This window comes from Psittacula echo (genome assembly GCF_963264785.1).
Source record: "Psittacula echo genome assembly, chromosome: 1".
Classification (NCBI taxonomy): Eukaryota; Metazoa; Chordata; class Aves; order Psittaciformes; family Psittacidae; genus Psittacula; species Psittacula echo.
The window spans coordinates 61,942,113-62,228,890 of NC_137735.1; the positions used below are offsets into that span (position 1 = coordinate 61,942,113).

General features: G+C 43.9%; 10 protein-coding genes and 1 long non-coding RNA gene across 41 annotated transcripts; 5 read left to right on the forward strand and 6 right to left on the reverse strand.

Annotated features, from left to right (window-relative positions):
- Window positions 1–2,672: 2,672 nt before the first annotated feature.
- On the forward strand, window positions 2,673–28,370 carry PRKG2 (protein kinase cGMP-dependent 2; the record flags this gene model as incomplete). Of its 2 annotated transcripts, none has more annotated exons than XM_080632230.1 (18): window positions 2,673–3,380; window positions 9,001–9,167; window positions 10,657–10,770; window positions 13,587–13,692; window positions 14,622–14,685; window positions 15,487–15,571; window positions 17,143–17,230; window positions 18,112–18,180; window positions 20,701–20,799; window positions 21,713–21,863; window positions 23,143–23,279; window positions 23,440–23,529; window positions 23,779–23,920; window positions 24,611–24,774; window positions 25,458–25,580; window positions 26,494–26,556; window positions 27,367–27,433; window positions 28,275–28,370. In XM_080632230.1, exons 1-18 carry the CDS (start codon window positions 2,869–2,871, stop codon window positions 28,368–28,370), a joined length of 2,337 nt encoding a protein of 778 aa, XP_080488356.1. In that variant the 5' UTR covers window positions 2,673–2,868. The 2 variants fall into 2 exon arrangements, with proteins under 2 accessions (XP_080488356.1, XP_080488357.1); XM_080632231.1 differs by having other exon boundaries at window positions 15,487–15,564; window positions 17,136–17,230.
- A 5,894-nt stretch (window positions 28,371–34,264) lies between these two features.
- On the reverse strand, window positions 34,265–47,293 carry HNRNPD (heterogeneous nuclear ribonucleoprotein D). 5 transcript variants are annotated; one of them, XR_013956627.1, is made up of 11 exons: window positions 47,196–47,293; window positions 46,462–46,498; window positions 44,230–45,706; window positions 40,324–40,492; window positions 39,387–39,548; window positions 38,107–38,238; window positions 37,092–37,191; window positions 36,858–37,004; window positions 35,840–35,937; window positions 35,425–35,531; window positions 34,581–34,610 (listed from the first exon to the last, which is right to left on the reverse strand). XR_013956627.1 is itself a non-coding variant. In XM_080615757.1 (10 exons), exons 3-10 carry the CDS (start codon window positions 44,415–44,417, stop codon window positions 34,551–34,553), a joined length of 1,029 nt encoding a protein of 342 aa, XP_080471883.1. In that variant the 5' UTR covers window positions 44,418–45,706; window positions 46,462–46,498; window positions 47,196–47,293; the 3' UTR covers window positions 34,265–34,550. The 5 variants fall into 5 exon arrangements, 3 of the variants coding, with proteins under 3 accessions (XP_080471883.1, XP_080471882.1, XP_080471884.1); XR_013956628.1 differs by having other exon boundaries at window positions 34,592–34,610; window positions 35,461–35,531; XM_080615757.1 differs by lacking the exon at window positions 35,840–35,937 and having other exon boundaries at window positions 34,265–34,610; window positions 35,461–35,531.
- HNRNPDL (heterogeneous nuclear ribonucleoprotein D like) lies at window positions 46,227–50,699 on the reverse strand. Of its 4 annotated transcripts, none has more exons than XR_013956630.1 (9): window positions 50,515–50,699; window positions 49,850–50,018; window positions 49,601–49,762; window positions 49,211–49,342; window positions 48,987–49,101; window positions 47,989–48,156; window positions 47,676–47,773; window positions 47,199–47,299; window positions 46,227–46,498 (listed from the first exon to the last, which is right to left on the reverse strand). XR_013956630.1 is itself a non-coding variant. In XM_080615795.1 (8 exons), exons 1-7 carry the CDS (start codon window positions 50,601–50,603, stop codon window positions 47,703–47,705), a joined length of 906 nt encoding a protein of 301 aa, XP_080471921.1. In that variant the 5' UTR covers window positions 50,604–50,699; the 3' UTR covers window positions 46,227–46,498; window positions 47,676–47,702. The 4 variants fall into 4 exon arrangements, 2 of the variants coding, with proteins under 2 accessions (XP_080471921.1, XP_080471922.1); XR_013956631.1 differs by having other exon boundaries at window positions 47,196–47,299; XM_080615795.1 differs by lacking the exon at window positions 47,199–47,299.
- A 550-nt stretch (window positions 50,700–51,249) lies between these two features.
- ENOPH1 (enolase-phosphatase 1) lies at window positions 51,250–59,724 on the forward strand (the record flags this gene model as incomplete). Its single annotated transcript, XM_080628472.1, has 6 exons — window positions 51,250–51,333; window positions 54,285–54,386; window positions 55,086–55,288; window positions 57,936–58,068; window positions 58,325–58,448; window positions 59,461–59,724. 6 exons carry the CDS (start codon window positions 51,250–51,252, stop codon window positions 59,598–59,600), a joined length of 786 nt encoding a protein of 261 aa, XP_080484598.1. The 3' UTR covers window positions 59,601–59,724.
- A 1,618-nt stretch (window positions 59,725–61,342) lies between these two features.
- On the reverse strand, window positions 61,343–90,864 carry TMEM150C (transmembrane protein 150C). 13 transcript variants are annotated; one of them, XM_080639059.1, is made up of 11 exons: window positions 90,724–90,864; window positions 90,198–90,283; window positions 87,739–87,897; window positions 75,134–75,234; window positions 72,742–72,823; window positions 71,626–71,679; window positions 71,474–71,506; window positions 71,305–71,372; window positions 68,020–68,147; window positions 65,648–65,825; window positions 61,343–63,449 (listed from the first exon to the last, which is right to left on the reverse strand). In XM_080639059.1, the coding sequence occupies exons 4-11, from the start codon at window positions 75,174–75,176 to the stop codon at window positions 63,241–63,243; spliced, it is 795 nt and encodes a 264-aa protein (XP_080495185.1). In that variant the 5' UTR covers window positions 75,177–75,234; window positions 87,739–87,897; window positions 90,198–90,283; window positions 90,724–90,864; the 3' UTR covers window positions 61,343–63,240. The 13 variants fall into 13 exon arrangements, with proteins under 13 accessions (XP_080495185.1, XP_080495180.1, XP_080495188.1 ...); XM_080639054.1 differs by lacking the exon at window positions 90,724–90,864 and having other exon boundaries at window positions 90,198–90,642; XM_080639062.1 differs by lacking the exons at window positions 75,134–75,234; window positions 87,739–87,897.
- LOC308232857 lies at window positions 85,031–91,772 on the forward strand. The gene is made up of 3 exons (XR_013958882.1): window positions 85,031–87,161; window positions 87,766–87,924; window positions 91,713–91,772. It is a non-coding gene; the product is annotated as an uncharacterized lncRNA (long non-coding RNA).
- A 6,962-nt stretch (window positions 91,773–98,734) lies between these two features.
- SCD5 (stearoyl-CoA desaturase 5) lies at window positions 98,735–131,179 on the reverse strand (the record flags this gene model as incomplete). The annotated part of the gene is made up of 5 exons (XM_080623340.1): window positions 98,735–99,707; window positions 100,267–100,499; window positions 103,976–104,181; window positions 108,579–108,709; window positions 131,029–131,179. The coding sequence occupies 5 exons, from the start codon at window positions 131,177–131,179 to the stop codon at window positions 99,517–99,519; spliced, it is 912 nt and encodes a 303-aa protein (XP_080479466.1). The 3' UTR covers window positions 98,735–99,516.
- Window positions 131,180–139,409: 8,230 nt separating this feature from the next.
- Window positions 139,410–183,032, reverse strand: SEC31A (SEC31 homolog A, COPII coat complex component). 5 transcript variants are annotated; one of them, XM_080633405.1, is made up of 29 exons: window positions 182,893–183,032; window positions 182,390–182,609; window positions 181,723–181,805; window positions 181,084–181,207; window positions 178,082–178,280; window positions 176,727–176,822; window positions 175,235–175,375; window positions 173,828–173,970; window positions 172,911–173,010; window positions 171,485–171,646; window positions 171,145–171,297; window positions 170,196–170,432; window positions 169,550–169,624; window positions 167,169–167,219; window positions 166,300–166,377; window positions 163,757–163,832; window positions 162,933–163,111; window positions 160,897–161,023; window positions 159,758–159,903; window positions 157,962–158,135; window positions 157,240–157,413; window positions 154,505–154,597; window positions 153,736–153,865; window positions 152,370–152,723; window positions 146,588–146,646; window positions 144,255–144,527; window positions 143,753–143,872; window positions 140,949–141,020; window positions 139,410–139,960 (listed from the first exon to the last, which is right to left on the reverse strand). In XM_080633405.1, exons 3-29 carry the CDS (start codon window positions 181,799–181,801, stop codon window positions 139,781–139,783), a joined length of 3,795 nt encoding a protein of 1,264 aa, XP_080489531.1. In that variant the 5' UTR covers window positions 181,802–181,805; window positions 182,390–182,609; window positions 182,893–183,032; the 3' UTR covers window positions 139,410–139,780. The 5 variants fall into 5 exon arrangements, with proteins under 5 accessions (XP_080489531.1, XP_080489532.1, XP_080489533.1 ...); XM_080633406.1 differs by lacking the exon at window positions 166,300–166,377; XM_080633407.1 differs by lacking the exon at window positions 154,505–154,597.
- A 252-nt stretch (window positions 183,033–183,284) lies between these two features.
- THAP9 (THAP domain containing 9) lies at window positions 183,285–185,023 on the forward strand (the record flags this gene model as incomplete). The annotated part of the gene is made up of 4 exons (XM_080638831.1): window positions 183,285–183,445; window positions 183,523–183,718; window positions 183,799–184,081; window positions 184,838–185,023. 4 exons carry the CDS (start codon window positions 183,285–183,287, stop codon window positions 185,014–185,016), a joined length of 819 nt encoding a protein of 272 aa, XP_080494957.1. The 3' UTR covers window positions 185,017–185,023.
- A 6,765-nt stretch (window positions 185,024–191,788) lies between these two features.
- On the reverse strand, window positions 191,789–232,200 carry LIN54 (lin-54 DREAM MuvB core complex component). Of its 5 annotated transcripts, none has more exons than XM_080627579.1 (14): window positions 232,062–232,200; window positions 214,607–215,274; window positions 208,834–208,954; window positions 205,897–206,042; window positions 204,174–204,329; window positions 201,635–201,851; window positions 200,817–200,890; window positions 200,472–200,669; window positions 198,631–198,722; window positions 197,311–197,382; window positions 196,293–196,395; window positions 195,963–196,100; window positions 195,093–195,295; window positions 191,789–194,557 (listed from the first exon to the last, which is right to left on the reverse strand). In XM_080627579.1, the coding sequence occupies exons 2-14, from the start codon at window positions 215,237–215,239 to the stop codon at window positions 194,356–194,358; spliced, it is 2,355 nt and encodes a 784-aa protein (XP_080483705.1). In that variant the 5' UTR covers window positions 215,240–215,274; window positions 232,062–232,200; the 3' UTR covers window positions 191,789–194,355. The 5 variants fall into 5 exon arrangements, with proteins under 5 accessions (XP_080483705.1, XP_080483702.1, XP_080483703.1 ...); XM_080627576.1 differs by having other exon boundaries at window positions 214,550–215,274; XM_080627577.1 differs by lacking the exon at window positions 232,062–232,200 and adding an exon at window positions 231,464–231,547 and having other exon boundaries at window positions 214,550–215,274.
- Window positions 232,201–232,278: 78 nt separating this feature from the next.
- Window positions 232,279–242,496, forward strand: COPS4 (COP9 signalosome subunit 4). 3 transcript variants are annotated; one of them, XR_013957843.1, is made up of 10 exons: window positions 232,279–232,747; window positions 233,898–233,977; window positions 234,787–234,938; window positions 236,201–236,304; window positions 237,120–237,273; window positions 238,661–238,811; window positions 239,227–239,397; window positions 240,708–240,823; window positions 241,168–241,248; window positions 241,765–241,903. XR_013957843.1 is itself a non-coding variant. In XM_080627627.1 (10 exons), the coding sequence occupies exons 1-10, from the start codon at window positions 232,674–232,676 to the stop codon at window positions 241,896–241,898; spliced, it is 1,221 nt and encodes a 406-aa protein (XP_080483753.1). In that variant the 5' UTR covers window positions 232,280–232,673; the 3' UTR covers window positions 241,899–242,496. The 3 variants fall into 3 exon arrangements, 2 of the variants coding, with proteins under 2 accessions (XP_080483753.1, XP_080483754.1); XM_080627627.1 differs by having other exon boundaries at window positions 232,280–232,747; window positions 241,164–241,248; window positions 241,765–242,496; XM_080627628.1 differs by having other exon boundaries at window positions 232,281–232,623; window positions 241,164–241,248; window positions 241,765–242,496.
- Window positions 242,497–286,778: the final 44,282 nt, after the last annotated feature.

The window sequence follows — 286,778 nt, forward strand, 5'->3', positions numbered from 1 at the left end:
TGTAATCTCCATTTTTACTCTATAAAACATAGAGTAAAAATGAGTGTGTTTTATATTTTACTCTATAAATATTGCAACAATAAGTTTAGCTTGGTAGTTGTTTTGTTGTGTTTGGTTGGTTTGTTTAGTGTGTTTGGTTTGTTGTTGTGTTCTGTTTGTGTTTGGTTGCTTACTGAGCCAAGATCTTTGGTTAAGCCATGCAGTGACACATAGGTCCCTCTTGAGAGTTATTTGATTTGGTAGCTTGATGTGCCATTTGTTTAAGTCCCCTGTGCAGTACAGATTTACCTTTATTTCTGACATACTGCCCTGTTTCTGAGCTGAAGCACCAGCTGTCAAAATGCATACAGGCAATTGCGGTAAAACAAAAATTTTATGTAGAGTCACAATAAGAAAAGCAGAGTTGAGCAGCAAGACTGTTTTAAGGAAAACTAGATTTGCAGTGTGAGCTGCCTTGTCAGGTATTTCAATTCTAACCCACTGAAGGCTGCAAACCAGAACAGAATTGTGTATCTGCTAAAAGTATGGCTATAATAGCCAGCAAAGGCAAATTGCTGTGGCCTCCCAATTTATTTCTTGCTGTCTGATCAGTGTACCTTTTCAGGGACATGTTCTCACCCAATGAAATGTTAAAAGAGATTAAAACTTAAGCCACGTCACTTGTGGTTCAACCTGGAAAAGTTGTACTTTTTTCATGAGGCAGAACAACAGCTGCTTTTGGCCATACTGATGACTGATCACGATAGCAGTATGGTTAGTGCCTGGTTAGTGCACCAGTACTTTTATAAAACTTATTAAAATAAGTTATCGATGAAGCAAAAATCAGAGTCCAAGGAAGAAAATTCTGTTTCATCTAAGGCAGGTATTTTCTGTGCTGTGGTCTTCTGCAGTAGGAGGATACAGTTGAGCAAGATTCAAGAGCCTGAGCAGGTGTTTTGGGAAAAGCTCTGAGTGTGGTACTATGGCCTGGAAATGCAGCCTTATGCTCATTCCTTCTCTCCTGGTGAAGGTCTCCTTAGGCTTAAACTAAGCCAAACTGTAACCTGCCACTGTTGGCTCACAGATGGGATTTATAGGCAGGCATTGCTCCCCAAGACTAAAAAGAAACAATGTGTTAGTTTTTCTCTCCCCCTCAACTTGTGCATTTAATATAGTCTTACTTAAGCAGCAGGCACTTCTTCCTTGGTCCTCTTGAAATTATACAATAAAATATACCAAAGATAGTGTCCAGGGAAGAAGGTGAGTGTCCTGGTTTTATTTGGGGTAGAGCGAATTTTCTTCCTAGTAGCTGGTGCAGTGCTAGGTTTTGGCTTTAGCATAAGTAATGCTGATAGCATACAGATGGTTTAGCTGTTCCTCAGGAGCACTTACTCTGATCAAGCACTTTTCAAGTCTCTCATGCTCTGCCATTGAGGAGGGGCACAAGAAGCTGGGAGGGAGCAGAAACCCAGACTAGCCAAAGGGTAATTCCCCATACCTCACGAAAAATAATTGTTCCTTGAAGGTAGTAGCTTCTGTTACACTAACAAATGTGAGGCGGTTTAAAATGAGAGAGCTATAGAAACAGTGCCATCTGCCTGCTCTTGATAGGATTAAATTAGGTCTAACTCTGTGATGCTCTGAATTTGGCATCAGCAAAAGACAGCAAGGTTGGTCAGACTTTTGCAGTGATGTTTATATGAGGATGGACTGAGTAAGCTAGGACTTGTCACTCTAGGAAAGAATTCAGACGTATGTGCGGGCAGAGAGGTAGGACAGATATTTACAAAATAGTAGAGAAAAGGTTAATAGAGATAAGTCTTTCTGAAACTGGATTTTCCTACTTTTTATATCCTTGGTTTTGTACTGGAAGAAACAAATTAAAGGAGGTAGTTCCTCATGCAAAAAGCAGACCTGTGCAAAACCTCACTAAGGTCCTGCCAGGGTCTGCAGATATGAAGCTTACAGAGGTTAGATGGGAAATGGGACAAATACTAGTATTACAGATCTATTGAGGATTAAAGCATATCAGGCTCAGGAAATCTGAAATCTCAGACAGTATTTCAGTCAAGCAGACTATGTGCTCATCCTTTGCTGGGCATCTCCTTAAGGCCATGGTTGAGACAGTTTACAAGCCAGCAAGACCCCTGTTCTGATCAGTATGACTGTTCTTTTATGGTCATAACCCTTGAAGTTTGTTTGTTTGTTTTAATATTATTAACATGTGCTTAATAATCACATATCCTTTATGCCAGGCAGTTGCGCACCCACAGATTAAATGAGTCTGTGTACTCTGTAATTATTCCTCAATTGGAAAGTGATCCAACTCTTTCTTTTTAATCACAGAATTCATTGACTATCTCAAGGTAAAAGGAACCCATAAGGATCATTGAGTCCTACTCCTTGCTCCTCACAGCAATACCTAAAACTAAATCACACGACTAAGAGCGTCATTGAGATGCTGACAGGCTTGCTACTCTGACTGCTTCTCTGAGGATCCTGTGTAACAGGCTCCTCCTTCTAACAGTTTTCTTGCTCCTGCAGTACAGTGCAAGCTTTTCTCCTTCCTGCTGGTTTTTGAGGTTTTCTTTGTCTTCGCTAGGCTGATAGGAGTTTACACATCTCTTCTTCAACTCACAAACAAGAAGTGTTAACCATCAGATTCTTTGCTTTGTATCCGCCACCTACCTACTTCTTCTCTTTGCCATTCTCCGATTTTCAGGGCTGTAAAGGATGAAAGCAATCAACTATGTTTACTATAGTTGCATATCTCAAATTCAGTTGCCAGTTAAAGACTAAATTTGTTACTTATCATTCCATGATTTTTTTTTTTTTTGCTGAATGAAGTAAAACTGCAAATTTATTTTCTCACCCAGCTCTCTGGACAAAATGGGGAATGGATTAGTGAAACCCAAGCACCTGAGAAGAACAGACAGACATGTGGCAAACCTCTCTATTGGCTGTGGTGGCAACCGTAAGTTTTTGAAGGACCCAGGGCTAGGCATCAATGTGACCAGTGAGCAAGCTGATATTCTTTGCAGCAGGGTGCTTGAACTGGAAAAGGAACTGAAAAGAAAAGATCAAGAGTTGCAAGAGGGTCAAAGTCGTGTTGTTGAGCTTCAGGAACAGCTGGCGATGCAGGCTAAGGTCATAGCAGAGCTCACCAAGGAACTTCACAGCAAGTGTATACAGTTGAACAAGCTGCAGGATGTTGTTATCACTCAAGGAGGGCACTCTCTTCAGCCTTCTCCTTTTAAAGCAGCTTCAAGGGTTCAAATATCCGCTGACAGGAGAAGAGGAGCCAAGGAAGGTGTATCTGCAGAGCCGACGACACGGCTGTATGATTTGAACAGGCAAACTACGTTCTCCTTGGAAAAAGCAACAGTCCGAAAGGATTCCAGGTGAGCTCATTTCGGGGAGATTACATGCTTGAGTTACAGATATATAAATGTTATCACAGTGATAGCCTCTCCTTATAATAAATCGAGATTAAAATATCCATCTTTTTTATATAGGCTTTGTCACTATGGTAGTTTGGTGCTGGCTGGGTTTGTGTGCAACTTTAAGCAAGAATCATCTGTGTCCCACAGACTGCAGATGAAAAGTGGTGGGTAGCCTCTGTGTTTTAGTTGAGGAGAGACTCTTATAATAAGTCTCTTTGGGATTTATCTTTGCTGTCAGTGAAGCAGAACCTAAACTTCTCAGGTCTGGATTCATCTAGTGCTTGGAGCTAAAGATATACTCTGGAACACTGATGAGCAGAAGGCTGAAGGCCTTCACATGGTTTCAGATTCTTATTCCCATTGCATGGACAGCTTTAGAAAGGAGGAGGTGGCCCCAGCTCAGCTCTTCCAGATGCAGTATGGACACCAATTCTGAGCTGTGTACAAAGTTCGCCAGCCTGGTTTCAACTCAGTCTGGTGTGAAATATGAAATGTTTTGTGTAGTGTGATTATCCTCTTAGCAGCTTCCTCTTGCTCTCCTGCCCAGCTTCTGACAGTCATGGTGTAGGAACCTGGTTTTATTTGTTCCTCTGTGAATACACTTCTAGCCTCTGCAGAAGCAAAAATACCTCTTCTTCAGCTCACAATCAAGAAGTGGTAACCTCCTTGTGGAGCTCTGTGATTGCAGCTGACCTTGTAGACATAGGCATCAGATTGACATCTTTCAACATACCTTAGATCCTCTTTTGCTGTGCAGTGTAGGCATAACCTTAGTATCTGTTTTAGCATGCTGGTAGCCAGAATCTATCTGGATGTCAGCCAGCATCTTAAGAGCCTCAGATTTGTGGGGAGCTTTATCATTCTGTTAAGAATTCATGGCACAATCTGAGTCTGTACTTTAGTAGACCTGAGAGTTATCAGATTTCCCCTCCATTATGTCCATCATTGCACATTAGAGGCTGTCTTGTGAAACAGAAAAGCTGCCTGAGTCACCAGTGTGCTGTAGCATCACCATAAGGAGCTGAAATCTTCAGCTAGTAATGTTTTTCCAGAGTAAAGGAATTGTATTAACATTTTATCAAAAGTACCTGGGCAGTTTAAGTAATTGTTTGCTTTAGGAGTGTTCTATTTGTAATTACCTGTCTTGAAATTTTCCTTCTTCGTTCAGCACTTCTAAAAATGTTTTCTTTTTTTTTCTTGTTGCGTGCCATCTCTGTTGTTTTTCTATAAGATTTAGTGTAACATAACAGGATAAAGGAGCCGTTCTTTTCCTTTTCCCTCCTTTCATCTCTTACAGTCTGGTTCAGAGATTGTCATTGTTACTGCTGAGTCTCCCATAGATTCATACCAATTCAGAACACACCACTCCTATATTTATTGAGATATTTACTCCTCTGAAAAAACTGCTTAAGCATGCACTGCATTGGCAGTAAGAGCACGCCATCCTCCCCTTTCTTTCCCACCATTTCTAGCTTTTCTGTGATTCTGTTTGTAAACTAACATACATTATAGTCACAGAGGGAAGAATTTATGCTTTCTCTAACAGGTCAAGTAATAGTGAAAGAATTTGCTCAGACTTCTCAAAGGGAGATACATCTTTTGACGCGATAATGGAGGGTCATTTGATCTTCCAAATACTTTGGAAGCAAACAAATGTAAAGAAAATACCACAAAACTGTTTTTACACATAGCACTACTGTGCTGCTCAGGAAAGCCTGTGCTACACTTGCAGTTGTTTAAGCCACCATCACCTGCTATGGAGACGACCACATGCTGGAAGGTTTCCTTACCTGTGTTACTCTGCAGTTGTGAAAGGAGCTATTTCAGAAGGAAGGGAAACTCCATGCTATATTCTTGAATTTGCATTGAGTCTAGAGTGTTACCAGTCCCTTTTAGAAGCATTTTTAAAACAGCACAATTTTATGCTATTCATTTAGTAGGGGTTTAAGTGGCACACTTTTGAGTATCTCAGCATAAATTATTTTAATGACTGTTTTAGAAGCTTTCAGTAGTTCTTGATCTGTCTGTATTACTGAATGTTTTCTCATGTATATATTTCATCTCTTGAGCTAGCTGGATAAATCCATCTTAGTTTCCAAAACTGAGAGTTTAAGTTTTTTCTTAATGGAAGTTTGAGCATTAAAATTTAACTAAAGCCTCAAGATTTTGGAATTTGAACAAGATGTATGAAAGCAGGTCTCTAAGGTCTTCCAAATGAAAATTTTTTAATCTGTTATGCTTTGCAGTGCTTAGAATCTATGTGTTTCAGTATCTCTAGGACCTGGTTCTCCATTTCTGTGTCCTTCCAGAGCATGCTATTACCATCCTCAGAATTTAAGCTGCCTACATCAAGTCAGGATCGTGACTCAGCTCCATTATCAACAGTTATTTGTTGGGGAAGAACTATCTTGAGACTTGACATTGATGTCTTTTACCAGTCAAAGACAGCAGATAACCAAAAATCTCCCATTAGTAGCAGAAACATATATTAAGAGACAGCATTGCTCTGTAAAGTGTATGTTGTACGCTTGTACCTATGAGATGACTGTCTCATGATGGGACTAAATTCCTGATTCTGTTAACAAGAAGCCCTTCATAGAGTGTCAAGTGCTATTCCTAGGGGTTTACTGGGAATGTATTGAAAGGGGCAGGGGTAACATTTCCACAAGAGCTAACAGTAAGGAGGGGAGAAAAGCCTGGAGAAAGATGCTAATGGCTCAGCTGGCCTCAGGTGATGAAGTCCTACTAGTGGTGGGTCCAAGAAATACCTCAACACCAGACCAGTTGTGTGGAGTTGTGCACCCACTTTTTAGCCTTTTAATAGTATTCATCAGGACAGTGACTGGCTCGAGTACAGGATTAAACATCTTTTGTCCTTTCAGGACATCTAGTTATTTCTAGCAGCAGTTTGCAGAAGTGGGGCAGGTATAGGATAAAGTGAAGTAACAACAAAGACGCAACTGTAAGATAAATACTATATTGTTTGCCCATGAAATGAGCAAGCAACTGATTCAAGAGCCTGAGCCATGGTTATGATACTCATGTGTCCTTTGCTCTGTGGCTAACTGCATTTTTTGAAAACAGCATGGTCTCCTGTAGTTCTGGAAGCTTTAGTGCTCATTTTAAGTAACAGTTTATGAGCTATTACTGTATTTTACTGCAGTATTGTATGCATGATCAGGGCAGGGTGAATTAAATAAGCAAGGTTGTTTTTAGCAGAAAACAAAGTTAGAGCTTATGTTCTAATAACCCTGTTGTTTACAACAGAAGCTGAGTTGTTATCTCTATTTCTAAACACACTCCTCACCATAACTACTTGATTTTATTTTTCTTGCCTCGTTTCATCACCTTTATTTATTTTAAGCCATTATATGGCTAGTAACATTGTAAGTCTACTTAAATTGCCTTAACAGATTGTTCATTCATGGAATCATAGAATCATAGAATAGTTAGGGTTGGAAAGGACCTTAAGATTTTCTAGTTCAAACTCCCCTGCCATGGGCAGGGACACCTCACACTAAACCATGTCACCCAAGGCTTTGTCTAACCTGGCCTTGAACATCGCCAGGGATGGAGCATTCACAACTTCCTTGGGCAACCCATTCCAGTGCCCCACCACCCTCACAGTAAAGAATTTCTTCTTTATATCCAATCTAAACTTCCCCTGTTTAAGTTTGAACCCGTTACCCCTTGTCCTGTCACTACAGTCCCTAATGAAGAGTCCCTCCCCAGCATCCTTATAGCCCCCCTTCAGATACTGGAAGGCTGCTATGAGGTCTCCACGCAGCCTTCTCTTCTCCAGGCTGAACAGCCCCAACTTTCTCAGCCTGTCTTCATACAGGAGGTGCTTCAGTCCCCTGATCATCCTCGTGGCCCTCCTCTGGACTTGTTCCAACAGTTCCACGTCCTTTTCATGTTGAGGACACCAGAACTGCACACAATACTCCAACTGAGGTCTCACAGGAGCAGAGTAGAGGGGCAGGATCACCTCCTTCGACCTGCTGGTCACGCTCCTCTTGATGCAGCCCAGGATACGCTTGGCTTTCTGGGCTGCGAGTGCACACTGAAGCCGGCTCGTTCATTTTCTCATTGACCAACACCCCCAAGTCCTTCTCTGCAGGGCTGCTCTGAATCTCTTCTCTGCCCAACCTGTAGCTGTGCCTGGGATTGCTCCCACCCAGGTGTAGGACCTTGCACTTGGCATGGTTAAACTTCTTAAGGTTGGCATCAGCCCACCTCACAAGCATGCCAAGGTCCCTCTGAATGGGATATTCCTGGATATGCTTCAGGAGGTTTTCCCATACAACCTATTTTTGATTATAATTGTGTGGTGTTTTTATGAATACAAGCAAAAGTGAACTTTAAATGTCTCAGAAAGTTGTTAGGGTGTTTACTTTGTTATACAGCTTCCTTACACATGCACATAAAGAAAAGGACTTGAAGGCAGAATTTATCTTTTACTTCAGTAGTAAAGTCAAAGTAATCAGTAGATCCATAAAAACTCCATCAGGACAGCAGCTGTTTAACTGCATTCACTCTGGCATGGATTCAAGGCACTGCTTTGTAGGAAGCCCTTGACCTAGAACATACACAAGTCAGCCAGAACTCATAGATCGCCTGGTATGTATGTATCTATGTATGTATAGCCAGCTTTGTCTTGGTTGGTTAATGGATTTAACCACTGTTGCATTTTCCACATTTTCTTCTAACAAATCCAACCACTGTCTTTTATGGATAGAAGCTTTTCTAAAGACTTTTTAACAAAACAGGATGGCTGTAGCTTGCTATGGCATCACCAAAGTGTGCTATAAACACTGAATTTCAGAAAACAAGGATGTCAACATTAATGGCTACATACCTATATCCACAAGCCCTTGTATTACATTTTTACTTCTGATTATACTCTAAAAATTCTGAAAAGCATTACAACTTGCTTTGTTTTTCCCACCACCAGTGTCTTCTAATATTCCCCTAAGCAACAACAGCAGCTGTTAAATCATGGTTTTGTGTACTTTTCTTTCCTTGCATCTTTCCTACCACATAGGAGAAACTCTTGATGAGGTCTTAGTACCATCAGGGTTGACTTTAACCTTATTACTATCATCAGTGTTACGTTTTTGCTGGGTATTAGGAAAAATGTGTTAGAATGTTAGAAAAGTGTGTCTGATTTTATACCAACTTGCCATTCCTGTAGAGGCAGTGGTACAGGAAGGCATACCTTTCACATTTCTTTCCTTCAGGTAAGCAAGTGCATTTATCTTAGTTTTGCAATGGGGAAAGAACATGGTGAGAAGCAGTGCAAAACTTTCTGGGGAGCATGTCTTCTACTGGGAGCTTTTTTACATCTAAGGTAATGCTTTCTGCAGGCAGGGTCACATAGCAGAAGAGAGGCCGTAGCATGGTACTGCTAATGGGTATGCATAATTGATTGCAAGTGTTGTAACACTTGTCGGTGGTACTGGTCATGTGTGTGTTAGAAATGAGAGGAAACATCTTGAGAGGAATGAATGCCACATGAATAATATACCTCAACCATGCTGGGTCTTTAAACTTTTTTTGTTTGTTTGTTTAAAACTAGTGAGAAGAAACTTATCACAGATGCCCTGAATAAAAATCAGTTCTTGAAGAGACTGGAGCCTCACCAGATCCGAGATATGGTGGAATGTATGTATGAAAGGACTTTCCAGCAAGGGAGCTATGTCATCAGACAGGGAGAGCCAGGCAATCACATTTTTGTTCTCAAAGGTGAATACTGCTTACTCATATAACACACAAGTGCAAGATAGTGGAAAGCAATTTAGAAGTCTTTGCAGGAAACCACAATGATGATGTTTATGTTCTTAAATCATTTTTGCCGGCCCTACTGAGAGCAATGCAAGTTTTACCTCTGAGTTTTATGAAACAGAGTAAGAGCAACAAAACCAGCCTTAGAAACGTAAACCTTGATATAATGCTGTTTCATGGCCTCTTTCATTTCTGAAAGCCTGGAGGTCAGCAAATCCTTTCTGGTGTAGCTATAGCCAAAGGAAGAGCAAGTATACTTTAAAATACAGAAAACTGCTCAATAATGAAGCCACTTCTGAAACAAACTTACTTTTCAACACTCATGGAAGCTTATACTAGTTTTCTGTGTATGGGGAAACTGCAAGATGAGGTCTGATTTTATTGTTCTCAAAGATTAGATGTCTGTTTTGTTTTCAAAAGAGCTGCAGCAACAACAAAAAAGTCTTTGGATAGGAAGACTTTCCTAAAGTATTGACAGCAGGTCTGAAGTAATCTCACTGCAGTAGTCATCTGTGCTGATTGCCACTGTGCTTACACTCAAATCTCAAATGACAGATTTTTGGAAAGCACATCTTCTGGCTTCTTGCTTCATGTGATTGATGGTCACTGTGTTAGGATGACAGAGATGGTGCAGGGAGAAAGAGGAGGCAGGACTTGTAATGTGCTAGTCATATTCTTGTTAGACAAAATGATGACGTTTTGGAAAACAAATAAAATATGAGGAACAAATAAAATATGAGGAAGTGATTCTGTGAAGTTGTGCACATGGAAATTTTTCTGGCACATGAGACCTTTTTTGAGGAGTCAGTGGGGGTCTTGGAGAGAAGAGGGCTAAGCTTTCAGAACATATTTAAGAGAAGCCTTTTTTGCACCATAACCTATGAAGAAATTCAGATTTTCTTTGACTTTTGTTAGGTTTGTAGTAAGGCTCGAAGAGAATTTATTAAAGATTTAATGTGCTTTTTTGTTTTTCTGTACTCTCCTTTGCATTCTGCACACATATACATAAACATGTATAAACAGGCAAACCTCAGGAGTACACTATGTTAAGACTGGTCTGTCTGCGCTACAGTAGGCTATCTGAACCTGTACTGACTGTTTTGTTGCAGCAAAGATTTATCCCATCAGGATTCAGAAGGGCTGTTTTCCATGGCCTTTTAGTGTTGAAAGGTTTCTCTCAGCTTTCCCTCCCTTCTAGAGCAGATTTCTAGATTTAGCGATACATTAAAAAAAACCCAAACAAAACCAAACCAAAAAACAACCATCCCTCCCCCCCTAAATCCCAACAAAGTAAACCCCAAAAAGCCCCACAAACCTCTACTGTTTTGCAGTTCTTGCTCCTATTCCTTTGTTCCAGGGAGTGGCAAAGGCAGAATATTGTTTTGTTTTCCCTTCACTCTGTGTGCTTGAGCTCAGTTTTAACGCCTATTATCCTGATGATTTTTGACAGAGGGCAGTCTGGAGGTCTTTCAGCAGGATAAACTACTCTCCTCAATACCTGTGTGGACGGCATTTGGTGAACTAGCCATTTTATACAACTGCACACGGACAGCCTCTGTGAAAGGTACCTAAGGTTTGCTATAACAACATTGGTCAAAAGGAAAACTGAATTTTTGTGAGATCCTTGTTATAGCCAGGTTATCTTTGAAGTTTTCATTGAATACATTTCTGCGTGTCCTGATTATCTACAGTAAGATCATGTTTCCTTTCTTGAGTTCCTTCTGCTTGGGAACTCTAACACTATGCCATGAATATAATTCCGTCTCTATCATGACCTTCGATAAATGATTAGGCATCTATAGATCTGCTGTTTAGCCAGATCTGCACCAAACTATCTGCTACGGAAGGATTGTGTTTTAATGTTGAATGATTCATAGCAGTGGCGGTCTTTGGCTCTTATGTTCTTTCTTGTGTCAAATGCAACTCTGAGGCTAAAATTACATTTGGTTTGAAACTGGGTGTTTTTAATAGGGCAGATAAAGTGTAATTCAAGAGGAAATAAAATATGTAGGAATTAGTTGCTGTTTTACTTCTTTTAGTTCCGTATCATTAAGTTACTGAGTCTTGCCAATATTCACTTGCACCTGGTATTTGCAACTGGCACTTAGGAGATTTCAGTTTTATCTCAAATATGGTAGGGGAAAAGGTGAAACTTTCGGGTGAGATGCGCTGCTTCTCTGAGACAAATACTGGCTTTTGCTTTGTGTTTACCAGCAGACCAGGATGGAGTTGTTAAGTGTTGCTCTGACACACATATGCCTCTTCCTGCATAAAACTGGGTATTCGTCCACTAAGTACCCTTTAATTCATTTTCTAACCTGCCATAATTATTCTGTGACACACCAGGAAGTGACCAAATATGATAAAAATCTTAATTTTCCCACTCTCTACCATTCCATAAAAATTGTGCTTAAAGGCTAATTTCTTTTCCTGTCTAAATCTGCAGGAACTTTGAACCACCAGTAAGAATGATGAGTTCATGTTGACTTAAAAATGAGCAAATTGAATAAAACAAGAAGTTGTTTGCTTTAAAAGCTCCTGGTCTTTCTTCCTGCTTCTAGTTTAAGCACTTAATCATTGATGGCTGTGCAGATGGAAATTATTACATCTAATCTGTTTTTGTTGTTGCCTGATAAACAGAGCAGCACCAATAATGTGATTATTTTTCTTACTAGCACACTGATCTACTTGAATGTGTTCCCTATTTTCCTTTTTTGCTTGCCGTCTAGTATTAGCATTATAAAGTAATGTTTCTGCATAGTAAGATGTCATGCTGCTTTAAACCTTTGTTAACATTAATTGGTTTTGAGGTAGGACAAGAGTTGTCCAATTATGGACAAGAAACTGTGTTTGATTACTTAAAATCCCTGCAGAAACCTGCCCTTCCCCAATAGCTTTCTTGTATTTCTTGTTGTGAAGGAAGAGCAGTACAATGCCATAAATGACTAGTAAATACATATGTGAAAACTCTTTCTTGATGCTCGATCAAGAGATGCTCTTTGCCTGCAGTCATTGAAAACTGACAAGTGAAGGACTTCAGACAGACAGCATTTCAATGGCTGCTGCTATACAGCAGCATGTTTGCGTTCAAGTAGCTGTATTTGAAACTGGGAATGTGGTTTACTTCTATGTTTATAAATTTCTCTATCTTATTTTTGAAATTAGAGGCACTTTTCTAGCTATATAATTGTTTTCTTTAGTTAAGGTGCAAGACACAGGAAAAGCATTCACAATAGCTTGGATACTTGCCATATTTTCTTCATGAGAAGTAAACTGAAAGATGTTATTTAGCAGAAAAACAAAACCAAAGCAATACCTTTGTTCTCCCTTCCAACATCCAAAATTATTTTTGAGTTATTTTGATAAATGGCTGTTGAGAGCATATGTGTATATCAGGGTTAACTACAAAGAGCAATGACTGTGCATCATTTTAAACCTGGCATTTTTCTTTCCTGTATTCTGTGTTCATGATAAATTGAGGAGATCAATTGCTTTATTTTTTTCTGTAGCTTTCCTTTATCCCAGAGAAAACAGGTTTGCTCCTTCTTATGACAGAAGGAAAATTGTTGAATATGGTGTAGCGTCTTTTAAAATAAGGTATTAAATTGAACAGAATCACCTTATTTTGCTTAAATTAAAGAGTGCAATGTGTTGTGTTCTGTTATGCCAGTGATTGCACATAGAGGCCGTTTAGTGGTTTGCACCTTTGATGCTGGATCTTATGCATGCTTACTGTATTAATATTTTGATTACCCCTCGAAAGATAATGGTTAATGTTTTGATTACTCTTTATTCCCTTACAAAATGGCTACATTGGAGGAAAACTGTGTGAGGATCACAGGATTAAATGAAATGTATTTCTTGACCTTTGTTATTTCTTACTGCATATGTGACAAACTTTGCATGTAATATGAGTTAGAAATGGGTCTAAGACATATTATTCAACATTTATCTCATAAATGATAAAAAATTCGGCCAAGTTTCTCTTTCTTTCAAATAAGATCCTTTGTAGATTACATTGCAGCTTTTGAATGCAATGACTGTCCATGATTACAACTAGATCTTTAGAAGTATTCAGCCCTGTTTGTGCTCGTAGTAAATGGCTAGGTTTTCAAGGTTACTCAGCTTGTGGAGTTGCACGGAAAGTGCTGTGTGGAGGAGCCATTCGGAAACCTATGCCTTACTTCAGGGGGCATTGTTTAAGTGGAAGCTTAATTCTTTTACAAGTCTGATTGCAGTAGGTGCTATATACTCTAAAATTTGGCATTGGGCATTTTGAAAGAGCTAGTCTGCCTAGTACCATGACCTGATACTGTAGCATCTTCCATCACATTATTCAGAAGCATTGTTGATTTTGTTGTTGGTTTTTGTTTTCTTAAGCAATCACCAATGTTAAAACATGGGCGTTGGACAGAGAAGTGTTTCAAAATATCATGAGAGTGACAGCACAAACAAGACAAGAGCAATACAGAAATTTCCTTAGAAGGTACATATAATGCATTTATATTTCTAATACTGGTTTCAACTTCTTCGTAAGGTGCACGATACAGAGTCTGCTTACAAAGAGAAAGAAGTGCTCATAATGCAAAGGGCCTCAAAGGCCTCAATACTTACCTCTCTTGATTTTTTCTTTTGAAGATTCATAAAATCTTTTTTCTCATTTTGATTGTTCTTATCCTGTATTACATTAGGAAACAGCAATAGGTTCATGAATGCTTTTAACTAATGGAACAAATGTATGGGAAGGTTACATGGCTAGAAGTTAAAACAATATATTAAATAAATAGAATTAAATAAATCCTCCACGTAGAAGTTAATTTGCTGCTGGAGTAGATTAAGCAATATTCATCCCTTGGAGACTTGAATATGAGAACTGCATGTCTCTCAATTTATGAACCAATATAAATTACTAGCAAATCTGCAGAGTAGAATAATTCTCCTTCCTGCATGGAACACAGAGTAGTACAGTGCTTTTCCTTAAAAAGAAGGTCGAATTAGAGGTTCCAAACCATAATCAGCTGATTTCGTGTTTTCTTTCTTTAACAAAGAATTACCATTCTGTTTTGGCTTCAAATCGAGACCTCAAGGCTGGCCATGCAGAGAATGTCGTGTGTATTTTTGCATCCATCTCCACCTTTGATTTCTATAAATACTTCTTAGCTGAGCCTGGGTGGCTGGAGAGCTCTATGATTTCCTAACTTTTGCAAGTCTGAGTGCTTAGGATGGGAAGCTTTTTCTTTCTCCCCAGCAAGTTAACTAAATCATCACTGTGGTTGGATTCTCTTTTAATACTTGTCCAAGTAGTACTGAAGGCATATAGATGAGAAGAGATCATTAAAACAGTGTTAATGACAACTACTTTTGTTGTTTGGTTTTGTTTGGTTGGTTTTGTTTTTCATTTCTGTTCTCTGGAAGCGTGTCCTTGCTGAAAAACTTACCTGAGGATAAGTTGACCAAGATCATAGACTGCCTGGAGGTGGTAAGAGACTGTTCAGTTTTTCTAAATAGTATTCAGTAAGCTTTCAAAATAACAAAGAAGAATAAATAAGTAAAAAAAAAAAAAAAAAAAAGAAAAAACGGCCAAGCTTTTTTTAACATGACAGTGGTTTTGGAGTGGTTGGAGTGGAATTCCAGGTTGGCAGCAAATAATAACATTTAGTGGCATAAAAACTAGTTATATCTTTGACATGGAAGGAACTAAGCAAGTAAATAAGAGCATCTATAATCCAGCCTTTATTAAGATGAAACACTTAGAGAAGAAAAAAATGAGGAATATTTATGAGAAACAGATTACAAAGCTGAAAGTTAACATGGAAAAATGCTTGACTGAAAGTTTAACAATGAAGGCAGGATTCCTTGGCAGACACAGAAAAGTTGATGCTTTCGTAGCTTGCAATAAATGATTTAGACATTCCCACTGAGGTGTCAAGCCCAGAATTACTTTTGGAAATGGGATTTTAATCTAGAACTCTTTTAAGAGCTTTTTATTTTGTTTTTTTTTCCCCTCATTTTCCCCTGCTTCATAAGGATGATACCAGTGTTAATATGTTTTTTAACAAAAAACATGCTGCTGCATGAAGATATGTTACAGATTGGCCGCCGTGCTTTATATAGGGGAATAATTGCATATTATGGAATGCAACATACGCAGGAGATAGGAAGTTAAACATCACTGGAACATCCAGATGTATTAAGAACTCTGCATAGTAATCAGAATTTTCAAAGAGGCTAATCATGTATTGAACAATATTGTCTCTCTCTTCCCCTCCTTCCACAACAGGAGTACTATGACAAGGGAGATTATGTTATTCGGGAAGGAGAAGAAGGCAATACTTTCTTCATAATAGCAAAAGGAAAGGTAAGATGTAATACTCTGCTCTCGTGAGACCTCACTTGGAGTATTGTGTGCAGTTCTGGTGTCCTCAACATCAAAAGGACATGGAACTGTTGGAACTAGTCCAGAGGAGGCCCACGAGGATGATCAGGGGACTGGAGCACCTCCTGTATGGAGACAGGCTGAGAAAGTTGGGGCTGTTCAGCCTGGAGAAGAGAAGGCTGCGTGGAGACCTCATAGCAGCCTTCCAGTATCTGAAGGGGGCCTACAAGGATGCTGGGGATGGACTATTCATCAGGGACTGTAGTGACAGGACAAGGGGTAACGGGTTCAAACTTAAACAGGGGAAGTTTAGATTGGATATAAGGAAGAAATTCTTTACTGAGAGGGTGGTGAGGCACTGGAATGGGTTGCCCAGGGAGGTTGTGAATGCTCCATCCTTGGTGGTGTTCAAGGCAAGGTTGGACAAAGCCTTGGGTGGCATGGTTTAGTGTGAGGTGTCCCTGCCCATGGCAGGGGGGTTGGAACTTGATGATCTCAAGGTCCTTTCCAACCCTAACTATTCTATGATTCTATGATTCTATAAACCTAACTTACAAAGTAACATATACATCTGTATTTCAAAAGCTACTTTGAAGGATGTGGCCTTTGGTCTATAGTAAAATTTGTGCAGAGAGTTTTTGAGGATGCTGTTAAGTTCACAGCACTCTGATAAAAGCCTGGAGCAGCATTTCAGAGATTCAGGGAGCCTAATTTTCACAATGAACCCATGTTATACTGTTCTAATGATAATGTAATTGAAGTATGTCCTGAAGCATCATGACACCGATGCAGAGATGTAAAGTCTATTTTTTGTACATGAGATTTGGTCATGTGTCTTCTCCTGGATGTTTCAGTGTCTGATGGGCAAGCTATAGACTTGTGAAATGTCTAAGAAATAACAGAGTCCTAAGTTAAATGGAGAATGGCCTTCTAGGTAACTCAGGATCTATTCCTTCTCCCAGAAGAGTAAGGCAGCAGCCTTTATCCATCAGATTGGAGGCAGACACAGGACTCTAAAGAATCAAATCAGAATTTTCATCAATAAACTTCCAGTTGGGTTTTTGAGTTTCCAAAACATGTCTGTATCTGGAGATATTCCAATTTGGTTTGTGGCATCAGCAGAATGTGTGCTACTGTGGAAGTGGAATTTAATGAGAGGAAATGTGAGTTAATGTTTGTGGAGGCTGTATGTTTAGCTGAGAAGACAAAAAGCTCATATGATGCCTGCCCACTGTGGGAACTGAAGTACTTTTCAGTTTTTCATTAAAATGCAATTTATTTTGCTCTGTTTTCAAAGGTAAGAGAAGAAAATGTTGGGGGGTGGGCAGTAATGAATATATTAATTTTTCCATCTCAGCAAAAATCAGAGATCATAGAATCACAGAATGTTTGATGGTTTTAATTTTTGAGAGGAGGGAGTAATTATATACATTTGTAACCCTTTCTGCATCATTACTGAGTTTAAGACATTTATGAAATACTCAGAAGGGAAGGGGAAACCATGCAATACTTGGAAACTTTCCTTACTGAATTTTTGTTCCTGTACTTTCCAGGTAATAGTTACCCAAAGTACTGCAGATCACTCGCAGCCTCAGCTGATTAAAAATCTCCATAAAGGAGATTACTTTGGAGAAAAGGCTCTGATTAGGTTAGTTCACATTGTCTGATTCACAATGTATAGTATTTCAAATGACCTATCACTGTGTGTCAGATTATACAGGCCATGGCTATTTTAAATATAATCTTTGCTTTGATTGTAATGTCAACGGATGAATGCAATGATTGAATTTGTCTTAATGTTTTGGTTTTTCTGGAGAGAACTTGAATGTACACACTGTCATCTAGCTTTGGTTTTCCCTGAAAATGTCAAATGCTGGCCCTCTCTGCATTGTTGCTTATAGTTTATATTTCAGTAAAAGCTGTGATGAAACCTTATGCCAGGCTCTGTATGACTCCTAGTACGGATAGGTGCCATAATTACTGGACTGAGGTGTTGTTTCCATGGTGGTGCTCATGATAGTAAGAAATAGAGAAAAGGAGTAGAGAGAAGATATGTTCAAGTATATAGCACATGTTTATGTGGGTAATTGAGTAGGGATTGTTAGGTGTTCAAGATGTTTTATATCTGACAATTATTTCAGAAGTGAGTGGCAAATCCTGATATACAACTAGATGTAATGCTAATTACATCTCAGGAAAGGTAAGCTGTAATGCTAATTACATCTCATGCAACTAAGATCATCATAAATGTAATGCTAATTACATCTCATCCTAAATTCTTGGAAAGTTGCTAAAGGAAGTTATGATCCAAACCCTATTGAAACTGGAAAAAAAAATACTGTGCTAGACAAGAAGAATAGCTAGTAAAATGCTATAATTATGTGCTTGGTTCAGTAATACTAATCTGGATACAGGCTGCAGAGGCCTTTGAGGGGTTTCACCTATAGCAGCTGTGACTCTCCATGAGTACAGTGTGTGGTGCTTTGAGGATTTTTGTATGCTTCTTAATTCTTCTGTTTCAATTTTTAGTGATGATGTCAGATCAGCAAATGTTATTGCAGATGAATACAATGTGGAGTGCCTCGTCATAGATAGAGAGTAAGTACTGTGCTACTGTTTAATGAAAGGTTTGCATCCTCTTTCAGTAAGTTAACAGTAAGATGTGACTTCACTGTAGGCATAATCACAATGTTTTCTTAATGAATACTGAATGAGTGGTTATGCTTTTGGAATACTGAGCTGTGGCTATGCTTTCGCCAAAGACTTTGTGAAGAGAGGCTGACAGAAGGTGCAGGATCACGGAAGCTCAGAGTAGTTCAGAGTTACTTTTTTCTTTCTCTCCTGTGGTGCTGAGGTTTCACGTTCGTTAAGTACTATTCATTGTCTCAGGGAACATCATAATCCCCTGCTGTCCCTCGTTCCGGGATGTCCTTTTGCTGAGCAGGACATGCAGACAAATGCCTGGTTTTATCAGGAATTTTACACTTCCTAAAGTGGAAAAGAATGGAGCAGACAGAAGATAAAAGAAAAGAAGCTCCCAATGGAAAGTGAAACAACAAACCTGTATTTCTCAAAGCTAGCTGTATGGATGATTACCTGAAATGCAGACAGCCACCATGCTTTTCCCTGCTGAATCCCAGAAGGGCTCCTACTGAGGGCCAAGATTCTATCCCTACTTAAGAAATGGCGTCCTGATCTGTGAATGCATTGTCCTCTTCTTTTCTTTAGCCTGTCTAAATAGGTTGCAGAGAAGCATGCCAAAGCTGGTGCATTCTAGGGGAGGGGGATACCAACAGGATTGCAGTAGATAAATCAAGGGCTGGCGTGGCATTGATGGAGGGTGGCACACAGTATGAGAAACAAAACAGCATGACCTGGAAGAACTGGTCAGTTCCCAGAGCTACAATATCATTGGTATTAGTGAGACTTAGGGAAATGAAGCCCACAGTTGGAGTGCTGGCATAGAAGCCTGTTCAGGAGAGATAGCCAGGGCAGAGGTGTCACACTGCACTAAAGGGAGAGGTTTGATTGTACAACCCTTATCAGTTAGTGATGATGTGGTTGTGAGCCTCTGGGTGAGGATTAGGGGAATGGAAAACAAAGGAAATGTTGTAGTGGGTGTCTACTAACAATCACTCAGCCAGGATGTAAGCACTGATGATTTATTCAGTAGGCAATTAGGAAAAAGTTCTGGATGGGTAGCCTTTGTCCTTGTAGGAGATTTCAGCCTCCCAGACATGAACTAGGAATATCATACTGCTGTGACAAGCAGGTCTTGGAAATTCTTGTTATTTGTAAGGAAGACCCAAGGAACTAGAGACCTGTTAGTCTAACTGCAGCTCTTGGAAATATTGTGGAGAACATTATACTGGGTGCATTTAAGGAATAATGCAGTCATCAGGCACAGTCAACCTGGGTTACCTCTCCTCAAGGAAGAGTCCAATTTAACTAATTTGATGTCATTCTATGATCAGGTCGCCAGCCTAGTGGATGAACAGAAGGCAGTGGGTGTAGTTTTTCTGGATTTTAGTAAGGCTTTTGATACTGTCCCTCTCAGCATCCTTCTGGACAAGTTGTCCAACTGTGTGATGAGCAGGTTCACAGTGCACTGGATGAAGAACAGGCTGATTGACAGGGCTCAAAGGGTTATGGTGAGTGGGGTTACGTCTGGCTGGTCACCAACAGTGTTCCTCAGGGTTCAATCTAGAGCCAGTTCTGTTTGATATCTTTATCAATGGTGTGGATGCAGGAGATGAATGCACCATTAGCATGTTTGCTGATGATACCAAACTGGGAGGTGCTGTTGACTCTTGAGGGACAAAATGCCTTTCAGGAGGATCTACTTAGACTGCAGCATTGGACAGTCTTTAATGACATGAAATTTTACAAGTCCAAGTGCCAGATTCTGCACCTGGGATGGAGTAATGCCAGGCACAAGTATAAACTGGGAGAGGAGTGGCTGGAGAGCAGTCCTCCAGAACCACATCTGGGGGTGCTGGCTGACAGCAGGCTTGAGGTGAGTCAACAATGTGTCCTAACAGCCAAGAGAGCAAACCGCATCCTGGGGTGTATCAAACACAACATAACCAGTCAGTAAGGCAGTTGGACTAGATGATTGTTGGACTAGATGATTGTTGTTAGTACTGTTCTAAGCCTATTCTGCCTACAGTATTGTTACTTACCTATGAAGAGACAGAGGTGTTTTCAATCACTTGAGCCCTAGGTACACAGTGCCATATCCTTTGGAATAGAAGGACTGATAACATGGACTCATGCCAACCTGGTTCCTGTGATAGGGATGGTGAAACCACACTTGAATAAGCATGTGGAACTCAAAGTACAACCAGCCTGCTCCGAATTATTTGAACATAACATGAAACGACCTGAGGAAATCAGGTACTCTGTCCCCCTACACTTCAGTAAACCAGGCTTGGTACTTCAGCTGTTACTGCCTCTTCAAAGCTCTTAGAATCTCTCTTGTCAGAGTGATAGTGTAAAGTTCAGTCTGGGTCGTGACTTAGAGGCAATGTAAAGCCTCGGTGCAGCAGCACAGATACTGGGGGTTTTGTCTTTCCACTGTGTGTTCAGTGGTTTATACTGTTTCATTCGGGGTTTTAGGACATTTAATCAAACTGTTGGAACTTATGAGGAGCTCCAAACTTACCTGGAAGGTTATGTGGCGAATCTGACCCGTGCTGATGAAAAGCGACATGCAAAGTAAGTCAGATCATTTGTTAGGCACATCTTCAGTAGGTAATAATAAAAAAGAGTGATAGATGTGTAGGTAAAGTCATGAATGGTAGTTGATAGAGATGGGGCGTAGGAATGATAGCAATCAATATAATAATAACTGGATATGCTTATGGAGTCCAATAATTTATTTCTTTTCCAAAACAAAAATTGCATATAATCTCAGTCTGTTGACTGTAAACCAAGAATTCACTCTGTCCCACGAAAACTGAGCACAGAAAAGAAGTGGAAATGTGCTCAAATAATTTCTTGCATTTTGATTGTTAATTCTTTGGCTGGCAAAACCCCTAAAGGCCAACTCCCGATTAAGTTAAAGAAACTGCGTTACTGTACAAAAGACTAATTGCCATTTCAAATAGAAATAAGCAGACATGAAAGAAACCATTTATTTTTAATGTTTCAGTGTAGCGCTGGTGCTTTTAAAGAGTTTGCTTTTAGCTCTGGACTGCATTTGTAGTTTTATCTGCCTCTGAGTTCAACCTGAGCACTATTGGGATATTAGCAGAGTATGATTTTCTTCTATTTACAGATATAGCTGCATTTTTATTTCTGATCATTCTACTGCAACTGGTACACACTCCTTCAGAAATTGGTTCTCCAACTTGGAGTGCCCCAAGTTTTGTAGCTGACTGTAATTAGGAACCTAATCAGCTCTTGATAAAAATACCATTGATTGTACTCAGTGAACTTCAGTAGCATTTTGTTTCTAATTTACTTCAATAGGATGTCCAGAGAGAAAGTGCTTCTGCATAAAACAAAATCAAGTTTCTGTGAGGAATTAAGAAGGTTTTTTCCTTTATTTTTTATAGGAGTATTAGAGTACTGTGATACAGGTTGCTGGCAAGGAAAGCACTAACCTATGTTAATTTTCTTAATGCAGAGGAAGATCCTTCTGTGGACAGTTGGCCAAAGACGTGTCTTTGGAGATGATAGAGCTGAAGGAAAAAGTAGCCCAGTTCCCTCCTTCCCCATTCCAGAATTTAGAAGTTATCACAACTCTGGGTGTTGGTGGGTTCGGAAGGGTTGAGCTTGTAAGAGTTTGTTTTAAACATATTCAAGTAGTTCTCTGTCTTTATGATTAACTGCTGAAAAATATGAAAGATTTTAATATTCTGAATATTTGGGCCTCTCAGACAGAGGTAATTCTATATAAAGCAATGCATAGTTTAAAAACACTTTATGGACTTCAGTGTTCAAAGGAAAAAGAATCCATTCTTACATGTCTTCATCTCCTGCTGTTAGAAGTATCTTCTTGGTCACTAGACATATATTCATCAGGTTTTGTGTGTGAAGTTTGCAGATGTGCCTACCTGCAGTGTGTTCCCTGAATAGCAAGCCTTTTCCCAAGATGCTGTCTGGACCTGAAGTAATCTCCAGCATGACACAGTCTGTGCTGTTAGAATTACTTTGGTACGCCCCACAGCAACTATAACCAATGTAATCTAGCTTCTGAGGTGCATTGACTTGGAAATTTCCAACGATTTGTACTGGCCCTTTTGAGTCATATTCAACAGCATGAACAATTGTGTTTCTAGGATGTAAAGAGCCTAATTACACTAAATTCTTAGATGCAGCTCTCCTCTGGCTGCATAGCAAACTCAGGGGAGAGCATGAAGAAAAACTCTTCTTCTGCAGGCTGCTGAAGGTAATGGCAAATTACAGGAGACTGTGATTTTAGTGAAGTCAATAATCCTTTACAGTAGTTAGACCATCAATCGTTTTATTTTGATTCATGCTTCACAAAACAAATTTCCACATTGATTGACTGCCAGCTTGGAAATTCTACAGCATCACCTGAATGGGAAGCTAAAACTTGAATTCTCAGCCAGTTGAAAAATGCTGATAGCTGTTTCTTTGGATTCCTGGAAGCCCTGTTTTGACTTCCATTTTTCTATTGCATACTCGACAATATTTCAGTATAACACAAAATTATTTGTAAATGTTCTTCATAAACTGCCTCTACTTTTTGTTCTTTTGTCTTATGCTACTGTTTAGAAATCTTAAATTGAAATTAGGAGCTTTAAAATGCAGCACCTATCCAAACTGCTGCTATTTTGTATACATAAAATGACCACACAGATTATTTCAGTTTACAAGTGACCACTGGGACACTAAAAAGATTTGATGCTTGACTTGACTTAAAATCATACAGAACAGTTCTGTAGAAAATCTGGCATTTGTCCCTCATTACAGTCATCAATTTCAGCCCTATGCTGTGATGAAGAAGATGGATATCACTGTATCTATTGAGAACAGATCGGTAAAACATCCTTTCTTTGTCTCACATGTACTCATTATTTTTATTCACAGGTTAAAGTGAAAAATGAGAACATGGCTTTTGCTATGAAGCGTATAAAGAAGAAACATGTAGTGGACACCAAACAGCAAGAACATATCTATTCTGAGAAGAAAATCCTTGAGCAGATATGTTCTCCATTCATTGTAAAGTAAGTTGAAGATAAGATTCCTGTGAAAGCTGACCCCCAGTTGACCCATGGGGCAGCCTTATTAAGAATGAGGATTGGCATATCTGAGTTCTGGGGAAGAGACACTAAAGTCTTGTGGTTTATTTTGCTTTTCCTAAATTGCTGACATTTTTCTTTACAGACTATATCGCACATTCAAAGATAGCAAGTATGTGTACATGCTACTGGAGGCTTGCCTTGGAGGGGAATTGTGGAGCTTGCTGAGAGACAGGTAACGGCAAATGAAGTGGAACTTTGTCCTTTAAAATCACCAGTCAGCTCCATATGTGTGCTGAGTAGGTTCTGTATTCAAGGGCTGATAAAAAGACATTTAGTTCAGCTTTCAACTATATGAATGATGTACTGAATGTCAGTGCAGAAAAGCTGTTAATGTGCTGGGTGTATGTATGTTACCTGGTTAATGAGCGAGGCCTTTTTAGAAGTTAATGGTCTGCAAGGATAGTGATTATTTCTGTTCCAGAGGCAGCTTTGATGAAGCCACTGCGAAGTTCTGTGTTGGGTGTGTGACAGAGGCTTTTGACTATCTCCATCACATAGGGATTATCTACAGAGACCTGAAGCCAGAAAATTTAATTTTGGATGCTGAAGGATATATAAAACTGGTAAGATGTAATTCTTTTGTAATGTTATCCTTTTGTGCCTGCATCCTGTTCCCTTGCAGGGGGATATAAATAGATGGCATGTAATTATAGTATCAGGATCCTGGAGTTTAATAGCCCTTATACTTCATTGGAAAAGAGGGCAGGCTACTCGTTGCACAGTAAGAAACAAAGGCATTGCAAGCCATAGACAAACGGGATTTGCAGCCTCTGAGAGCTCTTACCACAGCATAAACAGCAAAAATAATTTCTCCCAGCAGCCAATCTTAATGTAAAGGCAGGAACCACATTTCCCAGGTGCAGAATCACCTTCCTGTCCAGCCTTAAGCACTCATAGGTTCTACCATGGGAAGTGCAAAGAGAATACCTTTCAAAGAGCTTGAAATATCCACCCTGAGGACAATGAGCCATTTTCCATGGGCTGTAAATCATGAGTCCTCAAGGAAAGCGTAGATTGTTCTATCCAAAAGAAAAATAATTCAGGAAAATACTCATGAGAATAAATGAATCTGTTCTATAACATTCAGCAATCCAGTGGAATTACTTCTTTCTCCTTCACAACAGTGTGTAATTGTTTTAGCTGTACACTGGCAATTATTGAGATCCTTTCAGGAGGTAAGGAAGCAATTGAGACCTAAGGTTTCCCCGTACAAAACACCTCTGCATTATGCAGCGTATGTTGGTTTTGATCAGGTTGATTTTGGATTTGCAAAGAAGATTGGATCAGGGCAGAAAACCTGGACGTTTTGTGGAACCCCTGAGTATGTTGCCCCTGAAGTCATTCTGAGTAAGGGCCATGACTTCAGTGTGGATTTTTGGTCCCTTGGGATTCTTGTGTATGAACTCCTTACTGGCAGGTAAGTGCCTCCTATTCCAAGTTTTTACCTCATTTGTTTGTTTTGAGAATTTTTTTCTAATTTATTTATCTTTTAAATAAACAGTTCGGGGTTTTTCTCATCAGCAAACAGGAATGACTTGCAAAATACTTCTTATTGCCTCTTATGCATGTTTTCCATCATTTCAGAAACACCACAAAGCGTAGGACATATTCTCAATTCTGGTTTACTCATCCAAGGAAGGAGCCAGACAATGGCTATAAGTGGCTGGTATATAGTTCCTTTACCTGATGATGATGTTTCCTGTGAGAAACAGCTGACAGCAGACTGTTCTTTTCCCTGTTAGTGGATGATGGGATACAGTGCGGTTGATGAGCTATAAGCAGGTCTCATTCTTTGCCCCCATGCACACTTCCACGTCAACTCATTATGAATGTTCAGCAGTAGTACAATACGAAGCTTCTCTGAGTTAGGCTGGCAGTCTACCTCAGAAGGACACATATAATCATGCATTTTCCCTGGTACCTACAGGCAGCTTCTCAGCTTCAGACCTTTCTAATATCTTAAATAGACTGAAAGGCTGATGGTTGTAAAACTAGGGAGGTGGGGTTTTTTCCATGTTCTCAAATATATGCTTTGATGAGAAACAGCCACATCTGCTCTTGCCAGCCATCCCATTTATCAGTGTTGCTTTCTTTTTCTAGCCCACCATTCTCTGGGGCCGATCAAATGATGACATATAATTTGATTCTCAAAGGCATTGAAAAGCTGGATTTTCCTAAGGTAATAACGAGGCGGCCTGAGGATTTGATCCGCAGACTCTGCAGGTAGGAGGTGCACTTTGTGGCAGAGCCTGGGTGTAGATAGATGGAATGATTTAAGATCCAGTCTAGAGTGTTGAATTCCTGACAACTTCATTTACAAGTGTTATGATGCCTAGCATAGTATGTTCTGATTATATTCAGTGCACTTGCATGCCTCTGATTGTGTGTCACACCTCATAGTCTGCAGAGGTATCATCTACAAATGTAGGCTCTGGGCTTTCTCTGTACCTGTGAATTATTTTTGAAACATATCTTAGAGGACAATTGTTAAGTCTGGGCAGAAGAAAGAGAAAAAGAATTTAACTTTATTGTCAAACACCGTGTTTTGAAAATTGCCCCCAAAATGACTTAGGCATGTAACTCCTTCAGAAAGGGTAGGATGCTTAAAAGACTGACTTAAGCCTGCTTGAAAATGTGCAAAAAGGTGATACTTCAAAAGGGACAGCATAAATCAGAAGCATTAGTGTATAGCAGCATGCATAACCTGTGGCGGGCAGTACTGCTGACTTTGAACCCCCAGCTTCAGTGGGATTTCATCCATGGCACGAGAAACAGTATACACCGTGGTTATGCAGCAGGATTGAAAGGATCTTTGTAACTGCCAATTTTGATCTGCATCCTTTGTAACTCATGACCAGACCTGCTGGCCAAGAAAAAGGAGTTGTGCAACTAAAATTCAACCAGTTGATTTCCCACTGTGCTGCTCACAGCGTAGTGACACCACTTTGTCTTCCTGGAAGGTTTCTCCATCCTCAAAAGAAAGGAGCGCTGAGCTTATGTCTCTCATAAGACTACATGTTGTGTGCAAGCTTCATCCCTGTGTAACTTCAGTGCAGGCAGTCAGGACCTACAAATGCTCTTCAAAAAAAGTAAAAGAGAATATTTAAAAAAATAATAATCCTTATTCTTTTTTAAGGCAAAACCCTACAGAAAGATTAGGCAACCTGAGGAATGGAATTAATGACATTAAGAAGCATAGGTAAGTGAAAGAGGCTGCCAAGAAAATTTGGGGTTTGATTTGTCCAGTAAACCCATAAAGCTCCAGGCACTTCCAGGCAGATTGCGTCAAAGAGATCTCTGTTGCTATTAAGTGCATCTGTGACTAGGGCAGGCAACAATATAAATATAAATCCTCAGCATGATTATCTGGAAACATCTTGTTATTTACTGGTTTTGTTGCCCGTTGTCAATGTAGGAGTTTAACTCAGTTCTCAGAGAAATTGATGCCAGTTCAGCATCTTTCAGACCTCCTAACCAATACATAGTTGCTTTTGAAGAATGGCAGTTAAGAGCTCTGGAGTAATATTAGGGTTTTATCTTCTCTCTTCTAACGAAGAAACTCCTCTTTGGATGAAACATTTCCTGCTTTTAGTTTTTATCCGAGTTGTTTCTAAGCCCTGCCATTTGTGCTTGGTAAAAGAAGGGCTTTGACTTTTCTACTTGTCTCCTCTCATACTGTTAAAAGAGGGTGGTAACCCAAAGGGGTGCATATCTTTGCACGGCTGTGTTTACGCGTATATTAACCTGCCTGTCACTTTGGCACCTCTGTGCAGAGGAGATGCAATGCACCTGGTGGTCATGAAGCTCCCCCTGCTACCACTCCCTTGTATGACAATGACGGTGCTCAAGTTTCCTCCTTTCAACAAATGTGTTATCACATGGACAGAAGTTATAATGAAAAAAAATGTCTTATAGCCCTTGTTCACATGTTTTTCAGCTATTAATAGTATAGTGACAGAAAACAATCTTTCTCTCGGTCTCTCCCTGTCTCTCATTTCTTTTTAATCAGGTGGTTGAGTGGTTTTAACTGGGATGGTCTGAAAGTGAGGAAATTAATATCACCTTTAAAAAGAGAGGTATTGGCTTTAACTTTCAATATCATATTGTTTTAACTAACATAAAGGTGCTTCTCTACAAAGAAACAACTGATGGTGACAGCAAAATTTCCCAGAGGTGCATTTGAATTATTATAGCTCGACATTTTTAGTGGCATGAAAGAGAGACGGCAAGTGATACATCACTTAAATTCAATTAAATAATGGAAATATTATTCTGCCTGTGTACTTTGCATCAGATTTTCACCATTACTAGAATAAATAGTGTCTGGTCAGAAACAACCGAAAAGAACTATTTTCCTCAGTAATGGACACATTATTAAAATGCAGTGTTCACATTACTGTGCAGAGTGAAAATTCCTGTATTCTCTTATTACAGAGTTACAGCACATCCTTGAATAAGCTTCCTATTTTAAGCAGCCCATTTCTCTGTGCCCTAAAATGAAAAAAGATTGAGGGTAAAGAATTTGAAACTCACTTTGAATACAATTTGAAACAAAAAATAATTCCAAGGTCTGCTTTGAGCAGCTACCCCATGACTGTTGATTTGGTCTTAAGCAAATCTGAATCAAAACTGTATACAGTGTGGCCAGTTTTCTTACTGACTTTATAGGGCTGTGGGCAAAATCTAGGATTTGGTAGTATTTGGGGAGTGGTTTTGTTTAAGGATGCTAATGCCATTGCTCTGTTGTACATTTTCATTACTGGGGGTTTAGAATGAGGAATTGCATCCATTGAGAGAAATCATCCATAGCCTTTAATTCTTGCACTGGTAGCAATAAAAATAATGCATAAACGATGAGGAGTAGTTTCAAAAGTTACTTTCTGAAACAAAGTTCTGTTTGTGTTTTTAATGTCCTAGTTGTCTGGACCAACTGATTACAGCTACTTTGACAGCTATCCACCTGAAGAGGGAACCCCTCCAGATGAACTTTCAGGCTGGGACAAGGATTTCTGATGTTTTCTTCTTCCAGGGTATTTATAGAGACTCATAGGCATCAGTTCTAAACCTGCTCTCTTGTTTCGTGCTTAAAATGCAATTACACAAGGTTTGTGACAAACAAAATATTCCTTGAAAGATATAAAACAGTAAAGCAAAAGTGGCTTGGATAGTGTACCAAAATCTGTGTGCATCTCTTTGTAACAAGGGCGTGCATTCAGTCGGCAGTTGTAACCTGAAGGTTTTTTGATACACAGTGACTCTGTGAACATTTTCAAACACTATGGATCAGAGGTATGGTTTTGCCATTGGAAATATCACTAGCTAATATTTTGATGTTAACGAGGTTACCATATGTCTTTATTTTGAATGGAGAGGATGAGTATTGGAAGCAGATAACTCTGTGGGAGTTGTCAGCAGCTGACAGGCATGTATTTTTCACTTTATCTTACGTCTGCTGTGTGTTTCACTTTTTGCCATAATGGCCAATATTGCTTTCATCCAGAAACATGTAGAAAAGAGACTTCTACTGCAAGGTTGATTTTTTTCTGATGCTGTAGCTTAAAGGGTGCGACTGTGGAAGCTGCCTCTCAGTCTAGTTTTGCACCAGGTTGAATGTATGAGAAAGGTTAAATGAAGATACGGTAAGGAACAAGGCGTATATATATGACAGAAGTTTCCTGGACAAGCAGTCTGTGGTATGTTTTTCCCTCAATGCTTCAAAAAGCCATGTCCACTTCTTATGACTTACCCAAGCTGGGTGATGGAGGAACTGCCATAAGGGTTCCATGGTTTGTTCATTGGGTACAGTTAGCTTTTACTGCTGGGTGGCCATTGCTTTGACAGCAAATCAGTTTAAGTATTTTCTATAACATTCAGTCCAAATAAAGGCAGTGGAATAGTCTCAATTTAATTCAGTGAAGGTCGGATTTAGCCCTTTTTTGTTTCCCTGCGTGGTTGTAAACTACTGTGGAAACTTGCAGCCAGCAAAAGCTGTGCAAAATGGTCATCTGCATACACAGACAGGGAGGAGCAGAGGCTGTAAGCTGGGACTGCAGAACCTTTAAACGCTTGCAACTAACTCTGTCTAGCAATACCAAGTTCTTTTCAGGATTTAGACACTAGACATTAGGTAGGTGTGTTTCTCTGTGTCTGTCTTTCTCTCATAAATATTTTCATTAGAGTGAAAGTACTATTGTGTCAGTTTTATAAAAAGCCTTTACATGTATTTTTCCATTGAATTTATTAGGTAGCTTTCTTCTACATATACATAAAATAGTTGTGTGTATACATGTATTTCTTTTTTAAGTGAAGAAGTGGCCATATGATAAGTTCAATGCAGTTAGCATTAAGTCTGTGCAGCTGTAGGGTGCATTTTCCTTATAAAGCTTGCTTAATTTGCAGTGTGTACAGAAAAAAAAGGGAAGCCTACAGTGCAAAGGGCAGGACATCATTAATTTTTTACAGTCTCATTCCATACTGCAGTCTGGATTCTTAGCCCTGAATTGTACTTCTTGTCCATATGATCCTGAAGAGACTGAGGCAGAAAAGATTACTCTGGAGAGAGAATCACTGATGTGATTTCCTGCAGCATGTACCCCATTATGTTTTCCCAGTAGATGCTGAGAAAATTAATGTATAAGAAGCTACAATAAATGAGGTTGGGTTTTGTATTTATGCAGAGTTCCCATGTGCTTTTGATTCATTTTATTTCTGACATGTGTGCAGTTGACTGAAATGAAGTCTTCCAGAAACAGAAGTAGAGGCGGATACAGCTGGTATGGGCTAAACACTCTTTGACCTAACCTAAACTGTCTTTAACAGACAGATGTACTTCAGAGTTCAACTTGGCACCAGTGGAGTTACGCTGTGGTAAAACAAGGACAAATAAGCAATTCAGGCTCAAGTAGTTTTTCACAGTACTGATTACGGAGAATTGAATGGACAGTTATGATGATGATGATCAGATTATGCTTATTGTTGCTTTTTCTAATTTAAGGTCAGTGAAAAACAGATTTTTATGTTCAGGTTTTAGGCATGTTGTGGCTGTGTTAGTAATTGAGTTCTGTCCTTGGAGTGCTTATCTGTGTTCTGCCTTTCTGTCTCATCAGCTTTGCTTTTACTGTGTGGCTGCCTCAGAAACTCAGCTATAGCTGCTCTTTCAGGCCTTGAGACCGGTGATAAGGGGGCTTGAACACCTCCCATGCGAAGACAGGCTGAGAAAGTTGGGGCTGTTCAGCCTGGAGAAGAGAAGGCTGCGTGGAGACCTCATCCATACTGGAGGCCTTCCAGTATCTGAAGGGGGGCTACAAAGATGCTGGAGAGGGACTCTTCATTAGGGACTGTAATGGCAGAGACAAAGGGTAACGGGTTCAAACTTAAACAGTGGAAGTTCAGGTTAGATGTAAGGAAGAATTCTTGTTCTTTACTGTGAGGGTGGTGAGGCACTGGAACAGGTTGCCCAAGGAAGTGGTAAATGCTCCATTCCTGGCAGTGTTCAAGGCCAGGCTGGACAGAGCCTCGGGTAACATGGTCTAGAGTGAGGTTGGAACTAGATGGTCTTAAGGTCCTTTCCAACCCTAACCATTCTATTATTCTATGAATGCATCATCTGTTAATAGAAAGGGGAAGAAGTAACCTCAGTGCCCCAGATGTTAGAATTCATACATAAAAGGGTGCAGGGTGGATGTTAGTGTAAGCCTGCAAAATTTTTGCACTGAATGAGAGGAAACAGCTCTCTTGACATTTAGAGAATCTCTGTGATTTCAGGCAGGATTCAATGGGTCTCACCTGCAATGAAAAAGCATCTGAGATCCCTTTCTCCTCCCACTACTCAACAAGCAATCTCTGAACAGACACAGCTTTCCCCTGCTGTGGTCCCCAAGGATCTTACAGTGTAGTAAGGACTTTTATCTTTGAGATTTAAGAGATCTAAGCTCCCTGGTGATTGCTGAAGTCACTCCGGGGAGCTTTGGGTTTAGACACTTTTGACAGCTTGGCTTCCTCAAGATTATGTAGCAAGTGTGGGAAAGAAGAGACAACTAAAGCCAGCCTTCTCAACCGTAGCACGGCATACTGCCCTAAGTTCATCCTCCTTCCCATTTTTGCAAGGCAGCACAAGACTGGTGCTGCGTATCTTCTGAGTTCCTTGTGCTTGAATGTTGTATTTTGTTTCCTGGTATGGATTTGAGCATTTCTGATTAACTTCTTAACCTAGGGCTGAACAAAGCAGGAGTACCTCAAGAGATAACATAGACATGCACACCTGAATATGCCTGTTACAGAAAAATTGCTTCCCGATTTCATTTCTCCCAACTGAAATGGCTGCATGTCCATGCTCAGAAAAATGGTTCGTATGGAAGCGGTGCATAAGATCTGTTGAGGTGAAAGGCAACGAAAATGCATTTGCACCACATTATGATTAAAATATTTTGTGTGTGATGCAGTTTTAGGGAGAATCCAAACTGTTTCACATCAAACTGCAGCTCAGGACCAGCAGGACTATTTCAACCTATGTCAACTGGAAACAAAGCTTAAGCAAGCTAAAACCCTTTCTTAATCTGTGTCTGATACTAGGCCGATTGTGCTCAGTTCCCCACCCTTCAGCACAGAAATGCAGTTACCTTTTACAGCTCTACTCTGAACTAATCATGAATCAGTACTGTGAAGAGTAAACCTTTAATGTGCACATAGCTTGCAGAAGCTTTCATTCAGACAGATGTAAGGAATTTTAAATATTACTTTGCAGTAAAACAGCCTGTAAATCTGGCTCCTAATATTTCTGCTGCAGAGACAGAATGACAGTTTAAATGCATGTCTGCTATCTGGAAAGCTTAAAAGGCATAGACTCAAGCTCAATTGCAGCAGCTAGGTCACAACTTACCTTCTTGCATTTACTGCTACTTCAACAGGTAGATAGATGATAAACAAGTCCCGGATGTAATTAAAATGCAGGGTGTACTTACTGATTATCTCTGTTATTTCCATGTCATCACATGCTGCTGCAACTTTTCATAGAATCATAGAATAGTTAGGGTTGGAAAGGACCTTAAGATCATCAAGTTCCAACCCTCCTGCCATGGGCAGGGACACCTCACACTAAACCTAAACCATGTCACCCAAAGCTCTGTCCAGCCTGGCCTTGAACACTGCCAGGGATGGAGCATTCACAACTTCCTTGGGCAACCCATTCCAGTGCCTCACCACCCTCACAGCAAAGAACTTCCTCCTTATATCCAATCTAAACTTCCCCTGTTTAAGTTTGAACCCGTTACCCCTTGTCCTGTCACTACAGTCCCTAATGAAGAGTCCCTCCCCAGCATCCTTATAGCCCCCTTCAGATACTGGAAGGCTGCTATGAGGTCTCCACGCAGCCTTCTCTTCTCCAGGCTGAACAGCCCCAACTTTCTCAGCCTGTCTCCATACGGGAGGTTCTTCAGTCCCCCTGATCATCCTCGTGGCCCTCCTCTGGACTTGTTCCAACAGTTCCATGTCCTTTTGATGTTGAGGACACCAGAACTGCACACAATACTCCAAGTGAGGTCTCACAAGCATAGCTTGGTGTCATCGGCAAACTTGCTGAGGGCGCACTCAATCCCACTGTCCCTGTCACCGACAAAGATGTTCAACAAGACCAGTCCCAACACCGATCCCTGAGGGACACCACTCGTTACCGGTCTCCAGGCGGACATGGAGCCATTGAGCACAACTCTTTGCGTGCGGCCATCCAGCCAGTTCTTTATCCACCGAGTGGTCCACCCATCAAATTGATGTCTCTCCAATTTAGAGACAAGGATGTCGTGCGGGACAGTGTGAAACGCTTTGCACAAGTCCAGGTAGATGACATCAACTGCTCTACCCTGTCCATCAGTTTCGTAGCCCCATCGTAGGCGGCCACCAAATTGGTCAGGCAGGATTTCCCCTTAGTGAAGCCATGCTGGCTGTCACCAACCACCTCCTTGTTTTTCATGTGCCTTAGCATGCCTTCCAGGAGAATCTGCTCCAAGAGCTTGCCAGGCACAGAGGTGAGACTGACTGGTCTGTAATTCCCCGGGTCATCCATTTTCCCTTCTTGAAAATGGGGGTTATATTTCCCTTTTTCCAGTCATTGGGAACTTCACCTGACTGCCATGATTTTTCAAATATGATGGACAGTGGCTTAGCAACTTCATTCGCCAGCTCCTTCAGGACCCTCGGATGGATTTCATAAAAGACTATGACAACTGCTCAACAGTAGACAAAATATTTTCTAAATCAGAATAGTCCAAGATACAGAAAATTGGTCCTTTACTTTTGTGTGTACCATTATCCCCACTGAGTCACCCAAGCCCATGCAATTCCTCAGCCATTAAAGTCAGAGCATTATTACATGCTTTGATGCAGAGCTAAGTATCAGACTTGTTCTGTGCAGTGCCCAACACCACCTTACAAAACTCAGAGGCAGATTACCCATTAATACTTTTCAGTCATTTGTTATTAAAATCACACAGCAACCAGGCACACGAAATAGGAGCCATACCTTGATCCAGACTGCAGTTTGTAAAATCCTCACTTATTGCAGACAATCTCCCTCCTCTTAAGTAACACATTCAATTCAGCGCTTGCATGCTATTGCCGAGGGAAGGTCAGATTCACTAATTCCAGTCCTCTGTCCCTTTCCCCAGTTCCTTCAGGAAGCCAGGCTATTATTAAGCATTCCTTGAAGTTCCCTGTTGTTTCTATACTATACTTTAAAAATTACTCCATCTTTGTTCTCTAAAGCATTTTGCAAGAACGGAACTGGTTTAGGAAAGCAAGTCCCCTTTACAATCTAGTATTACCCAACTACTGCCACTCCTTCAGTGACCCAATAGCAATATCCTCTGCAAACCAGAAACTGCTTTTCTGATTCAGAACTTGAATGTGTGTCCCTGGTCTTGCAACAACGACAGTCAACACACATTTATACAAAAAGATTTATTAAAAAACCAGTAAGACACTACTACATCAGGACAATGTCACACTGGGCTTCTGAACACAAGACTTGCGCTACTATACTGAGAAAGGGGCATAAAACAAATGGACTTTTAAGCATAGCAATTAAGAAATAAGACTGTGAAAGCAATTTTGTCTTAAAAGAAAACTCAGTTAAACTTCAGAGGGACCCAACGTCCTACTTCGAATTGATGGACTTGATACAAAAATTAGTTTGAACTGCTATTAGCAGGTAGCATGTGCCACCTCAAATGACTCTTCAAATGAGAAAATACTGCAATCCACCTAGAAAAAAGAAAAGAGAAAGAAGTCATTCTGTGGACATTGACAGCTGGCAGAAAAGCTTTTTGGGTTTATTTTATTTTAATTTTTTATTAAGAGATCACTGCTTTTTACATACCCCTATTATTTCCCACTCTATGTAAATATGGTATATCAACATTAATCATGTAAATATATGCTTTTTAAATTAAAGCTGAACGGGAGAGTCCATGAGCTGGAAATCCACATGTGCACCAATGTTTAAGGCAAGTTTTTCATTGTATGCTGTAAATTTACTTAGAAAAATGCTTTTAGTCTTGGATGTTACAAAACATCTACAATACCCATAACCACCACCAAAATTATTTTGGTGAATGGACCTTCTGGGCCCCAAACTTGCGTTTAAGAATTGTGCTGACCCACTACAGAATAGCATTAGCTTATCCGTTAAGAAAATACAACTAAAAGAAAAGGTTACATTAACTACTATAGTAGGATTGTGTTCAGAAGCCAAAGAGGAGCCAACACAACAGGAATTCAGCTCAAGAACTTCTTGCAATTACTGCTACAATGTCTATAAATGGGAAAAGCAAGCATTAAAATAGATTAATAAAAATATAAAATTAAGACTGGAAAATCCAGAGACAAGCTGTATCCTTAGAAGAACAAAGTTAAAATTATTCAGTAAGCTGACGTATTTAACCATTACTGGGCCTGTAAAAAACGCATTAAAATTACATTACATATAGTTTTAAAAGCAAAGAAATAAGTGAAGGCAAAGCTTGAAGTATCCATTTTATTTTATAATGCTGATACAGGATGTTGGAAGAGACCATACCAAACGGCAGCATTCGAGAGCGTGAGCATCTCGTACCCTGTCCGCATTGAGCGGGCCTGTGAGAATCGTGAAGTCAGCGCGACACAGGGCCTGCAAGGAAGTTCCCGCTGGCGGGTACAAACAAGGTATAATGTCAGAGTTAGTAGGCAATATTGTTTCGCTGCAATTCCTTAATTTGTACCCATTAGCAGTACTTTACCTGTTAACTTTACTGACTTGTTAATTATAGGGCAAAAAGCAAAAGCTTAAGAGCATCTGTGTTACATATCTTCAAAGTCATTACGTTACATTACGGTAAGCACGTCTGGGTGCTGTGAAATTTTAAAACATTAATCATTACATTAACTTATGCAGTAGATTTGAAAAATTACTATTAATTACAAAAAAAGTTTGTAAGGATATATTTAGGACATACCTGTTTGGGGTAAGTTGCAAACGGAATAATTTAGTACGGTTTGTAGCTATTTTGATGGCCACCTCGCCGAGATACTTTCCCATAACCACTCTGCTGATCTAAACACAATAGAAAGCTATCAGAGGGAAAGCTCCAGAGCCTACAGCGTTTCAGAAGGAAACATCAATGCCACCAGCTCAGACAGCTTTCAAAGCCAGCCTCCCTCACCCAGACTCCTAAGCAATATGAGACTACTCAAAACTGTTTCCACCCTGCCCACTTCAGCTTCTCTAGAACATTAAGATTTACACCCTCCCATTCATAGAGCATCTGGGAGAAAGACAACTATATTCACTAAAGTCCTAGCTTATTCCAAAAATGTCAAGTAGTTTTGGCAATACTGAGGAAGGGCAAATTTACCAGAGGACTGGCAAGAAAGTGCTACTGGCAGATAAGACTACCTCCCCTCCACTGCTCTGCATGAGTGTGCAACTGCACAGCTGTCTGCTGTCCCTGTCCAAACTCAGCTTAGGGTCCCATCACCATCATACTAACTATAGCCTTTTTGTAGATGGACAGTTTACTCATTTATTACGTCATCACTGCAGTCCTCAAGTGTATATGCTGATCCTGGCCAACAAGCCCCTTCAGGAACCCATTCTACAAAGCAGATTTATAGGGAGGCAGCCAAGGTAGGGATCCTCTCTCTCTAGCCAACTAACAGTGCTGTGAAACCAAGGGAGCCAAGGGGCACTTTCTCTTTTGATCAGGAGAGGCAATACTCCCATCTCCCAGAAATACAGGATTTCCTAGCAGTACTACAGCCCCACTACATAACCAAGCCCCACACACACTTGACATATCAAAGCAGAAAAAGTGCAGGCAGAGGAGTGTTTGAAACCAAGGACAAGATGGATGCTGCTGAGTGAGCTGAAAGCCTCAATCGGTATGATTTCAAGACAACTATCTTCTATACCTGTAGCAGCAATTTTTTTACAAGCAGCAGATTAGGACTTTATGTAAGAAGTACAGTACTTACTGCTATAGTCACCATATCCATAGTAGTTGTTGTAACCAGTGTAGTCGTATCCTCCATAACCTCCATACCCTTGGCTGTTGTAGCCATAGTTCCCATACCCCTGATTCCAGTAGTTGCTGTATCCCTGGTTCCAGTTTTGACTGGTGCCTGAAACATAAAACTCACAGCTGTAGGAGATTTGTTTTCATTTCAGCCAGCCCCTTGCCTTCCAATACCACGGCAGTGCAAACTTGCCTCCACCTCTTCCTCGAGCTCTTCCAACAAATCCTCCTCGACTGCCCCACTGCTGCTGCTGCTGGTACTGCTCCTTAGACATGGCTACTTTTATTTCACACTGGAAATGGAAAGTTAAAGTCAGATCCAATTAGCAAAGATATCCCCTACAAACCATTCTTAAATTCACAGAACGCTAAGCAGAAAATAGGATTTGGTCACCCTAGTGCTCTCCCTGAAAAAAATGGATAGCTTATACTCTCCAACTTGAAAACAGTTTACGAGACTGTCGTTATAAAAAAACCCCAAACATTTAAAGTTTCCTAATTTTCTGCCAATATAACCAGTTCTGAGATGAATGCTTGTTTGTTTGTATGTCTTTGTCTCTTTGAAACAAACATCTGAGGTCTGTTTATCTGGGAAAAGTGAAATCAAATCTGAGTTACAAAAGCATGGTCAATTCTGTTCTGAGCCTTCAATTACATGTTCATCCAGTGAAAAAGAAGCCAGCTACAACCAGAGTTTTTGTTACTAGGTTGAATTTCAACAAGGTTTCTGAAAGGAATGAAACTTCCAAGAGAAAAGCCTATCTTCCCATTTCACTGCAGTTTTGACAGCACTCGAAGATACATTAACATTTTGCTTAAAACAACAAAATATTTCCATATTAAACACACAGAGATCCAGCTACCAGGAAAACATGGCACAGTCTGATAGAGCAGATCAGTGGCACAGCATTCTCACCACACAGCTAGAGAATGTGGGAGCTTCACAATGAAAAAACACACTGTGGCCCAGCCCTCTCCTCAGATGCAGTGCAGTACAAAACCTCAGCAGAAACACCCCCAGCTCAGAAGTTAAGATTACAGTAACTCAGGTCCTAGCACCTGTATAAGTAATTCATAGTCTTAATCCCTACATGTGAGAAATAATGCTTAGATATATTGTCAGACTCTTATCCCAAAACAGATGCAACAGATAATGCAATTCCTTTCTACTGTCATTATTCAGTTTCTCTAGGAAAAACTCCACCTACTTTACTAAGCCCAACATTGTGGTATTTCTTTTCCATTATTTTCTTCACTGGTTCCTCCTCCTTGAAAGTAATGAAGCAAAATCCACGCCTCTTGTTAGTTTTGTTGTCCATGGGGAGCTCTATTGATTCAACCTGGTAGAAGACAGTGATTTTATCTTTTAACCTGCCATTCATACCACTTAAAAACGTTTCTAACAGGTCCTATTTATTAACTGAAATTATTTAGACTTGAATATGATAATGTGCCTCATTTGTAGGCTTTACACCACTAGACACCATCAACAACAACATCACAATCATCACCTTCACTATAAATAGTGTTCATAATTGTGTAAAAGATTCTTTTCTCCTCTAACTCATAGTACCATTTGCCCATTCAGTAACTCATATAAAATACGGTGCACAAAGAATATTGTAGTTATGCTGGATAAACAGTCTCAATTTGACTTTCAGTTTTAACTCAGTTAAGACTGAAGTAACTAGGTTTTTCAAACCTCGAGCAGACCTAAATGTTCAAGTTTCATATGAAAAAGGTGTAGCTTTGTGTAAGTGCATAGTTCTGTTCATCCACAATGCTGCTAAGATTGTATGTTAAACAAGGTAAATTTTACACTTGACTACAGAAAGTAAAATTCTCCTTACATATGGCACACAAGACTTCAAAGGATGTCTACAGTCCAGAGTGAATTCTCTGTGAGGTAGCAAGAGGGCAGCAGTAAGACTGAAAAATGAATTCCCTGACAGCAGAGTTATGACCTGATGCTGGCAACATCTGAGAACTAATAGGGAAGCAGCAGCTGTACAAAGCTCATACAAAGCCAGCTTTTAAGTACTGTAGTGCTACTTAGTCACCTGCATCACCAAACAACGGGGACAGAGAGACAGAGACTACACTTGCATAGAATTTAGGCAAACTGTCTGAATCTCTGCCACAGCAGATCAGCTGGGGTGGCTGAAGAGCATATCACCCAACTGACGAAAGCAGCATGCTCGAAAATGCTGCCTCCCAGGTCTGTCCCAGTCAAGACTGTCATACACCCCATGAATTAGTTCCTGACTGATTTATCCCAGCACCACCTTCCATTAACCCAGTTCATGCAACTCAAAGCCTGTAACAGCCTTCTCATTAGAATTCTGACTCCTAAGACACATGGAGCTTCACTGGCCATTAAACTTATAGCAGCAACCATGCAGGCTGCATTTGCGGGATGCTTTTTATTACTAAATGTGTGAAGATAGAACAAGTTCTACAAGTATAAACAGTTTATTTCACCACATACCTCACCAAATCCTCCAAAATATTCCCTTATTTTCTCTTCAGGCGTGTCTGGAGATAAGCCCCCAACAAAAATTTTTTTAACAGGTTCTTTTGTTTTCATGGCTTTAGCTCTTTTTGGATCAATGACCTTTCCATTCAGCTTGTGTTCTTTCTGGTCCATGACCTGTGGAAAATTAAAACATGATCTTATTCATGGTTCAAGCTAAATGTTTCACTGATATTTTCAGCAAGGCCTAGTTATTTTATACTTAGTTTTTGTTAATGCTATTGCTTCAATTTCAGTACTTGGATTACAGCAATAATTTGTTGCCCAAAACCAAAAGGTTCCATGATTTTGATCACTATCCACCGACACATACAGTGCTGACAAAGCCTTTCAAGAGTCACCTGGAACCATCCATCACCCAACCGAAGTGAGAGTGTAACACTTCAAGCTACTATAGAATCCCATCCTCAAACCTCATGAGGTAAAGGACCTGTACTTTAGATACCACTAAAGGTCAACAAAGGTGAAAGCTTATCAGCGTGCTGTGTCAAACACCACAAGTTAACAGCTAATTTTTGCTTGAATAAAGCCAAATCTATCAAAGCCACTGGCTCTGCTCTAGGGGCTTATGTGACAGCTCTGGAATGCAAAGACTTAAAGTTCTTTATAAATTACTGCTTTCACAGTAGTAGGCAGTATACATTCATTTACAGTGGTTTGCAATACACTCCCCTGTAAGTACCCAAAGCCATACCCGGGGAATAATTTCTGAGCCTAGCCACTGCATCACAAGTAAGACAGTTCAGGAAAAAAAAACATTTGCATCTTAAATATACTGTATCCCACAATCATCTTTAACAGATCACATACAAATAACTACGCATACAATCATCCTAGTGTTGTATATCTGCAACCTAAAATGTACTAGGTAGTTTCACTATGTTAATACTACCTTATCTACGCTCTCTGATTCTTTGAAGAGAACAAAGCCGAAGCCTCGCGATCGCCCAGTGATTGGATCTAACTTCAGAGTGCAGTCTACAACTTCACCAAATTTAGAGAAATAGTCCTTCAGATCTTTCTTTGTAGTGTCCCAGCTAAGGCCGCCGATAAACATTTTCCTGTTAAGACAAGACAGTTAATCTGTTAATATGCCTTAACCAAAACCCTGTACTGTCAAGCTTTATGAATCCAGTTACCTAATGTAAAGAACAGCGTGGTTTATCAGTGAGTTGTCACACACACAGGCTTTTTGAGAACTTGCTTAAATGATCCTGGCTAGACTAGACAAAGACTTACATGTACAGAAAAGTTTTGTGCCATCTTCTTAACACTGCTAACCCAAGAAATTGCAAAAGAGTGACAAAAAGATACTTTACTACTTCCTTGCAACCCCACCACTACCGACCCACCACAAGATTAATTCCATTTAGTTATCTGAGGAGCTTCCACACAACTGCTTATGAAACAAACAGTGGCAGAATACATTTATAAGCAGCGCAGTTAAACAGAAGCATTTATGTACTAGTCTGGACTGAACATACGCCAATATTAATAAACTAAAACAAATTAAGTTTACTCAAGTCCCCTTCCCCAGAAATCAGTAAGAAAGCAAAATGCTGGGTGGTCAACTTTCCACCCAAACCCATGATAAAACCACCGGGGCATAATCCAAATAATCACAATAATCACAGTAATCACAATAATCCAATAATCACAAGAACATTTTCCCACAGGGCCGGTGTTGGTGTGCAAACAAGTACAGCAGGTAACTCTGATCATGACTTGTATTTTCAAAAGCATACTGGAAGCTTGGGAATCAAATCACGACCATCCCATCCCATAATAAATAAATAAGTAAATCAAGAACCACTGTGTCTTAAGATGAAACGCTTAATGATTTACATATTAAGCAAATATGCACACAAATCAAACATTCTTAGTTGTCAGGCATAGGGTTTATACACCCATTCAAAGGAGGATTTGATTTGAGATGATCTCTTCTAATACTGATAAATAAGATTTTACAGCAGGCTCAAAACAAAAACTATGATCCATTATAATCTATAAAAATGCTTTCTACAAAGCTTTGCCCATTTTCACTGTACCAACTTATGCCACAATCACAGAGTTATCAGAAAACCTAAAAAGCCACTGTAGCATGTTTCCACCTGTTCCACTTTCCACACACAGGCGTATTTCTGCCAACTGCGTACAATCTCGCTGTACTTCCCTAAGTCAAACTTCTTCAAATCAGAAGCTGCTTGTGTGAACTAACTCTGATGAATTAGCTGTGCTCTTGCAAGAGCATTCAGCTTCTGACAAACATACCCAACCTCCATGCAGATGTGGGGGTTCAGGAGCTTCAGATGTCTCTATAAAAAGTCTTGACATCTATCGAACAGGAACACTGATCTCTCATCCCTTTATCAACTTTTCTCATTAGTTACATACAACAAAGCACCAAAAGCCCTTTCTAGTGTGACATCTTATTGTATGCAGGACCAATATGGAAAAAATGACCCACACACTGGTAAACCAGCAGCCTCATGCCAGTACAGATAGCAAGCCAAAGGATACTTTGTGCCTTTGTGTCTATCCATCATTAAGGTTCTTTTTTGCTCGTTTGTTTTGTGGGCTTTTTTTAAGCAGAAAAAACCACAACACACACAGAGGGTGCAGCATCACACTTCTGACACATGTGGGATAGTGATACTCTATCAGTTACTACTGAACATACACTTGCTACCTGATATACAGAACACCTGCTTTGCAGTTATCAACAAACCATTAACATACAAACCTTGTTTTATAATTATCAATCACCGTTACCATATCACTAAGCACATAACAGAACACAACACTGAAACTACCAGCCCTCTGAAGGATTCTCTTCTGACCATGCAGTAACTGCATCAATGAGTCCAGTTACAGAGCAGCAAAACACTAACTGCTTCAGTCTACTACTACTGAAATTGACTAACTACTGCTCTACTGCAAAACAAAGGTCAGACTATGGTTACAACACAAACATGAGCACAACAAACAATTAAGGTACAATGTCACAGTGCTGTCAACGGCTTGTAAAATATGTACATTTCCCAAACCACAGTCTGGCTGGTGTAAGACACATCAGCACACATAGTTTTCCAAAATAACTTAGAAGCAGCATACTTGGAAAGTTTTCAGGCTTTGCTAAAGAGAGCACAGACACCATCACTAGTAGCTTTGGTCTCCAACAGGCTAGTCAGGAAGTCTCCTTGTATTTGCCAACATGTGGATTTCCCTAGTCCACAGTTCTCACTGAGATCTGAGGGTATGCGAACCTGTTTATTCCTGAAGACACTGTCTCTAATTCCTAAGGCAAAGGAAACACACAAATGTATCCTCAACCAGCAGCTACCAAGAATGCTGTTTTCCCTCTACTACCAAGTGGGCTGTCAAAACACTTTGTTTCCTGTACAGCAATACCTGTAAGAATTGGCAGGTCAAAAATCCTCACTGAACTAAACTACAAGTCAGTGTATGCTACATGTAATCGCTGCACCACTGACAACCTTCTCCAGGCTGTGGACTCAAAAACAGACGGGCTTCCTCATAAAAACCTTCTAACAGGCGCGTATTCAAGGGCCTAGAAAGTAAAACAAATATGCAAACTGCAAAGGTACTTAGAGCCTTTAAGAGCAAGTGAGAAGTAATAAAAACATTCTAAGTTTTCACTAACCCTGGCAAAACACTGAGAAAATGTTCCTGTTTTTTCCCTGCTCTCAGCAGCATCCAGGTTATTATGGAGGCAGACACTTGGGAAGGTTTTACAGCAAGTCTCTACAGCACACAGCAGCTAGTGTTCCTGTATCTAGTTTATTTTCTGCCTTGATCAAAAACAGATCTTGAGTTTCTTACTGGTCTGACAGGTGACAGCATACAGCAGCAGCCTGTCCTGTAACTGGAATAGTATGTCAATTTCACCTGCTATCTGAATGCAACACTGCCTCATGTCAAACATCAGGCAGACCCTCAGAAGGTTAAAAGCTGCCCATGGCAGGGGTGCTGGAACTAGATGATCTTAAGGTCCTTTCCAACCCTAACTATTCTATGATTCATTCTTAAATTGTCATCTAGAACAATTTTCCTCAAAGCAAGCTTCATGAGAACAGGAGGAATAGTTTAAGGTGCAAAGAAGTCAAGGTGTCTCATGCCTCTGGCACGCAACTGACATACAGTTTACATTTGTAACAGAGGGCAATACTAAGTGAATGCAACCTGAGCCTTCAGCTATGCTGACTTACAGCTTGTGATACTGCATGTACCACATATATTAACTTCTAGAAAAGACATCCCCACCGCTAACTGCAGTGGGATTTGGGTTGACAGGGGCATGGAACTTTCCCCACTTGACAGCAGCATCTGGAACTCCGTGACAGCGCTGCTCCCGCTAAATTCAAAACTGACCCTGAACACGGGATGACCCCCGACTCTTTGCCACACCGAAAAGCCAACCAGCTACCTACCCGGCTGTACTTCCCAAGAGCACGCCGGGCCGCGTCTAAGTTTACAGCCTTGCTACCACCCGAGCCGCTCCGCCCTCGGAACATCATCTCCCTACTGTTCACGGCCCGTTCCTTCCAGCACACCGGAAGACGGGGGTGCCCGTGCGGCGTCGCCCGCCGAGCCCAGCCGGCGTCCCGCCCCCGACAGCCCGGCCCGGTACGTGACGTCGCTGGGGCGCCAAGTAAACAAACAGGGCGGGGAAGGGGGCCACTCCGGGCCGAGCCGAGGCGAGCGGAGCCGCAACACACCGCCCGCCCCGGCAGGACGCCGCAAAAGAGACAAAAGCCGCTGGGCCCCTGTGGCTCACCCCTCGTCCTCCTCGTTCTTGCTGGCGTCGATCTTCGCTCCCTCCGACTCGATCCCGCCGCCGCCACCTCCCCCGTCGGCGCCCCCCGCCACAGCCCCCGCCAGCCCCTCAGGCTGCTCTGCGGGCTCTGCCGAACTGCCTCCGGCGCCCGCCACCGCCGAGTCCATCGCGAACTGCTGCTCCGACATGGCGCCGGTGCGGCTGACCCGCGCAGGCCGGGCGGCCAGCCAGCCAGCGACCGCGCCGCCCAGCCGCCCGCCCGCCGGCCGGCCCCTTCCCCGCCGAGGCCCCGGCCCCCCGATCGCGGCCCCGGCACGAGCGCACCGAGCCCTCCTCCTTTCGCTCGCTTTTTTTAATGGCGCCGCCACCGACACAACCTAAAATGGCGGACGGAAGGAGAGCGGCGGGCGGGGTCACGTGACGGAGAGACGGCGGCGGGGCGGGGGTGAGGGGTGGTGGCACCGGGCCGTTGGAGCAGACGGTTGAAGACCGTTCGCCCGCTGGCATCGGGCCGCCAAACTTCCCGCTTTGGCTTTTTTCGGGTGAGAGCCGCCGCGGAGCAGGGCATGGGGTGAGCACGGGCACGGTTACCGGGGGACACCTGCTCGACGAGGCTGTCAGAGCCCCTTTGGGACCCGAGCCTGCAGGGCCAGCTTGTGGACACCTCCGGCAGCGTTCCCAGGGCCTGAAGATACAGAAATTAAGCTTCACACACACACACAAAACCAGTCACTTTTACATTTAAAACATAAATTGATACAAGTTGAAGTAAAACTTGACTCTTAAACAAGTGCTTTTTTAAATTTTTTTATATATATATAAAAGTGTAATAGGCAAAGCCACATCCTAGTCACAAAAGTAAAGCACTGTTGGCAAGGCCAGCTTCTGCATCTAGCTACACTCTGGAAACGTTATGAGTACAGTCACATACTGCTGTGACTTCTAGCTCTTTCTTTAGTTTGTAACCAGTGATGGTAACAAGTCTTTCCTCATCCAGTCTAATTGACAAGATGCAGGAACCTCCCCAGATCTAGTAACTGCTTAAAACTAAAAATTGTGGTATGCAGCATTTTCTGTATGACAAAAGAGAATAAAACACCCAGCTGCCTGATAAAGAAATAAACCTTAAAATCACAGTGTGGAAACTGAAGAGAGAAATCTCTTCCCAGACTACAACCTTTTGCAAGACTGGCCTCCCCTGTGATTTACCTACTCACATTTTATTTTATTTCATTCTAATCAAGGTTTATTTTTGATACGTAACTACGCATTTGTGCCAAGGGAGAAAAAACAATGTTAAGGCAGACTGCTGCAATCCTTCAGCTTTAGGCTGAAGGTTATGCTCACTTACCTATCCCAGCTGTTCTACTGACAACCTGCTGGTTAAAGCAGTTTCCCTTCTCCAGCAACGATTCATTCGGGCTTTTGTTAATGATGCTTCCTAGCATATTCAAGATGGAAAACCTGTTTTCTATTCCTGTTGAGAAGAATCCAATACAGAATCTAACTTGAATGAACAGATCCCCAACTTGTACTGAAATTAGATGCCAACCCTAGAATTAAGAAACTTTTATCACCTGCTTGGAATTGGAATACACAGGGAGAAATAAGTTACAGCCTTAAGTATTCTAAAACCTGCTTGAAAAGCCTAGAAAGGTGATGATCTCACCCTACAACCCTCTCAGGCAGTGCTATCAAACCAAAAAAAGGTGCTGCTCTAGTTTAGATCCCTCCTCCCTTGAGATGTATGAAACTGGCAGTACTGTGCCACAGACCATTCTCTCCTCTTTTCTGCAGTGGGCAACAGATAACTCTGCCAGTCATGTTAACTCAAGGGAACTATGTTCTCTTAAGACAGGTCAGGAAAAGGAGTTGGTTATACTGACCTTATATAGAGTAACTCTTGTCTTGAGCCATTTATGATCTCCAGAAAGGTATCTACCCATCTATACAGTTTATACCACTGTAAGCTGACAGTCAACAGCAAGACTACACACTCACTTAAGTAAGCATTTATTAGAGAACCCTTTTAACATGAAATTATACAAATAAAAGTTTGTATAAACACAAGCCCACATTGTGTCATGACATGAATGGCAAAAAGAAAGTAAAAATCATAAAAGAAAACTAGCTGGCCACTATGTACAGTTGGACACAGTTGCGTGTCGGACACTAAAAGTCTTTTACAAAATAGTCATTTCCTCTCACGAAGAACACCCTCTATTCACTCACGATGCGCTGCACGATGGCTTTGTTGCAGTATCTCTACCTAAAAATTAAGACAAAATGTATGTCAAATCTGTGCAAGTTACTACAAGAATCGTTAAAAGGTCCATTTTCATGAACTGCTTTAAGTCTTCTATATATTCCTTTCTTCACTGTTAAAGATCATATACATATTTATTTAGGTAACGCAATAGGTTTTGTTACCCATCAAGTAATTTATCTTCCCAAATACAGGCATCCAAGCCCATTTAGGAAGCTGCTCCAGAACAACACATATCCAATTTAGGCTTATTAATCAGGCTCTGGATCAGTTTGTTTTTTTCCCCCACTGTAAACAGTGACAAAAGGGTTTCAATTATTTATCCATCTAAATGACTGCTGTGCAAATGCAGATCAGGTCAATTTAGTTCAAACAGTCCACACGCATATGATCTTTAATGTTTTTCCAGATTTAAAAGTTCGTTTTGGTTTGCAGATTTCACTATTAGCTATAAAAAGAAAAAAGCAAGCATTAAATCTTAAAGAATGCACACTTTAAAATGAGGTTCCACAATTGAAATACAACACTAAACAGAAGACCAAATGATTAAGCTGTAAAGGCATTTATGTACTTTAACTCCTGCAAAAAACCATTTAAGTTAAAGACACTTAATCTCCAAAAAGATTAAAAAAAGAAGCCAAAGTCTGAAGTTTTCCACTTTAATCTTTACGCTGGTACATGAAGTTGGAAGAGACCATACCACAGGACAGCGTTTTCTGGTGTATGCCTTGCGCTCTGCCTGCAACGTGCGACCCCAGAGATAGACGTGGTCAGGGTGACACACGGCCTGCAATGAAGTTCCCGCTGGCGGGTACAAACAAGGTATAATGTCAGAGTTAGAAGACAACATTCTTGTTTTCCTTAAGTTGTACCCATTTCAGTACTTTACCTGTTAATACTTTAATAAGTTTAATTATTCCTCTAGACCACCTGGTACACAACGCAAAAACAGAAAAACTCTTATGTTTTTCTGAAGTACTAGAGAAGATAAGTCACATTTTTACAAAGTTAAAGATCTATAGACACTGTAGGCAAAGCTGGCTTTAAAAAAGAAAATGTATTTTTTTAAGTTAAAAAAAGCTTAAAGTCATGCTATACAAGTTTTTTACTCTTCATTTGTCTATCGATCTTTAAATTAGATTAGACATACTCAGTGTAAACCTTGCATTCATGTACACACCTGTTTCCTCAAGTACTAAACACTGCTTCAGTACGGCTGGTAGTTGTTTTGGTGATTGCCGCCACCACGGGATGCCTTTCCGTATGTACTTTGCTGACCTGTAGATAACATTGGGGAGATAAAAAAAAAAAAAACAACCAACACAGAAGCATTAACACCCAAAACTCTGAATGAGATTGTTCCCATACAGTACGTCAAGAGGGCTACTCTTCAGAGTCACATGTTAGTAAGAGGTGTAACAGAACAAGTTACTAGAAGAGGCACCTGTTTAAAAATGCATGCTACTATCTGGAATGAGATCAAAACCACTTACCACTGTAATCTGTGTATCCTGGCCCATATCCATAATTGGGATAGTTGTACCCGGAGTAGTCATAGCCTCCATAGCCACTGTAGCTTTGATCACTGTAAGCACTATTGTAGTTCCCGTATCCTTGGTCATAGTAGTTATTAAATCCTTGATTCCAGTTTTGTCCCTGACCTGAGACCAAGTATAACATTTGTAAGAGATAGAACTTACTATTTTCATTCTGTGCTATGCCACTTCATCTAGCTTTCTATGGCAATCTTTCTATGCCAAAACTACTACCTGGAAGAATCCTTACTCTCTCCCCAAGAAAAATAATTTTCTAAGGAGAACTGAGGTGTCTCATTTGGATATGAGATAGGTTGTAAGATCTTTTCACGCACAACAACATTAAAGACAGACAGCAGGCAGTCCTGCTCATAGAACAGCCAATAAAACCAAAACACTGAAGGCTGCACTACAGCAGCTTCTACTCTTTTAACTTCTATTTTGCATCCTTAATTGCCTGAACACCGAGTTATATCACAAGACAAACTTTACTATATCGTGTTGGCTGTGACTGCCTGACTTTAAGACTGAGATGTATTAACCTATACAAAAACCAGCTGATTCCTTCTCATCTATTTGGGGGGCACAGCAAAACAACTGTCTTCCTCTTCAGCAAGCAGGTCATGGTTTCTCACCCGTAAGCCAACTATCAGCATATTCCTTCGTGTGAAAAGATAACTGCATTATTCGTTTAATTATGCTGTCAATTGTGGGTATACAGAAGCACCCTACCTCCAGCTTGCCACTTCACCACTTGAATGCAAACAGAGCAAGAAGAGTTTCTTGAGCTTCCACAATCACAATCACCAAAATACCATTTACTAACAGGCTGCTTTCCACATTGAATTTAAACATGAAATCTGCATGCATCCGAAATCTGGACTGTCTACAAACACCTTAGTGTTTGGTACACACACTTACGGATTTACCTTAATTTCAACATCCAAAATGCTCACCTCGTCCACGCCCCCTTCCACCTCCTCGTCCACCAGCTGTATTGCTCTTTCCTCCTTTCTGCTGCTGCTGCTGTTGCCTGTATACCTCTTTGGGCTGTGCTACTTTGATCTCGCACTGTAAAAACAGAAATTCTTTAACTCGCCAAGAATGTAAAGACCATTATGCGACTTGCTTTCAGGGAAGCCTATAGCATTTCACATGCTAAGAATGACAGCTCCCATACCTTGCCTGAACCAATTTGATGGTATCTGCTCTCTAGTAGCTTCTTTACTGGCTCTTCATCTGTGTATGTGATAAAACAGAAGCCTCTCCTTTCATTTGTCTTTGTGTCCATGGGAAGCTCAATATTTTCAATCTGAAATCAAAGTCAATAATGCATGAAATCGGTAAGCAACTTTTTATGCTACCAGAACCATTTGGCAACCCAGAGGCTATGCTGACAGCTTTGAATCAGCCCACCACAACACTATGGAATCATTAACGTGCATATAGTTTCAACAAACTCTAGTTCTATGAAAGCCTAAGCCAACTCCTTCGTCATAAATTCTTCTGTCTTAAACAACTGCACTTAAAAACCAGAACTGTTCTTATATTTTATGTCGTTATACCATACCTCGCCAAAAGCACCAAAGTACTCCTTTATCTGTTCTTCAGATGTCTCTGGACTCAACCCACCAACAAACACTTTTTTTGGTGGCTCTTTCCCTTTTAAGGCTTTTGCCCTTTTAGGATCTATTAACTTCCCATCCAGTTTGTGTTCCTTCAGTTCCAACACCTAAGCAACACACAAGGAGACAAGAGTCAGATCACTATAGTGACAGAAGCATGCTGTGTGCCATCGATCCACAAGAAATACACCCACCTTCTCCACACTGGCAGCGTCCTTAAAGAGCACAAACCCAAACCCCCTCGACCTCCCAGTGACCGGATCCGTTTTAATCGTACAATCCACAACCTCTCCAAAACGAGAAAGATACTCTGTCAAGTCTTTCTTGCTCGTGTCCCAGCTGAGGCCTCCAATAAACATTTTCCTGAAACGCATGAAATACATACACATAAATACACGTGTGTGCACACACACAGAGCTGCGTGCAAACTCAAGTATGGAGCAAGCTGACACGTGGCCGCCGGAAGCCAAACGCGATCCGGATGCCTTTGCGGCATCAGGCACCGCAAACGGCTCCCAGCCATAGCGGCTGCTCGGGCCCTGCCGCGCCGTTACACGTGGGCCGGATCTACGCGTCCCTCCCCGCCCCGAGTCCGCCAGAAGCGCACGCCCCCATAGGCTGGCAGTGACGTCACGCACCCTGATTGGCAGCCCCCCCTCCTCGCCCCACGGAAACTGGGTCAGACGCTCAGGACACAAAGGCGGGCGCGGCCATTGGCGTGGGAAGAGGGAGGCCCCGCCCCGCTTCCCCCCCACCCCCCCAGCTCCCTCAAGCCATCTCCCGCCCCCCACCCCCCCACCCTGCGCGGCCCAGGAGGGCGGGCGAGGGAAATGGAGGCGCGAGCCCCCCCCAGGCTTACCCGTCATCCTGCTGGTTCTTGCTCGCGTTGATTTTGGAGCCCTCGGCGAACTCCTCCTGGCCGCTGCTCATCTCGGTCGCGTCCTCCATGGCGGGGCGAGAGCGGCGGCGCTGCTCAGGCGGGCGGCGGAGACAGCGGAGACCCGCACGCAACAGAAAATGGCGGCGGAAAAGATCCGGGCGCCGCCTGCGCCGCCCTTATATAGGCGCCCCAGCAGCCAATCAGCGCCTCCCTCTCGTCCGACGCCGCAGCGCCTCTGGCGGTTTCCGGTGGGGCTGCAACACCCACCCGCCATCGGGCGGCCGGGCCTCCCCCCCCCCACCCCCGCATCACCGGCAGCTCCGGGTGTGGCGCCGGTACAACCTTGCCGTGCCGTGGGGCGCGGAGCGCGGCACCACCCGCCTCGCCCCTCCGCTGCTCCAGGCTCCCCTGGGTAGAGGCGGGGGTCGCTGCTTAGGCGGCCGGGGGGCTGGATCAGGCGGGCTCCGGGGCTGGAAGGTGGGGGGGGGGGTAACGTGCAACCCAGCAAGCCCGTTCTGGAGGCTGCGGGGCGGGCACTCCGAGGGCGGGGCACTCCCTGCCGCCGGGGTCCCGCGCTCGCCGCACTCTCCTGTCACGATCCGCGGCTTGGCACTGCCTGGCGCGGCCCGGCCCCCCGCGCAGCCGCAGGGCGGGGCGCCGGCCGCCGCCGCGCATCCCCGGTGCGCTCCACGTGCCGCCGCTGCCACAGCCGCCATGGGTGTGCTGCCGGTGCCGGCGGAGGTGCGCGCCATCCTGCTGGACATCGAGGGCACCACCACCCCCATCGCCTTCGTCCAGGTGAGACCCGGCGGCGCGGGGGGCAGCGGCCCTGGTTATTGTGCCCTTCACGGTCCCCCACGGCGGGGAGACGCCTCTCCAGGGGCTGTGGAAGGCAGGCCTGAGCTCAATACAGAAGCGTAAACCCGTGACACCTTTTCCGTGTTTTCTGAATAATGCTCAACGAGAAAATGCGTCTCGTTCTACCCATCGCATGCCTCTTCTGGGGGCAGGGAAACGGGGGACTGCTCCGTTTAGTAAATGGGGGTGTTTTTTTGGTGGATATAGGGCAGTCGGAGTGCTCTCAGGCTCATTTAGGAAAAGCCCTAGAGCATCACTTGCTCTGATGGCTGGAGCTGCAGCACCTCACCCGAGCTGGCAGAGAGCCTGAAGTACTGTCTGGTTATCCGTCCGTATCCTTTTCCCTTCAGAACCGTGTTAGTCACATCCCTCTAGTGTCACCACAGATGTGTGTCCTTCGTCCCGCGTGCACAGGACCAGCACAGGGGAAGGGTAGCCCAGCATCAGGTGCACATGAGGAGGATTGTGCTTACAGTATGTGTGAATGGCTTCCTCTGCCTAGGAGAAGGCTTGAGACTATTGAAAATGGGGGATGCGGTGCAGAAGCCAGGGGGCCTGGAAGCCTGCAAGGCCAGCAGGAGGCATCAGGACAGACACTAAACATGCTATTGAAATTCTCAGCTCTCCAACCGCTGCAGATCCCTCCTCTCCAAGAGGCTTTGGTCCCCAACCAGGCTCATCTGCTTCACAGGAGAGAGCAATTTGCTCGTATTTAAGACACTAAAGGGCATTATCCCTGCTGCAGACATAACCCTGTATTTCTCATGAGACATTACAGCTTTTGGTGGATCTTTTTTTGCTGGTATTTCATGAAGGTTCTTTTGACCCACATAATGCACAGAGGGGTGTAGGCTTTTGCCAGGTTTTCGAGGTGTTTGTGTTAACAGTTTAACAGATGAACAACATGACCTACATGTTTCCTGTCCGTGTGCTTCCAGTGCTCTTGAAACTTCAGGTCTAGATGGCATTACAGCTGCCTTCTTCCCTCAGTATCTTTCAATTTAAAATTTGAACAGCTCAGATATCCTACTAGACATCTAATGGAGCCACAGAGTTGTTTACGTATATCCACTTTGATCCATTTTGCTGTTGTGCAGATACGTGCAATAAGCCTGAGATGGTTTCCTACCCAAAGTCTTTCTGTTGCAGGAAGGCCAAATGAGTTACAGTTCTCAATAAAACTCAGTTTGCTGGGTATCCCGAAGATGCTCGAAACAAGTTATTTCGCTTGGACTTTCAGTTAACCTCCACAATTTCTATTTCCCTTTGAAAGTTCTACTGCTGGTTCTGCAGGCATTTTATTCCTTAATATTACAGGATTGTATTTTATCCTTTCTTTGGTGTCAGAATTATTGAATATGCAAAGTAGGGAAATAGAATGAGCCAGTTGATGGATGGATTGAGAGAAGATAGCAGGAAAGAGAATATTTGATGGCCCCTAGTTTTCTCTTTTGCTGAGTCCCCTCTGGCAGAGAAAAGTAGATGTCAGGGGAGAGATGTGATGCGATAAACAGCATCCCCTGGGATTTGCTGGATCTCGTGTAAAAGAGCAGACTGTGACTGAACTTTGTCTGCATGTCGCTTGAAATCCTGCAAGCACTCATTACAGTGTCCTACCTGCCGTTCTACTGATAGCGAAAATAGAACCCTTCATATACTGGTTGTAACATTGCTGTGAGCAGTTGCAAAGGCTTGGGGGGTGTGGGGTGTGTTAGGCTGTGCTTGCTTACGGCTGTTCGTTTATCCTGCCAAGCTGTGTTGAGGCAGCCACAGCTGGGGCTGGATATCAATGAGGAGCCCTCCGGATTTAAAAAGTAGTTTGAAAGCAACTAAGCTCAAGTAAACAAAGTGAGGGAGTAACTGGGGGTTTTGCAGGGCTGTGGTCATTTTCTAGGCATTTAAGAGATTTTCCTTTCTCCTAAATTTACATTAGTTTTTAAATATACAACATGGAAAACACAACATTAGAGTAATAGAAAATCCTGCAATTCTGCCACCGCATCACACTCTCAGGACCACCATTTTCGTAATTCAGTAACAAGTGAAAGCTGACATACGGTGAGGAGAAAGACATCCCTCATCATTTTCTGAGGGGAGGTGAGCTCAAGTTAGTTTCCTCCCATCTCCTCGCCATCCCAAATTTTTCCCAGTTAGGAAAAGCTTGGTTCTGTACTCGAAGGAAGGAGCTCCCAGCCCCTCCCCTTGTCCTGAGGCTCTTCCCACACCAAGAGATGCCATCGTGGCTTCTCAGTTGTGAAACACTACTAATGAGAGCAATTTGTAGTTATTTCTGGGTGCTCTGGGGATCTCCAGGAAGGTCTGTAATTCTCCTGTGGCACTTTTCCCTAACCCATTTCATTTCATTTACAAGAGTGTCCTATGGAGCTCAGTGTCACTGAACTAGATTTTTCCTTTGGAAAAGGCCCTCTAACCCTTGTGAGAAGTTGAGACGTGTTTTCAGAACAACCTTTGTTAGGACAAGTGCCCCATTAGAAGTACTGTAATATAAGTTACAGAGTATATACAAAGCCAGCCTTGTACTCCTCAGCTGATGGGAGCTTGGGAGTCGTGTCTGCCTATTTAAGACATGTTTTTGGCAAGCCCAGGAAAAGTTGTCACCCACCTTTCCATTCCGGGATGTAAAAGCTACAGCTGCATAAGCATTTGTGCAAGAAATCCACCTGCACTAGTCTTTGCTTAAGGCTGGCTCTTGCCTGCAATGAGCAGACACCCTTGGCAGGCAGCTTCACAAGCTGCAGTACCGTAGTGGAAGCTCATGCAGGGAAAAGTAACCATGCACACTGGCATGTGCAAACAGTTGCCTCAAAAGCAAGTCATCCTTACCTCTGCCAGGTTAAAGGAGCTGCCTGTTTTTTCTTGTGTGCTGCCAGGAGACCTTGTTCCCTTACATCAAGGACAACGTGAAGGAGTATCTGCGTGCTCACTGGGAGGAGGAGGAGTGCCAGCGGGATGTCGGACTTCTGAGGAAACAGGTCCAGTAACAGCTGTACTGTGTCTTTCTGGGGCTTCACAGCATGCTCCAGACTTCAGGTCACTCAGACTCCGCCAGTCACCCAACAGGACTGTGTACTTTGGAAAGGGCTGGTGCTTGGCAGGCAGCAGCTCAGATGCCTGCCTTGGTCTTCACAGCCCCTGAGAGTGGGCATCAAACCATGGCTTTTCAGCTGTGTGCCTGCACTGTGCCTTTCTCTTGCTGAATTTGCTGCATGTGGCTTTCAGGTGCCTGGTTAGGAAGCAGCAGGGAGGGATGACAGAGTACTTGTCCTGCACAGGACAGCATATCCTGCCTCTGTACAGGGACATGGCATCAATTTGAGATCGGGGGCTGTCTGAAGCCAACAGATACGTTTGCTACTTTGCCTTAATTTCAGTAATCAAATACTTAAGCAAGTATAATTCTCATTATTATTTGCAGCAATACAGCTACAGTAGTGCTAATTGTTGGGTTTGGAAAGTACAGTCCAAGCAAATATTTCTAGACATTATGGAAGTCTGAGTTTCCCATTGAGAAAAACATTCAAACAATGTTGTAACCCTTCATGTGAAGAGCAGTTCAAGCTGTGTCCTGCACAGAGGTGCATTGATGCAGGTGTCAGACCCCTTTCCTGAACTGAGATGATGACACTGCTCCATCTCTTCCCTCACCTCTTGTTATCATGGATGATTTCTAGGCTCAGGAGGACTCTAGTTTGGATGGAGCCGTGCCAATCCCTTTGGAGAGTGGAAGTGGGGAAGAGGAGCTGGAGCGGATCATCCAGGCAGTCGTAGACAACGTGCACTGGCAGATGTCTATGGACAGGAAGACTACAGCACTGAAGCAGCTTCAGGGGCACATGTGGAGGGCAGCCTATGCAACTGGGCTTGTCAAAGGAGAGTAAGTAATTGTGTGATCTTTTCCCTGGGGCAGGAATGGGGTGTATCTGTGCTAGATGTCTGTTAACAGAATTACCACCTCAGTAGAGAAGCCAACACACTTGACACTTCATTTGAAACTTGAACATGCAATGAACATTAATCCAGTCTTTGGATCTTAGGCAACCAAAAGCTTACCGTAATCTTGGGACTGACCAAGTTGTCTCAGTCTGTACTGGGAAGATTACAAGCGGGTGAGAATGTTTCTCCTTAAGGAATAATTGGCAGGTACCTGCTGGGGAACAGCCAGTTCTCCAGCCACCTGGGCAGTATCTGTAAAGGAGATAGGGCCTGAGAAACAGAACAAGGTAATGAGGGCATGACATGGGCGATTCTGCTTCCACAACCACCAGAATATTACTCTGGGACAACTGTCTTCTGCATTAGGAATTCAGAAAATGTCTCAATATTTCTATACAGAGATCTCTTGGTAGAGCAGGAGAATGAGGCACAAGTATGACCTTCTTGCAGTTCTCCATCTTGCATGTGATATCCCTGAATTGCAGTCACATTTTGGAACAAGCCTAAAAAAGCCAGGGTTGCAGGGTCGGGTCCCGTTGTTATTTCCTCTTGCTTTGTCTTTTACCTGTGTGTTTCCTGCCTTTCCACTTCTGTTTATCTTCAGGCTCCTCTTTATGTTTCAGGCACATCACAAGGGTGCATAAGTAGGGACAACTGGAGTTAAGCCTTTCTTATTTAGGTTGAGAGATGCTTGGCTAAACTATCCATTTCAAGTTCCTAAGGAGGTAAACCAAACCCTGAAGCTGACAAAGTGTTTTGCCAAAGGAAGAATGAGGAAGAAGAAAAAGCTCACAGAAAATGTAAACATCCACGAGAGAAAGCAACAAAACCCAAAAGCAAGTCAAGAGGGACAGCCATACTGTCGGATGGCTTCTAAACAGCAGGGCTAATTGTCTTATAGTGGCCCAAAAACTGTGGAGCTAGCCTTGCTGCTTGGCAGCATCCAAGCAGTGAGATCTTTAAAATCGCCATCTTGCTCGACTGTAGCTGGCACATCAGTGTCTGAAACCGAGATGCTCAACTCAGCATATGAAGACATGAGGGTGGATGGGAGTTTCTGCAGCTGTTGTACAACAAATAGTTTCAGCTGACACCAGAGACATTTGATAAATAACTATGAAAAAAACGAACTTTTTTTTAATACGTAACATAGCAAGGCTTTGAGCAGATGGCCAAGAAACTGAGGATGAAGAAAGGGCCAGCTGATTGCTACAAGTCTCCAAAACTCATTCCTTTTGCATCTAACTGGAGCCCTCGTTCTTCAGGTGCTCAGATCCTCTTTTTAGGGCAGTAAAGTGGCCCCAGGTGGCCACACGGAGCTGTGCAATGCATGTAGAAAGGCTGCCATTCAGATGGGGGTGAAAATGGTTCCCTGGGGATCATGTCTCCTTCAGCTCCTATCTTCATCCTTCTGCCATATCAAACTCAAACCCCCTCCCTATCATTCCAAGGCTGTTTGTGGCCTTTCCCTATCAACCATCAAGTGTATTACTGAGGGACTTACTGTCAGCCTGACTTTGTCCTCCTTGAGCATCCTCAAGCTTTCACTGTCCCCCAGTACATGTGTCATCTTGTAAATGTTCTTTGCATACAAAGAGCTTTTACATACTGTAAGTGCAGCACTGGAGAGGTCTCATGGTATAAATGAGAAGAGTATGAGGAAACAGATATGTCCGTTAGCATTTACACAACAGTTACCTTGGCTTTGGTCATCCTTCCCTCTGTCACAGTTTTGCTCCCAACTGCTGGGCTTGTCTTTGGGCAGCTATTACCCAGGAGTTAGACAGAGCTCACATTTTTGAGACTCATCAGCCCATTGCTATACTTGTATCTTGCCTTCCCAGCACTCTGCAAGGCTGGAAGAATAAGGGGAAGGATGCTGCTGCCTAGTGAACAGGAGCTTTTTCACCCTTTGCAGTGCAGTTAAGCGAGGGACACATCTGGCCTAGTACTGTACAACCTGACCGAGCTGCTGAATTGAACAGCTCTATTCTCAATCCCTTAGGGGGATGCTCCTTTCCCAAACTGTTGTTTGCATTCGAACAGTTCATACGGTGCCACTCAATTTAGCTCCTCCACTGCAACCTTATCTCAGCTCCTCCCTACGCATGGACAGAGCCTGAATCTGTGGGTTAGGTTTGTCCCATATGGATGCAGCTTATGGCCATAGTTCTTTGCCAGCAGGAAGCCTTTGTAGCTTGCAAGCAGGTAGGGCTGAAGATACAAGAGCCTGTTTTCTCTGTCTCCCCCCCTTATTTCTCCCTTGCAGAGAAAAGCAGTGGGATACCATTTTCCCCAACCTTTACTCCCCTCTATAAATTGAGGGGGTTGGAGAAGCTCCTGCCAAATGTCTGAAATGGCTCATCAGAGCTGCTGTCTGCATAACAGTCAATGAGCTGCTCAGTTGGCTGGAGCTAAGACTATTTCACCTGCTGCTTGAAATACACTCCCCAGCTGCAGCAGTCTTGAGCAGGTTGAGAATGAAGTCTCTTTACAAACTAATAGGAGAGTTATCAGGGCAACTGGATAAAGGTATCCCTCTGGGTACCTCTGGGTTTACCCTTACCTCCTGCCCTGTTTTGCTCCAGAATCTTCGAGGACGTGGTTCCAGCTATCCGGAAGTGGCGGGAAGCTGGGATGAAGGTCTATATCTACTCCTCGGGCAGCATTGAAGCCCAGAAGCTTCTGTTCGGCTATTCTACAGAAGGTGATATCCTAGAGGTAGATAACTTTATCACCTTCCTTACAGCTTCTCCCTCTGCGGAGCACTTCCCGTGCTGTAACACTGCATGGATAACTTCCTGGTACAGGAAGGTGGGGCAGTGGGTTTGACCTGCAGGAGCTCAGCCAGTTCAGTATGCTGCATCACCCCCTGTTACTGCGGTAGAAAGGAAAGGGGACGTCTCACTCAGGAGCGAGGTTTAGCCCTGCTCTTCAGGTGGCACTCAGCAAGTGCCTTTGCTTTTCTGTCTTTCAGCTCTTTGACGGCCACTTTGATACCAAAATAGGCCCCAAGGTAGAAAGTGAGAGCTACAGAAGGATTGCTGCCAGTATTGGGTGCGCCACCAACAATATTCTCTTCCTGACAGATGTCCCTCGAGGTAGGTGTCCTGACAGTCCCACTGTCCTCCAGACTTGTCACAAGCACCCCAGAAGTGCTGCAGACCACCTTGCTTCAGTGGCATCCCCATAGCTGCTGCCATGCTCCTTCCTTACACATCCAGGCTCTCACACAGCAGTGGGGTATCTGTGAGAAGCGCTGCACTGAAAGAAAATAGGTCAAGCAGAAAACCTGCCCTTGCACCAGCAAGCAAGGAGTCACTGTTAAAGCAGAGCATTTGCTGAAGCAGTTGGTGTGCCCCACTTACAAACAGGGTCAGTGGTTTTCATGACCTGTACTCTAAGGAACGGACAATGTCTGCTATGTGGCACACATGGTGCCTGGTTCTTAGTGCCACTTACCATTAGGTTGTGTTCAGCAGCAGGAAAACATTGTTCCTGGTCACTAGGACTTGACCCCTGGAAAACGAAGCTCAGGAGCCTAGTTGAAGTTCCTGCCTTTGCTGGAGAGATCTTTCTGGCACAGATGGCACTGGGTTGTGATCTCAGCCTAAGCCAGCGCCATCCCCAGGAGTTAGCCCTTATCTCCTCCCCAGCCTCCAGCAGAGCTGGAGGGAGCTGCAGTTACCTCCCTTTCCCTACGTTGTCCTCATGCGGCCTCTTGCTGTGCTCAGGGACTGAAGGAGGCTTGTGAAAAGTGGCCCCCAGCAGGGGTGGGGTGAGGGTGTTGGGACTCACTAATGCCATGGCCCAGCTTCTTCATGACAGGAACTGAGCTGCTGGTGTGTGCTGCCTGCACAGTGCCTTGGACAGCCATCAGCTGCCATCACAAGGCAGCCAGCTCCTGTCCACTCACATTACACAGCAGCTACAGTTGTCACAACAGATCAGCTGGGAGCTGGTTCTGCTCTAGAGCCCTGAAGTGCAAATGCTGCTCTCTCAGTCTCAGCCTTTAAAAGCACTTCAGTATTTTGGGGCATCTTCAAACCATGAAGACCTTCAGGTGGAAAGCTCAGTAAACACATCTCATCACTCTCCCCACCTCTGTTTCAGAAGCCAACGCAGCTGAGGAAGCGGATACTCACGTGGCTGTGGTGATCAGACCAGGCAATGCAGGACTGACAGACGATGAGAAATCCTATTACAGCCTCATCTCATCTTTCACTGAACTTTTTCTGCCTTCCTCCACTTAGGGGAAGTGGTGCATGCACAAAAGACTCTGCTTCACCTGAATTATCCTTGTGTAATGTTAGGTAACTTTGTCCGTAATCAGAATTTAAAGCCAAACCCACATCATGTCTTGGACCCGCGGCTAGTGCAGGCAGGTATGGATGGAGAGTATGGTGCGGGGTCCCTTGTGCAGCAGGACGGAGGCCTGCAGCAGCCAGCTGGAGCTGGGAACAGGGTGAGGAGCAGCACCATGAATCCTGCTGTTCCTTCCTTTTCCCAGTTAGTTTAGGGGATGCTTTCTTCAGACTCACCCGTTGAAATCTGGTGCTGAGATGCTCCAGGAGAAGCTTTGTCATTTGTAGAAGCAGTCTGCAAACAAGGTGTATGTCCCCTTGTTCCAGAGGGAGCTCTAGGGACCATGCGAGCATACGAGCTTTTCCCTGCAGACAAGGCTGATGGCTAAGGCAGAGCTTTCAAAGGCAGGTTAGGATGCCAAAGGAAAATGCCAGCTGTGGGCTATATAGTACAGTAGGTTTGGGCTGTCACAGAAAAAGCTAGCTCTTGCTGCAGCCAAGTTCTTCAGACCAGTCTTGGCTATATCCAGAGCAAGTATAGGTACAAACCAGGAGTTTATAGAGCTATGCAGCCAGCCTACAAGAATGAAATAGAGTATGTATAAATATAGCTTTAAAAATTAAATTCTAGATGCACCTCACTGCTGCCTCATGGTGCTGGGATATGGGATCCTACTGGCTGCTTGACCATGTTTCTGAAGTATCTCCCTTAGCACTAACTTGTGGTGCTCCTTCTCAGAAACAAACATCACTCTATCACATGTTCATAGCACTGGTCAGCTATGAGCAAACCTTGACAAACAGTTGCTCCTGAGGGGGACATCCTGCTGTGTTTGATGAGAATGAAAACCCTGACATTTTTATCCACCCTATCAAAATTGTGCCAATTTGTATCAGATGGTCATGGAGCTTTCCTAATGCAGAAATAAAAACCATGTATTTGCTTTCATTGTGTTCACTCCATCCCATTTAGCCTTCCTGCCTTATCACCAGTGATCCCAGCACCTAAAGGCAAATCTTTGTTTCTTTTAAACCTATGAGCACTTTGTTTTCCTGCTTTCACCCTCCCTGGTCCTTTCCTTAAAGCAATCCTGTCTTGCCAAGGAAGCTGCATTACCTTCCCAATCATCTCACGGTTTTAGTAAGGGGTCAGCGGAGGTGCAGGAGTGAGAGCCACAGCTAGGTTATACCTAGCAATAGTGTAGGCAGAGGCAGTCTGAAACCCCAGTTCACTGCTGCTGGCACTTCCTGCATGGTGTCACTTGCTGTTTACTTCTGTGTGGCTGTGCTTTCCCTTGAGCAGAAATGTAATACTAATGCATGTGGTGCCTTCCTGAGCTCTGATCCACACCTACAGCTGCTCCTGTTGATGGAGACTGCTGTGTAAAGAACAAGCAAGAGACAGGCATTCTGGGAGGAAACCACCTAATGGCAGCACTGCTCTTCTAAACCTTTGATGGTAGCAGGTAAGGCAGCTAGTCTGGATGCCCTTCTGGGCTGTGTAGCATGATCCTCCTCTTAGAAAGAGCCTGCTAATTAGCACAGTGGCAGTAAGTGTATCTGCATGGCTGAATAGTCCCTGGCTTCCTTAAGGGATTAACTGTTATCATGACACTGTAAATACTCAACTTCTGTTTTGTCTTTGCCATCAGAAAGCTATGCTTTGGGTAGGGGACAAAAATAAAACTCACTTTCTCCATAAAAGCACTTTATTTAGTGGTCGTGTTTCAGTGTCTATCAGCTGTAGTTTAGTTGTACTGAAATGTGCTGTTAGAAATACTCTTAAGAAGTGTACAGAGTTATCACCAAAATCCTGAAGTTCACTTTGGATTGCATATAGGAAAAGGAAAGAAAAAAAGGAAACAAAACAAGAGACAAACAATGTTTTTGTTCCTCTGATAAAATTACAAATTGTGAAATGATAAACTGCAAGTATTAATGGATTAAAAAAAAAAAAAGTCACAGTGGATTATTTACAGTAAAACACCCTTAAAACAGATCTCTGTTTTGTGCTCCATATACACTGAGTGTGTGTGCCCATGTAAGAGGATTCCCACCTGCATCTTCTCCATCCCCTCCTGCTCTTGCCCAGGAGCTCTGCAGCCAGGCTGCTGGGTGCCCTTGGGCCACCTTCCACACATCCTTCCAGGAAGGCTTCCCACTAAGGACACAGCTACAAGGAGGAGGCCCTCAGCAGTGCAACAACAACTCCGTTGGCTGGACATGCTCTGGATTTATAACACAGCTGCATGAGAACAAGTTTTGGCCCTTAGATGAAGGGGCTGGCTGAAAGCTTTCTGCTTACACTAGTTTTGACACAAGTTTTTCTCAACTGTCTCTCAGGAGACGCCTTTGGCCTTTGCAGAACACTGAATGCCCTCGTGCCTTTTCCCTCTCTGCTAGAAATGCCATATGTGGTATGGAGCTCCCCTTCAAACACCTGTCACCATTTTAATTTCTGCTTATTTTCCTGCAGCTCAGACAAGATGCAGTCCTAAGCTGAGCCTGGCTCACAGAGGAAAACAGGAGCTATGTTCATGAGAAGCAACTCCCATTGCTGCCCTGCACAGCCAATACAGCAGCCTTCCCAAAGTCAGGTTTTCAAACAGGAACTTTGAGCTCTTGCTATTTGCTGTAAGCACACAAAACAGCAAAACCAAATGCTATGCCCAGAATCTGCAATGGTCCTGTTCTCATTGCAGGTGAACCCAGTGTTGTTAATGCAATATTTTCCCTCTTGGTGAATAAAAACAAAACCAAAAACTTTTGAAATATCACAGATGATATGTGGTAGAAGCACTACACACTTACAAAAAGCAGCCTTTCTGGGTCATCTTCAGAGCTCACAGGTATTCCCATCTTAATTCAGTGCCTTACTTCCACCAGTACCCACCACTGAGTCTGAAACATGAAGCCAAGCACAGCACCCCACTGTGCCATCTCCTCTGGCCTGAGGAGGGTCTGCCCAGCTAGAAGGCATCATTGGCCAAGTCTTACTTCCTGATCACAGCAGTTTCTCCCAAACCCAGCTTCCAGGCTGGACAAAATGCCTGCCTGCTCACCATAAAAGCCAGTCAGCTGGGGTCTTCCACTGCCCGATTCCAAGCCCAGAAGAAACAGCCATTCCTTCTCACCCAACCAAGTTACACGAGTTGGCAGCAAAGAAAACAACACAAAAAATTCACAAAAGTTGCAGTCTGATGACACGGGAAACACTGACTCCTGAAGAATCCTGCTGTCCAGAGAAGTCACTTTTCTTCATCTCTTCCTCTGCAGAATAGGCTGAGGAATGCCCTGTCCTGGAGGGGCATCATGAGGACTGGCTGTTGAATGTTTTGAACAGTGTAACACAGTCACTCGGAGTCATTGGTAGCAGGCTAAACAGCTTGTGTTCTCTCATGCTGCCACGGAGAAGGATCCACTCCTCTTCCAGCAGACAGCTGTGTGGCTCCTAACACAACAGCCACCCTCAGAGGCCTTTGGCAATACGATCATGATTCCACACGAAAATAAACTCAAAGAAGTGTAAATGAGGTCATGTTTAACCCAGGAGACCACACCTACCCCACTCCCCCCATCAGAGCACCAGCTACACCTGATCTGTCTGGTACTCAGAGGCTTCCGATAGGCTTTCAGAGAAGCTCAGAAAGTTCTCCTGGTGCTCAGAGCAAACAATTTCAAATCTGTAGTGCCTGAACTCTGCTGCGAAGGTACCAAAGAAGCACACAAGGCACATCACCAGGCCCCACTGGATCCTGGAGGCATGCATGTGAATGCCCTGCGCCATGAGGATAAAATCTGGAAGAGAAAAGTCAAGGAGAACTAATGGGAGCAGAGACACCAACCAGGGTGAGACAAAGCCAACAGGGAAGTCACGCAAATCTTACCAGTCCCCTGGATGATAGCGCATCCAGCCATCATGAAAGCATGAACATGGAGGCCAAAGATGGAAGGGATGTCAGGTATCCAATGCCACCCATGAAGAGCAGCAGCTCTCCTATAGACCAGGGCTTCCTGATCCCAATTCAGGCTGATAAACATTTACCCACTGGCTTGCTTGCAATCACTATCCAGTGACAGAGCCAGCAAGGTGGGGACCTGGCTGTGGACCCCTACCTGCCAGGAGCCTCCAAGCAGGAACTGGAACAGACCTCTGCACCAGAGGCAATGGGAGCACACCTTTCAACCTGTCCAATACTTCCTTCTCTTCACAGCACATGCAAAATCATCCCTGTGAAATCTGGAAGTATCAGTCTACATAGTATGGCATGTTATGCTGACAGGAAAGCCAACGCTGTCAGAGCCAGAAACTGTCCTCCAGGCTCATGTACCCATGTATACTTCTTGGACCACATACTGCCTGGCATCAGGGTCTTGCTGCTTGCAGTGTCTTGGGTTGTGCTGGAGTACTCCAGAAAAGCAGATCTCAGCTCCCCTGAAGCAGAGGACACCTTTCTGAGCTGGGGACCTGCCCCAGCCCAATACGCATCTCTAAACCTACTGGCTTTCCTGTCTCAGGAGGTCATCTGCATTCCAAGAATGCAGGATCACACATCTTCACAGGTACAACAAACAAGCAAGCAGCCTCTCTCATGCTTTAACTGCACAATGCAGGTAATCAGAGACTTTTCCTCTTGGGCTTAGTGTTAAGTGATGAAAGCTTCATTTCGGCAAACAGCATTCTGTGTCTGGCTTCAAGGATCTTCTGCCTTCCCTGTAGCGCAAGAGTTATGCACAAGCTGCATGGGATAGGGAGCCAGCACCAAGCCCTTGCAAAGCCAGGGTTGGGAGGCAAGAATGGGACTCCTACCTCAGCCTGCGCCCCTTCACAGAGGGCCCAAGGCCTTCAGCACCAAGCAGGTGGCTGGGCAGGGCTGGGTGCACCCAGCATATCAGTACAGGAATAGCTACACCCTGCCTTACCTGGCTACTCCTGCTTCCAACCTGGCACAAACCTCAGAAAACAGCAGCACAGCAGAAGCCCAGCTCCTAGCATGCAGCCCAGCCTACCCCTGACACATGTTGGGGGAGCTATGGGCTTGGGGCAAATGAGGAGGGGAGCACCACAAGAGTCAGGCGAAGTCCCACATTATGAATACCAAAGCATGATGCTCAGCTACAAATTTTTCCAAGGAAGCTTAAGAGGTGACTGATGATACATCTTCATACCCATCTGCTATTCCTATGGACACTGGCTGAAATGTTCCAAACCAACTGAGTGACTAAGGAATTGTTTTATAAATAGGCTGTTCCATGAAGAGGGGGATTAGTTTATTCCTCACCATTTATTCCTGCCTTCTTGCTTATCCCAGAGCTAATGTTGATGCAACTATGCAGTGAATGGATCCACTTTAAACAAATACCCAGAGCACATGGTGCTGGTGTGAAAAGAAGGGCTGGAGTGGGGCTGACAGGCACAAGGTGGAGAGGAAGCCACATATACATCCAGTCTAAGTGACCCTAGACCCTACAGCCCAAATCCCATTCATGAAGCACCTAGTCTTAACCCAAAGTTCACATGACTCAGCAGCTCTAAACTGTGATAACTGTCTTAAAAAGCAGCAGAGCTGGATGCACCCAGGAGCATTTAAACAAACACATCAAAATCTTTTTGTCTTCAGAAACCTGACTTCTTCCCTTGTTCCTTTGTTCTCCTAAGAATGTTTATCTCTGTATTTTGCATGATCTTAAATGCTACTGTGTAGGTAAGCAGTGGTGTCATTACATCACATAGATACTATTCAATATTGTAACTCCTTTGGGTTTTAGAGACCTTTATGAAGTAAGAAAGCCCATCTGTGAAGGAGTGCATCCTGGAAAAACACAAGTAGCAAAATGAGCCAATCATAGGATCATGCCATAAAGACAAGCTCAGTAGCATTCCTAAATGCTTTGAGATCCTAAGAAGGGACATGAGAAGAGCCAGCACTCCCTGCTGCAGCATGTGTCAGACATGTATGATACCTAGCTTTCCAGGGAGCGGGAGAAAAGGATACAGAGCACCATGCAGAAGGTGATGCTGGCTGACAGGGCAACTCGTGGAATCCCGACTTTCCGTCCCTCATTCTTCAGGTTGATCTTGAGGGTGAGGGCAGACTGGATCCAGCATGCCAAGGTCCCAAAACCAAAGGTCAGTGATGTGCCCACGAGGTGGATCTCCTCATCACTGGAAATCTAGGAACAAACAAAACGGTGACTGTTTGGATGCAACAGGGATTATTTGCTAGCTACCTTGGATTGCTGCTGGGGTGGGATAAAGGAGAGCGGGAATCACTAGGGTGTGAGACAGATGTTGTACCATTTCTTCTGGCAGATGTGCAAGGTGTAACATAATCAAGATGAGCTGACAGCTGTTACAGTCAAGCAGATCTTCTGTCCAAAGCCAAGCACAGTGGAAAATGCAGTTGCTTGGTGACCGTCTCCACAGCTCCCTGACAAGATTCACCAATGCAGAGCTCAGAAATACATCTTTCCCTGGCTTGATGCAATAGCCAGGACAGGCAAGGACAACCTGCTGTGGTCTTGTACAGCTCTATGCAATGGATGCAAACTGTGATTCCAGCCTCATGGGGCAGTGCTTCCTGGAGCAAAGGGCTCCCGTGTCTCATGGGGCTCAATGACTGTGCAATACTGCAAGGCAAAGGGACAGACAGGTTCAACAAGCAAGAATCTCCAAAGAGAACCCTTGAGGCTGTAAATCCATTCAGGAAGTCCAGCACGGAAAAGACTTAACCCAAACAATTTCCTTCTTCCCTCTGCCTCAGATGCTTTTCTAGAAAGTCTGTAATTCCTCCCTGCAGCCTTGATTCCTGTTTGGTGATTTAACAAATTCCCATCAAACGAGACACAATATACAAGCTAATAGTCTAGTTACTGAGCCTTCACTGATCCCTTTCCTTCCTACCTCGAGGTTTTTTTCAAAGGTAGGTCCAAATCATAGCACAGGCAAAAATGGGACTGAGCTGCCCTTCCCAAGGTAGCCTACACTACAAGGAACTCAGCCAACAATGTCCCTCTAACACATACAACCTGTAATTTTCCAGAAATATTATTTCATCAGAAATATGCCACATTCAGCTCAGCAGTCAGGCAGGAACAAACATGGACTAAGGTCTCATTACCACATGCTTTCATGGCTTGGCAAAAAATGTAAGCAGGGATACAGGTAACTAACAAGTAATTAGTTCAGAATTTATAATCAGACATGATTCAAAGGTACTCACTTCTAAATAACAATCATTTGCTCTGAGGAGTGAAAAAGGAAGGAGAGGTTGAAACTGCTTTCTAGTGCCTGCGTTGTACTAGAAATACTCTTCTCACATTTGGACAAAGCTGTTACAAAAGCCTCATAGTTCCTAGCTGGGAAGCTCTTGTTAAAGAACAAGACTTGTGCTGTGGAGTTAGGAAAATCAGGTCCAAAACAGTCAAATTACCTCACACCTCAGTCAAAAAAAGAAGCAACCAAACAAAAAGATGATGGCTGTAAAGGACAAAGAGTTCCTGCAATTGCTCCATGACTCAAACATGTACTCACACCCCCCAAAACAAGTACCTTTCCTGTACTAGCAAGAAAAATAACTCCCTGCCTGCAAACCCAGGAAAGAAGACAGCCTACACTGACCTATCTCTGTTCCTGTCATTATGGGAGGTCATTACTTGCATTTAATGAAAGAGGCAGAGCATCAGAGACAGCAAAGGGATGGGGAATCCAAGTGCCACTGCCTTGATTTTCACTGCAGAACTAACCCATCATCACAGTGGACACCCAACCCTACAGAGCAACGCTGTGGCACTGGCAGCTTATCTATTTGTATAACGCTGCAGAACAGATAGAGAATCGGAGATACTGCATTCAGCCGCCTTTCACATTAGTGAAAGTCCCTCTCGTGGCCAGTCTGAGGACAAGCAAGAGGTAGATTTAAACAACGTATTTGAGAGGAAGAACACACAACTATTTCCCCTGTACGGGCACCTGTGCGTCTGTTCGCACAGATGCATACATAAACTTTCAGCTCAGTCTTTTTACCCAGGACCATCTGTGCCAACCCCCGGGGCTCAAGAGATTGAATAGGTTCTCTGCTCTGGCTTTTGGCAGGTCAAGTGCAAGCATGCTGATGCAAATCCTGCCAGGAATACGTGAAAAATGCTTGTGGCCCTTCATCTCAGCATGCTACTGGAGCCACATAAGCAGCAGAAAGAGGTGGCAGAGCAGCTACAAGAAGGGCTGCAGCACAGCCAGACACATGATCTCCTGAGCTCACATCACAGGTAGTTCAAAGGCCTAAGCAGATCAGCTAGAAAGGCAGATCCTCACAGCAAAAGGAACCTCACAGTACAGACACAGCAGCCCAAGCCTGGAGTGGAGTACCTGGAAGTTGCCGAGTAAGGTCATCCCAAAAGAGGCCGAGCATAACGCCACCAGGCCGCTGACATTCAGCCAAGGGTTTAGCACCTTCGGCTTCAGCTGAATGAAGCGCAGGATAGCCAAAACAAGTACTGAGAAGGAAACAGAATGCAAGGTGTGTCATTAGGTAGAACATGCAGCAATAACCACCTGGCTGGGGACTCAAAAACCCCTCACCCTCTTCCCACCCAGAGGGCAGAGCTCACTGCAGGCTAGCTAAATTAGTGCTTCTGCATGGCCCTCTCCCACTTAGTCATGGATGAGACTAAGCACAGGAAGCATTGCTCTTATAATCCAGTTACACCAAGCTCCCATGTTTCTTTTTCTCATGATGCTTTTTGTCTAGGATCTGGGTTGCAAATTTTTCACCTTCCTATTCGCCTGTGGAGTTCCCAGCACATAGGCTAACACATACATACCATGCAGCCACATTACAGCAGCTGGGCTTGAATCAAGTTTCACTCCATTCATGAGCTCTCTTGTGGGAGGTACATCAAACTCCACTTGCATTAGAAAATGTATGGACAACACACACATATTTCTGCAGGTTTTGCCAAAATGCCCACTGCCTCTTCTCCTCTTCTGGACTGCATCCCTGGTGCCATGAACATAAGCCAAAATATGGCACTAACATTCTGGGAAAACTGGAAGAGCAGTCCTTCCAAGCTTATAATTAGCCCAAGCACTCTGATAAGTTATATGATACATGATACGACATATGATATATATGATACATGATATGACATGATATGATGTATATGATACATGATATTCCATGATATGATGTAACCCCAGGAGACATTCACATCGTATATTCTTGCCCTCCCTAAGGAATGCTGCATGGAACAACACAGAAAGCCAGGCCTTCAGATGGAATTCAAACCAGACCACTAAAAAGCAACATAGATGAACAGAGAAATCTGCTGGTTGCTGCCAAACACCTTCTTATGCTTATGCTCAAACAGATAGCATGCAGGTCATATCGTAAATTGCCTGTGTGAATCCCATCAGGCCCCATGGACTTGTGAACATTCAGCTGATACAGCTGGTCCATTACAATTCTAGCGTCTACAAATGGAAAGTCACCATTCCTGTACTGACTCAGGGGACCATACAGCTCAAGGTCCATCAGTATGATTAAAGACTGAGGCAAAAAAAACTCACTGAATGCCTCTGCTTTATCTTAATCTCTATTAGTCAGGTGACCATCTTCAACAAGTATCAGTCCCATGTTTTCTTTAGACCTCTTGCTATTAACATACTTCAAAAAGCCCTTCTTGTTGTCTGACACATCATTGGCCAGTTTCAACTCTGAGTTTTGGCCTTTTGTGTCCTCCCCCTGCATATATGAACTACACCTCTGTAACCTTCCTGCAAAGCCTGATCTTGCCTCCAGAGATCATACAATTTCTCTTTCCTGTTATGCACCACTAGGAGTCCCCTGTTCAGCAAAGCTGGTCTTCTGCCCCACTTGCTTAACTTACAACACATTGGGATTGCATGCTCCTGTGCTTCTAAAGGGTGGTTCTTAAAAACTGACCAGCACTGATGGACTCCTAAGCCCTCAAAAGCAGATTCCCAGGGTACTCTTCTAAACGGCTCCCTGAATAGCTTAAAGTTTGCTTTCTTGAAGTCCAGTGTTGCAATTCTGCTGTCCTTTTTCCCATTACAACAAAGACTTTGAACTCAACCATTTTGTGATCACTGTGGCCAAGGCAGCCACCTACCACCAAGTCTCCCACAACACACTTGCAGTCTGGAGGTTCCCTGGTTATATTTCTACTTGTCATAGGAAGAAGCAGCAACAAAACTGTACTGTACAGCTTAGCTTCATAAAGCTGAATATCTTCTGTTTGCCTGCCCTTCTTCACACCAGCTGCTCTCCTCACACTCGTGACTGCTGTCCTCATGCCTACGCAATGCACATGTTGAGTGATCATCAAGCCAATTCCCGACTTTTCATAACACGCTTGGACTTGCTGGGACTTGGTGCAGGTCCACAAAGGCTGCATGAACAGAGTGGTCTGTAGAAATGGGGACTTACCCAGAAGCAGCTGCAAAGGCAGGCATGTGCTTACTGCTGTCAAACAGCCACGTTAACGTAAGAAGTACCATGCTATGGCACATGTTGTTTTAAGTGTTTTGGGGCTCAGAAGTTTAAATTATATCATGGTAATCACATTGCATTGGGTGTCAGGCACACAAACAAGATGTGTGCAAGACCTGGCCTTAGCACAAACTGAAGCCAGAATTATTTCTACTAATTGAGACCCTGGCTCAATATGTACATCAAGATCTAAGCTTGAAATAAAGCCATACACAGAAACAAGGTGTAAGGATGCCTAAAGTCCACTCTCAAGTGATACTTGAAACTAGGAAATTCATGTAAAAGTTCATGATTAAACATTTTACCAGGTTTTACATCTGAAGCCTCATTTTCATTATGTCAGATTGAGATTGGCAAAGTATCTTACTAGTGCCCATACAGGTCTGGATTAATTTCAAAGCTCAACTCAACTGAATTTCCCATGTTTCTGAAAAGAAACTGTGCCTTTCACAGGCAGCAAGGGTGGAATCCATACCTTGACAGAATAACTCAGAGCAAACTGTAAATCACCCCATATAGGAAAAGATAAATGCAAGTACTACTAAAGAAGAGCAAATCATGGAATGAGTTATTTGCCATTTAAGTTTGGGATAATTTGCTCAAAATATGTACAGGTGAAGGTAACAAACAGTTTAAAGAACCAAAAACAGACAACTTTTTTCAAGTACTAGTCAGGTATTTCTTGTCTTTATGGTGTTTCCCTCTCACTTCCACTGCTGGAAAATGTCAGTGAACTTCCACAGATTTAGTAACAGAATTTAGGAAGGGGTGAGGGAGGACTTCAGTATGGATGCTGTTTTGCATAATCAGTTGCCTCATTTGTTGATATTCCCATGCAATTATCTCACATTTAAAGCATACAACAAGGCCCCACCATACAATGAAAAACACAGATTCAAGGCCAAGATGAGACAACTAAAAACATGAGAATAAATCAGAAACCAATAAAGTACAAATGCATCCAGCTTCATTCTGCCTTTCTACAAATGAAGACAAAAATAATACCATCTTAATCAGTGGTAATTGCAGTTGAAATTATTTCACACCAACAAGAACAACATGTATCGGATATTACTTATGTTTCAGTGACTTCTTAAAACAAATTATGAGAGAGAAAGAGACATTTCCCTGGTGGTTCCTACCTAGAAAAGCCGACATGTTCATGACTTGGCTAAACACGCAGCTTGCAGGAGGTGCGTCACCTGCAATACTTGGGAAATACAAAGTGTGTCATGGTAACTCTAGGATGGCAAAGACATAAATAACAGCCATTAGTCAGAATAGTAATTGGAAGAAAAATCATACACTTACCTTACATAAGGTGGTCTTTTGGAACCAGGTGTCCTAAGAGAGATAAATGCATAGGAACAAAGAGTCAAGATTTTCTTTGCCATTTAGCTTTCACTGGTTTATTATTCTAAAGAAACAAGTGATTGACCGTAAAGCCCACAACCAGTTCTTACCTATCTGGTACATTTAGTGGGATAATTTTGTCATCCTCCACTGCTATAAAGTACCTGTAAAAAAAGGGAAAAAAAAAAAAAAAAGGATGAAAATAGTGCAAGACCTCATCCTGGCTTCAATTCCAAATATCCCTCAAACAATACATTAAGTGTCTCAAAGCCCACTGGCAGGACCAGGTGGAGGCAGCCTGTGTTCCCTTCTGTTCAAGCAGGCAGTTTTGCTCACATCCCAGACTATGCACCTTTCTTTGTCTTGCATGTTTTGCATGTATACAAACATGTATTTGTATACAAACAAGGTCATTGAACTGAGCTGCCTTAAAAATAACCAACCAGGTGAATGTTTTCATTTTTAATCTGAAGAATTTGATCCATCTGGTTTACCTTGGTACCTCAGGAAAAAGCTGTTTTAATACAGATGGGATGGGACAAGAAGAACAACAAGCAACAGAGGTCAGACAAACGGCTTAAGCTGCCCCTGCTGCTGAAAAATAACATCCACAGGACAGCCAAAGCAATATCCTCCAATATAACTGCTTCTCAAGCTGAGCACAGCTGCTGATTGCACATTTATCACTCCCAAATTCATGCTGCAGTGGTCTGCCTTCATGCTTGGAGAGATCCCACCTCAGGGAAATGCATATCTCATGGGTATTTTTGTATCAAGTGTAAGTGAGAAAGTGAGGTGTCAGCATTAAGCCCCTGGCAAGTTGTCACTGCAGTGCTGGATGCTGCAGATTTTGAGTCTGCACCCCAAAGCAGGGCCTAAGTGCTTCTCCATGAGCTTTGCTCAGTCATTTAAAGACAGCATGATGAAAGGGGATTTTTGCATTTTTGTCTGTCTCTTTTCAAGCAGCTCCCAGCAGTAACATGGGCCAGGAAGAAGGCAAGGTCAGAATCTTGGCCTGGGGAGCACAGAAACTTAGCAACAAAAATATTATCCTCCAGGCCGTGAACTGGTACAGACTGGTCCCTGTCATTTGCCTTCCCAAACCATAGTAGCTCAAGGACAGAGCACCCCCAAAAAACTCTCTATACGCAGCCCACACCACAGCAGTACTTCCAACTGCCCCAGTCTCACTTGCTCTCTCAAATTACCAGCAGAAGATAACTTACACTATCCATAATCCAGCTGATGTAAACACAGTAAACACAAGAGGTAAAAACATCCACACGCTGTATTTCTTGCCATCCATACCTGCTAGAAACAAAGAACAAAGTAAAAACAAAAGAAAGAGGGCAGAGTTACCCACTCATCTCACACACACACCCCCCACTTTGAAAGCAGGAAGAGCATCCACACATCCACAGGTGCTGAAGCATTCCAAGATAAAGCTCCTAACAGCCAGCCAGCAGGCACTGCAAACATTTCATACTGTCATTACTGCCATAAGGGGTTAAGCTGCTGCACATTGGCAGCATCACCAGCGCTGTGCATAAAAACCAAAGCACAGAGAGCCTAGAGTTGTGGAGGAGGAGACTTTTCAGACACACCTACAGAATTTGAGAGGCTTTCTAAGTATTTTTCTCCAGCATTTTGCACAAGGTGACACTGCAAGACCCGCAGCACTAATTCCCTGCTACTTTCCATAGGCACAAGGCAAAGCAGCCTCCTTCCCAGGATCATTACCGATTCCACACACGCTGCCTCAGCAAAGCCTGCAGCATGAAGAGAGAAGGATGCACGTGCCGTTTCCTCATGTCCACAAAGCACGTGATCTGCTCCCATCCTGGTTGCAGCAGTCAGCTAAAAATAGCCTTCGGCTGCATCCAGAGCAGAGCCAACCTCAAGTGCCAGCACTCAAAGCCCTGTCAGGACAAGGCATTGCAAACAGGATCAGCTCTTGACATGTAGGCACTGTGAAATCCTGCACGGGGCTAGGGATGCTGCAAACACCACCTCCTTAGGAAGCATTTGTCCTCCAGGCAAGATGGTACTCACTGAGCATCTGAGATGCAGGGGCTGTTCCTGTAACATGTGCAATTCAGAAATGCTGCTGTGTTGCTGTGCTGTGGTCACAGAGTCCTGTGTCTCCCTGAGAGTTCTCTGACAACAGATCAAATATTTCCTCATGCTCTGTCCTCTTCCAGGCACTGGCATAGCCAAGAGACATAGAGAGCAAACAACGTGAGTCTCAAGGCTCCAGCACCTGCTTTAGTTTCACCACAGCAGCAGCACCTGCACCCCTGCATTCTTCACCCTCCTCTCTCCTATAGCCTGCTGCAGGGCAGGCATTCCCTGGGATCACTGTGGTCCATACAGGACAGCAAGGCACCCTGGGGTGCTAAGGCAGCTCAGGCATGATGGCCTTCCACTACAGCCTCCTTGTATTTGCAGCTCAGTTGCCTCATCCAGATCCTTAAAGCAATGACTCTTCCATTTGCTCTAGAGAAGAAAGTTGTCCTCCTCTCAGTTCCCCTGGTTTTCCTGTATCTGCAGCATAGGAGCCATGGTCTCTCTGGGCTGTTACCCTGCTCTCTCCCCTCTGTGATTACCCACAGAAAAGAGTGAGCATCCTCATAGTGTCACAGCCAGCTCCCCACCCCACAAGACAGCCATGGGCTGCAAAGGCAACACTGGCCTAACACTGCTTGGGTCCCACAGAGGCAGAGACTGAAGGAATTGACGTGAGGCTCCCCAGGCCCTGCAGAAGGCATGCCTCAGGCTTGCCCCTACAGGTCTTCCCTGTACATTGCCTGGCAGGCATACAGAAGAACACCCTTGCAGTACCCCGAGCCACACCACACTTGCACAAAACCATGAGGCCATGGTTTAGTATCATCTGTACAGATAGCCTCAAGAGAGGCTGAACTGCAAATACTGAAAGACAGAAAAGCAATCAGATAAGGTCTCCTCCCTGACTTGGGAGCACAGAGAACTGCAGACAGGGAGCATGAAACAATGCAAGTATTAAGTACATCATTTTAAAAGGCAGTTAGCTCCAACATGAATACAGATTTTTAGCACAGTGTAACAGGTCAGAGGAAATTATCAATGAGGGTGGACTCATCTCTGTTTCCTCCTGCACAGGAGACACAAAGCGTTTCATAGCTCTGTTCCCCACACAGCTCCTGCTGTAGCAGTTGCAACTATTCTGCAAAGCGCTGCCCCTGCGTTTATGCAGCCCATCAACATGCAGCAGCATCCCTTAGCTGGTGTTACTGTTGTTCTGGTACCGGGAGACCTGTACCAGAAATGTCGCGAACTAGGTGCTGTGTCCCTGGCAGCACAGTTCCCAAATGCCAGTACACAAGGCAGCCATAGCCAAGCTCCTCATTCCTGTCTTGGCTGAAAGGAAGCAGACAGGTCACCTCCTGTTACACCCCATGTTTCCTCTGCAGTGTAATTGCTGCTAACCAGTGCTCAACACTCCTTTCTCTAGTGGTGGATGGACTAAGCCAAGGTAACACAATTCTTTCAGGTCAGGGGATGGTAGATCTTATGATTTGTCCTTCCCCTTTGGAAAGGTACAAAGGATTCACTTACGCAATAAAAGCAAATACTAGCCATTATACTTGTCTTCATTAACCGGATGCCACAGCTCCTCCATGTTCCAGCATGCCTCCCAGACAAGAAACAGCAGCCTCTGCAAGCTATTTCATCGTTGTCTGTCATGAAGAGAAGAAGGTGGCACATGACTTTTATGGGGCTTTTCCGCCAGGCAGAGCAGCAAGTCAGCACACAGAGAGGGAGAATCCAGACCAGGATGAGGTAGAGAAATGTAAAAATGCTGTTCAGATAACCATTACTCTCTGCTGAGCTCTGCAGTGGAGCAGGAGCAGGTGTGGAGCTCAGCTTCCTCAAAGTCAGTGTGACACAGCCACAGACTCACTCCCTTGGAGAACAGCCCTGTGTTTAATATTCACTGTGCCATACAGAGTCCCCTTCTATCGACAACTAACAGAAAATGACATCCAAAATCACTGCATATTAAATGAATGACTATGGCAGAGCTCAGCACCCCGATGGGAAGCTGGGTCCATAGTTTGGAGAAACACATTCATATCAGCTGGTTAAAAAGAAACACCTAGACACATTCCCTACACACCTCTCAGCATGGCTGGGCTCACACCAAGGAGGAACGACAGCACTCCCAGGGAGTACAACAGTCACCTGTGTGGGGCCAGGTTTTCACCAGAGCTCAGTGCAGCCAGGGCTGGGATGTTTTGGAAAACAAGAGCAAGGACTCTCCGGCATTCCCTTGGAGGAGAGTAGGGAAGCAATGGCTGGACCAGCAGTGTTGCTGGCCCCTGGCAGCCCACACAGGAAGAGTGAACTGCCTGCATCTAGTGGATGAAATACCAAGAGAAAGAGAGAAGGGTCCCTTCCCCCCACATCCTCAAATAGCAACACCTTCCAATGCTGTCCGTTGACATATCCCACACGTGCTTGAAGATGTTTCAACATACCCACGTGGGCAGAGGAAGGTTTAAACCCAAGACTCAGCTCCTGCACATTTCTCATTTACTCCCTCCTGTGTTACTGGAGTGCCAAGAACAAAGCTACGTGTAACCTCACTTCCAAAGGAGAAACCCCAAGGAATGCAAACCTGCCTACTTTTGCACTAGCGCTCAGTGGACATCATTCTCAGCAGTTCCCTTCAGATAAACCTGTCCTATTCCAGGGTGACTCTGATGTTCTTGTCTTCAAGCTGGGAGACCTCCGTGCATGCTAAGACCAGCACCTCTAACAGCAGACAGGAACAAGAGCACGAGGAACTCAAATGACAGCCTCGCCTGCAGCACCAGCGCAGTTTGGCCAAAATAAAATGCTGAGAGCTATAGGAAAAATAACCTAAATTCTCCGTGGGAAACACAGAAACAATTTCTTTGACAGCTAATTGCTCCACAGGGATGACATAAAGCCAGCCTTCCTCTCCACAGCTCTGCTCTGCACTGCTGTCATGACCAGTGATGCCAGTCTGAGCAGTCAACTCCAGCTGGCAACAACAGCCATTTTTGCTGGCCCATGTTTTCCCACATAAACCCACTGTGCCAGAAGGCAGTTGGTAATTCCACAGACCCATCTATTTTCCCTTTTTAAGGCTTGCTCAGTAAGCCTTCAGTGACAGAAAGCCTTCGTGGTGCAATGGATCCCCAAGGCTAATAAAAACACATTTTCAGATTCACAGAAGACCCCAGCTAGAGACAGCCCACCTTCCCAAAATCTAGCACTGATTTTCCAGTCTCTCTTAACTCATGGTCTCACCCCAGCATTGCAAAAACCCCATCAAGGTTCACTCCTGCTGCCAGTTATCACGGGTCAGGGTGCAGAACTGCAAAGGGTTTCACATTAGCACTGCCACAGGGTGTGTCTTGAGAATTTCTTTTAATACAGGCTTATTCCCTTATCTCTAGTCCTATTTTTATCTCTACATCTGTTCAGACTGTGTCTACTGTTTGCTCTGCTTTTATTACCATTGCCCCACTACACCCCCTCAACCAATTAAGCTCCCATTCCTCTAATGTATGCACTTCAATTACAGCAGGCAGCTCACCAAACATGTACTGCCGCTTGCTCAAGGTTCATTTACTGTTGGCATCTTAATTTCATCTGCCAAGCAAAGGTACAGGTTCTTCCTGAAGTTGCTTTCACCAAGGAACATAAATGTAGAAAAGGACATTAACAGCATCATATGTCTTTTTTAAGCACGCATTCAAGGGCCCGGACACTAACTGCATAATAAGCCCGAGCAATGCTCTTGCATTCCACAGTGTGAGGCCATTGCGTCATTTCAGAGAATAGGTACAGAGCCAGAAGCACTGGGAGAAGGAGGACGTCGTCCAAAACTAATGGCAAGTCATAAAGGATCGCTGCCATTCAGCAACAATGAAGGGGAACAAACACAATTTGTCTTTTGGAGAAGCCCACTCTAGCTCTCTGTTGCATTTAAAAGCAAAAATAACCACAGTCACTTGATACCTAATCACTGTAACTGAGCAGATACAAACCAGCACATTACACAACCTGCCACCCACAAGTCACAAATGCCAACATAACAAAGCAGAGCATTTTCAGGTTTATCTCAATGTTCCCAGCCTGAGTGCACAATGAGAGACACAAGGCATACCAAAGACTTGTAAGTAATAACAGGAAAACAAAACAATGGGGTAACAGGAGAAGAAGCGATCCTGTCCCTCAGCAGGGTATGATGCTCTGCTTGTTCCAGGTACCCACTTACCATCTCAAGGGTGCACAGAAATGCCATTTTGATTCATTTATATAACAGAGGAATGGGAAAAGGTAAACACATCTCTGGGTTGTGCATGGAGGAAGCAGGAAATGCTTCAGTAATCCTGCAACAATTTTGAGAGGCAATGCTTCCACCCACAAAAACATCTGTACATATTTCTTTTCTCATTTCACACACCGTAAATACATTCAGCGTACTAAGGAAATAGTCAGGCCAACACAAACCTAATGGAGATAGGGGAAGAGTACCAAAAAAATGGAGCCTTCTAGTCACCAAATAATGGGGACAGATTAGGCTGTATTAGCATCTGCTTGCCCATACCATCACCTGATGAAGGTGGTAAAACACTGGCAGAGGTTGCCCAGAGAGATGTTGGATGTGCCATCCCTGGAGACATTCAAGGCCAGGCTGGATGTGGTTCTGGACAACCTGATCTAGTTGCAAATGTCTCTGCTCATTGCAGAGGGTTTGGACTAGATGACCTTTGAAGGTATCTTCCAACCCAAATCATTCTACAATTCTACACAGTCAGCCTGAGTGACTTGGTAAGAAGACCATGAGACCAACAGCATGGCCTACTCAGAGATACCCCTCCAGCACCACTGGGTCCCGAGGTCAGCATCACCCCTCTCCACTCTACTGTCATTCAAAGAGTGCCCTTGGTATGCTGCTTCCTGCTCCTCCACATTGTACTTACAGGCCACTTAGGAAACAGTGTTGAGCTGCTGTGTTACAGCCAAAGATGTCAACTGTAAAATCTTCTGGGTTGAGTCTGCCCTCTCACATTTGGCATTGTACAAACCAGGCACATCCTGCTCTAGGCTCCTGGATGTTATAAAAGAAACATTAATTTGCCATAAAAAGATTATTTTGTTATAAAATAAAATAATTTGCCACTTTAGGACCAAAGGGATGTTTTGCAAGCTTTGACAGTGATGCAGTCGGACCCATGCAACCACATTGGCCCATGCCGACTTCCATGAGGTCCCACTCATACCACGAGCAGGGCTTGGGCAGTCATGGCCCTCAGCCTGCAATAGGCAAAGAAGGCAGAGGCAGGAGACAGGTAAGGCACAATTACATACCCAGTTCAGACAGAAGGAGCTGGGTCGGTCAGTGGGCAGTGAAACCAGCCAGAAACAGACACAGCTTAAAGCGAGACTTACAGTGAGCTGAGGAGCATTTGCAGGTGCTGTGTGTTTGTCTCAAGGACTCCATTCTGTCGGGAGTGCCCACTGCAAGATTCAGCCCTCAACGACTTCAGGAGCTACAAGAGACGAGTGGCACCAGACCCTAGCAAATACTCACAGTGCAAGTGTGTTGCACAGCCCTTGTTCCCAGGCAGATGCTTTACTCCCTCTCCAAGAGTAGAGGTACTCAAGACTGGGGACACTTTCGCCAGAGCTTTCCTGAGATGCAAGGGAAGCCTCTAGCAGAGTCTCAATGAAGACTCAACCTCACAATCCCACACCATCATCACAAAGGTATGTTTTTTCCTTGCATGATTAGTCAGCCCTTTAGTCTGAGATGCTTGTGAGAATGGCACTTAGCCCAAAGTCTCAGCTGAACCCCAAAGTGAAGAGTTGCTAGAAAATAATGAGGGTTATTTATTTTGTTATAAACCAAAAGACAGCAAAGCTCTCCCTGCTTCAGCTGTACCGTGAGGAAAGAGTCTCTTGAAACCATCTTCTTGCCCTGCAAGTAGTACACAAATGCAGGCGGACGTTGTGGCAAAGCCAACAAAATCTGAGGCACCGTGCAGACAGGCTGTCCAGTAATCATCCTCCACCTTAACCACCCCAATCTAATAACTGCTGCCTGAACCAGCAGCAAGCAGAACGGGTGTTTCCTCCTCCCATAAGGTACAGTGATGCCGACAGCGTATTAACAGATTGATAGGGTCTGCGGAGGTGTTTTATTTCCAAAAACATGAATGCCTTCAAGCATTTCTAATGTGCATGAGCAAGCAAAACAAACACACACATTACAACGGAAGGGGGTAGGAAGCCTGCTGAAAGGTTTGTCCCATTATCAGGAAAACAATGTAAGCGTAGGGAGTGGCGAAGAACACACCACAGGGAAGTGAAACCTGGTGAAGAAAGAGACAGGTATGTCATGCTGACTTACAGACAGCTTTGAAGGTAACAAAAGACAGACTAAGCCCAGAAGAGCAGACTGCACAGAGCAGTTATTCCTGGTTATATTGTCTCCTTCTCCTGCAGTTTTTGGATGAGAGTGCATGCCCTAGAACGCCAGAACAGTTCCAGGTTTCACTCCCTTTGCTACCTTGCCTTGTTTCTTCCCCAGCAAACACAAAACATACACTCAAGCTACAGAGCTTCCCATGCCATGTAAGCAGGGCTTTTCCCATCTGTTCATCTCATCTTTCCTGCCTCTTCTACCCCTCTTTTATCCACTACTTGGAAACACAAGCTCCTTTCTTCATCGCACTTTGCAGCTCTACACTTTTGAAGAGACGCGCACTGTCCCCAGAGCAGCATTTCCTTCAGCTACACGAGTGAGCACCACTGGTATTTACACCAGCAGAAGTGTAAATACCAAGCAGTCTGCACTTATCAGTCATGGGGAAAACCCAAGGCCAGTGAGCTTTAAGAAACCACGGCACAGCACACCAAGCTTTGTCAGGACAATTTGCCCTCACCAGCCTCTTCAGCCAGTACTCACATGGCAAACTGAGGTCTCCTTTCCTTAGTATTAATCACCAAAGCCCAGCATAGATGGTGTCAAGGCTGTAAACTACCATGTCAGTCTTCTGGCTCCGCTTAGACCTGTAGAAGTCATTTGCCCTGAGACAAGTTACAAGGTAAGCAACCATACACAGGCATTTCTGTGGTGTTCCTCACTGCCATGCCAGCATTCCTCATTTGCAGGAATTAGTTAAACTTATTTACCGGTATTCCAGGCTGCTGCAACCATAAATTGCCATTTGCAGGGTGCCCAGGTGAGTTACAGGAGAAAGGTGCCACACAGCATTTCACTTCATGCAAACCTGTTGCAAACACAATGGACAGAGGGGACCAGAGAACAGCTTCCACCCATTAAACAGGGGGCAAGTCTGCAAGCCTGCTCTGACCAGAATCTCCATCAAATCCAGAGCACTTAAGACTTCTGCTGTCTTTTGAAATGTTTTCAGAGACAGACTTTTCCGTGCTGCAAGAGACAGCATTAAACCACTTCTAAGAATATTCATCTGGGCCAAGACCACACTGGGGAGACTGTCCCTGACATCAAGTCCAATGTTACCCAAGGCTTGCCAAGTCCACCACTAACCACTAAAGGCCTTGTCTAGACACTTTACAAACACTTCCAGGGACACTGACACCACCACTACCCTGGGCAGCCTGTTCCAATGCCTGACCACCCTTTTGGTGAAGAAATTGTTCCTAGCATCCAGCCTAAATCTCCGCTGGTGCAGCTTGAGGCTGTTACTTCTTGTCCTGTCACTTGTTACGTGGGAGGAGAGACCAACCCCATCTCACTACATCCTCCTTTCAGGTAGCTGTAGATGGTGATCAGGTGCTCCCTGAGCCTTCTCCAGATTAAAGCCCCCAGTTCCCTCAGCCATTCCTCATCAGACTTGTGCTCCAGATCCCTCACCAGCTTCAATAATACTTCTCTGGACCCACTCCAGCACCTCAATGTCTCTCCTGCAGTGAGAGGCCCAGAACTGAACACAGGATTCGAGGTGCAGCGTCACCAGTGCTGAGCACAGGGCAATGATCACTACACTGCTCCGCTCCTCCTGACCACACTGCTTCTGATACAGGCCAGGATGCTGTTGGCCTTCTTGGCTGCCTGGCATAAGCTGGCTCATGTTCAGCTCTGTCTATCAGCACCTCCAGGCCTTTGGGCAGTTTTCCAGCCACTCTTCCCCAAGCCTGCAGAGTTTCATGGGCTTGTTGTGGCCCAAGTGCAATATCTGGTAACAGCCTTGTGGTAACAAAAATGTTTCTTCTTGCTCAGGCAGCCACCACTACTAATCCCAGCAGTTCCACACGGGGAGCAGGAAATAAGACTGGGAGGGCAGAATTTCCTTCCCCAACTACCTGGATCTGCCCCACTCTGGAAATCAAAACGAGGAATCCAGGTGCTCCCCCCACCATTGCAGCAGACTGGCAGCAGACAGTCCCTTCCCAGTGCTCCTCATGGGAGAGGCAGTCAGACCTCTCCTACTGGCACCAGGGAGCACTTCTGCCTCCTGTCCCAGCAGACCTGCCAAACATACCCTGCTCCACACAGGAGCACAGCTCAGCAACTGCTCGGTGCTGGGGAGGAGGCCTCTGCTTGACTGTGGAGCAGGCAAGGTGGAGGGTGGGCTTCCCTCTGGTCCTGCACACAGAAGCAGCCCTCCCTGAGGGAGGCAGGGCTGCATGCCTGCCAAAGGCAAACACTTCTCGACTAAGCAAACAGCACTCTCACAGAAGATGCTGCTCTAGTAGGCATTTCTCCCTTGCAGGCATGACCATCCAGAGGCAACCTCAACATTAAAAATCTGCATTAAACCTCATGCAAGGTAATATGTAGCTACTTTAAAAGTTCCTTTAACAGCTTTTGAAGCTTCATCAGTCTTCTATACCTCTCCTCCCTCCTCCCATTCACTGTAACCTTCTCCCTCCAATTGTTCCCAATGTGCTTTGCTTCCCTTTCACCCCTGTCATCCTGCCTTCATCCCTGCACTTCAGGTGCAACCTCTGCCACCTGTGGGGACACAAGGCCAGGGGCCCAGGCACTTAGAGACCTTTACAGGTCTTCTTGAGACAGCAAAAAATACCATTATTCCCATTTTAGAAAACAGGAGTAGTGAGTTGCTTGCCATGAGGTCACACAGGCAATTGGTGGCAACAGAGGAGCATCCACTGAACCCTGGTCCAAGCCCTCTACTGCAACAGCAACCACCTTACCTGCCAGCCACCTCCCCACCCTCACAGTTTATACTTCTCATATTCTTGCCAAGGACCATCTCTCCCATTTCCCACAGACCCTCCTCTGTTTCTTTGCTCCCACTTATCCTCACAATCTCCGGCTGCCCAGAAACAGCTGGGGGAGGAGAGGAAACCATGCTCAAGAGATTTCTTCCAGGAAAAAGCAATTGGAAATGCTGGTGTTCATATAGTCACACATCCCTAGTCTGCATCTGAAAAGCAAAAACTGCAGCAGAGAATCTTAGGCAGGAAAATGAGACAACAGCACTGACTTCCACCACCCGGGCTCAGAAAATGCCAACAGCTGGGCACAAGGAAAATAATTTGACTTTGAACAGGGAAAACAGGAGCCAGACGTCTGCCAAGCAAATGTACCTGTTCTTTACCCTGTTACACAAAGGCAGAAAGCCAGCAGGAAAAAGTCCCCTTCTTTTAGGCAGTTTTATCCATTTGAGCAAGACATAACAGGCAGTCAGTGTGCTAGGATATACCTTTCACACCCTTCCCCCCTTCCATATTGAGTTGCTATTCATAATTAACCGTGTAAGTGTACTGTTGGTTGGCGTAAGGACTGTGTGAATATTGATTAAACAGTCCTTAAGGTCACTTTCCTGAAAAGCTTTGTTAAAACAAATAATAAATAAATAAAAAGCAGAAGGGAGGGTTAGCTCAGTATTTCTCCAACCTTCACAACCTGAGGGCTTCGAATCAAAGGTCTGGCACAAGCACACCAGAGAAAAAGCTGACTGAGCTCACAAGTGACCCCATCAGCACCCTGGGACATTAGCACCCAGCATCGGCTTTTCCCTTTCTATCACTCAGAGGCAGGATCGCACGCTTCCTTCCCTAACAGACAGCAGTAGAGACGAACAGCCTTGCTTGAAACCTCTTCCCTCCTGCATCCCAGGCATCCCGACAGGATTTGGAGAAGGCAGGACCTGCCCACTCCACAGCCTGAACCCAGGAAATTTTCTGTACAGACCCATGCGAAGAGGCGCTGGCAGATGGCCCCACCGAGCTCTATCACCATCACCTTCCTCAACCCCGGAAGGATGCCACGGGCGCTCCAGGGGAAGAGGGACGCCGAAACCATAACCTAGGAGCTCTCTCCCACAGCAGGCTCCTTCAGGCCCGGGGTTAAGCGGCTCTAGCCGTGTTACCCACCCTGCGCCTACACCAGCAAGCTTCAGGGCCGACAGCCACCACCGGGACTCCAGCTACTGACGGGCGCTGCGGCACCTGCCGCCGGCCCCTCAGGGAGGTAAGCGCTCGCCACCCGCAGCCCGCCTGTTCCTTCTCACCCAGACACACCACGGCCAACGGGGGGGAGAGCGACAGGCAGGCCCAGGAGGGGCCGAGCTCCCAACTGCTGCTGCCGGACGGCTCCTACCTGCGGGCGGCTCCTCCGGTGGCGGCTTCAGCTCCGGCGGCAGCGAGCAGGCGGGGAGATTGGGGAGGGGGCTCGGTAAAGGCCCGCCCCGCCCCGGATGGGCGGGGACTGCAGCCGGAGCCGCGGCCCTGGGGAGCTAACGGGGAGGGGTGGAGGTAAGTCTTGCCGCGCTCTGAGCGCGGGGTTTGGGGCACCTCAGAACATCCCTCGGGCGTAGAGGCATAGAATCATAGCATCAGTGAGGTTGGAAAGGACCTTTGAGCTCATCAAGTCCAGCCTTTACCCCAGCACTGCCAAGCCCACCGCTAAACCATGTCAGTAAAGGCCCCATCTACACAGTTTGTGAACACTTCCAGGGACGGTGATTCCACAGCTTCCCTGGGCAGACTGTTCCAATGCCTTACCACCCTTTTGGTGAAGAAATTGTTCCTGCTGTAGAGTCTAAACGTCTCCTGGCACAGCTTGAGGCTGTTATCTCTTGTCCTGTCACTTGTGACTTGGGCAAGAGGCTGACTCCACCTCACTACAACCTACTTTCAAGTAGTTGTAGAGAGCGATAAGCCCCTCCCCCAGCCCCCCCTCCCCCCGCCTACTCTTTTCCAGACTGAACCCCCCTGCTTCCCTCAGCCGTTCCTCAAAGGACTTGTGCTCCAGACCCTCCACCATCTTTGTTGCCCTTCTCTGGACCCGCTCCAGCACCTCAATGTCTCTCTTGTAGTGAGGGCCCAGAACTGAACACAGCATTCGAGGTGCAGCCTCACAGCTGATCATCCCCAGCTCAGTACAGGGGATGATCGCTGCCCTGGCCCTGCTGGCCAGGCTATTGCTGATACAGGCCAGGATGCTGCTGCCCTTCTTGGCTGCCTGGGCACAAGCTGCTCATGTTCAGTTCTGTCATTCAGCACCCCCAGGTCCTTTTCCTTTGGGCAGCTTTCCAGCCACTATTCCCCAAGCCTGTATCCTTGCGTGGGGCTGTTGTGCCCCAATTGCAGCACCCAGCCCTTTGCCCTGCTGAACCTCATAGCACTGACCACAGCCCATCAATCCAGGCTGTTCAGATCCCTCTTCAGAGCCTCCCTGTCCTGCAGCAGTTTTGTGCCAGTGTTATCACTTACAAACCAACACAAGCAGCCACCTGCCTAAATCCATTCCAAATCCCAGAATCGAGCTGTTGTACATCATCAGTTTATTGGTATTTTATATACAGTCTTTCTAGCAGTCAAGTGACACTCCTTCATCCTGCACCTTTGGCCTTCATGCTCTGAAGAGATTTCATGGCTTTGACCCCTGGGGATTACAAACCCCTCAAACCGCAGCTTCTCAGAGCAAGTGCAGAACCAGCAGGTCCACTTGAGCCCTTACTGAAGTGGTGCATCTCTGCAGTGGTGGCACTGCCAAGGCAGAGGACAACCTCTCTCGCAGGAAGGCAGCTGCTGTGTATACTTTTCAGTTTTTAAAGGCTGAGGGAGCTATTTTTAGAGCAGAAATAACATTCTTCCTGCTCTGGTATTTCAAATCTTGTGTTATCCTGAACTAATAAATGGCTCCCTGCATCCTTTGCTTTTTGCAACCCCACATAATCTGGAGATCTTGGCCATGTTTTCCCTATGCATGCACCTGATGCTGCCCCACGGCACCGCCATACTAAGGTGCTGCAGGCCATGACAAGTGACCGCTGGGCATGGCTTTCCTTGGGCAAGGAGATACTATTGCTCCCACACCACTAAGGCCCCAAAATCAGGTGCCTGGAAAAAAGCATGCTTGCAGTATGCGTTAAGCACACCCCTGACTGCAAGGCTTGCTGTGATAGCAAAAGTCAAGCAATCTCACTTTAAAAGTAACAGAGCAGAGGTCTTTGAGATGAGTAATCTGTCTTTCAGCAGCCAAGGCTGAAGAAAACCTCCTGTCAAACAGGCAAGTAGTGACAGCGCTCAGCCCCAGTGATTTTGGCCAGAAAGGAAAACCCAGCGACTAATCAGAAACTGCCTTAGTCACTTCACCTCCGCCGTCAGCCAAAGCTGGAAGGAAAACAATGCAGCATATGGTATTTTAAAGCACTTTCATTTTTTATAAACTCGGAGTGTCTGAGACATTTTGTTCACAGCTCTTTTTTGAGCAGATGGTGTCCCTTCCAGTGCTGGAAAATGTATGATGCTGACAGGCCCACCAAAGACCTCTCACAAATTAAAGAAACCACAGCTTAAAGGAAGGGCACAGCCTGGGGACAGCAAGAATGAGCTACAGCCCACCCAGTGCAGGACACAACAGAGGTGCAGGGAGGCACCAGCCATCAAGGGATGGTGTTACGTGGGCCCATGGGGATAACTCTTACAATCCCTTCTTCACAGGACACCACGGGAGGAGCAAGCCCCTTCCCATGAGCCCTGTCCTGCAGGATCCCACTGCCAAGGGGTGCACAGGTGCAAAGGTAGTGAAGTAGGGCCTATGGACGTTCTGCTTTTGACCTGTGGAAAGAGTCTTTCCTTTTCCACATCTCCGCCGACTCCACCTTGGCAAAGATGAGTAGGCACGAGTACATTCCTCATCTCATTTGGGATTACACCTGGCTTGCCTTTCTGGAGGCTAACACTGATGTCCCCCCTGCTCAGCCCATGACACAATTGGAATGATGCTGGTGCATGGACATGGCAACAATTCTGGGACGCTCTGAGCAGTGCATGACTTCTGCCCCAGTCCTCACTGGGTTTTCCTGCTGGGCCACTCAGGCCCACTGGGGATCTGCCTGGCAATTGGACTGGCCCAGAAAGGGGACCTGCTCCAAAGCAAGCAAACGTTCAAATTGATGGCTGTGTTTTCCTGTCTTTAATTAATATTTCCTCCCCCCAGTGCCTTACAGTATGCGCATTTTCTCTATCCAAATTTCACCATATCAATGCTCTTCACAAGGACTGAACTGTGTGCCATCTCTGCAACCGCTTTCTTCTAGCAACAGAGAAGTGGGAAGGCTGAGCCCCCATGTCCTGACAGCAAGTAGCAGGATCAAGCCTTGTAAGTATATAATTTTCCTTGTAGACGTCACGCGCAGCTCAGGCAGAGACAAAGCAACCTCATTCCACTCTAACTGCAGTCCTCTCCAGGATGATGTTACCACTGAAGACTGGCTACAGTTTTACTGGGCTGGGGTTTTTTTTGAGGGCAAAAAGTACACAGAGGCTAGAAAAATGGAAAAGGGAAGTGCTTTGAGTTTGCTTTCATTCCTGAGAACTGTAAGTCTTGTGAAAATAGATTTACCACCTGGTTTTCCTGTTTTGCAAGAAGCATTGCCCACCCAGGAGAGTGAGTGGCAGGGGAATGGGGCAGCAGCAGCCATCAGAGTTGATCTCTACCCTGATGCATGGGTTAAATACAGTGCCTAAAAAACTGTTTCTCAGTTAGTGTTAACCCTGATCTCATTAGCCAGATCATGTCTCATCAAAGCAATCTGTTCCTTTAGCCAGCTTTTTAAATATTGTGATAGGCTTCATTTCTCCAAATGTTGCTTTGCTGAACGGATGCCATCGGAGCATGTGTGTCTTGGCATTGGCATTAACAGGTGTGCTTTGGAATGTGCTGGAAAGGCACTTACCTGCAAAATGCTCTCTCTCTCATTAAGAGATACCTCCAGCTCCCAGCCTTCCAAGATGAAGTACTTCCTGTTCCCGTCTTGCCCACATGAACCCAGCTGAGAAAAATTCACCTGGATTTGGGACTGGAGCAGCAAATTGAAGTGACCCACCCCATCTTGCTGCAAGAAAGTGACACCATTTACATGGTAAGAGGGAAATTGAGGAAATAGATACAAAAATTCAATTTTTTTTTTCCCCATAAAAAGAGAAGTAAAAAACCATGATGGCAAATACATGAGATAAACAGGACTTGTCCATGTTATGGTAAGGGTCCTAACTCTGCTGAAGTTGGTCCAGAAATGGGCAACGGAACTGGTGAATGGCCTGGAGCACAAGTCTGATGAGGAGCAGCTTAGGGAACGGGAAGGTTTAGTCTGGAGACATGAAGGCTAAGGGGCAACCTTATCACTCTCTGCAACTGCCTGAAAGGAGGATGGAGCCAGCAGGTGGCTGGTCTCTTCTATCCAGTAACAAGTGACAGAACAAGAGGAAACTGCCTCAAGCTGCACTGGGAAGGTTTAGACTGGATATTAGGAACAATTTCTTCACCAAAAGGGTGGTCAGGCATTGGAACAGGCTGCCCAGGGAAGTGGTGGAGTCACCACCCCTGGAAGTGTTCACAAACTGTGTAGGTGAGAAGAAACCTTGAAGTGCTGGTGTATGCAGATGAGAACTGCAGTCTGGCATGTGCAAGGGGTGATTTAAACAGCAAAAGCCTCCAAGCCATCTGCTGGGCAGCTCTGCCCATGCAGGAGCCCTCCAGCTCCTCCACAGACTCAGTGCTTTGCTAGGTTTCAGGAGTTTGGGGTTTTTCCAGTCTCCTGCTGCCTACTGAGGCTGACATTGCTAGGTGCGCACCCCTGGGTGCCAGAGGTTTCAGCTCCCAGGCTGGGCACCGCTAAGCCAGAGCCATTTGTGGGAGCTGGGGCACATGGTCATGTGTTAGCAAATATCTCCTTTCACACTGGGCTCTGCTTTCGGTTCTTGTTTTCATTCTTCTTCTTTAAAAGATCTTAAGGGAAATTGTACCTTGATTCCCAAAAGGTGGTCAAAAGGAGCCACATAACTCCCTGTGAGACCCTTTCCATATAAAGGTACAGCTACAAAGAAGTCCAGGAGCAAAAATACCAAGTTAGACCAAGTCCAGCCTGGCCATGCCTTTGGGGCCACAGTCTGGTAGCTGATACACCCTCAACCACTAAAATTTCCCCCCTACTGAGAGCCCTTCCAGCTGCAAATACCCCAAGTGTCAGCTGACCAAAGCCCATATCTCTGTCAACACGTTTCCAGCCTGGCATGGACTCCCGTGCTCGCATGGACATGATTCCTTTCACAAGACTTCTTGTTTTCTTCCTGGGATCCTCCCACCCCAACTCCTCAATGTGATACTGAAAGTCATTTCCCATCTGCAGGGCTTATTCCCAGAAAGCCATGTTCTGGCTACTGATTTCTGGGTGTGAAAATTTATCTGTGCCAGCTAGAGGACAGCCGTTGCCTTACACTTGCAAGCCCCAGAGGGAGATAAGGTTGCAGACACCACCCCGGGTTACAAGGGAACAGCAGTCAGAATCTGAGCCCCGATGCCTCAAGCAGCCTCTCCTGCATCCCTGCACCCCTCCAAGCAATTCCCCACTTCAGTGCCAGCACCCTCCCTCTCACCACAGCCCCTTTTCCAAGGTGTAACTCTAGCACCAGCAGGTTTTGCTCCAGGGGATTACCTGAACATAGCCCAGCCTGCATACCCACCTGCAGCAGAGCTGGGGTTATAGATGGAGCCTGAAAGCTCCTCCATAATCAGCTATCACAACCTCAGCCTCACACCCACACCCTGCAGGCTGTGTTTGCGCACAGCCCTGATGAGGTTTTGTCAATGTTTGCACAGCCAAGTACACGCTGTAAGCTGCAGCTGAAATCCTTCTTTAGTGAATGTGCATAGCGTTTTCTTGAGCCACCCCACCATAGAAAGCTGTGGAAGGAGCACCTGGCTCCTGAGCCAGCGCTGCACTTCCCAAGGGCTCCACACCAGTTCTGGGATAAAAGGTAAAAAAGATCAAGTCCCTGCTGTGTGCCAAAACTGGGAGCCTGGAAACACTGCAACACTGCACGTGACGACATACAAAAACCTCTTGTTCTCAGTCCTACATGGAGTTGTTTCAGATAGTTTAACATACCAAAACCAGAGTTAGATACAACGAAAGACTAAGCACTGTCAGACCATCAGGTCATAGAAAAGTTTGCCAGTTTCTGTATCCTTGGCTTAGCCTAGCCTACAGCCAGCCACCCATGCTTTTGCACTGCTCAGAAAGTAGGGTCCTTCTGGGGACCTTGACTACCAGAAGAACAGGAGTGGTGCCAAAGCCCCCAGAAACGAGTGCAGCTCATGCCTTGATACCCACCTTACTGAGGTTTCATGACTTACCCTTGTCCCTGCATGCAGCTGCAGATGGATCCCCCTCTTCCTACCTCCCAGAGATCGTACATCTTCTTGAGGAAGGGGAGTTGACACTAGAGAACATGGCCAAAATTACTTCCAAAACAAACAGAAAGTTCAAAACAACACTCTCCCCCCCCCAAAAAAAAAAAAATCATAACTACTAAGCAAGAAAGGAAATGCATAAAAATATTCCTTGTTTTACCAAAATTCAAGGCATTCTCTTTAAAATAAAAAATCTAATTTTCCTGAAAAAGCTAACTGATATTTTTGATCAACTCCACCACATGGAGAAGTTCATCTACAGAAACAGGAATTCTGGTAGCACAAGCTCCAAGATAAGACATCTGATGGAGGAGCTTTCCCTTTTCTGAATGATGTTTACTTGCTTTCAGGTTTTCAAACCCGTGACTAACTTGCTAATTAGTTCAAAATCTCAGCTCCCTAAATCCCACTGGAGCTGCTCTTGCTGCTGCAGTCTTATACTGGCAGGGTTAGGGAGGGAAAAACCTACCTTGTTGACATTTCAGGTAGTCAGAGAGGTTCAAAACAGCATTATCCTGTGTTCAGCAGTAGCAGTAGTAGTTTTCTCCTTCTTAGTAGCTGGTGCAGAGCTGTGTTTTTGACTTTCAGCCTGGGAACAGCGCTGATAACGCTAATGTTTTTAGTTGTTGACAGGTAATGTTTACTCTGAACAAGGACTTTCTGAGTCTCATGCTCTGCCAGGGAGAAGGGGAAGCTGGGAGGAAGCAGAGATGGGACACCTGACCCGAACTAGCCAAAGAAGTATTCTATACCACAGCATGTCTTGCTCAGTGTATAAACTGGGGTCAGTTACACAGAAGGGTTAGATTGCTGCTCGGGTCAGGCTGGGTATCAGTCAGTGGGTGGTGAGTGGTTGTATTCTCTTCCCTTGTTATTTCCCTTATCATTATTATTATTGGTGGTAGCAGTAGTGGTTTGTGTTATACCTTAGTTGCTGGACTGTTCTTATCTCAACCTGTGGGAGTTACATTCTTCTTCATCTGGGAGCAGGGGGAGGAAGGTGGAGGGAGTGAGCGAGCAGCTGCGTGGTTCTTAGTTACCGCCTGCGCTTAAACCACGACAGTTCCTTGTGGTGCCCAACGTGGGGCATGAAGGGTTGAGATAATGACAGATCTGACCAGAGTGTGTCTAATAGTATTTATGATAAGCATTCAGTGTTTTGGATTAATAGTCACTCGTCACAATGCTGATTTATTGGCTCTCAAAGTTGTTGCTCTTGATCTCACAGTTTCAGCATGTCGTACCTTACTCACAGCCGGTATTTGCTGTTATAGTGTTTATCGGCTGGGGGGCTTGGGCTAAGGTTCTTGTTTCATTGTACTTTATGGTAATGACTTGTAATACAATAGAATCATGAAACTGATCTGGCTTGCGTTCCCAGTGTGGTCATCACCTCTATACTTTGGGAGGTATATACGGAAGTGTTTAGAAATTGCACATCTTTTTTTTCCTCCTCAGGTGATCCACCTATGAAGGAGGCATTCCCTTATGTTCCCAGCTCCCCCACCAGACTATAGCATCATTTGAGAATTCTGAAGGTTTTGAATGGCCTTTGGATACCCTTGAGGCCTGCCTGCTGATTGTGATGAGGATCACCATGCTGGTACACATACAGAGTGTGTTTTACCCACAACGATTTCATCTGATCTCGAAAGTTAAGCAGATACGGGTTTGGGCCTTGTCTAGGGTTAGATGACGATATAGGAGGACCAAGAGACTTTCCCCAAGGCTGAACAGCTATGAGTGGCAGGGTATGTGGGATAGTATGGGCAAATATCTGGTCCACTGAGCCCCTCCAGTGCTTTGGATCTTCACCACTGAACAAGTGCAATATTCAGAAAAAATTAGTAAAACATGTAAATGAGGTGTGTTGTCATCCTGGTCATACCAGAGAGGGACAAACCATGGCAACGTGCTGGAGCTTGGCCTACACCTACAGAGCCCTGTTCAACACTATCCAGCACCTTTAAAAGGAAAAAAATGTCTCTAGATCTGATGGCAAAGCAACAGACAACACAGCTACTCCAGCTCCAAGCACAGCAGCTACACCAGCCCCAGTGACAAGTACAGCAGCTATTCAGACTACAACAGACAACACAGCTAATCCAATACCAAGCAGAGCAACTACACCAACCCCAGTGACAAGTACAGCAGCTACCCAAACCCCGACAGCAACAGACAGTGCAGTTGCTGGTGCTACTCAAACCCCAAGCACAGTGGCTGCACCAACCCCGACAACAGGTACTGCAGCCACTCCAACCACAGTGATAGTACTGAAGCTAAACCAGAGGACCAATTTGTACCAATATCAGTTGCCCCTGTACACAAGGGAAAAGCAAACGAGGCACAAAGAGCAACCCATACAGTGAAGAAAGATGAAGAACCAATGTACTTACTACACAGGACAGCATCTGAACAAGAGTTATTATTACATGAATCAGAGGAAGAGGAAGAAGAAGAGATGACTTCTTGACCTCGGACTTCAACTGAGCTACAGAATATGTGAAAAGATTTTACCCATCAACCAGGGGAGCACATCATCACCTGGTTGCTCCGATTCTGGGACAATGGGGCCAAGGGTCACAAACTAGAAGGTAGGGAAGCCAAGCAGCTGGGATCACTTGCTAGGGAAGGGGGAATTGACAAAGCAATTGCAAAACAGAAACAGCCCCTCAGCCTTTGGAGGCGGCTCTTGGCAGCTGTGAAAGAACGGTTTCCATACAAGGACAATGTTATGAGTCGTTCGGCCAAGTGGACCACGATAGAGAAAGGCATCCAGACTCTGAGGGAGTCAGCCATTGTAGAGATGATCTATCGCAGACTGGATGCTGGGAATCCACCCGTAGATCCAGATGAAGTCAAATGTACATGACCCATGTGGCAGAAATTTACATGGAGTGCACCATCATCGTAAGCCCATTCATTGGCAGCAATAACCTGGAATGACATAATACCACCAACAGTGGATGAAATGACTTGTCAGCTCCAAGAGTTCAAAGACAACCTCACTCCTTCCACCATTTCAGCTGTGGAAAAACTGTCTCAGGAGTTCAAACAATTGAGAGACGATCTATCCAATCTATCCAGCTCCCCATGTGTACCAACCCACTTCTCAGCTATTAACAAAAGGTGTCCTACTGATCAAGAGAGAAGATATAGGATGGATACGCCATGGGCCACCCTATGGTTTTACCTGCGGGATCACAGAGAAGACATGAGGAAGTGGGATGGAAAAACTACTTCAGCTTTGGAGGAATGGGTGCGTGAATTGAAAATAGGAACAAGGGTCAAGGCTGATCATCCCATGAGAGCTGCGGCTTCAGTCTCCGGTGAGCAGGTTCCCAGATGGAGTGGAAGAGCTGATTTTACTCCAGCTCCTGTGATAACGAAGAATAATCCCTTTCAATACGACTTAAGTGCCCAAAATTGTGATGACTACTAGAGGGGCCCTGCCTCCAGCCAGGTGGAGGTAGGGGACAATCGGATTTACTGGACTTTGTGGATCAGTTGGCCTGGCACATCAGTCCCACAGAAGTATAAAGCTCTCGTAGATACCGGTGCACAGTGTACCCTGATGCCGTCAAGCTGTCAAGGGGTGGAACCCATCTATATTTCTGGAGTGACAGGAGGATCCCAAGAGTTGACTGTACTGGAGGCTGAGATCAGCCTGACTGGGAGGAAATGGCAAAAGCACCCCATTGTGACTGGTCCAGAGGCTCCATGCATCCTCGGCATAGACTACCTCTGGAGAGGGTACTTCAAAGACCAAAAGGGTACCGATGGGCTTTTGATATTGCTGCTTTGGAGACTGAGGAAATTGAGCAGCTGTCCACCTTGCCTGGTCTCTCAGAGGATCCTTCTGTTGTGGGGTTGCTGAAGGTCGAAGAACAACAAGTGCCAATCACAACCACAGCAGTGCACCGGCAGCAATATCGCACCAACCGAGACTCCCTGACTCCCATCCATAAGCTGATCCGTAGACTGGAGAGTCAGGGAGTGATCAGCAGGACTCGCTCACCCTTTAATAGCCTCATATGGCCAGTGCGAAAGTCTAACGGAGAGTGGAGACCACCAGTAGACTATCGTGGCCTGAATGAAGTCACACCACCATTGAGTGCTGCTGTACCGGACATGCTAGAACTTCAGTATGAACTGGAGTCAAAGGCAGCCAAGTGGTATGCCACAACTGATATTGCCAATGCATTCTTCTCAATTCCTTTGGCAGCAGAATGCAGGCCACAGTTCCTTTTACCTGAAGGGGCGTCCAGTACACTTGGAACTGACTGCCCCAGGGGTGGAAACACAGCCCTACCATCTGCCATGGACTGATCCAGAATGCACTGGAACAGGGGCAAGCTCCAGAACACCTGCAATACATTGATGACATTATTGTGTGAGGCGATACAGCGGAAGAAGTCTTTGAGAAAGGGAGGAAAATAATCCAAACCCTGCTGAAAGCTGGTTTTGCCATAAAATGGAGTAAGGTCAAGGGACCTGCACAGGAGATTCCATTTTTTCGGAATCAAATGGCAAGACAGATGTCGCCAGATCCCTACAGATGTGATCAACAAGATAACAGCAATGTCTCCACCAACTAATAAGAAAGAAGCACAAGCTTTCTTGGGTGCTGTGGGGTTCTGGAGAATGCACATCCCAAATTACGGTTCGATTGTAAGCCCTCTCTATCACGTGACCTGGATGAAGAATGATTTTAAATGGGGCCCTGAGCAACAACAAGCCTTTGAGCAAATTAAACGTGAGATAGTTCATGCAGTAGCCCTTGGACCAGTCCGGAACGGGCCAGATGCAAAGAATGTACTGTACACCGCAGCCAGGGAGAATGGTCCTACCCGGAGCCTCTGGCAGAAAGCTCCAGGGGAGACTCGAGGTCGACCCCTTGGCTTTTGGAGTCGGGGATACACAGGATCTGAGGCCAGCTATACCCCAACTGAGAAAGAGATAGTGGCAGCCTATGAAGGGGTTCGAGCTGCTTCGGAGGTGATTGGCACTGAAGCACAGCTCCTCCTGGCACCCAGGTTGCCCGTTCTGGGCTGGATGTTCAAAGGCAGGGTCTCCTCTACACATCATGCAACCGATGCTACATGGAGTAAATGGGCTGCACTAATTACACAACAAGCTCGAATAGGAAATCCCAGTCGTCCAGGCATTCTAGAAGTCATCATGGACTGGCCAGAGAGCAAAGATTTTGGAATGTCACCAGCGGAGGAGGTGATGCGTGCTGAAGAGGCCCCACCGTATAATAAACTGTCAGAAAGTGAAAAGCAGTATGCCTTGTTTACTGATGGGTCCTGCCGTATTGTGGGAAAGCATCGGAGATGGAAGGCAGCCGTACGGAGTCCCTGACAACAAGTTGCAGCAACTGCTGAAGGAGAGGGTGAATCGAGTCAGTTTGCCGAGGTGAAAGCCATCCAGCTGGCCCTGGACATTGCTGAACGAGAAAAGTGGCCAGTACTTTATCTCTATACTGACTCATGGATGGTGGCAAATGCCCTGTGGGGGTGGTTGCAGCAATGGAAGCAGAGCAACTGGCAACACAGAGGTAAACCCATCTGGGCTGCTGCACTGTGGCAAGATACTGCTGCCCGGGTGCAGAACCTGGTGGTGAAGGTACGCCATGTAGGTGCTCATGTACCCAAGAGTCGGGCCACTGAAGAACACCAGAACAACCAACAAGTGGATAAAGCTGCTAAGATTGAAGTGGCTTAGATGGACTTAGATTGGCAACATAAAGGTGAATTATTTTTGGCCCGGTGGGCCCATGACACCTCAGGCCGCCAGGGCAGAGATGCAACATACAGATGGGCTTGTGATCGAGGGGTGGACTTAACAATGGACACTATTGCCCAGGTTATTCATGAGTGTGAAACATGTGCTGCAATTAAGCAAGCCAAGCAGTTAAAGCCTCTTTGGTATGGAGGACGATGGCTGAAGTACAAATATGGGGAGGCCTGGCAGATTGACTATCACACTCTCGCTCCTGCTCTAAAAGACTGTTACAAGAGATGGAGCCTGACATCATGGACCAGATGAACTCAGCAGCTTTACAGGGATTGGTCCATGCACTAAGGAATGATATCTCTCTCTTTGTGTGTGTATGTACATATATAAATGTATATAAGACAAGAGTGATGGTATATTAAAAAATGTGGGATCTGAGTATGACATGAATGGGTGGATACTGTCCTGGGTTCAGCAGTAGCAGTCATTTTTCTCCATCTTAGTAGCTGGTGCAGTGCTGTGTTTTTGACTTTCAGCCTGGGAACAGCACCGATAACACTGACGTTTTTAGTTGCTGCTCAGTAATGTTTACTCTGACCAAGGATTTTCCGAGTCTCATGCTCTGCCAGGGAGGAGGGGAAGCCGGGAGGAAGCAGAGACAGGACACCTGACCCAAACTAACCAAAGGAGTATTCCATACCACAGCACATCATGCCCAGTATATAAACTGGAAGGAGTTACCCAGAAGGGTGAGATCACTGCTTGGGTCAGGCTGGGTATCGGTCGGCAGGTGGTGAGTGGTTGTGTTCTCTTCCCTTGCTATTCCCCTTATCACTATTATTATTGGTAGTAGCAGCAGTGGTTTGTGTTATACCTTAGTTACTGGACTGCTCTTATCTCAACCTGTGGGAGTTACATTCTTTCGAATCTCCTCCCTAGCCCTTCCTCCTGAGCCAGGCAAGGAAGGTGGGGGAGTAAGCAAGCAGCTGTGTGGTTCTTTGTTACCAGCTGGGCTTAAACCACGAGAAGTATGTACCTCTTTGCAGTGCTAGTTATTCTTCGTCCATGATGCACATGACAGGAATTGGCTTAAGGAAGTCCAAGTAATAGCAGTACAAAAGAAGAAGAGAAAAATAAAGGATCTAAAGTATGATAAAGATCAACAGGAAGATGTGTATCTAAGTGCCTTTAAAGCGCACTCACTGCAGTTCTTCAGCTAGGAAATTGCACAAACGAAATGATGGGAGCACCAATAAAATCAGGCATTTGTACATATTCCCAGCTTCATCCTACATTCAAACATCAAGTCCAAACCCATCACCTGCATCAATTTTTTCCCCCTCTCCAACTTTCCATCAGCCATACAAAGAAGGAAGCAACTGTGCTATTTTTGTAACCAGAAGGTTGGAAAAGTCCCAGCTCTGGGAGCTGTGTCCAGCCCCCGCTGCAGGCACTGTAGGAGATGGTAGGGAAACGTCTCCTGCTCGCCTGTGTGTGTGTGTCTGTCAAATGGACCTGGCTCCAGATGAATGCACATCAAGACACTTGTGGCACACCCAGGTTTTCAAGCACATCTCAGCAGAAACATGGACAAAAGCCCAGAAAAATCTAAACAAAACGCTTCATTTTTATTGCCAAAGCACTGTCCTGCAGTCACACTGAGCTGATACTTTGCTACTGAAGTGGGATTTTCACACGTAAGAAGTTGCCATAGTCTCTTTTCAACTCTATGTCAGCTTGAAGTTTCTTTCCCTGGCACTACCAGCTTGGCAGCTAAGCCCAAACTAATCAAATGTCTTGGTGCCCTTCTGTTTCACAACATCCTCTTCCACTGATGAGGAAACCAGAAACGCTGAGGGGGTATGTGTTTTGGAAACGCTGCAGCAAATGAATAGCTGGAAATGCCAAGTGAAACAATTCTGTAATTCTGACATGCGGTGCACAAAGCCCTTTCGCTTTGTGAGACATCTCCAAATAGATCACAGTGGCCAGGCTAACTCATAACTGTTTATTGTAAATCACTCAAGAGTTTACACATCATTAATGGCAAAGTAACAGTTAAAACACCTGCTGGATGAAATACAGACTAAAGACAACTCTTTCATATTATATGGCATCATTTAAAAAAACAAGAAACAGAACAGAAAATAAACCATTTTAGGTTTGTTTTTTTCTTCCTCCACTTCTACGTCTTTCCTGAAAATATCTGGGCCTGAGTCTCAGTTATCTCAACATCCCTGCCTTGCCCAGGGCATGGGGCTGTGCAGCTGGGACACAGGCACTCCCTCCCCAGGGGGCAAGGCAGTGACCTTCTTTATAAATGAAAATCATGCCCTTTATCTTCAAAAGTGCTCCAGCAGTCCAGCGCTGACAGTACAAAGCCTCTCTCCTGCACTGGCTAACATCTAACACAAAGGGCTATAAGTCCCATTAATTCCACATGCTTTTTTTTTTTCTTTCTTTTTATATATTTTTTCCTTTTTTTTCCCTTTTTTATTTTGTTTGTTAAACAAGGCAACTGTTAAAATCCAGAAGCTACATAACTGTCTTTATATTTTGCTCAGAAATCAATGGATGTTGCATGCAGCCGAAATACTAGTAGAGACGATGACTTAGATAAAGGTCAGTCTTCTAAGACCCGCTAGTCAAAGGCAGAAAAATAAATGAAGAGGCCTGTTGTGCAAAAGGAGCTAAAATATGCATGCATCGATGGCCATGACCGATTAGAATATAACTTAGGTCTCCCAACATTGAAACTGAAGCTTTATTTGGCTTAAGACATGGTTGAGCTCTACACCTTTACAAATTACAATGCATATGCAACAACAAAGGAATCATCTCAACATAGCGTCAGTCAGTATTTTGGCCTGTATAGACTGATCTTCAACACAAAAGCCTGCTCAGCAATAAATGGGTTTCATATTTAGCAAAGACAGCAGCACACTGGGCTGGCTAACAGGGCTAACAGAAAGAAGAAAGCAGGTTTTCCAACTAACATCTAACTAAATTTAGGCTGATTTTTCCCCTTGGACATCCTGTTTTTCATTGGCGCTATTACTGTCCTTTCTATCAGTCTGTAGCTGAAACGGCACATTGGGCCCTGATCCATCCCCTCCTAGAGATGCATCTCAAAAGCATATCTGACTAATAGTAGAAACAAAAATCTCCCTTAGCTGCACTTGGAAAGGATAGTTAGTTCCTCCACCGTGCCAATGTTTACCATGAACAAGCAAATTACAAGGTACTTCAGACCTGAACTACAGTGACCAAAATCAAATCTCTCTCCTGTTTAACTCTAATATTAAATAATATATAACATTTTTACACTTAATAGCCTGAAGTTTGGACATAAGACAGTTAATAAGGAAAAAAAGCTGGGGCTGAATCTATCCTTGGGGAATTAATTCAGCCCAACTGAAAAGAACTAATTTTACCCAGAGGAAAACAAACCCACCACAGGCACAGGGATGCACACACCCCAACCAACACATATGACAGTGCTGGCACAGCGAAGAATTGCTTTTCAAGCACTGCCATCTCCAGTCCTTTCCTTACGAGCCTGGATCATCTCCTTCGGAGCCTGCTTGCGGTCAGTGACCAACCCCAACCAAAACATAAAGTCAATGAACCAGGTGGTGGGGTTGAACTTCAGGCCCAACTCACTGGCCGAGTAGTCGAATGGGAAGGTGTGGTGGTAATTGTGGAAACCCTCACCTGAAAAACAGAGAGGGAGTTTAAAGAACACATGGCTGGGACATTTATGAGCTTAGCAAGATGCCTCAGTGGGACATCCCAACGCCCGCTTCCCAAGTCCTGAATCCACTGCAGGTTATGTTCCACCTCTGACTATGGGAGAGCTCTGGCGCAGACCCACACCAGACTATTTCAGTGCTTTGGGCTTTCCTCCTCAGAAGGAAGGGGGATGTCCCACCCCCTACAGGCAACGAAGAAAGCTGTAAGTGCTTCAAGAGGGGAGACCACAACTGAGTAAGAAGCAGAGTCACTGCTACTCTGCTGTCCCCAGCCGACTGCTGAGAAGAGAGGACCACTACTGTGAATTTCTGCCCAGAGACTTCATTGTATGTGAGCACATTACTTCAATGTATGTGGGCACCATCAGTAGAACAAGGGCACCTTCCTCTAGGATGTGCAAGCTCCAGCCTCCTCCAAGCTCTGGATCCAAGAGGTGTCCAGCTGCAGATGCCCAAAGGCCTAGGCAGGGTGAAACAGGAGGGGGTGTCACTTAGTTTGTATGCAGGGCTGCAGCACTTACCAATGGCTCCCAGAGTGACAAAAGTGTTCTGCCTGGGGTTGATGTACTTGTCGTAAGGGCGGTTGCCATACATGTGGGCAGCACTATTGACCAGCCAGGTGACGTTGAGGGAGATGGTGTACCGTAGGATGGAGGCAAGGAAGTAGGCATTCCACAGACTCTCGCCCCAGAGGTACCATGGTACAAAGGTAGGGATCACAAAACACATCAGCACAACCGAACTCTTGTAATACCTATGGGGAAGGAAAAGGACACCATTACTGTGGTGGGAATGATAGCTGGGGTGAAGTAGGGTTGAATCTCTGGAGATATGGCTCTGCCTGAAACCCCTGGCATAACCTGGGCTGGCCCCATAGTTGGGGCAGCAAGGAACATTTCAGACATCCACAGTCATGACATTAATTTTTCTAAGAGCAATTCAAAATACCAAGACAACCCAAAATACTGGAGCTGAACAGCTGAGACCCAGTCCCAAAGCAAGCTTCCCAAATTGAGTATCTTTAAACCTGGGAAAGCACACAGCTGGCTGCACAGCCTGTGCCTGGAGTCCAGATATGGGGCTGGGAAAGCCCAGGGCTTAGAGTGGCATCAGCAGAGCTCTGTCAGAAATAAGTCACTGCTAAAAGTCCACAAAGACTTAGTCTGTGCTCAGATCAGATGGGAACCTGCAGCACAGCACAGAAGCAGCTCCTTTCTATACCACTGCTGCTGCGTGAGCCCCAACAGCAGCAGCACACCCAAAGCAGGTGCCAAAGCGGCCACAGGGACCCCACCAAGGGTAATGAGAAAGATCCATCTTGGCCTGGGGCCCAGGTTATTGCTGCTCTCCCAGCCCAGTGGCTGGCACAAGCCCTGTCACTCCTGCATGTATAGGACAAAGCAACCAGTGTGCATTGCAAAATGGGGATTGAGGAAGCTGAACAGTCTGAGTACAAACAGGGAAGCTTTACAGTACAGCTAAAGCCACATGCCTAGGCTAGGCAGGGAAGAGAGTAAAGGATGCAAGGAACACAGAAGTGAAAAGCAGAGATCATAGCGGGAGACACAAAGTAAAATCAGGCTGGGGGAATTAATTCAAGGCAAGTGGAGAAAGGGAGTATTAGCTCAGCATAAAGTGGGGAGGCGAAGCCAAAAGCAAGATAGGAAATAAATGACTCTAAATGGAGAAAGGGCTAACACTGCTCAGAAGCAGAGTGCGGCAAGACAGCACAGCTTGGGAGCCACTTATAGTGTACCCCAGCTCAAGACGAAATAAGGCCTTTTCCCATTGAGCCCTTCCACCCCCCTGGAGCCCAGATTTACTATAGCCCACAGTGATCCCAGGGTATCACCATCAAAGCAAGCTGCCACGTAAAACTGGAGCAGCAGGCTGAGGTGACAGCATTTTGAATGGTACAGAAAGAAAAGAAACACCAAGACCCATCCTACTTGTGCCCATATGACAGGTTTAAAAGAGACCCCTGCTTTTGTTGAGTATTCTGGAAGGGATGAAGCACAGAATTTGGATTTATTAAATAGTTATTAAAAATTTCCGTTTGCTGCAAGTTTTTCAGATAGGAAGAACTGTCAGTTTGGTTTGACAAAAACAAACAAACAGTTTTCAATTAAAACCCACAGAGGACTGGAAAATTGTTAGTATGAGCAGTATTTCTGGAAGGAAGTCAGTTTCCACAAGCACAGTTCTCCTCTATAACACACCAGCTAGTTTTCATCATCTTGTGTATGAAGTAAATTAAGCTCTTGCCCTGCAAGCTCTTTGATTCTTTTGGTTGGTTGTTTTGTTATTGTTTGGAGGTTGTGCCTCACATGCTGGGCTCCAAAAGGAGATCTGCAGCTCTCCAGCAACACCTGCCATGGTGAAAAGACAGCATCTCCTCAGCTCTCTCACAGAGCTCCATGTTCATCTACCCGAGCCACAGCTCTCCATAGGAAACATTCCCCATCCTTCACTCCCACAAAGACAATAGATTTTCTCACTCATCTGAGTGACTTTTGGACAAGGCTGTGGATAAAGTTTGCAAACCTCATCAACTCAAGGCCAGGATTTAAGTCGAGCTGGAGAAGAAAAGTATTTCCCAGTCCAGAAAACTCCTTCAAAGCTTCTCCCATTCAAGGAAAATAAAATACAATATGAAAACAGCTTATCAGGCACCAATTAAAACCATTCTGTGACATGAAACAAGCTCAGACTGAAGTCTTTGATGAAGACGTGAAATCTCACACTGGAATGAGCACCCAGCAACCTTTTCTCTCTCTCCCTTAGAAATATCCACCCTGTAATAAGAAACCTACTTTACCTGGGGTTCCAGGGAACCAATGCCTCAATACATGCTTGAGGAACATGTATTGGGGAACACTGCATTCACCATGTGAAAACTTTGTCATGAAGACATTTCACCTGCAAGCCCCTCTTTCACATCACATACAGGATTATTGCTCTGTTATTCACAGAGGGCAAATTTTGCTGTCAGTCATGCCTGGAGCAGTACTGTGATTTGAGCTGAAGTGATGTGGTTTTAAACTCACTGGGTGGTACCTCATCCATAGCTCACCAGAATCATTAAATTCAGCAAAATGAACAATCTCGCCTTAAAACAAAATTTGACAAAAAAGGGTTTAGTATGCTTCTTACTGACCTGACAGATTTTTCATGCTATAAAAGAAGATCAAACAACTGAAACCAAACACTACTTAAACGTTACAGAAAAGAGAAACCTGAATTTTTCTTCCCAGATAAAGGAAGGTAAACTTCAAAGTCCTAAATTCAAATCCAGAGAAGAGACATTTGCTAAGGCATGACTTCCTGAAGAAAACATACTTCTTCACTACACAGCATCTGCAGCATAACCAAAGCAGTAGAGCCTGCTTCTCGTGGGATGCTGTTGTCTTGGCAAAGATAATAACGTGACCAAGAGGAGCTGCAGCAAACTGCAAGGGAGCCTTTGCAAACAAGCCGAACTAGTAAAAGCAATACGTGGAGAGCAGTGATTTCCTCACTCCTGGAGCTTTTCCAGTGTATGGTAATTCTGTGCATGGATTTCTCTAATGCAAAAAGAAAGAGATTTCTGAGCTCAACTAACTGCTCCCCTCACCCATAAAACACTCAGAAGTAACCTCATGTTGTTTCCCGAAGTGCCCTGCTTGCAGACCAAGACAGTCTTCTTGTGCCTAAAATACAGGTACTCACACAGAGGACAAAGCATGTTTCAATTCACTCCCCTTGCAGAGTGTGCAGCAAACTGAACCAGGTCTGTGCTAATTCTCAAGGCAGATAATTAATCCCGTGGAATGACAGTTTTGGGAGAGGAAGTGCTTGGTTTGCACTGGCCCACAGCTGCCAAAGATGAGTTTGCAGAGTGAAATGTGAACTTCTGCATTAAGGCAGCTACTGATTACAGCATTCACTCCAGTGATCAAAGGGGAAGGACAAGATCTCAGCAACTTCTGCTGTGGCTGTTTTCACCAGCAGCCCTGGCTTTCTGGAAAAGCAGAGGGACAAAGACAGGGCTCATTGCTTGTGCAGTAGAGCCTGCAAGGACAGTCAGCAAGCATCAGCCACAGCAGTCAATAGCTACGGCCAAAGGCACAGCAGTTCTAATGCCTGCAATCAAGGTGGTGGGGATATCTTGGGGGAGAAAAGGGAAAGATAAAAGTAAGGAATGAGCCACAACTAGACAACCTCACTTGAGGCCCCAGCACTCCCACTTACTTTCTTTGGAACCTAACGACAGGGTCATCCAGTAGATCAGTGAAATCCAGTTTCCTCCCCTTCTCTATGACATCCCGGTGCTTGCGCACGAACAGCCAGCCAATGTGGGAGAAGAAGAAGCCGCGCCGGGCGTTGTGCGGGTCTGCGTCCGTCTCTGAGTACTTGTGGTGCACGCGGTGGTCTCGGCTCCACTCGTAGATGTCATTCTGCATGGCAGGGTGAGAGTATAGAGGCTGGGTGCTGTTCTAGCACACTACCTCCAGCTCCTTCCCCACATAGTAACAGCAACAAGCCCCTCTCTGATGCTCCTCTAAAAATATCATTGACTAAAGACATTCTAGGTGACCCCAGCTTTGCAGCCAGCCAGCCCATCACACTGCTCCTGTCAGTGCCCACACAGAGTGGGACCTGCTCTGGGAACCGGTGACACAGATGGGACACATCCCAGGACTGGAAGCCAATGCCCTCTTGGGAGTTACCATCATCAGGCTGCTCTGGTCCTGTGTTCTCCCTGGGTGTTCGTTGTCTGAGGATGGGCACTGGGCTGGAGAGACCAGGTACATACATGTTTATGTTATTATTTTATGATCTTGCCACAGGCAGCTTGCATGCTTATTTTCAGGGCACTACTGTGCAGGGACACCCAGTTCTGGCATCCTTTTTCTAAGCTGGTTGTGGCTGGTTACTACTGACACCCTCCAGGCACAAAAGCAGTGCTCAAAGTGGGACAGAGGTTGTGGAACGCTACATGTGCCTTTCCTGACCTTAACAGGAAGGAGCTGAACTTTCTCAGCCTTTGGAGGTATTCATCTGCCACAACAAAACCAACACCTCCACTTAAATTACTGCTCTGTCTGCAGGGACGTATGCAAGAGCACAGCCTTCCAGTACTTGAAACGGGGCCGACAGGAACCACACGGAGTGTTCTTTGTCAGGGAGTGTAGCGATAGGATGAGGGATAATGGTTTTAAACTGAGAAAGGGACGATTTAGATCAGGTATTAAGCAGAAATTCTTCCCTGTGAGGGTGGTGAGACACTGGCACAGGTTGCCCAGAGAAGCTGTGGCTGTCCCATCCCTGGCAGTGTTCAAGGCCAGGTTGGATGGGGCTTGGAGCAACCTGGCTGGACCCAGATGGTCTTTAAGATTCCTTCCAACCCAAACCATTCAATGATTAAGGTATCAAATGATATATGCCTGATTTATGAGAAATCAAGTCTTGCATTTGCAGCCAGTCTGGAATAAAAGTTTCCCACCCATAATATCAGCTCAGCATTGAATCCAGAGCAGATACAAGGCAAGTTCAGTCCTGTCTTTGCTCAAGCGGTCAGCAACCATGGGTCACTGAAATGCCCTATGGCTGTAAATGGGATTAGGTATATTGCAGTTTCACACTTGGACCCATGAAGTGACAGTTTGAGTTTACTCAGCTGAAGGGATTTCAGCTTCTCAGTTTGCTCTGCAGAATACACTGGCTATTGGACTGAACTGGTGGGCTTTACAGTGGTGCCAAGCTATTAGTGCAGGGCATTGTAAGCATGGACAGCAGCTGCAAAACTCAGGCCACACTCTCATCTATGAACTGAATTGTCCAAAACCAGCACCAAACCAGGGAAATGTTAGTAAATGCTCAGATCCACAACAGTGTGAACTTTCATCAGAGAATGCTCAGTGGAGTGTGCAAAAAAAAAAAGGTGATTTCCATCTTTGCACAGCCATGGATGTACCCAAGCAGTAATACCCAAAGGAATGCCTTGGGTTACTTTTCGGAATGGCAGTAGCACCCACAACACCCGACTGCTTTGACCCCAGCAGAGCTGAGCAAACCATCTGTGGTGCCTGTGAAGTAACTGCAGCACAGCAGCCACGATGGTGCTGTATATACTGCAGGACACAGTAAGCCCAGGCTAATGACAACTGTGTGTATTGTGTGAGACAAAAGCCCTGTGCTGAAAGCATCGCTGAAATTACTACAACCAACACTGAGAGAAAGCACTGAGGCCACCTGTGCTGCTGAGGGGACCCCAGGAACAGCTATAAAGAGCAGCTAAAGAATACAGCTCAAATGCTTGTGCCCATTTCAGCCTTGCAGAGATGCTCTGCCTGCAAAAGCCCACAAGGGACAAGCAAAGGACAAAAGCCCATTGCACTCAGTAGTGCTCAGCCTTCTACTGTTGTTATGTCATGGCTGGGAGTGGGCTGGGGATGACAGGAACATATTTCTGCAGCACTGACTCATTGAGAGGAAGGCAGCCCCTTACCAGTGCTCTGGTATGTTCTGCCTTAATTGTCCAGTTGCAGAAGAAAACAAAGTAAACTGAGTGAAGCAAAGGAAGTGACCGAACTCCTCAGTGAGATCTCCAAGAGGAGATCTTTACCTTGCTGCCATCTTATATTTTTCCTGTAGAGAAATCAAAGGGAATTAAAGCCTCTGCACTGCTTCAAGTGGCTTAAGTGGGAGTATCCAGAAGACTGGAAAATGCCAAGATTAAGTAATTTAAAAATAAAGCTGGGTTATGCAAGAAGCTCACCTAGGAAAGGTCCCCCTTATTAGCCAGAAATGTATGGGGGTTTCTTTGAGTGAGACTATCAATCAGTTTGCCACAAGAGCACTTGAATTCTTTGTGGGACAGCAAATTACCAGGTCAAAGCAATGACACTGAGAAATTAACTTGGTCTTTCACACCACAGCATCATGCTGTTGACAGTGATGGAGACATGAGGTTTCATTAGCAGGTCCCTTAATAGACCTGCAGACTGTAACATGACAACAAACCAGGCTATGGAACAACTGCAGTGTGCTGACACAAGTTTCCATACAATCACTGATGCTGTGTGCGTCACTCACAGTACAACCTCAGCTGAACAACACAGCTGGTTTCAGAGATGGCCAGGAGCAATAGGACAACAGAGTTAGCGAAGGAGACACCAGCATACCCCAAATGAGATGCTGAAACTTAAGCACTAGAAGATCAAGCAGACATAAGCCAGGTATTACTTATGTCTGAAACAGACACATATGGCAGCAAGAAGCAGAGTCTTTCAAAACTGTGAGAGATTCACACTAGATGAAGTAACACAGCTCATTGTGCTCCAATCATAAAAAATCAGGGCAAAAATGGCTGCATCTGGTGGTATCTCAGAGGAAGCACAGCATTGTCACAGCCTATGCAACATCCAGTTAAAACTCCTGAGTAGAGTCTTCCCTGCCATTCAAGAAGTCTGAATATTTCCTCAATTTTCAGCATCCAGAGATGCTGCAGGTATTCCAATGCTGCCTCTTCCTCCCAGATTGAGATGGACCTGAAAACTCATTCACTATCTGCTTGTGGTGGTGAAAACAACCTTCAACAGACAATGGATGTCATGGTGATTAGGAGCAGGCTTCAGACCATTTAAAACATTGAGTGGGTAATCTGGCCTTTATTTTCTCTCGGCTATGAAGGGCACAAAGGTAGCTTCAAGCTACTTTGAAGGACTTCTGTGCTTCAGAATCACAGCAGGTCCTCAGCCAAAAGCAGTGATGAAGCCAATGCAGCCGAGAGCAAAATCCATAGCAACAGGGGAGCAGAACGCAAAGAAATCCCAACGTGCAGACTCACTGCAATCAGCTCCACACATTCATTTAGATTACTTATGACAGATCAGATAGCTGTAAAACAGGAGGACAGAACCAGGGGCTTCTCAAAACAAGTTTTTAACATGCTGAGCAAAGGACTTGTAAAGCTGTGCAAGGAACCGAGCAGCACAAAGCAGCTGAAAGATGGCTCAGAATATGGGTCAGAAAGGTATTGGCAAAATGGATACTTTCCCATATTTAACCAAAGATGCTGTGATCTTTGTAATGTCTAAAGGGATTAACTACATCAATTCTTTCCATCTTAAAAGAAAAAAGGGATGATAAATGAACAGTACAGAAGTAGATCAAAGGACTCTTAATCTTCTGTCAAAGTATGTGAACAAGTCAACCAAACAGACTGAAGGGAAAAAAAATCTGGAAACTCAAGGCACAACATACATGGGCTACTTGGTGCCAAAAGGGGCTATAGCAGTCAAGCTTGATAAGTTTAATGTTAGTAGAGGTTCATATCTCTAATCTCAGCCAAAGGAGTAACTAAATTCACACCAAGAAGATGCTGGTTCTGGACTAACTCCTACCACCAGCTGGGTGTTACACAAACATTTTTGAAGTCTAAGACTGCCTATCAGCAAGTACAGAGCTAGTAACACACTTCTTTGCAAACGTTATTTGAATTTTACTGGTGAAAAACACTGCATAAAACAGAGATAATTAAGACTGTGGGAGGATGCCTGCTCTCCTTTCTGGGCACATCAAAATCAACTGCCTGAATGGACAAAGAGACTTGATTACACAGACATATTTGTATGAAGCTGGCCCTTACAAAGGTTTCCATGTTGACCTGTGATGTGTGGTCCTGACCTGTGCCACAGATGGGCTGCTGAGGCGCTGAGCCCCTAAGTGGATATGTTCAACTTGGTCCTTAAGTAATTATTGCTCCTGGACTGTACAATGGCTGTCTCTACTGCACAGGAGAGAAAGTTGCCTGGAGGCCAAGAACCTGCATGGGCAACCAGAACCCCACCTGGAAAGCCATGGAGTTTGCAGCAGCCAGGAAGATCCGCAAAGGCAGCTTAGCTTTGTAGGATCGGTGGCTCCACAAGCGATGCGCACCAGCTGTCACGCCCAGGGCTGTCATCAGGAAACAGAAGTATGCTGAAAGACACAAAAACAAAACACAGGATGTGCCAGGGGACGACTGCCATTATTTTTGCTTTCTTTGATGTAAAGTTGATCTTTGCCCCTGCCTGCCAGTGCCTGCAGGGTCACTCAGAAGCTAAGGCTGGGTAGACAGGAGGTGATGTTCTCAGCCCACCTTTGCACACCCAGCCCCAGGGACACTTAGTTCCACTTCCCACCCCTCCCCACTTAGCCAGTGGGTTGTTCAGGAGGGTTTGGCAATGCTGAAGCACCATGCTGTGACATGTTCATACAGTCTGCCTTTGCCAAGTACAGTGGTGTGAGAGTTCATTGTTCATGTCAGAAGAGTAACAACAACTTTCCTAAGAGGGCACTGTCAGCCTCTTCCAGACAGGTCTTTGCTCGAGTCCAATGTGTCAGCTAATTTAATGGCACCATGTCCCACCTCTAAAGATATGAACTGTGTCAGAGTTCCCACAATAAAAAACTTCTCTTATCAGGACCTCATGATTTGGTAATAAAACAGCACCAGGAAGCAGAGCATTCACCACCTCCCTTAGTCTCAGGAACTGATTTTCCTTCCCTCAGCTAAAATACTGCCCAAATAAACTTGTTTTGAGCATTTTTCAAATGGCCAACACAGCATGGCAGCATGTTTGCTCCCTACCACATTGCCTCCAGGCTAGACGCACAGCCCAAACACCTGGTCCACAGTGTACCCCCCATGCTTCAAATAATACCTCCACTGACCACCATCGCAGAATTGGTCAATGAGAAACTGACCATGAGCCAGCAGTGTGTGCTCACAGCCCAGAAACCAACCGTGTGCTGGGCTGCATCAAAAGTGGTATCAAGGGAGGTGATCCTGCCCCTCTACTCTGCTCTCGTGAGACCTCACTTGGAGTATTGTGTGCAGTTCTGGTGTCCTCAACATCAAAAGGACATGGAACTGTTGGAACAAGTCCAGAGGAGGGCCACGAGGACGATCAGGGGACTGGAGCACCTCCCGTATGAAGACAGGCTGAGAAAGTTGGGGCTGTTCAGCCTGGAGAAGAGAAGGCTGCGTGGAGACCTCATAGCAGCCTTCCAGTATCTGAAGGGGGCCTACAAGGATGCTGGGGAGAGACTCTTCATCAGGGACTGTAGTGACAGGACAAGGGGTAACGGGTTCAAGCTTAAACAGGGGAAGTTTAGATTGGATATAAGGAAGAAGTTCTCTACTGTGAAGGTGGTGAGGCACTGAAACGGGTTGCCCAGAACAGTGGTAAATGCTCCATCCCTGGCAGTGTTCAAGGCCAGGTTGGACAGAGCCTTGAGCAACATGGTCTAGCGTGAGGTGTCCCTGACCATGGCAGGGGGGTTGGAACTTGATGATCTTAAGGTCTTTTCCAACCGTAAGTATTCTGTGATTCTAATTGGTACTTCTCTGGTTCTCCTTTTAGCAGGCGCATTGCTTACACATGCTTCAGCTGGTTAACCTTGCATTTCCAAGGCATGGGGAATAAACGGCTGCTGCAGCAGAATGAGACAGAGGACCACCTGCTCTAGCCTTGCATCTGTGCATTGGTTGCCTCTCCTTTAATATGCTGCCAGTTTTTGTCTCTAGTGACTTCGAATTCCTGTGTGATGGACGATCCACAGCCTGAGTTGTTTTGACTTGCAACCAAAGAGGAAACTATGGCAAAGAGCTGGAAGACCAGCGCGTTAGAGCTGCTCCACCTTTTGGTGAGAGACTGAAGGGAAAATGGGAACAGCTAGGAAGAAAGTATTATGTAATTCCCAAATAAACTGGATCACTTAAAACTACTCACATTCAAGACACTCAGCTGTCATGATACATAGATTCTTAAGTCTCCATTCCATAGGTATTTATTTCTCATAATATGCCTAAGGAGAACAGGCTCGTTTTACAAGTGTAAAATTAAAACAATAGCAGATTCAAACAATAAGAATATTACAGGACAATCTCAAATGAGTTTGCATGGTCTGAAGTGATAGGCTGTTTAGCCAGGAGTCCCTGCCACCCTACACACACAGGCATGTTCTAGTTAAAACAGCCTGCTTCAAATACATAGAGCTACTTGAATGAAAAGGGAAAACCCCATCACCAAAAGGGGGTTTCTGCTTGTATCTGCACAGGTCTGTCCACCAGGGAACCCTGTTAGACATGCAGTAGCTAGAAAGGATTTCACAATCAGCTTTTCCCAGCATGTAATGCAAAACATCTATTAAAAAACCAAACAAACAAAACCAAACCAACCCAAAACCAGCGGATGTAGGTGAGTGTCTACTGTGTTCCTCTATCAACTCCCAACTCACAGTGCTTGAAATTACAGCATCTAAGAGAAAATATAACAGAAAACTGTTTGGTAAAATAACGGTAACCATATTTCATGTTAACTGTCATACTTGCAGACTGAAGGAGTAAATGGACCTTATCCGCTCCCCTGGTGGATGCATTAAAAACAGATTTACCCAAACTGTTTCACATCATGTACATGGCCCAACTTCTGTCATACAGCAAATGAAAACCTTTCTTATAAAACGCAACAGACAAATGTAATCAGAATGGTCCCAGTAAAGATGATGAATTTCTAAAACCCACTTTGGACACCACAAAGATGCAATTCCCCTTTTCAGCAGGCTGCACTGCTCAAGCTACTCCCAGAAAAGGCTCCTCTCTGCAGGTATGTTCAGTGCGCTGAAGCTTGTCACCCAATTGAAACTTCTGCCTGCTTCCTGAAGGGAGCTGCAGAAATGAACTGAAAACCATGCATTCTCTCCACACGTTATTTACAGACCTTGTTGGATTTCCAGACTACTCTTAAGCACTAAAAATGCCAAAACACAACTCACACTCCAGCCTCCACTAGGGTCTTGCGGTTCTTGCACATGCCTTCTCACTGCAAGCACTCAAACGTCTATGAAATTAGGGAGAAACTATCCTGTCATTTTCTATACCCGATGCTGAGCTGTGCAGAAACATCACTAAATACGGCATTCCAAATTGCTCAAATGACTATAATTGTGGGAACAGATCTGTGACACACAGAAACCTGACATTATCCAGCTAACATAAAAGTATTAAGGTTATAGTCCTGAATCATTACAAGAACATATTGTCTGTGGGCTTTATAACTGCTTAACCTCATGGTAGTCACAGGGGCTGAAATCTCTTGTCTTCAGCAGTTTCTCTGCTTCTTTAAAGCACAGAGGGGGGCTTTTCTCCCATTTCAAAGCAACAGATCATTTAGTTGAGCAAGTGTTTCCCAAAGCATCCATCCATCTTGATCGTGATCGTTTAAAACCAGAATTAAAGATTAGTGGATAGAACGAGACACACACAACATTAAGGTTGATTTCACTTTCCTTCTCTGTCCAGTGCAAGAAAAGAGGTTGAATGAGGTAACATACAGACCACATAGTTCACTGAATAAAAGGGATTTATGCCACTTGATGATTCAGCTCTTACAGAGCTCAGCTTAACAGAGACCCTTTCATTCAGTGCACTCCGCACCACTGCAGTGGAATGGATAACAGCATTTTGGGAGTCTAATGGCTGCCCCAAGGTCTGCACCCACCCTGTGTCCATACCTTTGGTCAGCACCTCCCAGCATCACCTTCCTGGGCTCCAAAAGGGAGAAGGATTTACTTGAAACATTTCTGCAGGAGCCCATCCACCACACGCAGGCAAGCTCAGCTGTACTTCAGGTCAGGGACTGACTGGTGGAGTGCTCAGCAAAAGGAGAGGGATGCCTGTTTCATGCAGGCAGCTGGCACACCAGGCTCTCCCAACAGCCATGGTCAGAACCAGCCTGCTCTTGCCTGAGCAAACAGAAGCAGAAAGACAACCGAGAACAAGCACTAGAGTGAGGAAATGCCCTCAGAGCCTCCCAGAAACACGGTGCCCTGATTAAACAGGGCTTTCCCAGGGCTTCCTTGGGCCACAACCACAAGCTCCATCCTCCTGCTCTTTGTAGCTTGCCAGGGCTAGCCCCAGCCATTACAGCAGTGATCAAGCTAAAACAGCTGGGGCTTATACTCATACAAAATGCCTACTTTTTGGCTTTTCAGAGGAGGAATCATAAGAGCAGGAATTTTTCTAACATAAATTCTGAGGGATGAAACATCCCCAGAAATAAACAAACAAAATTAGTCAACAGTTTGGTGACCAGACAAATGCACCGTACACTGATACCAGATTTCTGTGGTTCCTATAGGAACTGGGATGCCTGAAAATATTACTCACCCAGTAATCCCCAATGCACAAACAGCAAAGATGACAAATATTTGCTGTGTAAAGATAGGTCTCAAGCTTTCCTTTCCAGAACAAATTGTGAACTTAGGCCAAAAATCAGACTATCAATCAACCATGTGATTTTACATTAATCATGCACAGCTACTGTAACTGCATGAGAGGAGAGAGGCTACTCACCTACCTGGCCTATTTTTGGGGGGTAAGGAATACATGTGGGAGGTGAGCATCATCATGAAACACAACAGGATTACACTGTGAAGCAAAGCAGCTCAGTTAATAGCAACTTCCCCTCTTAGACCTGTAACTAAACAGGTCTCCTAAGTAATAAAGAGTAAAAACCACAGCTATTGCAGAAAAAGGGGGGAAATGAACACCAAAAGTACCAATAAACAACCTGGAATTCAAACAGTTAATGATATAGTTCTTAATTTAGTGAGGTACTTAATGTACAAAGAGAAAGATGCTACAACAGCCAGATTAGTCTTCTGCATGCTTTAGTGAGCTAACTCTGCAACTGGGCTGACTTACGAAAACAAAAATCACACTCACAAGGATTTGGCAGTATTTCAAACTCAACCCATAGACTGAAGACTGAGCTGTGCAATACATATCTACTGGCTTCACACACAGACACAGGCCACCACAGATATCACAGAATTCAGAGCAGAGATGACCATCTTGTTGAGGAGGAATAATATGCTGCTTTTCCTCCCCTCAACTGGTACCGCAGGGTACCTAAAGAGGAGCTCTGAAGCCACCTGACAAAAGGTGGTGTCATGCTAATACCAAAGTAAAAGAAGGGGTAGGGGGTGAATATTAAAAGAAAAAATAGTGGAATGACACTTCAAGAGGTAAAAAATGAAAAAGCAAAAGGTAACACAGCAAAATAGCTGTCTGGAGAGACCTGGGATGAGAGAGGAAACACAGCAGCCAGCTAACAGATGTGTGAAAGACAGTGGATTTAAGGCTGGCTTTTTGCAACAACAGGAGTACAAGGTAGAGCTGTGCAGCTCAGTTTCACACTAAAGCCACAGGGGGAAGAGGAGATCCTTTCAAGCCATTGTGTGATGGTTTATTCCGTTCTGCAACACTTGTGGACTGAAGGCAGTGTAAAGCGTCTGCCGTGCAGAAGCCATCAGCCTGGCACGCAAGTGAAGTGTGCTACCGGGCTGAGAATGCATCCCAGCGCTGACACCGTGCCGCTGTGGTCCACCTTACACCTGCTCTAGGGTTCTCCTACCACATGCAGACCAAAACCAGCTCCTCCTCAGCATCAGCTCCCTGTCACCATGTTCAGTATGTGAGTTCAGATCTACTCTGTTAATGCAGATACCAGTATTATTAGGCAGGTGTTATCCTCACACATTGTGGATGACTTTCTGGCAAAGAATGGCCATGTACCCAGATCAGCAAGTGCCTACGTGGAGTTCGACATGACCAAGGAACAACAAAAGGTGAAGGAGGATGGGAGCGAGGCACTGGGAGTGAGAATCCCAGCAAGATAAGAAGGAGCTGGAATTTACTGAGTTGAGAAATTGAGGACTGTTGGAAAACTTTGAAGGTCAGGTTCTCACACCTGTGCTTAACCAATTATATGTTAGTTGTTAAAAAGATATGTATCCAGTCACAATGGGCCAAGTTAGTGCAAACAACTTTAAGAAATAGTATATAAAGAGTTAGTTTTCTATAATAAATGGCTTTGTCTGATCACATTGATCTCTGACTGAGTCCATTCCGCGACAACGCATCTGCACCTTCTGGATACTGTGGCATTGCACAGCAAGGAGCTCCACAGGTCTGCAGGGCCCTTTTGGGCCTTTACTCCTGCTTCTGCTACTGTAAAATTGTTTATTTTGAGATTTTACTTGGAACAAGAGCTGAATTACCTTCCCTACTCCACAGGATGGTGTGCATGCCTGCTGCTCCCCAAAGCAATAGCTAGCCTGGCCTGGACAGGTGGTGGAGCCCAAGTTTACATAGTTTTAGAGGATTTCAGCTGGCTAAGGCTTGCTTTGAATCTCTGTCTGCTCAAAGCAAGGATTACAGAACCTTAGCTTTGGTCAAGCCCACTTTTCTCCCATTTATCTGAACACACTGGCTTCAAAACAATTCCCTAGAAACGTGGCCTGTGGACCTTCTTTTACAGTAATGGTCACAGGCATGCCCACAGTCATCCCCAGCGATGCCCATCAAACCTGGGAGGGTGCCCACAGCTCTGCAGAAAGACCTAGGAGGTAGCTCTGATCTCATCACCCCATCCACTGGATCCTCGAGCACAGGCAGCCAGGCTGCAGCACCAGCCACAGCTCTACACCCAGCACACACAAACAAGTGTCCCCAGACAACAGCTCTAACAGCCATTCCAAGGATGACCCAAAAGCTCTGCAGGGAGGTGTAGGGCTTGCTGCAGGTCTGGGAGAGGTCTGAGACCTGGGTACAAGTACCTGAAACAGCAGAGCTTATGCCAAGAGCTATGTGCACCACAACTCAAACACCAAGCCCAGAGCTACCTTTGACTGGATGGTAAATCAGGATCTGTTTCAAAGAAGGATGATCTAATTCCATATAGGTTTTAAGTGGGTTCCTCCTTGTTTCTCCCCACTCTTTCTCAAGACTTCAAGGCAGAGTTACTCTCAAACATGGGAATTCTACTTCTTCCATTGTCTCAAACACCCTCCCTGTAAGCTCTGTAATACACAAACCATGCATTTATGGAGTAAGCTGGTGTTAAATACTTCCAGGGTGAGCAGGACACCACACATCACTCCCTTGGGCAGGTAGCATGCTTACCCCCGTGGAGCCCTGCAGAAGCATAAGGTCTGATTAGCATTTCCGGCCATGAGCTCACTCTGTAGAGCACAGGATAAGCAAACTGATTCTAAACTGCAGCAGTGGGAGAAGCATTCAAGAGAAGGAACAAAGAGAAAGAGAAGAATGCGAAAACAAGTAAGCCTGTGCAAAAGGACGAAAGAGAGAACCAGTGCACAGGGACAGGGAGAGGATGCAAGAGAGACAAGATACATGAGGTTAAACTACCGTGCCAATGGGGAGCTTGCAGGTTGCTAGGCTTTCAAGTACACTGTGCCTGTGCACAGATGCTATTTATGGGAACATGCCAGAATCAATAGGCAGAAGATTTTTATTCAACATCCTTACTAATGACCTGAAACAAAGGCAAACAGCATATTAATTACAACTGCAGATGATGCTAAATTTTGAGTAGCAGTGAGAGAGCTAAGAAACACAAAAGGATCCATGCAGAATCAGGGAAAGTAAGGCTCAAAATAAAGATCTGCCTGGATAGAATGAGCCAAGTAATGTAGTTCAGGGGGTGAGAACTGCAGACGGGGATCTGCAACAAGGACGAGATGCCTGGAGAAACAAGCTTGCAAGGAGGATCAGCAACAGCTCATAAAATATTCTTAGTGTGCAACATGATAAGGTAACAAGACATCAGTATGATTTTGAACAGCAGGCACACAGGTATCATCTCACTGCCAGAGAGAAGCAATGAAAACCATACCAGGCAAATTGTTTAAAAATGGATGGGATGGGAGATCAACAGCATAAAACATTTGAGCCATCTTTTTCAGAACAGCTCTTTATTCCCACGGCTGGGCTTCCAGAAAAACTTTATTATGCCCAGCGCCAAACTCTCCTGAAAACCTGCGTATCCTGAGGACTGACCTCTTATGAAGGAGAAGATACCGCCACAGTTTGTGGCTGCTTCACAGGCATCAGGAAATCATCTTCTGCTCTAAGTGGTTATTTAAATTGGAGCAGATCTCTCCTGCCAAAAAATTCAGCTTGGTTGTAGGATGCATATAAAAATTGGAACCTCTTCCATTTCTGAAACCTGGACTAATTAGAAACATGGGCTGTATTTACTGGTTGTGAATCCAGCAGATTCCAGGTTACTTTTGACTTTTACCTGAGCATAAAAAGACCACACACAAATCGACTAAACCAAGAAGCCCAACAAGCACTGGGTTCACTCTGCCATCTGAACAGACAATGCTGGCTCCCAAAACAGATGAGACGACTGCACATCCTTCTTAGGCACAGATTACAAGGAGACACTGTATTGGGTAAGAACTATCTGCATGCTACTAATGTCAAACATAACCTAGTTCCAACAAGCAAATTGCACTTATCTCCGAGGGACAAAACAGCAGACATAAATCCAGTAGTGGTGAAACTGGATCAATGGCACATTCACAATGGTGCTACTGTCAATATATAAAACATCTTTAAAATACAGAATAATGACACATGACTGTTCTCATGGGGCAGTAACACACAGAGCCTGTCACCGACCAGTGCCTGCAATCCCTGCCTGCACAGGGGCTGTGAGGAGAGGAGGGAACACAGGGCAGCAACAGGGAAGGGAATCGGTCCTTGCCAGTCCCACTGCTGACTCCTCCCTAACACGTGGCTAAAAACTTCGCAGTCCCTTGCAGAAATTAGGGACCTGGACACTACATTCAACCAGAGCAAGGTGACTACTTTGAACCTAACACAAGTCTGGAGTGCCGTCCTCCTCGCAGCTTGTCTTAGGTGAGTTGTACCAAACACAGATCCCACCACAGCCCCATTTTCCAGAGACACTTTGGGGTTAGGCAAGTTTTGTGAACATTTGAGCTTTTTCACATGTTGCAAAATGCAACAAATGCTTTTCTGAACCTGATGCAGCAAACCACTGATTCAGTTTCAAGTCAAGCGATTATAAATCTTAGGTCAGCCAGCATGGGGACGTACTACAAGTGCCAGGAACTCCCAGATCACCTCTGTCTCACCAGGACCAACATGTCAGGGAAAGAGCTGGCCACTCCAAACAAGACAGATTACATACCTTACAAGATCACACCAGTGGCTCACCTAGCGCAGTACGCTTTGCCAAGGGGGGTAAAAGGAGCTGCTAACCAGAGGACACAAGAGAAAAAAGAAAGAAATAAAAAAGGGGAAAAAAGACCACACAGGCCAAACAGATATTGTTGCCAGAACAGTACCTGCGCACTGGCAGACTTCAAGATGTGGCATTTTACACAGAGTATGTGGAAAGTAATTACCAAGGCTGGAGGCTGTCCCAGAATTGTTATCACGCTTGCTCTTACCAGGAGGATGATAGATCTTGGATCAAGACAGCCTTCAAGGGTCAGGGCCTTCGTTTCATGTCTTGTTCTGAGGATATCAGCCCCATTTACTCCTGTGCTGGTACAGCACCCAGCGCAGACAGCTTGGAAAAAGCTGTACAAACACTGCTCTCTGCTAGGATGGGCCACTATCACTGTCAGATACAGCCCTAACACATATTTTGGCAGCTGCTGTTCCCATGGCCTCAAGTGAGCAGGTAGGGGACCCCCAGCTGGGACTATCAGATCCCTCTTCAGATTGCTGAGCACTTACTCTGTCTCTCCATGGTATCCCACTCAGCGGGGGCTACGGCAGATGGAAAGATCACAAGCCAGCAAAGACAGGAGCACCAACAATGAAACATGAACCAGACAAACACCCAGCGTGCACACTGTGGAGACAAACAGGATAGGAGAAATCTGCATACTCCAGCCATGCAAAACACACGCTGTTTGAACCTCCTGCTGAAGACCATCTGGTTTCTGGCTGCGGTTGCCTTTCTCCTAAGCATTATGTTGCAGCCTCCTCCTGCCCAGCCCCCTGATGTAAAGCACCACTCGCAACCAACCTACAGCATTATTTTGTATCTGCTCAGGGAGCTGTTCTTTGAGTGGTGTTTACGGCTTTCAGTTGCTATCAAGGAACATTAGCTCTCCTACTGCCATCCTTTGAGTACATCTTCAGAACCACGGAGCACCCCGTTCTGCTGGAGGTCTCACTGCCAGGTGATGACATTCTGTTTAGCCTACAAGATCTGATGGGTTTCCAGCCCCAGGTGAGAGTACTTGAAATTATACTCAGCAAAGGCTTATGGGTTTTTGCACACAGTGCCTCCAGCAGTTCACGGATCAGGTGGCAAGATCCAGTGGATACAGGAGGGAGTATTTCTTAAGACTGTGAATTCTAGTGACACTCATGACCGAGAAAGCACATCTTTTGCTTGGGGAAGAAAAACACAAGGGCTGTGCTTCACCTGTAGACATCTGTTACGCCTTCAACAACAGGGCAGCTAAAAATAACTGACCTTAAAAAGGCTGTTGCATGATGAAGACATCTTGTGCCATGACACCATTTGGTGCAAATACTCTCTCCACAGCTGGAGTAGCCAGCAAAGTCTCAGGAAAACCTTCACGTGACAAAGCCTGGCAAGAAATTTTCATCTCTTTTTTTTTCCACCCCTGTATATAAAGGGATGACTTATTTGTAGAGATAACTATTTGAGGATTACAAATAACAGGGATGGATATGCAACATTCATCCATTTCCACACCAGCATTCTACCTCTGCTTATTCAGCCAGATCAAAATGGCTTGCTAGGGAATGTGAATAACTGACTACATAAAACCTGAGGTCTTCCATCAGGCCACAAGAACAGCATAAGAAATACAAACAGCAAGTTGCTCAAGCACAAAGTGAACATCACAAAGCTGACTGATCGCCATAAATACGCAACACTTCTGTATCTTACAGTGAGCATTTTTTCCTTTCTAAAAATCGAATTACAGCTGCATACCCTGCATCTGCCTTCTCCTCCTCGCTTGTAGGTTTTTGCTGTTATTCAGTGGCAGGTTTAGGACCAATGAACCACATCAGCTAACCCGACCAAACCAGTGAAAGCACTTCCATTAGTGTTGTGCCACCCATTTCAGTAGCTGCACCATGCTTGGCTTCTTCTGAACACTTCAGAGACCCTCTGCTTCACTACACATACAAACAGCAGTAGAAGATTCTCTCCCAATTTAACACAAGGGCTCAGACCAGAAATGCAGACAACAATTTCACGGTGCCTGGTAACACAATGCTTTTTTCTGATATCATTAACCAGGTAATACAAATTTTGGGATGTCTTTTCTTAAAATGCCGTATCTGCCTTCAGAAATGAAAGCTTTCCTGCGCCAAATTAAACCAACACTTGGTCTATCCAAACATCTAATTTACAAATGCCAGCTGATGTCATGCATTGCACTAGTGAGAGGGCCAGGTCCAACATGCATTATTATTAGGTCTACACTAGATATCAAGTCTTCAGTACAGATCTCTGTCACCCTCCAGGATAACCTTGGAGATCTCTTCCTCCATAGCAGAGAGATGTGAGGAGCAGTAACACGGCTCTTAATCCACATCATCTACCAAAAAAGCCTCATTTCCTGACCTGGAACTACATTTGCTAGGGAGGGAGAAATTTTCCACCTCAGTCCCTAAATTGCTGCCAAGAAGAAATGCTGAATTAGTGCTCTGGCTCTGGGAAGGAAACACTTCTCTGCTAGCAGACTGAGTCAATTGGCCAACCCACTGTTCACTGAGCCCTGCTAACTATCAAAGGCTGGCATCAAAAGCACCTTGGGCTGGATTCAAACTAGCAACAGAGGGATAGAAAGCACCAACATGCAGCAGCACCAATTCCCTGAGTCCTTCACCATGCAGTGCATGCCAGCTCTCATGGGGAGCTGTGCATTCCTGTGCAGACCAAACGTGTGAAATCTCAGGCCAGAAGCAGGTTCATCTATAATTAGATGTACTTATTCTCTGAGCTACTCTAAACTGAACCGAGAAAGAGATAAAAGGAAGCACATCAAAGACAGAGGGAAAGCAGAGCTTTAGAGCCACAGAGGAGTTCAGATGAGGCCCTTCTCCTGCCCCTCTGTATCCCAGTGGAGGAGCTCCAGGAGAAGCCATCTGTTGCATCCTCTTGGCCCTGCCATCACCAGCTCATGAAATCCAGGCCATCTCTGCATAGATACACATGCCTGTTACACATTTTCAGGAACATTCCCCAGAGCCAGCCCTTTTGGCTGAGTAGACAAAAGACTTTATTACGGTTGGAATAGCAGAAACGTCCACATTGACAACTGCAGCCAACGTGACATAAATAAAGCCAATAAAGCAATGGAAATCATGGCTGACAGCAAGTATTCCATCTAATCCTAAAATTCCCCTAGGAAGAAAACACAGATTCCCTGAACTCCCCAGCAACCGAAGATTGCCTTAAGATGCTGAACAGTTTATATATATTTTTAGATCAAAAGAGGAGGCTGGAAGATGCTCTGGTTTCTCTGAAATTTTTGATGATACTTACATGTAGCCTCTCTCAGCTCATTTGAGTCCTGCGTCATCACTAAACCATGGGCAGATTTTACTTCTCTCCCAGTGACCTCACTACTGTCCTCAATCCGCCTAGGGCTCTGGTGGTTTTAAAATGCTCTATAAATGCCAAGGAAGAATTAATGCCAATTTTGTCTCTTTTTTCAAGGACAGAGCAAAGAAATAGTGCCATTAGCACGGTACTCAAGAGCCCTGCGTTCAGCAGGCAGCTCTGCCTCAAGGAGGAAGGATTAGATATTTAGCACTCCTGCCCATTACTGGCCAAAGCTGGGTGATGGCAGGGGAATGGCTTCATCCTACTGCTCACACTGTGCATGCTGGCAAGACCACTCAAAGCAGAGTCAGGGAACAGCAGCTTCTGGGATATTAGAAACAAAGATGAGGCGTGCTACATACTTGTGATTTGGGCAAACTGAAAGCTTCCGCCTTTTACAAACTCTAGGCATGAGGCATAGGAAAGGAGCAGGGCTTATCAGAGAGCGATCCCCTTCCAAACTGCCAGGCCTCCAGGCACAATTCCCTGGGGAGGCAGCAGCACCTTTGTCCCAGATCCCTGCTAACAGGATTCATTGCACAGAACAGACCCTGCTCCAACCTCCCAGGCCAGCCAGTGGCTGCTGAAGGACAGCTCTGCTGGTTTTGACTTCTCAAGACTTCAGACTCTGGATGATGCAGCTGCTCATCTATATCACTACCTCTTGTCCAGATGCTTTGTGCCTGCTTCACTTGTATGCTGACAGCTCCTAAACCTTTTCCTCCACTTTCCAAAACCAACCAGAGCTCATACAAAAGCCTGTTGCAATAAAAAAATGGCCTCTCCAATTTGAGCCTCAGAGCTGAGCTGCAAGTGCTACACCCCACAAAAATCAGAAGGCACAAGCCTCTTGCATCCAGCAGAACATGTAGCAGGTAGGTCAGTTACCCAGGGCCATCAGGTTAGAGGATGGTGCCAGCTGGTCCCTGTGCCCTGCCAGCCCAGCTCTGGTCCTGCAGTGAGCTCTAGCACAGGGAGAAGGCCCACACACCTCGTCTCTACCTTCACCTACTCAGCAAGATGTTTTTCACGTCATCCACTTCCCCACCACCACCTGTGTATACACTACATAAGGAGGCCAGCTTTCATCTGCCTGCTAAACAGTGGCCAGGCAGTTTTCAGCCAACTGAAGCACACAAGTCTATCCCTCTGCATCAAAGGCAGGAGCCAAATGCAGCGGAAAACAAGGAGAGCCTTGCTATGGCTCCTTCAAGGAGGTCTGACTGCACTTGCATTTCTGCCTCACTGCAGCCGAGTCCAACCGACTACAGCAAGGGAAGGAGCAGCTAAGAGTGAAAATTATCATCTACGACCACCATTACAATTGATTGCTTGTTGACCATAAAGGTGCTATTTTCCACAACAACAGCCAAATGTAATCTGGAAATAAGTTATAACCTCATGGTTAACTTCTGGCCAAAAGAATTATTAAAAGGCAAACCCCTTTCTTATACCCTCAATCCCCCATAAAATATGGAGTTTCTGACATTTTCAGACATGCTACCATTTCCAATGTATGTGCTGTTACCCAACCTCCATACATTTCCCTTCTCTAGTGCCCTGGTAATGGCCTTGCCTGAAGGATCACCCAAAGGGAGTAACAGGCACCAAGGAGGAGCTCAGGACTTCTCTCCCTCCACCCCACGTGCTGCCAGAGCTCAGATAATCCATTTCCAGTCTTTCCCATCAGGACCTGCTTTTGCTGCTCAGCCCAAGCACTTCTCTACATGAGCGGCATTCTTCTGCATCAATTCCTTCCCCTCCATTTATGAAGAACATGCAGTAAGCCTCACAAACACCTTGTCTCACCCTGGCCTTCAGCTTCTCTCCAACCTCTTGCATGCCCAGGAGGACACAGGGAGCTTGTCTGTACACCCCAGCCCTGGACTGCCACAACTGCTGGTTAGAGCAGCACAAACCCCTTCCAGATGCCTTCTCCTTTGCTTCTGAAATGCCACCTAAGGTCTGGGCAGAAGCCTCTTCACAGATCCAGCTGTGTGGGCATGATAGGAATCATCCTGTGAACTACTCCAGATGCAGAAGGCAGGGTAGGAGCAGCCAAACTGCAACCCCTTCCGCTAATCGCAGGATCTCACAGGCACAGAACACACTACAGTGAGGCCTAGTTGGGGAAGATATGAAACACGCAAAAATACAAACTCAGACAAAGAACAGAGCCAAAGAGCCAGACAAAGAACAGAGTCCAATCAAGAAGAGCTCCTCCATTTGCCAAGGCCAGGTTATTTTATTCTGAGCCACTTAGAACATCATCTGAGAAGCCAGTGGCCAAAAATGGGTTGAGAAAGATTCTAATTTCAGACTCCCTCCAGAAATCCCCATCGTCCCGGTGCTGAGGTCCCCGCACAAGAGGGATGGCGTGCAGGATTCCTGATGCCAGCATCTGACAAACAACCCTCCCCTCTTTTTCATATCAGCCTTGCTTTACTTAGCACAGTAATTGTTAACGTAGCAGCTCTCCGGTGGGGCAGCACATTTTATTGTTAGCCTAGATGGTAAAAATAAAATCTGATTGCAAGAAATTGCTTGGCTTCAATTATAACATCAGCGTTAATTACAAGTGCAACTGTAATTGCAGGGAAGGAAGGCAGAGCGGCAGCATGGAGGATGCATAAATTCTGGTTGGCAAGCCGACATTTTCCAACCCAGCCCTCCCAAGGGAGAAAGCAAAGCTTCTGCCTCCTTGACAGCAGTTGCAGCAATCCCAGACAAGTAGGTCTGAATGGCTCCCACTGTTATGCCTGTTGGCATCTCCTGGAGAAGAAGCATCTGAATCTGTTCCCAGCCCCTTGAGACTTTCTCTGATGCCAACACAATTCTGACCAACGCATTCTCTCTACCTGAAGAGACTCATGCACGGAAACTCTTCAGAGCCTGTGTATTGCCATCCCCACCTCCACTTCCTTTGTCTTTTATAGCGAAAGACAACAAGCTAGAGCCACAAGTCTCTGTTGCCTCCCCAGAGCCTGCCTGGGGAGCTAGCAGGCTAGGGCTGGAAGAGGCATCTTACACTTCTGCAGCCCTTACCTGGGCTTCTGTTTATATGACACAGGCTGGGGATACCAACAAACCTTCTCTTCATGGGGCTGCTTCAGGGGGGTGCTTCTCCCAACCCCTCAATGCCAGGGAGCAGCCTGCTCTCCAGTTCAGGAAGAACAGAGGCAGGGATTATTACCTTTACTGGATCCAGCTCTCATCTCTGTCTGCATCACGCAGGTCAAAGGGAAGATATATTTGAGGTTCCTCTGGTTTGTCTGAAGCATGACTCAGAGCAGCCAAGGCCCAAGCACTGCCTTGTGCCAGGTGAACATCCCGCTGTCTAAACACCAACAGCTTCACTACTCACCCATTCACACTGCCCAACTGCAAGAACATATTAGGATTGCCTTGAATCCACCTTCTGAGAACAAGAGGACCAAAGTGCCATCACATATATCCGTGGCAAGCTCTGTGCCCACAAACAGGTTTTTTTTCCCCATTTCTTTATCATGTTCACAGTGACCATGTGACATACAGCATGGAAAACAGAGGGAAACAAAACAGAGCACCACCAACGCACTGGGGATGAAATTAAGACAGGGAACAAAAATACATACTTGAAGCTGAACATCATGAACTTCACAGACAAGACCTGAAGGAATCACCACCAGCAACAGCTAAAACATGAACGCTGGGGAAAGGAAAACATCTGGTGGGTGTGAGTGTTCTCTACAGTACAGCATCTAAGAGTGGGATCTGGAACAGGCCCAGGACCACTCTCATGTCTTGTGCACTGCTAGGTGGAGGGCATGTTCTGCTCTACAGTGGACACATTGCCCAGACCGTTCCCAGATGCAAAAGCCTAGGGAACAGCATGTTACAGCCACCCCCAGGACACTTGTCACTTCTAAGGAGAGAAGTACCATTTGGGAAAAGACACTGTTCCTGTCAGAGATTATGAAGTTCAGCTCTTTATGCTAGGCAGGAAGGAACAAACCCAAGAACTTGATTAAGAGAGACAGCTGTAAAACCATGTTTTCCAATGGGCTAGGGGAGGAAAAGGCAGTCCAAACTAGCTCTGGAGATAAGCAGGGCTGTTCCCCAGTGCTGGTATACACCTTATATATATATATAGATAGATAGATGGATGGATGGATGCAATTCCTATTCTGAAGGTCCACCTCTTCTCAGCTCATCTAGTGGACCAGCTGCTGTCTTGAACTGCTGAAAGCACTGCAGAGCTAGGGGCTGATAGAAAACAAGGCTGGCCTTGTATGTATGCCACAGAAACCTCCCAGCGCTGCTCACTGCTGGCACTGTTCTGTGAGCCAGCAGACAGATCCCTCCTGGGAGTCAGGTGACTGTAAGGTCCTCCGGTTCATTGAGCCCCTCCCACCAAGGTGGTCACAGGCACCTCTGCAGAGGTATCTCAGAGGAAAAGCATTTGCTAGCTGTTTCCAGACCCAAAACCTTGCCTACAGAATGACCTGTGCATAACCATTTTGCAGGGCCTGGGGGATGCTCCTGCCACAGCAGCAGCAGGAAGAGTAACAGTAATACAAGTTTTAGTCAAATGCCTCCATTTCAGGTCTGTGAAACGGAGACAGTATTTCCACTCCCCTTCATCTAGAGATACTGAGTGGAACTTCCTTGGAGCTAGGATGTTTTTGTTTACAGCCACCTGTGCAGAGTTCCTAATGCTGTACAAAGAAATGGGTAATGACTAAACCCAGTTAATAACCAAAAAGCCTGTAGGTGGCACTCCAGAATACGCAGAAATGTGCAAGACCAATAGGACTTGCATCTGCAGTGCACAACAGCAACATGTGCCTCGTTACATACCAGAAGGGCTGAGAAAGAGGTGATGATCTCCGTGGCACCCTCCAGGCACCACAGTAACCCAAAGTGCTAAACCCACAATTGCTTTAATCTCTCCAGGATCCATCCAGGCAGCAGGATTGGATCCAGACCGGTGCCTAGGAGCAGCTTGGGTTTTGGCAGGGGTGCAGCTGGGCGGCACTGCCACTCCGTCTGCGATCTCAGCTCAAGCACAGGGGAAAGCTGCGGGTAAGCATGGCACAGGGCCCACCACAGCAGAACATGATAAATCTGGCATTGTCAAGAGCACTAAAACGTCTCCTAAATGATGCTAAACCAACACAAACAAGCCTCCCCTCCCATATGAGCACCATTAGAGCAAGGCCATCCATCCTCTCCTATCCCAGACTCTGGCAAGGTGCACCCATGTGTGAACCAACATCCACTCAGCCATCAGGCAGCTCTGCAAGACATGTCTGAATGATGCAGGGTTTCTGGATGGCCATGCCTACGCCCGTGTTTAGAGTTGCTAGTACTAGTAATGCTCAACAACCTAAAAGGAAAGGTTTTTAAGCAGGTAAACAGCTTAATCTTTAGTGGGTTTTCCGTATTTCCTATAACGCACTTAACTACTCCCACTGCTTCCTCACAAGCCCCCTGTGAAGGCTAAAAAGCACCTTTTTCCAGCAAAATCTGAGCCCCTTACACATCATGTAATCCCCCAGAATGGAGTCCTTAAGACAAAGAAGCTACCACGAGCCCATCCAAAGAAACTGTTAGCAGCAGAACCATTGGGCCCCACAGTGAAACATGCTGGTAATTTTCTCTGTACAGGGATTTCAGAGGTCTTTTGCTTTGCCTTCCTAACCCAAACAGACAACCTCGCTGGGACTGCAAGAGGATGGACCCCGATGGAACAAAGAGGATCCTGGTCAAAAAGCATAATTTAATGGCACACTACAAACTTACGGGAAAAGCTGTCCACAGCTTCCTAACAAGTGGCCTGTGGAAGGAGGTTCAGCATGTCTAGTCCAAAAGAGGCCACTGGCAAACCACAGCCACATCCACAGCCCCAGCTGGCCACAAGGACCCCTGTGCACAAGTTCATTCTTGGGGAAGCTGCAAGCTGATCCATCATGCCATCCCTGATTTCTTGCCAAACTGACAGTGAGGTGCTCTCACCTTGCTTCAGTTCCTGATGTGAGTCTCCCAGGAATAGTCATCCCTTCCCTTCATACCTCTCTACAGTGAGTGCCTAAGCACCAGAAGACCAAAGCCCTGCACAAGCAAATGGACAGAGAGACCTGAAGGGGAAGGTCCATGTGCCAGCTCCCTGGGGCTGCACCACGCCTGGGCTTTGCAGGATGGCTGGTGAATAAGGTACATTTCCTTAACAGCTCCCACCCCATTCCAAGCCTCAAAACCCAGAGTGCAGAGATTCCCCGGAGCAGCAGCTGTCAGCTATGAAACAGCACAGACACAGACAGCAAAACACCAAGAGCAAGGAAGGACCAGTTAACATAAGCTGCCTGGCTCTGGATCAGGAAGGAAAGAGGAAGGCAACAGGGTCTTCTCCACACGCCACTGTCCCCAGCCACATCAGGTTGGTAAAGAGAGAGCTCCCAAAAGGCACAGTCAGGCTGGCAGAGCAGGGGACATTACAAATGCACAGTGCCAGCGGGATTTGCCAGGATGGCTACATGTCTGTCCCATGGCACAGCCCAGAGCTGCTTGATGCCTTGCACATATAATCTGCTGCCTCTTGGGTCAAGGCAGTTCCCAGCTTGTGGAAAATTTTGACATGAGTAATTTTATTTGTTTTGTTCAGCTTGGACTGAAACCAAATTCCAGAGGCATTGTGAAGGCCCCAAAAGCCTATGTTTTAATCAGTTCATCTGTACATCCCTTGAAAGACAATTCAAGGGATTTCAAGGGTGAGGTGGCTGCACCACCCAGAACACTGCTTGGGATCACTTTTGCAACTCTGGCTCCATGTGGGGTGCAGGAAGCTTTAACGCAGGCTTCAAGGCATTAGTGCAGGAGACTATGGGAACAGGGGAGCACAGCTAATTCTGAGTGAACAGCCAGCCGAGCCTTTGCTTGGCAGCATTTTTTCATTGTCTATTATATACAGCTGGATGAATGTCAATAAATTACCAATGGAAATGAGCCCTGCTGAGCAGGCAGTTTGGCTTGAACAGCTGTTTTCTAGGTGGCACAGTGGCATTTCAGCTCCATTTAGCAAGCAGTGGTGAACTGGGGATTACCAACTGCCTTCAGGGGTGGGAAAAAGTAAAGTAAACCCTGCACAGAGGGAAGCACCAGGTCTACCTGAGCCCCACAACTGGGAACTCACAAAGACTTTGATGCCTTAGGGGAGGAGAAAGTAAAAAGCCAAGCGGGCAGTGGTGAGTCACAGGAAGCTGCATCCCTGAGGTCAGGCAAACCACTCTCCACACACTTGTTCCTGCAGCTTACCCAGGGAGGAGCAGTGGTGGGGAGCACTGGACAGAGCAAGCAAGGGCTTGCCCAAGATCACTGGGAAGCTCTCCTACCAAGTCCCAGGCAAGCTCGGGAAGAAAGAGAAAACTGGATGGATGCAACCAAGGCTGCAGCTCCTCCATCTGCACCCTTCAGTATACGCTCATCTCTGCACTTAACTGACACTCCAGCCTTACCCAACCTCACCATGCCAGCCCTGCTCCCAAGTCTGACTGGCAGCCTCACAGCCGGTGCGCACAGGGAAGGAGATGCTCAGAACTGGGACACATGTGATTGACACTTCTTCCTTCTGACACACTGCTGGTTGGCTCCTTTCAGAGTGCAGTGAGGTGGGTTTAACTTAAAAACCAGCAACCCTGGTTTTGTCTATCCTACAAGAGTCCCTCAGAATGACCTTGGACATAGGTCTACAGCGTGACAGCAAGCTGCTTTTGTCTGGCATGTTCTGCAGGAGATCCTGTGTTTTCACCTTGATCTGGGATGGAGACAGACCTCACAGCATCCAGCTGCAAGAGGGGAACGCAGTGTCCTGCAGGCTGGAGGCAGTACACTCCATCCCTGCTGCAGAGCCCCTATAAAAACCACCCGTCAAACCCCCGTAAAAACTTTGTGGTCTCCTTGAGAGTGGCTGTTAAAAATAATGATGTTGAGAAATGGGAGGCTCTCACTTTCAGAAAGAAAGGCATTAAGTTGCAAAGTCGTTGAGAGCTGTTTATTATTTAGCATCTGTTAAATTTCAACTAGGAAAAAATACCTTTGAGGACGGAAGACTGAACTGGTAATACAATCCTTTGGCTCCAGCATGAGCAAGTCTTGTAATTAAGACACAGTGAAATCATTGATTATTTCAACTTGTCTTCTTGGAAAGGCAAAAACAGATAAAAAGAAAGCTCACCTCCCCACATGCTATGGGTTCTGAAAGGCTGAAAGCAGACCACAGGCTGTGTGTTCTGGCCATGCAGCTCCCGCAGGCTCTCCTGGTCTCCCTAACCATCAAGCTACGGCCAAGGTAAACAATGAAATCAGCCTGAACACAACCAGGAATAGGGAGGAGAGAGGCGTAGCATTCACAGAAGGAAACTAAAGCAAAACACAGCCACCCCCCCCCAAATCTTTTCTGGTTGTGAGTGAGCCAGGTAACAGTACAAACCAGGCACCCAGTCAAAAACCAGGTCCCCACCAGGGACCCAGAAACAGTTTCCCAATTAAGAACTTGTCAGAGGATGGTAATTGACAGAAGGGTTCATTTTCCAGCTGCAAACAGCAACGGTGGCTGTGTCTAAGGGTTTAAGACAGAGTATCAGAAGCTGAACCAGTGAAAAAGAGATTTAAGAATTCCTCAAACAGAAGAAATAAACCTGATTTCTAATGCATTTGGCTGAGGCTTTTTGATTGTCATGTCAATACTACTTGATGGCAGCTTAACAACCCGAATTCCCTGTCTGTGAGTTCCCTGCAGCTGAGACCCTTCTTTCCTCAATTTGCACAGAAGAGTCCCAGACCATTACATTCTCCATCCACTCAAAAGCTCTCCAAAGTGGGTCTTTTACCCAAGGAATTTCACCAGATGGAAGTAGTACTTGATCTGTTATCCTCTCGGCCACCCTCGTGCACACGACCCAATACGCAGTTCTGCCCAGCGAAGGATGATGCTGACATCCATCATCTACTAGCTTCACAAACCCTGAGAAACCTTGCATGGTACTGCAGTGCTTCTATGTAGCTCTTCTCCCAGCATCATTCTTTTGGGGAGAAAGGAGGACCTCATTGTAGGATGGAAGTAAAGACGCTGTACTTCATATTCTCTTTTTCAGACCAAATCCTCAGCTAGCAGGAAGAGCACAGGAAGCCGCCTCATCTCAAAAAGCACAGCTAGCATTATTTTCTCCTTGCCAGTGTGTTACAGAAGAAAATACGTGGCCTTTTAAATCTTACCGAATGAGATGTATTCCTCACCTTCCCCAAGAGAGAGAAGGATGGGGTGATTTTCTACTTGCAACTGGAGCAGAGAGATGTAGGTGTTCATAAAGTAACAAGCAGCAGCAAATGGAAGACAAACGCCGTGCTCTATCAGACCTTAAACCTAAATATCAGCTGCTTGTCTCTTTTTAGTTAAAAAACACGAAGCAACAACCCACTAACCACCAGAACCACCACAATCCGCTCACTATAACCGGAAGGAGAGTGCCTCCCGTTTCTACAGCAACCGCGGGCCCGGCGCGGCGCTGGCAATGGCATCCCGGCAGCGGCCGTAGGGGGCACGGGAACAAAAGCGGCGGAGGCCGCGGGGTGTGTCCGCCCCCCGCACGCCGAACGCCGCGGAACGAACGCACCAACGCACGGAGGTGAATACACAGAGAACAAGCCGCGGCTTGTCCCCCACACATCCCCCTATCACCCGGACCCGGCCGGGGCCGCACCGGGGGTCCGTTCGTCCGCTCCCCCCCCAACCTGTGGCGCGGCGCAGCCTCCGTCCGTCCCCACACTCACCCCAGAGAAGGGTGAGGAGCTGCGCCCGCGGCACCAGGCTGAGCGCGTAGACGGCGCCCAGGTGCAGCAGCCCCATCAGCACCACGTTGCGCCAGACGATGGCCTGCCCGCAGCCCGCCTCGCCGCCGGACGCCCGCCGGGACCCGGCCATCTCGCCCGCGGCGCGCTAGGGTCGACGGACCCCTCGCAGCGCGGCCGGGGAGCGGCTAGGGGCGGCCGGGCTGCGCCGCATCTGTTGCTGCTGCCGCTGCCTCCATGGAGCTCCCGCGCCGCCGGCTGCGCCCCGCACCGCGGCGGAGAAACGGGGGAGGGCAGGCGGCCGCCGGCCCTGCATAGCGACAGCCAATGGCGGCCGCGGACAGCCCCGCCCCGCCGAGGGGCCTTCTTACGGTGCGCCCCAATGGCTGTGTTGGTGCTGCCTGAGGGGGAGTGGGGACTGTGGCGGGCGGCAGCTGGGGATCCGCGCTCGATGGCCGAGAGGAGCAGGCCTCTGTCCACCCTGCCTGCGCCTTTCTAGGCGGCTGTCCCCGCTCCCGCCGGCTGCCTGAGGGAGTGAGGGGACAAACGCTGTGAGGAAGAGGCAGATTTGAAAGACGTCTGGTTTTGGAAGCCTGTGGAACCTGAGTAAAAGATGCCACCGGTACTCGGGAGGAGCACATTCACGAGGTAGCTAATAAAGTTCATCTGGCTGCTGATACCGAATTAAACAAGTATTTCCTGGTGTACAGACACATAGTCATGGACAAGGCTACAAGGATTCTCATGATAAGAAAAGCATGCAACAAAAAGACCAGATATCTTCTTTCAAGTCATAGAATGATTAGGGTCTTAAGACCATCTAGTTGATGATCTTAAGATCATCAAGTTCCAATGCCTCACCCTAGACCATGTCACCCAAGGCCTCATCCAACCTGGCATTGAGCTCCGCCAGGGATGGAGCATTCACAACCTCCTTGGGCAACCCATTCCAGTGCCTCATCACCCTAACAGCAAAGAACTTCTTCCTTATATCCAATCTAAACTTCCCCTGTTTAAGTTTTAACCCGCTACCCCTTGTCCTGTCACTACAGTCCCTGATGAAGAGTCCATCCCCAGCATCCTTGTAGGCCCCCTTCAGATACTGGAAGGCTGCTATGAGGTCTCCATGCAGCCTTCTCTTCTCCAGGCTGAACAGCCCCAACTTTCTCAGCCTGTCTTCATACGGGAGGTGCTCCAGTCCCCTGATCATCCTCGTGGCCCTCCTCTGGACTTGTTCCAACAGCTCCATGTCCTTTTGATGCTGAGGACACCAGAACTGCACACAATACTCCAAGTGAGGTCTCATGAGAGCAGAGCAGGGGGGCAGGATCACCTCCTTCAACCTGCTGGTCACACTCCTTTTGATGCAGCCCAGGATACGGTTGGCTTTCTGGGCTGCGAGCGCACACTGAAGCCAGCTCATGTTCAATATGGGCCTTCCTCCTGTCGACAAGGCCTGAGAAATAGGTAAACAGTTGCAAAAGAAAACAGCTCAAGGAGCCTCTCAGGGTTGTAAATGAACCCAAACAAGAACATGTAATTAATTGGCAAGACTAAACACACATTCCAATGTCCTTAACTAACGGATTTCCATGAAACGGTAAAATGAGTGGGGCTATTTCTCCCCAAGTGACCACCACAACCCCCAGAGACCACTACCCAAATTCACAGCACCTGCACCGCACCTTAGCTACCCGAATTACCATATGTGATGAGTAACGAGAACTGGCTGGGTGTTTCACAGAATTATAATGAATACATATAATAGCGGTATATAAGCTGTAAACTGTCTGTTCTTGGCTGCGTTATAGGCTGTGCAATCCCCCATGAACCCATACTGTAATAAAATAATGTCGGCTTTCTAACCTGTCATTCTGTTTACAGATTTTATTTCCTGGATTTGGATGACACTGGGAGTAACAAGGTGGGCGCTGAAAGCCAAATAACAGCAAGATTTTTTACCACTGGTGTCTACCCAAATGAAGAGTGTGCCACACTTCTTGTTTACTCTGCCCCACCACAGACTGAGGTTTTAGAGTTCACATGTGGTTTCCTGGGGATGCTCTCCCCTCCATGCTGCTGCAGCCTCTCGCTGCAAGCTGCAGTGGGAGAGGAAGGACCTCATGTTACTTGAGGTGCCAGCATGGAGTTTGTTCATGGCGAGTTCACCAGTGTGAGAAGGATGACACAGATGCACAGAGGAGCAGTGGGCACAGAGTAGCTCACTGTAACTGGTGAGGCTGTTTACCTGCTGTGGAGCAGGAAACATCTCACACCAGTAGCGTGCAGAGGGTTGTAAGTCATTAGGTGAGAACCAGATGCTAACTCCGGATAAAACATCTGTCCACAAGGCATTTTGTTTAGCTTTGAATGTTTCTGTGAGGATACGAGGGAAGAAGGGAGCTGCACAGATGTGTCAGCAGCCCTCCTCCCCATTGGGGGTTGACTCCTCCATGATATAGAGCCTGCAGTGTCTTTCCATTGCTGTGGGGTGTTTTAACTTGCACTGCTCTGACTTCCTCCACACACGCAAGGTCAATTGGCAGGCTACGTTGAAGCGTACCTACTACTGATTTAGTACGTGATACTCACTTTACTTTTAGGACTCTGCAATACAATGTTGGGGGCAGGCAGAAGAGAGGACTGTATCTAATGACTTCCATCTCTCAATGTCTGAAAGCAGAAAGAGGCCCCCATCCCTCATACACTGGCTGCTCCCAGGCACACTCTGTCATGGGTGACCCTCAGGCTTACAAGAGCAAACTGCAGAGACCAAGTTCACTTCTGTATACCACAACTCGTACAGGCATGCTGCCCTAAGTGCTTAGTGGAAGAAGGTCAGGGCTCAGGGCAAGTGAAATGGGAGTGATAGGAGGCAGCAAGGAAATCAGGAGACCAGGGTGCATGGCAAGAGGCAAACACACGTGGAAACGAGATTTCCAACTAATCTGTGTCACTGATGAATGCATTCATAAAAGCTCCCTCTGCCACCAGAGTGCATTAATGCGATGCTACCTTTTGCACACAGTACTGTAATTTCATACCCTACTTTTATTTCCAGTTCACAGCATGGAAAGCAGGTGAACAAAGATGACATGACAAATGTGGCTGGATGTCCTCTGGGTGCAGGAAGTGCTGATGTTTAGGGTGGCACTGTTTGGTATCTTCTGTGAAAGAAAAGCTCTCATGCCCCTGTCCTAGCAAAGCTGGTCACATGCAGAGAAAGCTTGTCAAAACTGGAAGGGGGGCATTGTCCTGTACTCAGCCCAACTGACCTGGGACCAGAAGGGTCCCCACTGCTCATGGACTTGCTGATCCCAGTGGAGAAGCAGATGAAGCCCAAGCCAGACCAAAGTCACCCCTTTGAGAATGTCATTGCACAGTGTCATTCCTCATGAATGGAGCCCATTGCTGTTCCACTGACCCCAAAAATCACCGCTCAGGCAGTGGCACTTCAGTGACAACATCAGTTTGTCCCAGGCTGGCTGCAGTGGCTGTGGGCAGCAGCACATTTTGGGATGTGATGCTTGAAAACATCTCTCTTTTAAAAAGCTACCCAGCTGTGTAGATCGTGATGTCAGGACTATGTACTGTAGACAGAGATCTGGACTGCGAGTACCCAGAGATTCAAAGAAAAGACTTTGCAAATCTGACTCCTGCTTCCCGTGGTGAAAAATAATAAACCTGTGAGCCAGAATCGCCTAGAGAAAAAAACTGAGGAGCTGCAACCAAAACAGCAACAAACTCAAAAGGAGGTGTTCTCAGTAAACACTCCAGGGTTCATATTTCTAAAAGTGAAGGATTGAGTCCAAAAAAAGAATGCCTGTGTGTAGTTCAGAGATCTGGAAACTGCTTGGTTTTGGCTGCTGCACTTAACAGTGAAGGTGTAGTGACTGCAGACGTGCTGGAACTGAGAATTCAAGGCAGTGTTTGGGGAGAAAGGTTACAGCCTCTCTCATCTCTGCACATCTTGCCTTTTCTGGCAATCCCAGATGGGCTTCCCACTGTTGTGTGCGTGTGTCTCCTTGCTAAGTTAGCCTCTTCTGCTGCAATAATGCCTTTTCTGTGCAGATGAAAGAGGCACTTGACGTTTAGCTGTGGTCTAGGTTTACCTGTACGTAGCCCTTGGTGCTACCTTTGTAAGTTAGTTAGCTTATAGCTAATTAACTTCAAAGAAGTTTCACTGTTTTCTGTTCCAGCACAGCTCTTGCCCAAATCTCACTGATGGGTGAGAGGACTGAACTATGGGCTCAAATCCTCTTGCAGGCAGCATGCAAGTGTGCGATTCCCTCTGGGACAGAGTGCCTTTCTGAACCTGGCTGAAACGCTGCACCAGGCTGCTTAATAGGTAGACATCAAGTCCAGCCATTACTCTAGGACTACCAAGTACACCACTAAACCATGTCACTAAGGGCCTCAATGAGAACACAGAGAGTATCATTTCAATGCGACTGGTGCCCACTACTATCACACTTCAACACAATTGAAAATTTGAAATGTTGACAGGAGTTGGTTATTTTTCTTTTCTCTTGCCATGAAAAATGAAGTAATGACCCCAAAGCATTTTTCAAATGAAGGCCTTAAGTGGTAAAGAAGGAAACAACACCTAAAATATCAGAGGGACAAAAAGTAGGCACTCAATGTTTATGTATCGAAGTGAATTCACATAGCGAATGTGTACCTGGCAAAGCAGGTGAGCAACAGGTTCCCAAGAAGTCTCCCTTGTGCTGTCCAGGCAGGCACAGATTTACTGATGAGGTCAGCTGCAGTTGCCTTTAAGGGTGCTCCTTAATAAATCTTCTCTTAATTAGACTCTCTGCTGGCTAACTTGCAGCCCTAAAGCTCATAAGAATTTTAATTGGCTTTAGTCTCTTTTGAACAAGGATTGCGTTACATGTACCCGTAGATCCTGCTGGGCCATTTGGTGATATATCTGTCTGATTCGCCCCGCTGGCAGAGGAAACATCGGAATAACCAACTCAGCATGCAGCAAGTCAAGGCTGGGATATTACCCGGAGCTCCCCCATTTAAGGTTAGACACTGAAGCCGTTCCTGGTATCAGTACATTATTTACTACACTCCTCACTATACTTTGACAGTGAACTTGGCTCTCATTCAAGGCTGAGCAACTCAGCTTGGCACAGGCACCCCAATGGAATGCTCAGCATCCCCTGCAGGGGAGGCAGACTCAGGCGTTTGGCAGATGTTTGGCCATATAAGCCTGTTTTACCCTTTAGCTTTGAGCCATTCCTGACTGTATGCATGCTGTCCCATTTTTGCAATGGATGCTTAACGCAGCTCACATCAGCAAACCCTGATGGGTGCCGAGCCACATGGGATTGCAGATGTGGTGCAGGGATAGAAGAGGGAAACATCTGTCCCAGGAGCTCCTTTCTTTTCCCCACTCAGGCATAACAGTCCCCAGGCAGGCTGACAACATGGTGACATTTGCGGTGCTGAAGCAAAGCACTAGCGTAGTGGTGAGGGTGATGACACAGCTGAGGGGAGCCTGCAGGACTCTGGGGAGAGGTGCCACTGCTCTTTTTTTGCTATGCTTGCCAAAACATGCCCCCACCCCTCCATAGTTTTGAGGGATAAACAGCTATGGTAGCACTATCTCCCCTCCCTTCTCTCTTAATAGCTCAATCAATCTAGTGTAATGCTTGCTTCTGGGCAGAGAAAACAAGGTTACTAAACAGTAAGCCCACGTTCCCAATCTGTATGTTAGGGAACTGTGTTACCCGAAAGGCACAACACAGAACAAATCTGATGTAAACATGGCACAGGCTAGAAATGCTGCAGTGATTAAAATACAATCTTCAACATTCATGTGTAATGCTGACCTTGGGCTTCTGCCTGCAAAACCAAGGTAAATCCATTACAAAGCTTTACAGGCAGAAAAAGGTTTTCACTCAAGTACTGTACTTAGATGTTCTGCTCACAGAACAGCCTGCTCTACAGTACTGCCCCTGTTACATCCCCGCTTATCTGCCTCGGCAGCAGAACTGCATTAACACTGCCCCTTCCCACAAACTCTCCTCCTGGTGCTTTCGCCTCAGTGGTGATAACTGCAGTAGCAAGATACCTCCTTGTGCCAGTTGCCTCCTTGTGCGGTTGGCGTTAACACCATGGTATAAATCTTCTCATTCAGCGAGATCAAAATTAGGCTTTGGGGCCAAATTCTTTACCACTGTAAATTGGCAGGGCTTCACTGCCTTCTGTAAACGAAGATGGCCATTTGCATTTATAACATCAGATGGGTGGCTAATTGCTTGGCACTCCCTGAAGATATGAACAGACGGCAGCATAACTAGTTAACTATTATTATTCATTGCACCTGCTCTGAGGAGAGAAGCAGCAGATTTTCACATCCACTCCTGTTATGTACTTAGGCAGTACAGTTTTCCAGTCCCAAGCTCTTGAGGACAGCGATTGTTGAAATACAGAGTCCAGGCAGGTAGTGCATCATCACAGTACCCAAAGATATTATCACCCCACTGAAAAAAAACCCCAGTGTTTCTGATTTTGACTTCAATTTCCAGACCAAGCTTATTCATGGCCAGCTCATACCACATTTGTTCTCATGCTAGCACTGCTCTTTAGTTCCAGTCAGCCTGATTTCCATGTGCTCTTCACTAGCTGAGCAAGCAGTTTATTTAGTTTCTTCCTGTTAAACTCTTTGGTCCCTGGCATCTATGTGCCTTGCTGAGTCCCTTTCTCACCTGGCATACTCTTTTACATGGATGGAAGTATCATGAAGGCTTATGCAAGCCCTACTGAGGGTTTTTTTTTTTAATTCCCATTTACCTTTGAAGTATCCCTAAATTTAAAGCTTGTTCTTTCCCACCTTGAATCGAGACAAAGCTGTAAGTTTCTGTGGCTGCACCATGCCATTTGCTCTGAGGCACCAATACTGAAGTTCAGTGCCGCAGATATTTCCACGTGTGCAGAGATCCCAGGGAAATAAGCCATCGGAATTCTGCTTTTGCTGCAGATGGTAACATTCCTGCTTCTGTGCAGCTGCTTTTATCCTGTCTTCCCTGTTATCAGGGCCCCAGCATTTCATCTCAAGCATGCAGGAAGCAGTCCCAGGGGAGGAAAGGGGGAGCACCCTTTCTCATCTGCATGAGGAGGTGCTGCAACATTGGCTAGATTATGTGGTCCCAGCACTCAGGAGTGGGGCTGGTGAACTGAATGTTTTTCCCACTGAGGTAGTCTGCCATTTCCTTACTACCAGTTTCTGGCAGCATTAACAAACTTCATGTTTTTGACGCTATTCTGCCAATACAAGAGTCTGCTGGGCAAAGATGAATAAAGGATATCTGCAAACCTTCCCCATGACAGGAGCGGAATACAATCTACTTACAACACTGTTTAGAAACCTATAGCCTAGACTGAAGGGAAAAATTACTCCAATTGTGTTTTTAAACTCCTGAAACAAAGCCAGTCCAAATCGGTGCTTTATGTTCACCAATCATAAAAGCTTATTTAGAAAAGGCTGTGAAGGAAATAAAATTAAGCTCAATTTTCTCAGAGGAATGGAACAGTTGTGCCTGACAAATCTGTAGCTCATAATCAGTTTAAGTCATAGAAGCCAGCAACGATATGATTTGCATTGCTATCTATAATATTTCTTTCACTATGTACTGCCAAACCTACATGCCACAGCTCTGATATTTTACGTAGTTTTTGGGCAGAACTACCTTTTTAAAAACAAAAAAGGCCCCAAAACCCGGACATTTCTTCCAACTGCTGTTCTTCCTAGACTTAAAGCCAGCTCCAGCTGTGCCACAGGAAAGGACAACACACTGTGAAACTCACCTGATCCAACTTGCCAATGGCCATCAGAAGCATGCTCACAGTTTAACACTGCAGCAGAGGCAGCAACCTTCAGGTTCAGGAGACTGCAAGAAACAATTTGCACCTTGTTTACACACAAAATATCCATGTGTCTGTATGGGTGGCTTAAACCACTCTGCATTATTTCTTCTCTGAGCTTTTAAAGAACACACAGCTGTGTTCGGAATCCTTGCTAAACCTTTCTTTGAAATGTAAATCTCCTACTCAGTATAAATGTTAAACACAGCTTTTAGTGATGAGCATGGAGATAAAAAAACCCCCATCCTCATCCTCACTGTGCTCTGGTTTCAGAATCTCTAAGTTTCACTTCATAAAGACACATTTTAATAAATTAACATTTATTGAAAATATCACATCAGCCTTTATTTTGCTCATTTGCCCCAGTGCAAAATTAAGCTATTGAACATGTAAATGGTAATAACAGAACTGCAAGCAGCTTCATAAAATGAAAGACCAAATACACTTATAATACAATCAGACTCTTTAATCTGCTGGAAGGCAATAATCTGGTTTAGGGTCTGATACACAACCTATCTTGTTGTTTTAACACGTGTATCTGTTGTTAAAAGCCACTGTTTAGCAATGTAACATGCATCTAAAAATTGACAATATGGGGCATAATTCATTAAATATACTATCTGTAGACAAGAATCATTAGGGATGGGGAAAAAGATTAAAATAAAAAGAAAAGCACCAGGGCTCCATGGCTCTCCTAGAACGAAGTATTTTGCAGGGAGAGTGTAATGCCATTTGTCAGAGCTCTACTGTGACATGCAGTAAGGAACTAGCATTTGGTCCATTTCCTGCATGTTTGCTGTAGAAATGCACTTCTTTGGAAAAGCAACCGTCAGGGCTTTGCAAATACAGGGTTCCTTCAGACACCCAGCTTGTTGGCCTGGGTGAGGACAACTTTCAGAACAGGCATGAAAGCAGAGGTCTCGCTGAAGTTGCTGGTGCTGACTATGTGTGTGTGAATGTTCAATCCTTCCTGGTAGTTGCGGGTTTCGATGCTCTTCACAATATTGTGCAAACCGGTAACGATGGTTGGAGAGAGCTGCAAGGAAGCCCGGCAAGGCAGGTCAGCAGAAAGAAACAAACGGCACATACATGAGTGCTAGAAAAATCCCGACTGTAACATCTGGCCCTCAGCAAAGTGCATCAATTGGTTCCTTTAAAGATAGCCATCTCCTGAGCTGTACCACATTGGGAACAGTAACAGCAGACTTCAACCAGAACATACCTTCACTGCAGTACTGCAAAGCCCTGATAGCCTTCACTATTAGCTCCTGGATGCAATTCTTTGAGGTATGAGACCTGCCCTGACAGACTCTGGCACATGAAAGACCTACTGAGCTTTCAAGCCTTTGCATAAAGTTCATTGCTCAGCAAAGATGGCCTGACAAGTATCTAATCCTAAGGTACTAAGAGCTCTAAGCCTATTCCTTTGTTCTGCCAGAGACCTCCAGAAACACTTTGGAAAAATTACCAGATTTTCCGCAGTACTTGCACATCTCCCTTCCAGTGAAGCCAGGGAGCCTCCAAGACCTAAATCTTCTGGCTTGTTTCTTTTTGACCCCATGCTGCATGCTTCACTTCCTGGTGGCAGCAAGGGAACTTGCTGTGTTGGCTCATTCTACCAGCAGCTGGGGACAGGGACTCTCTGGATGCATTCACCTAATGACTCCTACTGCAAGGAGCTCTGCTCTCTGGGCTCAGCACAGTCTCTGTACACACCATAAAACTCATGACATAACCCCAAAACACTAAGGTCTGCACAGCAAGTACTATACATAGCTGTTTCTGGAAAATACATGGAATCACAGAATCATAGAATAGTTAGGGCTGGAAAAGACCTTAAGATCCAACCCCTCTGCCATGGAAGCGTACAATACATGGATTTGAAGCACACTTCTGAAGAAAGAACAAGCCCCTGCTACATATTGCAGAGGGGTCCACACCACTGATGAAGTTCTTGACCATATCTGCAACATTTGATGGGAGAAGAAGGGGTGCAGAGGGGAATGAAGTAAACCAGAACTTACTGTCTGTTCCCTTAGCTTGTCATACAGAAACTCCAGGCGTTTATTTGCATCATCTAGTTTCCGCTTGGTTTGCTGCAAGAAATAGATAAATTAAACCACAGTGATTTTAAGAACACCATATTGATCTGATATCATTGCAAGAGGTACACACACAATATAAGTCCTTTCTCAACAACATTTTTCCAACACATAGTTTGAACATTTTGCACTGTACTTTTCTCCCCTGATTTTGCTAGTTAAAAACCTCACATGTTATCACTGTAGTTCTCCACACTTAACTGCTCTAGTTAGCTACAGGGAACAGTAAACTGTGGAAGTGTATCCCAAAAGCCACTGGCATATAAGATATGGAAAGTAACAGAAATCTGAGTTCCACCATCATTTTTTCTATGGCTTACTGGCAAAGCATGATAGATGGATAAAGTTATTACTGAAATCAAGTATCCAGCAATGTCAATGAGAGCTTAAAAGCACATGCAGTCACTGAATTCTAAGTATGTACAACCTCGTCATCATTTATGTCAAATCCTAGTATTTTTCATTATGTGATTAGTAAAACCCAGAGTTTGTTTATAAGCTTCTGCTGTCAACAGAAAAAAACCCTAACAGCTTAACCCAAGCCGTTCTCATAGATCCTTGGTGCTTTCATGTTTTTTTTTTTTAAACAAACAGCAACCAAAAATCAAAGTTTTAAATCCAGAATAATAAAACAGCAATGAAGCATCCAGGTTACAATCACAGAAGCACAAAAAAGTTGGTGGTCAACAGCAGTAGAAATGGCATCAGTGCACAAGTGCACTCCTAAATCAGTACACACATCAATCCATCTTCACTTCGGACAGTGCCATTCCCCTGGCAACTGGAAATGTTTCCCCAGATTAAATAATTGCCCAGAGAGAAAATAACAAAACCTAAGGGAATGGCTCTAGCTCGGGATAAAGACAGACTGGGTGGCTGGCTGCTGTGCTGGAAATTAAGAAAGCTGTTCAGATGGCAAAGGGCATAAAGGAGAACACACACGTGTATCTCGGGCCATGTGTGGAAAACCCCTCAGCAGTAGTTATGCTGTCAAGAAACTGAGACAAGTAAGAAGAAACTGTACTTTTACTTGTACCTCAGGAGAAGCAGGTAAGAAACTGGCTAATTCTTCTGGATTGACCAGCTTTCTCAGATACATGACTTTGGAACAGTTGTTTCAAAACCTGTGTAAAGGTGTACATGCTATTTTAATTTTACAGATGGCCAACTAGGGCAAAGAAGAATTGTCTTTAGTAAACAGCAACATGTCTATCCAGCCAAAAGAAATAAGGTGAAAGAAGTGCAAACTGGTGGTTCTCCTCACTCATTGCTTCCTGTTCCCATTGTTCCCTTTGGAATGTAGTAACTGAGTAGTGCCTGTGTTTGTTCTGACAGTAACTTATGTATACAGTTAGAGTGTTTTCTCTCACTGCTGCATGCTGGAAACACTTGCTCTGCCTAAGAAAATCAAACTTAAGAAGCAAGCAAAAAAGTGTTGGCAGAGCAGAAAAGCAACTCTTGGGTGTAGATGTGAACTGAATGCTTTTGCCTTCTTTGTGTCTGGGAGAAGGGGCACTCAGAGGAAAAACAGGTGAACGGGTCCATGCAGTATATGACTTCTATCCCTGCACTCAACAGCCTAACCTTTAAAGAAAGAATTTTGAGTAATCAAAGGCCACTGAACCTTGTAACGTCAGTCCAAAGAAAGGTCTTTGGCCTCAAAAAGTTTCTGTAAAGGAGTGCATGGGTGAGTCCACCCTGAAACTTGTGGGCTGAGATCCACAGGGAAAAGGAGTACATACATGCAGATCACAAGTCTAAACTACAGAGCCAGCTGGAACTGTACAGTGGACATAACACAGAAGTGACACCGTATGCCCAATACACTCCCACAGCCACTGCCACAGAGCCCTCAGCTCCCAGTCACCGTAACAGTGAGAGTCTGTGCTGCTGACCAAGCACATTCAGTGCACAAAGCTCTCAGTACACCACCAGCCTGTCTTTCATCATCCACTTTTCAGCATGTGGCAGGCACAAACTGAACAGTCAGCATCTGGGCTTTGGAGCAGTGTGTTATTTACTGACCACTGGAAATAAATGAGAAGCTTTCAGGCAGATGGCTCATTTACAAAGTACTGACTGCTACAGAAGAGGTTTTTCCCTATCCAGCTTCAGTGGTCACATTAAAGCTCATAACCTTCCACTTCTCTGCTACCTGCTGTTTCCTTTTGAAATGAGTTTGTTGCAAATCACAGCTTAGAGATCAAAATTTGAGGCATGTTATCACATATGTCAGCCTTGGCTCAGACCTGGCATAATACCAGCTGCTTCCTGCTCTGAAGTTAAGAAGCAGTTAAGCACATGTACAGGGCATGCCTCCACAGTGATCACTTAACAGAAGAAAGGACAGCCCTTTGTACTTATTTTTTTAACAATCAACATCAAAACCTCAACTGTAACCAATTCCAACCCTCCTCCTTAGAAAAGAACAGCAGAGATGGCTGCAGTGGGTTAATTTCCTGCCCATAAAGAACACCATCCTGCTCTGCCCATGCTGAGGGCTGTAAGGACCAGAGTCAAAGTGACTGGGCAGCTGGGCTGTGCTTTGGCCCCAGGCTGCCATATTCTATACGCATGCGGCTTTCCTGCACGTTGCTTGTGGTGCTCAAAGCAGCTGTCAGAAGGCAGCAGCTATCTCAGGGGAGGCTCTGACAGCTAGATGTGCTGCAGGTACCAGCATATCTACCCAAACACAGGGGTGCTCTTGGAACAACAGAGAGACCTACCGGATCAGAGGCAGACAGCAGGCACCTCTGGATAAGAGCTTCAAACGTAGTCTTCAGAATAAGGTGCTCCTCAGGGATGGGCTTCTTGGTGATCTTCTCTGTTGGCAGTGCCTGCACATGCTGAGAAACACAGAGAGCAGGGGAGGTTTTTTCCAGGTCACTGTGACCACATGTTGTTTTCAACTAAAACAAGTGGGATTATTAGCCAGCTTGGCACAACTCCTATTTTTATCCCTCTGGGAGTGTGGAGGTGACATTATCAGCATCTGCTGTCGCTCCCTTTGTAGAGCTGTGAAGCTGCAGAAGGAAACACCTTATTGGTCCATACTGAGTATTAACTGCCAAGAGGCAGTGCCTAGGTGATTACAGTAGCAAAATGACAGCGTGGTGCAAGGCTAGTGACTAAAAACCCTGCAGAACACTTTGGAGGCATAAGAAATGCCAGGCCAAGAGCCTTTGCTGATGTACAAACCAAATGGGTGCAGTGGTGGAGCTACGTTACCTGGATAGCATTGCCAATAGGAGCCCCAGGGGCCCCCTCCATACTGGTTTTGGAAGCTGTGGGTGGCATGCTGGCTGGCCCCAGGGGCTGTGAAGCAGGTGGGCAGCCACCCTGCAGCACCGGCTGCCCTGCAGGGACTTGTGGCAGCTGGAAGATGAATGCACTGGCCAGTGATGCTGGAGCTGGAGGCTGCTGCATCTGAGACTGCGGATCTGCCAGCGGGTTCATGATGGGGGACGTGATGGGAACTGGGGGCAGGAAGTTATCAGGGACCTGGGGAAAGAAACAACAAACAGTGCATTTATGCTGTTGTGTCGGCTGCAGGCAGAGCACAACACCCAGCTTTGATTGAATGCCAACACACAGCAACTGAGAGCTCTGCCAAGCAGAGCGCTAGCCCCCGGGACACAGAAGTAACAGGGGCAGGGATGCAGAATTTCAGTCTGGTTAAACAAACCCATTCCTCTGGCTGCAGCTGCAAGTGCGCAGGGGCAGTAATATCCTCCAGGATTTCCAGTCCTGAGTGCTTTGCCTGGCACAAGAGCTGAGTACAGCCACCTCAAACCAGAGCCACTCTTCCTCTGCTAAGGGCACAAAACAGAGGTTTGGCAGAGCAGCACTAACAAAAGAAGAGTTGCACTAATGGAAACTAACCCACACCTACATCTACTTTTACTATTGGGTGATTATATTTAGATTCTTTCATCTCATTTTAAGGGTACATTTTTGTCCATGCAGTACGTAGGTCACTGCTAGCCGCACGCACCAATAAAGCTTGTGAAAGCCTTTGAAGCTTCTGGCCAACAGGTTTTCACTAAAAAAACCAGATTATGAGCGCATTTCAGACTCATCCCTAAGCACCTGCCCGTTTTTACTCAGAGATTTCAGAAGCATTTGGCAGAGGGAAGAGACAGCAAAATGAGCTACTGGCTTCTGCTGTGGATCATATAGGAATCCAAAGGAAAATTCCCATGGGAATGGCACACATTTCTTTGGGTGTGCATGGAGAAAGGAAATATTACATAACACTGAAAGCTACCCTCAATGAAAGAAACCAGAATTAAGCTAGTGGTTTGGCACAGCAAGAAAAACATTCCCAATCTAGCACCAAAAAAGTCAGTTATAAAGCAATGAATCACAGCAATAAACTTTTTAAGTAGTGAATATGTTCTTAGGTGGAAGACAGCTGCAAATTATGCTGTGGTTTGCAATGTGGTGAGTCATTTTATAATATCCTAAACCACTGCCTCATACAGTGGACATAAGGGAAACAAACACAGAAACATTTCTGACAGATTTTTGTTGAATACCCAACAGGGAATGCAACAAACATGGATCCTCATTTAGAAGGGAGCCAACCCTCAAGCCCCGGCTATGGCAGAAATTCTGGCTGTGACTCACACACAGCAGTAGCAAAACTCCTGTTTGCTTCTTGAACTCCAGCAATTATTCTCACTGACAACTTTCCCCCTACTTAAGAGCCTGAAGCCCTGAGAGGCAGCGTCCCCGCTGCTGTGCAACAAATGTCCCGGCACTGGGGCAGTCCACAGCACACAAAGCAACCCCTATTCCATCCTCCAAAACCTTCTTAATCTTGAACTGCAGAGACCAAAACCCAAAGGGAAAGGGAGATTTCTGCCTTCACCATCACTTAAACCTTGCCTGCTCCAACTTCTTTTCTTCTCCCCACACTTCACACACACCAGACTGACTCTTGCTTCGAAATGCAGCAGGCTGAGAGAACAGTGATGACACTGCTTTGGGGATACACAAGACTACAGCAGCACCAGGGGATCCAAATGTTCCCTTTGCTCTGTGCCAAATGTCCCCAGTTATTCTGCCCTGCTGCAATCTAAATGCATTTTAGAAAACTACATTGCCTCCATCACAAAAATTGTAATACTCTCAGTAGATCTCTCAGGGTCAGACCCTTAATCAGGAGAAATTGCTTTCAGCTCCACCAAAGTCAGTAATCTGTAACAATTTGCTTGGCCTCATCATTTCGTGCAAGTATCATTTCCTGCAAAACTCATCTGCTTTACTGCAAATGAAAATAGCCTGAGGTATTTTCTTCCCTCAAACCAGGATCAATGTTATTAACAACCACAACTTTAGCAAAACCCCGCCATCTCTTTAAAGGCTTAAATACTTGGAGAGACAATGCATATTGCAGAGGCATAAAGGCCATTTCTTCCCATGAGGTGCAGCTTTTGTTTGCTGCTAACCCTTTTCTTGTCCTTCTCCCACCAGCAAGTTTCCCCATGAGCAGCTGAAGTTACTGCTTTTCAAGTGGTCAGCACTCAATTGTGTTGAGACAGAATTTCCTGGAGTACCTTCTTCTTCTTGGCAGCTCTGTTGAGGGCAGGAGGATCATTCCAGCCATTCTGAGGCCCTGGGACAGAAAGAAAACAGACTCTTCAGTACCTTGGAGGAGTGCAGTGATGTCTTTTGAGCTCAGCTGCTCACCACAGCTCTGCTGGCAGGGGCTTGGCAGAACCCTTGCCTGCCTGTTCCTCTACCCTTCCCTGGGGGCCAGCACAGCTTCTGTGCCAGTCAGAGCTTCCCAACACCCCAGCCATCAGCCCCTTTGGGCTCTGTGCCCACTGTGCAGGTTTGGCATCATGACCAACTGTTCTCAAGTTTGAAAGAAGTAGGTTCCTTCTTTTTCTTTAATAATAACCTTTTCTTCTCTTGCAGGAAAACACCTTTGAGCAGACACCTTTGAAAAGGCAGGCAGTTGCCCAAAACACAAACTATTCTGCTACACAGACTGTATATGTGAAGAGAAGCTTCAGTTATCAGTGAAAGTTTCTCCCATCTGTATCATGAGAACAAACAAGAACCAGTTTTGAACTTCTTTTCACCCATGATCACCATAACATTATCATAGCCATTAATCATCACCATAACATTATCATAGCCATTAATCAGCAGCAGAGATGTCAGAATCCATGGGTGAATAAAGACCACTAAGCTGCATCCATTCCTCCATTCCCCCAAAAGCTGCTGCTGCTGTGATTGTGTACTGTGATAGATTTATAGATGACAGTGAAGATGTGTTTCGCAGCAACATCACACACAGAGGAGGCATAAGAGGCAAAAGGAGCCTTAAACACTTCAGGCAAAATTCACCCAGGCACCCTGGAGACACAGAAGAGCCATAAAACCAGGTTTCCCCTGCCAGCTACAGCATTTATGGGTGCTGTGTCCCAAAAGCAGAGCAGAGCTGCTAGAGCAAGGTGGCAAAATCTAGCTTTCAGCATCAGGGGCAATTTGTTTGAAACAGAAAGCAGCACAGAGGATATTTGAGCAGATTCACAATCCAGCATGTTGTTCTGTACCAAACCTTCTGCTCTCCCAGGAAAGCACGCTCCGTGCAGCTGCAAGACTGGTACATCAAAGCTCACACTAGTGCATTAAAAGTAATTCCCCATTTCATCAGGAAGCGCATGTAATTGGAACCACAGCATTACCTTGCCCAGTAATCAGGATTTATTGCACAAAAAGCCAGCAAGACAATCCTTGTTCAATGGACTTTTTCACCACAGTGTTTTCACTTAGCAGATGATGAATTCACCTCAGACAGCAGCGCTTAACATCACTGCAGAATTTACTCATTTATATAAACTTTCATTTGCTTTCAAGCTTTTGTTAAACAGAATGCATGTAGAAGAGGTAAATGCATGTTAAAGGGGTAAATGGAGAACAATTTAAAACCCCTTTCACGTATGCTTTCTTTTGAACCAATCTGCCCTCTGCCAACAGTTAGGTTCCTACCTATCCAGAATATCCCAGAGTATTTCTTATACGGTAAGTCTAGTTTCTGCAGTGCTGATGGTGGCAACATGTTAAGAAGATCTCCCAAACTGTTACTGCTGTGAATTTCCTGGGATAATTTGCTTTAAAAGATGAAAAGCAGCATTTATTTCTGTGGTTAAAAACTCCAGATCTGTTGTTATAAGTTTTAATTAAGGAATTAAAAATGGATTTTATTAAAATGTAATTGGCAAACAGCATTGCACTTCATGTTCTCTGAAGAACATGTGCATTATTGATGTCTATTCAATTAATTTCAGGTAGTGGCTGTAATTACTTTCAGGTTAGGTGGTACCTAGTTCACCTGTGAAGGGAGAGGCCTGGTCTTGAGTTGGTGAGTTTTCTGCAGATAAAATGCAAAGAGAACTAAACCAAAGATGTTCTTCAGAAGTAACAAAACAATTGGTTTGTAGTTTTTGATGAGCAATTTAGTTTCAATAAGCACGAGAAGTCATGGGGAAAAGCACCTAACCTAATTACAATGCCAATTTTGAGACAAGTCATTTGTCCAAACCACCCTAGGGAATTTTTTTTGTCTGCCTTCTGTGAAAACAAGCCTGTTGGTCCTTCCACACTGTAAATCTGTGTTTCTGGTTGTTTCTAAGAAATCTTGCAGTCTTGGCCCACTTTCTTACCTCTTCTGGTGTTCATATCTTCTATTCCTGTCAGGCAGGGTAGCCATCAGACCATTACTCTTAGCAACAATCTTCTCACCATCGTTTTAGCATTCCAGAAAGCTTTTCAGGAGATGCTTAAAGTACTTGAACTCAAGGTGGATGCCAAGTATTTTCCCAAATCAAGGTGCACTCTTGGCTGCATCCAGCCCAGCAGAATAACAAACTGTGTTCACACAGTAGCTTTATTCACATGTGAAAAGACACACTGCCTGCTCAGATTGAGCAACAAATCCAAACAGCAAAGGAAGCAAATAAAGCCTTTGCCACTTCATAGGGAACAACTTTGGGGATGAGATAACTCCCTTCCCTGGGGCTGGACTTACGCACATACAGTGCAAACCCTTCCCCTAGCTCAGAACTGCTCTATTACAATTTCAAACAAGATTCAAGACTGAAAATTAGAACTCCCTTGGCAGCAGGTTCACAAAACAAAGTGATAGGTTAAAAATGAAATGAAATGTACGCTTTTCTTGCTTACTGGAGCTCCAAGCACAGCTTAAAATTCTGATGTTATATGCATTTGCAATAAACATAAGATGTTTATACAACCATTTCTAAGTGCATATTTAAATCCAAGCCAGTTCAAAGGTCAGATGCTTTTCAAGACTTTGAATTTGAGATCTTTTTTCTGTCCTCCCTTACCTCCACCTTGAAATGAATCACATTTGCAAAGTGAAACATGATGTTCCCAGACTAGATCATCACCACACACAAAAGCACACCACTTCAAAGCCAAGATCAGCATCACTATACGCTCTGCACTGCAACACCCAGAGTTAAGGTGAGATCTACCATCTACTTCTGGCTGCAGATTCCTGTGGTTCTATGGTATCTCATGCTAAGGCATCCTTCGCTAAGCAGTGCGGCTACTCTGGAGAATATGCTGGTGGTGGTTAAGCATATTAAGCATGTACCCTGTCATTTCTTCATTTACAAAGCACATTTTTTTCCTTCCTGTTTTGTTTTCTTGACAAGTGTGACCTAAAGGACAGTGTGCTCTTCAGATACCTCTTTTTTCCATAGCTCTCCAGCTGCAGGCAGCATTTGCAAGCCAATAGCCCACATGCATAAACCATCTGGCCTCAGCACCTCACTGTGCCCTGGAGTCCACCTCTGCATTTCAGTGCAAGGCTGGTGTTTGCCAGGAGTCAGAGACAATGACAAAGACTGGGTTCTTGAAGGTCTGACAGTTTGCACTGGCCACCTTCTCACCACAGCTGCTGGGAAGGGCACAGGCAGCAATGATAGTTCTCAAAAAGCCTGGTATGGGCAACTTCTAATTTTTGAAAGGAAATCTAGGAAGGCAACGTGGATAACAACTGCTTCAATTCCCCTTGTGTCCCTAATTTCTACTGTCTGGAGTACAGACCTTCACCCGCTTCGAGCATGCTACATGGACTATATCACTTCAATGTTAACACAAGAAACCCAGCAAGTGACAGATCTGAAGTGCCTGCCAGTGACATAAGTAGTAAAATGTACAAGAAGGAACAATTTTCTTGTTCCTTGCAGGTGCAGAAGCTATGCTGTCTGCATTGTAACGTGCTCCTTCACACCCCAGGCTTAGAACCTTATCCAACATCTCTTCCTCTGTCCAATATAAAAATTCCTCTGGTTTAGAGAAACAAGTCAGACACGCCCCATAACACTGGGTCAGGAGAGATCACAGTACAGCATCTCCAAAACCAGAGAGGACACTGAATCTGGCTGCAGGATGGCACAAAAATACCTTCTCTCTACTAGCAGCTGTGGCAGCTGCAGCAGCTGCGTTATACCAGTCCTCTCTATCTTTTGAGAGAGCAAAAGACCCTTTCTCTGCAAACAGGGTGCGGAAAAGAGAGTTTGCCTGTCTGTAGGTAATGCTGGACAGGTGAGGGCTCCCACCCTTACAGATGCCAGGAGAACTTACTCACAGGACTGCTGCTGTCAAGATAAAGACAAAGGCAATATGCCTTTTCTGCACTCCATCACCTCTAGCAGACTTAAAGTAAGAGAGGGGAGTCACAGTGGGGTCCTTAGGGCCTGTCAGCAGAGTCAGCATCTCTGGAACATCCCTCAAATCCTGCCTAATATTCCTCTGCTCCCTGCTTCCCAAATCTGGACCACAGCTCTCCAACTAGACCACCCGAATGCGAAGTATGTTTATGGGCAGGTTTAGAAAAGGACTGCTCGTGCATCCTGCACAGTCTGACATATGCAAACCTGTTGTTTTAGAGACTGCTAAGTGAAGAGGCAGGTTTGTTATCATAAGCAAGGTCACTGTCCCATTGCAAAGGCAGTTACACATTCAGGCAGTCACAAGGAGATACTGAGCCCCACCTCAGTGCATGCTCTCTCACCATGCGTGCTCAAACATGCTCTTGTGTCAGCCACACACACATGCTTTTAATTAACATTCAGGAAACAGACATGTAAAAGCATTTCTAGATCACTTCTTCCTGTCTTTTAAGGCATTCACAGCTCCATTATACCCCATCACACTAAGTGGTTAGGAAAATAATAATGGGAGCTGATGCCACAGGAAATGCTGTTAGAATTAAATATGCTGCCAACCCTCGGCTTGAAATGCCACTCACAAATCAGGGACACAAGGACAAATCTCATTTCAAAGTTGTTCTGCGAGGAGAATTGGGATCGACTTCTCCGCAGCAACGAGGAAAACTTGCTCATTTCTGTATTTTACTCTCCAGCCACATAGCTTTTGACACCAGCCTCACAAGCTTAAAACTGTGCCACTATCCATCCACAGTATATGACAGCCTCATAACAATAGACATATTGTTATAACATAAGACAACGCTGTAGCACCGTGTCTTGGGCAAGTCAAAAGCTACAATGAAAAGTAAAAAGGGGTCAAAAATCCACCTCAAAAGGAGCATGACCAGGTGATTCTTCCCCTCTACTCTGCTCTGGTGAGACCCCACCTGCAGGACTACATTCAGCTCTGGGGCTCCCAACACAAGAAGGATGTGGACTTGCTTGAGTGAGTGCAGAGGAAAGCCACGAAGATGATCACAGGGTTGGAGCACCTCTCCTATGAAGAGGCCTACAAGAAAGCTGGAGAGGGACTTTTTACAAAGACATGTAATAACAGGACAAGAGGGAATGGCATTAAACTGAAAGAGGCGAGATTTAGATTAGATATTAGGAAGAAATTCTTTACTGAGGTTGGTGAGACACTGGCACAGGGTGCCCAGAGAAGCCGTGTCTGCCCCATCCCTGGCAATGTTCAAGGCCAGGTTGGACGGGGCTTTGAGGAACCTGGTCTCGTGGAAGGTGTCCCTGCCACCGGTCCCTGGGGTTGGAACTGGATGAGCTTTAAGATCCCTTCCAACTCAAACCATTCTATGATGCTATGAAAAGCTCTGAGTTTGTGGTAGGTCTGACTTGCAAGAGAAAAATGACTGCTTGTGCTGCTCAGCTAGTGCTCATGAAGCAACACAGCCATATCATTGCTAGATTCACAGGGAAGATGATGTGGTTTAGAAATGCTTTAAATTGGCCTCTAAGCAAAAGCAAACTTGGTACAGAGCATTCACAAGGAAAAGGTGCACATTTGAGTGAGTAATGAAGCAAACCCCTTCCCCCCTCCCTGCCTGCCCACCCCTGTCCAAGCGCAGACCTGTTCTCTGGGATGCAGGAAGGTCACTGGTTGCAGGCAGAGTACCTGTTGGTCCAGTAGGTAATGCATTAGCCACAGAAGTTGCTGGAGGTCCCGGCCTGCCAAGCTGAAAGGATGCGCTCGAAGGAGAAAGAGGGAAGGAAGAGGGATTCAGGCTTGTTGGGGAGGGTTGAGGCTTCCCGGGACACAGTGGGGAGAACATGAAGTGGGCAAGGGCAGAGGGTGGGTAAGGAGGGGTGGTATTAGGAGCAGGGTTTGAATAAGAAGCTGAAGCAGGGGCAGCAGTAGGCTGCTGAGGCTGATAGAGAGCTAGTCCCCCTGTTCCATGGGAGTACTGCTGTGCGGCTTGATACGCTACAAACAGGGAGAAAAGGCATTCAGTCAGTGAGTTCATAAGAGGAGCAAGTTTCATCTGTCTCTGCTTCCTTCTCCACCTGACTCTCCTCTCTTCTCGCCCCTTCCCCCTCAAACCACTTACCTGCCCAGCCAAATCTGGCTCCCACAACTCTGCCTGTACTTACAGAACTGCTCAAAACCTCAGCCTGCACTGGCAGCGGGGTGCCAGAGCAAGGACTCCCATTCTCCCTCCCAGACTCTTCTGTTCAGACCCATCACACCACTTGAGCTGAGACTGGGGCACATGGATGGTGATGCTCTGGCTGTTTTCTGGATCGCTATAATCCTCACGGTACCTCTCAGTGAAGAGAAACACCCGCCCCAGGTTTGCACAAAGTGAAAGCCTAGGCCAAAGAAGTGAACAGCGGCCTCTGGAAGTGAATTCAAGGTCACAGCCTTTCACTGCGGGCCCTGCAGCTTAGTTAACTTCACTGCCTCTTCTCTGCTCATCTATGCCCATTTATTCCTCCCTGGTGCCTGTACTTTCAGTCTCCTACTTTGAGTGTACAGTCAGTACTCTACTCCCTTCCTCACTCACCTCTGCTACTGCCCTCCCCTCCTCATCCTTTTTCCCATCTTCAAGGAATCCCAGCGAGAAACGGATGGCCCAGCCACACACAGATGAGTTGGGTCACTCTTTGCAAGGCCCATACTGCTTCTCCAGGACTCACACTGAGGGGATTCTGATCCCAACACACCCTTGGGAAGGGCCAGCCGAGGAGTGAGTCTAAGAGCCATGGGCAGACACCTCAGCAGAGGAGACGAGGTCTGACAGAGGGTGCCTGATGCCTGGACCCCACCAAGAAACAACAATCCCCAGATACTATCTCAGGAGCTTCCTACCCAAGAAACGTGGGACTGGCATGGTCTGAATACTTCTATTTCCAACTTGGCTATCCCCAAGTAAATGCAGCCTCATCAATGGCTGGCCCATCTGGGTAGGAAGGAGAAGGGAGCTGCTGTTACTCACTCTGCGGGTACGTTGGCCGAGTCCCTGCTTGTGAGTATGTGCTGTAATTGTCAGATGTGGCTTGCTGAGGTGGCATGTTGGGGTTAATGGCACCTGGCATGATAAACCCTGGAGGAGGTGGGTTGTCTCCCTGTAGAAAAAGATTGCAGGAGAAAAGGGTAGGGTAAGATAAGATTTAGTCAGCAATGGTAATGCAATGGGAAGCAGAACTGTATCAAAATGATCAATTCACATTTCAAGGTCTGAAACCACGCTCCCTGGAAGAACCACCAGCACAGGGACAAATGCCTCCAACCACCCCAGTGCCTTAGGGTGCTCAGCGTAACACTGAAAGCACAGCCTGTATGTGCAGTGACTTCAGCAGCAGCAGGGCAGCACATACCTTCCTGCGCAAGGGAGAGGTCCTTGCCAGCACTGCCTGCTATTCAGGCAGTCTGAGAGTGCTCTGCCATCCACAGCTTTCAACCAAAAAACTTAAACATTAACTCTGAAGCTTCTAATTTCCATGGGAAAGAGGGAAAAGAAAAATATTACCACACCATCCAGTGTAACGCAAGGGCTGAGGGGGCTCAGGTCACACTGACCTCCCACCCAAGGCTTCCCAGAGCCACTCATCTGGGCATTGGTGAAAAAGAGACATAGAGGAGCAAAACCATGTGGAAGCTGCTCTTTCCATCTGTCCATATCAGACTGTGTCAAGCACACAGACTACACCAGGGGACATACTGGGGTAGATCAGGGGCTCAGAGAGGAATAATGAAGGTTATACCTGTGTGTCAGAGGGACAGCCTGCAGGAGGATGGCTGGGAAAGGCAGTAGGAGTTTTGTTACTCCAGGTAGTGACAGTAGGGGCAATTCTAACCTGAATCAAACAAAGAAATACCAATCATGGAAAACAAAACAATAAAAAATCCTCTAAAGGGTTTCAACAGAATGATATGCAAAGAAGTGAACACTAAGAGGTTTGCATGCTGGCATTTGCAGCACAGCCATAAAATCTCAGGGGAAGAAGGAAAAGTGCATTCAAGACAGATGAAATCACTGTGTGCTGGAGCTGAAGTGAGTTGCAGAGTCAAGACGAAGCACAGCAGAGACACAGCTACAACAGGCTGTGGAGCAAGTGCAGGGTTACACGTGCCTGTGAGCCAGTTCTGCCTCTTTCATCACACCTTCCTATTGCAGAAGCTCCCCTCAGACTACTGCAGGACACCAAGCGTTGCTAACCACAGTTGGAAGTTCCATATTAAGTTCAAACATACTGCCTCACACAAAAGCAGTCAGTTTAGATTGAGCTATAGATGAATTAAAAAAGGTTAAAATTTGATATTCAACTCTTGCACATGCACAAATATCTTAATGCTAACTGCTTCCCAGGCAGTCTCTCACAGCAACTTTCCTCTACCTTACCTCTTTCTCACTCCAAAGCCTTTCAGTTCCATATGACCACTACTACCTTTCTGATCAAATAGAAACCTCCTATGCCTGTGACACTCCCAAGCAAGAAGATGTGCTGTGCCTGGCATGCACAGTGAGGGTCAGGAGCCTGACAATGGAATGCAGGCAGAGGGAAAGCTGTGACCTAAAGTCCTGGCTGGCCCAGCTGGCTTCAGTCTATCTGTCTCTAAGCCCTTTGCAGTGCTGGACTGATGGTGCAGTCAGCTGTACAACAACCACTGTCAATGTCTGCATAAGTCATCACTGGATTCATCTAGAAGACTCTTCCATTCCCTTGCACGCCTGGTTTTTTTTTTTTTCAGATGAAAAAGAAGGTTCAAAAACTTTGCTGAAAGGAAACTAAGTTTTAAGTACATGGTCCTATTTCAGATAGCAACTTAAAAAGGGCTGCCTCAAGCTTGAACAAGCCCTATGTACGCACTTCCTCAAATATGTAATTTTTTTGTCTTCTGGTTCACCAGCATACTGCTGGGCACCTGACACAGCACTTGTCTCTTTCAAGCCCTTCCTACTGAGCATGAGCTCCCTGGAAAGCCAAGAACACAGGGGTAACTCACTCACAGTGTGCTTGTGGGGCTGTGATACACCCAGCCTTTTAAAAATGAGTAGGGCTTGCTCAGAGTAATAACTTGAGGCATTCCTGAAACAGCAGCAGGAGAGGGAATTTCAGTTTAAAAGGCATTGCCACCTAGAGGACATTTGCTGTTTTCCACAGCCAAACAGGAATTGCAGCATTGCTTCTCGAGGGAATTCACTGGTTACAAGGAGGAAAGCAACAAATGCAGGAAATAGTAGTTAATTATTGACAATGATGCATTTAGAGTTATACACAACGGTGTTAACAAGGTAATCTTGTATGAACAGGATGAAGGCTTTGTCCCTTCTGAAAACTACTTTGTGAACACCCTGGAGACAAGGTAAAGGCATCTCTCCCTCTCAGTAACACTGATGCATTTTAAATGTGCAGTTCCCTCTTCTGTGGTTGTTTCAGGGATGTCTTAACATTAAGAGGGAGAGAACAAAGCCCAACCACCCAACTTTTCAGCTCTTCTCTCCTGCACCATTTCTCTGGCAGGCAGTGTTTGAAGGGCAGCACTGACAGTGGCATGCTTCTGCTTGTGCCAATCTCCTCTGCATAAGGAGAACACCCACAACACTAACACAGCTCTGCTCTCAGAAAAGCCTAGCCCAGAGCTCCTGCGTAAAGCATGGCCAGATGAGCTCCAGCTCTGTGCTGAGGGATTACAGACTTGGTGATGCTCCTCAAGCATTCACACAGCCAGAGCTGCCCACCCTACCACGCTCTGATGTGCCAGTGTGGTCTGGTGCAGTGTCATCCTCAAGCTATAGATAAAACCAGGGCATCTGCCTCTTCCATTTCTCCTCTTCCTCCCTGCACAGCCTCCAGCTCCCTTATTAGTCCCATACTCACCAGGTGTTTCTTCTAGCACAGATCACTTTCAGCCTAGGTCAGTTTCCCACTCCTATCCCACCCTGGCCCATGCCTATGCCACCTTATGCCCAGCTGGGAAGGTGTTTTCATAGTAGGTTGTACCCATGACTGCTGAAACATGCCCGCAGTTTGCTATTGCCACTACTCGGCTACTTCTGCAGCCCACACCAGAGCTGCAAGGAGAAAACACAACAGCCCCAGAAGAGGCTAGTGAGCAGCATAAGCAAACCCCGAGGCCTGCAGGGATAGGACAACATCAGGGACTAAAGAGTGCAAGCACAGAAACATCCTGCAGTGCTCTCTCACATAGTCATTTCTGGCACTGAAGCACATTTTCAGACAAAGGGGGAAAACACCTGATCTTCAGAAGCAGGCTACTTGACATGGTGTTTAACAGACGTTTCCAGATAAGGAGTGAAGGATGCCAACTGCACTGACTGAAAAGCAGCACCAGTGACTTCCACCACAAGGCTCTCAGCAGAGGTGTGTCATACCCCTCCAGTTCATATCAAGAGAAAGACAAAAAAATTCCTCTATCCCATCACTCTCCAGAACTCAAACACTATGTTCCTCCCTGACTGCCAAAAGCCATTTACCTGTTGGTAATACTGCTGGGCTGGAGCCTGGGGCCCTTGCATCTGTCCAGCCACAGGGCCAGCTCGTCCTTTGGGCATGGGCTGTCTCTCATATGGTGCTTTGACGGCCTCCTCTCCCTGTGGAAGCTCCCCTTGGGCTCTGCAAAGCCGGTCCCGTAACTGCATGATGTTTGGCTGCAATCAGAAAAGGACAGGGAAGGAAGGTTAACGGCACTGCCTGTCACCCAGTGCATCACATCAAGAGGCTGACTGGCCACACAGTGATGAGCTCTTTCAGAAGCTTGCTCTGCACTGTTTGATTGGAATAAGTCTTTTCTGCATGAGACATGGGGCTATTAGAACTGCCTGCCTCCTATCTTGGGCTGCATTATTCCCAAGACAGCCTGCCAATGAATACCAGCTGACTGAAGATGAGAAATCAAAAGAAAACAACCAAGTGTCAAGGTATGTATTTCACTGTGTCTGGCTTGCAGGAGAGACAGCTGCCCCTTTGGCAGCCACCAGCTGCAAGGTAAGGGTGTGAAATGAAGAGGGAGAAGAACAAAGCCATGTACTTCCGCCAGCTCAGAGAGGCCAACACAGGAAGCAGGGAAACAGTCTTACTGACACATCCAAAGGTGCATTTCGAATGGCAGTCCTGCTGGCTACCCACATACACAGACATTTGCTTGAAGCACACTTGTTCACAGAGAGATGGAGTAAAACACCCGAATGGTCTGTACCTGGTTGGTGTTTGCAGGAAGGAAAGTCAAAGCTGCAGCAATGCTGCCCTGGGAGGCCAGAAGGTTGGCATACTGACTCATCTTCTCAGCCAAAAGCGCCCCCACAGCATTCGGGTCCACAGCCTGGGTGAGCTGCACGGCTTTGCGCAGGATTACAACTTTCTCTATTAAATCCTGGAAGAGGAGGAAGAAACCAAAACAAACATATCAGGTGGAGTCCAAAGCCAAAAGTACTGCTTTTATTAATCAGGATTTCAAAGCCCTATGAGCACTGAGCATGTTCACCAAAAGAGTATGCTTTCATAACAATATCTAGTGAGAGACATGAGAGTGAAGAGAAACATCATGCCCATCACTGCTATTAGTGCTAGGGTCCTGCACATTCATTTGCAGCGTTTCAGTAAGTCACTACTTCACCATGTTAATCAAAAAGATCTCATAACTCCCTTGGAAGAGGTTGTCCATGGTCTTCTGGTTGTTACTGCAAAAATGGTTTTCCTGGTATTCACCAGGAATACTCCATATCTGTACAAGGATGTGCTTTCCTTGCACATCCCCAAATACCAGAGCTGGTCTTGGCTGGGTTTCCTCATAGTACTAAATTACAGGAACATTTTCTGTTCAGTTCTCTCATAGTTTTCTTATTTTCATTGCATTTTACTGGAAAATACTACAAATATTCATTTGTCAATATTAACATGCAATCTCTCTTTAAAATCTTGTCATAGATTTAGTGAGAGTGTACGACACACAGGATTCCAACCATACATCACTAATAAGGGCCGTTTACTGACAGCTCAATAATATGTTTGTGTTTTTCCCAACAAATCAGCACTTCAAAAAACGCAAGAAAAAAACCCATAAATCAATTCAAAGCAGCAGCTTCTACAAGTTTCAGCAATTCCACATTATAGTAAACAAGCAGCCTGATAATGACACCAACAATATTTTTCAATTTTAGTGTCTGAGCAAGCAAAGCCATGAAATCAAAATGCAAATTCAGCTGAAAGGTAAATGTATAAACAAGGCCCTCAAAGTCAAGAGACTAGAAAGTAATTTTGATAATTCAAAACTGAGGAAAGTTAATAATGTGAAGCAAAGCTCACATATATTCCAGTTCCTTCAATTAACTATAGAGAGACCCAGCACTAGCAGCTAACATTACTGTAAGTACTTTCTAAAACTGGTCCTTCAAAGGCCCTGAACAGATGGAAAAAACTAAGATTATAGTATAAAATAAATGATTCCATAATTGCTTCATCTCACTGCCATCAATCCTATTCCCCCAAGATATTTGCTATATGCAATATATTTCACCTCTGGAAACCAAAGCATGTATGTGCAACCCCCTAAAGAAAACTCACGAGAACCTTCCTACATGAGAAATTTTCTCCAGATTTAACTCTAATTCATTAGATTTCTTGTCCTGAACATTGATGACATCTCTTCCAAAAGCAAAAACACCCAAGTATTCCCTTATTGCAAAAGATACAAGCATTCAAAGCTGCTCCTTTGTTACCAAAACCTCCTAAGCCCTACAACTACCTTTTAATACAAGCAGCATATTAGCACAACTACCCAAAGAACAGAGCAGACAAGGGCCATTGTGATTCACGACACATTTCCCAGTACTATACCTTATGTTATTTTTATGAAAGCCACCTATTCCAGAAGGAAAAGCCTGGCATCCTGAGATACATGCATCTATGACAGCACTAAAGCTCTACACTAGATCATTTAAGCATAGAATGATTGCAGCGCATTACTTTCAACATCTTTCTTACAGAATTACCAACCTGAAGGGACAAGGGGCTGTTTCCATCCTGAGCTTTGGTCCAACAAGCAACGAGTTTTTCCACGTTGCCAGCACAGATGTAACAGAGACAAGCCTGTGTCTGCAGAAGGCTGTCCCCCTCATTCTCCAGCCTGTTACCCAGGAGATCTAGGAAAAATATGAACAAAGAAGATACTGATGAATCACCTGGGTAATCCCTCCGTCCCTGCCAAGGCAGAGGAAGCCTGCAATGCCTGTTGTGTCTACTCAGAGCAGTGGAGAAGGGATATTGCCTATGGGTTCCACTGGTAAGGACATACTCTGATACCCAGCACAGATAATCTCATGGGAGCCCAGGCCATTTCAGAGGCAGTTATCATCATGGCAGCAAGAACTTGCCAAATGCCTGTAATCCTGAGACATCAGAAAGGACTGCCCATCTGCCAACTTGACAAAGGATGAGAGGCCAGGGTTCGATTCTCCTCTCTGCCACCCATTTTTTGCAGTCCCTCACTTCAGGAACACAACTGGACGCTGCAACTGTAAGCAACAAAGCCACAGTACTGCTCCAAGTCAAGGCGTGCAAAGCTCCCTAGACACCGCGGCTGGTGTCTGAGAGGCACAGGGATGTCAGACACACACCTACTGGCAATATAACTTCCCTGAGGGTTAAAAACCCAGCCAGCTGTCTGCCATGCAACACGAGGGCAGTCACACACACACTGCCTGTGAAAAAGGACTCCTTCCAAGAAGTTAAATTTGCTCATGGGAAATAAGAGTGAAGAGCTTCCTGAAAACATTTCCACTTGTGTTCCACACACACTCCCCAAGACGCTGGTCCCTTGGCTGAAACACTTATCACATCAACATCACTGTTATCCATCTGAAAACAGTAAGAGACCAGCAGCTGTGATGTGACACAGGTGATGCCAGGACACAGCTACATGCAAGGGTCTGGGTTCTGTGCTTAGACAATCAGGGAACATACTGGGAAGACAGCACCTCAGCAGTTGCTCTCCTCTTCTGCAACAAGACCATGTATTATCCATCAAAAAAGCTATCAAGGTATTACAACAGTTTACTTGAAGGAAAATAATCATGGCAAAGTGTAGTTTTGCTGTAAGTGGAATAAGTGACATCCAGTCTGTAAAGTATCCTTACCACAGAGGGCTGCAAACTCATCTGGCCTGGCATAAGTGAGCACCGCAGCCAAAGCCTCTCTCCAATTCTGCAGGTCACAAGACTGCACAATCTCTTTCCAGTTCTTCGTTACCACTGCAGTGATGAGCTAGACCAAAAGGACAGAGATCACAGTTAAGATCCTGGTAGGATTTCCTTTGGGGTTTTTTTAGTATACAGCATAATATGTATCTATTAAAGTGTATTTATCCTCACTGTATCCAGGGTCACAGAAGATACTGCACTACAACTCAACAGCCACACAAGAGTACATTTTACTACAAAAGGATATCAGTGAAAATCACAAAACAAGCTCAGATAACAGACAGGCCAGTTATTCTTGCTACAAGACATCCAAGAAAAGAATGTACAAATCTCTGAAAGCTGGGGTTGCTGCAGATGGCTTTCAGCACTGTCTTCGCAGACAATGCTAACATATCCAGTATTTAGCTACAAATCTTACCCAGAAAGGCATATAAATTTTATTTGTCAAACTGATTCATTCAGCTTTTAGTTCCTGGCTTTAGGCTGACCAGTGAGGGGCAGTGGAAAAGGCTGCCTGAAAAGCAGCAGCAACTTGACAGCATTACCAGCCCGAGCTGTCCACAGCATCCCTACCCTGCACCCACACACACAGGCTGCCTGCCCACAGGCCTTCAGAATGAAATTCCAATTTCGTCTCAAACTCTGTCTCAAGTTATTTTGCTTCAGACAAAAGAGACTTGGCAACTGTGCTGCTCCTCAGTGAACAGAGCCCTTGCCATGCCAAGATTTCAAACTCAGAAAACAGTTAATCCGGAATGTGCAGTTTGGGACCAGAAAATTAAAAAACCACACCTGAACAACAAATGCAAGGTCCTAACTACAAGGTTAACCCTCACCTATTAGCACAGGCACAGATAACTGGTCAGCCTTCCATAAAAATACCTTTTCCCAGAGGATAAACTACAGTGAAGAAATTTCCCATGCACAACAAAATTCTGCTTTCTCTGATTAGGCCAGAGACAGGAATGAAGGGGAAGAAATCCTGCACTCTTAATACTTGAGACATTCCTCTTTTCACTTGTCCACTACTACAAATATAAATTGTTCCTATCTCAAACTGGATCACAGGCGACGACCAGCAAAATCCCACTTACAGATCCCAGCCTGTGGTGCTGCGTGCCCTAATCACCCAAGTGACTACGCTTTGCAGCCTTCAGCCCTGCTTCAGGAAAGCACTTAAGCACATGCCCATTTTTACAGGCTGCTTCCTGCTAACTGTGTAAAACATCCTTCTTTGGCAACAGACTGCTAAAAAGTGACCATGAGCAACTTTCTCCCCTCCTCTAAAAGCAGCCATCCTTGCCAAACTGTTGTCCTTTTAAGTGCTCTTCTAAGGTCACTTCTCCTGCTTCATCCCACTGTTGCTACTTTCTCACATTAGTAAAGAAGAAAGATTTGAACAAGCAGCATCAGCAATCCCTAGCATGTCAAAAAGCTGAAAAGAATAATAACCAGCTGGCCATAACACTGTTTCCTAGACAAAGGGTGACTGACCTACCCTGGGCATACTTTGCTCTCTTCTGTGCATGCAGTGAAATGAAGCATCCACAAAAAGTGTTAAGACTAATCACGGGCAGAAATCAACACAATGTTGCTGGCACTGAACATGGGTCATGTGTAACTGTTGAAAAATGGACAACACAAGAGACTGAAATATGTGCTGCTTAAGATAACTATCTTTAGCAGTGAAAATGTACTAGTGTATATGCAACTCAGACACTGGAGACAATGTAAAGAATACTTGTCTTGTGTATTGATATCCAGGTAATGTGTCTGTTCTCCCATTATCAATGCATTAAAAACAGATAACAGAAATCCTTCTGCTCTGAAATCTTGTGGATGACTTGAATACTTAATAGCTTCTCAGCTACAAGTATTCTTTCTCACAGAAATAAATCCATGAAATCCCAAGAAAACTTTTAAGGTGAAAAAAAGGCCAACATGCATGTTGTTTCTGAACTGAAAAAACATACCCTGGTAATTTTGCTCTGCATCTTAGCAAAGTACTTCTCCTGCGTCCTAGAAAGCAGCTCTTGTCCGCCTGCGATGGCCAAGATAATTGCGTCAGCCATACGGTTATCATGCAAGCAGAGATCTACCGCACTCTCAAAGTTACCCGTCAGCAAAGCCTGAGTAATCAAACCATCCACATCTGCAACAAGAGAGGAGTGCATTTTCAAAAGATGGCACAACAGTCACTAAAACATGCAACAGCACGTGATTCTGTTCAGATGTACAACACTGTGCAAAGTTCTCTGCAAACCAGCCTGCTCCAGGCAGGTACTTACAGGGATGCTTATGTCCATCTTCAGTCTCAAACACTCTATGGTCACAGCCACATCAGGTGGGGCACTGTCAAGCATCACTTACCTGCTCCAGAGCAAGGTGCTAAAGGTCTACATGATCTCTGAAACAGCTACCCTGCATACACTGCCAGAAACAAAGTCAAGCCTAGATAGGGATCAGTGGCTTCTGGGTTATTCACCATCCGCTACGAGTTTCCGAACAAACAGAAATATTAGTTCTTCATGCCTGATCAGGTGTGTGTTCTTTCATACCATAAATCACTCAGAGTAGCTGCATTTCATTTATGGGATATGCGAGTGCTGTATACTTCCTTTCCTTCCCTAGAGAAGCTGTATTTTCATGTGCATTGAGACTGCTGTGAAGTGAACGGAAAGTAATGATAATCCTTCCAATCTGTGTAAAAATTGCCTTCTCACTGGAACACCAGTATCAACATCAGTATTTATAAATATCAGCACTACACTGAAATAAATATCAAGGGTTTTTTTACCTCCACTAACAGAGATGTTAAAAGTCGTCTTAGCAGTTTCCAAATCTTCTGTTTCTTGTTTATGGTCCTTCACCCTCTAAGAGAAAGGAAATATATAATGTTTTGAGATTATGTATTTGAGATTATGTAAACATTTAGAATATACACACAGACTATATACACATATTAAAAAACATACATGTCTTGCATTACAAGTAAAAGGCCTTCAGACTACCAGTCACCTAAGAGATCATTAACTTAGAAGTGAAGAGTATCCCTGTCACTGTTTCAGCACAGCGATAATCAGCTTCCCCTGGTGCCTGCATAAAGTCACCCCTAAGCACACTGGGAAAGGCCTGGGCTTATCAAAGGACCTTCAGTGCATGTAAGCACACCATTATAAAATAACTGTTCTAAGAGATCAGAGTTTTTAAAACGGATACCAAGTGGAAAAAGTGCTGGAAGTCCCAGATTTCTAACCACCAAGGAAGGCTTATACAAGCACAAGTGTGCATACACAGAGATCACAAATAACCGCAACCAGATGCCTGGATACTGACTTGCATGCACATATTTGCACCCCTATACAAACAACCCCCCCAAAGCCAAACAACAGCCACAATTAAAAAAATCAGAAACCACCTCCTTTCCCTCCTCTTTGACCTTCAACCCCTACCAAGAACAGACTACCATAATGCTACCTAGGTTTCACTGTGCTCCACTTAAAGACTTTCATCTTATCCTTGAAACACTCAGCACCTGGCACACACCCTAGTTTAATTATGCAAAACGCATGAACACATGCTTCAATTTTAAACACAGAAGACCAGTGTGGTCCATGCAGACTTAAGTGCTTTGTATTGACTACAAAAGTGGACAGAAGCTGCTTTTTTATAAAGCTCCACCAGGAATTAAGTTACAGACCATTCCCTGCAAGTACTTCGATTTTGAGATTTCAAACAAAACCTTTTTACAATTAAGCAAACAAACAAATAAACCAAACCAAACCCAAGAGGGAAGTCTCTCTCCACCACCAATTTTCACTGTAAAGTCCAAAAAGAGTGCAGAAATTGTCCCACAAACTGTCCCCTCTGTCATAAGCCAGTATGGTAGTACATGCAGTGGGAGGTCAAGAGTCTGCTGAGAATACCCTGCTTAAATGCTGATTGGTGAAACTGTACTTCAGGGGATGAAGAACAAGTACACAGTCGACCAAGAACAAGCATTTGGGATGGGGAGGTAAGTCTGAAACAACCTTTGTTTGAGTTACGAAAGGAGGCAGCATCTAGAAAATTATTTTGCTGTCAGATAATGTGTGATGTGTGTTTGGTATGAGTTAAAAGCATGTTGTGACTATCACAGGAATAATGTCCCCATCCAGTTACTTTATGTGTGTGACAGCAATCCCCAGTGCATCACCAGTGGCTTCAGGCCAACCTCACAAATATTTACCACCCATGCTGGTAGGCAGACATCATGTTTGGCTTTGAATGCTCTGCTAGAAGAGACATTTGTTGTGAGACATCTAACATCTTCATGACTGCATACAGCAAAAGCCTTACGCAGTCAGATACATGTGTCTGCCACTACAGGGTTTAATGAACCAGCAAGTAATCAAGCACCTAGCCTAAGGCAGCGCTATTTTGGTGTCCTTAACAGACTGTCATATGAACAAGTGCACCATTCCAACATGCATGAGCCATAAACCACCACCCTCATCCTCACAGACAACCGCAGACAAGCACTAAGCACAGATCTGAGCACAGGGAACACAGGTAGTTTTGGGCTAACAGCTCAAATTCTAACCAAAAAGAGACTGAGGGAACATGGGAGAACCAAGATGGCCTGTTCACAGGGATACTAGCATTTTCAGTGCTATTAACCTCACATGGCAAAGGCTGTGTCCTTAAATATGGGGACAGGATTGTCCCTGTATTTAAAACAGAGGGCTGAAAACAATGCTGCTGAAATGGACGGAAATGAATAAAAGCTGTAGGATCCCAAAGACAGACCTGGTGGAGCACAAGCTGCCTGTTGATGAATGTGGCTGAACTGTTGCAACAGACATTCATAAGCAGCTAGCTACCAAAGCCTTGATGTACCACAACTGTCATCTCTGCAAAGGGTTATTCCTAGGAACAGGGCAGTAATAAGGTGACAGCTTGGTAATAATCAACCAGAGAAGAAAGAAGAAAGGGAGGGAGAGAAAGACAAAAAGAAAAAAAGCATGCATTACAGTTGTGGCAGAAGATCATTTAATATGTGTTAGGGAAATGTCAGAATGAAAATTATGTCAGAATGAAGTCCTTGAGTCTGGTGACAACTGGACTATTAGAAAACGAGCTTGTTCTCCATTGCCACCAAAATCTAGTCACATGATATCTGAGGCTGATGAGAAAAATCTCAAGCAACTTAATAAAAGCCCATGTTTTACTCATTCTCAATGACTTCTTTTATTTCCATATATCCTCAGCACTAGGAAAAGCCAACAAAAAAGCTCTTAATACAGTAAAAAAGTAAATACACAGAAGGTCAAAAGGGTTAGTTTAGAGGGTGACAGATACCTCTCCCAAGAATTGCTCCTCTGCAGCCTGGCCTTCTCCTCCCTCATTTGGCACAGATTCATCAGATTCTGCAGAAGCCTTCAGCAGAGAGGATACCATAAAACCAAAAAAGCCAGCAAAAGAGGAAGACATACTTTACACTGCAGAGTATAGCCACCTTCCCACCAACAACACCCAAACCCTGACTGCTAATCACTGAAAGGCATTGGTAATACATGCTTGAGGACAACAAACATGGTAGAGGCCCCCATTTCCTTACTCTTGGTCATCACACAGTACTTCGTGCTGTTTTCATCTTAGCTGCCTGAAAATATGCAGCAAACCTTTTCTTCCCCATTAGGCAAATACAGATGACATCTGAAATGTCTATGACACAAATGCAATGCAGGCTCCCCTTTGTAGACTCAGGACATTGCAATTACAATGGCTGAACTGTATTTATCACTCTTGCAGGGAAGTGTTATGGGACCATACTCTCAGCACTGATTTTGTTAAAACCTGGGGAAGGTCCCGCTTTTGAAACAAGCTGCTGGTCAGCAAAGCTCTGCCCTATATCTCACAAGCATCGCAAAATGTCACAGCGGGCAAGAAACAGGCAGCAAAGAGTAAAGGTGGAGGGACATCACTGAGATCCCGAACTAAAACCTGTGACTGAGAGCCCTTTGTTGGGAAAGGCATTTGAGCAGAAAAAAAGTGTTTGTTTTTCTTAAGAAGTACATTCATCCTACTGAATGTAGGAACTTGACATATGCTGGGTTATTTGTGACTTACTTTGGAACAGCTACCAATTGGAAAGCAAAATTATTCTTACTTTGCACATGACTACAGCATTATAAAACTAAAGAGTTGTACACAATGTGTTTGCTTACCTCTCCCAAATCACCATCTGTAAGACTCTCTCCATTCAGAGTGGACATAATCTAGAAAACAACCAAGATTTAAGCAGTGCTCTTTTATTTTAGAAAGGCAGAACACTCACTGATCTATCAGACTGCAAAACTGGCACACGTAGTTAATATGTTGCTTACAGAACACTTAATATGAAACCAAAGCTACTTCCTTTCCAAGACTGGCAATGGATTTACTGCTAAGCCCTCTGTATCCCAAGCTTTGATGGGAACAACAGCTGCTCTATGCCTTTAAACCTTTAATTGTTAACTCAAGGGCCTCAAAACTCACTAGGGCTGCTGGAAACCACAGTAATAAACATAATATCAGAACATGCAGGATGAAACACTCCAATTGCTCTAGTCAGGGAAAATGAAGCAGTGGCAATTCTTGTGGCGCAGGGAGCCTGTCAGGAAGCCATAGTTTCAAGCACAGCAGGCATAAAGCTGTGAGCTAGGATTTTCCAAGGTACAGAAGACGTAAAATGCCCAGCTTTTACAACTTTGCAAAGCAAACCATGACTCCAGATTCAATTAGGGCCCTCAAAAATGCCAATTAAATGTATGGAGTTTAGAATACATGCAGAAAATATATTAGTTTGGCATCTGGGAGACTGGGTTTCCTAATGCTGCTCATGTTATCTACTGCTTTTAGTATTCCAGGTTTTATTTTACCCTTGAGCCTGGTTCTGATTGAGTTCTGGTTTAGCGAGTTTATCATTTGGGTACCAAATTTTCAGACAAGCTGTCCTGTATTTTTTCTTGACACTAAAACCATGGATTCAACTTCAACATTGAATTCTTTGTTAATAAACAGATACCTGAAAACACGGCCTTGCAGCTCCCCTCATCTGTTCCTCAAATACTGAAATAATGGGGTAGGCTCAGCATTTCTGCCCAAAGAAGTGGTAAATGCTCCATCCCTGGCAGTGTTCAAGGCCAGGCTGAATGGGGCCTTTGGTGACATGGTCTAGTAGAAGGTGTCCCAGCTCATGCCAGGGGGGTTGAAACTGGGTGATCTTTAAGATCCTTTCCAACCCAAACCATTCTGTGATTCTATGATTTTCCCAGCTTCTCCCCATGCACGAGACATATCAAACCCAGGCAAGAGTGGCAGTGGGCTCCATGAAGCAGCTCTGCAGGACCACCACTAAATTTCAACTGGATTTTCTAACTGAGATCTGCTTTTCAAAACCAGGATTGCCCTTGCTGTGATAGCCTTTGAGTCTTGCAACAGAAAACCAGAACCTGAGGACAGACTGTTAGCAAAACCACAGGCTTTTTTCTGTCACTGTAATAAGTTTTCCCTGGAGGCTATTTAATGCATAAGCATAAAAATATGTCTATGAAGTCAGCCTTTGAAAGGAAAACTTCAGTTTAGTATAACGAAAATGAGTCAAATATTCAAATCCGCTGAATCAGAACTGAAAAAATACTAGACAGTTCCTAGGTACAGCACAGAAAGCAACAAAGACCCAAAGATACCAAAGCAGGTATCCCCCCTGTAACATTGAGATAAGAATCTTCCTACAGCTTGGAAGAAAGCTCTGTACTTAAGATGTGCAAATTGCTTCCTGGTAATCCAAACTTTGCCTTTCCAAATGTTTTTTGGTTTTTTTTTTCCTAAAAATGAATGGTGTCCCACACATAAAAAAGACTATTTTAGGTTCTCCAAGGTAGTTAATGAAACCCTGAAGACTGCTAGCATGTTCTACAGCCAGCAAGGCTAAACTCAGATCAGATTTGATGATGCTACAGTAGAAACCTGACACATAGCAAAATTATATGAACATCTTGAACCAGCAAACATCAAAGCTTCTTGATGGGTAAGAATTTCAGATCAACATTGGACAGTCAAATGTAGATACGCCTCTTAAGTCTGTTGCCTGCTTTGAAATTTTCATTAGACATCCACACCGCAAGATGACATAGCTAATAGGAAAACACCAACCAAGCAAACTGCTTGCTGTAAGAACTCTGAAGTTAGTCACAAATGGCTTATCTAGACAAAGTTTAAAGAACAGAGGATTTCTAGGATCCTAAGAAACAAAGAAATTCCTTAAATTACAGAACTATTCAAATCAGCCATGTTCAAACAGAAGCTTCAGCACCACAGATAACAGTTGTATTATGGCTATTAGGAGAGCTGCAGCACTGACAACTACCATCTGCTGGGAAACACACTGAAAATGATGTTGTATAAAAGTTTATTATATTGAATAGCCTGTGGATATACTGGTAATTGCTATTCCAGTCTCAAGTAAATGAGTACTTCAACCACAAATCAACATTTTAGGCTGTACTCTGTGGATATATCCATCAGTAATGCATTTAACACAAGCACAGCTTCCAGGCACACTTACCTTCTTCCTCAGATCATCTTTCCTGTATCCCAAAAGCTCAAGGTATTTAACACGTGAATCTTCTTCAAAGTTCACCTTTAAAACCCAAAAGTTAAAGATTACATTGCAAGTCACAATTTTTTCATTTCCTCCCTCACTGGCTCTAATTACTTGACTGGCACAAATTACCCAGTCAGAGCTAATGACAGTGGAGACAGTGTAATAGAGAGAACTGAAAAGGCCTACAGTGACTTTGTCACCCAATCAGGTAGGCAAGGCTTCAATCTGGTTATTGTAAGTGAAAAGTCTGCTTCATCTGCTTCACTTCGAAACCTCTAAATGTTCACAGTGAGCAGTGAAAAGCACATCTAAGAATGTCCCAAAGCTTTATCCCTTCTCACCAGCTCACTGTAAAAAGATGTAGTGATGGGGGATGTCAAGAAACACTCCCCCACACCCTGGCTTCTGCAATGATTTCTCATGAACCCCATGAATATCCTAAGGACCCTTTCTCCTCTGGTGGGCCACTTCCAATGACAGGGTTCATGAGCTCTATTCCCACAGCCTACACTTTTGGATCCCAGCATCTCTTCTGCTAAAACATGCATTGTGCAAAAGGAACCACTTCTGCACTGGCTTTCCAGTGGGGAACTCCTGAACCTCTCACCTTTAAGAAGGCCCACACGTTCTTCTCAAAGTCAGCTTGGGCCATATCTATTTTCTTCTGGCAGTAGCTGACAAAGCCTTCACATTGCACAGCCTCCTGCAGCTGGTTCGAGCGGGCCAGGAACTCCTTCTCTGTAACAACCTGGCTCACGTAGACATGGTGACGCGGCTGCTGCTCAACGCCTGGCTGCTGCTGCTGAGTCTTGGCATTCTCAAATGTAACCAGCTTGCCTCCAAACTGGAATTCAGGCACACATGCGGTATGTAAAATATAGGGGGTTTGGAACTAGATGATCTCAAGATCCTTTCCAACCCTAACCATTCTATGATTAAGTACATGGTCAACTGTTCACCATTTAAAAACCTACTTAGAGATGGGCAGTAAGCTGTGTCATCATTTGGAGAGAAGTAAAATCAACAGAAGAAAAAAAAAAGAAATCAGAAGGGGCTTATAATATTAGTTCATTCTAGAACTCAAAGTTAATTTACACAGGGCAGTCCAATAAATGATGAAGTCACCAAGGCAAAAAGCCTAGCCACAAAAAAGACTAACAGCTAGCTCTTGCAAAACCATAAGATATTTGCTCAGTTTGGTCCCATTCTCCCCTCCCAATGTATATTTGTTAACTCCAAAGCAAGCACTGCACATCAATAAAAGCAAAGTCTTAACTCCAGAACAGAAAGAAACGAATGCCTGTTGGCAACGCAACACAACACACCACTTTGCTTCTTTTTCCCCAAGCATTTTTGTCATGCTTTTGCTGGCTTGCTGTCCCATGGGCCCCATCTGGAAGCTGCCACAAGCACATCCCCCCACAATGACTAACAAGGGAATTTCTCCCAAGGTGGAGCACAATTTTGAACTCCCCTCTTCCTAAAGTGTTTTACATGTGCCACTATTATTTCCCTCCTTGCCTGGCCAACCATGCCCAGCCTAGTCTCCTGCTTACCGAAAATGATGCTCCCACAGGACACCGGATCCATTTGGGTGGTTTCTTCAGGGGCAGAACAACATTTTTTGGGGCCGTCTGCTGGGGAAGCTGCAAGGGTGGGAGGGGCTGTCCCGTACCAAACGGATCGAGGTTCCCAAATGACAATGAAAGCTTCAATAACAAAACGGGGGGGAAAAGCGGGTGTGTGTGATAAGTGACACATCTCCAATAAACTAAACATAAGCATTTATTTGCACCAGATCGGTGCTCCTGCAAGCTCGTGCAAACACTTCCCACAAGCCCATGTTTTGTTCCCTACTCTTTCTGTCCATACTCTTAGCTGAACATATTTCAATACCTGGTCAACTTGCTTCTGTCTCAAGCCATCTGTGCTGCCTCCCATGATGGAGTAAATGCTGATTCGTCCATCAAAAGAAGCCGCAGACAAGATAGCAGGGTTCCTAGGACACCACTGGATATCAAAGCACCATTGTGTGTTCGTGGGCAACTCATACAGCACCTGGGCAGCAAAAAGAAGTCCAACAAATCAGGGCTTTTATGAAGCATCATGTCCAACAGCAACAATTCTTCTGCCTGCCCTGAGACTGGTCTGCTCTTCTCGCTCCCAACAGTCTCCACATCACTGTACACACTAACAGTGGGCAAGCCCTGACAATCCCCAAACAGGAGATTGTAACACACCACTACTTAATTTCCTTCTCCTCCTCCCATTAAATCTTCTGTTTAATCCACACAGGACAAACTATGCAGGCAGGGTATGTCTGTGTTGGCCCACTGCAAGCTGTGAGCTGCTGCTGATATTCATGCTAGCCAATTCAGAGCTAATCTGCATATCTCTACACACTACATATAGACATGTCCAGGCTTCAAAATAAGTCTGTTTCTGCAGGAAATTAGAAATGTTAAAACTTGCACTCCAGGCAGACAGCCTGTGCTGCCCTGGAACAGACAAGCCCACCACTGCAGCAGGCATTGAATCATAAACTAGGAAACTGAGCAAAATGCTAACTGTCCTGCTGTGTCCCAGGAAACTGATTTTCAGTTTTAACCAAAATATGTAGCATGATTCATCCACTTGTAAAGCTTTCCAAATAGCAGAGGATCCAGCTCAGATAACTCATTTACCACCCCACAGCTTTTTCACTTTTGTGCCTATGTCTGCATTTTAGAACACTTCTCATTCTGTCACCCAGGATTATTGCCCACTGCAGGAAAGGAGCCCTTCAGTGTGCCCAAAGCCCTCAAGAGGCAAACACTGAAGATGTCTGAAAAAAGGATCTGTATTCCTTTTGAAAGGTATCCCCAGGCACAAAAGAGCAGGGTGGGAACACACTGAAGTGGCTTTCACTGATCTGCCACTATTGTAGTACAAAATCTCTCTAGTCTGGATAAAAGTTCTTACACTTACAGAAGGAAAAAGGCAATTGCAACAGTAAACCAGCCACATCAGGCCCAAACTAAAAGAGTATGAAGCAAATATTTAGTGTAAGTGGGGTCATTTCTATCCCTTATAATGAGCAGGGACCTTACTACTTAGGAGAGAAGCAGTAAGGACAAATATGTAATACTGAATACTAGGAAGGAACCCTGCACCACCAGGATAAGCTCAGAAGTCATATATATACCAAGCATAGGTACAGAGGATATGGAGAAACATCCTACAGAAGCATCATCCCTAGGAATGCAAGCATACCAACATTGCTTTGCATATGCTATTGTGCCACCTCTGAACAAAGATGTTTTTAAAGGTGTATGTACAATACCTCTCCTGTGTTAGGATTGGAGCAGAGAATTTTAGCATCCTTCCCACAGCTAAGCAGCAGCTCTGAATCTGCCATACTCCAAGCAATGGCCAGTATACCCCTGTGTGAAAAGTCACAACCAAAAAGTTTAATGTAAACACAAAATGGTGATAAAGTGTATTTATAACTGAAGTTTCTACATTAGCTGAGTATTCCACTTCAAAATGCCCTCCCCACTCCTTGCTTTTACAAAACCAAGTTTTTCAACGTTATCAGCACTTTATTTATTGAAATAGATGCTTTCTATTTTCTGCATGAAGAGGTACAAAGGTGCAGCCATTGCATGTGAAAATTAAATGCAGTAGTCATGCAGGAGAACCTGGACACCAACGTAACAAAATGGTTTGTTTGCCTGCAGTATCATTAACATGCAGTGTGCAAATCGGTAGTTAAGGTAGGTGAGTACAAAGTTTGTTAGCTTCTTTTTATTAGCAGAAGACTCAAGTCAGCAGAACCACTGGAGCAGTTTTGATAGAAGCTGCAACACAGATCAATTGCTGCTCTCTCTCCTTAAATCAAGTGCTGGTTTGGGGCAATAAAGTTTCACTAGCAATTGAGGAGGGACAAGGATTGAAAAAAATATTTCCTTGTACCCAAATTTAAGGCATTTAGAAGCAAACTAGCAACTTCAGTACCTCAGCAGGATGGTGGTTTTTTTACTCTGGGGCCTGTTACCTAAATAAATCAGCAGGCCCCCAAAAGGTAAGCCTTTCAGAACACAGGACTGGCTAGTCAGCAAGCAAGCATGTAACACTGTTGCTGCTGGAATCACTGCCTCCAACTGAGTCTTCACACGGGACTGAGAAAGAAGTGAGATGTACAAACTGGTACGCAATCACCAAACACTGTGAAGCAGCAGGTCATGTAAGTCTCATTACCTTGAATGGCTTTCTAGAACACGAAGAGGTGAGGAGGCAAATCTTAGGTCCCACATCTGAATCACAGGCATCCTGTCATCCTCCGAAGCCAAAATCATCTGGGTAGCAACATCAGGGTGCCATGCCAGGCCTGAGCAGTGCATCTGAGGGACAAGATTGTGCCACAGCATAAAATAACTAAGCAGCACTAAAGGACAAAAGACAAATAGCCTAAATATGTCTACATGGTAAAACAAAGAAATCTGCAGCTGTTGCTGGGCATTACTTCTGATTGCATGTAGCTTACGATAACCTCCTTGTTTTCATGGGTGAGGAGATTTGCAGGTAGTTTCCAAAGGTCCTCTCAAATAAGAGACTTTGTGCTTCTTGTACACAGTCCGATATTTCAATGTAAGAAAATCATGCAGCCTTCTGTACAAACCTTTTCCTCTAATATTTTTATAATAAAAGCCATCATTAGGCAGAGGTTATTGTCATGCGAATATTGTACCACTAGATGAATCTTAGATGAAGACAATCTACTGTACTACTGTTATGCTAGGCAACAAATACAGAAAACATTGAGCGTTACACAGCTTATCAGAGTATTAGTGCAGTGACCAAGCAACTACTTCAGCAGCATACATTTGTAAATTCCATTTTGAACTCTTGCTACATCTTCCAAGCTTGTTACAGCAATATTCCATTTAAAATATACAGGATTATATAGAGATATGTCACTCTCCACAAGTTTGCCAGGATCTTTTTTACATTTACACTGCCTGAGGAGCATACATGGTGGTTGTAACTATACAAGGCAGGGCAGCCCCTTGTGACTCACTCAATGGCAACTCTCCTCCATGGCCACAGATCATGCCCTCTCCAAGCCCAGCTGCAGCTTGCTTTCATTTCCAGGTCTAGACCAGCAGAAGCACAGGCCTCAGCTCCATCAGCGTCCTGCCAGGGCTCAGCCGTTTTGTGCTCATCCCACCAGTGAAACTCTCTACTCAAGCACTAAGTCATGACATTACCTGCTCTGCAAAAATGTATGTGCTCACCCAGAGCACATCAGCTGCAACCTCATCTCTCCAGCACACAAAACATGTCATTTCTGACTAGCTGAATAAAAATCTTTCTGTGGTAGAACCTACCAGATGAGTAATGGCGTTCTCCAAACTAAATTACCACTCTAACAGGAAATCAGAGTGCCTTGCTGCAATCTGCATCTGCCTATTTTTGTTTAAACTGATGACAAAACCCTTGCATATCCATAACCTTTTAAGAGAAATCATCAGATATTTATTAGACTGTATAAAACTGGGTCAGGCACCAGTATCTTTAGGTAATGAAACAAGGAATGCTATAACCTGTCCCCACATGCCACGCCTCCCAAAAAGCACCCATGCAGCTGTGCGAGAGCCAACTCACCCGGTTACTGTGGTCACTGACTTTGATGATGGGTTCGTTCTTCCTGAGATCCCACACGGTAGCTCGGCCACTAGGGCTGGCAGATGCCAGGATGTGCTGGACTTGCCTGTTCCAGGCAATGCAGCTGACGTCCTCAAGAGGCTGTTGCACACACAGAACAGTCTTTCACAACCTTTTCAAATCTAAGACTCAAAGCCTGTTATTTTCAGGACTTGCTAAATGACAAATCTGCAGGGAGACTCACCCCAGCTACTGCATGTGTTCTAGTTTTCTATGTACACACGCTGTAGGGTAGAAAACCCCAAACTATCAGCCGCTAGTATTTCAGTAATATCCACATTTTCAGCTTTACAATATGATACATTAGTCATTTAAAGAAGACTAACTACAACTGCCTTAAAGACCAGCGAATTCCTCCATGGAAGTATACTCATGTACATGAACTGTCCTTTTGCCTTGTATTAGGATTTGACTTAAAAAAGCCCACAAAGTTCCTCCAAGCAATTATATTTATTTTTGTTATTCTTCCCCCAACCGCTTATTTTTACTCCAAGAATGAAAAGCAATGTTAACCCAGCCCTTGTTGCACTATTATTTCCAGCTGTCACTATGCATAGGGACTAAAAGATTTCCTAGCCTAAAAAATAAGACATAAAAAAAAATCCTATACAGGGATGTTTAACTGAGGTGAGCATCCTCCAAAATGCCCACATGGTAATAAACGACTCAGACTAAACAAAGTATCCAAACCCACAGAGTTTAAAGTAAAAATCTTTAAACTGAAGATTACATCTCATCCCATTTCCACACTTTGTTGTCTCCAAACTATCATGCAGTAATAAATCCATCTTCCAGTAACCACAAACTGCTTATGCAATTTTTTAACAGCTACAGAAACACACATGCATTGAAACAACCTACTTCCATTCTATCGCCTTCAGAAGACAAAAAGTACAAAAGGCTATAGAGACACAGGCTGAACACTGTCCCTTAAGTATAGCAATTAAACACTCCCTGCTAAACGTACTGTCTCATCTTCTGACTTCTCAGTAGCTGTTTTTTGTCTTTCTTTCATTTTCCTCAGTCTGAACCTTCATGACCTTCAGATTCATGCATGCAGTTAAACACACTTTGAGTCACAGGCATGTCACATGCAGACAAATACCTCAAGACCCACAGTTTAATAAGCACATTACAAAAGTTAAGTACCAATAGAAGGCCTATTTTTGTTGGCCTTCGGGAAAGCCACTGAAGAACAAAATGCAGGAACAGGAGATACCTGCTGTACCACCCCTTAAGGTCAGTATATTACATTGCCAGAAACGTAGCTCATGGCCAACTATAATTAACTGCCACCCAAATTAGACTTCAGAAAGCACCCCCTACCTGAGAGAGCTTTAAAACTGTAGGTTTCAAAGAGCTCTCAACTTAAGTGACAAACATATTTTCCATTAGTCTGCTCTGCAGTATTTAACAAATGCAAATCTGGTACCTGTGTCTTCACTCCTGGTGTCATTGGTGTGGCAAAATTGTTCAAGTCCCAGATATAGATTTCAGACTCATTAGCACCAGAGGCCACCAGATTAGTCTGTAAGACACATTAATAGATGTTGAGTATTTTCTGCATCAGCTTTCACAGTCCTAGCTGTTAGGAGGCATCAGATCCTCAGGACTGCACCAATTTCTCCTGTTGGCTCAGGATACAGCCTCTAGCTCACAGAGCATAAGCTCTGTGAAAAAAGCAAGTCTGAGACTGCAGGTAAAGCTGAAAAAATAAAAAAATCCCCACACTGCACTAAACTGGCATGTCATGACCAAAATTCCTGTTCTGTGGAGTGCTCCTTGTACTGCATGGCAAACACTGATAGGTAAGCGGAAAGCAGTGACACTTCTGGGAGGGGGCAGACGAGGAAACAGTGCTGCAGCTATCAGAGAGCACCACACAGCTTTACTCTGAGCAGACCATAACATGTGGGTCAGGCTGGAAGGAGTGTAGCATTTGTGCCTCCAGCAGTGGACAGCACCTTCCAACAGTGAGTGCAATCATCCAGAGCAATCCTGCATCAGGGATGCAAAAGTCCAGGCGGGGTGACATGATCCAAAGGGCACTAAGAGCCCTTTGATCACATAATGAGGGAGTCCTGACTTTGCAACAGGCAGAAAGGGAAAGGAATTGATTCAGAGAACTAAATGAACCCAGGGCGGCCTTGCTGAAAGCAAGTGTGCAGGGACAGAAGTGCTATTTAGGAAACAAATTAAACTGAGTTCTTGCACAGCTGGTAAAGATAAGGAAAAAAACAACCCAATGTATCTAGAAGTAAACAAGTGCTCATTAGTGCTGGAGGAAAGCTTGTTGATTTTGAGAGCCCTTCTGCTAAAGAGGATACAGCGCCATGTTTCCTGGTCTGTCTCCTCTTTACAAGTAACAATACTTAGAGGTCTTGAAGATGGGCCTGCCCAACCTCTAAAGGAGAGACAGAAAAATCTGATGTCACCAGAAACATGAGTGAGTGCATGTAAATACCTCCCATGTGATGAGAGCAATGTTGGCCCATGGAAGGAAAAAAAAAAAAAAAAAAAGGAAAAAATGGAGACTGGCTAAAAACACCACACAAAACCACCCATAGTTCACACATGGGCATGAACTGGACACCTTAAACTCTTTCATTTCCCATTCTGAAACACCAGTAACAGGACAGGTTTTACCTACTAAATACAGACACTCAAACACCAAATTCAGTTCATGCTTTTCAAGGAAGGGGAAAAGGATAGAAACATTTGAGGTTACAAGTTAAGCCAGGTCACTCATCTATGATGGTACATGATGAAGAACAGCAGGAAACCAACCTGGAACATGTTGACATCAAGCGCTCTTACTGGTCCTGTGTGCTTGTCTTTCTGGGCAATTATTACTTCAGCATCTCCAGCTATGATTTTGGCTGGGTCATACAGAATGACATTTCCATTTTCACCCCCAGCAATCAGGACTCCAGAGACCGTCTCTCCCGAGGTCATGTTATGTGGCCCCCAGATCAGCTTGTGATACCTGTAAGATACAGAGGTCCCCACAGTCTACAACTATCCACCACCAGCTCCACATATGCTGATGCACCCCATTTTGCTCACCAGCTGAAACCTCCAGGCTGTTACTAACAGCCAGAGCAGACACATCAAAGCACTACAGGCATTTCTCTCCTTAAAGAAGAGTCCCTGTACTTTCAACGCCTTCTATCAGAAAGGCCACATGTTCCAATTCCGCTTGTTATCAAAACACAGGGTCACAACATGCACAACCAATAACCCGGTAACTGATAAAACTCCTTTCATTTCCTGACTGCAAAATCAGGTAAGTGCTCGCAACTGCACTGTGATTTTGAGCTCAGCTTTGCGAAACAATAGAGGTAATCAAAGTAAGGACTATAAGCCCACCAAAAAACCCCGGATGTAAACCTCTGCTATTTGTGAGCAACTCTCACAAAGAGAGGGAAAAAGGTGGAACTACAAACGTTGCTAATCCTTTTCCATATCTGTGCTCCTGGATGTATGCTTCATTTGCTGTACTGAAAGCTCAGCAAGTAGCTTATTTGCATCAGACACACCTGTCTCTTGGACCACAGTCTATTCTCCAGGCTAAATCACGAGGAATTAAACATACTTCCAGAAATTAAGTATTTTCACACCACTGTGTCCAGCTGCAAATACCCACATTTCCTTCAACAAAATGAACTTGCTGCATAAGAAAACAGCATTCCTGTGTATTCAGCCATGCAAAGGATGAACTACTTCTACGTAAAATGACACCCTGTCACATATCAGCTTTTAGGCAAGCACAAAGCAAAACACCACAGACTGGAAAGTGGCAAGGAGTTACTTCAGCATTCACTGTGTTATTATTAATACCTTTTGTTATCTCTGGACAACTTTCAAGTAATTTCTTTAAATCACAGCAACTTCAGCATGATAAAATGCATACTTCAGAAAGCTATACAAAAAAGCACATGTTGGGCGACAAATACCGTTACAGCCAAGTGCTTAGTCTCCCTAGTGCAATACTCAGCTGACAGAGGGGGTTCACCAAACAATGTTACAAAAACAAGTTGGTCTGTGATATCAGACAGACCCTTTCCCTGAGTACATTTTTATCCTTCTGCACCAAACTACGTAAGGTTATGAGAAACAGAGTGAGCAACAGGGCTGTCTGGGCACTAGTATTACACATTACTTTCCTTGGAGAGCAAGTAACAAAGCTTGTTGCAGGATTTATCTTTTGTGGGTTTAATCATCTGGACATTTTCATTTACTGCAAACCAAAATAAAGCTAATTGGGGCACTTCTTGTCATCTTTAATTTAAACAAATAAATAAATTGACCTCCTTTGTAACGTATTTTCTGGAGCAAAGTCAAACTCTTGTGTTGCTCTCCAAGGGAAGTACTTGCAAAGGAGCACTGCATCCTGGGTATAAGGAGTGGGGTTTGGAATCCTCTAAGCGAATGTCACATGCTGAGGGTGGAAAAATGCAGTCAGCTAAAATGAGGTAGAACAAGGAAATTTAGAATCAAAAAGATCAAACACCTTCCCCTGCTCTCAGCAAGTTGGATGTGTTAACATCAGCGTTGCCCACAGTGCAGGGCATTAAACATAGACTGCGGCTGTTTCACACAAGCTCCATTTACTAAAATGCAGACAAACACACGGAAAAAGGGGGGAAAAAGAAGCAAAAACTGACACGGCACAAAGCCAGCAGCTCAATGCCTTGTTCTTCCTCCTGCAAAAGCTACCACAACTGTTATTTAGCCGAATCAGAGAGCAATCGTATGTAGGGTCACGATCTTATTGAGTGCAAAGACACACAATTTCAACCACTCCCAAGTTTTTATAGGCAAAACTCTAGAAACCGAGCAAACTGCATTTGGTCCAGAACTTTAGGAAACAGTTGTAGGCCCTTAGGTCTTGAAGTTACAGCTTTAGAACAAGTAATGAAGGCTCACGTTTAATTAATTTCTACTCTTGTCAGAGATGGGGGAAATGGCAATTGCTTCTGAAGAAGTGTCAAATTCTCACTTGAACATAATGGCAAAATGCTGCAATTGTCTGCATCTCCAGTCACGTTGTTTCAGGTCACCAAATGAAAGAGTGGTTATGCTGACTCTGTAACTAGTATGAGAAAGCCATGGACCCAATCCAAAAGCAATGAAAATTTTCACCTGCTTCTCTACCCACAGAAGCACCCTGCACATGCAGCTACATAGTTTCAGCTCACCCAATACCAGCAGCACCCACTGGATCAGCCGCCAGAGCAGCTACAAGTCCTGGGGAGATAGAAGTTGGACTCTTATGACACTTAATACTTCTTTGGACAAGCGCACGGTAAGGAATTAAGAGCTAAGTCGAGCTGCAGTCAGGAACTTGGCTTCCCAGCTGTGGGATAAGGTATGATACTACACAAACAACATTAGTCAGTTTACAGGAATCTCCCTGAAATACCTAAAACACAAACAGGACGGGGCAATGTGAAAAGTTGTGACTGCATTTTCATAACTTCACATTTCCTTCTGTTCTCTAAAGAATCCCAGAGGCTCCCCAAAATAAACAGTCTGCATACATATCCAAACCTATCAGTGTCAGATTGTTTAGGTTTATGTCAGACCATGAGCTGCTTGCAGCTCCTCAGAGTCCAAGCTCACTGCTCCACAACATCTATAGAACTCACATGCCTCCACACTTCAGCTCTGACCTTCTGGTCCTCTTTTTAACAACTGCAGATAAACCTCATAAAGTGGCCTTTCCACATGCACCATGTATAACAGTTCCACAGCCGTTACTCTTCCCCTACAACCCCACTGCTGACCTGCGAGAGGAGGAGAAGGTGGCACAGGACTTCATATCCAGTGAAGGGTCTGATAAGTCCAACTCAAAGATTTCTAGAGAAGCACTTGTACTGAAGGTTGCATCCAGCTGCTGAGCTGATGTACCTGCAAAGAAGTGAACTTAGCAGTGAGAAAGCCACAACACACAAAAGAGTCATTGTAAAAGCAACATAAGTAGGAGCATAAAAACATAATGCTTGCACAAAGACTCTGGGATGGGGTCAGGTTTCTGTTTGTTAGATGTAGTTCCACACAACTGTCCTCCCCATGGTTCCCCCTTTGGGGATTTCTTCACTCATAGGAACAGGAAAAGCTTTGGGCAAGTGCGCCTCCCTCCCTGACATGCACAGAAAATGATCGGTTACAAACAAGCAGCAAGGGACAAATAGCAATTCCGATTGCTGTCACCTTACCCTGGCAGAAGGAAGAGGATGCTTGCTGTCACTTGCAGAACGCAAAACATGTTTTCATGCATGGCACATGAACTCCGCTAAAGGCACTGCACCATATAGCCTGTTCCAGTCTTCAGGACACGAAATAACTCTTACAGCTTTGAATCACGACTGCTTTGTGGCAGCCCCCACATGTAGCCTACTAGCACATGCTTCCCAGAAACTCACCTGTGGCCAGGTAAATGGGGTGCTGCTGTGCAGGACTCCATGCCTGCATGGCAGTACGATCAATTTCCTTCAGTTTCATTTCACTAAAAAATAAAAAGAAGATACTGCTTAAATGGAGCATGGGGAGACTGCAGTGCCACAGATTTAGCAGCTGCATTAGGACATGGCAGAAGCTGCCAGGGTGCTCATTCTCCTAAGGATATCCCACAGATGCCAAATCCATCCTCTCCAGAGCACGCTCAGGGAGAAGGGGCGCAACACTTCCCAATGGACACACAGAGAAAACCGATGGCTGCTAAACAGACTATAACACAGGAAAATCTGGGCAAAGCTTCAACTGCTCTGAAAAACCCTCTTCTAGCAGCATCAAGGCACACATGGGGCACCCCACAGCATCTTTCAGTCTTAACCCATGAAACCAACCCATCCTCCAGAAAACCCTTGCCGCCGAACACCCTCAGCAGCCAGCCAGATCTGAGGACGAAAAACGGTTTAACAGCCTCCACCGTCTCATTTCTGGGTCTTATTTCAACATTCAAGGGCTCCCCCCGCCTCGGAAACACCGTGCACGGTCAGCGGGCGCCGGAGCCCCATTTCCGACAGGAACAGAAGTAAAAAAGGTGGAAAACGCGGGTTCCCCCCTAACCTCCGCGTCGCCGGCACTCACCCAGCCCCGGCCCGCTCCAACGTGGCAGCCGCGGCACCGCCTCTAGCCCGCCACCGGTTTCCGGGCGCGCCCCGCGCCTTCCGGGCGGCGGCGAGCGGGACTCCACCTTTCCCTTACGCGGGAAGCGAGTGCGGCGGGGGGTGGGATAGTGTTGGGTGTGCAGCCGCCTCCTTCCTCGGGCTCTCCTCCGGGATTCTCGGGGCAGGAGCGGCGATCAGCCCTGGGAAAGAGGGAGACAGGCGTTAGGGGCGGTCGCCTCGCTGGGGCGTAGAGGAGCCGGGGGAAAGCGCCTGCAACGCGGGGCTCTGGTGCCGGCTGTCCTCAGCTCCATGGCAGTAATCACGGCGGTCATGATGTGAACAGCAGTGAGGCTCATCACCGGACAAGGACCAGGCCCACGAGCAAGGGGCTCTCCCGCCTTTCGGGGAGGGAAAACGGAACTAACACACTTGAGTTTGCGGCCCGCCGGCTTGCACAGCCTCCGGGCGCAGCCCTTGACCCACCTCTCACCGCAGTCGGAGCAGCACAGCTCCGCCGCCGCTCAGAGGGCGGGCGGTGCGCCAGGGGCGGGGGCTGCCCCAGCGCCATGGCGCGGCTGAAGAGGCCCCGCCGCCGGGCATGGTGCAGCAGCACGAAGCTCCCCTACTACCACCAAGCACCCCGCGGCAGGAGAGAGCCTTCTCCTCTGGCCCCGCTATATATGTATGGACTGGAAGCGCTGCTCCCATTGGCTGCGAGGATCGCCGTTTGCCACTGGCTGCTCATTCCTCTATCGCTGCCACCGGTTGGCTCGGGTCTCTTCACATTCACACTGTCCGCTTACGTCAAACCGAGGCGGAACTGCGGCGCTGCTGGAAAAGGACCGGTGACGGCGGCCGGAAGAGCTCGCTAGGCAATGGGGAAGGAGGAAGCGGCGGAGGACGGGCTGTGGCAGCCAATGGGCGGGCGCTGTCCGTGCCGTGCGGCTGTGGCGGCCATGACACGGAGCTGCTCGGCGCTGGGCTGCACGGCCCGCGACAACGGGCGGAGCCGGGAGCGCGGCATCTCCTTCCACCAGTGAGTGCGGCCGCGCCCCGCGCCCCGAGCAGTCGCCCTCCGTCCGTGCCTCGCCTCCCTTTCTCCATCTGTCGCAGGTTCCCGGTGGACGCCGCGCAGCGCCGCGAGTGGATCCGCGCCGTGAACCGCGTGGACCCACAGAGCCGCCAGACCTGGCGGCCCGGCCCCGGCGCCATCCTCTGCTCGCGGCACTTTGCCGAAGCCGACTTCGAGCGCTACGGACTGCGGCGGAAGCTGCGGCGGGGCGCCGTGCCCTCCCGCTTCCCACACCCGGTGCGTGTGGGGAACGAGCGCGCTCCCCTCTACCCCGCTAAGCTGGGCCGCGGTGACCTCCCCTCTCCCTTCCCCGGTAGGAGCCGCTGCGCGCCGGCCGGAGGAGCAAGGCCCTCGTCCGAGCTCTGAAGCAGCCTCTCCCCAGCCCCCCTACGGGGGACCACAACTACAGCCTGAAGGGGCGGCAGGCGGGGAGCGAGGAGGCGCGGCCGCCGCGGAAAGGCTCCCAGCAGCAGCTCCCGGCGGCCGGGAGGTGCTCCCGCACCCGCCCGCCCAGAAGGGTGCTGAGCGTCCTGTGGGAGCTGGTGGAAAAGCAGCACCTTTCTGAGGAAACCGTGAGTTTGCTGCAGGCACAGTTTTCAGGTACTGCTGGAGGCGTTTGCTTAAGGCAGAGTGTTGCAGGGCACGCACCCCGTCGCCACAGTTTTGTGTTTTAACTTTATGATATTGGTGTTGTCCGAAAAGAAATCCCTGTTAGACTTCTAGGTCCAGTGCTGTAGCATAAAGGCTTTGAGATTTGCTGGTCAGGAATACAACAACAAATCCTGCAAGGAATTAAAATCTCCCTGAAAAATTACTTGAGGCTGGTTACAGTGGTCAGGTCAGACACGTAACCAAGGCTGTTAAACCAAACCATGCCACCATTCAGCTGGTGGATGACTCAAGAATAAAGTTTATTTAACTAGGGAAACCTTGTCTTTTATGCTGTCTGGAAGTGAGCTCTGTTAACATTACTGATATAAACTGAAAAAGCCATTTCAAATTACAATTAACCATAAGGTAACGTCTTCTGTAATGTCAGTTTCTAAACAGCACCCACATAGACACAGTCTTTACTCAAAACTGTGGGATGACATTAGATAGGAAAAGACGTGTTGGGGTCTTGGCCTCGACAACGTGGTACGGCACACACACTCTTCCTGGCCACTGCCCATCCCTAGGAAGAGTTGAGGCACAGTAATAATACTGCTGAGCTATACACTTCACACCAATCTTCAGGACTGATTGGTTCCAAAAGCCACCCTGTTGCCTTGTATTCTGCAGCATTTGTATTATGAATCCCTCTTAAGTTACCAGCTATTTATTTGCTTCACTAAAGCTGACTTTTTCTTTTTTAAGCAGATTTGCCTTGTGAGTTGCACAGCTGGAGGCAGATGGCCGAATACTCTCCAGAAATGAGGCAGTTTGCTTGTATTCTCCACCTCTACCACATTAAGGCTTACAATTATCTACGGAAGATTCTTCCTCTCCCTCATCCTTGCAGTATGACAAAGCAAGTTTTTATTCATTCATTCTGAATATACTTGCAGGTACTCCTGTAGTAATAGGTGTAACGGATCTGTCCTGAAGACGTTCAGCAGCAGTAGCTTTTCCCTGCTTTGTTTTAGTAACAGAAGCAGAGTGGGAAGCGAGCATCAAGAAATATTGATACTCCTCAGCTTGGAGAGCTGCTCTGTGTCCATGCATGTGGGGCACAGCATGAGAATAACAATTTTAGAGTAAGTGTGGAGTTTGCTAAGTATTCCTAGGTGAGTATGGGTGTGAAAAAGGTATATTTTAGGGCCTCGGCTGCTGCAGGGTCTATATGTGTTTTACTGTTCACTGGGGAAGAAGGAGGAATATAAACAAGCACATGTGCTTTACCACACTGGCACATGCTCTTGCCCTGTGATGTGCAGTGTAGACTTGTGAGAAGGGAGAGGTGAGGCAAATAGTGAAGGAAGGGCAAATATTATGAGTAAGGTAATCTAAAAAGAAACCACAGGAGGCAGTGTTAAGAGAGCATATGTAATACTCCAACAGCAGAAACTGAGTGAGGAGACATGGGCAGGAATAAATGTCAGTAGAGGAAATCAAAACCAATAGGACTATACATGGAAAGCTTTGGGACTCTTTTTCTGGAAGAGGGAGAAGTCAAGAAGAGAACATAGAAAAAGAGAAGGACTGCAAAAAGCAGTTAAGACTAGAGCTTTGGGGTTTTTCACCTTGTCCCACCAGGACTCTGGGAAGTTAGTGAATCTCGACAAGTGTCTGTTTAAAAGTTACAGAAGGGAGTTACTTCTGTATCACAGAACTCAGTTGTGTAACCCATACAAGTAGTTACGTAGGCTCAGAATTTATTACTTTAAGTGCTCTCAGACCCATTAACCAGGAGTGAAGTTAATAACACACAAAATAAAAGCTGGAGAAACTCTCCCTGTACAGATTTTGAGTCTCAAACTCTTGTAGTGCAGTCAGTGTATGCTCATCAGGTACACTCATTGACCATACCTGCCTTGGGGTGTTTCACACAGCTTCCTACAAAGAATCTGCTTGAAAGAGTGGCAGAAGAGAGTGTATTGAGGAGAACAGTATTCCGCATGGGCTGCTGAGGGTTTCATATATCTTCCAAACTGGATTACAATGTGCAGAGTGGAGAAAACCAGTTGGGAAGGAGAGCAGTCTGGTGTTGCTGGCCACCTGCATAGCCTGATTTGCAATTCTATGTTTGGTTTAATTTTTCCTGATCTTTAATTGTCCTGACCTTCTATATATTGGAAAGGCAGGAAGCTGCTTTAATTCCCTTCATGGTCAGTGCTTTTGCTTCTCACCACTAGGGTGTGAGAACAGAAACTCAGACTATGCATTAAGAAAGTCAGGATTTGCTCTGCCCTAGCCTGCTCTACAGCTCCAGACATGGCTGACTATGTCCTATGTGGTAAGAGGTGGTGACTGTTGCTTCTCTTTTCTCAGATCACATCTCCTAATCACATCCTCCTCTTTTTTTCCAGTTGGCTGTCTACTAGTAAGGCTGCTGCAGGCTTCAGCAGCAACATTTTTCTCAGCCTTCAGGAAAAAGTGGAGAGAGGGGAACAGGACTACTGCTACTGTGCCCTGATGGTACAAGACATGTCCCTGCAGAAACAGCGGGAGTGGGACCCACAAACCCAGTGCCTGACAGGCTTTGTTGACTTGGGTGCAGGCATCCTTGATGCCGATGAAGCTCCGCTGGCCTCAGAAGCAATAATCCTCATGGCAGTTGGCACCTCAAGTCCCTGGGCAGCTCCACTTGGCTACTTCTTTGTGAACAGCACAACTGGCTACTTGCTCGCTCAGCTGCTTCGTCAGGCCATCAACAAACTGAACAACATTGGCATCAGGGTGCTGGCTGTGACGACAGGTGCCACTGCTTGTGGTGCTCAGACAGCCAGAGCTCTAGGGATCAGGATGGATCCTGAAAGGATTCAGTGCACTTTCCAGCATCCGCCTGGCTCTGCTCACAGCATCACATATTTCTTTGATGTTTGCCATGCCCTCCAGCTGATAAGAAATGCTCTGCAGTGCTTCCAGAAGATAGAGTGGCCAGGTGACGCCGTGCGGTGGCAGCACGTGGTGGAGCTTGCGGCTTTGCAGGAGCAGAGGATATTGGAGCTGTGCAGTTCCAAGTCAGGCAGATCTGGGAGTAAGGGGAGTTACCACCTGAATGTCAACCTTGCTACTCAGTTGTTCAGTGAGGGTGTTGCTGATGCACTGGAACACCTCCAGAAGCTGGGGCTGGCCTCATTCCAGAACTGTAGCGGTACTGTCAAGTTTGTGCGGTTGATGAGCCATCTGTGTGATGTATTTCATGGCAGAGGTCCCTATAGAATGGGACTTATGGGGCCTTTGCTAGTTGGAAATTACACCAAAATAACCCACCTCTTTAATGAGGCCAAGAACTTCTTTATCTCCTTCACGGACTCTATGGGGAGATACATTATTAAGAGCAAACGGAAACTAGGATTTCTGAGTTTCTTGCTCAATGCTGAAAGCCTCAAGTGGCTTTACACCAACTATGTGTCTCCAGAAAGCACTTCTTCCCACCGCCTCCTGACTTACGCCTTCAGCCTTGACGCCCTAGAGCTGTTTCTAAGGACCCTCCAGCAAGCCTGTGGCAATGGGAATCCCACATGCACTGTGTTCCAGGCTGCTTATCACAAACTGCTGGCTGGCTGCAACCTGGCACCAGGCTCACCACACAGCAGTGGCTCAGGCAATATGAGCTCCTGGGACATAGCCCTGTCTCGCAGGAGAGATCTAACCCTTGGCAGCGTTCGGACTCAGTATAACCCAGCTCATGGGAGGACACTGGCAACAGAGTACCCCTATTGTGCAGGCCTTCTTTTGCGTGGCTCTGCACTGAGTAATGCACTGACAGACCTATCCCTGCATGTACAAAGCATCACCTGCACTGCGGGCTTCATTGCTGAGCAATTAGCCTCTGACTTGCAATGTGAGGTTTGTGTTGCTTCCCTTTTTGAGTCAGATGAGAGCAGGCTAAGATGTAGGTCAGTACTCTACATAAAAAAGTTAGGTGGTGTGAGCCTGCCCTCAGCAAGCGTGTACCACATAACAAGCATTTCAGAACAAGCCCTAAACTGGTATGGCAAAGTAGGAGACAGCAACAAAAACACCAAGCTATGGCACTTGTCTCTAGAACAGAAAATCTTCCAGGAGCTCCTGGGAGAAAGTCCCCTCTTCCCCGCTCTCACAAACCATTTATTTCATGGGGAGGTGTGCGTCAACAATCACTACACAATCTTAGTAAAGGAAATAACACGATGTTATTTAAAGGTCAAAACAAACTGTGCCAAACACCTGGAGTTGAAATACCATTGTGGAAGGCACAAATTGAAGAAAGTGAAGGGAAAACATTTGTTTCCTTCACCACTGGGTAGCTGTCAGTCAGGCCAAACCTACATGGGGTCATGAGTACTCAGTGCTGTTCCAAGGATGGCTCTCTGTTTCTGAGGCTCAGTGATAGCCAGATCTAGGCAACACAAGCAAGGAAGTGATGTCTTCCCATGATTTGGCTGGCAAAACTGGTGTTGATAAGCATGATGTGTTGGGCCACTGCAAAGCACTTGATCAGAGGTTGGCTGAGCAAGGCAAGGAAGCGCATCTGATCCTGTGTTCCATCTAGCAATCCTGCAAAGCAGCCATGCATTTCATGTGACTTATGTGGCAGGCCAGGATTATCGATGGTTGCTCAAGATGCCTGGGGAAGTGGTAGGGGACGCTGCAGAGTGTACGCTAGAGGTGCTGGATAGCTTAGTGCTGTGAATGCACTTGCCAGGAGAAGACTGATGCATCTTCCACATGGCTGAGGAGAATCATGCATGCTGACAGTTTGATTTCACCAAAGTAAGTCTGCTTTAAAAAAGCTGGAGGCAAGAAAGTGTGCAGAGCTTTTACTTAAAAAGGAAAATAAAGATGTGAAAAGAAAATGGCACTCAAGTTGTACAGAAGCCTCCACTCCTATGTGTTTTATCAAGCAGCTAAACAAGTTGGTTTAGTCTAGATCCCCTGGAAGGGGAAGCTACAATATCAAACTGCACCCCCGAAGCCCCATGTTTTACAAGCAAGATAGTGGACACTGAGCAGAGAGGCTGTTGTCCATAAAGGTGAGAGGGTGGCACTAAGGCTGGGCCCAGGCTATTGCACCCAGCAGTGCTGACACCCTCCTCTGTGCATAGGAGCCCCAGGCACCAGCATGTGGGTGTGCTGCAGCAGGGCACAGGTCCCACTTCACAAGCATTTCAGGTCCCATTTTATGGCCCCGACTGTGCCAAATGGCCCCATCCTCCCAGAGCTGGTAATGTCCCCTGCAGCCCAGGGCACAGATGCTGTTTCCTCTGATTACTTGAAACAGATTTGGTGGTATCAGGCAGGATTGAATTTTTCAGGTCATTTCCATGGCAAGGAAGCTGCCTTGGTATACAGTGCTTTACCTGGAATAGCAAAGTCTGTCATAACTGCTGCTAGACTTTGCCATGCAGAACAGCAGTTGCAGCTATAGAGTTGGAAGGCAACTATTTCCCATAAAACTACGGCTGTTAAGTTACTTTCAAGCCACATGTTGGTGATGGAATGAAAAAAGGTGATCCCTCATGTCTCAGGACAGGAATAATATTCAAGGTGCCATTTCGCCTACTAGGGACAAAACTGGCTCTGGTCAATCTGGGTTCTTCTTCCTCCCCTAGATCTTACTTATGGTGGGAGCAGAGCTGCTGCACTGCGTTCCTCAGGCTGTGCTTTGAGATTAGCAGCACCCCAGAACTTCATGCAATCTCTTCTGGGAGTAGCAAACCAAAACCTCCAGAGTTCCAACCCCCACCAGTCCAATTACCTGTGCAAAAAGCCATGTTGAATCTGTCACTGCCAAGGACCCAATCCCAGCTACAAGAGGCTCTAGGAAACTATTTCCTTCTCCTTTATATGTGATTTTTAGGGCAACTGGCAAAACACTGCTGAAATCCCAGTGGCAGACTGATTGCACTCATAATGTAACACTTGTACTGCTTACATGTTCAGCCCCAATATGAGCTGGGCCATTGGAAACAGGCAGTTCCTCACTGTGCATTTGTTTCAGCTGGACATAAGCCTGCTGCCACTTTCTTTTTACATGGGAGAGCTTGTCTGGCTTAGTTCATGATGAGCCTCCTCCTGAATGGGAAGGTCATGCACAAAGATGTGCATGACCTCATGGCCACTAATAAAGATGTGAACATGGCAGGCATGCTGTGCGCAGCCTCCCCACTTCTGAACTTCTGGGTTTTGTGCTGTGCTGCCCACCAGTTTACTAAGCTGGAGACTGCGCTGCAGCTGGGCTGACACCGAGCTCTGTGTGTTCCTGTGGCTGACCTGCCCAATACCCATGACTGACACAGTTCACACATCCTTTTGTAATTCACTGAAATACTGATGACAGAGGTTTCCAAGAGATGCTGAGGAAGTTTTACAGGGCTTGGTAGGATGAAGTTTGAACTAAACCACGTATTTAGAAGTGTGGCAGTTACCCAGTAAATCAAATATTCTAAAGGAAACTTAACAGTTGTATTAGGAACCCTGTACCAATTGCCATTATTTCCCAGAAATACATACCTGCTGTTGCCCTCCACAGATACTGCTGGCTGGACTTACACCACAGGAGCTGTCAAGTTTTAGTGGAGTCTTTCAGCATTCCTAACACCACAATTGCAATCAAGTGATTTTCCACACTACTCCTTTTCCCACAGTGTATTTTGGACAGTGCTTTTTCTTCCCAGCAACTCCTTGCTCAGACATTCACCATCTCTGAAACACCCTCAACTCCAGCTTCTACCATGCCCTCCGCACAAACTTATCCCAAGTCACTCTGAGCACCTCATTCCTTCTCTCAGTCCTCTAACTGCACCCTAAGGTACCAGAGAGCCTTCTCTCATGGCAGCTGGTGTAGTAGGGGGAAAAGCGCGTTCCAGTAACATCTTTTGTGCCCTCAGCATCCTAACACCTCTCTTAAGACTCCCTCAGCATTGACTGTACACTACCTTTGCCACACTGCTAGATTTTTTTTTTTTTTTTAGCTGAACACGGAAATTGGCTGCACACAAATAAAACCAGGTTTTACTTTGAGAAACAAGCCACAAGCTCTCTTAGCTGACTTGTATTCCTTAATGCAATGTAGTAATAGAGTTTTTGCAAGAGCTGCTCACAAATCTCTGCAAAAGACACAAAAGCCACAAGAAAACAGTACATTGTATCCTGCTAACAAGCAAGCTAAGGCTCTCCACAAAGCTCTGCCTCAGAATTTTGCCTGTGGTCCTCAATGAGCTCTTTGTAGCACCATGCTGTTTTCAAGGGCACTGCAGAATGGCCTAGGATGTCCTTTCTGCTCAGTCCAAGCCTAGCTATTGTCTAGCCAATGCGCATAAAAAGCCCCACACTTTCTCATTAAAGAGTTCAAAAGAAATGAAGAAACTATCACGTGGGCTCAACTACCTGGTGCTGGCTTGGTACACACATTCTGGCCCTTTATGAACTGTGCCACCACGTGAGACAAATTACTATGCATGACAGTGTGCCAGTAACCAAGGGTTTATCTCTGACAGGATTTGATCTCATACTGAAAATCCAGGCCAGTTCTTACATCAGAAGCAGGCCTGGTGTTAACAACTGTCTTTTGATAGTTCAGTGAGAGTCATCTGTGAACAATATGCAGTGCTGAAGGCAAGGAGTACAAAAAAATTTGTATTTACAGAATAGTATAAAGGTTTATTTTTCTTTGTGATTTATCGGACTGTTTCATTTGTACAATATAGAAAAGTGTATTCTTTGAATAGGTCTAGTAAATATAAATTTAATTTGTCTCCTTTCAGATGTAAACAGAACTAGAAAATGAACCCTTTGCCCCATTCCCAATTATTTTTTATGTAACTGGATGAACCTGACTGTAACTCTTGTCCAGCAGTTTGATGCAAATGGCTAAGGAAGTACAAAACCCAATTCACACATTCTGCACCAGGGAGAGGGGAGAGAGGAATCCAAGCTTAATATTGGAGAAAGCTTGTTCAAAACAAAGTAGAAGAACAAGGAGCATTTGATTGCACCTTTAAAGTCTTTACAAGAAAAATATTCTCAAGCAATGCCATCATACATAATTACAACTGTCATCTAAATTTCACAAGTGTTTTAGCACACTGTATATAAATACACATCACAAAAGGTGCAATTTAGAGTAAGACATGGTATATATACAAAATTAACATGGACTGAAGTCTAAACAAAAGAAGGCATATTGCAATCTGTTTGGAAAATAACGTAAGTGGGTATTACTTTATTCACTTACACTAATTTACATTTATACAAATCTTACTGGACATACTATAGTAGGTCACTAGAAGTAAACTGAATATCCGCGCTATCTACATGTAAAGTTACTGCACTGATTTTTTTAGTAAATCCAAGTCCTAATTATGAAAAAATTTATGTACACAAGAGGTGGAGTCCCTTTTCAGAGACTTGCTATTCATTCTCAGGGAAATATTTATAGCAGACAAGGCCCTTCAGACAGTGACTGGCAGGTCAAACCTTGTTTGCAAGGACGGCTCAATGGTCACTGCTGCTGGCCACCTCCCAGGCCCTTCAAGCCCCTGAGGCATTTTGAGGAGGCACCAGAGAAGGGTCAAGGGCTTTTCTGCTCAGTACACAGGACTGGGGTGAAGACAGGAGGGGAAGCATCCTCCCACCCTATTGCCATCATACATGTAGGCACTTAGCTCTGCTGCTGGTTTGCCTAACCCCTACCTTTCTCCAGCCTGGCCCTGCTAGAAAACCTGGAGAAAGAGCTCTGCTGCTTTTCTCTGTATTTACATTTTTACATGAGGAATACTAAATCTTTTTTGGAAAAACCTAAATAGTTCAGACTGCAGTGAGACAGGTAATAAAAATGCCTGTGATTAAAACATAGTTATAGACATCCATGGTAGGTAAATAATCTACTAGGTTAATTTTGCAAATGTGTTCTGCTACCAGAAACATGATGCGAGATTGCCTGTAACAAATACTGAAAAATATCCCCTGTCCTAAGTCTATACACAGCTATAGTTTATTGCCCCTGCCCACCCCCCCGCCCCCCTGCTTTGTGTAAAAGGATCTATGTATCTGTTTTGAAAGCAATCCTGATTTTGTCCTAGCATCCTCTCTGATCATGGCTCTCAGTCATTCTAAACAACACTTAAATAACCCTTATGCCAACTAAGCTGACAACATACAGCGAAGCAGCGCCCTGAAGACCTGCAACCAGGCTAAACATTACCCTACCTCTGTTTGCAAGTCAATTTGGATGCAGATTGTCTCAAGTCCTCATTAAGACAACTGTGGTTCCAACACCTCCCATGACCTCAGCTTCTTAGGCTTAAATGCTTTGCAGGGTTACAGCTTGATCCTCAAAAACACAACAGACTGCACAGCCCTATCTCCAGTGAGAGATTAGGCTGTCGCAGACTTCTGAAAAACCAGGTAAACACCTAAGAAATAGCATCCGTTGGCTGCATGCTTAGGTAACACTGTACACTGAGCAGATACCTGGCATTGTGGTGTGGCTGCCCTTCCTCACTGCTGAGAACAGGCCACTGTCTTAGCCTTCAAGTTCCAGCTTAACCAACATGAGCTCTCAGCCACATTCCTATCAAAAAATTCCTGTTAATTCCATTAGCCTCTAAACTCCTTGGGCCTCACTCCAGCAAGATTCTCCACCACTTGCCCAATGCTAAATATGCAACCCACCCCTCTGTATTATTGCCTGTATATTTCACAGTGCTCCATGTGCTAATGGAACATGCTGTGTCAGGTCGCAAATACAAGTACTACCTTCTATTTAGATGCTTTTACACATTTCCTTTCAGAACTGTCTTGGATACAGTGGTACCTCCTTATTATGGGCCTGTTGCCAAAAGCATCACCTATCTGTTGACATCACCTGCGTTTTCCTGTATGCACAAAGTAATGCAACTCCATACACTGTAATAATATATATTATAATAATTTATATATGCCCTTCAGGTAATTATTTTGGGGGAAAGAGGAGAATACATCTAATTTTTAAGAAACCCAAGGTAAAAGCTGTACACCAGGAAGAAAATTGACCTTTAAGCATTGTCTTAAGTAGAAGAGGATTTAGCTAAGATTTAAAAGGCTCTACATATTGTTATAAAAAGATTTGCATGTTTTGATATTATGCAGGTCAATTTACAACAAGCACCAAATTAACAACTATTAAATCCTCTATGCCAAACCAAAGTGTCCCTGTGCCTTAAGTGTTCTGTTCAGTCCACTTCATTGTGGCTCATGTGCACGAATCAGCAGTTCATGGCACAAGGGTCACTTCTGGACTTTCCCGCAGAGTTAATAACTCTCATCAAACAGCGTCCAAACTCCTCCAGGATCATGCGCTCTGCTGCAGCTTTTGACTTGCCTGTCTTCTCTGCTTGTTCTGCCTGTGCAAGAAGGCATTCACAGGTTGCATCAGCTACCTCCTTGGTTACAAACGTAAAGGGCAACCTGAAACAAAAGAAAGATCCAGTCGCTCTCAGCAAAAACACACAATGTGCCTAACTCCAGGGCTACGCAACATTTTAATACAAGGACTGATGAGATTTCATCTGTCCCATTGTTTCCAGAAGCCTTTAGGCAATGAAAAGGGAGTGAATAAACCACAGTTACAGTCAAATGGTGGGCCATTGTGCTTTGGTGTCTGCCTCCATGGATGTACATTTTGAAACAGAAATACCCGAGACATAGAATTCTCCAGCTTTTACTCACAACTCAAGGATTACATCCTCTCAGTAGATGGGACACTTGTACTCCATGCTTTCTGTGAGCACATGGGCAACCATGAGAAGATTAGTTTAGTTATGTGCTTGAACACAGGTAAGCTTGGCATACTATAGGTTCCATAGAAAGCACAGTTATGTGAACAAGAAGTTCCATTCATATGAGTGCTTCTACAGCTTACACAGATAACATTCAAAGATGACCTGCCACATAGAAAAAAAACACATTAGAAGCAACTGAAAGAGGGTGCTGCATAACTTACTTCCCACCACCACTGCTGAGTGTTGGTGTTGGCCTTGTCAGCAGATCTGAGATCTGGGAAGATAACTTGGTCTTTGCAGCGGTCTGCTGCTGGACCCTAACTTCTGCAGCATCTGCTAAATGCATCAATGTCTTTCGCTCTGGGCTTTCTTCAAAATTTTTACAGCCAATACATTTGCATATGGAAGAACACATGATTTTTGCCTGAAAGAAACAAAAAAAAATGAGAAACCTCTTGTAACTGACTCCCTTTATGACAAGCCATAATAAAATGAATTTAATCTTTCATCAATTAACCATGAGAAGAAACCTCCAAGCACTAGTTTTCTAACTTCTCATCTCAAACTGACTTGCCTTCTCAGAATGCATACTTGAATCAAAGGCAAATCAATGGTTACCCACTCATCCCTTTGTTCATCAATCTACCGTTTCCAGTGGAATTTACGTGGTTGAGCTACGAGAGGTCAGTCTGCCACATCCGCAGACTGATTAGTCAGCTGACACAACAACTTTTGCTTGTCTTCTACAGACATGTTCTATCTCAGAGTGTCTGTTGGATCCTGCTTCAACATCTCCTAGGGAACTGGAGCGGCAGATTTCTTTAGGAAATACTGCTCCTCAGTAAAGGACAAATTCAAGCCCAAGTTCAAAGTTACTACGTGGTTTACAGTTAAGCATATACAACAGAAGTAACCAGTTTTGCCATATATGTGTCTTTCTATGTGCAAGCTGCTGAGAGAAGATATAACATTACAGCAGTAGAAAAGAACAGAACACAAACATGATAGTAATACAAAGAGACAGAGCAAATAAGAGAGGTTGCAGCACTGAAGGGAAAAAGCCAGTATCTTTAAGAGATAATGCTTTGTACCTCATAACATTCGCAGTAGTTTTTGAGACATCCCGAGCGTTTACAGTTACATCCTTTGCTGTGTCTCCGATCCGATTCTCCTTCCTTTCCTTTCCCTATCTTGGGCTTGAAGGCTTCAGGATTTCTGTCAAGGCAGGCCTGTCAATGCAGACCCAAAGGGTCAGTCACTGAATGCATGGAGCAGAATTTAGAGGTGCAATAAAAGGATTTAAGCTTTCCACTTGTGGGAGGAGATCAGGGCATTATACACCCACTCTGCCCCATGCCATAGCTTCAGAAGATACAAGCTAAACGGCTTTCATCCCAGGGGCAGAGGAAGAGGCCCCTCACCTTTATTGCTTTTTGCCTATCATTTTCATGGTCCAGGTTGTTATAACAATTTGTGCAGTTGCAGTTATTGCAGAATTCACCATTTGCAAAACAATCACAGTACCTGAAACAGAAGATGCAGAAGGCATTTGTAAGCATGACCATTACATTGGTGTTAGTACTGATGGCAGCAGCACAAGTTCCTAGTCTGATAATATGCACATGCATCAATAAGGTAAGGGGGTCACCCTATCCTCAACTTCATGCATACAAGTTGTATCAGCCTTATCTCAAGGCCTAAATCCTCTAGTGCAGGTCCAGTTGCTGTCTAAAGATACAGGTATAACTCAAGGGTGGTTGACTTCCCGTGGCTTGCCCAGGGTAATACTACAAGAACTAGACTAGGGTTGCCCTGGAGTCCACTACAGCCCTTCAGTTGGTAGAAACGCATTTTGGTCATTTTCAGCATCCTGAATGGTCCCAGAAATAAATTATATCAAAAACTTTTAGAAGCTGCAATGGCCTTACAAATTCTTACAATTCTTACAAAGACACTGAATAACAGAATAACTCATCAGAATGAGCAAGACTCAGACCTATCAGTGAAGAATCCCTTGACTGTTAGTCATTTAACAAAATGAAACACAGCCCAATTTTTCTGAAGTACTTGATGCAGCACAGTATTACTGATGCACTTTACCAAAGTATAGTAGACGCCCACTGATGATACCATGGGATGTCATTTCAATCATAGCAACAACACAACTATAGCTGCTGCGTGGAATTGGCTCCACCATGCAACAAGGCTGTGAAGTTAGAAAAATCATTAAATGTTAGGGTCTATATAGCTCACAGGAGTTGCAAAATTACACAGGCACTGCAACATCTTCACCAATATCAACAGCAACCTTAAATTAGCATCTAGACACAACATTTCTGACATACTTAAACACATTATATTTTGATGTTTGGCATAAATTTGTGATGTCAAAAATAAGGCTTAAAACCACCCCCCAAACCAAACCCAAGCTGTACTTACAATTTCAAACATAGAGACTTAGTACAATTGCAAGGCTTCCTGGGGCGGTTTGCTGATTCACAAGGAATTATTCTGTGTGGGGAAAAAAGTGCATTTAGACACATGCACAGTGTTTTATCAGTTTCTTCCTATTTTAAAGTCAAGTAAATAGCTCATAATAAAAGCTTACAAAAAATATCTTTATATTTCCCTTGCATTACTTTTTTGGCTGAATGCGTTTAAGTAACTATTATACACAGTACCTTTATATAATGCTTTTCAAACTCAAAGATCTGAGTTATTTGCTACAAATCTGGCTGCATGCCTGAAGTAGAAACGAGGCTTAAAGCCAGAGGAAGCATTGTAACTGAAAACTGGAATCAGTGAAAACTTCCCCAGAACTTCTCTACATGCAGGGGGACAAGGTTCACTCAAAATACTTATGCTTTTCATTGTGTTCTAGTTGGAATTGAAAACAAATAAAAACTTCTGGAATAATGGGAAAGCAAGCCAAAACATGGTATTCAGTTTATAGATAAATTTTGTATCAGACACAGACACTACTCTTAAAACTCAGATTTTGTGTCACTAATCGCTTTTGATGAGATTCATTCCATCCCTATCCAACAATTTCTGCATGTAGTATCAGAAAGATTAAATCAAACCCATTCATTTGAATAGTGGCATCTGGATTTGGGATTACTTTGTATTAGTTGAGGTTGCAGCAACAAAAAGCACTTTGTTGTTTACAATTTCCAGCAAACAATAACACAAAAGGACTGTGCAGAAGAGCTAAGCCTGCTGGATTGACAAAGGGAAAATAATATGTGTGAGCTGTTATTTTCATCCTTAAAGGAAAAATACAAGACTGAAAACCACCAAAGCCTTCTTACTAGGATCCATTTTAGGCTTCAGTTCCATTTTGCTGTTCAGCTTGATTTCTGCATATGCTAAGCATCTAGCTCTTGTAACATCTAGCATCTTTTTCCAGCAGTGCCCAGAAAAAACTGAGGCCTGTAGCTCCCAAGTACAATGCAAAATGAAGAATGAGCAACAGGGAGCTTTCAGGTCAACTTCCTGCTACTGAGTTCAAGAAACAAATCAAAACACAGCTTTCATCAGGAAATCGGCTCAACTGTCAGACAGATCCATGTCCTTTAGTCAGAGGTAATAACCATACCACAGTATACTTGATTTTCTTGGAACACCCCCCAAACCCAACTCCAACACCTCAGTTCCCACCCTTCTTTATAATGGGACTGAAAGATGATGCTTATTCAGCAGCCTATACTGCAAGAGTTTTGTTTTTGTTAGGTTTTGTTGTTGTTGCAAAACACTCACCCGTTGAATGGTAGCCGTGCTTGGGACTGGATACAAGGTGTCCCTGTAAAGCCAGTGTTGCTTGCTATAGATACATATGATGATTGCTGTAGCTAACAAAAAGGTTAATAAAATAATAAAGGAAATTAGAATATACACAAGAGGATGTGTAGCTAGTCTTTATTACAAAAATAATATATTCTGTAAGCACAGTTTCAGACACATATAGAATTTGGACAAGGCAACAATTTCCTGCCTCCATATTTAGCATAAAAACATTGGTTTAGACATTTTTGTTCTCTATTACAGTGCTACAGCCACACAGATAACAGGCTACACACAGAAGTGTTCAGACCACAAACAGTTCCAGCTCCTAAAAAACATGCTTAAAATGCTTTTCCCTGCTTTGCCCCTAATAGAGCAGGATTGCTTCCTGCATAAATACTTTAGCAGCTTCTTTTATATGTAAGCCACTTATGTAATTAAATACGAACAAGTCAAATGATTTACATTGTCTACATACCTGGACCCAGAGTTTGTTTTTCACATAAAAAGCCCCCACAAAACCTCGAAATAAACCTGCCAAACAATGCTGTTTTGGGCTACCTTCATTGGTATTACCTCCATGCAGTTATTTATTCCTGCTGGGACAGGTTCTGAAGACAGATTAGCACATAAAATATGGACCTACTGGGGCCAGGCCACAGGGGACAGACTGTGTCTGGAACACAAAACCTCTGAGGAGGGGACCAGCAAATGGTATTCAGTTTAAGGTAAGATTTGTGGAAGTGGACTGGAAAGACCCAGTAAGAGTCTTCAGGGTCAAACTGCATCTGTGACAAAACCAGAAAGGAACCAGAAGTGACATTGGTAACAGTAATGCCACGAGTCATTGTTTGTACAGACTGGCTGGTCAGCCTTCAGCTGAAGGTTTAATTTATTCTCCTTTTTATTCTGAATGTTGGCCAGATCTTGGCAAAGAGTAAAAACCTAAACCCTAGACTGGGGCTAGTGTGACCAGTACCACATGCTCCTGACCCTTGATAATGTGGTTATCATAACTAACACAATTTTATAATGCAAGCAGCCATTCTCTGTGACAAAGTAGGTCATGTATTTGTTCCCTTTCCCCTCATTATCAGGCCCTGAAAGTCTTGTGAACCAAGTAGACAAATTAAATAGATTGCTTCTTCCCCTCGCTACTGGTCTCAGGGGTCCTGGGCACAAGACCAAATACTCCCTTCTTTACTGGCTGTGAAGGCCTCAGGTGCCCAGACAAGAAGTCCTTGCCGCAGATCAGAGAAGTGTAACAGCACACAGAGCACTGTCTATAAAATCAAGCAGTTACAAGTCCTAAATGAGAAACTTGAACCAGAACTGCTGCTGGACAGTGAGACCTGTGACCCCCTCCGCAGCAGCCAGGGATGCTTCCGCTGACATCCGCTTTCTCTGAGTGACTTGTACTTTTCTGTATGATTTTCAAGTCTAGATTATTACTGTTATATAGATAAAGCAAACCATGTATTAAGATCTGACCTGACCTGCAGAGGGTCTAGGTGATTAGAAATTATAAGCTAAGTTGCATTATAAATTCTGTACTACATTACTTACATTGTACTACACTCACCCTGCTTATAGAAATCCTCTACTATTTTGATTCTACGCTATACTAATAAAAAAATCCTGTTAAGAAAATAAAGCTTAAACTATAACTACGATTTAGTGCCACCATCATTCTGCCAAGGATCCCTAAAGTCCCCTTAACTGTCAGGTGACAGCAGGGAAGTAAGAACCTTTAAGAGGAAGACAGTGTGTTCCACAACAGCACTATTTACTACTTTATCTCTGGGTTAAGAGCATACCTGTGTGACATACTGAGCTGGAAGGACCGCATACCCAACGTTTCCTGTACCAGGTGCTGGTGCCAGTACAGTGCCCGGTGGGAGGTTGGTGAGGTTGGGCTGTATCTGTGGCAGTGGGGTTGCTGGCATAATAAGTCTTTGTTGGGGCTGACTAGTAGTAACTCTCTGGGAAGCTGGGTTGATCGGTTTGGGCACCACCTGGGGAGGAAGAGAGATGTTAATGAAATCATTGTTCTGTTGATTCAAAAGGCACTTCTATTAGAACATTTCATTACAGTGCTGAAACCACTTTTTCTTCCACCCAGCCAAACTAAGTCAGGAATATACCTTTTACATTTAGCTCACCTGTTTCACAGTCTGTGCTGGCACTATGGGAACAGACATCCGCACCGGGGTTGCATTCACTACCACTGGCTTCGCTAGTATCAAGAAACATCACATTAACACACGTTATTCAGATTCCACAGATCAGTCCTCCAGACTTTCATATGCGCTTAAAGCAAAGATACTTAAACTGTAACTAATGCATCAAGATTAACTGACCTAACTCATGGCACACAACACTTATGTCTAAAGAACACTTTTGTAAAGAGGTATGTGGCACAAGAGTGCACACACACATTTCATGGCTATAGCTCAAAAACCAGCTTGAGTACAGAGCTCCTCTGGACACTGGATTTCTCTTGGCAAGAGGAGAATACACAAACCACAGCCTGGTTTGAAATCCTTTATTCCATCACAGCTCCAGAAACCATGGACAGAAACCAGCAGTAAAATCTGGTGCTTCTAAAACATTTTACATGTAGGGATCTTCAAGTTGCAGGACTTCTGGCAACATGTTTGTGGACTGTCCTGGCTTCATGCTTTTCATAGAGAAGATCTGGGACTTGCCATAAATCACCCACAAAGCTGACAAATTAGGGAAAAGCAACACAAAATGCTTCAAAGATTCAGGTCCAACTACAGAGCACTTTGTCACAGAGGAGTAGTTCCACATACAAATCAGAGATAACAGAATATGAAATCTATAGGAGCCTTACCACAAAACCAAGCACATGTGTCAGTCTTGATAGATCTCGATCATGTACTGCTTTTAATCCTTACAAAACAAACATGAAAAACCCAAGAAAAAATTCAGACAATATATTAGCACCAGCACTTACCCTGTTGAAGAGGCTGTGTATTCGTACTGGGATTCTGACTGGCCGATTGGGTTGAACTATTGGCTGTTGTGGCAGTAACAAGTCTGACATAATGGAACTTGCTTCCAGGTACCTGAATTTGCTGAACATTGGGTGCAGTTGCCAAGGGAATAATTGTCTTAAATTGAGATGTGCCCACTCCTCCTACAGTAATGGTCTGCACTGCTGATTTCACAGCCTGTTAAGCCAACACAGACAGCACAAAGTTACTTGTACAAAGGCAGAGAAAACATCAGCACATTTATTCCTTAGTTAGTAACTTTCTGATCCATTCGTATCCTTGAGAAGGAAGTTACCCCCACTTCTTCTTTCAGAAGTAAAACAGATGCAGAGAGATTAAATGCCTCTCAACAGCTCAGAGAAAACCCAATTCCATTTTCAATGCTCTACACGGAACACAAGAATAAACTAATATTTACATGAGTAGGGTGACTCAGTCCACTTCCCCAGATATAATGGCTGCCAAAAAGACTTCAGGTGACTACAGATAACATTGCTCAGTTTGTATGCAAAATCAAGCCTAGAAATATATTCCTACTAATAAAACCACATCGTAAGAACTTGCAGAACTGTTAGTGTTGGACTGTGGCATGGTTTATCACGTATATAGATATGTCCTGTTAAGATAGTTTGCGACTAATACACAGAAATCACTGTGCAGCCCTTGAGAAGCAAATGGAAGTGTCCATAAACTGATAGCTGAAGACATGAGAAACATGGTACCAGCTGAGAAACAAAAGAAGCAAGAACAATGTAGAGTAAGAAAATAAATTTAAGAAAAAAAGCAAAGAGGGGAAAGAAAGGAAGCTTGGCAGACCTGTGCTACCTCACAGCTGGAAGTCAGTATGTCTGGAATGTGCATCTTTCCACTTTCAAACTACAAACTGATAACAATCAAGTGTTTATTTTGTTTACACACATTCAAAAGTCTACCAGTTTGATAACAGCCTCTTTTTCTAGCCTTGTTGACAATCTCAAACCTTGGTTTATCCTTCCTCTTTATCCTTCCATCTAACTTCTTTTGGAGCTCAGCTTTTTATTCTCAGTATCTTTTAATAGTAATATTAGACATATCACTGTCCTTGGCATTAAGTTTTAGTATTAAATTTGGTTGATAGTATGTGACTTCATGGTAAAGGTTTTTCCCAGCTCCCCCGCTTTCAACAGCTACACAAATGAAATGTCAATTTGCACATATTTCACTGGAAATAAGTCCAGTATTTAAAAAGAAAGTGCTTTCTTGTGTTTTTGGGGGGTTTTTTGGGTTTGTTTTTTTTTTTTATTTTATTTTTTTTTTATTTTGTTTTGTTTTTTTAATACACTGAAACCTCAACAACCCTGAGCAATTCAAAATAAGCATTATCTGTAAGCATAGTCACAGCTTAAGTGTTATCAGAGGGAGACCAGTGTGGCCAAGTTCCCTCTACCACACAAGCTAGTGGCTCCAATCCAAGGACAACTCAGAAAATTGTAGAAATGGATGCCAGGTCTTCCAAAGGCATGTTCTTGAGCCCAGGGAAGGCAGGTGAAACCATCATTTTGTGTCAGACAGCTTTGTATCAGAACTTGGTATGCATACCCCACAGCCACCTCTGTTTTTTCATTTCAGGTGCTTGCATTAGAGTGACTTAGCCTTTTAACGACTACTTCAATAAGACAATTTTGATAGTTTTACTCTGAAATAAATTCAAATCATACTCCTGTCCACATCCCCATATCAGCATTCTAATTGTCATCTGTATCAGTAAGACAAGACTAGCAAAACCTGTCCGAGTCTCTGGTCTTGTGCTGTACATGCAACTGTGCCTACTCCCTGCTATATCCACTCTGGTTATTTATACTCATATGCATCACTTCAAGTTTACCAAAACAAGAATGTAAACAAGTAAGACAGAAAAAGATTCTCCTCAGTTTACAAAAGAGGAAAAACGTAAAAACTGTAGTTTACAAGAAAGGTCAGTTTTGTCTAGTCATTCATTAATGCAAATCAATTTATAAACCCCATTTTTCTGGAAACGAGACACAGGAAATCACTATTTTTGAATTCTGTAGGTCTCAGACCACGGTGTCTTGCTTATGCAGACCTCTGCCATGAGAACTGTTGCAAACCTCAGAAACACCTGGAAAGCAGCCCTAGTCAGTGGCATAGAAACCTTGGTAGAAGAGATAGAACCACCCAAAGAACTCTTCCTCATATCATAGGGAGCCTTTCAGTTGACTTGGGAGATTCAGTATACAGAGATGAGAACTTGCACCAAGCGGGGCTTTCCAGGCTGGAAAGCTGCTTTCTAACAGCATGCCCTTGCATGGATTTGCAACGGTTTGCACCCCTTGACTGAAGACGCTCCTCTTTTTTGCACTGCTTTTGCCAATTCTTAAGTAGACACCATTACAAGAACACCTTGGGACTGACCATTGCCAATTTGCGGTTCAACACTCGAGTTTCCCGCAAGTGATGACACAGAGACATGCTAGAAGACAAAGGAAAGTCAGTCTGTACCTGGGCGGTTGTGTGGTTGACTATAGCCTTCCCAGGGGAGGAGGGTGCTGACTGCTGCACTGTGAGGATCTGCTGTCCTAACGCTACATTCAGTGGGACGCCCACCGTCTTCTGGGGGGAATTGGGAGGCTGGGAGGCCACTGACACCACTGTTAGCTGCTTGGCAAAACAAAGAGGCAGTTTAAATATCTGCACAGGATACAAGACCCTGTACATATACATTCCCCTCCTCATGAAAGTACAGATCTCCACCAGTACAAAGAGTTCTTTCTGTGAACAAGGGCGCTGTATTTAATCACGACTCACAGAGATCTGTGTGTGTAACAACAGCAAACACATTAGAAACTTCAAGGCATTGCTGGTTTCCAGCACCAAAAGGCCCCTGCAGAAAGCCAGTACAGCTTCTGTTTTATTTGGTTTGGGTTTTTTGTTTGTTTTGGTTTTTACGGAAACCTGCCCACTGAAGCCTGAGCATTGTCAAGGATGGGTTTTCTGAATAACAGCTTTATAACAGGTACCACACTAGTTCATCATAAATAGAAGTTTTAAAGGAGAGCTATGAACCCCCCTGTCCCCCCCCAAAAAAAAACAACCGCAAAAATCTCACCTTACACTACTAATTCATCCAAAGCATAAGGACATCAGTATTTTCAAATCTGCTTTCCAGAATCCCACAGAAATCCAGTCTTTGACCGCATTTATGCGGAGTGCAGTGTTTGAATATTCTATATAGCCACATCCTTTCCAAGTTTGGTTTTCTACTTTTTGTTCTATACTCCCGTCTTCATGTTTTAAAAAAACTTCCAATTTTTTGAAACCATTTGTTATTAAAAGATACTTAAAATTCACAGTAAATTTGAGATGCAACCCTGAGTCTTTTCATTGTTAATCTTGATTCTAGATTTTTTGCTTTAAACTTCTTGCTCATGTTGCTTCCCTCAGTAATAACTCAAACACAAGTCCTTCATTCCATTTGTATAACAATACATAGCTAAAGTATGGCCAAACTAAGAGAATTCTTTACTCTTATGCTAGTTTTTATACATGATATTTAGTTTGTATGCACCATGCATCTTCCTCCGCCCCAACTCTTCCTTTCTCCAGAAATATTCCTCTTCTCAAGACAACTTTATCAAGCCTAAAATACCAGCATCACCATGACACTTATCTGTAAAGGAGCTTACGATGGATAAATTATATTCCCTATCTATTTCCCACTTGTGCCAGTCTCCAGCTCTGTATTTGTCAAGGACCACCACAAATCTCTCTCATTTCAGATGTGATTAGGGAAGACTAAATTATCCATGCAGTAGCAGGCAATGGTTACTATGTGCTGACTTGTTAACATCGAGATCTCCTCCTAAACAGCCTGTTGACATTTTATGAAGGCATTAAGAAAAAAGACAAAAAACTCTTAGCACTTGGTTAAGAGAGAACAGTTGCTCTCGGAATGGATGCTTAGGGAATGGCAAGACATGGTAAGAATGGGAAACTAACACAGTAAATGCACATTTACTTAAAAACACAGTAAGGAAGCCAACTGCAAAAATTTAGCTTCGGCCATTACTGCTGAGCATTATGACGCACAACAGAGACTCAATTGCATTATGGCTTGCGATAGGAGTAGTGGGATCATAAACAGCTTGTAGCAAAGACAAAGAGAGCTCCATTCAGATCACTGTGCAGGAGGGACAGAAGGCTGCAGCCAGAATCAGGACCTTACCTTATTAGGGGATTTGAGTGGCGAAATAGCTATTTTATTTGGTGTCTGCTGTGTGGTTGTACTCAAAGATGATCCAATGACTCCGCTTTCAGAGATCGTTATTGTCTTTGGTGGTGTTCCTGGAGCAGACTGTGAAAGAACCCTACCTATAAATAACGAAGATACCATCAGCTCAAGTTATCCCTGTTTACGCTGACCTTTAAAGCAAAGCTTTTCTCTGCATATTGTACAATTGTTAATACTCTGGTAAGCGCATCACATTGTAGGAAGGACATCAGCAAAATTTAGCAACAAAGAATAAAATAGCTGCCATTATTGCAAATAAAAAGACACTCCACTTGGTCTTAAAAAGCCCCAAAACATACATTGATCTTTATGTGATACTAAGTTGAAAAGTCTTTAAAGCCAGGACAGCATACCGAGGCACACAGGCCTCCAAAGCCCCTGCGCTGTGTCCAAACACCCAGTCAGCTGACAGTTTCCTAGGAACCTCCTGGGCTAATGCCAACGTACAGAAAAACTGAGCATCTGTGGGGGGTACTTCCTTTTAAATCCTCAGCCATCAGAAACAAGCTGTGTGTTACGGTGACCAAGAAAAAAGTGTTTGATCTCTCTATGCTCAAATCTAAGTATTTTTTGTCTTCTCCATGTTTTTTTCACTGCCTAACAGAAAATACGACACTCCTATGAAAATGTGGGTGGTGGTGTAACTCTACACACTATCTGCTTTTACAACAGCAAAAAAGGTTAAACATCAAAACCAGCAGCTCCAATCATGAAATGTCTTAGGAACACTGCAAAACTCTCAGTGTGGGAAACATTTTTTAGTTATCATTATTTTATTATTTTTCATACTTCCAGCTTGACCACTGCTGCACTTCAGCTCAGACTCATTTCTATTACAGCTTCTCTGTAACCCATTCTCTTGTACTACTTTTATCAAAATAAGAAGCAAACACCACTGTAACTTTCTCATCCAAAACCAATCAGTGGCATGACAATTAAGTCAACTAGAATTAACAAGAGAAAGCACTATCCTTACGGAAAGCTGCCTTCCTCTGAAGTCTATGTGCTTGAAAATAACCTTCACTTTTGTGCAACCTAAGTAGCAGCTGCTGGCAACTATTTGCTCTGTTAATTCACATGCAACACAAAAAATGTCAGAGTGGGAATTTTACCATTTCCTGTATTCAATACTTTTGAGTTTGTTTTTTCTTGGTGACAGTTCTCTCTTTCTCACTATGTCCCTTCAGTACCCTTTGGCATCAGGGTCCTAAACAGAACCTGGCTGCTTATATTGACAAGTCTTTCAAATTTACAACTTCCACCTCAGTTTGCAGAAATTCCAGAGCAATTAAAAATTTATCAGATTCATAAAAGCATGCATACAAAAATTACAACACAACACACAAATGTAACACCTTCCCCAAAATAATGCCAGCCTCTCAAAGCCAGCAAACTGTGCTGACTGTTCAGGATGGCAAGAGGAAAGGCAGATGTTTAAAAAGACTTCCCTCTCCATTAGAAACATCTCCCAGGTGATCTTTCTCACACGCTCAGGAACCGGTACTCTTGATTTTCCAAGATTTAAAAGCTGGAAGTCTGTTTATTTTGTAACATACCTGCTTGTCAGTGTTACGTAGGTATGTTTTGCTATGCACATTTCCTTTCAGTCTGGAAGCAACAAACTTAGAAACATGCTCTCCTTAGTATCATTTTTGTTGTGTTTCCTCCCTGTTTACCAATTTTCATGTATTGCCAGATGGAAATGTAATGCAGCTTCAAATGGTTCATTTCAGGGTTTTTAATCTCTTTTTTCTTTTGTTAGTTTGTTGTTGTTTGTTTTGGTTTGCTGGTTTTTTCAAACACACAAACTGCTGAACTCAGATATTTATAAACACAGTGAAACAATCTTCTTATTCACAGGTCTGTACATTTAGTAGGGAATTGTTTCAGAAAGGAGAAAAACACAAGTCAGGCATCAGGGTGCAAGGGAGCCTGACAACTTAAAGAAAAGAGTATGTTTCAGTTATGTGCTCATCAATGTTTTGAATAAGGAGACAGTTGCATTCTTTTTAAAACCAGCTCAAATTCCAGTTCTTAGAGGCTTAAAAACCCCCATTTAAATATGTGGAAAAATTTTAGGCCTACTTGGTTTGGTCAATATGGAAATAGTTGGAGACATTCTTCAAAGCTCTGAAGATTACTCTGGCTTCCTACATTTGTCCTTTTCAGATAATTCAGACACCTCTAAGATGTTACCTGCATACATGCAATGATGTATTTCACAGGGGACACATCAGCCCCACTGACATAATAAACGATTGCACTGCGGGGTTTTTTCTTTAAAGGACACAAACAGATTTGTTTTCCAAAGAGACAACCCATTTCTTATTTGCCTGAATTATTTTCTTAGACTCTTCTGCAATGCTTATTTTTTAAGTAGATGAGCAACTTAACAGAAACACAGATTTTGTTCACTTTCTTTTCACTCAAACATTTTTCCTTTTATTTGCATGTATCACATTTAAGACCAACAAAAAACAGATTAAAGTAATACACGAGCAGGTGTCTCCTTCCCCCCCCCCGTGTATTTATGTAATGTATCTATGAGTACTTTGTTTATTGTATAGCCTTTTCTTTGGTATTTTTTTTCTCCTCCCCAAAATCTGGAAACTAAAGGCATCCTATAGTAAAAGCAAAATGATCAAATTCCACAACCACAAAGATAATTCTAAATAACTGTAAAGGTACCAAACCCTACATTTATCTGCTTCTACCTACAAATTTTCTGGTGATTTCCACCCCCTCCAATTGCTTGAGATACTTCAACAGAAACTGTAGTAAAATCATTGAGACAGAAAAACTTCTACAGTCATCATCTCTTTGAACAGCTCTTAAAAAATGGTAAAGCAAAACAAGTCAAACTAGTACAACCTGCAATGACTGGTGACACTTGAGTGGTCTGCCCTGTAACAGCTTTGCTATTGATTGGTTTTGCAAAGATCAGCTTGGTGATAACTGGGCCAGAAGTTGGGGTTCGGGTCTTCTTTGCAATCTGAAAGATAGAGGGGAAAAAAAAATAATCTAAAGTAACTTGAGTATTTTGGATCTGAATTATTGCATTGTCAAGTACATCAGAAAATAGAAAGGGCAATACTTGCATACATAATTAGAATAATTGCTTATTTCACATTTCACCCTCCATTTCTCACTATGGAGAGAACTAGGATATCATCCACACCACTTCAGAAAACCAGCCACTAAAGCAGGACAGCCAAATCCCTTACAGCTTTTTTCTAAGGTATCTGTCTGTGCAAACCTCTTCAGAAGCACAGCTCTCAATACTCTCAATATTTGAAACCGCAAAAGTTACTACTTTTTAGCCAAGCAGGACAAAAATTTGTTCCTTAAGTTACTTAAATATGACAACTAGCGGTCTGAAACATCTCTTGGCCTATACTGACATAGCAGCACACTTCTATGCTGAAAATGGGGAAGCAGTTCTCAAAATATGGGGATCATCAGTACCTGAAAGTTTTGGGTACTCACTGGTCAGGAACAAATCCGTTACATCTAGGTACAAGGGTTTCTTTTTTTTTTTTTTTTTTTTTAATTTTACTTCAGTGATCCAGTCTCCTGAAACACAGCTGGCCCAGGAGCATGTAACATGCAATTTAATGTGACAGATTAACTTGAAATTTCTATAAGCAGGGTTTTGTTAGTCTTAAAAGTCTTAAGACTTTTTTTCCTTTTTCCACACTGACAGAAACTAACTAGCAGATGCATTTATCCTAATAGTTCCTGTATAACTGCAGAGGCCACCTGCCAATGCAGACTATCACGAGGATCCTCCCTGAATCCAGGTGAGTACTGGAAGGGTATTACTGAAGCCCTTAAGCTTATCCAGCCCATAGGTCAGACCCATACTGCTTCTCCTCCACCACACAACCCAGCCACATCCCAGGGGCACTAGCCACCAACTCAAGCAATATCAGAGAGGCATGACATGGGCATCCACGTGGTAAGCAACCTCCCAAAGGCACAGAACCACCTTTGTTAACCAAGTAGCTAAACTGGAGAAAACTCACTGACATGTAAAAATATAGAGATGACAGCCTGAGAAAGTTGCAGGTGCTTAAATGAAGAAATTGAGCAGGCTGAATGTTATGGTATCCTACAAAAAACCCTATTCCGTTTATAGAATTTGCTGACTGAAACACCTCCTTTACAGTAGAGTAACACCAAAACATTTGAAGTATTTGGTAGCACATAACAAATTCCTCAGCTGCCTGGCAAAGAGGGCAAATGAGGCTGTTCCAGCTCTCAGCAGCACACTCACAGCATGGACGCCAGGGCTCCCTCATGCTATGGCACTGGATCCTTCCAGCCTACCATGGAAAGCAAACATCACCTCTGCACACCTGAGCTGTGCCCAGCCAAGGGAAGCCAGCAAGAAGCAGCTCTGACATGAGGCAGTGACATTAAAAAAAGACCTAATTTAAAGAAAACCATGTGCTGCTTCACAGTTAAGAGTACTTGTAAGTGGTCCTCAGAGGAAACTCAGATCATGCAGGTGAAGGTAATTTACCCCAATATGCTGCACCCAAGCCAAATTAGCCACTTTATAGGTAAAATATAATAGTCAAGACTTAAAATGAAACAGGAACAAAAAAGCCACTCTTTTTGGATATATTAACTAAAACCCTGAGACATAACTTCTTTGAAGAACGAAGCTTCATTCACAGCCCAGTCTGCAAATTTTACTCAATGCCATTTTAACATTTCAAGGATTCAGTTCTCTTAGTACAGAGCTGATAGGTGAGCAGGCATTTTATCAGCAAATATTTTTGTAAATTTGCACACGTTTTGATTTCTGACAAATTCCCCACATTTCATCTGCTTGATTTGTGATTTTTGTTCTGCTGAAATTCATCTTACCCTGCCATAAGGTATTGTAACTCAACTGCTATTGCTTTTACTCTCTGAAGGAAGGGCAAAGTCTGGCTCAGAACATGAACAACATCCAGCAGCAACAGCCAGCCCTGGGCAACAGCAGTCGTTTCCCAGTAACGGTCAATAAATATGTTTAAATGACTTACATGAGTACATATAAAATATTAGCCACCTGTTAACATGAACTACTTCAGAAAGAAAACTAATAATTCCAAGCCACTGCAAGTAGCCTTGCTTCCCTCAGACTCAACTTCCAATATCCTCCTCAGATAAATTCCCTCCTACTTTTTGGGCAAACTGTCTACAAAGAATGGGCTCTAACAAATGAGTGAGTCTCCTCAGGGCTCAGGAAACATGGCAAAACTCAAATGTGGTTGGTTATAGGTAAGGAATAGCCCCCTGGCTCGCAAGTGCAGGCAATGTACTCCTGCCCTTGCTGCCAAGCCAGCCTTTCTGAAGTTTTTGTCACTGGAGCTTATAACCCCCCAGCTACCTGTGAAAGCCTTCCAGGCACCAGTGGGAAACCTGCCATCCACTTCAGTACAGACTGGAGAAACCAAAGGAAAAAATCAAGATGACAGACTACTCCTCTGATATTTCAGAAACAGCAAGTTCTCCAGAGCCCTTTGCCATTGCCTGTACTTATCACAGGAAGCTTAGTAGTATTTCTCTGCCCATGCAATTAAGATTGCAAAAATATTTCATGGGGCATCAAGCTCTCCCATAAGAAGAACACACCAACCTTGTTCCCCTTTCAGAAGAGGTTTTTCTGCAAGCACCTTTATTTAAAGGAAAAATTAATGTCTTCCTAAATACTCAACACAGAACAAGATGAACTAGCAAGTTTCTACGGCCAGACATTGTTTTCTGTTATCAAATGATGTTCTGCTCATACAGAAAAAGGAACACGCATATCTTGCATTACTGCTGGATTGAATACCCACACAGTCAGCTACCACAAAGGAGCTAACATACTATAAATGCACTCCTTAGATGATCTCATGGGAGCTTGTCCATGTAACCACACCCTATGTAATATATATTTGGCATAATATGAAAAATCATGGACTCTAGAGATAGGAAAATAGTATACTTCAGAGAAAATTAAGAAATTGAGCTAGGAATAGGAGTTTGCTCTGAGGTTATGGAGTGCATGAGGTCACTTTCCAAAGATGACATAAAGCAAAAATGATGGCATAGCAAACAGTTGTCCTGCTATGTTAGCAACAATACTATAGAAACATAGGTATAACTACTAAACGCAGAGCCGGTTACCACATCAAGACAAGTTCAAGTTAGACTAGCTTACTGACAGCAATGGCAATGGGTCTGGAAATCTGGTTGAGAGTCACCTGCAAGGTCTAACTCCTGCTTAATGTACTTGGGCTTGAAGCAGTGCATCAGCAGGCACATCATTATTTTTAAGCCTGTACACAGGCAGGATCCACAGGCTGAAAGCAGATGCACTTGCCCAGTAGTTCTGGGCACACATCCAAGGCAGTGGTTTCAACTATATCAGGACAAGCTGCCAAGGGACAGTAATAAACCTCTGGATATAGATGAAGCCCATGGCCTGGTCACATTTTACACCTCACAGCCTCATAGCTCTAAAATTGTAATCAAAGAAGCCAGATTCCAAGGAACATGTGCTCAACTCTATCAATTATACCTTTTCTCAAGTGCTGAGATTTCAAATGTCACAATTAAATTAGAGCAATGCTAATCGAGTTTTTCTAATGATCAGCAAAGCCCCTGCAACAGTGCTGATGTAAGGAGAACTGAAGAGAGCTCTTTGTCAACTAATCTTCTAGCAATTCACTTTTCAACACCAAGTCCAACTGCTGTGCTGCCTTCTATCCAAAATACCTGATTCACATAGCCACAAGAGATATGATACACAAGACCATTGGGAGTCAGGGAGGCATTCACAGCTTTTGCTACTCACTGAAAGGTTAAGAGGCATGTTCAGGATGATGGGGTGAATGCCCAGCTTCATTTTCTACACCAGGGACTCAAGGCATGTCATTCATTATAGGGCAGACCACGAATCTCACACCTAGCTCCATATATACCTCTGATACTTTACTTTTCCCTATAATTTGCTACAGGGAAAAGCACTGTCTTGGAAGTGCTAATGTAATAATCTTCTTGCAGTATCATGTACTTATAGCCAACTGAACCAACTTATAACCAGCCTTGCTTTTCATTTCTACTTTCTCTTCTCCTTATAAGAGGAAAGTAATGATGGGTTTTAACAATTCAATCTGTTTTCCAAATGCAAGTGAAGGTTTAATAAGAGACCACAACACAACTAATTTACTCAAACTTCAATTAACTAGATGCAAGTCCACTTGTAACAGCTTCTATTAAGGAAGCTATAGAATTCCTAATGACAAATAGCAGAGGTCAATCATCAAGTTATTGCATTTCAGTCACTGATGACACAGGTAGTCTCACACAAGCAAAAGCATATCACAGCTAAGTAATTCTCCTCAGTTTCCTGTATTTCTCACTTGGCAGTGAGTAGCTGAAGCCAAAAACCAGGAACTGATCCACTCTCAAACATTCATATTCTGAGTCAGAGCAGAGACTTTTTTGAAAGCTAGAATGACAACAAAATCACTAATGATCAAGGTACAAAAATGAAAAGTCACTTGAGAAAATTGATATATTTTAAACATGTTTTCTACAAGTATGATGTAGCAACAGAAAAAAAAAAAAGGAAAAGGAAATAGGTTCAGGGATCATCTGCAGCTTTAAACCATCTTGAAAGCTGCTCACATTTGCTTGCCATGAAATGCTAGTTGGGGAACTTACCATTCGGCTAATAACATGCTTAGAAGTCTATCATTTTTCATGGACAGCAAATTAGTTTTTATAGGCATACGTAGAGTTTAATTTCTCACTTCATTTAGACAGTAAAATAAATATCTTTTCCACTATAACCTGCATCAAGTTCTATTTTTTCCTTCACTTTCACAAGGTCTTATTTCTGCCTTACTGCCAGCTAGAACAAAGACACATTTAGTGCTGCCATACACCAGATGAAAATTGGACCCTTTGGGTCATACAGTCTTTTCAAAACGTTTTCAGATCCCAGCAGATTCTGTGATTTCAAATATCTCAAGATCCATACCAGAGATTGGAGACAAGACCTTGAAGTGTCCATCTTACAATAGCACCTAGTCTATCACTATCTGTTAGCAAGCTTAACTAGATTTGAGACAGGTAAGATTGACCTTTCTGTTCTTTTTCAAATGCTGCTAAGTTTTTTTTCAGAGAGTTTATTTAAGCAAACTAAATATAATAGTAGAAGCTACTATTTCATAAGAGTAATGCAGTATACATTTTGAATAAAGAACATGCATATAGGGTTCAATTCAGTCTTCCTGAAAGTACACAGAAATTTTTTATAAAGGTCTAATGGGAAAATTCTCTTCAATTTACTGAATTTTAATAGCTCACTTTCTCAGAGGCAACTCCAAAGTTTCTAGACAGTTGCTAGAAGTAAAAGGGCATAAAATGGTAAATGCATCCACAGATGAAAGCATAGGCTAAGAGTAGCATTGTATTTGTTAATACAAGGAATAAACGCAACAGCTGAAAGCAACCACGTGTCAGTTCAGTGAAGGAAATGGACCACATCTGCATCAACAAAATTGGTTTTAATACATTTCATCAGCACAGCTCACTTTACCTGTACTGTTTTTAATTGCTGGGTCTGCAAAACAGAAGGCTGGGATGCAGTATTTACCAGCTGATTTCCTTGCGTCAAAGATGAGACACCAACAACAGGTTTCACTTCCGATCGACCTCCAATAACAACTTTGATCTGCTGGCCTTGTACCTTGGAGTCTCCACCTTGGGCTTGGGACACAGCCTTCTGTGCTTGTGGGAGCTGGTTGTGGGGTAATGCTAAAACAATAGGCTGGCCAGACTTGCCCAAAGTTGTTACAATTAGTTTTTGCCCATCTGGTTTAATATTCTGATTGCCTATTTTAATATCAGCAGTCTTGTTCAGAATAATTTGATTGGCTGATATAGTGACGGGGGTCTGAGCACCAAGTTTATGTAGGCCACTGGGAAAGGTAGGCTTTACTACTGCATTCACATCAGTTTTTGGGGTTGTGTTCACTGTCGTGTCGCTTGAGTGATTGCTCGGTGCAGTAACTGATTCTGTAGTGACTGTGGCTGTGGTTGTAGCTGAGGAGTCGCTGGTGGAGCTTATGCTCACTATTTCTTCCAGTTCTGTTTCCATGGGAATAGAGTCTCCCATTGGCGACGACACGATAACCGCCTCAATGCTGTCATCTTCCACCAGAGTTATACCGGTGTCCATTATTTCCTCAGGGAGCAAGCTGTTGACTTCCGCTGAAACCACCTCCATTTTAGCAGTTGTGCCAGTGATGACCGGAGCAGGTACTGCAATATTTTAAACAGTTATTGGCTTCCAGAAAACATACATTTTCAAAGCTTTATGAATAATATTACCAAAGAAGAAAATACAGTAGGAGAAATTTTTTCAGACTAAAGGTATTGTGCATGCACAAAAGGGATATAATGAAAAATAAGTGTTATCAAACCGTAACACATTCAGCTGAATCTGCTCTCAGAACTTATATCAAACCTCTTCAAATCATCCACTGCAATCAAACCAAGGCACTGACTTGCTGTGGATTACCAGTTCACTCTTGTCAACACAGCACACAAAGCAGTGATTGTGTCCGTCCTCCCCCAAGGTACAGGTACCTTGTTCTCAGACATTTAAGTTTACTGAAATATAAAGCAAGAGCTAAAAAGCTTTAAAATTCCAACAGATGATAATTGCTTTTCTCATACATGTCAACACCGGTTGTCATGCAGGCTGTCTTGCCTCAAGATGCTTGTTGTTGATACCTGATGTAATGGGTTCACTTTTTTCAAAATTCTCACCTTGGAAATCCCAGAAAAACAAAGAGCTGTCTAGTGATGCTTTAACACCCCCACAAGCTCAATCAGCAGCCTGTCTACCCCAGGACCAGACCAAATCGCTGCCCTTCCAAGACGGACAGATAATTCCTCTATACTGGCCATGAAAAGAGCAGCTCAATGTTTTTTTTTTCCCCCTCACTACTCACAAGAAAATATAATGTCTAAACAAATCAAATGTGTTCTAAACACAAAACAATGAACAACCGCCGTGAAAGCAAACAGAATTTTCTAAGCTGACTTAGGTAAGAGTGAGCTACTTATATATTAAAAAAAACCCCTTCAGCAAGATTCAAAGCCATAATAACTTCCCACTTAAGAAACCTTAAAGACACTGCTGGAAATGGTCATATCTACCATTCCCACTAGAACTATATCACTTTCAGAGACTGAAAACTGATAAGCTTAATAAGGCACTTTCCCAACTTGCTGATCCCATCAGCATACTTGGGCACTGGACACGTGAGCACACTGCACGGTTACATATTCTTGAGTACCACTATAAGCTCAAGAGGACAAGATCCTTGCAAATTAATTTTCCTACTTGCTAAGAAACACAGAGCTGAGTTACTCATAATAAGCGACATTTACAATTAAGGAACTGTGCCACTAAAAACACTTAAGAAATGCTGAGGTGATATTGATTTGTCCAGAGTCATTGTGATTCCATTTTGCGCAGCAGCTAACTACAGCTGTGTTTCGCCCATGAGGTAGGAGGATGGGGAGAAAATCCTTCTATAATCTACCTAATTTCGATGCCTAGCTCAGGAGGCTGCTGATCAGTTCCTGTTTCTTGGCAGCCCATGGTCTTCCTGATCATAAAGGGTGCCATTCTGATTCCCTTCACCTCCAGGGTATGAGCCACATCAAACTGCCATGATACTCAAGAAGCCAAGCTATGAAAGAAATCATCCAGATGACTGACAGTCAAACTCACACACAGCTCACTTATTGGCAGGCATTTAAAGATACAAAATTATCTGATGTCACTGCCAAAAATACCTCCTTTGGAAAGCACTTGTCCCAAAGTAATGCCAGTATAGCTTGCAGCGATGCCAGGCCTACTAACTAGCACTAGACAAAACAGTTTACTCCTAAGGACACACTGGTAATGGTACCGCACTGCTCTCAAAGTCAAATTGGTTAAAGGCATATCAGATTTCACAGATTCTTGTTATATTTTAACAGTATGGCCACAAAGTATTTACACCTATTTAAATATCTTAAACAGTTCAACAGTTATTTATATTCTTCATTCTTAAGCTTACACAGCAGTAAATGGCTATTAAATATCTCTAGTTGAAAGGATATTTATATTAAAATGCACCAAGTCAGAGTTTTAAACAGCATTCTGGCTTCAAACAAATCACTTGCAAGTCAGAATGCATAAGGAAAAGAAATACATTAATTACATCAAGTTTGGAATAAGAAATTGACCAGTTAAAAGAAAAGAAACATTATGGCCATCACATTGGACCATTTTATAGCTATTGGATCTCATCACTTTACAGCTGGCTTCCAATAACATATTCAGGCTCACGTCACCAACAGCAGCAAGAACAGCAACCCACTTGTTCTGTTTCTTCATTGCATATTGGCTATGACTGAAATAGATACATGAAGTGCAACAATGAAAATCTCATCCTAGCTACAGGACAGACAGCTGTCAAAGTCATCTTCAACATCCCTGCAGATTTTACTTCTATGTATTTAGCCAGGATTTCTCAACAGTTGCTGTTTTTTGTGTGGGTTTCCACCCCCCCACCCCTACCCCCCCAATGCTTTTATACAAAACACAGTTTTCATTCTTCCAGCTCCTCCACTAAAGTGATTTCCAACAGTAAAAGCATGCCAACCTCTTTTAAGATTCAAACAATTTCGAGATCTTTAAGGCAGAGTAGAGAATTATTTTACTCATTAAAAAAAAACAACTTGAAAGTTTCCTTCTTTTCAGCAATTCAGCTTTAAGTAACATCTGTACCTACACCCCACAAAAAAAGGATGCATTACCAAATGTTTACACTCATTTAGCTCAAAACCTGAAGAAAAACCAACCTCAACAAAGAAAGCGGATAAGTGTATACCAAAGGGGGAACTCCCCCCAAAATCTAGGATCAGATTACTAAATAGAAAAATCTATCCTACAAAATAATAGCCATACAACTACACTAAAAGGTATTCACATTATGAAGATTTGTTTAGAAAAAGATTAAGTTCCAGCATAGCTCATGGCTCACAACTAGCCAAACACATACAAAGAAGTTAGGGACTAAGGCATGTTGTCAGCAAAGTCTTGGAGCAACAACTTTGAAAAATACTAGGAGGAAGATGGGGACAAAGCTCAGCTGAAGTGAAGCACCTCTGATCATCTTACCCATAGCACAGATCTCTGTATAGAATACACATATATTGTCAAAGAATACACATATATTGTCATAAAGGGCAAAAGGTATTTATAAGGAAGAGGATAAAGAATACCACTGTTATTGGCAGAAACACAGAATGGTGTCTGACAGGTACCTGTGAACTTTGATCTATTTTTTTCTTTTCTGTCACTAGATGTCAGTGCAGAATCTTTAAGAAACTAACACTGTTAAAGTGTTGGGACTCATTATACCACCACCTTTGTTGATAGAACCCCACAAAGCAGCCACACTAAACAGGAAAAAAAAAAATCAAAATAATCAATAAAGCATACTGATCTGCAAACAAGGGAGCAAAATGCAAGATATAACAACACTTGTATTTTACAGTAACTAACTGCATCTTATTACATCTCCCAGAAATGCACCCCTTATCACTAAGATAAGAATAGCCAACCTTCCAGTCCAAAACCATGAGCAGTTCGAGTGCAGCACTCACATGAGTATACGTTACAAAACCATCAGTAAAGCTATGTACGTACTGCAAGGAATACTCTTCAGAATTCAGACGACACAGAAATAAGGCTGCTGACCAACTTTACAGGATGGCCTGAGACGGTGCTGCATGTTAGCAAGGTCATCACAATGAAGTAGTGGACCAAGGCACTTGTCACCATTTGTGGCCCCATTAACAGTCCCCTTCCCGTTAACTTCTTAGTACGCATCAGAGGCCTAGTGACACTCAACCATGGGAAGATTCTGGTATAACTTGACAGAGCATTGGCCAGACCTGCCTTAAGTCATCAGCAATGTTAATTTTAAACTAAATTCTGAAGTGTCATTTTCACTAGAAAATACATAAATCAAACCAGTGGCAGCTTTTATATAAGCACCTATCTCAAAGTGCAAAAAATCAAAAGCCTCATAAAATACATTAAGTCCAACATAGCCCCTTAAATAGCAGGGACTATCTTGGGATCAGTAAAACTGTTGCTGCAAGCTAAGCAAATGCTAACTGAAACCAAGTATCTTTGCTAGATACAGTAGCTAGTAGTTCTTCAAAGCTGGAGTAGATACACACATTTAAGTGTAGCATCATGAAGGGCCAGAAAAGACACATCTTTTCAAACTGCCTGAGCTAAGAACAGCAAAAACCCTAATAAAAGAAGTAGAAAGAGGAATGGTCGGACACCTCAAAAAAACCCTACACTCAAAAGGTCACCACTGGTGTGACTGTCCAGGAGACAAATCACATGCACGTCTAGCACATGTAAAACTAGTTCTATATCACTATGAGAAGACGGAATTGTGACCACTATTCATTATTATAATTTTCTTCCTGAGGAATATAATGCAGGATGCAGTTTCACAGCTGCACAAAAACAGAAAGTCAGAATACTTGCATTAAGGGACTTCTGAGCATCTTCACACACCTGTGCTGCAAAAGGCCACGTTTTTCGCAAAGATCAGTAATGTTAAGGCAACATTATCAGCCTTTAAGAGAATCAAGGTGCATGCCTAATAATTTGAAAAATGTAAGGGAGAGCACCAATAGTTACTATAACTCTTGAGGGATTTACTAAGCGGGAGTGTAGGGGGGGGAAATGAGGCTGGAAACTGGGTCAGATGAACGCCAGAAAGCAACAGTGGACAACCAAACAAGTAACTGTTCAGTGAGTAAAACAGACTCTAAATGTGAATGTGTGTATGTGTGTATGTGTGTGTGTGTGTGTGTGTGAACCAGAACACAGTATCACCAGTTAGCTAATACAAAAGAGATTTGGCATTTCCTCTGCTGAGACAAAATGTGGCACCAATATTTCTTTCAAATAAAGGTGGAGCAAGGGACTGTCAGCAGGCTATAGCTCAGACTTGAGAATCTCAAAACTCAAAAATCTCACAATATTTGCATAAAGTTATATTCATAAATCATCATATTTCTCTTAACTAGTAAAGAGTTTTAACACCATCATTTAACCCCTAAATCCATCCACTAGAACAAAGGTAAAAGCAGGAGGAAGAAGGGTAAGACAGAATGGATCCTTGATCATTTATCCGAGAAGGATGAGAGAGATGCTGTCAGCCATATGGAATTAAAGCTGAGGTGCTTAAATGCTTTTCAAATTTTTCAACTTCTGCTTATCTGCACTCTCCAATAGTGGCAATATGTAAACTCAGGAAGGCTGTTGAGCTGAAAAAAGGCGATTTTTGGGGTCTTAAGAACTTAAGCAGTTTAAAATTACCACGCCTTGAGTGGTTAGAAGCTGCCACACAATGAGCCAAAAAACCTCACAGAGGAGCAAGGAGATGATGCTCTTTGTAGGCATGCTGTAAAGAAAAACATAACCTTTCATTTATGTTTTCAACAATTCCTGCCCTATTGTCTTCAAAACAGAAGTGATTTACCAACATATTGATAACAAATACACTGCCGACACCACAAAAATATCTAGTTGATCATACCCAAAGCTTTAGAAGCAATGACTGCATCTTCTTCCTTCACCACAACTGCTATTACAAACATACACTTTAAGACTCAGCTATCCTGTGACCTGATAGCTGTTTTCTTCACATCAAAATTAATTCTCACATACAAGGAATCACAGCATGCTACCACATAAATTACATTATAGGCACTGAATACAAAAGCAATTTTTACAATCAAATTAGCAAAGACCTTTGATATAGCACATCACCAAAAATCCCCACGCGTCACAGAGAACCTTTCAGCAAAAACAGAAGCTAAAGAGGAAAAAAACCACGACCAAGTCCCTGGTGAAAGCAGCACATCATACAAATTGTAAATGGTTGAATCACATTACACGCACATGTGAGTGCATTACTTGATAGAAAAAATAGCATTTTAAAACACTCCAATATCTTAACTCCATATTGGATAACTTCTTTTCACCACAAGAAGTAAATATTACGTTGCCCAAATGTACTATTAATCACAAAACAAGTTTAGTAAAGAACATTCTAGCTATTGTGAGTTATTGAGTAGTATTACTGAAAAAAACCTGAACAACCAAAAAACTCCACAACAAAACATAACCCCAGAACCAACAAAACTCCAAGCACTCACCCAGAAACATTACTATCTAGAAAACTAAGCTACTTAAAGGTCAAATTACTTTCCCATGCATGGCTCAGCTGTTACGTAGCTCTCACATGCTAGTTATATGTTCATTAAGTAGGGGGCAAAACCATACCATTTTACTAATATCAGTCTACATTTCAAGCCATGTCTACATTTCATACATAAATACCCATCTCAATCACCAGTTGACACTTTAAACATTTGCTATTTGGGGCTCACAGCAAGCTGAAAACTTAGACTTCCATATCATTCTAAAGATAGAGTAGGATCAGCAAACTGATGATAAATCTGCTTCTTGAGAACTACTTAGCGCCCTTTAAGGTCCTAGTCCTCACCAGTGCTAAATAAATTCTAGAGTGTGCCGAAGAGCAAAGGCATTACTATTATGTGAGCACTGCCTGCCAATCTAATGGTGCAACATTCTGCAGAAATAAAAGAACATCAATACATGTCTATTTTTCAAGTGACTGGTATACCCAGGCTAAGAAGGTAGAAATAGACAAGTGATTGGAATAGCCGTTTGTGTTCCAGTTACTAACAAATACATTCTGCTGACTACGGAAAGAGATTCCATACACATCTCTTAAAAAGGAGTGTTGAAGGTCACTTTATCATGGCACGGTTAAAGTCCTAAACACTGCTTGTTTAGCACACACCTTACTTAGAGCAACTTTCCACAAAAGAACTAGAAATAACATTTATTGCAGCAGAACACCTCAGAGCAGTTCAGTTTGCTTTCTGTAACTGGAAACAACATTTTACTTTCAAGCAAGTCTCATGCAAACGAAAATAAAATAGAAATAAAAAAATCAGAACATTTCCCTTCACCCTTTCCCTTGATTTGCACGTCCATTTCAGTCATTTTTCACAACATATAGTAGCACTAAAGCTGAAAACCAAAACTGCACTGGTGTTCTTAGGATCATTAAACATATTCTGGAAGTGTTCACTGCCATGAACAATCCAGTGTTTGAGTTCGTAGATTCCAGGGCCCTTACATTTAATGAAGCATTTCTAACCTTATGTTCTATGAAAAATCTGTGGTAAGACCAAAAGAAATAACCTGTAAAATTATTTTATTTTCTGCAGTGTTTAGGAGGCCAAAAGTAAAGTATTAAGAATCTGAAGTTAAAATGATGTAGTGAACTTAGCTTGCCAAAAAAAAAAACCAAAAAAAAACCACCAAAAAAACCCAACACCAACAAAACCCCAAATCCAAAACCAAAAAACAAAAACCACCCAAACAACCCACACCAAAAAAAAAAACCTCCAAACCCAACAAACTGTAAATGTGAACAGTACTTATCACTAGGCCCAAGAAACACAGATTTTGGTCTTTTAAATATAGTTTGAAACAAAAGCCTTGCTTTCCAAATTCCAAATGCCTCTTGAATGTGGGGCTACAGAAGAATTCAGAACACACAGTGATATCACAACAGAACACTCTTACAAACAAGCACAAAAACTGCCATCATAGGTGTGATACAGAGTTCCCCACAGACTTTTGACAGGTGTTATCATATTGGCCACCTTTTACGATTAGGCTTCCTGCCAGCGATTTCAGCAAGAGTGCATTTAAGCACTGTATTTTATGGGCAAAGGTTCATCACAACAGAATTGTAGCCTAGCAATTTTATTGAGACTCTGCAAATCAGGAAGCACAACAACTATGCAGTGCATTACATGTATATTTCAGCAGTGTGGGCCAGTCAGAAGGTACAATACAGAAGAAGTTCATTCTAACAAAAACACATGCAACACTTAGTGTGGTATTTCCTTTCCAAAACATATGCTAGCATAGGACAGAAAAATGTTTTGCCCTAAAACCTTCATTCCTTATGTGTCTTATGCAAACATATGATTTCTTTTCAAAAGTTAGAACAATACAGAGAAGAAAAACAGATAAAAATCTAAGACCATAAACTGTAATGCTTTCAGGGTAGTGCTGTCAAGATATGGACAGCAGTGAAAGCTATTATGGGTAGTATTGCTTTTTAAGCTTCTTCTAGAAATCTAAGTTGGCTTTTTTTTATTTTTTCAGTCTAGTGGAGCATTTTAAGAAAAGCAAAAATAGATCAAACAGTTATACTGCAGTGACTTGCCACAAACGTGTGTCTAGCTGCAGATCTCCACAGCTCTACTGGCCTTAAACGTGGCAACACTTAACAAGAGAAGAATATATTTACTTACAGAAGAACTGAGCTTTAAATAAATAGGTCGCCTGCAGGCAAACTGTGACTTGGTTCTGATGCCAAAAAACACTATTACCCCCTTACTCCTACTTTAATCTCTAGATAAAGCACCTCTGTATTCCTCTTGGGGAAAGCGTATTTAAATAACCAGGATCGTGCAATAGCTGACTGACTTCTATGGAATGAAATTCCACATTAAGATTTTGAGTCAAGAGATTAACTCAATAGGAGAAATGGGAATTTCAGTGCAATCTTTATCACAGAATCATGTGGGCCACTTCAAATGCAGGCTTCTCAGACCTCTGAAGTCTCATTTATCTTAACACAAAAGGTTGAAGAGCTTCTGAAACACAAACTGGTTAAGTTTCACTAGGTATACACAAGAAAACCAACAGTTAAGCTTTTGGATAAACATACACACAAAAATCTTATGGAGAGAACTAGCCAGAGAAGCATTTCAGAGACTAGGACACACATCATCCCTTACAACCTTTGTTTTCAATATCCTGTAAGCGACACAGATATATTTACTGTATCTTACTCTATTCCTGGAGATGCTTTACTCCAGGCAGCATACCAACATCACCTAGAAGGAAGGGTTCTTCGCATGGACCCTCCATGCAGTTCACTATATCCCTTTCTGTCCTTACTCTCCCCAATTTGACTTCTATGGCAAACATGCTCTACCACCAGTGTCACCACTACACTGTCCGAGTTGAAATGGATCCAGAGAGCTCATCTCATTCTCAGAATTAATAAGAAAAGAAATGATCATACGCAAAGCCTTGAATGCATTCCTGCATGAAAAAAGTCAGGTTTTTTAATGTTGCAAGATCACCTAGCTTATAGCTTCCCTCTTTACTACATCTAAGACTAATTTGTATACACAAAAGAAGCTTTTGTCAACTATCAATTTTTAATTTTGGGGATTGGACTTTAACAGCGTTATATACGATGGGACACTGAAGCTGACCTGGAGCCGTGGCAGGTTATCTGCTGTGACTCAAGCTGACCTAGTCAATCGCTATGCCATGTTAAAGTGCCACATACCCACAATGAGCTGGACACACCTTAATCAGAGGTTGTCTCAGTAAGTTCCACCAGCATCCAGCTCGGAACATGCACCCAAACAGCTCTGTGTCAAACTGTACAGTCTATCAAAACCAACAAAGCAGTAGCAATGTAACTTACAAGTGACAACTTTCTGAAAATTGCATAGCATCTGCATTGTTGCACTGTTGAAGGTAGTCTAGGTTCTTATTATCCAGACAATGAAGAGATAACTTTCTTTCAAGGATAAAGCTTATTTTGCAGCCATAAACAAATATTAGAAGTAGAAGCAAATATAACAACTAGTGGTAGAAGTTAAGAATATTTGTTAAGAATCCAGAAAATCCAAATTGTGAAAGCCTTTTATTCAACCTGTATCTTATTGCTATCATGACACAAAAACTACCTTCCCATTCAACAGAGAACATGAGCTCTTATTTTTCGCAGTAACAGCAGTAAAAACTCACAAGTAGTCTCCCTCTGTCACATCTTCTGTTTCTTTCCTGGAAGCATCCTATGCAATTAGGTTTTTTTTAAGCACAGCAAACAGAATTGACAACCTTTGCTATCATTGTAGGTGATGAATTGACTACAGCTTTGTTGGTCCCTCCGCTACTGCCAGTTCACACCACTGGCATCAGAATTATTCTTCGCAAGTGCTAAAAAAAAGCACTCCAGACATCAACCCAGCAAACAGACGACTGAATATGCTACATAAAAACACAAGGTTGATGGCTCCCGCAGATTCTTGACTACTTACTAGTCTAAGTGACATAGAACACCCACCTATACAAAGCAGAAACAAGCTACAGTTAAGAAAGGGAAGGTCAATTGTCTGCTTTAGATGACTTCTATGAGGGGAGTAAGGGGGGGGACAGGACATATCTTAGAGACAAATAATTTTATTGGGTCATTTTATAACCAAAACAAAGAAAATACTACTTCATTTCCTTGTTTGCTGCATTTTCCCATTCCTTTTTGCCAAGTACATACAAACACACATCAACTATTCCAGAAAGCTGAAATTCAAAGATCAACAGCACAAAAAGATAGGAAATGCAGTTCTTAAAAGTCATGACATTGGACACGTTCTCTCTCATTTGCTAGAAAAGCCTTCATAGAAGCATACACATACCCAGAATCCGTCCTTTACTGCTGACGAATAATCAAATGAAAGACCACAACTGCACATAAGTGATCTTACTGTACTACAATTCTCCTAATTAAGTGCCATTCTTAAATTTTGCTCCCATTTCAAAAATGGGTAAAATAGTGTAATTCATTTTATGCATTACACATTTTTTTTACTGACATTCTACATTTTGTCTCTAAAACTGAAACATTTGTTTTGCTGTAAACCAAAGAATTACAAAATCACTCAGCACTGCATTTTTTTTAACAGAGTCTTTTGTTTAAGCTTACTGAGCTGGAGATTGCCTTAAAATAATACGTATCATGAAGCCAAAAAAAGATTAATCCATAAGAAAGCTAAGCTCCACAAAATGGAAAACTTAATCATCTAAGACTGCAAACTCACCACGTTTGAGCATGTAATAGCAGAATGAAAACAGATCACTTTAAGACAGTAACAAAACATGCATTTGGAACACCGACAAAATAATTTCCACTCTCTTTCCCATTCTCTGCAGAAGACAAGGTATGGAGGCAGTTTGCTTGCACACCTCCCAGAGGACCATGGTTCTAGGTTTATCATATACAATACCAATGGTGAACCATAGCAAGGAAAAAAGCCAACTGTACTCCTCCTTATCAAATGCTCAATACATAACTAGTGCAAATATCCTATCTTTTTCTCACCAGTTACAAGGAGTACTAAGAAAATACCAGGTGTTCTTTACTGCAAATTTAACCATCTATAGTTGCAAAACTCAACGTAATAGTTCCCAAGGCAACCATAATTCGGTCCAGTAACACACACCATTCCCTTCCTATTACTCCACATTCACATTCACGTTCACAAGTGAACACTCCCTAAGTGATGCGCCATACATACAACTGTGAACAGCATATCAGAGGAACAGGCAAGGTGATTAATGTAATAGCTATCAAGTGATATGGACATGAGAGTCTTATATTACACAGTTAAAGTTTTAGGGTTTTGTTGTTGTTGGGGTGTTTTTTGTTTGTTTCTTCTCTACGGGAAGAAAAATTATGCTCATGTCACTACTGCCATGTTTATAATAGAGGCTTTCTTTTAAAGAATGATGGAGGAGAAGAAATCAAACCCATAAACAAAACCCAAAGAACCCCAATCAAACTAACCAACCACTTGCCCACATATCAGTTGTGTGGAAATTCTTTTTCCCTTGGCAAGTTTGGGATAATTTAAGCTTCTATTATAATTCTAAAAGGAGAACTATCAACTGAGAAACTTTCTGTGTCAAACTGGTAATTACATACTAATAAAACAAGCACCTGCTAAGCTTTTTTTAGGTTTCACTGTGAAAAACATCCTAGCAATATCTTTATTGCACTGTTATTTCAAAAAGCATCCTTTGCTACTTTGAACAGTGTGCACATGATCAGCAGCATTACTTTCCTTATACTCCAATTCCCTGTGTGTATTAAGCCAGCACTACTGCTAAAGCTCTCCTGTCCTCCTTTGGCATCTGCCTGTTCATTTCCATACAAACATTTTCACTCCTCGTTATGCTAGCAAACATTTATGTAGATGCAAAGACAGTTCAGATGAAGGAACCAAGCTGGGTTAAAGCCAGACATCTAAACCAAACAGTGGGCTGTCACAGGCCACTTTCTCCACACTGATTGTGTTGGTGTTCAACCCTGGAATAAAACTACCCCACAAAGTAGTGAGCCAATTCTGGTAGGTCAGTGTGCTGAGATATCTCAGTTCAAAGTCTATAAGCACCCAAACAGCACTAAGGAATCACACTACAGCCAACAATCCATCTGGGTCATAGTGCTGGAGAAACCCAGGAACCTCCCCCTCCTGTCCCAGCTTGGCATTTCTGCTCCCTGCACACAGGAAAGGGGAAGAGTATAACCAACTCTCAGTGGTGGCAGAACACATCAGGCCATTTTGTGCTGATTCACTCCAACCTAGACATAAGCCAGGTTTGTTTTAATGCAGATCAGTCCTTAAATGTGGTCTATGTGTAGCTGCTTAAGGGCTTACAAAGCAGAAGAGAAGGGGAAAGCATGGAAAAGGAAGAAGCTGCCAGGAAAGAGAGGAACCATCTTCCTCACCAGCAAAGCAGTAACAAGCACACATGGGATTATAGCCACATCGTCTCCCAAATATATCAGAGAGTAAAAAATAGAAAAAAACATAGACAGCAAGTACAGAACTACAAAAACTGTCAGAAGAGCTCTGTCCAGACACTTTAATCAGATTTTAAACCAGAAAGTTTTCACTTGCTTGCAGATTGTGTCTCCTGTTTCTTTCAAACTTTAGTTTCTGGGGGAAAGAGCAGATTAAGGAATGTAAGCAGACCTGAGATCACTGGGAACTTTTTGATATAAATGCTAAAAAATACTCCAACACCAAACCAACCGACCATCAAAAGAACCCAAAAAAACTTTTCACAGCAACAGACTCATCTAAAAATGTTGCTAAAACATTCTTCAGATTGGCTTCTTGAGTCCATAGCAAAAGCTGCTGTTACTCCAAAGAAAGAAAACAACCCAGTCAGACCACAGAGATGATTGAACTTGTACGACAGATCAGAGCAGAGCCCCAAACCAAGGACATAACCCTCATGTGGGTAGCAACATGTTCAATTGCAGTAATATGGCTTGTAAAGGGGAATGACACACAAGTTGGAAGAGTTAAGAACCACTAATCTACATCTGGATCTGGAACATGAGAAACCTGAACCTCTTGCATCATGTAGCTATGCGCCCCCATCACAGATCAAAGGGTTACTCTAGCAGTCTTGCACAAGCAAAACTTCTATGTTTTCTAATGTTGTCAAGTGAGCAAGCCTAGTCACAGGCTGTACTGAAAGACACATGCTGCTGTGCTGGTTTTGGCTGGGATAGAATTAATTTTCTTCACAGTAGCTGGTATGGGTCTATGTCTTGGATTTTTGTGCTGAAAACAGTCATGAAAATACAAGAGATGTTTCAGTTATTGCTGAGCAGTGCCCACACAGAGTTAAGACCTTTTCTTCTTCTCACCTCACTCCGCCAGGACAAAAAGCTGGGAGACGACACAGCTGGGACAGTTGACCTTAGCTCACTAAAAGTATATGCCATACTACATGACATAATGTTCAGTATATAAAACTGGAAAAAGAAGGAGGAAGGTGGGAATGCTTAGTGTTATAGTGACTGTGTTCCCAACTAACTGTTACAAGTGATGGATCTCACTTTCTTGGAGATGGCTGAACACCTGCCTCCTGATGGGAAGCAGTGAATGAATTCCCTGTTTTGTACTGCTTGTGTATAAGGCTTCTGCTTTACCTATTACATTGTCTTTATCTCAACCCATGAGTTTTCCCATTTTTACTCTTCTGATTCTCTCCCTCCTCCCACAGGAGGAGCAAGTGGCTGTGTGGTGCTTAGTTGCTGGCTGGGTTTAAACCATAACAGCTGCTTACAAGTTCTCTAAGCAACTGCAGAAAGGAAGCCATACAAATGTAGAGCCTGGAAAATACAAGCCCTTGAATCAAGAGTTCAAAAAATGTTTTACAGTTCTTGTTGGGTTATCCTTCAACTAATAATAATAATACCCCCCCCCAAAAAAAAAAAACAAACCACCAAACACCCAAACCCAACTAGCCTCCCCCCCAAAAAACCCCACCAGAATCAAACAACTAACCAACAAAACTACCCAAAAACCCTGAGTTTGTCTCCTAGTTGCTTGCTATGAATCCCATCATTGTAGCATACAAATTCCACAGGACATTGAGATGTGCTTCTAACAGTACATGAAGAAAGCACTACCTCTGTAGCAAAGGAAGGGAACATAAGCACAAGCAGGCCAAGTGATAGATAAGCAAGCACAGTTCATTGCTGAAGCAAGAATCAAACCAGACACCTTCAATCTACCTTACTTCCTCCCCCTCCCCATTATTTTTCTAACAAGTGTAAGGAAAAGAACCTAAGAGGCTTTGACTGCTTTTCAAAACCAAAAAGAAATTATATCCAAACATATGAGACAACAATGTCTTTATCGCTGAAATCTGACTGCCACATACCATTTTCCTGTAGTTAGCAGATACGAAACCAGAAACCAGTTAAAGCTTTTCTAGCTGAAGCATTCAGAGCATGTGGTTACAAACTATCCAAGTCTGGATATCACAGAAGTATAAGCAAGTCAAACAACAGATAGTTCTGGTTACAATCAACCCTGTATAACAAACTTTTGAAACTTACTGTATTACATAAAGCATGAAATACTTTCAAACCTATTTGAGAATCTAGGCTCTATTTTCTAATACACTCTCCAAGCCAGCATTTAAAAGTGCTTGACCTACAGAGCAATACAGCCTTACATCTGCCTGTAGGTTGATACAAGTCTGTACAAAATATGTAACCACTTGCTGACACATATGTAAACTGGGTATCTTGAGGAGTAGAAAAAAAGACAAGTTAATGCATTTTATTTTACAAAAGGATTCCCTTAACAGAATAAATACTCAGCTGATAACTTGCTGTTCTTCTTGTCTCTAATCAGCCAAAGCTATTGTGAAGAAGCTAACCACACACACAAGACATTGTCTGTTACTGCCAGCTTTAGGTAAACATTGCAAAGAATATTCTAAATTACTTTTCTATATTCAGCATTTTCTACAATAACTGCAATATACTTCAAGCAACTGTTCAGAAGGATGAACCTAACGGAAGATCATATAAATATCTGTCCTTTCTTCAGTTGAAGTCTTAAGTCTGAGAGCTTTCCTCCTGTTCACAATTTTGTTCAATGCCACAGTGCTTTCCAGAACTCAAAACTTCCATCCCAAACATTACGTAATTAGTACACGATGTGCTTCAAAGTCAAAGCCACAAATAATTAGTAACACATTCTGATCGCCAATATACCTCATGACAAGAGATGAAAACAGAAGCAGGGACTATCCCAAAAAGCAGTTCAGCTAAATTCACTTCAAACTCAACAGCTGTCCTCAGCTGTGCTGCAGCACACTGAAGGCACAGGTATATCCTCATACTTGGGAGAATTAAGAAGCGTGGAAAACAGACTGCCGTTTTCACCGCACCCCACTCTGTAAGCAGAGCCTGATTGAGCATCCCCGCAGAGAAAGGAAGGTCGTCATCATCCTGATGCAAGTCCAGCACAGCCCTGGCAGGTCCTCTGGGGGCAGCCTGGTCCCTCCAACGACCCACACCGGCAAATCAACAATTAGCGGGGTTGGAAAAGACCTCTAAGCTCATCAAGTCCAACCATTATTCCAGGACTACCAAGGCCACCACTAAACCATGTCACTATGTGCCTCATCTATCCAGTTTATAAACATTTCCAGAGACAGTGATTCCACCACTGACCTGAGAAGCCTGTTCCAATGCCTGCCCACGCTTCGGTGAAGAAATTGTTCCCAAGATCCAGTGTAAAGCACCCCTGGTGCAGCTTCAGGCTGTTACCTCTTGTCCTGTCACTTGTTACTGGGGAGAACAGACCAACCCCATCTTACTACATCCTCCTTTCAGGTAGCTGTAGAGAGCAAACACCTGGAGAGAAGAGTGTCTCCGGCCCTAAACCAGCTGCAACCGAGTCCCGTCGCCGCCACAACCGGAACCTGGGAGCACCCGGCCCCGAAGGCTCCCCACCGCCAGACGCGGTGTCCCGTAGGCCAAAGGAGCTAGGGCCCGCCGGCCCCAGGCCCAGCGAAGCGAGCCCCAGCAGCCGCCACCATTGGAATCGCAGGAAGCCGGCGACGGCCGCCACCGCCCGCCCCGCCGCGATCATTCCCCCTGCCCGACCCCCGGGGCCTCACCTCATCGGCGGGCGGGAGAAGCCGGGCGCCGCCAGCAGCCGCCACCGTATTTCGAAAGATCCGCCATTTTCACCCCGTCACCACCGGTCCCCGCGGCCCGCCCCCGCCGCACCTGCCCCTGCCGCCCCGCCCCGATCTGCCCCACCGCCAAACACCAACTGCTTCCGGACCGGCAAGGAAGGCGGCGGGCTCTGCACGGACCCCCCGTCCGAGGAGGAAGCCTCGGCGTCGCCGTCCTCCCCCCCTGCCACCGCTCCCCGGGTCCTTTTTAACCCCACCGCTCCGAAGCAGCTTTGGGCGCAGGTGATCTCAACGAGCAACGGTGATGAGACCCGCCGAGCGGGCATTCCCCGCGGCAGCGGGTCGACCGGAACGCCTGTGCCCGAAAGCCCGGGGAGGTCGGCGGGGCCGCCCGGGAGCCCGCCCCGCGGCGGAGAGCGCGCCCAGCGGGGCCGGGCCTGTGCCTTTCAGGCGGGAGGAGGTTGTCAGTGCTTTGCCGCTCTCTCCTGGGTGTCGCTACTGCCCCCCCGTCAGAGGGACTGTGCCCCCACCCGCTTCTTCATCCTCCTGCTGCCGCTTTCCCGCCCCCCGCACTCACCGGGCGGGCGGGCGCTCTTCCTTCTCCTCCTCCTCCGCCACTATTGCTATGAATGCTTCTCACAGCCCGCTCCCCGCGCCTTGCGCCGCCGCCGGTCCACTCCCCTCCGCTACCGCGGCCGGCGGCCGTGGCAGCGGCAGCGGCCGGGACGAAGCCGCCGTGTTTGTTCAAAATCACGCGCCCCGCGCCATTCCCCCGCCGCATCCCATAATACTGCGCCTCGCCGCCCTGGCAACCGCCGGCGCGGCGCCCCACCCCGCGCTTCCGGGACCGCCTCCCTGCCCGCTTCCGGGGCCGCCCGCCACACTCAAGGAGGGCCGAGCGCGGCCTGGATTGGACTGGCTTTGGTCTGGGTTAAGAGGCTGCCAGCAAGCGTGATTCTATACGTGTCTATGTATATTTATATACATGCTGCTTCGCGGCCCTGAGGGGGACGTGTGCGCGGGGTCTGCCTGAGCTTTATCCCCCCCGGCCGAGTGCTGCCTGGTGCGGGCGCTCCCTGCTCTCCACGTGACCCCGCCGCGCCGCGGCCTGTCTATCCTGCCGGTGGCGCGGCTCTATGGTAAGAGGAGGCGCGCGTCGCGCCAGGGGTACGGCGGCGGGTTGGCGAAGATGGCGGCCGCTGTGAGGCAGGATCTGGCGCAGCTGATGAACTCCAGTGGCTCGCACAAGGATCTGGCGGGCAAGTGAGTGCCGGCGCCCGGCAGGGAGGGTGGGCGAGTGGCCCTTGGGAGCGGGGAGAGGTGGAAAGGAGGCTGCCGGCCCCTGGGGCGGGCGAGGCGGCACTTGCCTCACGGCTGCTGTTCTTTCAATAGAAGAAAGATTTCGCTTCGTGATTCTGTCATCTTTTGTTTATTTATTGTTTGAAACAGCGATCTGCACTGTGCTGGCGGTGTCCCGGCATAGGCTTGGGGCCTTGGCAACCTCGTGTGTGTTCCCGCAGCACCTCAGAGCTCGTCTGCATGCCCGTCGGCTGCGCGAAACTGATAGGCCAGGGAATTTGTTTTCTGTAGATATGTCAGGAACCCCAGTATTCTTATTTTCATTAGTGTGGGTATTTTGGATGGCAAACGTTGGAGTTTGAGCTGTTCACAGTGCAATGTGTCATGTGCATTTTCTTTCCCCTGAGAATTCGGTCAGATGTCGGTCAGTAAACAGAAATTCTTCCCCAGTCCGGTTGCTTATTTTCTAGAGGAATTGCTTCACTTTTAGGAGTTCCTTGTAAAAACTTGGAAAGGATTCTCTCAAAATGTGGTTTCAGCATGGTAGTACTTAACCAGTATGGCACATGCTGAGGTTATGGCCCAGGCAAAGTGAATTAGCTTCATGAAGCGTGAAAACTGGAGCTGTAATTTTTTGCAGAAATAAACACTTAAAAATGCAGAGCCTGTGCCTATGCTCATATCAAGTGGCCATAACATTATTTATTTCCTACTCCCAACACTGTTTCTCGTTCTCATTGGGTATGGCAATTTGAACATTTGACTAACTTTATTAACCTTAATCCCTGAGTGATGTAGTTTTTATTACTTTTTCTGTGCACTATTCTAGGGACATGATTTCTTTTTTTAACTTTAAAATTTACATATATATTCTTAGATAAGAAAATAATGAGCTATGTTATCTGAGAATCTAGTTCTGGGATACTAATTCCAAGTGAATGTTCCTGACATTTGAGCAAAAACACTTGGGAAAATTGCTACCTCAAGAATATAGAAAATAAAAGTGTAAGTAGGGCTTTGACATAGAAAATTTAATAAAAGAAATGCAACTTGTTAGTGAAAAAAATGTGCCATATGAGCGATTATTTTTTTATTATTTTTTATTTGCGAACAGATATCGTCAAATATTGGAAAAAGCCATTCAGCTCTCGGGTACAGAACAACTTGAAGCTTTGAAAGCTTTTGTAGAAGCAAGTAAGTGCATCTAGTGTAGTCGATTGCACACTAAGTGAGGGCCAGAGATCTGTGGGATTGAGTATTTGTTAACTCCATGTGAGGCTACCTAAATAAGTGGTATTTTGGTCCTGTTGGAACTCAAACACAAATAAAGGAGGAACCATCATCACCACATTCAGAAGTTTAGAGATAATGGGCTTGTAAGGTTTGCAAGTAATAACAGCTTTCTAACCTGTCAGTGTGACAGGGTCAGAAGGTAAAAACATCAAGTAGTCTCTTAAATGCTAAAATTGATATTGAATGCCAGGTGGTATTTAAACTAACAACCCACTTCTTTTCCCATCTCAAACTGGTTTGAAAAACTGTCAAGAAGAAATGATAGTGTGGGTTTTGGTTTTTTTTTTTGTGTTGTATTAGATTTTTGGCTAATAGTATACCTCTATAAATTATACCAGTTATGATTTTTTAAAGTTAAGAATAAGCTTAGTGGAATTTAGCCTAATGGTTTATTTTGTCCAAGATGTTTCAGCAACTGAGAACAGTGATTCAGGATGAAACATCTCTCTAAACTGTGAATCAAAGTGAGAAATTAATTATCTGTCGGGTTAGAACTCTAGTGACCTCTAGTGTAAATAAACTTTCCAAGAAGGAAAAGAAAAAAATCACCCTCTAAAAACCCGAAGAAACCCCCCCAAATTTCACATGGATACAGATTTTGAAACTTGAACTACTGAAAATTAATCTAAAAGCAGGTTATTGCTTACAGTGAAGGCACTGACAAGCATTGCATCTCTCTTGTGTTTTTCTTCCATGTGTCTCTGAACCAGTGGTGAACGAGAATGTCAGTCTAGTGATCTCACGTCAGCTACTGACAGACTTCTGTACACATCTTCCAAGTCTTCCTGACAGCACAGCCAAAGAAATTTACCACTTTACCTTGGAAAAAATACAGCCCAGAGTTATTTCATTTGAAGAGCAGGTGAGAGATCAGTGACAAGAAGATTTTTGTTTGCAGGCTTGGCTTCAGGTTTTTTTTTCTGCTTATGATTTTAAGTCTTCAAAACTGTTCAAAACAAATGTTCCTACTTAGAGTCCAGTTTTGCATTCCTGTACATGCAAAACCTGAACTAAATGTCAAGAGTATTTAGGATCTTGCAAAGAGTACAGACTTTGTCACTTCATTAAGATGCTGAGGATTTAATTCCTCTGCTACAGGAAAATGGCCTCTTAAAATGAAACAATGCTTGAGCTACTGGGAGTACTGTTGAGAGACTTGCTGGTTCTTACTGTATTGCATTTTACACAGCTAAAGGAACAGGCAGGTGATATAAGGAGAGAAGCATCTTAACAAACAGTTTTTGTTTCAAAATAAATATGTGTGCATTTCAGCCATAATAATTTTACCAGAAAAAAATGGTCTCTTGAATCATGGTTCTAGTTAACTACTGAATGTGGAGCAGTTGCTTTTCAGTTCAGTCCTTGGTTTTGTTATGTGAGCATTCAACACCATCTGAGAGTTCTTACAGATGATGTTTACATAAAAAGCCTTTAGGATCTTGCATTTGAGAAGAAAAGCAAGGCAGTTTCTGCCATGATTTGTATTTGCCTCTCTTTATCTTCTATCTTTTTAATCAGCTTTTACTCTAAGTATTAACTGAACATGCTTGCCTGTATGTTAAAATGATTATGCATAAATTAAATCCAAGACATCAGATGTTTCCTTTTTTTTCTACCTGTACTTTTGCATATAAAGCCCAGATTATAAGCACTGATATTTTACCTGCTGACAGGTGCTCTACAAAGTAGAAGTTTCTGCATTAGGATCTAATCGTAGTTCACCTCATTCATATCTTACAGGCATGGTATGAGGTATAACTGCAAGAAATGGCTTGTGAATCTTGATGTGCCAGTTCTTGAAAGCCTTGTTTCATCTTTTTAAAAGCTTTATAAAAGGTTAATACTTATCGGCCCTTGAAGATAAATTCCTTTTAGTTTGTCACAAGCTTAAGTGAAAATGCTTCGAGCCAGCACTCTCATTTAAAAAGCTTGGTATTGAAGTTTGATCCAGGAGTTCCACATGGGACTTCTCATGTGGGAAGAGTTGTGTGTGTGCAGGTTGCTTGTGTCTGTGGAGCTAGGGTATTGGTTGAGGGGATTCATGAACAAGAAAAAATACTGTGCAGGTTAATACAGAACCATGCAACTTCTATAGCATTTGCTATTACTTTTGTTTTTGTTGAGGTCGCTTCAATAAGGCAACATCTTGCATCAATCTATGAGAAAGAAGAAGACTGGAGAAATGCAGCACAAGTATTGGTGGGGATCCCTTTGGAAACAGGGCAAAAGTAAGTCCTGTGCTAGACGTAGTTCTGGGTTGTTAAGTATGTTTGCTCCCTTTGTACTTAACTAGACCAGTGAGTGAGAATTTTGGGGTTGCATATTATCCCAGAGTTTCAGTAGCTGATGACAGAACTATTGTTGGATGACTAAAGCATAGCTTGATGTGACAGCATGTTTAGTTGGTCAAAATACTGCACTGGAAGTTTTGCAATGTTTATTAGTCTCGTTGATAAACAGACTTTTTGATAGTATTTCACAAAACTGCTTCTAAGTTATTGAAAAGTTCTTGGAAGGTGGCAGTTCTTCCATGTGTTTGTCTTGACAGTTCACAATGAAGACATAATTTGAAATTGGGTATTAACAAATACAGTTGAGGGGTTTTGTGGTGTTTTGTTTCTTTGTGGATTGGTTGGGTTTTTTTAAGTCTAGAGCTCTTTCTGTTACTTTTCTTTGGCTGTCCTTTCTATCTTCTTTCTCTGTGTGCATGTAGAAGGAATTGCTATAGCTTTTGCATATTTAGCACCTATTCCACTTGAAGAATCAGTGGCTTAAAAGACTAGTCCACTAAAACCAGATTATACATTTGTCTATTGGTGGACAGCATTTTTTCTGTTAGTGTTCGTAGGAGCCAGTTCTATATTGGCATTCGTCTCAAATTTCCTTATCCTGAACAGAGCATACTAATTTTGTTAGAGGTGAAGAAAGCAAGGTAAAGCAAATGTTGCCAAATGCTTAAGAATCATAATATATGTTTAGAACAGCTAAGAGCAAGGGTAGTTGTGGAGCGACTCTGAGTACTTGCTTTTCTGTTTCTCTACAGACAGTACAATGTAGATTATAAACTGGAGACCTACCTGAAAATTGCCAGGCTGTATCTGGAGGACGATGACCCAGTTCAAGCAGAAGCTTATATTAATCGAGCTTCCCTGCTTCAGAATGAATCAACTAACGAACAGCTTCAAATCCATTATAAGGTTGTCTAACTTGCTTTATTGCTTTCTCTTTCTAAAGGGAGGTGATTCCACATTGAGATGTCTTTATACAGTGCCTCTAAAACTTTCATAATGAGAAAATAGACAAAGGGAAAAGCTTCTAAGTGGTTTTGGAGCTTGAGAGCCACATCTTAGCAAAAATTAACAGCTCATTCTTTATGATTTGAAGATAAGTCTGCAAAGGTTATTTAAATGCCAGCTTTACTGGCATTATTGAAAATAAAACTTAGGCTTCAAAGTGCCCAAAATATTGCTGAAAATTTTGCCTTCACTGTTGTCTGTAAATCTAAGTAGGGAAATAAATCACATCCAATATTAGGAACAAGTGAAACTTCCTCCTCCCCCTGCATAATTAAGTAGTAGGTCCCATCCGTAAAAGTAGCTTCAAGTCTCAAGTAATCAGAATCAGAATCAGAATTACCAGGTTGGAAGGGACCTTCAAGATCATCGAGTCCAACCCATGCCTTATACCTCGACTAAACCATATCACCAAGTATCACATCCAATCTCTTTTTAAACACATCCAGGGATGGAGACTCCACCACCACCCTGGGCAGACCGTTCCAATATTTTATTATTCTTTCTGTGAAAAATTTCTTCCTAATATCCAACCTGTAACGCAGTAACAAGGATCAGTTAGCAGCGTAGTTGCTAACCCTTTGTGGGTTTACTGTGTACATAGTTCACACACTAATTTCTCAAAGCATTTTAGTAACTGGGATGAGCAGTGATAACTATAGTGTGACAGTACTAATCAGGAGGTGGTGGTGGTGTTTGAAATTCTACAGCACAAAGCAGATGTGCCACAGGCTCATGAGCTGTAACTTGGGGGGGTAGGGGTGGGGCGCGTTTTTTGGTTTGTTGGTTTTTCCTTTTCTTTTTTTTTTCTCCCACTCTTATTTAGAGTATGCACTCAGTTGGAAGTGTAAATATTTTCTGTAAGCGTTTAGAAAGCTTAAAGGAAGGGAGAAAAGAAAGATCAGATGCTGTTACAGTGTTGAAAGGAAAAAGCAAACACTTGAAACGTACAAATTGCTACCTAAGTGCTAGCTGTCAATGTCAGTAGTGAAGGGGAAGTTTATGTAAGTACAGTGTCAGCTGTACAATATTTCATTTACTTAGTTTCTGGCATTTAGACATTTGCAATGTTTAACATGTGAATAGTGCTGGGAAATGTACTTTCAATTCCTTTCCTTGATGCTTTAGTAAGGGCTTTGGAAGTTGAGCTAATAATTCAAAGACACAGATTTCCCTAAGATGCAGTGAAGCTATATTTATGTGAGCTGTCACTTGATAATGTGGCAATTTATACACCCCTATATTATGCAGCCACCCCTGTAATTTTTTCTGAGACATATTTTCTTTCTAGGTTTGCTATGCTCGAGTTCTTGATTACAGAAGAAAGTTCATTGAGGCTGCCCAAAGATACAATGAGCTGTCCTATAAGAGCATAGTCCATGAAACTGAGCGACTGGAGGCATTAAAGCATGCTTTGCATTGTACTATTTTGGCGTCAGCAGGTAAAAAACATGGTACATTTTTGTACGAAAGACCCAATATAGGTATTTCATATCCCGTGAAGCAAGTCAGCTTGTGCATTACTTGTAGGGAGAGATCTTGTAACTAAGATTTTATGAAGAATCCAGAATTGTGAACATGGTGTCAGAATTGCCTGTTGGCATACTGTTAACTCAGAGTCGGATTAGTTCTGTGTCTTTGCTAGTGATAAGGTGGCATCTTGGCTAAAGATGCAAAAGGTGGTCAGTGTTTTAGCAAACTGTTTTTGAACTGAACACAACAGAGTTTCTTCTTTGGTAGAGCTTTGTTGGTTAATTACATTTATTGAGGAAAAAGTCATGATAACTCTCTGTTGTTTACCTCTAAATATTCAATACTTTGGTGATCATTTAGGAGGATTCTTCTTGACTCTTCTAGGACAACAGCGTTCTCGCATGCTTGCTACACTCTTCAAGGATGAGAGATGCCAGCAGCTGGCAGCCTATGGGATCTTGGAGAAAATGTATCTTGACAGAATTATTCGTGGAAATCAACTGCAAGAGTTTGCAGCTATGCTAATGCCTCACCAGAAAGCAACTACAGCTGATGGTACATATTTCTCTAAAGCCTTGTAGTGCTAGGTCTATCATCCATAGGAGTTAGATTTTGCCCAATGCAGTCAAGAAGTGTGATGGAAAAGAATTTAGTATTGCTTATATGGTTATTTTAAAATTATTTCCCATGTTACCCTCAGTATAGTTTAATAGTAAAGCTTCTTAGCCATAGTTGATCTTTCTGATTGGCTGTTAAGGTTTTGAAATATTCTTCTAGAAGATAACTTGTGAAATTGTTTTTTCTCTGTCCATGTACAGTCCTCTTCACTGACAACCTTCCAAGGTTTCTAACCTTGCCTCATACGCTGAGTCTCTGTCCTTTTGAACTTCTCTAATTCTAAGGCACTGTTATAAATAGGATGCCTAGAAACACGTGATATGCATGAAGCCGTAAATGGTCTGTACAGATGATAAATTTATTTGAACTGCTTCCTGACTTGATTGGAAGATGACCGATAGTGAGGGGGCGACTTGGACCTCGCACTCTCCAAATCTTTTTTTGGTCTGTTTCAGTGACATATTAGCTCTGTTCTTGGAACCTCTGAACAGTGAGAAATACGTGAAGTAGTGACTCCACTGAAATCTTAAACACTCTGGTCTCAATTTTCTGAATTAGAAGAGTATTGAAGTGGAAAAATACATAAGCACGAAGCACCTCTTAATCAGGAAACCCTTCCTAATGAACAGTGCTCATTGATTAAGGACAAATAAACAACTGTGCAACCACAGAGGTGAAAACTGATTAAAGGTGCTTACTAACAATAAGCTGCAGTCCTTTCCTTGGGTCAATTTGTGGCTGTCCATGTAAGTTGAAGAATGCAGGTCAGTTGGTATTTAATAATGTGCTTATCTTCAACTGAAGGTTAAAGGGCAAATGAGTTAAATTGTTAAGAAGAGAGAAATTACATGGAGGTTTATCATCATGAAAGCATAGTAAGGGACCGGTTAATTTTAATCCTAAGTACTTTAATGAATAAACCAAATGTGATGGTCTTTCCATTTGGCAAGCTAGGGCCTGATCACAGAAGGTAAAACTCCCTCAATTCTGATGCTGAGTCTTGTAGGAAAACCAAGGGCTCTGCTGGAAGTTAAATAAAAGGGTTTAAGCTGCCTGTCTTAAAATCAACCACATTATCCACCATCCATTTTTTGTTCACTTTCCTCTGTGTAGCAGAACATTGATGCAAGGCAGATGCATCTGGACCGTATGCACACATAACCCCTTTGTTTTCCATTTGCTCTACAGTATAAACCAAATATTTTAATCTTACAGTAATGGATTTTTTTCCTCATCTAACCCCTAAGGTTCCAGTATCCTGGACAGAGCTGTTATTGAACACAACTTACTATCTGCAAGCAAACTTTACAATAACATTACTTTTGAAGAGCTTGGAGCATTACTAGAGATTCCTGCAGCTAAGGTACCAGTTTTCTACATCTTTTAAAAGCAAGGAGCATCAGAGACATGAGAAAACAACTGTAGTAAATATTAGGTAAACAAGTTAAATATTAAGAAATAATATGAGGAAGATTACATACCTAGCACACCTTATGAGAAGGAAAGGCACACAATGTGGAATGAGCAATAGAGGAGTTAGATCCACTGATAGTATGTCTAATCATTTCATAATTCATGTTGTTGGTGGGTCCCCAACCGCAGCATGTGATGTTGAAAAACCCATAAGGGCTATTAAGTCTTAATAATTTTAAACTTGTTTCAGAATGGAAGAAGTTTCTAATATCTTTCTTCTGTTGTTTCAGGCAGAAAAGATTGCATCTCAGATGATAACTGAGGGTCGCATGAATGGATTCATTGATCAGATTGACGGAATTGTTCATTTTGAGAGTAAGCTCCACCACAGTAATTTATTTGTTTAAGCATCACACAGAGTGAGCTTTTTGAGTTGTTGCATCACAGGGTGAGAAAATTGCATTTCTTAGTATCGTCTGTCTGATCAAGCTTGCTGTCTCTTGCTGTGGCCAGGAGGTGGCAGAGTTTGCCTTAACGGAGGACCATACTTGGCCCACCCTCCCTACCATGCATTGTCTTAACCGCTGGAAAGTGGGAATTCATTCCATCAGTCTACATGTAAGGGCAGGTTCACCAGGAAGTTTCCTGTTCAATTCTACTTTGCAATGCAGGAGTTAGGCTTCTGACAGGCAGCCAAAATCATTACAGCTTTTGAGTAAAAAAATTAGTATGATGTAGCTGCCAGGAGTGTTCCTCTTTGAGGTAGGTGGGGGCAGTGGCGGAAGAAAATGTTGCAGTTGAAAAGGCAAAGTAATCACTAAGATTTACATTGTTTTGTATGGATTTTGTTTGATGGTTGTTGTTGTTGGGGTTTTTTTGGGTTTTTTCCAGCTCGTGAAGCTTTGCCAACTTGGGACAAGCAGATTCAGTCACTGTGTTTCCAGGTTAACAACCTGCTAGAGAAGATAAGTCAGACAGCTCCAGAATGGACAGCGCAGGCAATGGAGGCCCAGATGGCTCAGTGACTGTATAGCCATTGTCTGAATGGAGGCACTCAACCACCTGCTGTGCTGGAAGAGGGAAACTGATTAGGACTGTGAACCAAATGAATAAACCACTTCATTTCCACACCTCTGCTTTCACTCTGGCTTAGGACACAGTTAGGTGATACCATGTTTGGTGTGACAGTCCCCCAGTTCCCTGAGCATAGAATGATGCTGTTGCTGCCTCTGCATTGCACTGTGCTGTCCTGAAAGCTGTGGTTTACACATAAGAGCAGCTGTGATGTCTACAGTAAACTTTGGTTTTGGTTTATTTAATTTTTTTTGTCCTCTGTATTGCTATAGCTTTGTACCCTGTTACTTCATAAAATGCTTGTTCTGCTGTGAAAATGAAAGTGCCATGTTTCTTTTAGTTGTAATTATTCTAATAAAGGCTGGAATGAGCCTCTTGGTTTATGTGTTGCAGGGACCTGGGTTTGGGGTTTTTTTTCTTTTTTTTTTTTTTCCCTTAAGGAGTAACTTGAAATAAGTTGAATTTTTGGAATTATCCGTTCTAGCCCCTGAAAATGTTAAATGAAAACCAGCTTTTTTCCTTCTCTGTTCATAAAACTCAAGTCTGAAATCTTAACTGAATAAAATACTGACCTTTATGCATTAGTGCAGCAGGGCACAGTTATCTGTTCTGAGAGATGGAGTAAAGACCAGTTTTCCCAAGTTGTTGCAATTACATGGTAAGTGATGAGAACATAGCACATGCCAAATGAGGTAAGCCAAGTATGCTCTTTGTTTTACTTTCTAGGTCAGCATGAGTTGGTAATTTAACAAAAGTGTCCGTAGTGGTTTATTTGGAACTGGAGATACAAGATGAAACTGAACAGGTAGGGATTCTGCGCTACAGAAGATTAAACACCTGAAACTGGAGTGGCTGGAGAATACTGTGCAGATTACTTACAACTAGGTAAAGGTATCACATAAGTGGGGCTAATCTGAAAAGTTTATGCACAGGAAGGAGGTATCACAGTGACCCTCTGATGTTTGTCAGCCTGGAGTTGTGTACTCTTTACCCATCCTTACGGTCTGCCAGGTCTTGTGTGATTTGCTGGAGAGGTTTTCACAGCTTTTCTGGTAATGGAGAGCCAAGGCAGAGTTTCATCAATAGCTGTTCCTGCCTAGAGGTTATATTCTACTTTGAGGTCATCCTGTTCAGGTTGTAATTCCAGCTTTGATGTGAATTACCTTGGCTCTTTCCTTTCAGTCAAGTTATGATACTATTAATGAGGTTTCAGTCTTTGGTTCATCATGGTCTTTTTGTCTCAAAATGTGGAGGATGTTGATGCCCTTGAGTCAAAGGTTTTGGCTTAATCCGTAACTCTGGTGCCTTGATTTTTTTTTTTTTTTTTTCCCACCTCCACCCCCTTTTTTTTTTTTTTTCATCCTGTTGATGTATTTAGAATTCAGGTTTGTGGTGCTGTTAGATATTTAGAAAAGCCATGAGCCAAGTGACGGGTGGTTCATCCATAAATAAGATGCATTTCCGTAAACCTGGCAGGTGACACTTCTGAGTCCTGAAACAACTGACTAAGTTACTCCTGGGTGGTAGTATCTTGTAGTTTCTCTGAGGGGGTGTGATGGCAGAGCAGCTGTGGGAGCAGGAAGGAGCTGCTCACTCTGGACATCTAAAGTTTGCACTAAAAGAGCAGGGATAGATTTTCCAGGTCCTTATTATAACACAGAGGTTGGGTGGCTGTTGTCCTTCAGTGTGGGCTGACGTAGTCCAGTATAAGGGTCTCTGTCTACCAGGGATGGTGTCTGGCACTGGGCCTTCACCTCAAATACCCACAAGGGTCATCTGTCTTACTAAAGAGCCTCCTATCTTACTCTCCAACAGCAGCTGTGAATAATTTATTGACAATAGGAGAGATGCTGGTAGATGGCAGTTAGGGCCAAGCTGACCATCAGCAAGTCCTGAGTGTGCTGTACATATCTTTGCTGTACTGCTTTTTCCAGAGCTAGCTTTGGCAGTTCATTGGCTAGCATCTGTCCTGGTTTAGCAGTAGCAGTCATTTTTTCTACTGGTGCAGTGCTGTGTTTTGACTTTCGACCTGAGAATAATATGATAAAGCTGATGTTTTCAGTTGTGGGTCAGAATGTTTACCCTGACCAAGGACTTTGTGAGTCTCCTGCTCTGTCAGGGAGGAGGAGAAGCCGGGAGGAAGCAGAGACAGGACACCTGACCCAAACTAGCCAAAGAGGTATTCCATACCACAGCACGTCATGCCCAGGATGTAGAACTGAGAGTTCCCGGAAGGGCTGGATCATGGCAGGGTGGGGGTGAGGTACCGGTTGGTGAGCGGTTGTATTCTCTTGCTTGTTATTTCCTTTATCCTTATTACTATTAGTGGTAGCAGTAGTGATTTGTGTTATACTTTAGTTATTAAACTGTTCTTATCTCAACCCGTGGGAGTTGCATTCTTTTGATTCTCCTCCCCGTCCCTCCAGGAGCGGAGGGAAGAAAGGTGGGGGGGGAAGTGGACTTCGTGGTTCTGATTTACGGCCTGGGCTTAAACCACGACAGTTTTTTTTGGCGCCCAACGTGGGGCTTGAAGGGTTGAGATAACAACAGATCTGACCAAGGCACAATGCTGATTTATTGGCTCTCAAAGTTGTTTCTCTTGATGTCACAGTTTCAGTATGCTGTAGCTTACTTAGAGCCGGTATTTGCTGTGTTAGTGTTTATCAAGTGTGGGCTTTGGGCTAAGGTTTTTGTTTCACTGTACTTTATGGTAATGACTTGTAATACGGGCGGGCTCCGGCAGCAAGGCGGGATGGACGTGGCCGTGGACTTGTACCTGGCCGTCCCGCTGCTCTTCACTGTCCTGGCCCTTGTCCTCGCCTCCGTCTTCGTGATGCTGCGGGGAGCTGAGGGGGAGTGGCCCCGGGAGCCGGCGGCGGCCGAAGCGGCCCGGGAGAGGGGCCCCGGGGACCAAGCGGCGGCGGGAGCAGGGCCGGAGGCCGGGAAGGAGGCGGCTGCCGAGCAGCGGGAGGCGGCGGCGGAGGAGCCGAGCCCCACGGCCGAGCCCAGCCCCGCGGCGGCCGAGAGCATCCCCCAGCAGCCGCCCGCCGAGCCCCGTGAGGCTGAGCCGCAGGAGGATGCAGGAGACCCCGCAGCACTTTCCAGCAAGGCAGAGGAGGAAGATCTGGACTCAGAAAAAGAGAAGCTGGTGGTGAGAGAGCCGGCAAGCACAACAGCTACAGCCCCAGTGACAAGTACAGCAGCATCATTTGAGAGTTCTGAAGGTTTTGAATGGCCTTTGGGTACCCTTGGGACCTGCCTGCTGATTGTGATGGGGATCACCATGTTGGCACACACACAGAGTGTGTTCTACCCACGACCATTTTGTCTGATCCCGAGAGTTAAGCAGAGTCAGGTTTGGGTCTTGTCTGGGTTTAGACAATACAGGGGGACCGAGAGGTTTTCCCCAAGGCTGGACAGTCATGAGTGTCACGGTGTGTGGGACAGTATGGGCGAGTATCTAATCCACTGGGCCCCTCCAGTGCTTTGGAAGCGTCGGAGATGGAAGGCAGCTGTGTGGAGTCCCCGAGAACAAGTTGCAGAGACTGTTGCAGGGGAGGATGAATTATTTTGAGCCTGATGGGCCCATGACACTTCAGGCCATCAGGGCAGAGATGCAACATAGAGATGGACTCATGATCAAGGGGTGGACTTTGCAATGAGCCTCTCCTGCTCTGAAAGACTGTTACAAGAGATGGAGCCCACCATCATGGACCGAATGGACTCAGCAGCTTTATAGGGATTGGTCTGTGCACTAAGATAACAGTGCACTGAGATGAGAGTGAGGGTATATTGAAAATGTGGGATCTGAGCATGACGTGAATGGTATGGAATAAGGGGTGGATACTGTCCTGGTTTAGCAGTAGCAGTCATTTTTTCTACTGGTGCAGTGCTGTGTTTTGACTTTCGACCTGAGAATAATATGATAAAGCTGATGTTTTCAGTTGCTGGTCAGAATGTTTACCCTGACCAAGGACTTTGTGAGTCTCCTGCTCTGTCAGGGAGGAGGAGAAGCCGGGAGGAAGCAGAGACAGGACACCTGACCCAAACTAGCCAAAGAGGTATTCCATACCACAGCACGTCATGCCCAGGATGTAGAACTGAGAGTTCCCGGAAGGGCTGGATCATGGCAGGGTGGGGGTGAGGTACTGGTTGGTGAGCGGTTGTATTCTCTTCCTTGTTATTTCCTTTATCATTATTACTATTAGTGGTAGCAGTAGTGATTTGTGTTATACCTTAGTTATTAAACTGTTCTTATCTCAACCCGTGGGAGTTGCATTCTTTTGATTCTCCTCCCCGTCCCTCCAGGAGCGGAGGGAAGAAAGGTGGGGGGGGAAGTGGACTTCGTGGTTCTGATTTACAGCCTGGGCTTAAACCACGACAGCATCTTTTATTTCCAGATGACCTTTTTTTCCTCTCAGCTCTCCCAATTGCTTTAAAGGCAACTACAGAGTCAAAACGTATGTGGACAGTGTAAGACAGATACTGCCTAGGTTGGATGGGGCTTTGAGCAACCTGGTCTAGCGGAAGGTGTCCTTGCCTGTGGCAGGGGAGTTGTAACTAGATGAACTTTAGGGTCTCTTCTAACTCAAGCGGTTCTGTAGTTCTATACACAGTATCTGAGTAGTAGTTACTTGAGTAGTAATCTAATCTAGTATCAGCAGAAAAAATATTATTCAAAAAAAAAGTGATTAGGCTTTTGATCAGTTCATTGAAGTGCAGGGACTTACCATAATTAAAACAAACTTTAAATGATGCGGTAAATTCACTCCCTTAACTAGTCATACCTTTACATCTTGAGATTTGCAGTGTAACCTTTGTTAGCAGCAGTTCTACAGAGGCTCAGACATAGTCTCATTTCTTCAGAGCAGGTGCATTTTTTTCCTTGGTTAGCCAGAAATTTGCTTATGTTTTGACTTTGTTTATATTCTCTTTTACTCTGGAATACTTCAGTGACCCATGAAACTTACATTATTGTGGATTTGGGGTTAAGTTGGATGCACAGGCTCTCTGTTGATTCCTACAAGGAGATGAATTCATGGTTTTGCAATCACAGAAATTTAGCCTGATTGCAATATAATATTCATTGCCAAGATTTTACTCATTTCAATGATCCAATGGGGGAGAAAAACATTTTCAGAATCATCTAAATACGAAAACAACATTTGTAGAGGAAACCATCGTTTCCTAAACAAAACCAAACAAGGAGGATTTGCTTATTACTGGAACTGACATAGGAAAGCGAGCAGCCTGAAAGTTTTATATTTGCTACTAGTAAATATCTTAATGTAACTCTCTTAAAAAAAAAAAAAGTGAAGCATTTAGTGATAGTTGCATTCACAGAATTTTAATAGATTTAGATACTCTTTTTCCATTTCTGGTGTTGATGTTTTAAAAAAACATCAGTCTTCAGAGGTTTTTATGCTTCGTCATCTCCATTCTGCTGTAAGCTCCATTCATTCGAGTGTATATCTGGCTGCATACCTTGGATTGAAGCAACTTCACATTTTTCAATTCTTTAACTGATTACAAAGAGAAAACCGAGTTGGATGACAAGGCAAACATCCCTCAAGAAAGGAATTCATAGGTTTCAGGAGGTCAAGCTCAGGGTGACATCACATCACCGTTTTTTCAACTGATTTTACAGAAGCAAGTACTTATTATCAAATCAAATTCTTTAATATAGGAAAGAGCATAAAGAGCATGTACACTTGCTATACTTATTACACTTGTCTAGATTCATAAAGAGGTGTCTTGTTTCAAGGCACCTTGCCATTACTACTAAGAAACTGAAGTGCGTCTCAATTATGTTATTCTTTACTATGCAAGTATTCTTGTATATGTTGGTCCAACAGCATCAGAAAAGGAGAAAAATGGTGATATAAATGGTGTTCCTTTTCAAGGCTGAAGAGTATTTTGATCACATATTTTAAAGTGAAATTACTTGTTACTAGTTCAGAGTGGTACTGGCTGAGAATCTTTTCTCCCTTCAAGAGAAATACGAACATAGTCACTATTAGTCTACAGCCTGTTGTTTTTCTTCTTATTTATTGATTTTTTTTTTGTAATATATATATATTGAAAAGCAAGTCACATTGACCTCTGCACACCGTTCTACTTTTGGGAGCATGCCCTTTGCAGTTGGAGGTGTGCTATGTGTGCCCTTCATATGCATCCCAATTTAGGGCATTTGCTGCTTCATTTTGCTACTTAAGGGAGAAGACAGCTCTCAAAAGCTGTAACAGGGTGTGTTCATAGCTATTTGTGGAGTTTCTTTTCTCCCTGTGAGCCAGGAATGACCTCTGGAAAGCAATGCACAGACCTACTGAACCACTTCTGAGAGGAGAAGCCTAAGTGGCAAACTGTAGCCTCAAAACCAAGATGACCTTTGGGGGTCAGCTAACAGAACAAGTGAACAGGGCAGTGCTAACCCTTCTGGGCTCACACACCACTACTGACCCGGGTATCATTCTTGCTTCAGCCCTGCCTTAATGTATGAGCCAAAACCAGCGGCTCCCCACTAGATGGAGAGCAAAGTACACATAACCGATGTAGAGGCCTCAGCTCTTGTGGAAGACTACCAGCACATTCACGATTTCATTTTGTGATTAGACTGTGTTCATGTGTAGCAAGCACAGAAGAACAAATTGATCAGCCTTCTGGCTTTTTAGATTTCTGAGCCTTTACTTTTACAAGCTGTAAAGCTTGCTTCCCACATGCATAGCTTAGACTGTACTTCTGTACTTCAACTGTTGGATCACTTGATACCAAAAAGTTTTCCCTCCAGCAGAGGAAAAAATGACAGGAATAGGATTTCACTCAGAATAAGGGAGTAAACAGTACCACTGGGCTTTGCAGACTGATTCTAACAAATGCAACGTTTTAAGTATAGTGAGGTGTGGTTAGTATATTGTTCTTTGTTTCAGAAAAAGGATAGTCAGCTATTTTTTTTAATATCGTTTTTCATTATTAGGGTTTTTTATGTCACCCTAAAATATTCAGTTGTTTTGTCTAAAATTATAAGAAGAAAAAAATAATCCTTGTTCTCAGTGTTTGTTGTTTCTTATGTTGCTTGCTGCGTTTTGGGTTTTTTAGGGAAGGGTGTTTCTGAAGCTGGAGACTTTTATGGTGGGTCTTCAAGGGAGAGCAGGCTGCTGTATAGCTTTAGGCTTGCTTTTATCTACCTGCATCTTTATCAGTGTGTTCATTATGTTTATGGGAGAACTGATAATATGTCTCGGATGTATTTGTACGTGATAAAGGGAGGTCTGAAAGACGATTTTGTGCATAATTAGGGAAGGTTTAAAGTATTCAACCTATTCCACTCTTGTTTTTATTTAAGGAACAGTTTATCAACTATGCTGAGTTGATTCAAGTGCACTTCAATTACATTGTTTACCCGAAATGATGCAGGAAGCTAGCTGACCATGTGTCTCACAAGTTTGGTAGCTTCTGCTAAACTTCAGTGTTCAAGAGCAAAGAAAGTTGTCTTTTATACATATGTACATTCAGCATTTGATGGTTTTTGCTTTCACTAATGCAAAATCTATTTAGTTTCAAATTTTTTTTATATTAAATGAAAAATAAATTCTTTGCTTTGATATTACTACCATGACCAGATTGCCAGTGTACTTATTCTGGGCTAAATCTGAAGTGCTTTGTAATTTCATATTTGCTTGTTACCATGCTATAAAGCAAGCAGTTGGTAAAATACTTTCACAGCATAGCATGTGTGGAATGGTTTTGGGGATGATTGAGGAAAGCAGGTATTAACAACATGTATTAACAGTTACCACATAATTCAGAGTGACATCTGGCATGGTTGTCTTTTTGTTGGCTTTCAAACGCTGTAATCAGCATTGCAACTTCTACGCTTAAGAGTACACAACATGCTTCCATTTTTGTCTTCAAAGAATGATATTTGAGTACCTGATCATTTCTGTAGTCAAAACACGGCATTGCTGGTGTGACTTTGCTTTCAAAACCTGCACTGCAGTTACACACCTGAGCGCTATTTAAAGCATCATGTAACATTTTGCAGTAATTGTTACTGAGTGTTTTCAAGGCCAGGAAGCATGAAGGCTGCATTCTTCAGCATATTCTGCTTAGCTGAGCTCTGCTGTATATATGAACAGCAGTGCCAAGTTGCTGCACTAACTATAAAATTAGAAGGAAATTGTAAGGTGTAGTATTCTGTAACTGCTTCATGTGGTTAAAATCCCTTACCAGCTATAATAGTCTGCTCTGATGAATGGGAAATAGTAACTTTCTATAGTTACCACTGCCTTGTTTAGCTATGTTGAGTATGGTATTTTGCTGTGGCTCCTTATAACCTCCAGCACTATAGGGAATAACATGACTAGATTTTTGTTCCTTGAATTAGTGCATTTATTATCTGGAACCAGGTAACGGTGGTTATGTATTTCTGCTTTACAGTAGTGTATCAAAACAGGGAGGAACAGTTGGAAAGTTTTTTGAAGTACCACAGTCTTTGTAAGATGTCACTTGAATGTGCTGCAAGCCTGTGCTATTTCCTCTTTTGTCTTCTCCTTTTTGGAAGTGAAGTGCATCCTAAGATACAAGTCCCCTTGTTCCCTAGGTGAGATGCCAGGCCTCTTTCAAAGTATATACTGAATGTGTACACTTGTAAAAGTATATACATTGAGTAATCATAAAGACTCAGAGATTTAGAAAAATTGTATATTAAAAATGGAAAAAGGTAGTGCTTGTTTGTTCTTACCTGTGTTCTGTTAGTCTGTTCACATCCACTGTGCAGCACTGTGGGGACTGGAAGCATCGATGTGGTGTGATATAGTTTTAAGCTTTAAATGAAGGCTAGTACAGAAAAAAGTTGAGGCAGCAACATTCAAGAGTATATGGTAGTGGGAGGCTGGATTCTTAAACACAGTTCCAAGTCTGCCATGTAAGGAAGCTACTAGAACTGTTTTCAAAAAGATAGAGTTCAGGTTATTTTGATGGTAAGAAGTTTTAAATCCCTAAAACCAAACATATCCAAGTGTGATCCTAGTTCATAGGTTTTGTTTAGCGCATAGAAGAAAAGGCAGTAAAAGGGGGTGGGTGTTGAATAAAAAGTTGCTCAACATAACCATAAAGCCTAAAGGCTTTTTTACAAACTTTTTGAGAGCAGAAGCTATATATATAATAAAAGCTGTAGCTTGATATAAGACATTTCATTTTGCTTGAAGCAGTGCTGAAAGATGTGGCTGGAAATCTAAACCTACCTTTGTAAGTCTCCTTTACCAGCCACTGACTAATATCTTTAGCTTATGGGGTTTTGATAACGGAGTTCAATAGCTGTTCTCTGAACCTGAAGGCATCTTCTATGATTAGATGCTTTTTTTCTTCCATGCAGAATAAAGATTAACACACAGGGGAGGATTAGCAGAGACTGGAATATTACGACTTCCCTGGAGGCTCTGTACGGGTAGAACCTAGCTGGGAATTCAGAACACACACCCAGACAGTGGGGCTGATATATGTACGGCCTGAAAAGGTATATTTGTACTGCCGGAGTAATTGAAGACCCAAGACAGGATCAGAAGGACTTGTGCTGGTCTGTGAAAAAGGTGCTACAATTTCTACAGCAAAAAAAGCCCTTCTTACCTACTCCAGTTTTAATTTGATTTTTGTAAGTATTGTTTTTAGCTGAAATTTGCCTTTGGTCTGTAAGTGACATTTCTCTTCTTTGTGAAGAGCCAAACAGAAGGTAATTGATCACTGGACTGGGAACTCATATTAGTTTAGGAATCATCAGTAGCCTTGCTATCCTGTCAGTAGTTCCAGGTATATCAAAAGTGAAATGAAATTCACTCAATAAAGAATTACAGGATGGGAATGTATTAGTATAAGTCAGTATGGCTTAAAAGAAAACAGATGCTAGCAAACAAGCCAGTGGTGTTTCTTAAGTAGAAACACTAGGGTTGGAAAAGTAATTGTGCAGGTGTAGTAGATTTGGGTGACAAGAGGTACTCAATTTTTCAGTTTCACAGGAGTTTGTGATTTGCAAAGTTAGCTGTTCAGAGCTCATAGGATAAGAGTTGGTGGACTGATTTGATTCTAGTTATTGATTCAGGAATCCTTACTGGCTTAAGGTTTTTTCTAGAAACAGTCTGCAAGTAAATAGGTAATAGAATTGTATTTGTGGATGCTGTGTTACAGTGAAGACAGACTGCTAAGGCCAGACAGTCTGGGTGGAGGATTGGATGGGCTTGAGCAATCTGGTCTAGTGGGAGGTGTCCCTGCCCATGACAGGGGAGTTGGAACTGAATGATCTTAAGGCCCTTTCCAACCCAAACCATTCTATGATTTGAAGGTGAAAAGATTTGTACCTGACTAATTTCTGCACATCAGCCATGCTGCAGGTTTTAATAATTTTTTTTTTTTTCCTGTGATGATTGTATTTGAGGCAGAGCAGCATCAGAAATTTATGGTCAGGCAACAAAGCAAGCAAGCTCATCAAGTAGTATGTACATTAACCTCTGGGTCTGAAGCAGAAGATTACATTCAATTTTCCAATAAGGTGATCATGCTTCACCTGTAAGTTTGAATTTAGCTAAAGAAATACATGTTTAAATTCTTTGATTGAAAAGTGAAGTGAGCTGCTGGAGTACATATTGCCACACGTTAAACCTCGTTCTTTAATTCTTGTTTTTCTGTTGTGGCTTGCTATAGTCAATCAGGAAAATGTTTTCCACCTCTTGGTAGCTTCATGCCACATCTTTGCTTAGAAGTAACCTTATATTTTCTACTTTTTCACTACTCAAGGGGGTCTGTGGTCCTGGGAGAAAAGAGGTACCTGGCTTTCTGTGGGTGCTCAGCTGAAGGAGGTAGTGGTGCTTTTCTGTGGGAAGATGTGAGCTATCCTGAACACATTGGGCATTGTGAGCAATATGGGGGTTTAGGCTTTTTGGAAATAAGCTATTCTTGTCTCATGAAGAACAGACTTGGTTCAAGCATTGGTGTTGCAGGGAGTTAAGCAGCCATGGTGAACACAGGTCCCAGGAAGCGTTATGCTATGTTAAGCCATTAGCAAGTATGAAGGAACAAACAGAAGCAATGTGACAGTAGCATTAGGTACCAAACTAAGAAGGTGAAATGTAGGGGGAACTAGGAAGAGCCTGTGGTGTGCTTGTGCTGGGAGTTTAGCAAATGCTCACATACTTCAGCAGTGGTGGGATGTGTTACTCTTTTTGGATACAGGATCATCCTTGTTGTTTTCTCTTTCCTCCACTGATGGTTGGAAGGTGGTGTTAGACAGCTAAATCTGTGGGAGTTTGGCCTCAGCAAATAATTGATTTCTTGTTGAGGATATGGTCTCTGGTTTCAAAGCCCTTTTGGCTGAAGCTGTGGTGCTGTCATCAAATGACTAGGCATCTCTGGCATGCTTTCAGACACAAGCCACAGCTAATTAGGGAATGCAGGTACCTTTGGATGGGTTGGGTAACAGCTGGATGATGATATTGAGGGTGTCAGTGATGTCTGGTCTTAGACACCCAAAGAAGTAGAACAACTGCTAAGCAGCAATGCTTGATGAACTGTGTTGGATGGGAAAATACATATAGATAAGTACATAAGCCTTTGAATCCCCTAACCACCTGAGTTTTCTCTTGCAGGAGAATTATTAAACATAGGTAAGAAGCTAATAAGTGTGCCTTGTCTGCTACTGAAGAATGGTGAGTGACCTTAACATCTTATTAGTGCTGATGAATGACAGAGCTGCATACTTGGGGGAAATGAAAAGGCAGGTGAGTGACTTTTCAAATCAGTCTTCCCTACTTTGCATGTGTGGGGCTGTTGTTAGAAGGATGATGGGGTTGTGCAGAAATGCCTTCTGCTGTTAGCTTAGATCCTGTGGCATTGGACATATTATTAACATAATCTACAAATAGTGATGCTGGTCATGACATTGCAACTGCTTTTTGAAATCCCATCAACATAGTGCTCCCTGGCATGAATGTGGAGAGCCCTTCAGAGCCAGCCTGGTAAAAGACTGTTTAAAGAGAAAGATTGGATTATCAGCTGTAATGCTTCATCACACTGAACTTTTGTGTATTTTTAATTCGATTATGTGTCCTGTCATGCAGTTAATTTCATAGCCAATTGTTCCTCCTTTCTCTGCCCAAGGACAGACCTGGTCTTATCCTGATCCTGCTTTCGATGCTGTGTGATAATAGATCTCTCATTGCCAAGTTACTATGTGCACCAGCCTGGGCTGAGGAATACTGCTTTAGCATGTGGGGTAGTCATCTTGGGGCTGCTGCTGGGAGGAAGAGGTCTGGCAGAAAATGGTCTGGCTTGTGTTGAAGGGTTATTACAAACCCACCTGTCCATCCTGTTTTCAAACAAGGCACTGGGGATGTTTAGGTCTGTTTATACACATGAAAGCTGGGAGGGAAGTAGGAATTGGACAGAGTAAGAATGGGCAGAATTGCAGGTGGTTAAAGAGAAAGTCATGTTTGCTTTGCGTATGCACTGTATTTAATTGTTTTAGATAAGGCTATTAAGGACAGATTCTGTACTCTATAGTGTGCACTGAGTAGATGGCTTGATTCCTACAGATGGCTGTTTTTGGACCTTTCTTTCACTAAGGTACTGTAATTGCCATGTTGTTTTCTGGTGGCTTATTTTTACTCAAATGTAATGCTAGGAGATAGATACCAGCCAGCTGCTACCTGCTCCTGAGGGTCTAAAACCATTATGATAGTTAAAGGAGAAGATGGTTATTGATGCTCCATGTCCTCCTCCAAGCTAGTTATTTCATTTCCCACATTTGTGGAGTTGGCAGCCATTTTCTTCCTTTGTTGACATATTACAATTGTTTCTGGCTGCTAGCAGCATCAATTGTGGCATTAGCTTGTATTGCAACAGGAGAGAATCTATGCAAACGGTTAGTTCTTCTTTCTCACCAGAACATAGCAATCAATTTCTAAGCCGCTGGGGCTAGCAGAACAAATCATTGCGTTTTCACAAAGAAGAGATATTCAATTTTGGTGGGAAGTCCCTTGTACTTGGCTGGATTGATTTCCTGAGAGAAACACAAAGTCAGCTTAGGGGTTCTGCAAGTTAGATGCAGTGCATGGGAAGGGAGTCTGTTGTCTCGTGTTTTAAGGGCTTCAGAAACTAAACATTACCTCTATCTCACAGCAAATGTAACTAGGTTGTAGTGGGTATACAGGCCTTCTGTCAGCACCTGTGCATCTCATGCAGGTAACCAGTCTTACTATTCTTCTACACTAAGTGTGGACGCTTAATGCAATTTGCATTCAGGGTTTGACAGTGAATCTGATGCAAATCATAATTGCTTTCTGAGCAACTGTTGCAGACTTTGCCCTTAAAGAAATGTATCTGGAGGAACTGAAGAGTAGGCCTTGTCTTTTAAGTCAAACTTAATCTTTTAAGCTAACTCTCTGAAGTACCTTCCAAAGTGGACAACTGATTTAAACCCAGACCAATGAAAATGAGGTCATTGGGATAAAGAGAACAAGACTATACAGGGCAAGACTTTTCCTGTAATTGACTATTTGTTCTCATGGTGGTGAATAGAGGTTTTCACAAAGGGTAGTCTTGCTTTACAGGCAGTTTGATCTTCTGTGTTGGCCTCGTGGCAGACAGAAAGCTGGTTGAAGGTCACTGGCTGTAGACACAGATAACAACTGCTGTACTCAGACTGCCTCAGCCAGGTAAATAGCCTTTTGTGAAAACAGTATGTTCTCTGCTGTTAGTTTTGGGTGTTCACTAACTGTTTTGTATGGTAGGTACAGTTAGAAACCTTGTCCTGTGTCATTTGTGTTAAACAGAGTCTGGTGAGCGGTGTGTGCCTGGGACATGAGCCCTGGATGTGCACAGAGTGCTGTGTTTTCCGCAGTAGCATTCATGAAGTTATAAACGTGCCCCAAAGTGCTACAGAAGTGCGAAAGTAACTTAACCTTTTTTTCAAGCTGTAGCCCATGAGGAGAGAGCCCAGCTTGAGTTACCAGAACTGTACTTCTCAAAGTTGGTGTTGGGGCATATTTTGACACTACTTCCACAGAATTATGTCAGCATGGGCCTAATTCTGAGGAAGTGAGTAATCTCTGATGAAATGGATCACAAGCACGTGCAGCAGAAGCTAGTTAGGAAACCAAGTGAAAATATCCTGTCAGATTACTTATTAGCACAAATGGCTGCTGTAAAATGGCATTGGGTTTAGTACCTAAAATGTTCTCTGAGCTACATCCCATTAAAAAGTTACTGTTTAAACTGATTAGTTTTTTTTGGGCATGTCTTAAAGAATCAATCGCGTGCAGTGTTGTTTTGGCTTGTGGTATGTTTGTATGGGGTATGTTTTATTCATGTTTTCCATGCAGTTGGTTTTTTGTTTCCTGGAAATGGCTGCTATGCGTGGTGACCTGGAGAGCTACCTAATGTCTGAACTGCATCTCCACACCTGTGTGGGTGAAATAACCAAGTAGTTTTCCTTAATGAGCAGCTGAATCCCACAGTGGAAGTTTCCAGTGCGAGGAGAAAAGCTATGTCTGCAGGACACAGCAAGCTGCTATTGCACCTTGTTGTGTCCATCAGACAGTTATTCCTATGGGAATTCCTCCAAGTCGAAGAGCAGGAGAGGCAGCAGTGCCAACCCTCACTGCAAGGCACTTCCTGTGCGTTTTGCTTTATGACAGTCAGGTAGCAGAATGTGGATCTCCCTTTCAAGCTTATGTTCACCTGCTGTGTCTATGCTGCAAAAGGCTTTGTACCATAGACACATCCAAGCTACATAGCAAAGACCAGGACAAAAAAGACTGCACTGAATTCTGAGCTTGTGTAGCTAACCTCTTGTAAGTTCTCAGTTCAGCTCAGTTAAGGCTCGCCTTCGTATCTCTTGATTGTAATATGTCATAATAAGTTTGTGTATGGCTAGTAGGGGTTTTGGTTGCTTTGAAATCTATGAGCTGCCTTCTCCAAGGGTAGCTGTGGCCTTATGGCAGTCGGCTGCTAAAGGTCTGCATCAGATCTGCACTAGCACTTCTAAAGGCAGCAGAAACAGCATGGGGGAATATGCTGTGGAGTACATGAAAATTCCTCTAGAGAACATCCTGTGGCTATGAGCTTTTATAAATTGCTTTCAGGCTCTCACCTGACTGCGTTGCTTCCTGCCACCAGCAGTTTGTGTGCATGACAGGAGCTGACTTCCTTTCTCATTAGTGACAGTGGGAATCTGCTCAGGGAAAGGTTCTCTCCAGGCCATCTCTCCTCTTGAGCCCTGTTTCTACAACACTAATCAACTTACCTGCTGCCATAAAACCTGAGTGCTAGCTGTACAAGACCTGGTTGATGCTCAGACACTTGACATTTTGTCACATGGATCATTCTTAATGTGCTCTGCAGCTGGTGTCCTTCGCTGCTCATAATCTCTGCTGAAACATTTTAAGCTTGTATGGACACACAGTGATTCACAGTGGTGATACGGTTTATTTTCAGTATTAACATAGAGGAAGCATCATCTCACTGAACACAAGAGACTCCAGGGTAGTGCATTGGGAGTCTCAGGAAAAGCCTAAAGGTTGCTGAGCAAAGGCTACAGAAATTCTTTCTTAAATGCAGTAAATGAAGAACTTTTCTTTAAAACCTGATTTCTTCTCTCAGAGATCTTCCTGGTGGCTTGTGACCACCTGAATTAGGGTTTCTGAGTACTAGAGAGGACAGCCAAATGTTTGGGACAGCTTGCCATCTTAGTGTGGCCTGCAAGGTGGTCAGGGAGTAAGGACAATTCTCGTGCAGCATTACCTGTTATACTGTGTGGATGACTTAATCACCCCGCCTCCTGTAATTGAGAGACATGTAGCTTCTTAGCCGGGGATTTATATTTCTTTGATGAAAAATGCCCTACAGGTATTTCCCTAACATTGGTGGGCAAACTGTTGAATTATGCTGGTCCCTGGCTCCTTCTGGATTTAAAATTCCTCGGAGAAGGCTCAGCCGGAGTGTTTTGTTCTAATACCCAGAGACAGAAATTAGTCTTTGCTCTTCCATTGATTCCTCTTTAGGAAAGAATAAATAGCAGTGTATTTGAAAGATCTGTTTAGACAAGAAAAACTACAAAACTCAGCCAAGAGTTATGTAAAAGTTTAGGATCCCTTGGGGATTTGAGGTTTTCAGGCTCGCTAGGCTTGGAGACAAACCTTGGAAGAAGTAGCCTGAAGCTGTGATGAGATGCCACACAAAGCCCTTGCATGTCCAAGCAAATGAGTCCCATGGTATTTTTCAGAGGGGAAAACGCAACCCAGTCCAAAACCCCCTTAATGCCAGTGGTTCAGATAAGGGAGGACATGGACCCTTGTGCTCTGCCTTTAATTTACAAATGAGCTAATACTAGCCCCCCCGAATTAGAGTTCCTGAACACCAGAGAGCACAGACAAGTGTGGCTTGTCCCAAACCATCTTAGAGTGGCCTGCAAGATGGTCAGGGAGTGAGGGCACTTTTCATGCAGTACTACCTGTTGTACTGTGTGGATAACTAGTCACCCAGTCAGTCTCCTTGGGCGAGAGACACCGGAGGAGAGTGGTTCACCTTTCCAGATGTGTGAGACATTGCATGCCCACGAGAGCGCTGTTCTTCCTGCTTGCCTGTGGAGGGAGCCAATATGCCTTGGATGTTACGTGTTTACATCACCATTAAAGAGCCTTCGTTGGGCAGTACAAACAGTATTCAGAGCGCTGCCTGTCACCCTGACCTGCATGATCCCAAGGGTTAATTGTTCCTCTGAGAATTATACTGAGATCACCCCGATTGGTTAACCTCTTCTGTAGAGACTGAAAAGAGCCACCAATATGCTCACGTGAATGGAAAACGTGCTTGTGTTGATGGTAACAGCATCAGTGTAACTAACATGTGACAGTACATTAGTGTTGCCACTTCAAACTAAAAGGGAGAAAAGCTAGTTTATACTTTTGTTGTTGATGGTAACAGCATCAGTGTAACTAACATGTGACAGTACATTAGTGTTGCCACTTCAAACTAAAAGGGAGAAAAGCTAGTTTATACACGTCGAGGCAGAGATAGTGTGGCAAAGCTATTTCTCCTCTTGTCTGAGTATGTTTCTCTGTATGATTTTCTGAGGTGTTCCTAGCTATTTCTCCTGCTTGTGAGTAATAACAATTTTCTTGACAATGCTTTCCTTGTTATCCAAGCTTGCACTCTAATGCATGGAAAACTACCATTTCATCTTTTACAGACAGCTGACCTACTAGAATAAATGCACTTCACCCAGTGAGCCATTGCGGGTTTTTTTTCTCTTACTTCAAATGTCTGGCTCTTTGGAGCAATTTTCCTTTCTATACTGCAGTGATTAGTAAAAAGCAGTGGAATGTTATTGATAGCATCCAGTACTTATTGGTCTTTTTAGAGAGAGTACAGCAAGGGAAGCTAACTTCTGTGTGCCTGTTGACGTGTATATGCCCTTTTGACTGCACAGATCTAGAAGCAGCTCCGTTGCAAGATGCTGATTCTCTAACTGGGACTGCTCCATGTTGTGTCACTATTTCTCGGTTAGTTTCCTGTGGCTGCATGAGCATCAGGTATATGGTTAATCCTAAGGGAGCAGTGGAAGAAACGCCTTTTCTTCAATGCATACAATCTCATACATCCTGTGTATGGTAACTTCCTATTAATCTAGAGAGAAGTTCCTTTGGCTCCTGACTGCAATAAACAGTTTATTGAGAAAGCAGAGCCACAGGTGCTCAATGATTCCCAGGACTATGCTTTAGAGAAACTAAGTTTTGATAAGGACTGTCACTCTGTCCAGATGACATAAATATCCTTCCTCCCCTCAAATGCTGAGTGATAGAACTGGACAAACGCACTGACAGTGTCAGAACTGAGAATTCCTGCTCTGTAAGGAGATCTTTGAGGTAGCAACATAAAACATCTACAAAATCCAGCCTCTGAAGCAAGTGTTCATTTTCAGCTGAAATCTTCCCAGCAGCTCTTGTCAAAGGGAAGATGGAAGATATATGGCAGGCTCTCATCCCTGACTGTGAGCTGAGCTGTCTTGGGATTGGGGTGCAATGCTAATACAAATATTGTCACATAGTAATAATAGGAATATATTGTCTCTATTTACTGTAATATAGACTTTCCTTGAGTCATGAGGTAGCAGACAACAGGCAGTGCCAAGTGCAGCTGTAATGAAGATGGTGACTGGACACTTTGGGATTAAATTAAGGCTTTGTTTTCTTTGCAGAAACTATCTCAGTGCTTGCAGCTGAAGAAACCGTTGTGTTACTCCTTCAAAATGTACCACAGTTAGCATCACCTATGATTGAGGGAAGTAGAACAGACTTTTCTGGCTGTGGTGGAATGGGAGCCACAAAAAAGGGATGAAGATGTGCAGAGACTATCCCCTCTTCTCTTGCACCTTCCATCAAGTACACAGGTCTAATAATCATGTAGCTATAGGATAATGGATGGAATTGGTATTGTTAGAGTTAAGGTTGTACAGAACAATACAGCAAGCCTTCAACACTTATGCTGTCTAAATGGGATGGATGGAGCAGGGAAATAAACTCGGAGGTGAGTAGAAAGTGAGCCAGTTAGATTACTGATGTGTTTGAAATTCTGTGAGTTCGAGGGGAGGATTTGTGTTGGCAGGGTGCATGAGACACAGATCAGCAACTTTATTGATATGCCTGATAATCCCACCGGGTACAAAACCCTGTGCTTACAAGGGTCGGGAATGCTGGGCTTCTATTTAGATGTTAACTGTGAAACTTGCTCTGTTAATATCATACTGATCCTGAGCACAGGGGTCTTGCAGCCACAGGGTGGGATGGAAGAATTCAAACAAGGTAAAAGCTGTTTCTTAACAAGTTGTTACTAATTAAATGTCCTTCTGATCTCTGCCACTCTTCTGTTTACACAAATGCCATTTACTATCATGCTTTTTTAACTTGCCTGTATGGAAGTTGAGAAGGGACTGTCTCTGTCCCTTAAAACTGCTACAAATCTGTTAGACTGTACACATGATGGATCTAAGTATACATTTAGGCAAAAAATATAACACAGCTGCTGGGCATTCTATTTTCGCCAGGGGAAAGACTATATTTCAAGACAGTGGTGAAATGTCAAGTGAATTATGGGGTTTGTCTTCTTACTTGTGAAAGTAAAGTATATATTCTATGATCTGAACCAGACTAGTTTTTAATTATGTGCTACTTTGCTTTGATTTACTAGGCAGGTTATTTAGAGGCCACAACACTAGCAGATTTACCATAGTAAACCTGGAATGACTTAAAGGGCAAACATTAGACCAGGTATTTCTTTTTTAGCAGGCTACCATAGTTTTTTAGCTAGGCTTTCTTTCATCTTCTTTCTGTGAGATTAACTCTTTTTGTGGTTTAGTATCAGCTTCTCCTGCCTGTTTTACATTTTGACTATTAATTATCAACCCTGTAGATTCTGCATATAGTTTACATCCACAGTTTTCTGGAGAAATAGGTGTTAACTTGCCTATGCAGGGATTTTAGCTAATTAACTGCTCTTTCTTGTGGAGATCTGAGATTGGAAAAACAAGCTAGAGGCACTTGCTGGTTCAGTGAAATGTATGCATCGCTGCTTGGCCAGTGATTCCCAGTCTGTGGCTGTTGCTCTGTAGCTAAGACCGTGGGCAAGACCTTGGGCAGCAGGGAATTAAAGTTGAAACAGACACAGCTGCTGATGCTATGGAGCTGATTGACTGGCAAAGCAAAGAGTGGCGATGCTGGTTAGCCTTAACTTCTTGGTATTGCTGGCCAGAGACAAGCAGAGTCTGGGAGCCACACTCGATGTAGCTGTTTGACCTCAAGTCTAATTTTCTGCTGATGGCTTGTGAGAAGTAAGGCTCTTCAGTCTTGCAATCCCACCTTTGAGCTGCTGTTGGGATGCCTGTCCAAAGCCACCTGGGTGCTGGGTAGCTTGGTGAGGGTAGGTCCTGGACAGTTTGGGCATGGTCAGAGAAAGGCACCTGGGATGCAGAAGCAGCCAGGAACAAATGGCATTTGGCTAAACTGGAGCCTTGCAGACCTCCTGGAACAGCTCTGATAGGCAGCACATGATGGGCGTTGATATCCTTGCATGCTCACACACTATTGATAGCAAGACAGATGTCTAATCTTCCTAAACATGTGATGGGCTAGCCAAAACGCAGTGAGATTTTACTCTCTTGCTCTGGTCTCATGATTGAATTTTGTGTTCAAATAAAACCCCAACAGTTTCTGCAGAGGGGTTTTTAGTCAAACAAGCATTTCTTATCAATGGATTAAGTGCTTGTGTTCAGTAGTGAAAATCTGACAGAAGTTTTCTTTGGCTTTTCCCTACATGCTGGTCATAGACAATTCTGTATTCTGACAGCACATTTAGAGGTGCCGTGGGTAGACTTCCAACATTACAGTAACATGTCAGCCTCTGCCATGGCCATCTGAAAAGGTTAGTTTGGATCACTAAAGATATGAGCTAAGAAAAGCTAAATATAAGAACATCCCAAACTGCTTATGGTTATTTTAGTAGATTTAATAAAATTCATAATACACCAAGACTGCAAAACTGTCATTAGAACAAAATCCTTGTATAAAGCGCCTTTAAATTACTATAAAGTAATTTTACCTAGTGCAAAGTAGGTAGTAAAACAGCGACACAGGGCTGTTTTGGGCTGCCATTGTCTTGGAAGGTTTTTTGAAGTCAGATGATTCAAATAAGGGCTCTTACATGAAAATAAGGAGATGCTACCCTTTAGTAGAAGGTATTTTAGAGAAAAACCTTACATCAATAACTTGATGAATAGGACACTGCAAGCAGGACAGCTGTCAAAAGCTAGTGAGCACTCATGTTGTGCTGGAAGAATGACTACTGTTTTCATATCTACTGATGCTGCAGCCTGACCCTGCTTTCTTCTGGGATCTTAAGTTCTTTTAGCTTGTTTGATGCCTTAGGTAACTCAGTAAAATGGACATATGGGCATTCAGCTTTTGTACTGAAAAGCGATTTCTTGACATATAATCAAGTGCTGCAAAACAAGCTGGCATTTGTCAGTGAGCAGTGGAATTGGATTTGTTCACTTGGAGTTGTAATACTAGTTACTTAAGTTAGAGTTTTGAGTTGCTTTTTGGTTATTCTTTTATCAGTATAAAATTTGTCTGAAGAATTAGGTAAGTAGAAGGCCAATTATTTGATAGCTGCAGTTTGTACTCTTACATAACATGCTCCCAAACTGTATAGTGCCCATCACTAGTGGTTTGCAATAGGAGGTAGAACAGCATCTGCCTCACACATACCCATGACTGGTTGGTAAATTAAGTCAAGGAAGACTTAATTTGGCCCTATTCCACAAAGAGCCTTTCTAATTTTCACAAATATCCATGTTTTAAAGAAACTCCGTAAGCAGCAAAACTGGGTGGAACTCTTCGTTCACCAGCTTTGCCTAGCAATAAGTGCTGAGTGTAGGTACTTACCCTGCTATAAATATTACCAGAGCCTCCTCTGACCAGCCCAGAGCAGACACATGCTTTTTTCATTTACTCATCATGCAGTTAGTGTGCACTGCCAAGGTTGTGGAGAACTAGATGAATTATTTGATATGTATTGGAAGCCAGGTAGTGTCTCAGACTGACCTTTCCCAAGAGCTAGAGCTGCACTTGATTATTATTTTTAATAGGAAGTTTTTAATTACCTTGTCACTTATGTACACCAAATTTGCAGACAGGCTTTAGTGAGCATGCATATTGCAATACAGCTACTGAGTATAGCACAGTATGGTTGATGTACTTTAGTAGGTCTGTTAAGGGGGTTTTAATTCTTGATATTAGTATCAAGTTATTGTATAGACAACTTTGAAAGTGTGCATTTTTTTATATTCTTTTTTTCTCTTTTAAAACATCTATTAAGAAAAGTAAAAATTACCAGTGGAGAAACACCTTCGAGCATCATGAAGCAATGGCTGTGTTCACTGCCTCTTGGTGCCAGGGTAGCTTAATACATTTTTTTCTGTCTGTTGTGGATGTGTTTTGCTAGAGCCACATGACTAACTGCTGTTAAGGCAAATTATAAACAGACACAGAAAGAATGGTTGCACCTAGAAAAGGAGGAAATAACAACAGGGTAGCTAATTGAACTGATGTTCATGTCAAGTGAAAGGAAGGGCCAAGGAAAGGCACTGAAAGCTGAAGTATAAAGCAGTGGTTATGGGAAACAGGAGGAGAGAAATACGGCCTCATGCTGCATTTGCCTTCTGGTGACTAAAAAATTAGCTTCAGTTGTCTGTGTGATACTAGCCTGGTTGTTGTTTGACAATCACCATTTGTTCCCAGGCCACCTATTTCTCTCATGGAATTTATTCTCCTTAAGTAAATCTGAGTGAATATTTATATAAGCCTGTCTGTCTGCATCATGAATTTATTTTCATGCTGTAAACAAGTATCTAAGGCAAACTTGTAAACAGTGTCCAAATATAACATTTGAGCAAGAAGAAGTAGAAAGTCAGTCTGCAGAGAGCCATCTTGTAAAGAGCAGTTAATTTTCAAGTTGTAAACACATCAGCAGTGCATAGAGGGCTATAATCTGCACATCCTTTTTTGCTTCACATGGTTGTGCCAGCTACTTTTTCCTGGACACAATTGTATACATTAAAAAGTCGCATAAGGTTTTCACAGCAAATGGCGTTACTTAACTGAGATTTTACAACTGTTAACCTTGTCAGGAAAGTTTCTCTGGGTCACAGCAGAATCAGATACTCGACAATACACAATCCAGGTTTGTTCTTTGCTTGAGACTAGATATGAAGGAGAAAACCAGGTAGTGAGCGCAAACAGTTAATTCCATGCTTCTGGAGATAACGCTGTGTGTTGCTGGCATGTGGGAGGTCAGATCCACTCCTTCTAAATTTGAAATCAAGGAATCCACAAATGAATGGTACCAAGCATTAAGTATACTGAGTGCAGGCATGGAAAAGATTAATTATCTAATGTAAATGTAATAACAGTATCAGAAAAAACAGTTGTTGCTGTGTTATTAGTGAGATTTCCTGACTACTAGGTAATGCATGGTAGAGTAATACAAAGAATTCAGTTTGCTGTTGCATTTCCTAAGGGTAGAAAAGGTATTTCATTGTTTTTTGCAGGTAATACTTTTATATCTAAATCAATTGGCTGGTCTGGATGCTTTGTTGAGGCTCTGTCCTAATCCCTGATAGATGGGAACCAAGCCATGGATACTAACAGAACTGAAATTAGGTGAAGTGGAAATGAACAGCACTCATACACTCAAGTACAGAACCTTTAGAAATTTTTGTGGGGAATTCAATGAATGTGCACTCTCACTGTTACTCATGGTCTTTGTTATTCAAGAGTTTGAGGCCTGAAGTCCTGACTTGACTGGTGTTGGGGACCCTGGAGGCAGGCAGGTGTAATCTAGCAGAGCATCTACTGTGTAGTTGAAACAATGAAGGAAAAAGTCCTGTTCATGAGTTTGCTGCTATTGTGAGGAATTTCTTCCCAGTATCTAATCTAAATCTACTCTCTTTAATTTTAAAGCCATTAGACCTTGTCCTGTCATTACATGCCCTTGGAAAAGTCCCTCTACAGCTTTCTTGTGGACCCCCTTTAGATACTGGAAGGCTTCTCTAAGGTCTCTCCTGAGTATTCTGTCAGGCTGAACAAGCCCAGCTTTCTCAGACTGTATCCATAGGAGAGGTGCTTCAGCCTCTGATCATCTTTGTGGCCCTCCTCTGGACTCATGCTAACAGTCTGCATCTTATGCTGGGGATCCCAGAGCTGGATGCAGTACTGCAGGTGAGGTCTCAGCGGAGCACAGGAGAGGGGGAGAATCATCTTCCTTGATCTGCTGGTCATGCTCCTTTTGATGTAGCCTAGGATACGATTGGTTTCTGGGCTGCAAGCGCACACTGTAGGGTCATGTTGAGCTTCTCATCCATCAACAGCCCAAGTCCTTCTCAGGGCACTCTCAATCCAGTGAGCCTTTAGTAAAGTTACAAACTTGTAGAGAAAGAAAAGGATCACCAAGCCATTAGTTCTATATGTGACCAAAGCACAGACTTGGTTGTTAATGGAAGATATTGCAGGCTAAAGCAAGGTAATATTTTTTTAATTCTCTGCTCCCTGATCCCAGGAGCAAGTTAGAATACTTAAAAAATTTCAGCCTTATTTCTTCTTGATAATGGTGAAATAAGTAGAGATAATGTTTGAACAAAAATAATGGCACAAAAAAAAAATTTCATCTGGGGAAAACATTTAATGAGCAAGGAAATGGTTAAATTTGTGTCAGATTTTACACTGTTAGTAAGATTTCATCATTGCATATCTTTGAGCTTCACTTGATTCATGCAGGCTTAATGTAGCAAATATAAAGTAATAAAGGATTAGCACTTTGATCTATCACTGGCATATGACAGCAATTGCCCTGGGTTGATGAATGCCCAATAACTGATAGAGTGCTTTAGGGTGTCCTTGTAGCAAAGTTGAAGAAGTTTGAAAGCTGACACCTATTGCACTCAGACGACACTTTTTCTGCAGGGCTGCATTGTACTGTGTTAAAACAAGTGTTTTATCTCATTTTTCACTGCAAGTGACAGGGAAATAATCTATCCAATGCTTGCATTCTACTAATTGTGTTGCAGGATGACCTTATCAGCTACACTTAAAGCTACACTTTGGTACTGGAGTCTTCATTTCAAACCCCTTAAAGGTAGTCTCCATGATTTTGGACACCTCAGTTAAGACTATGTGTGGGCTTGGCAATGCAGGAAGACTGTGGCATGGTGGCAGTTGTGGTCATTCACTCTTTATTCTGTCAACTTCCACTTAAGGAGGCACTTGGCTGCTGGGCTATTGCCACCAATGTCCAGTCTTTGTGAAGAAAAGCAAGGATTTTACTTTCCTGTAACAGTTGGCCAGGATGCAGCATGGTGTAGTGCCATGGATGCCCCTTCATGGCTGGATTTAACTGTTTAAATCCTCAGCCATGAAAATCACTCAGTAATGTATACAAGGCATCCACTCAGACTTGATTCTGAAGTATGATTGTGAGCCAGTGGTTGAGCCAGATGAAAAAGTCTGGCCGACTGCTATGGTCAATGAATCTTCAACTCTCTCACTAATTGTCAGCAGTAAGTAATTAATCCTCTCTTGAACCCCTTTGCTCCCACTTGTAGTTTGGATGCTTTGCAGATCTTCAGAACTCTCGAATAAGGGGTGTTTAGGCACAAAGAAAAGTGAATCTAAACTATTCTGTGCTAGATCTACGCACAATACAGGTATTAAGATCTGAGGAGACCCTTTACCAACTTTGATGAAAAAAAAACCCTGACGCACCCTCTTCTATCTGGGACTGAGATCTCTCAGCCATTTATTTATTCAGACTGAGCTAGGATTTTGTTTGGTGCTTTATCTGTTTGATGTCCAAATACTGTCACCTTAAATCCTGTGTGCTTTTCCGTGCGCTCTTCAGATGTCTCCAAGACTCTAGCTGGGATAAGTACTGAGACAAGACCTGAACCATGGGCCTTAAGAAAGTTGTTGGCTTCCAGGTGGGTTAAAAAAAAACCCAACAAAAGTGCTCCTGAACTTCTGAGGAATGAAAACAGCTGCTAGGCAGGGTTACCAACTGTACCTTGGTGTCATGTCAACTTGGCATGCCCAAAACTGTAACAGTAGAGCAGCATGAGTAGTGCAGTGCTAGAACTGGATTGAAGCTGACTGGGCAATGTGGAAATGGTTTACTGAGTCAGCATGAGGTTTCTGTACCGTTCAAGTAAAGTTTATTGTCTCTGTTCCAAGAACAAGTCGAAAGAGAAAAGGGGGAAAGAAAGGGCAAGGATCCTGCATGATAAAGAACAAGAGACTGCAATTGCTACTTCTCTCAGCTACAGGCCCCTGATCTGAAATGACAGTTAGAGAAAGCTTTTACTTTCTGGACAGTAGCAACTGCTTCACAATTGAAGTTGAAACTGACTTTTCTGTAAAATCGCCTTTATCCACTTTGTAGGAATTTTCCCAAGAGAAACTACTGTGTTTGCATTCAGGTGTGACAAGGAGATGCTTAGATTTCCTTTCCCCACATCAGGTAGCAGTGTGGTTTCCCAGCCAAAAAGGAGGTTGTGCCAGTGCCGTATTGCTGAGCACCCTTGTCTGAGCTTTTGTGCAGTAGTGAACTTCATAGGGAGAGCTTGGTGGTCAAAAGTAGATGAGATAAACTCTTAGGTCAGATGCACCACTTCAACAAACTGTTCCCTTTGTGTAGAAGCAGTGGGATGGGTTGTACTTCAGTACAGGCCTAAACTGATCCCGAAAACATAGCTCAAGTGCCCATCTGGTCAGCCGAGCCTGTGCAGAAAACTCAATGGAGTTGGACTGAGAAAAGTGCCACGTGGCTTAAAGGCATACATTTTCCCTAAAGTCTTGCTTTTCAAAATTTGTAAAATAAGATGCATGCTGCTTTTAAAGCCAGAGTTGGAAGCTGAAAAATGACTAGTGTTGTAGGTTTGTAGCATAGTGAGGGAAAACGTGACACCAATATGCGTCCATTACTGGAGTAGTAATCTGGGGTTCTGATCTTCACCTCTCAAAAGAAGATTTGCATGTACCTCAGTTACTGACCAGATCTCAAGGCTGTAAGGAATGTCTGACCTGTGGAGTCAGATGTTGTGTACTCATCCTTGTTTTTGCTGGGAAGTATTGTTAATACTGAATGCAAGCACTGAGTTTGAGGGGTGTGTGTGTGACATTTACTGGTGGATGAAATGAGGGCTGAAGTCTTTCATATAATAAGCAGTCCCCAAGGACAAGCATGGTTTCTCCTGCAGAAGCCATGGATCCTGTGCTAATGCCTCAGATGAACCATGGTCAGAATGGCTTGCAAATGGAGAAGGGGTTATCTGTGAGAGGGACTCATACCCTGCTTGCTGCTGGGGGAAGTTGTATCAGATGATTTGGTCAATTCCAAGTATTTACAAAGGGAACAGAAAAGGAATATATTTGAGAAAGGAACAGTAACACAGTTCAAGTTCCTGCTTGGACAAGTTTGTATTGTTCTGTTAATGTAAGTAATGTCTTAAGAGGGTTGGGAATGCAGGCAGATGAAAATGTTGACACCTAAGGATATTTGCCCAAGGATTTTTCCTTGGAGGTTATATCACATGAGACCAATTCTGATAAAGGAAAATCTTTGTGCATCTTTCAAAGTAGGAAATGACCTAGTAGTTAAACCACCTTTGACTTTTGTTACTCACTTAGATCTCTGTTGCAAGGCTTAGTATTTTAGAAAGTTGGCTGATCAACTGTAGTATTTATGTAAGCTTTTTTTTTTTTTTTTGTTCTGTTTGGCTATTCTTCTGCTTGGAAAGACTTATTTTATCACTAAGTATTGGTTGGAATACGCTTCAAGGGCTTCATTGTTCATAAAGGAGTTTAATCAGCTTGGGACAAGACATCTGTGAGGCATACTTAATAACCAACAGGAAGAGGATCATAAAGAGAGTGTGCCTTGTGCGTATGCACCCAGTAATGCTCTGTGTATGTCAGTTTTGCTGTTGGCATAATTGTGTATGGGACAGGCTCAGAAGATGGTAATTAATCGGACGCACTCTCAGAGTTTAAGAGATCGTATTTTGCATGAAAATGGAGTGTTTGAAAACTAAGTTTTTTCCTTTCAGCAGGATCAGGAAAGGGAGATGCCGTGGTGGTCAACAAATATAAAGCATCACTTTGAGATTGTGTGGTCTGGTGATAGTGCCAGCTCTGCTTCTGACCAGCCACACCACCCAAAGCAAATTGTGTGTCAAGCCTGTCTCAGTTCTTCTACCTGTAAAATAGGGAGAGTGACTGCCTTCTCCTAATGCTTCCACATCTGTGGGAAAGAACATGGCATAAATACTAACAAGGAAAATAGTTTTCAGTCTCGCAACTGCTGTCACAGGCCTTAAACTCCTTGAAAGTTTGCTATCTGTGGCAATCAGCTGATCTGCACTCAGGTTAAGGTTTCTGGCCTGTGGAGAGCAAAACTTGGCACTAATCCTGCTCACTTCTAGGAATAAGCTTTCCCCCTGGAATATAAACCTTTTTCTTTGCAGGAGTCTACGTTCACTTGAGGAGACAATGGACGAAGATGATACTGCTGTGGTGCTAAAGTGAATTTGAAATTTCAGACAATTTCTTTTCAGTTGGTATCTATTATTCATCTGAGTGGAGCAGTTTTGGAATCTGATAGGGAGCACCTGGCTTTGACTCGAGAAGTAATAAAGGAGAGGAAGAATAAAAAGAGTGGTCTGTACAATATACATAGCAATGGCACTTTTTGATGCTTCAGTAGACTTCATCTTGACTGCAGCCTTTCATGTTACTTCTGGCTGCACTCGTTTAGCTGCAGCCTTTAGCTCTTCATTTTGTTTGGCTATTCTCTTTGAAAGGATTTACTTTTTTTTTTTCCTGTATGAATTGGCCAGAAGATACTGAGGGCTTACTGATCATGGTGGAGTTCACTTGCTTTGGAACAAGCCTCCGATGAGGCATACTTGTAAGGTGCTTCTACAGTTTATGGACTGTAAAGCATAACTTTCTTTAATCTGCTTCCTCTGTAAACTTGCTGTGGCCAGGTTTTTCTCAGTCTCGGCTTGCTCCTACACCTCCAGTGAAGTGTGAGGATGCAGTGAACCCTATCCTTTCTTGAAGGTGACCGGTGAGCGAGGCTTGTTTTATGAGGAGTTGTGCCAAGTTCCTCAAGATGTGTGAGTTTTGGAAACTGTGCAGAAATGCCTCTTGCCTCTTAGTCCTGAGCCAGTACTAACCTCGTATCTGTTCAAGCATTATTTCTTTTTTTTATTTTCTTGTCATGGAAAGACAAGTTTGTTCTCATCTGTTGCCTCTTGTTGAATTTTTGAGAGATTTCTCTAACTTCACAATTAAGAGAAAGTTGCTTAATTTACCAAGGATTTAAAGAAATGTGACATGCAGTGGCAGATCTGAACCTTGGCGTCATGTAGTTTCTTGTTAGAAGGAAAACAGGTTTCACAGTAAATATTCAGGGGCAGATACATCCCAGACCTAAGCTTCAGAGCTGCAGTTTGTAACCATGCCCTGGCTGGGCTGTGGTGTGACCTCTGTGCCACCTGTGTTGGAAGCTGCTACCTAAAGCTGAGTGAGGGAAGCTTGTGGGACCAAAGTGAATTTTGGGGGGTCCCTGCTGCTGCCCAGGAGTGGGAGGGACAAGCTGAGGTTGAGGAGGAGGGTTGCTGACCAAATGAACACATCTCTGCCTTTTCAGTGGTTCCTTTTTAGGAACTTGGAATTTTCTGTGTACCTCACATACCAAAGAACAAATATATCAGGAAAGACTAATTAAACAGATATATTTTTGTTTCTTTATTATGAGCCTCCTTTTCTGCAACTCCCAGTTCCCTCAGCTGCTCCTCATACAAAGCTTCTTCTGTAGACTCTTCACCAGCTTTGCTGAACGTGTTCTGGTGATTCAATGTCTTTCTCACAGTGAGGAGCCCAGAACTGAGCACAGTATTTGAGATATGGCCTCAGCAGTACTGAGTACAGGGGGACAATCACTTCACTGGCCCTGCCGACCACACTGTTTCTGATACAAGCCAGGATGCCATTGGCCTTCTTGACCGCATGGGCACAAGCTGCTCATGTTCAGCTGAGTCTATCAGGTTGTCACTTATACTCCTTGCAGACCTGCGATCTCAGCTCAGCTTGTTGAGAACAAGTATCTTAAGCAAGTGTGAAGATGCTGAGTTTTCTGCTATCACAGTTGAGCTTGTTTTGTGGTCCTTGCATGCAGAATGTGATTGTTTGGACTGTTCTAGCACTTTCTGCTACAGGCAAGAGTCTTGCATAGGAAACGATTGAAAATGAGTGTTATGTAAAGAAGGCAGATCAGTTTGAAAGTTTGAGTTGGGTAACAAATCATCTATAAGACATTTGAAGTTAAGCAGCTATTTGCATGCTTTTGTAGGCATGTGTTTGAAAGCTTGCCTCCCCACAGACTATTTCTATTGTTAAATTACATCATTGCCTCTCTTAAAAGCTCTGCTTAAAAAGTTCAGAGGTGATGTGAAGAAAAAGAGTTATAATGTTTTCCTCTTTTTTTATTAAGCCAGAGAAATAAAAGGATGTTAAAAATAAAAACCTGTTACCAGACATTTTGACCTACTGCTGAAAAATGTAAAGCAAAGGCCAACAGAGATAAATGGATAAAATTAGGTGACATAACATGAGAGGACTGCAAAACCAGAAGGGAGATGATGGTAGAATAAAATGCAGCACAGACAAGTTTAGTTTTAATTTTCACTGATACTGGTGGGGTTTTTTTTGGAAGTAATGAAAGGAACCTCCTTAATGTATATTTAGCATGAAAATTATGAGATTGTTTATAATAACACAATACATGTTCACATGGATATATAAAATTGTCTGCTGCTAGTACCAAGGAAACCTTTACATATAGTCTAACTTAATAAAGTTTTTGTTATCACAGAGGAGCAATAAATGCCTTCTAAGCCTAAACAAAGGTTTTTGGGGTTTGCTCTAAACAAGGTTGCACTGAGTATGTGCTGGCAATACTTTTTAGTTTCTCCTCTAAAAAGAATGGTGGAGCGAATATCTGTATTCATAACATTCCCTGGGAATAGTGTGTGTTTGTCTTACTGTCAGAAAACCGTGTCTCACAATAGTGCTAGCTGGAATGTCTCTCCATGTTTTAAATAACTAGACTTTGAATGTTTCGGATATGGATGCACCTTTTCAGTTTATCTTGTTTTCCCACCGTTGTTTCTGCTTGGTCAAAAGCAGATCAAAGTCTGAGGAGAAATAACATGAAAATTTGGGACGGTTCAATGGGGACCACAAAAAGGCAGCAGAGGTTTCATAGGAAGTGCCTCAGGGATAATGTCTGGAGAGCAAGCTGCAGCGAATGTTTTGGGGCTGGAACTGAATGTGAAGAATGATGACAATGGTATCTTTGTCTCTTTGGGGAGCAGTGGGAGAAGAGGCATGTAGGGTGCACAGCACAGCAACCCGTAGTAGCAATCAAACTGGCTCTAGGCAGAAGGACTGGAGAGAAGCAAGCTGTCTCGCTATGGGCCTTGCTTGCTGCTTGGATATGGGCCTTGGGGATTACGCAGGGCCTCTTGGAGGGAAGACAGCCTCTCCAGCAAGGAGATGTCCTCCCAAAACCTGTTCTGGTGCAGATGCATCCTGGTGGGCTGTGTCTTGGGGTAAGGAAATCTAGGAAGGTGAACCCTCCAACTTCGCAACCCAAGTAATATTTAGGTCAGGAGAGCTTGGGGGAACCTGAGGCTTCTTGCCCCATGAACTGTCTGCTAAATTGACATTTCTGTAAGCAGTAAAATTTGATAAGGAACAGCAAGAGAAGCCAGATCCCTTGAGTGTTTGTATATGTGACAGTTGATATTTCTCACAGCAGAGACAGAGCTGAATAGTCGCCCTCAGGGCAAAATGATGGACTGCTTCAGAGGCTCTGTAGCTCATCCTGTGCAATGAATGAGACTCTTAAAAAATTGAGCTCTCTCCTAGACCTGAATGCAAGAGCCCTGGTTATTAAGCTGCTGAAGTCAACTGTACAGCTAAAGCTCTGGCAAATGAAGTTTTAAATGACTTCATGCACCTAAAGGTAGAATATAATTCTCCTGTTGGAGGTGGGTGACAGGAGAAAAAATAGGCTTGCAAGATTATCAGCGATGTGGTAATTGGTTCCGTTGCCTGCTTTGGGGTGCAGGATACTGGCAAATGGATTGCAGACGGTGTCATCTGTCTGAAGCGCTCAGGCTCTGATATAGTCTGAAAGAGCTTGTCAGTTTAATACTGTGTGTGACTGTAATGGTTGTCAGACATAAGTTGAATGGATTGGGGAGGGAAAAAAATCCACTATTTAAATGTGAGTCCTGGCTCTAGGAAGGTGGCTATCTATAAAGTTTTAAATAATATATTAATACTTTTAACAGGGATGTTAGAGGTAAATTGAAAGTGCACATGATTATTTTCACCTTTGACATCTGGCATGCTGTTTTAGTGTGGGCTGAAGGTCCAAAATAAGACTCAATCTGGATTTCATATCCTACATTTCAGGAGCACTGAAGTCTGAGACTTGTCTGTTCAGTAAATAGTGAACACTAGCTCCTCATTTAATCATTCCTGGTGGTACTCAAGTTTCTGTTTAGTTATCTGTCCAATTTAAATTGTTGGACCTGACTGCTCTTTTACACTAATACTTCTGATGTGTCCGTTAAATCCAGAAGTCATATGTGCACCACCTAAGTTTGAGGGCGCTGTATTATCAGTTACGAGGCTGTCTGGACTGAATAGAGGTTGTCAGTTACAATTCTTGAAGATGTGTGATCTCAGGTCAACCACTCCACTGTTCACAAAGCGAGGCTGGTCTTGTATGCTGAAAATGGGAAGGGAACGGTAGGGAAGAAGGAAATAAATCGGTTGTCTAAAAAATAGCTTGACTTTTAAATCTTCAAGGTACTTCAGGCTGCACTGAAGCAAAGGCAGAATCTCCAGTAATGAATTCCACAAGGACTTGGGTTCAATTCGTCCTTCTGTCTTCGTTACATAATTAGCTTTCATTGTCTTGTTTCCTGAATGGTTGCTGGCTGGTTACTGCTTTGAGATTTATGGACGTGTCTGTTCTTTCCAAGCCAGATACAGGGTAAAAGTTCAGGCAAGAGGCAGGTAGCTCCTGTAGGCTGTATTTGCTCTGTATTCAAGCAAATGTACTGTTGATATTCTGTTTTTGCTGAAAGTATCATAGCATTTTGGTATTACAGGTGCCAAACTGAAGAAGTGTGAAAAATATTGAACGGTATGACCAAGGGAACATTTTCCCTGAATATATGAAAACAGGCAAAATGTTCTGTACAGTAGGACTTAATAATTGTCTTGAATAGGAAAAGAAACTAATCGTCTCTGAAGAGAAGTTTGTCAGAAGTTGCCAAGAACCTCATACTTAAGCTTATTTATTTAGATAGCTGCCTGTCCTACACAGTCATTATATCTACAGGAAATACCTAACATAATTAGGTAGTTTAGTGGGTTTTCTATCCAATCCTTCCATCCTATCATGCCCTTCCCTTTGCCAGAGCATAAAGGAGTATTACACAATGTTTTCTTTAGCTTCCCAGTCTACTTTTAAATGTTGAAGGTGTAGGAGTTTGTGCTAATTTATCTGCAGGTAGCATTTGGCAAGTACATGAGAAGACAGTGTGGGTATTTCAGTCTTGCCACTTAATCTGACAGTTGAAAGCGAATGCTGCTTATGCTATCTCATGCTTCTCTGTATTAAGTGCCTTACAGTTCCTTATTCATAGTGGTATGGTAATAGTACTGTACTTGGTGAATGTAAGTGTGGCTTAAACTGTTGGAATCTTAAAAAAACCCCACAACAAACCCAAACAACCAAGCGCCCCCAAACCAACCAACCAAAAAGCCTTTTACTCTCCACTTTGAGGGGAGGATTTGGATTTAGCAGCGGAATAGGGAAACTGCTACTTGAACACTCAGAGACATATCCAGTTTCCCCCTTGTACAGACCAGAGTGCTGGCTAGTTTAATTGGTGTATCTAACACCAAACTATTAAAATCCAAATCTTTGGTAAATCCTGTGGTACTAAACCTAAAGCTTTGGCCACGTGATTGAACATTGCTAGGTGAGAGATGGGAATTAGCCTAGTTACCAAAATGACTGCGCTTCAATCAGAAGGCAAGATTTCAAAAGCAGGTTAAGCCAAAAACTTAAAAGTTACTTTAATATAAGATATGCTTCTGGCAATTTCTTTTTCTCATGTGGCCCTATCTAAGGCCAGGACTGAATCTTCTTTATACTGCAAGGAAGTTTGAAAGAGAAGCCCATTCCTGTGTTGCCTGGATAGCCTGTGAGGCAGACTTTCTCCCCTATGAATTCATTAAGCTCAGGTTTGATGTAAAGCTAAATCAGAAGTTTGGAGCTTCGGGCTATTTTGTTTTCATACCTGCTGTTCAGTCTGTGCCTGTTTCTAGCAATCATAGATTCCCTTTTACCTTTACATCAAATGAGTCAATTGTGCAGCTCTTGAAAGGAAGCTAGCAGTGCTGCTTACTCACCTGTGCAAGGACTGTCTGAGCTGAGATTTGCTGAGGTTAGTCATCTGCTCACTGACTGATCTTAAATGCCTGAAATACTCCTCCCTCCTCTGTAGGTTTCCTTACAGTTGGTGATGGTCTAAATAGAGCTATGTAAACTTTTTCTCGCAGTTAAGGTTGAAGAGTGTTTACATGTTTGTTTCATATACAATAGCGCTATGTAAGGAGGGGCTGTGCTGCTGGGAGGTGGAAGTAATTCCCTCTATAGTTAACCACTTGGAAAGCAGAGTAGTTTTTATATAACTTGCAGGATGCTTTTGCTTGCTGCCCACTAGTCACAGTGCTTCAGTGCCTTGCGGCATGAGTAACAGTGAATCCTCATTACAGGTGAGGAAAAACAGAGCTTGTTGGAGATTTCTGATGGTTGGCATAAGCTCTCATTGGCCTTAAGACATAAGAGTGTGCCATGACACTTTATAGCTGGTCGTTCAGCATTACACTGCTCTGAGTGTGCCAGGATGCCCCTGTCTTCATGTTGCCTTTGGCTTCATCTGCGAGATGTGGTTATGCCCTACAGTATGGTTCATGTTCTTAGTAGCTCGCTACTACTGGTCTCTCTTGAGGTAGAGCTTGGGGTTCTGAGCCTTTCACCTATGTAGAGAATTAATGAATCATACAGTCATAGAATGGCTTGGGTTGGAAGGTTGGATCCCTTAAAGATAATCTAGTTCAAACTCCTTGCCAAGGGCAGAGACACCTTCCATGAGACCAGGCTGCTCAAAGCCTCTTCCGACCTGGTGTCGTGGTTTAAGCCCAGGCCGTAAATCAGAACCACGCAGTCCACTTCCCCCCCCACCTTTCTTCCCTCCGCTCCTGGAGGGACGGGGAGGAGAATCAAAAGAATGCAGCTCCCACGGGTTGAGATAAGAACAGTTTAATAACTAAGGTATAACACAAATCACTACTGCTACCACTAATAGTAATAATGATAAAGGAAATAACAAGCAAGAGAATACAACCGCTCACCAACTGGTACCTCATCCCCACCCTGCCATGATCCAGCCCTTTCGGGAACTCTCAGTTCTACATCCTGGGCATGACGTGCTGTGGTATGGAATACCTCTTTGACTAGTTTGGGTCAGGTGTCCTGTCCCTGCTTCCTCCCAGCTTCTCCTTCTCCCTGGCAGAGCATGAGACTCACAAAGTCCTTGGTCAGTCTAAACATCGCTGTTATCAGCTCCATTCCCAGGCCGAAAGTCAAAAACACAGTGCTGCAAAAGCTACTAAGAAGGAGAAAAACTGACTGCTACTGCTGAACCCAGGACAGTATCCACCCCTTATTCCATACCATTCACGTCATGCTCAGATCCCACATTTTCAATATACCATCACTTTCATCTCAGTGCACTCTTATCTTAGTGCACGGACCAATCCCTATAAAGCTGCTGAGTCCATTCGGTCCATGATGGTGGGCTCCATCTCTTGTAACAGTCTTTCAGAGCAGGAGAGGCCCATTGCGAAGTCCACCCCTCGATCATGAGTCCATCTCTATGTTGCATCTCTGCCCTGATGTCCTGAAGTGTCATGGGCCCATCAGGCTCAAAATAATTCACCCTCCCCTGCAACAGTCTCTGCAACTTGTTGTTGGGGACTCCACACAGCTGCCTTCCATCTCCGACGCTTCCAAAGCACTGGAGGGGCCCAGTGGATTAGATACTCGCCCATACTGTCCCACACACCGTGACACTCATGACTGTCCAGCCTTGGGGAAAACCTCTCAGTCCCCCTGCATTGTCTAAACCCAGACAAGACCCAAACCTGACTCTGCTTAACTCTTGGGATCAGACAAAATGGCCATGGGTAAAACACACTCTGTGTGTGTGCCAACATGGTGATCCCCATCACAATCAGCAGGCAGGTTCCAAGGGTATCCAAAGGCCATTCAAACCCTTCAGAACTCTCAAATGATGCTGCTGTACTTGTCACTGGGGCTGTAGCTGTTGTGCTTGCCGGCTCTCTCACCACCAGCTTCCCTTTTTCTGAGTCCAGATCTTCCTCCTCTGCCTTGCTGGGAAATGCTGCGGGGTCTCCTGCATCCTCCTGCGGCTCGGGCTCACGAAGCTCGGCAGGCTGCTGCTGAGGAATGCTCTCGGCCGCCGCGGGGCTGGGCTTGGCCGTGGGGCTCGGCTCCTCCGCCGCCTCCTCCCGCTGCTCGGCAGCCGCCTCCTTCCTGGCCTCCGGCCCCGCTCCCGCCGCCGCTTGGTCCCCGGGGCCACTCTCCCGGGGCCGCTCTCCCGGGCCACTTCGGCCGCCGCCGGCTCCCGGGGCCGCTCCCCCTCAGCTCCCCGCAGCCTCACACAGACGGACGCGAGGACGAGGGCCAGGACGGTGAAGAGCAGCGGGACGGCCAGGTACAAGTCCACGGCCACGTCCATCCCGCCCTGCTGCCGGAGCCCGCCCGTATTACAAGCCATTACCATAAAATACAATGAAACAAGAACCTTAGCCCAAGGCCCACACTTGATAAACACTAACACAGCAAATACCGGCTCTAAGTAAGCTACAGCATACTGAAACTGTGGCATCAAGAGAAACAACTTTGAGAGCCAATAAATCAACATTGTGCCTTGGTCAGATCTGTTGTTATCTCAACCCTTCGTGCCCCACGTTGGGCGCCAAAAAAGAACTGTCGTGGTTTAAGCCCAGGCCATAAATCAGAACCACGCAGTCCACTTCCCCCCCCACCTTTCTTCCCTCCGCTCCTGGAGGGACGGGGAGGAGAATCAAAAGAATGCAGCTACCACGGGTTGAGATAAGAACAGTTTAATAACTAAGGTATAACACAAATCACTACTGCTACCACTAATAGTAATAATGATAAAGGAAATAACAAGCAAGAGAATACAACCGCTTACCAACTGGTACCTCATCCCCACCCTGCCATGATCCAGCCCTTCCGGGAACTCTCAGTTCTACATCCTGGGCATGACGTGCTGTGGTATGGAATACCTCTTTGACTAGTTTGGGTCAGGTGTCCTGTCCCTGCTTCCTCCCAGCTTCTCCTTCTCCCTGGCAGAGCATGAGACTCACAAAGTCCTTGGTCAGGGTAAACATCGCTGTTATCAGCTCCATTCCCAGGCCGAAAGTCAAAACCACAGCGCTGCAACAGCTACTAAGAAGGAGAAAAACTGACTGCTACTGCTGAACCCAGGACACCTGGCCTTGAACACTGCCAGGGATGGGGCAGCCACAGCTTCTCTGGGTAGTCTGTGCCACTGCTTTACCACCTGCACAGTGAAGAACTAATGCTTGCTTTTATGGACTATTTGGCCTTTTAAGAGGAACTATCTTATGTAATGGCAAGAAATAAGTCACGCATACATTTCTGTCACTCTGAGCAAAAAGCAAAGTTGTGTAAGAAATCGATGTTTTATTTAAATGTGTTTTAATTCTACCAGCTTCCTTACTGAGCTTGCCTTCAAATTTCAGGGTCACAGCTTTTTATTTAAGCAGGTAAACTTCAGTTCTATGGGAACTCTTTTGAGTAAAAGAAATCTATCATTCACAAGAAGTAGACAGCTGACATACATTGTTCTGTTTTACACCAGTGAAAGGGCAAAAGGCAATGGCCACAGACAAGAAAATCTGCTTTAACATAAGAAGTCTTTCTCCTGTAAAGTTGGTGTCATGGTTTAAACCCAGCTGGTAACTCAGAACCATGCAGCTGCTCACTCACTCCTCCCCTTCTTCCCCCTACCCTGTCCCGGAGGGATGGGGAGGAGAATTGAAAGAATGTAACTCCCATGGGTTGAGATAAGAGCAGTCCAGTAACTAAGGTATAACACAAACCACTGCTGCTACTACCAATAATAATAATGATAAGGGAAATAACAAGGGAAGAGAATACAACCGCTCACCACCTGCCGACCGATACCCAGCCTGACCTAAGTAGTGATCTAGCCCTTCTGGGTAACTGCCCCCAGTTTATATACTGGGCATGGCATGCTGTGGTATGGAATACCCCTTTGGTTAGTTTGGGTCAGGTGTCCTGTCTCTGCTTCCTCCCGGCTTCCCATCCTCCCTGACAGAGCATGAGACTCAGAAAGTCCATGGTCAGAGTAAACATTACTGAGCAGCAACTAAAAACGTCAGTGTTATCGGTGCTGTTCCCAGGCTGAAAGTCAAAAACACAGCACTGCACCAGCTACTAAGAAGGGGAGAAATGACTGCTACTGCTGAACCCAGGACAGCTGGTCAAGGAGGATCAGAAGTTGCTGAGAGAGCCTGTGAAATTTCCATTCTTGGGGATATTCAAAACCCAAATGAACCTGGTCCTGGACAGCTTGTTCTAGCTGACCTGTGTTAAATAGTGGCATTGGACCACATCACCTCCAGAGGCCTTTTCCAATTCAGTCCTCTGGTGTTTGTGTGGAGGCTGCAACCTTTCCCTCTTTAAGTATCTATGTGGGGCAAAAACCCATGAAGGAAAAGACGACTCAGGAGTGATGCCCTTTTTTGCAGAAACTTGTAATAATGAATTTCCTGTTCTAGACTATAAAATGCGAAGAGGAATTCTAGGCTTTATGGTACTCCCTGTAAAAGTAGGCTGACTTGGTCTGCACCTGCATGAACAAGTCTATTAAACACTGTTGTGATCTGCTACAGCATGATTCAAGATGCATTTAGTTGGACTTCAGTTTTCAACTTGCATGCTTTCTGTATCTTCTTACCCTGACGATCCTGTTAAAATACATGTATAAAAGCAGGTTCAGCACTTGATTTGACAGAAGTGCTTCATATGCATGACGTCAAAATGGCAGCCTCAGCTTGGACCTATGTGCTGTCTGCCTTAAGAGAAAGCTGGCACCCTTAAATATCATATATTTTCCCTTTATATAACACATGTAATATGTATAAAATTAATGTACTTTATAGAGATGAAGACCAGACTATTTTGGGGATGTTTTGGCTTACTTTTACAGGCTATTCATTGTATCCTTTCACCTGTAAAGCCACGTGCCCTATAGTTGAAAAATCCAACAACATAAACTTTCGAGTGAAAAGGAAAACAAAAAATACATAAAACAGCTTTCTTGGACATGAAAATCTAAGCTTTTCTGTTTTGGAAAATATTAATTTAAAAAGTCAGGTGCTGATAGTCACAGTGCTGGTAGAAACATTTCTGTTTCCAGGAGACCACATCTCTCTCTGAGCCTTTGCAGAAGTGTTAAGATCTGTCCTTCAGGCATCCTTCTCTGAATAGATGTGGTGAAATGAACGTGGTTTAACCTGAAAAATGGAACAGTGTGGGAAAGGGAGAGGTGGACTTCATATACAATGCTTTTAAGGGAAGAAAACTAGTGTTTGAATAGTTCTAATAAATTACAGAGTGGGCAGGCTGTAGGTAAGCTAAGCATAGTGCAATACTTGTAAAAGCCTTGTGTTTTATAAACTCCTCCTGCAAAAAATGTGATTTGCATTTGTGGTAAGAACAGAACCATATCAGCAAAGCCTGATGCAAAGTTGATGCCTTTTTACCTGAAAATTCTCCTAACGGAGTTAAAATTCTCCTTAATTCTGCCTTGCAACTTGCTTAACTTGATCTATCACTAGACTTTAACTCAGGGAGGAGTGGGTCTTTTGCCCCATTTGCAATGTGTGTAGATATTAGAGATACTTAAAACTGTGCTGCTTTATTAGTGCTAGCAGAAGACTGTGTGTTGTAACAGTGATTTTTGTCCTGCTGCTGAAGAATTGAGTAGCCTCAGTTTAGTGGCTTACAGAAGGTGCAAGTACACAGTCTGCATTTCATGCTTTACTGTGGAGTTTAAAATACACTGGAATACCATTAACCTCAAAACAGAAAGCCAGTCTAATTGTCAGCTGGCATAATAGTGATATTCCCATATCCTATGAATAGTTTTCCTTCTGTTCTGCTTTGTTTTGCTACTCGAGGTAAGGTAGGATGGAGGTTAAGGTTTGGCTCTGAGTTTATTTTTAACACGCTTGGTAAATTAATGCAACAAACAAGTGTAAATAATTAATTTAACATGCCCTTTGTTAGGGACCAAGCTACTAGTAAAAAATCTGTGTCTGCGGGTTAGAGTTGTTTCTTAGTGTGGATAAAGAAAGCCTTTGCATAATACTGCAGGGGGCTGTCATTCTCTGTATTAATGCCTCTTGCTATGAGTTCTGATTTGGCAGAGAATTTACTATTAATATAGAGTGGTACACTATCTGATTATAGCAAGCTTCATCTAAAGGTACTCTGGCAACACTGGCACACAATTATCTGTTTCTCTGAGTTTGTTTTATAACTTCAAAATGTTATTTTTGATCTTGTTGCCTTTGAATTAAATTACTATGTTATAGTTGAATATTTGGGAACATTTCTAGTAGCCAGCTGTAAGATATAGTATGCTGTCAAAAACACTCTCAAGCTAATTAGTTTTCAGAAGCCGTTAGACAGGTTTTTTTTTTGGAAAATGGATGAGCTTTACTTTTCCTAGGAAAGCAGCAGAAAAGTGTCACAAACCTGGGCATAAGCAGTGGGAGAGTTAAGTGTGCACAACCAGGTTATCACAATTTCCAAGGAAAACCTTGCAGAATGGTTTATAAATAGGTTGTTTTATTTTGTTTTAAGAGAAAAACTCAGGACATGTAGAATTCTGTTTTGAAATAAAGCAAGAGTTAATATCTGCAGAAAAAATTAAATCCCTAATTGAGAATAACTTTGGCAGTGAGTTCAAATTCTGAACAGAAAGTACGCTTGCAAGGGAGGTGACTTTATGGCATGAAGCAGGTGGAACAAAATGTGAATTAGGCAGGAATAATGTGAGAGAGAACTGAGACTGAGAACAGAGCTGTGTATATTTACTAGTGTTTTGTTATAGCTACCTCATTCTGTTATGAATTGTCTTAAAGGTATCTTGTCTAGTGTTTTCAGAGCCACAGATGGTAAGAGGAAACATACAGCTGGTGAAGGCCTAGGCTTGCGCAAAAGTTGCTCACAAAAGCAGACTGCAGAAAGCATCATACTGTGTTTTGAAAGGTGTTATCTGGATTAGTGTTCTGAAAGTCCACATTAAATATTCATAGTTCCCAAAAATAAGACTGAAAGTTAAATTGCGTCACAGCTGTTGCAGCTGTTCCATGTATTCCTAAAGCCTGATGGATACCTTTTCATTTTGATAGCTTTGGCTGTCAAGAATCCTTGCTGCTCTTTCTGCAGAGTGGAAACATGACTCTCTATGTGGGTCATGCTTCATGTTTAGGTGGTTTTCTTAAAAACCAGGAACACTGAAGCTTCTTTAAATCTGGGGTTTGATATGGTTTCCCTTTGGAATATATTTAGTGTAAAGGTTTTGTATCAGCAGCAGTACACACCTCTCGAACCAGGAATAACAAAACCAACGGGGAAAATCTAAAGTGGGGTCTCCTGTATTGTTCCTGAATTTCCATCCAGAAAATTAAGCTATCGATTTTGAACTGCCTAGCAATGCAGATTTGTAAGATTGCTGGTGCTGAAGAGATGCTTTTTTGTCAGACTGCTACAGAGAAAACATATTGTGTAGGGAGAGTTTTCTCTTACCTGTCATAAGTGTTTAGTTTCAGAAACTAAACCTTTGAGAAGATGACCCATTCCCTTCCACTGCAGTTCTTATGGGAGTGTTGATTTTAAAATGTCTCTGGCTTGTGTGACTGTCAGGGAAGGTGTTAGCTGAAAAGGCTGGTGTTTCTCTCTGACCTCTGCTAAACCTGTCTGTATTAGTTTTACCTGGCTAGCAATGGATTGGCAGTTAAAGCAGCTGAAAGAATGGTTCAAATGAAATTTAGTATTCCAGTGTTCCCCAGTAAGAAGAGCCGTTACGCTAGTTTATTGCTAAATCCAACAGTGACAGCTGTACTAGATAGGCTGTAAAGGTAAGCGTCTGTATAGCATAACTTCTACTTTATTGGTCTTTTGCTTCAGTGATATTTTAAGTTTTATGATGGATAAAGGCGTTTCTGGCATTGCCTGAAATGAATTATCCTTTTATGTTTCTCAACTACTTATTGCTTTTGATGCAAGCACAAAAGATAAGGTGTGTTCTGAGCTGATAGCTTAAAAAAAAAGGCACTAAGAAAATTGAGAAATGCCTCTCAGTTATGTCTTTCTTAATCCATATGATCGCATGGTATGCAACGTAAATCATCTCTTAGATAAAATATGGAATGATGCAAGATGGAAAGAAAACTTTGCAGGCAGGAAACTTTGCAGGCTTTCTCAGATCTTGTATTACTCAGAGCCGTTTTAGGTCAGTAATGACTGAGAGAGGTTTTTGTGTTTTGTTCTGATGATTGTTTTACAGCAGCTTGTGCCAGCCACAGGTGCAAATATAAAAGAGGAGGTGTCTTTCAGCCTGTTGTAGGCAATATAACCAGAGTTTTTCTGAAGGAATAGGCAATATAATGAAGAAAGAAGGTACTTCGCTCCTTCTGTCAAGTAATCTTCCCAAGATGCTATTACAGAACTCATTTGGATTTCTATGCCATCCTTTAGAAGACAAAGACTTCTTCTGGCGTTAAACTGGGATAATTAAGAAAATAGTGCGCTATGGTTCACTAGTGAGGAGCATGTGGGCAGCTGCCTACTTTGAGAGAGAGAAAATAAACATGGCTTGTATTTACAAACTAAACACTTGCATGTGCTCTAGAATTCAGGATGTCATGGGTGATGGATTTCAAGGGGGATGGACCGGACTGTTAACATTAGAAGGAGGCTAAAAATGCTAGAGGAGAGATCAGTGTGTAAATGCTCACTTTACTCCCCCTCTCTAATACTGTTAAAAGATTACAGTCATATCCTTCCATTGATCCTAAATAAGATCATAAGGGCACTTTTTACATTACAGCACATTTGACATATTTGAAGTGATCTACCTGATCAATGAATCTGGGGTTTTAGACAGATTTTTCCAGACAGGGGTATAATTCACTTGTTTGGTTGCCCTTAGACCACTGTGCTCGTGGTTTGGGACTGCTAGTTTTAATAAGGAGCAAGCTAATGATAATGAAGAGGAGGGTGTAAAAGTGCTGGGAAATGAAACTGAAGAACAGTTGCAGTGTTTGACTTACACTGTGAAGAGGAGGTTCACCTTTCCAGATGGAAGTTCCTTTCTTGTATGTCTTAATAGGCTAGGTTTTCTATTTCTCTCAACACAGAGCTAAGCTGTCCCCTCTTGCATCTATTCTCCAGAGGCCTTCCTGTTGAGAAAACTTGATTATGTTAAGTCATCCTCCCTGAGAATGGAAATTCTATGTGTGTTAGTGTCTCTGCCATACTCGAGTAACAGGCCGTTATGCCTGCAGATTGTTACATGTCTACTTGGCTTGTATTAGAGCTGATGGCTGGCCAACACAGGTGACCCTACTGAACCTCCTCAGAAATAATTTTGTATGACCTTGTATTGCTAGTTCAAATGATAGAGTTGCTAGCAACACAAAAAAAGAGCTAGTTGTTCAATTTTGTGATAGTAGTATATTTATTCGTCTTAAGTTTCAAAAACTTTGAATTCAGTTTCTAATAGAAGCTGTTTGGTTTTAAATGCCATCATTAGTTAACCACTTTCAGTTAATTTTAAGCTTCTTGCATAAAATTCGGTTGGTTGAATGCCCAGCAGAATCAGCTGTTCTGCATACAGTCATTTGCTCATTAAATGTGCTACTTGGTGGGGTGTTTCTGTCCAGTCTCTGAGTTGGTATTTTACCGTTGTCGTACTGTACAGGCCAGTTCTGTCTTTCCAGGATGCTATCATTGTGAATTTAACCAAAGAAGTAAAAAAAATCAGGGCAAAGCCTCATCCAGTAGTTAAAGCACAGGACTAGGAGTAAGGCCTGCTTAATTCCAGGCTGTAGTGCAATGCGAGTGTTACCATGGTAACTTTTTTAAATCAAAAAAGTACATGGGTGCATGGACTTCCCCAGCAGAGAATTGGGAGACCATTAGCTCTGCCATGTGAGATTCAGGCTCTGAGCTGCTTTGCAATTGAGCTTCTCACTGAAAGCCAAGGCAATTAAGGGCTAAATGAGCATTTGAAAAATTAATTCATTAATAACACTTATCTTCTGAGCAGTTACTACAAGTGGATTGAACAGTATGTGTAATGGTGGCATGATCTGTCCTCTACTAAAATAGCAGTGGGGAAAGAAAGTATTTATAGGCATGACCTGCAGATTTAACTGTTCGATTGCCTTTGTATTTCAAATTATTTCTATTCCAAACATATTTCCTGAAAACTTCCTGGAGTAGCAGCTGTTAAGGGAAGGACTAATGTTTCCAAACCTGTGCCATGCAAGAGTTCATGGGGTTCCCAGGCTGGCTTTCAGTCAGTTTTCACTGTGGTTTCAAGCAGAGTTGACACGGGATATGGATGGCCGATGGGAAAGGCAGCACATCTATCTTCTGCTGACTTTAACTCTTTAAGCTGTTTGTTTTCAGTGCAATATGAGATTCCTGGCAGATGAAATCTATGTTTGCTTTCCCAGAGCACAGGAAAGCTGGCTCCCTGGCAACTGTTATGGTTTCATTAAGATTTGAGATTTTTAATGGGGGTAGAACATTTTTTGCCACTTTCACTGTCACTTGACACCCTGGTGATGAGACCAATGAAACCCAATTCTATTTGTATATATGTACGTCCTGTCCTAAACTGGGATTGC

Excerpts from the sequence above, each read along its gene's own strand:
- HNRNPD (XM_080615756.1), bottom strand. The coding sequence starts at position 44,417 with ATGTCGGAGCAGCAGTTCGCGATGGACTCGGCGGTGGCGGGCGCCGGA. Across the intron at positions 39,549-40,323 it reads AATCAGAGAGCGTAGATAAG|GTCATGGACCAGAAAGAACA; the intron begins GTAGTATTAACA and ends AATTTTCCACAG. Across the intron at positions 35,532-36,857 it reads TGGATATGGTGACTATAGCA|CGGGAACTTCCTTGCAGGCC; the intron begins GTAAGTACTGTA and ends TGTACCCGCCAG.
- HNRNPDL (XM_080615795.1), bottom strand. The coding sequence starts at position 50,603 with ATGGAGGACGCGACCGAGATGAGCAGCGGCCAGGAGGAGTTCGCCGAG. Across the intron at positions 49,102-49,210 it reads ATCAAATTGGTTCAGGCAAG|TGCGAGATCAAAGTAGCACA; the intron begins GTATGGGAGCTG and ends CTGTTTTTACAG. Across the intron at positions 47,774-47,988 it reads AGGATACACAGATTACAGTG|GTCAGCAAAGTACATACGGA; the intron begins GTAAGTGGTTTT and ends TGTTATCTACAG.
- TMEM150C (XM_080639059.1), bottom strand. The coding sequence starts at position 75,176 with ATGGAGGAGCTGTGGCATCCGGTTAATGAAGACAAGTATAATG. Across the intron at positions 68,148-71,304 it reads GAACATGTCGGCTTTTCTAG|TACTTGTTTTGGCTATCCTG; the intron begins GTAGGAACCACC and ends TTTCCTTCTCAG. Across the intron at positions 65,826-68,019 it reads CCTTACTCGGCAACTTCCAG|ATTTCCAGTGATGAGGAGAT; the intron begins GTACTCCACTCC and ends GTTTGTTCCTAG.
- SEC31A (XM_080633405.1), bottom strand. The coding sequence starts at position 181,801 with ATGAAACTGAAGGAAATTGATCGTACTGCCATGCAGGCATGGAGTCCT. Across the intron at positions 171,298-171,484 it reads GACAGAAGCAAGTTGACCAG|CTTTCATTGTCATTTGGGAA; the intron begins GTATTGAAATAT and ends TTGTTATTGAAG. Across the intron at positions 163,112-163,756 it reads TAACATCTCTGTTAGTGGAG|ATGTGGATGGTTTGATTACT; the intron begins GTAAAAAAACCC and ends CTCTTGTTGCAG.
- LIN54 (XM_080627576.1), bottom strand. The coding sequence starts at position 215,239 with ATGGAGGTGGTTTCAGCGGAAGTCAACAGCTTGCTCCCTGAGGAAATA. Across the intron at positions 197,383-198,630 it reads GCACGGCTACCATTCAACGG|AATAATTCCTTGTGAATCAG; the intron begins GTGAGTGTTTTG and ends TTCCCCACACAG. Across the intron at positions 196,396-197,310 it reads AAGTCTCTATGTTTGAAATT|GTACTGTGATTGTTTTGCAA; the intron begins GTAAGTACAGCT and ends CTTCTGTTTCAG.
- COPS4 (XM_080627627.1), top strand. The coding sequence starts at position 232,674 with ATGGCGGCCGCTGTGAGGCAGGATCTGGCGCAGCTGATGAACTCCAGT. Across the intron at positions 233,978-234,786 it reads GAAAGCTTTTGTAGAAGCAA|TGGTGAACGAGAATGTCAGT; the intron begins GTAAGTGCATCT and ends TCTCTGAACCAG. Across the intron at positions 240,824-241,163 it reads TAGAGATTCCTGCAGCTAAG|GCAGAAAAGATTGCATCTCA; the intron begins GTACCAGTTTTC and ends CTGTTGTTTCAG.